Source organism: Mustelus asterias, chromosome 25, assembly GCF_964213995.1.
Source record: "Mustelus asterias chromosome 25, sMusAst1.hap1.1, whole genome shotgun sequence".
NCBI classification, from domain to species: Eukaryota; Metazoa; Chordata; class Chondrichthyes; order Carcharhiniformes; family Triakidae; genus Mustelus; species Mustelus asterias.
The window spans coordinates 24517475-24805832 of NC_135825.1; the positions used below are offsets into that span (position 1 = coordinate 24517475).

Consider the following 288358-nt stretch of genomic DNA (forward strand, 5'->3'; position numbering starts at 1 on the left):
ACACGAGGGACCCGGGTTCGATTCCTGGCTTGGATCACTGTCTGTGCAGAGTCTGCATGTTCTCCCCGTGTCTGCGTGGGTTTCCTCTGGGTGCTCCGGTTTCCTCTCACAGTCCAAAAGACGTGCTGATTAGGTGCATTGGCCATGCTAAATTCTCCCCCAGGGTGTACCGGAGCAGGCCCCTTGAGTGTGGCGACTAGGGGATTTTCACAGTAACTTCAATGGAACAAAGAACAAAGAACAGTACAGCACAGGAAACAGGCCCTTCGGCCCTCCAAGCCTGTGCCGCTCCTTGGTCCAACTAGACCAATCGTTTGTATCCCTCCATTCCCAGGCTGCTCATGTGACTATCCAGGTAAGTCTTAAACGATGTCAGCGTGCCTGCCTCCACCACTCTACTTGGCAGCGCATTCCAGGCCCCCACCACCCTCTGTGTAAAAAACGTCCCTCTGATGTCTGAGTTATACTTCGCCCCTCTCAGCTTGAGCCCGTGACCCCTCGTGATCGTCACCTCCGACCTGGGAAAAAGCTTCCCACTGTTCACCCTACCTATACCCTTCATAATCTTGTATACCTCTATTAGGTCTCCCCTCATTCTCCGTCTTTCCAAGGAGAACAACCCCAGTCTACCCAATCTCTCCTCATAGCTAAGACCCTCCATACCAGGCAACATCCTGGTAAACCTTCTCTGCACTCTCTCCAATGCCTCCACGTCCTTCTGGTAGTGCGGCGACCAGAACTGGATGCAGTACTCCAAATGTGGCCTAACCAGCGTTCTATACAGCTGCATCATCAGCCTCCAGCTTTTATACTCTATACCCCGTCCTATAAAGGCAAGCATACCATATGCCTTCTTCACCACCTTCTCCACCTATGTTGCCACCTTCAAGGATTTGTGGACTTGCACACCTAGGTCCCTCTGTGTTTCTATACTCCTGATGACTCTGCCATTTATTGTATAACTCCTCCCTACATTATTTCTTCCAAAATGCATCACTTCGCATTTATCCGGATTAAACTCCATCTGCCACCTCTCTGCCCAATTTTCCAGCCTATCTATATCCTGCTGTATTGCCCGACAATGCTCTTCGCTATCCGCAATTCCAGCCATCTTCGTGTCATCCGCAAACTTGCTGATTACACCAGTTACACCTTCTTCCAAATCATTTATATATATCACAAATAGCAGAGGTCCCAGTACAGAGCCCTGCGGAACACCACTGGTCACAGACCTCCAGCCGGAAAAAGACCCTTCGACCACTACCCTCTGTCTCCTATGGCCAAGCCAGTTCTCCACCCATCTAGCCACTTCTCCTTGTATCCCATGAGCCTTAACCTTCTTAACCAACCTGCCATGTGGGACTTTGCCAAATGCCTTACTGAAATCCATATAGACGACATTCTCGGCCCTTCCTTCATCAACCGTTTTTGTCACTTCCTCAAAAAACTCCACCAAATTTGTAAGGCACGACCTCCCTCTTACAAAACCATGCTGTCTGTCACTAATGAGATTGTTTCGTTCTAAATGCACATACATCCTGTCTCTAAGAAGTGTTAATGACTTGTGACACTAGTAAATAAACTTAATAACAAACTTCAATTAACTTATTCCTCTACTTATTTGAAGCTAATTATTCATATTCTAACCATATTTCTAATTTCGAGCACATAGCCTACAGAAATTAACAAAGCAATGTAACGCAAGACTTTTGAATGACAATGCAATTGCTGTAAAAATATTAAAAATAAATGTATTTGTAAAGATGTCTGATTAAGATGCTGGCTAAAACAAAAATCGAAACAAAATCCTGGCTCAGAGCACTGTGTTGTGTTCAGCTCAGTGTGATCACTTAGAAACAATGAACGTGTGCTACATAGGGGCAGTTTAAATCTGAACAACGTCAGAACATCCTGTTGTTTAGTTTTACATTTGTGCTTGTTTGGAACCCGAAATGGAATTTCCAAAGTGATCAGTTTAGATTCAGCGCTCGGAATTGAATTGTTTAAAGTACAGAACGTGGAATTCTGATTCCAGAGATTCGACTCCAAGCATTTACTTGTCATTTCTGTCTCTCCCTCTCTCTCTTCTGCACCTCTGGCACAATGTTGGGATGATGTAGCAGCCACAATGTGTCCCGCCGCCGGGCGTTGCAAGCTCATTTGGAAAATGAAACATAACTTTGCTGCATTTGTTGGATGGAGTGAATCGCCCACAAGGAAGGTGGACGGCGTGACCTGCTCTCTCTCTGCGTCTTTGTAAGGTGGCGCACCTGTCACTGTGTGTGTGTGTGTCTAGGGCTCGTCCCACCGACCTAGGTTTCGGGCATTTCCGTCAATTTCCGCAAACTGACGAACGCCGGCACCAGTTCATTTCCCCATCGGTGTCCACACACACACACACTTTGACAAGTCAAGAAGCACGGCGTGACAACCAGGAGGACGGGAGACGGCCTGACATCACCCAGTTTCCCCCCTGCATTTCGATTGCCCACTGCATCCATCTCTCAATCACGCCTGCCATGAATGGGGACACCTCGTTTCCTCGCTTCTTCTTTTGTGTTTTGCTTTTCTCAACAGGTTTTCTATTACAGCCTGGACCAAGCCTACAGCAGCAAACACACAATCTCCCAATTTGCAAAGAGGTAAGGTGCTTTCCTTATGGTATTCGATTCATCCCACACTCTTCGTAATGCTGCAGCTAGGGTTCAAAATATATAAGAAAATAATGTGTACAATTTGTTCCCGGTGTTTATTATTTTGAATTATCCTGTAAACAAGTGTGCAGAAGTATCAGATCAAGTTGTATGTGAATTGTGGTGATACACAGTTCTACTACAATATTAGTGATCTTAATTGTTTATGATTTATTTATTGTGGACAAATCATCCAAGTGAGGGATTTGACTTGTTTTATAATGTAAAGAAATCTGTCCATATGGAACATTTAGCAGTGGTCACATGACATATTAAGGAGCTTTAATGGTGACTGTGGAGTTAGTTTTAGGGGTTGTAAGCTGCAGGTTTTATTCTTCACAAATATTGACGGTTTGCGAGGGTCCTGTTGAAACAAAGGTGTTTTCCGTCCTTGCCTCTCAGTTGCAAGTGTTTCTCACAAACAAAAAGAACGCTTAAGTTCTTTCAACTCCTTCGGGTTACATCTCAAGTCCCATCAACGTGACCTGAAAAATATTCTCTTCCAAGCTTACTGTTTGTGAAAAAGAAAATTCTGCAGGTGGATTCCAGGCTTTTGGGGGTTCCATCAAGAGTCCTGTTGGCACCTGTTAAAAGTCCCTGTGTGCCAGTAAGAAAGTGCAGTACAGGAGTTTATGTCAACCGCTAGATGGTGTATGGAATACTGTGTGGCAAGTCACAGACGGAGGACTGGGTCTTATACTGTGAGATTGTAAACCTGCACAAAACTTGTTACGGAAGTTAAAACAGCAAATGCTGGAGAAACTCAGCAGGTCTGACAACATCTGTGAAGATAGAATAAAGCCAACGTTTCGAGTCAACGATGCTGTCAGACCTGCTGAAGTTACTTTTTTGTTTTTCTGTTTTTTTTCTGCTTTTGTTTTTCTGTTTTTAGTTTTTCTGTTTTTTTTCTGTTTTTGTTTCAGATTCCAGCATCTGCAGTATTTTGCTTTTATCTTGTTTCAGAAGTTATTTTTCCCAAAATGGAAAACACAATCCCTGGCCATTTTCAAAAGTAAGGAGTCTAACAACACCAGGTTAAAGCGCTGCTCCGAAAGCTAGTGGCGCTTGCTACCAAATAAACCTGTTGGACTTTAACCTGGTGTTGTTAGACTCCTTAATGTGTTTACCCCAATCCAACGCCGGCATCTCCACATCATTTTCAAAAGAGCAGTGAGCAGCAAAGCTAAGAAATGTGAGGTTCTGAACCATGGTATTTCAATGATGAATAGCCTTTCCTCTACGATGAACCTGTTAATTTGTGACCCCACATGTATTTGGGTGCAAATTATCCAGGACATATTTAAATGTTGTTTGTTTTTTTTTGATCAAATATTTCCTCTACTTTTTAAATGATGAATATTAGAATATCTGTAGTTGGAGCATCTATAGTGTGAATTAAAACAAAATCAGTTTAAAAAAAACTCTGGCAAAATATCACAAATTTTGCCACAGCCCTAAAAAAGATGTAACACTAAAAAGCCTTGAGGGTTTGACGTTCTTCTACTCTGCTTTTGATATTGAACAACAGGTGCACCAGCGTGCTTCATTGTTTGAGACAATGATGCAGGAGACATGAGCTGTTGCTGAATCTATTTGTCATCATTTTCAAACTTGATCTTAGCTTCTGGGAAAATGTCTGCACATTAAAATGGCAACAGGGGCAACAAAGGCAATTGAATGTTTAATTCTAGGTTACGATGACATCTACTTGACCAAAAAGGTCATTGGCATAACAGTTTTTGGCACATTCACCCGCTGCCTCTCCTTTCACGTCATGGGGCAGAGGGACAACCTTTGATGTGATAGATCAAAACAATGGTGAAAATATGTCCACCTGGCCTGTGTTCACACAAGAGAGTTCTTACAAAGGGCAGAATTAGAATCATAGAATCCTTACAAGGCAGAAGGAGGCCATTTGGCCCCTGGCCCTAACCCCGTAACCCCACGTATTTACCATTCTGACCCTGACATTAAGGGGCAATTGAGCATAGTCAATCCACCTAACCTCTACATCTTTGGACTGTGGGAAGAACCGGAGCACCTGGAGGAAACCCACGCAGATACAGGGAGAACGTGCAAACTCCAAAAAAACAGGCACCCGAGGCCGGAATCAAACCCAGGTCCCTGGCGCTGCAAGGCAGCAGTGCAAACCATTGTGTCACCATGCATTGGTGCCTAAGCAGCTGCAAGTACAATCACCAAAGTTGGCGAGATAGAAATCTGGGGTGTGCATGTGGCCAGAATTAAGGAATGCAGAGACCTCGGACTGTCATAGGGATGGAAGAGGTGACAGGAATAGGGAGCAACATGACCACAGAGATTGAACACAAAGGTGAGAGGAACTTGGGTTGAGGTTGGATATGGGCAAAGAGTTATGGATGAACTCAAGCTTACTCAAGAATGGTCTCTGTTGTAGCAGCTCCCTTATAAGTGCATCTTGCCTGACATCCTTGTTTGTTATTCATAGAATCGTAGAATCCTACAGTGCAGAAAGAGGCTATTCAGCCCATCGTGTCTGCACTGACCACAATCCCACCCAGGCCCTATCCCCATAAGCCCATGCATTTACCCTCGATAGTCCCCCTGACACTAAGGAGCAATTTAGCATGGCCAATCCACCTGCCCCGCACATCTTTGGACTGGCAAATCCTTCAGGCATGTCCTTCAACATGCTGCCTCTGAATAAATTATGTTTGGCAATTCGCAGGCCCTATTAGTTGCATGTTAACACATGGATATCACTCTTCAAAACAAGGAAAGGAAATTTGCCAGCTGTCCGTTTAAATAATTTCATTTTTAAAGACACAATGCTGGACACCAAATGTACATGAAAAAAAACATTGAGTGCACTTTTGGTATGAAGTTCAAAAATGCCTTGTAATGCTATAGCTTCCTGAACCAGGTATTCCTCCTTGTTAGAAATAAGTAACGTGCACATTATTGGCAGAGTGTGCACAGCTGATCTTCTTCCACCTATTTATATTTCTGATTGTGCCAATCTGGGGCATAAGCAAACTTGAAAAACAGCCTGTGCGAGTTTTGAATTCCAGAAGTCAATCAGAGACTGACATGAAGAGGAAATAAGATGCTAGATCAAATGAAAAGAGAGAAAAACTGGAAAATGGGTATGTGCTTGGTTACAGAAAGCATTGCGGTTGCCTGAGAACAGGCTCCCCCAGTCCTTCCACAACTGATAACTAGACATTTTTGGAAATGTTCCTGTTAGTAATACCTTTACATGAGAGTGCACCTGCATGGAGGGTTCATATTCTCCAAAAATGAAACATTATTAATATTGGATTTGCATTATTTTCTCATTCAATGGAGTCAGTGGGAAAGGCTCTGTTGTAATACATTTTCTGAGAAAATCTCATACGAGCAACATTGGCCAGAACTTTCCGACTGTTCATGCCAGTAGAATGTCTCATTCCGTTGCAGTGAATGGAGATTTGGCTTGAGGCCAAATTCTCCGTCTTAGCTGCAGCGGGAGCGTGGCGTAAACGGGCGGTAAGATCATGTCCATTGTTTCTAATTGAACCACAGAGGCTAATGCCGGAATTCTGCCACCCTGCCTGCCACGGAATCGGAGCGGATTATGGGCAGAAAACAGAAATGTCCATTGACCTTGGACGGGAATTTCCGGTCTCGCTTGAGTGAAGCTGTAAAATCCTGCCCATTGTTTCAGTTTGTGCTTCCCGTTTGTGTGTTGACATCAAAAAACAGAATAGACCCCCAGTTAAGATCACCATATGGGAAAGTGGTGGCATAGTAGCGATGTCATTAGATTAGTAATCCAGAGGCCCAGGCTAATGCTCTGCAGAGAGGGGTTTGAATCCCACCACCACAGCTAATGGAATTTAAATTCAGTTTATACATTTGAAACCAATAAGTAATAGTGACCATTAAATCATTGTTGATTGCCATAAAAACTCATCTGGTTCACCAATGTCCTTTTAGATAACGAAATCTGCCACCCCTTCCTGGTCTGGCCTACATGTGACTCCAGAACCACAGCAGTGTGGTTGATTCTTAAAGAGCCTAGCAAGCAACTCAGTCATATCAAACTGATAGCCTACAAAAAAAGGAATGAAACCAAATGGATCACCCGGCATCGACCTAGGCCCCGGAAACAACAATGACGAACCCAGCATCGTTGGCCCTACAAAGTTCTCCTCATGGACATCAGGAGGCTTGTGCCAAAATTGGGAGAGCTGTCCCACAGACTGGTCAAGCAACAGCTTGGCATAGTCATACTCACTGAATCATATCTTACAGATATTGTCCCAGACAACACCATCTCGATCAATGGGACAGGACATGCCCACCAGAGGTACACAGTCAGGAAGGAGTTGTGCTGGAGGGTCTCAACATTGACTCAGGATCCCATGAAATGTCATGGCACCAGGTTAAATTTGTGAAGGAAACCTCCAGCTAATTGTTACCTATTGTCCTCTCACTGTTGAATCCGTACACCTCCTTGTTGAACATTACTTGGAGGAAGCACTGAGGTGATGAGGGCATAGAATGTAATCTGGCTGGGGGACTTCAACATCCATCACTAAGAGTGGCTTGGTCGCACCACTGAGCCTTAAAGGACATAGCTGCTAGACTGGGTCTGGTGGTGGGAAAACCAACAAGAGAGAAAAAGCTACTTGACCTCATCCTCACCAATCTGCCAGCCACAGATGCACCTGCCCATGACAGTGTTAGTAGGAGTGACCACTGCACAGTCCTTGTGGAGACAAAGTCCTGTTTTCACATTGAGAATTTCCTCCATCATGTTGCGTGGCACTACCACCATGTTAAATGGGGTAGATTTTGAACAGATCCAGCAACTCAAAACTGGGCATCCATGAGGTAATATGGGCCGTCTTCAGCAGCAAAATTATATGCAACAATAATCTGTTATCTCATGGCCTAGAATATCCCCACTCCACCATATCATCAAGTCAAAGTTTCAACTGTGTTTCAATGAAGAATGCAGGAGGCCATGCCAGGTGCAGAACTAGACACACATAAAAATGAGATGCCAACCTGGCTAAGCTACAATACAGGACTAAATTGAGAGAGGTGGAAACTCAACGAGACCTTGGTGTCCTTGTGCATCAGTTCCTGAAAGTAAGTGCACAGGTACAGCAGGCAGTAAAGAAAGCAAATGGTATGTTGGCCTTCATAGTGAGAGGATTTGAGTATAGGGATAGGGATGTTTTGCTGCAATTGGTAGGTCACATCTGGAATATTTTGTGCAGTTTGGGGTGTCCTTATCTGAGGAAAGACTTCCTTTCTACAGAGGGAGTACAGCAAAGGTTTACCAGGCTGATTCCCAGGATGGCAGGTCTGTCATATGGAGAGAGACTAAATTGGTTAGGATTATATTCACTGGAGTTTGGAAGAGTGAGAGGGGATCTCATAGAAACGTATAAAATTCTAACAGGATTAGACAGGGTAGATTCAGAAAAAATGTTCCCAATGGTGGAGGAGTCCAGAACTAGGGGTCATAGTTTGAGGATAAGGGGTAAACCTTTTAGAACTGAGGTGAGGAGACATTTTTTCACCCAGAGGATGGCGAATGTGTGCAATTCACTACCACAGAATGTAGTTGAGGCCAAAATGTTGTCTGATTTCAAGAAGAAATTAGATAATTTTGGGCTAAAGGGATCAAGGAATATGGGGGGGGGGGAAAGGGGGGAAAGGGGGATCAGGATGTCGAATTTGATGATCAGCCATGATCAAAGTGAATGGCAGAGCAGGCTCGAAGAGCCGAATGACTTCTGCTTCTATTTTCTATGTTTCTACCACCTCATCAGTCTACCTTTGACCATCAGTAAAGTTATGGAAGGGGTCGTTGACAGTGCTACCTATTTGTACTTATTCAGCAATAATCTGCGATCTGATACTCAATTTGGGTTCCACCAGAGTCACTCAGCTCCTGATCTTGTTACAGCCTTAGTCCAAACATGGACAGAAGAGCTGAACTCCAGAAGTAAGCTGAGAGTGACTGTCCTTAACGTCAAGGTAGTATTTGACTGAGTGGGGCATCGAGGAGCCTGAGCAAACCTCACATCCATCATTATGTCAGAAGGTGGGTGTTCGCTAATGATTGCACAATGTTCAGAACCATTCACAACTCCTCCGATAAATGTCCAAATGCAGCAAGACCTGGATAACATTCAGGCTTGGGGCTGAAAGGTTGCAAGTACCATTCCCACCACACAAGTGCTAGGCAACAAGCATCTCCTACAAGAGAGAATACGACCATCTCCCCTTGACATTCCCATTACTGAATCCTCCATTACCTACAGTAACCAGAAACTGAACTGGACCAGCCATATAATTACTGAGGCTACAAGAGCAGGTCAAGGGCTAGGAATTCTGCGGCGAGTAACTCACCTCCTGACTCTTCAAACCCTATCAACCATCTACAAGGCACAAGTCAGGAGTATGATGGAATACTTTCCACTGAGTGCAGCTCCAACAACACTCAAGAAACTCAATTTGAACAGAAAATGAATAGAAAAAGTCTGCGATGAGCACATTTTAACAGATTCCTTTCATATTGCTCACTTTCATTTCATCTGGAGAAAGCTTGCCCAGAATTCTGCAAATGCTCTCAATTGGAAATATGCAGTAGTAAACTACCGATACTGCCTGTGTCTCTGTGTGTATCTCCCTGCTTGTGACTCAGTTCAAAAACATGGCTGACTGGGGATTAAACTTTTTCTTCTCAGTCTGTGCCCTCACGTCTTGTTGCAGAGGTGTACCAAATATGAGATCCAAGTCTTCTAATCTGGTGCTTGAAGGCCCAGCAATGAAGTCCCGCTAGTGCGTAAATTTCTATTTTGACTCCCTGGTAATTTGTAAAATTATTTCTTTTTTTCCATTTACGGGACATGGGCATCACTGGCTGGCCAGCATTTATTGCCCCTCCCTAGTTACCCTTGTTCAGGGGGCAGTTGAGGGTCAACCACATTGCTGTGGCTCTGGAGTCACCTGTAGACCAGACCAAGTAAGGACAGCAGATTTCCTTCCCGAAGGGAAATGGATCAACCAAATAGGTTTTCCAACAATTATCAGTAAATTCTTAATTCCAGATATTTCTTATCGAATTCAACTTCCACCATCTGCCATGGCCGGATTCGAACCCGGGTCCTCAGAACATTAATGAGCTGAGTTTCTGGATTAATACCACTACGCCTTCACCACCCCCCTTACTATTACATCTGTAGTCACTAAATGTTAAATGAAGATCCCGATATCTGTCAGCATTAGCAACTTGCGATATATATAAATGGGCAGGAACATGGATTTAAGTTTTACATGTGGTCTCCCATACGTACAATGGTACATATCTGAACAGCCCACAGAGACAAAAGTTTGGGCTTTAGTCCTTATTCCAAGCACAGGTTGTACTTTTCCAATCCAGCCTTTATTACTTAGCAAACAGAATAAGCCTCTTCCAAGACCAATGCTACTGTATAGCTTTGTCAACCAGTTTTTGTTATGCATTAGAATGAACTTAAAACTTGTGGCATGCCATGAAAATCTCCATTACAATTGAAATGGGCGAAAGGAGATTATTTTCTAGCTCATCAGTAATTCACTTCCATGATACTTGTGAGTCAGAAGTGTTTTGCTCGTGAAGTAAATTCCAGCTTCTGTGCTGAATAACCTTCGAATATGCAAGCAAGTAAAAGGGTGTGTTTTGTTTACATTAATATAATGCTTAACTAAGAGCAAATACTTCTTTTTAAGCTAAACTCAGATGATATTACAGAAAGGAAAGTTCATAAGCGCAATAGAAAAAAGTAAAAATAGTTATCAAACTGCATTGTAAAATAAATTGTTGAAAATCTGAAATATGTTGCAATCTGTACGTTATGAGCAATGCCTGATACAATAATCTGTTGTATTTTCTGAAACTCATGTAATCTCTGTATGTTTCATTGGGACTGTAATGAAGCCATGCACTGGAAACATACAGGGAAAAGTATCTAATCCACCCAGTCAGAACAGGGTATTTTTCACTGCCAACCATTTCCTATTACAAAATGTTATGCTCAATTAAAGTCAATGAAGGCTAAAAGTAGGCAGCATATATATATATATAAAATGGTAGCCAACTCACACCTGGCCCTTGTCAGCAGGTTGCTGAGATTAAAATTACCCCCATAGTATCACAGAGTGCAAGTTTGGATGTTCAGAATGTGCAGATTATTTTTCTGCAAATATCACACTTCTGACCAACTATGCCTCTATGCCCTCCATTACTGACGTTTTCATAGATTTTCTGCTCTGTTCACTATAACATATTGTTGGAAATGAGAACATGGGAGAGAATTTCTTGTACGCATTAAACAAAAGATTAAAGTCGGAACTAGTAACTTATCTGCGGCACTGCTCAGGTCATGGAGCCCTGAAAATTCTCCTGTTGCTTGGGGAGCTTTGGTACTGATCTCAGACTTTGTGTCAGTCAGGCTTGAAGGATGGCAAATTGCCAGCTGTTCCAGGTACTTGTCAGTGAAGGCCAAACAGTAAAACAAAAACATCATGGGCGCAGCATTACAACAAGCCAAGTAAGAACCACAAATTCACTGTCGGAAGTAAAGATACGTTTTGCAGTCATGAAAATAACTAAGAAAAGGAAGAAGGGGCGATTAGGAGGCAAGTTTGGGGGAGAATAAACAAGTAAAATATTTGGAACTGAATGACTTGAGTCTGCCCTGTCACAGGTTCGATAAAAATCAGGCCTTTATAAAGTTACAGCCAATTTAAGATGGCAGTTTCACAAGAATTAAACTATGACTTTGAAATCTGACTATACCAAGGGCTGAGCATAGCAAATGCACTTAATATTTACATACGACTAAAGTAATTGATACATCACTGAACAATTACAATATGTTTTAATATGTTAGAGGTTTGTCCTATCTCAATAACATCTACTGTGGTGTTTTTATTTCTTGCACAAGAGTGTTGATTACCTTGGGGTTGTGAAGCTGAAAGGTCAAAACCAAGTGAGCAGGTATAATTCTCCACAATTCATGGAAAGACCCAAATGGCGCACATTGTTTTTAGAGGGACCAATCCTAAGCTTTTGCCTGAGTCAATAGATCTCGTGCTTTCAGTGCATATATCCCCCTTCAGAAAAATTACATTCTCCATATTTTTGAGGTTGAGTATGCAACAAAATAATTTTGTTAACCAGCTTAGTCAAAATATTTTAACAATTTTCTTCTGGTTTCGGTTCCCAATACCATCCCAAGGAGGTCTTATGGCTCAGTGGCAGAACCCCTACCTCTTGACCAGAAGCTCCGGGTTCAAATCCAATGCTAGGACTTGTTGGCCACAGAAGGAACATTCATAATTTGGTTCAACGGGCTGATAACCAGCTCAGGAATCCTCCCACCACTCTCCTCCCCCCCCAAAACTATATCCCAAAGGGTAAAACAGCCTGGGCATGAAGATACATTATAAGACTACCACTGCCACAAAGAGGACTCGGCATCCTCCATTTCTGATGAACCCAAATACATCCATGAGCAATATTTAATTTTTCTACCTATATTTGTGCTGATTTTTCCAAACGTTTCAATTGTTAAGCTGCCACCAGGCGTGACTTGTCATTAAGTGTTCAGAATTTGAGGGATGCTCAAACCTATCTAATTCTGCATAAATTACCCTTAATTGCCTTTAACAAGTAGGATTCCACCCTATTTCCTAACATTTGTTCATCCATTTTTAGAATAGCAACAGTCATTCCAGAAGCACGAACTGCTGACAGATAAATCTTTCTCCTCAGCTGTTATGCTTTTAAGTCAACAAACAGTTATCTTTTCAATAAATTTACCAGTTTGAATTGGACCCCTACCTTCATACCATTTTGACAGAAGCAGTTTTTATCATTTTCAGAATTTATTTTCATGTATGCGAATTAAAGTTTTAAAGTTTATTTATTAGTGTCACAAGTAGGCTTACATCAACACTGCAATGAAGTTTCTGTGAAAATCCCCTAGTCGCCACACTCCGGCGCCTTTTCGGGTACACTGAGTGAGAATTTAGCATGGCCAATACACCTAACCAGCATGTCTTTCAGACTGTGGGAGGAAACTGGAGCACCTGGGGGAAACCCATGCAGACAAGGGGAGGGCTATTTTGGTTGGTGATTAGGACATTGCAAAAGTTATTGGTCAGAAATCTTTAGTACAAAAATAACTTGGGTTCGCATCTGAATTATTTTCTTCTAATTCTCCACCATCTTGGAAGGCATACAATATAGTTAATCATGTGTATTGTATCCAATTTTTTGGCCCAAAGTCGACTTGGAGGTTTTTCCGCATCCAATGACACAATAGGCAAAGCATTTGATTCCATTGCCGGAACTGTACTGGCATGCCTGCCCCGGAATCAGGGCAGGTGAGGCTCACAGAACGGCATTCTCCATTGGCCTCAGGCGGGATCTTAAGAGTCTTCGGGTGGGCGAGGCACGTAATTAGTTTTTCCTGGAACAGAGAGCTGGTCTGGCATCAGGAACTCTAGGTTGAAGGGCGCCATTCCACATCAGGCATGGTTGACCAGACGACTCACCGGATCTTACTGTCTGCCTTTGGCATATTGGAAGGAGTTACAGGTTGATAATCAACCGGTTTGGTTGTGTTGTAAATGCACCTGCCATGACCATCAAATCCTGAAATGGGACTCAAACCGAGAACCTCTGACTCAGAGGAATGCTACCCACTGCATCACGAGACCTCCCTCCTGAATTGGGATACTGTCAGATCTCAACATCTTAATGGAAAAGAATGGTGCCAAAATTTACTTTTTGGCGAGTGTTCTTTCTCTTTCATTAAAACCTCGGCTAATCAAAATGAGATCAGTTTGAATGTTTAAAAAGTATTTTACAATGTTCACAGTCAATTGATAGAATGAACCTCAAATATGGCTTGTTGAGAGCAATGGTCGAGGATCATTGGAACTGTGTATAAATGCTTTAGGACTAAGTAAACTGAACAATTTATTTGAGATTCTGAGCCACATAAACTTTGCCTTAGTGCTCCGTAACCAATGTACCCGCATTTAAGCTTCTATTCCCCCACAATTTTCACCTGTGTCCTTGGGTGTATCACTCTTGAGGAAGGGATATGCAGCTCTTTCACAAAAACGTTTCCAACTTTCCTTTCTATTGACAACCTTTCTCGAAATTTTATAAAATGTCAATGCAGATGATGCATGTGTATTCTGTCAAAATAAAATTGACAAAACTGCTCCCTTTTTAAAGGGACATAACCAGTAGACTCCAAATACTAAGTAAAACCTCATATTGTTGGTGTTGTCTATACATTCCAGTCCCTCCCTCCAGTGCCCACTGGCTGCTGAAGGCCTCAAACATAACAGTGGACATAGCATACTCCCTGTTCAGTGACCCGGGCACATATACAGCTGTCAAAGAAATTCAGGCAGTTGAGTTGAACAAATTCAAACAAGTCCAAAGACGTGCAGGTTAGGTGAATTGGCCATGCTAAATTGTCCCTCAGTGTACCCTAACAGGCGCCGGAATGCGACAAGTAAGGGAATTTCACAATAACTTCATTGCAGTGTGAATGTAAGCCTCCTTATGACTAATAAATAAATTTTGAAAAAATATCCTTTGGGCAGGCCCACCAGCAGCAGCCCCATGAGATAGTTCATGCTTGCTCCTCTCCTCCACACCAGGCAGCAAAGAATCAGGAGCGTGCTCCCTCCCTTGTGGACCCCCATTTTCACCAGATGGCAGGGCAGAATGGCAGGTGTCCAGTTCAGAAGACAATAGGTGATGGAATAGAATAAACAAAACCTCTCCACAAAGAGTAGAAAGGAATGGAGGGGCATTTTAAAGAGACTGCTCTAATTGTGAGTGTTATGATGGCTATGAGGGATGGTCAATAGATCTCCCTGTGGGCCTCCTTGAATACGAGCTCCACTATTAGGCAAGTGGAGGCTTACCAAATAGGGAAGGAGCAGTGGGGGCCAGTTGGGTGGGTGGGGGAATTAAACCAGCTGGCTCCACTCAGACTGGCAGTCAAAGTGTTTCGGGTGTGACTGGTATATTGCAGCTGCTGAGCGGCACTTTGAGCAGGTTGTAAATAAAGGATGACGGTGACGGAAGACTGGCCTCAGTAAGATTATTACAGTGTGCATGGACTCCATCTTTAAAGTTACAAAGCCATTGCTCAGAATGGATCGGGTGACCCCCCAAATCTGTTCCTTGCTTCCTCCAAAAACCAAAATTCAGAATCCAATTCAAGGTCAAGGCAGAGATTTTGTGTCTTCATGGAACGAAAAGTTCCACATGAATGGAGTCAACTCAGTGGGATCACTCCAAAAGGGTGAGCTTCCTCAACATTCTTGGTGGAATTAGGAGAGTGTAAATTTTAGAACCTGGACGACGTGGTGGCGAGCTGGATTTACACCAGATAATCTCAACCTGCAGCCTCAGTTATTTTCAGCTTTAGCTAAGGATAATTGATCTCCATTAAGCCAATTAGCTCAATAAGCTTGTAAGATCTGGAAGCAAAATGTTTTCCTCCTTCAGGGAAATGAAGTTAAATAGTGACTTCCATTAGAATTGGGAAGGAATGTTACTTCATTCACACATTGTTATCATATGGCAATGAGCAGCTTTGTTCCCTTAAGCACAGATAGTCACTTAATAATAGGTCATGTTGATGGGTGAAAGGATTTTCTTTTCTAAAACAGCTGAAGTTGACAGTCTCCCTGAGGAGAAGAGGAGAAATAGTCTTTAATGTTTCAACAGAATGCCCTGGGAGTGAGTTCATGTTTCTTGTGGAATTAAGTTGAGTCCCGAGTAGTTTTCTTTTATCATTTGTAATCCTCAAAATGAGTTTTTGCAAAGTTAAAAAGTTAATTCAATCTTTTTTTCCAATAATAGATTATTCACTGGTATAGAACTTGTTCTAAAACACGAGGAAAATTTGGGATTGAAATTCCTTTGGGATCTTCTGCTTTCATTCCTGTGGGTAATAGGTAGAATCTCTGTGCTGACTCCATTCGGGCAAAATTTCTAATTAGCACAAGACCACAAAATCTCTGCCATGATGATGGAGGGCCAGTTGTAAAAATTCCTGCACCCCTTACTTGCATTCCTGCACCCCTTACTTGGGCATCTACATAAGTAGGACTGGAATGAGGGTAAAGACACCTAATGTTTAAAATTCCCATTGTCTGGGTCCAAGAGGGACCCACGATTACAGTAGAGGGAAAAAAGCTGTTCAAGCTTACAAACCAAAACATGTGCCACTCATGGTTCAGTGGTCACACATTTGCCACTCGAGTTAGAAGGTTGTGGGTTCAATTTTCATTAAAGAGAACTTGAGGTCTCTGCGAGGAGAATGCTTTTTATTGAAACTTTCTCTCAACTAGACTTCATTGACATGCACCGTCAGCCTGTGCTGATACAGGTTTACAGCTGCATGAGTGATGATATTGCTCGCTCAGCCACTCTCTTCAATGCACCCTCTTCACTGCCAGACTGCTCCCTGCAATGATGAAGAGAGCTGAGTAGGCTACTGTTCTACAAAGTAGTTCACTATGAACTTGCTATTTATATTCCTCCATATATCCAACCAGCTCTTCAATGATGTGCACTGGCATATCTACACCTTCATACCAAATACCATAAGCAATTGGAATAAATTCCCTTCCCACCCCAGAAATAACTAACCAAACCACAGGCATTTAAAATATACATGGAAAGTGGGAAACAAAAGCAGGTATTGTAAGGCAAGTGTGCAACATGGAAGTTGCACAACCTCATGATGATGATGATAAAAACAGATAAACTGGGCAGGTCTGGCAACATCAGTGGAGGGAGAAACAAGAGTTAACATTTTGAGTCTATGTGACTTCTTCAGAATGAAAACGTGGGGTCAGTCAAAAGACAGTTGATGATGAAAGAAATGTGGCTGTGGAAGTGAGCTTTTCAAAAAACCAGGAGGGAAATGGAGTGCAGTGAAGGTGGGCATGGTAAACAAGAGAAATGGGAACCCCAATGGAGAGAACAGCAGTACTTCTTATAGGCAAGCATTCCCAGAAGAGAAATGGTAATTCACGCAGCCTGACCATCCAGGGAAGTATGGTGTGGTCTGGGGAGGGGTGGGATGGTCTTCTCATGTTGCACCTCCATTCTTCTGGTTGCTGCATCCTCACTACATGGTTCCTTTAAAGGGAGAGTCTTTCACTGAAGAGTGAGGATCGTCGTCATGCCAATCCAAAAGCAGGGCAATAATGATATGGCTGGGGTTAACAGTCATGGTCAATCTCACTCTGCTAAGAATGGGTCCCTGATCCACTGCTCTCCACCCCCTCGTAGCCCCCAAATATCATCATGTTCTGTGAGCAGTTTGGTTTCTTTAAAATTCTGCCCAAAGATTTAGATTGGAGCAACACTGCCTAGTGGTATTATCGCTAGATTATTAATCCAAAAACTCAGCTGATGTTCTGGAGACCCGATTTTGAATCCCACCATGGCAGATGGTAGAATTTGAATTCAAATAAAATATTCCAAAAAGAAATCTGGAATTAAGAGTTAACTGATGACCATAAAACCATTGTCGATTATTGGAAAAACCCCTCTGGTTCACTAATGTCCTTTAGGGAAGGAAAATCTGCCATCCTTACCTGGTCTGGCCTACATGTGACTCCAGAGCCACAGCAATGTGGTTGACTCTCAACTGCCCTCTGGCAACTAGGGATGGGCAATAAATGCTGGCCAGCCGGCGACAACCATGTCCCATGAATGGATTTTAAAAAGTATGCGCTGTGGGCATCTTGTGACTTCAATCATTAACGTACAAATCACGTGAAACTTGGTTGCCTATCATGTATTTGGTTAAGAAAAAGAATAGTTGGTTTCTAGTAGGTCCAATGTATCATCTTTGGATAATTTCATAATACTGCCTGAAAGAGATTGGAGAATTAACGAAGATTTCAACAGTGCAGTGACAGGTCACATCTCCATGTCATTGATGTTATTAAGAGGAGACACAGCAAACTGAATTAAGGTATGCTTTTGACTTATTTTTAGTTATAGCATGACGGAAAGCAGAACTTTCTGAATACGTACACGCGTTAAGTAAAGACAGTAATGATTCTTACCCATATAAGCTTGAATTGGGTAAAAGCTTGGCCATGCCTTTTTGTACCAAGGTAACATTCACTGGCTAATATAGAATCCTGAATTGAATCATTAAATAACATTTCTCAGAGAATGTCCAGGTATTTGAGTACTACAATTGTGCTTTTATGCACTTATCAGTAAATCCTGCAGTAGAGAATATTGAGTAAAGTTTTCGATTAAACCAGCAGTTCGTCTTTTGCTTTTTCCCATACTCAGAATTAAGTGTTCTCTGAAATGATAATGACAATTAGCAAGAGCACTGGAAAGAGTTCCTCTGTGCAGATAATTGACTATCTTTGTGAAAATAAACATGTGCCCCTCGATTTTAGATGGCCTTATACGTGGTAACATTAGCACCTGGCTGAGTTCACATGACTATGTAAAGATCAGAAACATTCTTATTGTGTAGAACTTTTATTATTTTTTCAATTTCACCATTTATAAGATTATGTACTCTGCCGGACACAAGCAAAAACCAGTAGCGTTGAATTGAATTTATGATCCCCTCAGACTAAAATGATTAGCTGAAGAGCTGCAAGTTTGATAAAATGGATTTTTCTCTTTCCTGCTAATGGACTTCAAATACTGTGACCAATTTGATGTAGAGAGGCTGGAATGAGACTGCAGCATAGCTGCAGAATCGATTTACAGCCAGTCATATCTGATTTATATTGCCTGGCTGGTAGGATGTACGTTCTCAAACCACTAAAATAACTGTGTTGAAGTTTATGAAGTGCTCAAGATGGACGGTTCAATGGACAAAATGTAAAATGTCTAACCCAGTCCGAGCTGCCCTCCCATAATATGTTTTTACACCAGCATCTTCTGGATTCTGAAAAGAACTTGGCTCTGACATCTCAATTTGGGTCAATTGTACAAAGGCACACCACATCTACAATTTTCTGTCAGTAATTTTAATGGAAAGAAAGTTATGGGAGTGGTGTGCCTAAATTCCTGACATGTTGCATGATAGGAGAAGCTCTGCAATGGGAGCAGAAATGTGCAAAATTACCATTTGTGCTCATTCTTCTGTCATGGTAAATTGGAATCTATTGTGTAATGACACAAATGTGGTAGCAGAGTGACGCCTTTAACCTTTTGTGCATCATATACTCAAGGGATCCAGGTTCAATTCTGGCTTTGGGTCACTGTCTGTGTGGAATTTGCACATTCTCCCCTTGTCTGCATGGGTTTCCTCCGGGTGCTCTGGTTTCCTCCCACACTCAAAAGATGTGTAGGTTAGGTTGATTGGCCATGCTAAATTGCTCCTTAGTGTCCCAAGATGTGCAGGTTAGGGGGATTCGTGGGGTAAATAACATGGGGTTACGGGGATAGGGCCTGGGCGGTATTGTTATCAGTGTAGACTCGATGGGTTGAATGGCGGCCTGCTGCACTGTAGGGATTCTATGATCCTATGATATATGTAGAAGTGCTGGATTCCAATGACTGGTGACCAAGGACTTATAACAAACAATAGTTTATGCAGTAGTCTGAACAACTCTTACAAGCTTCCACTTTTTCCGTTTCCAGGGAAAACACACGAGTTTCTGTCACATGACTCTTCAAGTGACCATGTTATCATGTGACCGCTTGGTCTACATCTTCCCTGTTTGACAACCAGTGGTACTGAGATGTAACAGTGCACATGAACAGTAACTTTGTGCAAACCATTTTTAACTTGTACTGAACAAGCTAACAATGCATAACTACCTACATAGAGTGAAACATGGATTAATCTGTTGCAGTTGGTGCACAGCCCATCACCTCTCCTCTGCCCCCCCGCCCACTCCTCTGTTTTGTTGTTTGAAGAAAGCAGGCAGCCAGGAATAGACTAGTTGGTGAGGTAACCCTGGAACCATGAGTTTGGTTTGGTCATACACCCTGAGCGTGTGATTATGCCAGTTGGCTGTGCTGTCGATTGGCTGGTATCCTCAGTGTGGACGACCTGCCTTCAGTGTGCCCAGTAGGTACAGGGTTTGCTGCATAGGCCGCTGGAGGATTCTCCATTTCCAATTCATGTAGAGGGCCTGTATTGTAGGCTCGATAACTGGGGTAACATGGCATTCTCTGGTGCTGGGTTTCAATACCTGTAGTAGGTGATGCCAGTTTTGTTCATAGTGGACACCGAACGAGGCTACCACTTAACTGTTCGGCTGTGGAACATGGCTGTGTACCACTACCAACTTGTCATGGCCGCTTGCGGTCTGAATCCAGATCATTTGACTGGTTGTTAGAGTGCCGAGTCTGTGAGCATTTTGCTTCACAATCAGCGTTCCATGAGGGTACCACTCACGTTGGTTTCAAGTTTGGGCTGCAAAAGAATCTTGCTGGTAGGAATTGTGGAGCTGGTGCACCTGGAGAATAGTCACTGTGTTGACCAGGGCAGACCCCGGTTTCACAGGCTGAGGAGTGCGACATGGTAATCTGTGTGATCCCGGGCACGTTTCTCTAGAAAATGCTGAGCTGAGCATCCCGCCCATTCTTCAGGCTGTTGGATTGTGGGTATAAGGGGCTGCTCATGATATGCTGAAAGTCCCATGTGTGTGCAAAGTTTCTAAGTTCAGTGAAGACAAATTGGCAAGTATTGTCTGTCTGGAATCTCTGAGGGATCCCATGTATGGCAAAATGTCTCTTGAGCTTGCGTTACTCGTCATGTTTGGAGGTAATTAAGTTCCTGGATCCTACGAGAGGACAGCACCTTTATTGTTGTAATGTCTAAGTCTCCCTCACAATCCACCTAGTCTGTCGTGTGTAGGAAAGTTCTGCAAAGGGCATCAGCTTCTTACCACGTTTGAGATGACACTGAAATTTTAAAGTTGTAGCTTTAGCATCATGTGAAGATGAGAGCTAGGAGTTCCTTTACGATCTGTGCATAGCGAGCTTCAATGTCAGTGAGGGCCCTTCAGGCAAAGGCTATTGGTCTGCCATTCTGTATACAGACTACGCCAAGTCTGTGCTGGAAGGTGTTTGCTGATATAAGCATGGGTGCTCAAACATCAAAGTATTGTAGCGCAGATGGGACTGAGAGTGTCTGTTTGAGTCTGTTGAAGACCGCTGTGTGGTGGTCCTGCCAGCTGCATTCAATGTCCTGATGGAGGAGCTGAACAAGAGGTTCAGTGACCTCACCGTAGCAAGGAATAAACTTAGATAATTTGTCATACCAATGAAGTGTGTTTGTCCAAGGGGATGGCCATCTGTCATTTAGCTGGTTTCTTGTCTGGATCTGGCTTCACGCCATCGGCTGTTAGTAAGTGACCCACATAAGGAACCTGGCTGACCCTGATTCTGCATTTTGCAGGATTGAGCTTTAACTGTATGGTCCTGTTCCTGTCGAAAATGAGACAAATACGTGCATCTGTTCTTGTATAGTACGATGCAAACCAGGATGGCATTGATGATGATTTCGCAGGGTTGGTCTGCAAAGAATTGCTTCAAGCACTGCTGTAAGACCTCGCTGCCAGTCAACATCCCATAGGGCATACAATAAAAATGATATCTGCCTACTGGAGACATGGATGTGGTAAGTTTCGTGGATTCGTCATTTAACATAATTTGCCAGAACCTGCATTTCGCATCCAGAATGCTGAAAACTTAGCATTGGGTGTGTCTGCTATCATTTGTCCCACTGTCTTCATAGGATGATGAGGTATGAGCAGCACCTTATCTAAGTGCACTGAGTCAATGCAAATTCTGACTGTGCCTTCTTGCTTTACTGCAATCACCATTGCTGAAACCCATTCTTTGGCCTTGTCTTTCGGGGTTACGGCGCCCAGGTACGTCATCCAATGCATCTCATTGACTACTTTCTGCTTCATGGCTATTGATGCTCTTCTTGAGCACAGATTGTTGGTGGTATCAAGTAATTCAATCCCGTGGAATATTACTGGAAGCTTACCAATGACGTTATAGTTGAAGAGGTCTTTGTAAGCTATCATTTGTGGGGTCTGATGTTGCAGAGCAGGTACCTCTGGACCAAGTTGAATGATTTCCAGTGTGATGCTGTCCTGAAGACCTAACAGTGGCCTTACGTTCTGCTCAATTGTGTGAAACTTGAAGTAGCCCAGTATGCACTGGAAAGTGGCCATGCCTTCAGTGCGGTCTGCCATAGGCCACAAGGCACAACTGGGTATTGGCGTCCACTGTTGCTCTAGGGTCCAGTTCTTGTATTATTCAGCTGGACACACATTACACATTGTTCCAGTGTTAATCTTTACCTTCAGTTTTGCATTGCTGCAAATCATGTTCAAGGTTGGTGAAGATCTGTTGGAGGAAGTGGTTGAGGCAGGGATATTGACAACATTTAAAAGGCATTTGGACAGATACATGGATACAAAAAGTTTAGAAGGATATGGGCCAAATGCAGACAAATGGGGTTAGCTTAGATGGGCCTTTTGGTTGGCATGGACCAGTTTGGGCCGAAGGACCTGTCTCCATGCCATAGATTCTATGAATTCAAACGTCTCGACGGCCATGGGGTATAAGCTTGTGCCTTTTTTGATTGGTCTGATAATCCAACATCATTTTCACTGTCGAGTGCTTTTGGAGGCTCAGTGGTTGCTTGACTTGAGCTTCATTCACTTTGTTGGCGCTCCTGACCTTGGAGGTCTGACCAGCTGCAATGTGATTAGTGGCAAAGGAAGGCTGGTTTTGATCTGCAGCATTTTGCAAAATGATTCCACTTGCCTCATTTATTGCAGCATTTATCATGTGACAATCTGTTCTGAGAGGGAGGGTCACCGCAATTGGAACAAGGCGTTCTCTGTGCTATGAAAACTTCCGATTCCCACCTAAATTCCTTGCTGCTTTTTTCAGACTGTTTATTCAGCATGCAAATGGTAATGGCTGTTTGTAGTGTTAAATCTTTCTCTCGCAGCAATTGCTTGCAAACTAGATCAGTGTGGATCCAACAGACTATGTGATTCCTGACTAACTCATCGGTAAACACACAATTGTTTACTGAGAATTTTCATACATTTTTATATGATTCTATTAGTTCATCACATCATTGGTTTGTAGTGTTAACTGCGTGCCAGATGTGTATTCTATTCTTCATGGACAGGCAAATGTTTTCAAACTTCTTTAAATATTATTTTGGGGTCCTCTTTCTTCTCCTCCATTTGAAAGACAAAAAAATTCATTGAGTATAGAAGTTGGGAAATTATATTGCAGTTTTATGGGACGTTGGTAAGGCCACACCTGGAGTATAATGTTCAGTTTTGGCCACCTTGCTACAGGAAAGGTGTTATTAAACTGGAGAGAGTGCAGAAGAGATTTACGAGGGGCTGAGTTATAGGGAGAGGTTGGACAGGCTAGGACTTTTTTCTTTGGAGCGTAGGAGATTGAGGGGTGATCTTAAAGAGGTGTATAAGATCATATGAGGCATTCAGTCTTTCTCCCAGGGTTGGGGAATCGAGAACTCGAGGGCATTGGTTTAAGTAAAGAGGGAAAAGAAGAAATGGGAATCCGAGGAGCAACTTTCTTTACACAGAGGGTGGTACATATGTGGAATGAGCTGTTCAAGGAAGTGGTTGAGGCAGGGACATTGACAACATTTAAAAGGCATTTGGACAGATACATGGATACGAAAGATTTAGAAGGATATGGGCCAAATGCAGACAAATGGGGTTAGCTTAGATGGGCTTTTTGGTTGGCATGGACCAGTTTGGGCCGAAGGGCCTGTCTCCAAGCCGTACATTCTATGAATTAAAATGTCTCGACGGCCATGTGGTATAAGCTTGTACCTTTTTTGATTGGTCTGATAATTCAACACCACAATAAATACGCCACTCCTTTTCAAACTTTGCCCAGTTGTCTGCAATGTTTTCATCGAACACGAGGATGTTGATACTGTGAAGTCCTTGTGCCATACTGACAACTGCTGACACCATGTAGAGGTTCTGGGTTCCAATGATTGGCGACCAAGGACTTAGAAAAACAATGTTTACTCAGCATTCTGAACAGCTCTTACATGCTTCCATGCTGTCTGTGCTCCCGAAAGAATGCCCTTGCTTCTGTCACATGACCCTTTAAGTAGCCACATCATCACATCATCCCGCGACCACTTGGTCTACAAAATGAGCCATTCTCCCATTATCAACTTCTGGATTTAGAAACCAGAATGATTATATACCAACAATGAGTAATTTCATTCCTATCACCAACAAACATGATCAGTAAGGTAAATTCTATCATTTGACTTTGAAATTTATACAAAGTGCAATGTTATAAACAGTGTTATACAGCTTTAATTTAATCACCTTCCAAGCATTCCAGTTTAATGAGACAAACAAGGACAGTAATTCAATTATTTCTTTATTTAACACTACTAGTATCAACTCAAACATAAACAGTTGTAACTCATTAACTCTTTACTGAACTTGAACTGAACATCAACTTTCAACTGAACTTTAACTCTTAAACTGCACTTTAACTCTAAATGAACATCAATCTTAAATATTTAACTGAAAATAGATACAACCGAGTTTAGGAAAACCTTGGCCAAGAAATATCCTCAATGTAGAATCTATCTTCTTCTCTCCGAAGCACCCTTCAGGGTACAAGCTTTGTTGTGATGGTTGGTCTCTTGGAGTTATCGCTGCCAAACACAGAACTCGCATGTCATTTTATCCATAATTCTCCATTCACTTCCAGAAGATTTTCCATCATCTCGCCAACTATGTCACCAGAAACCAATTACATGGCTCGAACATCCAATGAAATTACTTGTGAATGACGCCATTACACTTAGTTCATTTGACATGTCCCATACATAGCAGCCATAAAAATCAGAGCCACTGTTTCTCAGTTAATGTAAGCAACTTCCCTGATCTGACCAACACAGGAAGTTTCAGATCACAACTCCCAGACCAGAGCCTCTTTACGACCTGCATCTGGTTTTAATCTATAAGTTGACCAAAATTCCCAGCATGCTTAGCTCTCAGCCAGAATAGCCATTTTAAAGCCACTATTGCCATTATTGTTTAAATTATTGTTGTAGCCGTTCTTTTTACGTCCACAACAGTATTCTCAACTTGTTAGAATTTGCAAACTAATTGCATTTTGTGGTTCTAAAAGATTAGGTTAAAGAAAAAAATAAGACTTAACAACAATCTGTGTGGAAAATCAATACTCTCCTATTGCATATATGGGCCGGAATTTTAGCGTCCCTCCCACCATGGGAATCAGAGCAAGCAAGGGGCGGACCATGAAAGGTCCGTTGACCTCGGGCAGGATTTTACGGTTTCGGGATGAGCAAGGCTGTAAGATCTCACCCATTGGCTGCACTAGTATCCTAATCCTCCAAGCACAGAAAAATAAATTAAATGGTAGATTGCAACTCCAACTTAAACTCATGGGAGGAATGCTCCCATGCCCCTGCCAGTGGGTTCAATGGCAGACTGGGGAGAGAATTCGACTGAAAGATCAGTTTTACACCACCGTAAATTTCCCATGGGATTTTCCACTGACCTCGCCATGGCAATCTGGAAACCCACTGGAGGCCGGCATGAAAGGGATTTATATCTCACTAATGGGATGCAGATGAAGGCCCGACTGGAATCTTCTAGCCACGCCCTATTCCCGAGCGGGAAAATATTCTGGTCCAGAACACGTCGAGAGCAACGTGGCATGGAGAAGTCGGGACTGAACTGAACAATGCCCGGGGCTTCCTCCGGAGTTCATGATGGAGGTTGCCAGTGATCCTGGACCCCAGAGCACCACAGCAGTGGGTGGCAAGAGCACCTACACATGGATCTTTTAGATTCAGTGTCATTGAGGAGGTCCACCTTCCAGCCACAGTGTTCCTGGGGATCCATCTTCTTTAGAAGGTCCATATTCTTCCTTCAACGGTGGGCCAATGATGTTGGGCACCTTCTAAATATGGTGCCCAGCTATGATGGCGGGATATGGGCCACCATGCCCACCCTGACACGGAATACAGCACTAAACCCTGGGGTGTATAATTAATGAAGTCAGGACTGGAAGATACGGCATGGTTTCCTACCAGTCTTGGCAGCAGGAAACACTCCCTGTTCCCACCACTGGACTTAGCCCCAGATAGGGAATTCTGACCCATGCTTTGCATTACAAACCGAGCACGTATATATGAGTTTAATCTGTTTTAATCGATTAACTTTATTAACCTTTTTTATTCACTGACTCCACCTCTTGATGGATGTTTGACAAATAATTTATTTTGTAAGATCATCCATCCAGAGGACATAACTTAAATCGCTGTTCTTGGCTAACAAGCAACAATAATGTTGTACATTTGTTTGTGTGTACTGAGCATGAAACAAGATAAAAGACCGGTCCAGTTTACAGTGTTGACCTTTGCACACTGGTCATATATTTTGTGTATTGTGTTGCTGGTTCTTTCTCAGGAATTTTTTCGAGTAGGAGTAAAATAATTTACTAAGTTGGAGCATACAATAAAAACGGTCTTTAGAAGGTATTTATCATGTTTTAGCTTCGAGGGAAAACGGCAAACATGAAAGACTTTGGGGCAGGGTTACCGCAAGGGTGCAATTCACCTGAAATCGACCAAATTAGTGTCAAAGATTAAGGAATTGCAAACACAAGTTACTTTCACCACAAATCAATTTTCCGCCTGTTTTAAAAGCATTGTGCTGGAAGATGGTCCCGCCCTCAAAATTGCCCCCAGATTGCATTAATCACCACAGTGTGTTTTTCCTAATTGTCCCTTTTTGGAGAAATAACAGTTGTTGCAGAGCTGCAGAACTAGACGTGTTTTATCTGTACACTAGCAGGCCATACAATTGCAACTACAAAATTGATTGTTCCGAGCTCTTTTCAAACTCTACACAAATTTCCTTCCTATCAGCCAGATTTTGATGTTCGAATTCTGAACATTTCTTGGAGCAGTGTCCTTTGAACTTTAGGTCAGATTTAAAATGCCAGGTCTAAAAGGTTTAAAAGGTCAGGTTTACCTGGAACACCTAGATAACAAAGACACCTATATCAGACTCTTATTTATTGACTGCAGTTCAGCCTTCAATACCATTATTCCTACGAAACTCATCCCCAAATTCTGTGGCCTGGGCCTCGGCTCCTCCCTCTGTGACTGGATTCTGAAATTCTTAACCCACAGGCCACAATCAGTAAGGGGCAACAATACCTCCTCTATGATCATCCTCAACACTGGTGTCCCACAAGGCTGTGTTCTCAGCCCCCAACTATACTCCTTATACACCTATGACTGTGTGGTCAAATTCCCCTCCAACTCCATTTTCAAGTTTGCTGACGACACCACCATAGTCGGTCGGATCTCAAACAAAGATGAGACAGAGTACAGGAATGAGATAGAGAATCTGGTGAACTGGTGCAGTGACAATAATCTCTCCCTCAATGTCAACAAAACGTAGGAGATTGTCATCGACTTCAGGAAGCGTAGAGGAGAACATTCCCCTGTCTACATCAATGGGGATGAAGTAGAAAGGGTCGAGACCTTCAATGTTTTAGGTGTCCAGATCACCAACAACCTGTCCTGGTCCTCCCCATGCCGACACTATAGTTAAGAAAGCCCACCAAAGCCTCTACTTTCTCAGAAGACTAAGGAAACTTGGTATGTCAGCTACGACTCTCACCAACCTTTACAGATGCACCATAGAAAGCATGCTTTCTGGTTGTATCACAGCTTGGTATGGCTCCAGCTCTGCCCAAGACCCCAAGAAACTACAAAAGGTCATGAATGCAGCCCAATCCATCACGTAAACCAGACTCCCATCCATTGACTCTGTCTACACTTCCTGCTGCCTCAGCAAAGCAGCCAGCATAATTAAGGACCCCACGCACCCTGGACATTCTCTCTTCCACCTTCTTCCTTCGGAAAAAAGATACAAAAGTCTGAGGTCACATCCCAAATGACTCGAGAACAGCTTCTTCCCTGCTGCTGTCAGACCTTTGAATGGACCTACCTTGCATTAAGTTGATCTTTCTCTATAGCCTGACTGTAACACTACATTCTGCACCCTCTCCTTTCCTTCTCTATGAACGGTATGCTTTGTCTGTATAGCGCGCAAGAATCAATACTTTTCACTGTATGTTAATACATGTGACAATAATAAATCAAATCAAAAATGGGCTGGGCCCTGACTTCTCAGTTACATTCGATTGTGCAGGTTTGAGTAAATCACAAAATCACTCCTGTTGGAAGGACAATCACACACATAAGTCTTGAAGATAGCTTTGGCTGTCTACAGTTTTAGTGCAAATATTGTTGTCATATTTAGCTGTATTCAGTAACTGCCTGATGAGGAAACACTGACTGAAAGAGTTGTAAGGGCAGGTTTTTCCTCACTGCCTAGGTGGAAACCAGGCTGAGCAATTGTCCACTGTTTCCCAGAATCTGCCTGATTTTTATTTCATTGAAATCAGTGGGTTGATGGATTTAAAAAAAAATTCTTTCATGGAATGAGAGTGCTGCTGGCAAGGCCAACGTTGGTTGCCCATCCCTGTTTGAGAAGGTGGGAGTGAGTCATTGTTTTGAATCGCTGCAGTCCATCTGGTGCAGGTACACATACAGTGCTGTTGGTTAAGGGAGTTCCAGGATTGTGATCCAGTGAAGTGAAGGGAAAGCAATAGTTTTCCAAGTCAGGATGGTGTGCGGCTTAGATGGGAACTTGCAGATGAGTAGTATCTCCATATGTCTGTTGCCCTTGTCCTTATAAGTGCTGTAAAAAAACCACTGGTGAGTTGCTGCAATGCACCTTGTGTGCACATAGTACACAATACTGCCACCATGTGTCACTGGTGGAGGGACTGAATGTTTAAATTGGTGGAAGGAGTGCAGATCAAGTGGTCTACTTCGTCATGGATGGTGTCAAGCCTCTTGAGTATTTTTGGAACCGCACTCATGTAAGCAAGTGAAGAGTATTCCATTACACTCCTGACATGTGCATTGTAGATGATGGGCAAGCTTTAGGGAGTCAGGAGGTATGTTATTTGCCACAGGATTCCTAGCCTCTGACCTACTCTTGCGCCACAGTATTTATATGGCTAGTCGAGTTCAGTTTCTGGTCAATGGTCACCCCAGGATGTTGATGCTGGGAGATTCATTAATGATAATGCCATTGAATGTCAAGGGGAGGTGGTTAGGTTCTCTCCTGTTAAGTGGCCATTGCCCAGTTTTGTTTAATGCGAATGTTACTTGCCGCTGGTTGCAAATGCTTCAGCCTTGTCTTTTGCACTCATATGCTGGACTTCCCTATGACTGATTATCTGGTAGGATTTCTAAAGGATGGGAATCCACACTGTCAGATTACCACCCAGAAGATGATGATGAAAATCCACCCCACAGCCTTTTACAATTAATGACCCCATAAAATCTTTGATAAATCATGTTGAGTATATTTCTTGTTTATCGCAGCTGAAGATATATTTGAAACGCTGGCAGCAGCTGTTCTGCCATACGGATGAGAATCCGATCAGGGTGAAGATGGGTTCAAAGATAAATATTTGGAACAGCAGATGTTTGAAGATGCAACAGTTTGACCTTTGTCTGTATTTGACTGCTTTAAAACTGGCAGATTTATTCAGTGTGAAACATCATAGTAAACATATAAATTAGCTCACAACGAAATTAGATGGACAATTTGCAGAGCAGTGCCACATGTACACCTCTTGTAATTACAGTACAACATTCAGAAGTTAAAGGTGAAAGTGAAGTCACCATAGTCCCAGATGACCATAGGCTGCTCTCCCTTTTGAGGGGGAGATCTGACTGGTGGTGATTTAAATTGAGGATCACCACACCTCAGACGAGGGGCAAGGTTGAGAAATCGGGCCTTCAAGAATAATACAAAGTTCAATAGCAGGGTATTGAGGGGTGTCCCAATTCTTCAAAATGGGAATTGCACATGGAAGTAAGTAGATTTTTCTAATTGAATCAGGGCGACGATAATTCATACATGTACACAGTCACCTTTATTAATAAGGAAGAAATTGTATAGTTGCTTTATTATATTCTGAAGCACTTCACAATTGATGAGTTACGTTTGAAGTCAACTTAATGGAGGCAAATGCAACAGCTATTCCATGCACAGTAAGCTTTTTATCCTTCCTTATTTTGTGGGATGTGGGTGTTACTGACAAGACCAGATTTCTCGCTCATCCTTCATTGCCCTCAGCCAATGAAATACTTTGAAGAGTAGTCAATGTTGTAATGGAGGAAACACAGCAGCCAAGTTGCAAATGGCAACTTCCACAAACAACAATGCGATAATGAGCTGATAAGCTGTTTTTGTGATATTGATTGAGGGATAAATATTGGCCAGGACACCAAGAATTATTCCCTTCTCTTCAAAACACTGTCATTGGATCTTTATGCTCACCCAATCAGGGGCCTCAGTTTAACATCTTATCCAGCTTTGGCAATGTCGAACTCTTTCACTGGAGTGTCAGCCTTGGTTTTTGTGCTCAGATCCTGGAGTGGGACTTGAACCCATAATCTGTGCCCCAGAACAGTGGCTGACAACAATAATAGCAACATGGAATCCCAAATGACATATAAGATGAATAGCCAATTAATTTATGTAATGCAATGGTTGAGTACTTGCTGTTCCATTTACTGCAAGGACACTTTTATATCTGCAGGAGCAGAGATGCGAAGGGACAGTACTCATCACAATGCCATACTTCCTCTGGAACTGTTATTCCAGGTTTTATGCTCAAGTCCTGGACTGGAGTTTGAACCCACTGGATTTCGGGCACGCAAACATGGTAAAGATGTGCGGGTTAGGTTGATTGGCCAGGTTAAAAATTGCCCCTTAGAGTCCTGAGATGCGTAGGTTAGAGGGATTAGCAGGTAAATATGTGGGGGTAGGGCCTGGGTGGGATTGTGGTCGGTGCAGACTCGATGGGCCGAATGGCCTCCTTCTGCACTGTAGGGTTTCTATGATTCTATGAAGCCGGGTGTGAGGCCATTAACGCGATCCACGCCCGCATCCACGCAGATGGCCGAGACCCAGGAATGGCTGCGATCTGATTCGCACCCGAAACAAGCGCAACGGCGATTTGAATGCATTTCAATTGAATTAATGAACTGCCCGCCCAACTTTATCAGCATTTCCCCCTTTGCCATCGTGTTTGCCAATCCGGAATCGCGCCGAAATGGACATGCTGAATAAAAGTCTGTTTCGGGTGCTCCAGCTGCTGAAGAGATGAGTTCAGAGCTTACAACGGCTCTCTGACTCAAATCAGTGTCGGGGTTGGGGGGGTGGGGGGGAGCTGGTAGGGAGGCGGGTCAGATCATTCTGTGGTGAGGGGGTGGGGAGGGAGGAGGAGGTGGGTCAGATGTACCTCTTGGGGAGGGGAGTGAGGCCAGATTGTTCTCTTGGGGAGGAGGGGAGTGAGTCCAGATCATTCTCTGGGGGGAGGGGAGTGAGGCCAGATCATTCTCTGGGGGGGAGGGTAGTGAGGCCAGGTCATTCTCTGGGGGGAGGGGAGTGAGGCGAGATCATTTTCTTGGGGGGGGGGGGTAGGGGAGTGAGGCCAGATCGTTCTCTTGGCGGGGTGGGGGGGTGGAATGAGGCCAGATCATCCTCTGGGGGGGTTGTGAGGAGTGAGGCCAGATCGTTCTCTGGGCGGGGGGGGGGGGGAGTGAGGCAAGATCATTCTCTGTGGGGCGGGGGGGGTGGGGGGCAGTGAGGTGAGATCATTCTCTGGGGGATGCAGGGGGTGTGAGGCCAGATCATTCTCTGGGGCAGAGGGGAGTGAGGCAAGATCATTCTCTGTGGGGCGGGGGGGGTGGGGGGCAGTGAGGTGAGATCATTCTCTGGGGGATGCAGGGGGTGTGAGGCCAGATCATTCTCTGGGGCGGAGGGGAGTGAGGCGAGATCGTTCTCTGGGGGGGGAGGGGAGTGAGGCGAGATCGTTCTCTGGGGGAGGGGGGAGGTAGTGAAGCGAGATCGTTCTCTGGGGTGGGCGGGGGAGGCAGGGGCGTCCGCTGCCACTCTGCGGGCGATCGGTGGGCGGGAAGGGGGCAGGGCTTCGCGTTCGGTCTGGGTAGCGGAGGGGTGGGTGGACAAGGGGGACAGTTATGTTGTGGGGGGTGGGGCGATGTCTGTGGGGGGCCATCACTCCCGGGTCGCTTTATCCACCTTTTGCGGCCCGGGAGCAATCTGACACAGGCGCGCTTTTTCAATTTTCTTTCTAACTGCGCATGCGCAGTTCTGAGCTCCGATCGTTTTGGGCGTGCTAAGCCCTGCCCACAGCGCGATTCAGATCCATGATTTTTTTTCAGACTAAGTGCATATGTGGGTGCCTGAAAGCAGATTTCCAAGTCGGATCTGAATTGCACCAGATTCAGCACTTAGAATGAAAATGGTAAAATCAGGCCCAAAGTGTCTGTATTTTCTTTCAGAATTTATTGGCAAATTGGACAATTCTGCTCATTTTAATAGCTAAATGTACTTACAATTTCCAATTTTAGGACATAGCCTAATAATGGCTAATAATGGGAGAGCTGATGGCTTGGTGGTATTATCACTAGATTATTAATCCAGAAAGTCAGCTGATGTTCTGGGGACCCGGGTTCGAATCCCGCTACAGCAGATGGTCGAATTTAAATTCAATAAAGAAAATCTGGAATTAAGAATCAACTGATGACCATGAAACCTTTGTCGATTGTCGGAAAAACCCATCTGGTTCACTAATGTCCTTTAGTGAAGGAAATCTGTCATCCTCACCTGGTCTGATGTACATGTGCCTCCAGAGCCACAGCAACGTCATTGACTCTCAACTGCCCTTGGACAACTAGGGATGGGCAATAAATGCTGATTTCCACTCCATCTGACGAAGGAGCAGCGCTCCGAACGCTAATGGTATTTGCTACCAAATAAACCTGTTGGACTTTAACCTGGTGTTGTTAAAACTCTTAGTGTGTTTACCCCAGTCCAACGCCGGCATCTCCACATCATGAATAAATGCTGGCCAGCCAGCGATGCCCATGTACCACGAATGAATAAAAAAAAATCCAACAAGGAATTAGTTGATGAAATAATTAGTGGATGATATTACATTACATTGTGACAATGGTGATTGGACCGAAGTGAATGCCTTGTGCTTGTAACATTGACAATTGATTACTTTTCAATACCTCTTCTCAGCCACTGTCCTTAATAAGTTTTACATAATTTTGCACATGATCTGGTTATATTGTATCTAACGTTTAACCATTTTACATTTGAATGCCACTGAAGGAATGGAGCAAACATTCAAAGGCATTGATTAAATGTCTACCGGCTATTAATCCGAATGCATTTTGAGCATTCGTACTTGTGTTATTTTGTTTGTACTGTTGTGTTTAATGTGGAATGTTTCTTCTGTATTTCAGTCAAATTACTACTATGAATACACAGAGTGCGACAGTCTTGGCACCAGGTGGAGAGTAGCTGTGCCTCACACTCCGGGGACTTGCACAGGACTGCCAGACCCAGTCAAAGGCACAGCGTGCTGTAAGCTACTTGTCAAATTCAAATTTTAGCTTGAACATTTGTATATTTGAGATAAATACCCTCGGGCATGTGCAGCATTCGCCATAAAGGTTTTCTAATCCAGCATTTTGTGTTTTATGAAAACAAACTCAATACCAACAACATGCCAGAGCAATCTTACATTTTGTTCTTCAGTACATAGAATAAGTATATTAATAAGTCTAATACGCAAATAGATTATGATAAATTGCTGATTTATTAACTGATGAGAAATATAACTGATTGTAACATCAAGATGCTGCCTGAAAATAATGCTGTTAGCCCGTCCCCACACAGATATTGTTGAGTTCACAGAGCAACTGTCACCAATCCAAAGTTTGAAATATTGACCATTGCTGTAAATTTTACACTAGTAGTCAAATGGTGATTACTTGGATTTCAACCAATAGCAGCTTGCCTGACACCCAATTTGTGGACTTTATTTACTCATGATAAAGGCTGATCTCTGCAGGCTTTGGGCTAAAGCAAGATATCGCTTTGGAAAAGGAAACTTCCATCTTTTTACTGTCATCCAGTAGTGGCATAGTTGGATTTGAAAAGCAAAGTGACAATTCTCTCTGAACTGATGTTGCTCTATTTACACTTATGGCAGAAGCTGCTGTAATAGTAATATCACTGAACTAGTAATCCAGAGGCCCAGCCTGTACTTATCTGGCAGGGCTGAAACAATGATCAGGCAGGGAATGAGGCTAGCCCATTGCAAATGGGTGTGCTGACGGTTGCGACCGTGCTTTGCCTAAGCTAGGGTAGAGTCAAGGATCAGGGTAGCCAATGCAGTTAAACCGAGGCCTTGCCTGATGCAATTTTTCAAAGCCACCTCAGCCTTTTGGCTAAGATGAAGCATTACCCATATGCCTTGAGATCCCTGCCATATTGTTGCTTTCAAGCTTGTTATTCCAATTGCGTCCTTACTCAGTAAATTCAAAGATGGTGCTGTTAACATACATGTGAGGCTAACACCTTTCAGCCTCCCCCTCACCCCAACAAGTTCCTCCCATCCTCTTCCACAAACCGTCTCCTAATTCCCATTCTAGCTGTTACTATCCAGCCTCTCCCATTACCCCTGACCCTATCATTGTTCATGTCAATTTTCCTGTTCTCCCCTTGTTCCCTTCAATGTTGAACCCTTTATTCATCTAACCTCTCCTCTTCTCAATACCACATGCAGCCTTATCTTCAGAGGCTACCTGATCCCCACCACCACCCCGCCCCCACCCCGCCCCCCCATCCCCACTCCATGAAACCATACAAATGCTCCCCGTGACTTTAGAATTACTAAGTTAGAAAATCCAGAAGCCTCCCCTGGATATATCAGTGTCCTCTGCTTATCAATACCCTACCCAGGACCAAATACCTCAGTGACTGACCATATCCTGCATTCTGTACATGATCATCATAGCCCAAAGAGGCTTTCTCCCATCCAAGACCGGGACCAAGATGTGCATGCCATACAGAGCCCTCTAACATGGCCCGGATAGTACAGCCTCATTTCCAGGACAGTCTCTTAAACGTGCCCCCCAGCCTCTCACCCTTCCCCTCTGGTCTTGCCTTCCCTTTGCTGATCCAAAAGGAACTCTTCCACAGTGTAGACAATAAACATATAACAAAACTTACTCCAACTTATAAATCAAAGAAAAGGTGCAATAAAGAAACTTCATTACTCCAAACTTGCGGCCTAACCCTGGGCCATTCCAAGTTCCCCACAATTCCCAACACGTTCTAATTTATACTGAGTCAGCTGGTCAGCCGATCATCATATCATTCTGTCATTGGTTACATGGTTTACTTGGTCAGCTGACCCTTACAGCTTGTTACCATTGGTCACATTACAACAGATCCAACGTTATCACCGGTTATATTCCAACATCCTTGTCCTGCCTATGACCTGCTGGTCCTCACCATCCCCATCCCCAGTCATGACTCCTTGTCACCCTTGCCCTCTCATCATGCCTCCCATACCCAGCCTTGATGCAGACACCTGATATATTCCAGTAACAGTGTGAAAGGAAGGTGAAAGCAGTGTCCACTGACCTCTAAGCTGTGTGAGGTGAGGCTCAGCCGGTGTGTGCCACCAATGTATAGTCGTAAAATAGAACATTCTGAGTAGCCATTGATGGAAACTTAATTTGGAGGATTAATGTGATTCCAGTGAGTTGGTCATATAAAATGAGCACTCATGAGATGCTAATGAATGCAAATAGATTTCCCGACATTGCTCAGCGGGGAAACCTGGACCACCTTTAACCAGCTGTGAAATTCCAAAGTAGAAAATTCCGAACTAATTTTCCGCTGGCAAGAGACTGACTTTTTCCTTCACACCAAATTGAGTTCCCCAGCCCGCCACGATTCCCACTGCTAGTGGGAGCGCAGTATGTTTAATACTGTGGTAATAGTATTGTGAGATTACTTGGCAAGAAGGTGAATTGACTGTTGATTTTGCCAGGCAATTGATTTTAATGAGTAATTCACCTTAGATATAACCTCCTTTCAAGATTTGCAATGTCCATTGACCTTTACTGAACTAAAAATCTTGCACATTCATTTGCTCCTGATGATTTTTATTTGTTGCTTTCCTTGCACGGTGGCAGAGTGGTTAGCACTGCTGCCTCACAGCGCCAGGGACCCGGGTTTGATTCCCGCCTTGGGTGACTGTCTGTACGGAATCTGCACGTTCTCCCAGTGTCTGTGTGGGTTTCCTCTGGGTGCTCTGGTTTCCTCCCACAGTCTGAAAGATGTGCTGGTTAGGTGCATTGGACATGCTAAATTCTCCCTCAGTGTACCTGAACAGGCGGCAGAGTGTGGCGATTGGGGGATTTTCACAGTAGCTTCATTGCAGTGTTAATGTAAGCCTAGTTGTGACACTAATAAATAAACTTAACTAATAAATAAACTTAAACTTGTTGGCAATGGCTCCAAAATGTTTTAGGCTGGTGCAGTCCAGTTTAAACCTGTCCAGTATGAATTTCTTGTGAAATAGATTATTGGTGCCATACTGCATTTACACCATGGCTGTGCCGAAGCATTCTAGTGGCCTCTAATTTCATCGAGTGGCACAACCTGTCAAATTACACCAAAATCTGTGACCATTTTTGTGAAGGGGGATGGGGATGGTGAATTCCCTGCTGCTCATCACATCAGAATGTAACAAACAGACCCTCCTGCAATATGTGGGAAATTAGGGACATTTCTGATATCCCTGGTGATCATGCGTGCAGGAATTGTGTCTCGCTGCAGCTCCTCAATGACCACATTGCACGATTGGCGCTGTAGATGGACTCACTATGGAGCATCCATGACACTGAGGACATCATGGACGACACGTTTAGCAAGCTGGTCACACCGCAAGCTCTGGCCGCATAGGCGGAAAAGCGTTGGGTGACCACCAGGAAGAGTAGTAGGTGTAGGCGGATAGTGCAGGAATCCCTTGTGGCCATCCCCCTCTCAAACGTGTAGGATACGGTTGGTGGGGATGGCCTCTCAGGGGAAAGCAGCAACAGCCAAGTTTATGGCACTACGCTGCACAGCTGGGGAGGAAAAAGACTGGGAAAGCTCTAGCGATAGGGGACTTGAATGTAAGGGGACCTGACAGGTGTTTCTGTGGCCATGAACGAGACTCTCAAATGTTATGTTGCCTCCCTGGTGCCAGGGTTAGGGATGTCTCAGAGCAGCTGCAGGGCATTCTGAAGGGAGAGGGTGAACAGCCAGTGGTTGTTGTATATGTCGGTAGCAACGACATGGGGATGAGGTAACAAAGACCTGCTGTTTAGATGCTTTGACCCGAACAGGCACCGGACCGTGGCAACTAGGGGAATTTCACAGTAACTTCATTGCAGTGTTAATGTAAGCCTTACTTGTGACTAATAAATAAACTTTAACTTTAACAGGAATTTAGGGAGTTAGGTAGTAGATCAAAGAGCTAATGTTGTAATCTCTGGATTATTTCCAGTTCCACACACTACTGAGTATAGGAATAGGAAAATATGTCAGATGAATGTGTACCTAAAGGGATGGTGTAGGAGAGAGGGCTTTAGATTTTTGGATCACTGGGACAGTTTCTGGGGTAGATGGGACCTGTACAAGCTGAAGGGGTTGCACCTGAACCAGAAAGGATCCAATATCCTTGTTGGGAGTTTGCTTGTGCTGGTGGGGAGGTTTTAATCTAATTTGGCAGGAGGATGGGACACAGAATAGATGTACAGTTGGGAGCGAGGTTCAGTCAGACATAGAAGGAAAACTAGGTCAGTCCAGCAGGCAGAGAAGGCAGAGGCATGATAAGGCACTTGGGAGGATTAGAAAACTAAATTGCATGTATTTTAATGCAAGGAGCCTGCCTGTCTGGTGAGGCAGATGAACATTAGGTTGTTGATCAACATGTGGAAATATGATATTGATGCAATTACTGGGACATAGTTGAAAGAAGGCAACTCAACACTCCAGGGTATTAAAGTTTCAGGTGTGATAGTGGGCATGTAAGAGAGGAGGGGCACTGCATTATTGATAAAAGAGACCATCATTGCAATAATGAGGGAGGATATCTTAAAAGGTCTTCAAATGAGGCCATATTGGTGGAGTTTAGAAATAAAAAGGGGTAATCGCTTTGCTGGGATTATACTACAGGCCTCCCAACAGTCAGTGGGAAATAGTGGAGCAGATATGTAGGCAAATCACAGCAAGATGCAAGAGAAATAGGGTTATGGTTGTAGGAGATTACAACTTTGCCAATATTAACTGGAATCGCCTTCGTGTGAAATGATTAGATGGGATGGAATTTTCAAAGAGCAGTCAGGAGAGCTGGATAATTGTGACCATCTTCAAGAAAGGAGACAGGCTCGACTGTGGAATTACAGAGGGATTTCACTATTCTCCTCCACAGGAAAGGTCATCGTGAAAATCCTCTTCAATCACCTCCTGCCAGTGGCTGAAAAGCTCCTCCTTGAGTCTCAGTGCGGCTTCCGCCCATCAAGACATGATCTCCAGCACACAACAAATCCAGGAAAAGTGCAGGGAGCAGCAACAGCCTCTTTGATCTCGCAAAGGCTTTCAGCTCTGTCAGCCGTGAAGAATTGTGGAACTTCCTCCGCAAGTTAGGTTGTCCACAGAAATTCGTCACCATTCTCCACCTGCTCCACGATGACATGCAAGCCGTGATCCTCACCAACGGAACCACCACAGGCCCAACATTTGTGCAAACAGGGATTAGACAGGCTGCATCATTGCCCCAATGTTCTTCTCCATCTTCCTCACAGCAACACTCCATCCCATCACCTTGAAGTTCTCTGTACTATTGGAGCCTCCTCTTGGTGTGAGCAGATATCGATGATGAAATCCAACATTGATTCCAATGCGCTATAGCAATTTTCTGAAGCCTGAGGAACAGTGTTCGAAAACCGAGACCTCAAATCCAGCACGAGACTCATGGTCTACAGAGCAGCTGTGTTCCTTGCCCTCCTGTATGCATCAGAAACATGGACAATGTACAGCAGACACCTCAAATTTCTGGAGAGATATCACCAATGCTGCCTCTGCAAAATCCTGCAAAGCCACTGGCTGCATAGACATACCAATGTGAGCATCCTCTCCCTGGCCAATATCCCCAGTATCAAGACACTGGTCACACTCGACCAGCTGTAATGGGTGGGCCACATTGTCTGCATGCCCAACACAGGACTCCCAAAACAAGTGCTCTACTCTGAGCTCCGCAATGGCACGCAATCACTAGGAGGGCAGAGGAAATCTCTAAGGACATTCTGAAAGCCTCCCTAAATAAACGCAACATCCCCATCGACACATGGGATTCGCTTGCCTTAGAACGCAAAAGCTGGAGAAGGGCATCCGTGAAGGCGCCAATCACCTCGCATGTCACCGGATGGAGCATGCTGAGGCCAAGCATAAACAGCAAAAAGAAAGCACAGAATCCAGAGCATCCCTCCCATCCACCTCATCAAACACCACCCGTCAAACTAGTGGCAAAGTCTGCGACTCCAGGATTGAACCACCGCAGAACCTACCTCCCCAGAGTGGAAGTAAGTCATCCTCGACCCTGAGGGACTGCCAAAGAAGAAGATTCGGGCATGGAAACTTTCAGCATTGAGGAGAGACTGGATAGGCTGGGTTTGTTTTCGCTGGAGGAGATGAGGCTGATGGGATCTGATGGACGTATACAAAATTATGAGAGACATAGATAGGGTAGATCGTAAGAATCTTTTTTTGCATGGCAGAGGTGTCTAAGACCAGAGGGCATAGGTTTAAGATGAGCAAGTGGTTTAGAGGGGATCTGAGGAAAGGTATTTTCACCCAGAAGGTGGTGGAAATATGGAATGTGCTGCCTGAGAGGGTGTGGAGTCAGGTACTCTCTCAACATTTTAGAAGCATCTGGACAAGCACCTAAATCGCCACAACATAGTAAGATTGGTACTGATGGTCGGCATAGAAATGGTGGGTCAAAGGGTGTGTTTTGCTTCTCGGCCTTTTGGCTAAGATTAAGTGTAAGCGCTCCGGTAACCAATGAGGTTAAACTGAGGCTTCACCTGATGCAACTTTTTAAAGCCATCTCAGCCTTTTGGCCAAAATGAAGCTCAGATCGAGCCCAGGAAAGGGTGCAATGCCTCCTCCTGTCAGCTTGGATCTTGCTTGATTGAGCCCAAGATGATATGCAATATCCTTGTCTCGTCAGCTTGGATCTGGTTAGTCCCTCGTGTGGGGACTCTGATTGGACTTTAAGTACCAAAAGGTTGAAAGAAAGGGTGTGTTTCTGTGCTGTATGATCTAAGAACAAACCAACAAATATCCGCATAGACAACCAGTGCTTAAGGAAAGCACAGACTTACACCATGTTCTTTCTCTGAAGTCCCGCTTTATGTATGAACGTTTGAAAACATCAAACTGTCACTTACGTACATCTGGATCGGATGGATGGCCAATGTAAGTAAGCGTACTTTTCAATTTTTGACGTTGCATTTTCTGAGCCCATAAAGTGAATTGCAACGTACGGTGAAATGCTAGGCAGTTAGGAGAAATAAAGATCAAAGAACTGGCATACATGTGAGAAATTTGCATTCTCTGGCCTTTTGCATTGGCTTGCAGCAATGTTCATGTTTGATGGAGGGACTTGCTGGTGTCTTGCCGAATCAGCACAGGAAAATTTGGGTAGAGCATAAGTCACGGACAGGCAGATGTTCTCAATGTTTTGCATTCAAGAATTGTCATCCGCATATATTTTCACACCTTTGTTCAGGTGTACGTTTCCAAGTTATTCAGGATTTAAAAGATAAATTTGTCGAAGTTTTTATTTTAGTCAGTTTTTAATTATGATAATTGAAGAGTAACTCTTGACAGATACATACACGAGTCAGTTGAAAGCATGTCATACACTTCCTTGAGGTTTGATTCTGTTTGCAATATCTTGTCCAAATTTCTGATACCAGTTTTGTACATTTAAACAGCTTTTTCCTGTGGAGCTGGTCAGTTCTTAGACATGAGGAACCAATCATGCAAAGAATGTGTTGCTGGTACTTACTCTCTGGGCACTGGCATTGAATTCAGTGAGTGGGATGCGCTGCCCTCGGGATTTGTCAACACCGGGACCTCTCCAGACTCTTCAGACAACGATTCAACTGAGAATTGCACAATGTAGGTACATTTATGTGTAGACCAACAACAGCCTTTAACACACTGCAGGGAGAACTGATCGTTCTGTTTAATATTTATTAATTACAGTCTTTGGTTACAATATATTATGCATTGCATTGGTACAATTTAATGCAGTGGTTCCTAACCGTTTAATGTCATGGCACGCCTCTATACTATTTAAAACCATGCTGAGACACACCTCCTATTTTCTCTGCCTTCTTCCCTTACTGGGAACTTTGTTTTTAACTTCTCCTGTCCCTCTTGCCTGTGTTTTTTTACCTCTCCCTAACTCTCTTGTTTAAAACCATAGACCAATAGAAAAGCTACAGCTCAGAAAGAGGTCATTTGGCCCATCTTGTCCATGCCAGCCCAAGGACACCCAGGTACCCTTTCTAATCCCACCTCCCTGTACGCGGCCCATAGTCATAGAATCATAGAAACCCTGCAGTGCAGAAAGAGGCCATTTGGCCCATGAAGTCTGCACCGACCACAATCCCACTCAGGTCCTACCCCCATATCCCTACATATTTACCCACTAATCCCTCTAACCTATGCATCTCAAGACTCTAAGGGGCAATTTTTAGCATGGCCAATCAACCTAACCCGCACATCTTTGGACTGTGGGAGGAAACCGGAGCACCCGGAGGAAACCCACGCAGACATGAGGAGAATGCGCAAACTCCACACAGACAGTGACCCAAGCCGGGAATCGAACCCAAGTCCCCGGAGCTGTGAAGCAGCAGTGCTAACCACTGTGCTACCATGCCGCCCAGCTACCGTGGCTACCGTGGAGCCTACAGCACTGAAGGTGCGTTTCCAGGTACTTCTTAAAATAGTTTAGCGTTTCTGCATCCACCACCAACTTGGGCAGTGAATTCCAGGCACCCACAACTCTCTGCCTAAAAAACTTCTTCCTCATGTCCTCTCTATACCTTTTGCCACTTATCTTGAATCTATGTTCCTTGGTTCTAGAATTCTCCACCCAGAGAAACAATTTTTATCCTGTCCATTCTATCTCTTCCCCTCATAATTTTGTACACCTCAACAAGTCACCCCTCAGCCTTCTTGGTTCCAAGGAAAATAACCCCAACCTATCCAATTACTCCTCGTAGCTACACTTTTCTAGTTCTGGCAACATTTTTGTAAATCTCCTCTGCACTCTCTCCAGAGCAATTATGTCTTTCCTGTAATGTCCAGAACTCTGCACATTACTCCAGTTATGGCCTCACCCAGTGTTTTATACAATTTCAAAATTATATCCTAATTTTTAGATTCTATACTTCTGCCAATGAAGGAGAGCTTTCTATTTGCCTTCTTTACAACCTTCTCTACTTGATCAATTGCCTTCGGGACCTGTGTGCTTATATGTCAAGATCTCACACTTCGTCTACCCCTCTTAGTATATTCCCATTTATTGTGCGCTCCCTATAACTGTTTGACCTCCCTAAATGCATGACCAGTAATGTGGCTGCCCCTTTTTTTTATTTCTAAGCTCAACCTGTAAAGCCACATTTGTTGACCCGTTTAGTATATCACCCCTGCTCACAACTGGAATTGATCCTTTAACCATTAGTGCTACTCCTCCTCCTTTTAATCTTCCACACTTCCCCCAGGGTTTTTGTGTCCTTTTTGAATTGTCGCTTTTCGTGTAGGCATATGGGGCCTTTGTCTTCAGCTCCAAGTCCCGTTGGTCATGCGTATGGGCCTGACCGACATAAAAAATCTAAACCGCACACGTGCAGCTCTTTCCCAGCTGGTGCATAGGCGGGAGGCCCAAGATTCATCAGGTCTTGGAGATGCCAACTACACAGCTGAAGGCAAAGGTTAGTTTTAGTTTAATTACATGAATTTTGAATCATTTCTCGCAGTACTCTTTAGGTGTACACACTGGTTGGGAACCACTGGTTTAATGTACAGTACACAATGTGAATTGTACACATTATCATGTGATGATGGGAGTCTTGCAGTGTGTTAAATTTAAGAAAATCCTATCAGTTAGCTGAAGTTTCATTGAGCTAGATGTATTTACACTTAAAAGCAGCAGTTTTCTGTATGCAATCTCCCAGCATGGATCCTCAGTTACTGGGGAAACATATTGGAAAATGAGACACATGCCACGTGATTTCCCATTGCCATTCTTGGTGTGTTTTTACTCTTACGTAAACCAAGGGAAATACGGAAAATCCCATGGGGAAAAAAGTTTCACCATGATCTGGGAGCTCTATGGTTGATTGTCCTTTGGCAAATGCTATCAGTAATGGCCTATAAATTAAATTGCACATCAAAAACCTTTGACCACTGTTTGCATTTGGGGGAAAAAGTTGTTACCTAAATACAGAGGTGTGAAAAGTTCTGTCACTCATCTTCTCTAATATCAGTGCAGGAGCAGCAGAGAGCTGAAGACATGGCATTTATACCATTTCCTATGGTCTTCCACTGAAGCAACAGCACAAAATTTCAAAATCTCTGTAAACATTCACCTCCTGTAATATGCTGATTGATTGAAATGGAATGGCAGAGAAAGACAAAAAATATTGGAGTAGTTCAGACTGCTTTTAACTTTACCTGCATCATTGAATAAATTTCTGATGGACCACAAATGCAAGGCTTTTTGTGACCCATTGAATGTGTTGTTTAATGTTATGAACCTCGCTGATGTCCAACGCGAGGGTATCTCAAATCCCAGAGGGAAAACTTGGAAGACCAGTTCTTAACTATTTATTTCTGCGATTTGGAAAAGATGTGAGAAAAGAGATGAAACCCACTGAGGACAGGTAGAAGTCTTGTTGTAAATTATTCAACCAACAAAACGTTTTATCAAATGTTAAGACACACAAAAAAAAGCAACAGGAAAGAACAACATTTACAATTCACTACAATAATGGTTACCCAGACAGTATGCTTAAAATAGCTCCCCCCCCCCTCCCCCAAATCTAAATCTATCTACTTCTCCAAACTCCAGGAATATATCTTCCCCAAAACAACATCTCATAGGTTTTCATTGGGAGCCAAATCCAGCAAATAATTCAGGTAGCTTTCTTTTGAGGACTTTTCTTCTAGTTTAGAGTAGAATTTATGGGATCTCACACAGTCAGATTTCTTCTGCTTTCTTTTCTGCACAACAGCTTGAGTCTCCTGAGCGAGCTCCCTTTTGCAACTGGGTGTGATTATGATCTAGGTCCCTAAACTGCTTTGCTTAACAAAGTATCTGTTTCACTCTGCTATTAGGGCTAATCTGCATCTCTCAAGTCCTCAGTGTAGCTAAACCTTATCGGTTTCTTTTTTTATCCAATTCTTTGCCTTTTTCATCTTATTCCAACTTCCTAATATTAAGCCAAAGTACAGACTTTTCCTGAAAAAGAACTACTTTCCAAAGAAGTGTGAGTGGTTGTTGATTAAAATGGAATGGACTGTAACAATATTGATTATTTCATCCATAACTGCGTCTAAATTAAAAGAGAAAAGCAGAGTGAATATAAAAGTGTTTTAAATTACACGATTAAATAATTTCTGTAAATGTGTTAATCTAGCTCATGACCTTAACTGTCGCGTGCAAGAGCATTTAAATCTAGAACAGCTGGAATCATTGATTCCTTAAGAATTCCATACTTTGGTATCCTGACAAATAAATTCTGGCGAAGCAGACTAATCCTCCACCCCTTGCTCTGCTGAGTTCTCAGTCTCAGCCATGTATGGCATTATGAAGAAGCCAGGTATCTTTGTGATAGCTGGTTATCAGTGATGGAGCCAGAAAGATTTGAGGCCTGATTTCTAAGTCTGTAAAAGTGAATGGGTTAAGAGTGAGCTGAAATCTTGCCAGTGATATTTTGCCCCATAGCTAATCTCACTAAAGTGGTAGATAAGTCAAAACTGACAGAGCTGGGTTAGAAAGGTGAAAATCAGCCTGGGGAATTGTAAGGCCTGACCTTTGCTGGAATCTGAGGGTGGGATTTCCCAGCTGCGCACACCCCAAAACCAGAAAATCCTGCCTGAAGTCAACGGACTTTTGCATGGTCCACCCCCCCCCCCCCCCCCCACCCCCCCTCCCCGCCCGCCCGCTATGATTCCCGTGGCGGGTGGAATGGGAAAATTGCCCCATTCAGATTTTGGGTATCAACTAAGGAAACAATTCGATTTGAGGATTTGGTGCTATATGTAGCTGAATAGCAATCCACATTATCAAAGCTCATTCGTGAATAATGGCAATTTAATAAGATACTGAAGAGTGACTATACTGGTGGAATAATACCCCAACAAGAGCCAACAGCTTTAGTGGGAGAGCGGAATGAAGAAGCCTGGTGAAAAACTGGTGCAAGGCAGCACCATGGCACAATGGTTAGCACTGCTGCCTCACAGTGCCAGGGACCCGGGTTCAATTCCGGCCTTGGGTGACTGTCTGTCTGCAGTTTGCTTATTTTCCCCATGGGTTTCCTCTGGGTGCTCCGATTTCCTCCTACAGTCCAAAGGTCATAGCACAAAATCATAGAATCCCTGCAGTACAGAAGGAGGCCATTCGGCCCATCGAGCCTGCACTGACAACAAACCCACCCTATCCCTGGAACCCGACATATTTACCCTGCTAATCCCCCTGACACTAGGCTCAATTTAGCATGGCCAATCAACCTAACCCACACAACTTTGGAGTGTGGGAGGAAACCGGAGCACCCGGAGGAAACCCACGCAGACACGGGAAGAACGTGCAAACTTCACACAGACAGTGATCCAAGCTGGGAATTGAACCTGGGTCCCTGGCACTGTGAGGCAGCAATGCTAACCACTAAGATGTGCAGGCTAGGTGGATTGGCCATGCTAAATTGCCGCTTATTGTCCCGAGATGTGTAGGTTAGTTGATTAGCCAAGGTAAATGTGTGAGGTTATGAGGATATAGTGGGGGAAAGCGCCTGGGTAAGATACTAGGTGCAACCTCGATGGCCTGAAAGGCCTCATTCTGCACTGTAGGGATCCTATAATGAAAAAGAGAAAGAACAAGTGTTTTTTAAACTGAGTGCCTCTCCCTATCCTCAAAAGAATCAATTAACAAAGCCCCTGTGTTCTGAGCAGGGACATGAACAGGGATAAAAGTTACACCTGCCTTAGGAAAAAGTGTGCTATAGTTGCCATTTATGACAATCGCTTCTGTATTTACAGTCTGCACGTACATCAGTATAATTGTCAGTACGTGTTTGTTTGATTGCACAGATAATGCAGCTCATAGATTTGTCAGTCATTGCTTGCAGCTTGCAACAGGATAGATCGATGTTAAACTGGAACTGAACTTCTCTATGTATTTTTGATAGGTCAAAATGGAGAGCTAAAGGTGATTTCATAGCATCCAATAGCGATGAGTGCACAGCTACTCTGATGTATGCAGTGAACCTGAAACAATCAGGCAGCGTCTCGTTTGAATACCAATATCCAGACACCAACTTATACTTTGAATTTTTTGTAAGTAATAACAGCCGTCTGTTCAACAATGGCATTGACATTTCATTTGCGCAGTGCCGATTTCTATGAATGTACCTCTAGAACAGAAAATGACTACCGTTGGTCTCAGAACCTGTACAGCTGTTTTCATAGCCCTTCACAAGAGAATAAAAGGAGGTTTACAGCATGGAAACTTGTCCATGCCACGACTTCATTTGGAAAGGAAATTTGTGGCATTTGAAATGATATTAGAGTTGTCCTAATAAAGTAATATTAATTATATAAGAACAGCCAAAGGGTGTGCGTTACCTATTTGACCCATCAAAAGTTTGTCCAGTGTTATTTTTTTATTCATTTGTGGGACATGGGCATCGCTGGCTGGGCAGCATTTATTGCCCATCCCAAGTTGCCTTTGTTCAGGCTTTGGAGTCACACGTAGGCCAGACCAGGTAAGGATAGTAGATTTCCTTCCCTAAAGGACATTAGTGAACCAGATGGGTTTTTCCATCAATGGTTTATAGTCATCAGTGGATTCTTAATTCCAGATATTTTTTATTGAATTTAACTTCCACCATCTGCCGTGGTGGGATTCGAACCCAGGTCCCCAGAACATTAGCCGAGTTTCTAGATTAATAGTTTAGCGACAATACCACTAGGCATCGCCTCTCCTTATTATCTTAATTCTCCCGACAAAACAAAAGCTGAAGGAAAATCAGACATATTTTATTGAAGCTACAGCCTTCTTTCACCTCTTTCTGGACAGTGCATCTATGAGGCACCAAGGAATCCTAGTAAAACTGAAATCATTGGAGATCAGGGGTGGTGGTTGGGGGGGGGGGGTCGTGGGGGGGGGGGAATGGTGAGTGGTGAGTAATCCTCTGCACTGCCTGAAGTGATACTTCACACAAAGGCTAAATTCAATCATCTCAGCCCAAGACATCATGGTTGGAGTGCATATGGCATGTTCTTGGAACCATCAGTGAAAGTAATAATATTAGAATCACAGAATCGACAGTGCAGAAGGAGGCCATTTGGCCCGTCGAACCTGCACTGACAACAATCCCACCCAGGCCTTATTCCCGTAATCCCATATATTTACCCCCCTAATCCCCCAACACTAAGAGTCAATTTAGCATGGCCAATTAATCAGACCCGCACACCTTTGGACTGTGGGAGGATGCCAGAGCACCCAGAGGAAACCCACGCCGACATGGGGAGAATGTGCAAATTCCACACAGCAAATCAACCAAGGCCGGAATTGAACCCAGTTCCCTAGTGCTGTGAGGCAGCAGTGCTAACCACTGTGCCACTGTGCCGCATTCACATTTCACATTCTCAACTGCTCTCATGTAAAAATATGAAAATGCTGCAAATTTCAACTGAGTTCATTTCCATTTTCTAAACAGTAGCAATCATCCCTACCTGCCTCGGGGAAAAAAAGTAATTTTGTTTGCATAGTCCGCAAAGTACTATTTATCCCACTTAAACTCCATCAGTTATTACAATTTGAGCCAATTCCGAATATTCTTTGCTCTCTGGGAAAGCTAGATTCAGTAAAAAGTCTCACAACACTAGGTTAAAATCCACCAGCTTTATTTGGTAGCATGAGCTGTCGGAGCACTGCCCCTTCATCAGGTGAGTGGGAGTTGTGTTCACAAACAGGGCATAGAAAGACACAAACTCAATTTACAAGATAATGGTTGGAATGCGAGTCTTTGCAGGTAATCAAGTCTTAAAGGTGCAGACAATGTGAGTGGAGAGAGGGTTAAGCACAGGTTAAAGAGGTGTGTATTGTCTCCAGACAGGACAGTTAGTGAGATTTTGCAAGCCCAGGCAAGTCGTGGGGGTTACAGATAATGTGACATGAACCCAAGATCCCAGTTGAGGCCTTCCTCATGTGTGCGGAACTTGGCTATCAGTTTCTGCTCAGCGATTCTGCGTTGTTGTGTGTCGTGAAGGCCGCCTTGGAGAATGCTTACCCGAAGATCAGAGGCTGGATGCCCGTGACTGCTTAAGTGTTCCCCAACAGGAAGAGAACATTCCTGCCTGGTGATTGTTGAGCAGTGTTCATTCATCCATTGTCGTAGCGTCTGCATGGTTTCCCCAATGTACCATGCGTCGGGACATCCTTTCCTGCAGCGTATCAGGTAGACAATTTTGGTCGAGTCACGAGAGTATGTACTGTGTGCCTGGTGGATAGTATTCTCACATGAGATGATGGCATTCGTGTCGATGATCCGGCCCGTCTTGCAGAAGTTGCTGTGGCAGGGTTGTGTGGTGTCGTGGTCACTGTTCTCCTGAAGGCTGGGTAGTTTGCTGCGGACAATGGTCTGTTTGAGGTTGTGCAGTTGTTTGAAGGCAAGAAGTGGGGGTGTGGGGATGGCCTTGGCGAGATGTTTGTCTTCATCGATGACATGTTGAAGGCTCCGGAGAAGATGTCGTAGCTTTTCCGCTCGGGGGAAGTATTGGACGACGAAGAGTATTCTGTCCGCCGTGTCTCATGTTTGTCTTCTGAGGAGGTCGGTGCGGTTTTTCGCAAAGGCGCATCGGAACTGTCGATCGATGAGTCGAACGCCATATCCTGTTCTTGTGAGGGCATCTTTCAGCGTCTGTAGGTGTCTGTTGCGATCCTCCGCATCTGAGCAGATAAATAAATGCTGGCCAGCCAGTGATGCTACGACATCTTCTCCGGAGCCTTCAATATGTCATCGATGAAGATGAACATCTCGCCAAGGCCATCCCCACACCCCTACTTCTTGCCTTCAAACAACCCCCGCAAACCAAACAGACCATTGTCCACAGCAAACTACCCAACCTTCAGGAGAACAGTAACCAAGACGCCACATAACCCTGTCACAGCAGCCTCTGCAAGACATGCTGGATCATCGACACGGAAGCCATCATCTCATGTGAGAACACCATCCACCAGGTGCACGGTACATACTCTTGCGACTTGGCCAATGTTGTCTACCTGATACACTGCAGGAAAGGATGTCCCGAGGCATGGTACATTGGTGAGACCATGCAGACGCTACGACAACGGATGAATGAACACCGCTCGACAATCACCAGGCAGAAGTGTTCTCTTCCTGTTGGGGAATACTTCAGCGGTCACGGGCATTCAGCCTCTGATCTTCGGTAAGCGTTCTCCAAGGCGGCCTTCACGACACACGACAACGCAGAATCGCTGAGCAGAAACTGATAGCTAAGTTCCGCACACATGAGGATGGCCTCAACCGGGATCTTGAGTTTGGGCTTACAAAATCTCACTAACTGTCCTGTCTGGAGACAATGCACACCTCTTTAACCTGTGCTTAACCCTCTCTCCACTCACACTGTCTGTACCTTTAAGACTTGATTACCTGCAAAGACTCGCATTTCAACCATTATCTTGTAAATTGAGTTTGTGTCTATATATGCCCTGGTTTGAACACAACTCCCACTCACCTGATGAAGGGGCAGTGCTCCGAAAGCTTGTGCTACCAAATAAACCTGTTGGACTTTAACCTGGTGTTGTGAGACTTCTTATTGTGCTTACCCCATGATGAATAGATATAAAATATCAATAGAAACTTGAGGCTGCTTAGATATTCATGTGTAAACTAATGTGTAACAGTGAAAGAAAAATGAAAAGTGGAATAATGTCAAAAAGACCATTAGAAAATCCTCCAAGTCAGTGCAACTCACCAAAACCCAATGGAAATGATCACATTTGTCAACACCGATGGAGGGTTTTGCCAGGGGAATGCTATCACTGTTAGTTTGAGCATCTTTACCCTTTTAACAACTCCCGGTGTTTTGCAAAAGCAAAAATTGATGTTGATGAGGGAAACAATAGTTAGGATCGTTCAGTATAGTAAGACCCAAGCTAAATATACTAATGCTTTCTCCCCAGGTTCAGAACGATCAGTGCCAAGCAATGGGCAGTGAATCAAAATGGATAAGAAGAACAGAAAGAAATGAATGGGATCATCATACAGTAGGTGTTGTGATCTGAAAATTGTGCTCCAATATTTTCAGCCCCTGTTCTTGGCCCTCCACGTGGCATTATAGTTTTCACAAATATTCCCTGGGGATGGAAACTCCGCATAATGCTCTAACACAAACAAGCTGACCAGCAGCAGTAACTTTGGTTGAATTATAACCTGACATGTCTATACAGGCGGCGCATCACACTTAAAATCAACAGTAAGATGATGTATATTACTCACTTATGTCTACAGCTGTTGGTTGATGCTGAAAGATCTTTTTGCTACAATAAAAGGAAAATATCTGTTTAATATTATGAAACATTGTCCCTTGTATTAAAAACATGAGAACTAAATTCTTCCAATTTTGACCTCTTGTGCATTCATCAGCTCCTTCACCTCACCATTGGCAACCATGCCTTCAGTCTTAGCATTGAATTCTCTCCCCAAGCCTTTTTTGCCTTTCCACGTCTCTCAATTTTTAAGATTGTGCTAAAAACCTCTTCTTTGACCAACGTTTGACCAACTGTACTAATGTCGGCTTCTTTGGTTCAGTGCCAATTTCTGCCTGATGTTGCTGGTAAAACAACATGGGACATTTTAAAGGTATTGAAGGTGCTATATAATGCAAGTTATTGTTGCAATATACATGAGAAAGATGCAGGTGGAATTTTATTGTCCCGCTCACCACAGGAATTGGAGCGGCCGCAGGGCAGATCATGGAAAGGTCCGTTGACCTTGAGTGGGATTTTATGGTTTCCGTAAAATCTTGCCCGCAGTATTGAACACAGGATGTTCACTCTTTGCACAGAAGGAACCATTGTTAGCTCCAGAGCTGCGATCTTTTTCTGCTAAGGTAGTCATCCTCTCTCAGCATCTTGTTGAAGTGCCCCAGTTGCTGAATGCAAAGTGTGTCTGGAGATGAGAGTTGCTCATTCAGGAGAAATTGTGCCATCAGTTGCACTTGCATGTTTAATAAGGAATGTGCCTGATGGGCCAGAAAATTATGATCTGAAGCCCAAAGAAGTAAATAAAAAAAGGATTAGAAAGCGATCAAACAAAAGAATCAAATTCAAAAACCAACAGAGCACGTTTCACTGATCAGGGATGGAGAAGGAGCCGACATTAGGACAGTTGGTCAAACGTTGGTCAAAGAAGAGGTTTTTAGCACAATCTTAAAAATTGAGAGAAGTGGAAGGGCAAAAAAAGGCTTGGGGAGAGAATTCAATGCTAAGACTGAAGGCATGGTTGCCAATGGTAAACCAGCCGCGTGTTTCCCGCCAGTGGGAGCTGGCACATTGTTCGCTAATGGCAGGATTCTCTGGTCCCACTGCTCTCAATGGGAATCCCCATTGCCGTCACCCCACGCCGGCAGGAAACCTGTAGGGTGGGTGCGCTGCCGGTGGGACCGGAGAATCCTCCTGGCATGAACGGCCGGAGAATTCCATCCGTGGTGTTTGGAAATTTGGGGTCCAGTATGATGGTCACCATCCTTTATTTTCTTGGATCCAAGTGATTAAGTTTTGTTGAAATTTTCAGGTTTTTACATTTGTATTTTCACTTCAGAAAGAATCAGTATTTCCCCCTCTTTCTGCCTGCAAGTGTAACGTACGCAGGTTAACAGTTTGATGTTGGAAGCAGATTGTGCAACATTGGTACCAGATCAAGTTTCTCTGTCCACTGTTTCTGACACTTTGGGCCCGATTTTACCATTTTGTTTCTAAGTGCTGAATCTGGGCGCAATTCAGATCTGACTTGGAAATCTGCTCTCAGGCGCCCCCATGCGCACTCAGCCTATAAAAAAAATCGCCAGTCTGAATCGTGCTGCAGGCGGGGCTTATCTCACCTGAAACACTGCGGCTCTGATCAGAGTTTTGAACTACGCGTGCGCAGTGAGAAAGAATTTTTGAAAAAACGCGCCCCTGTCACATCACTCCTGGGCCGCAAAAAGCGATTAGGAGGCCCGGAAGCAAAAAGCGGGAGTGATGGCCCCCACAGACATCACCCCACCCCCACAACTTAGCTGTCCCCCTTATCCACCCTTCCCCCCGCTACCCAGACCAATCATGACCCCCTGCCCCCTCTCCCCCCCACCGATTGCTCGCAGAGTGGCAGCAGACTCCCCCTGCTCCCTTGTCCCCCCCACTAGAGTTCCATCTGGCCTCCCTCCGACCTCCACCAGAGAATGTTCGGGCCTCCCCCCATCCGCCCCCCCACCCCCCCCCCCCCCCCCACCCACACCAGAGAATGATCAGGCCTCCCTCCTCCCTCCCCCCCTCTCCCCCCAACCAGAGATACATCTGACCCGCCTCTCTCCTCCCTCCCCCCACCAGGGAACGATCGGGCCTCCCTCCTCCCTCCCCCCATCAGAGAACAATTGGGCCTCCCCCCCCGCCACCAGAGAATGATCTGGCCCGCCGCCCCCACCCTCACCACGACTGATCTGAGTCAGAGAGCCACTGGAAGCTCTGAACTTACCTCTTCAGAAGCTGGAGCCCCTGAAACAGACCTTTGCCAAGCATATCTGTTTCGTGCCTTGGTGAGGGCATTGGTGAGGCCGCAGCTGGAATACTGTCTGCAGTATTGGTCCACTTATTTGCGGAAGGATATATTGGCCTTGGAGGGAGTGCAGAGAAGGTTCACCAGGTTGATACCAGAGATGAGGGGTGTTGATTATGAGGAGAGACTGAGCAGATTGGGTTTGTATTCGTTGGAATTTAGAAGGCTGAGGGGGGATCTTATAGAGACCTATAAGATAATGAAGGGGCTGGATAGGGTAGAGATGGAGAGATTCTTTCCACTTAGAAAGGAAACTAGAACTAGAGGGCACAGCCTCAAAATAAAGGGGGGTCAGTTTAGGACAGAGTTGAGGAGGAACTTCTTCTCTCAGAGGGTGGTGAATCTCTGGAATTCTCTGCCCACTGAAGTGGTGGAGGCTACCTCGTTGAATATGTTTAAATCACGGATAGATGGATTCCTGATCGGTAAGTGAATTGGGGGTTATAGTGATCAGGCGGGTAAGTGGAACTGATCCACTTCAGATCAGCCATGATCTTATTGAATGGCGGGGCAGGTTCGAGGGGCTAGATGGCCTACTCCTGCTCCTATTTCTTATGTTCTTATGTGCCGAATCTGGACACGCAAACGCGATGGTAAATGGGGAAATGCTGGTAAAGTTGGGTGGGAAGCCCATTAAGTCAATTTAAATGCAAGCAAATGCATTTAAATCGCTGTTGTGCCCGTTTCGGGCGCGGTTCAGATCGTGGCCATTTTCGGGCCTTAGTAAAGTCGGCATCTGCGTGGACGCGGGCGCCCAAAAATGGGCACGACGCAATGGTAAAATCGGGCCCTTTATTTGAAATATCTCTTTTTGGTTGAAATATTGGAAATTAGATATAGTTGTGAACATTTGTTTATAGTGTGCACTTTCAACCTGATGCTTCATATGCCTTGTAGGTAAATATATAATAGACATTTTCTATTTTGGAATTACTATTTTTGCATTCATATAAACATAAAAGTAAGTTTAGAACAAAAATGAAGAAATTGTTAGGGCAGCACGATGACACTCTTTGCCAGGGTTCAATTCCAACTTGGGTCACTGTCTGTGTGGAGTTTGCATGTTCTCCCCATGTCTGCACGGGTTTCCTATGGGTGCTCTGGTTTCCTCCCGCAGTCCAAAGATGTGCAGATTAGGTGGATTGGCCATGCTAAATTGTCCGAGTGTCCCAAGATGTGTAGATTAGGGGGATTAGCGGGCCAAATATGTGGGGCTATGGGGAAAACTACTTGCACTTTGACCTTTCAAGAACTCTGCATTCCATTCCTATAACTGAAGCTAAATGATACATGTGCCACAACTCTGCTGTCCGCACTGTGACCCATGCTTATTGCTTGTACTCTGGTCATCTCAGAAGCCTCATCAAAAACTCTCCCTTTGACCATATCTTTGCTCATCTACAAATATTCCTCAGTGTACATTTTTGATTCTGTGAAGCAGTTTGGGACGCTGTTATTACAATTCGAAAGCTATATAAATTCAAGCTGCTATTGTTTCTTTTCTTTATATTTCTTTATATTTCACACACCTTTGGACTGTGGGAGGAAACCGGACCACCCGAAGGAAAGCCACGCAGACACAGGGAGAATGTGCAAACTCCGCACAGACAGTCACCCAAGCCGGGAATCACACCCGAGTCCCTGGCACTGTGAGGCAGCAGTGCTAATCACTGTGCCACCATGCCGCGCTGTCACGGAACTTGGCAGCTCCCCATTAGGGAATTGAACCCTGGTCTCCCGCGTCACAGGCAGGGATACTAACCTCTACACTGACAAGGAAGTTGCTGTAAAACAGACACTGCCAACATGCTGTTATGGAACTTGGCAACTCCCTGTCGGGGAATTGAACACAGTAAGAAGTCTCACAACATCAGGTTAAAGTCCAACAGGTTTATTTGGTAACAAAAGCCACTAGCTTTCAGAGCGCTGCTCCTTCGTCAGGTGAGTGGGAGTTCTGTTCACAAACAGGGCATATAAAGACACAAACTCAATTTACAAAATAATGGTGGAATGCGAGTCTCTACAGGTAATCAAGTCTCAAAGGTACAGACAATGTGAGTGGAGAGAGCGTTAAGCACAGGTTAAAGAGATGTGTATTGTCTCCAGACAGGACAGTTAGTGAGATTTTGCAAGCCCAGGCAAGTCATGGGGGTTACAGATAGTGTGACATGAACCCAAGATCCCGGTTGAGGCCGTCCTCATGTGTGCGGAACTTGGCTATCAGTCTCTGCTCAGCGATTCTGTGCTGTCGTGTGTCATGAAGGCCGCCTTGGAGAACGTTTACCCGAAGATCAGAGGCTGAATGCCCGTGACCGCTGAAGTGTTCCCCAACAGGAAGAGAACACTCTTGCCTGGTGAATGTCGAGCGGCGGTGAATGTCGACAATCACCAGGCAAGAGTGTTCTCTTCCTGTTGGGGAGCACTTCAGCGGTCATGGGCATTCGGCCTCTGATCTTCAGGTAAGTGTTCTCCAAGGTGGCCTTCACGACACACGACAGCGCAGAACCGCTGAGCAGAGACTGATAGCCAAGTTTCGCACACATGAGGACGGCCTCAACCGGGATCTTGGGTTCATGTCACACTATCTGTAACCCTATGACTTGCCTGGGCTTGCAAAATCTCACTAATTGTCCTGTCTGGAGACAATACACATCTCTTTAACCTGTGCTTAACGCTCTCTCCACTCACATTGTCTGTACATTTGATTACCTGTAAAGACTTGCATTCCAACCATTATTTTGTAAATTAAGTTTGTGTCTTTGTATGCCCTGTTTGTGAACAGAACTCCCACTCACCTGACAAAGGAGCAGCAAGCGCTTCGAAAGCTAGTGGCTTTTGCTACCAAATAAACCTGTTGGACTTTAACCTGGTGTTGTGAGACTTCTTACTGTGTTTACCCCAGTCCAACGCCGGCATCTTCACATCATGGGGAATTGAACCCCATTCTCCCATGTGACAGACAAGGATAATAACCTCGACACTAATGAGGAAGTTTTAACGAGTTTTGTAACTGTTGAGGATGTCAAGAGTGACAAAATGGCTGTAGTAAGCTCTCACATTAGTGAAAGTTAGCCTGGGGAGATTGAAATAACATAGAACATAGAACATAGAACATTGGAAGTTATAATAACTCCAGGAGTCAGCTGTAAAGGAACAGTGCTTTATTGCACAAAATAAAGAAAAACCACAGGCCCGTGGTGAACATAAACAGATCCCAACCGGGACAATGCTCTAATGGACCCACTCAGGGGCCTGCTTTATACAGGGTCCCTAGTGAGGTAATTACCAATCCCCAGGGAGCCCGTATTCAACGAGTCCTACAGGGAGGTCAGTCAGTGATTCCTCATGCAAATCCTGGGGGGATTATCACAGGAGTATTTCATTAGAGTGTTCCAGAATGAATGATTAAAATGAAAAAAGATTCTATGATCAAAGGTTCTTTGACCCATTAGTAAAAGGAGGAGGAGAGGAGATGTGAAGGAAGGTGGAATCGGAATAGCAGAGGTTGCATGTTGATGGGTAAGGTTGGAGGATTTCAGAGAGAAAGGATTGTGGAGGAACTTAATTTTGAATGGATACTGTGAATGATGTACAGAAAATGGAACAGATTGAAGAAACCGTACAAAGTTCAATGGCTCTCTGAAGCCATCATATGTTTCAGGTGGACTGCAATTTTTGACACACAAGATCACAAACCACATAGCAAAGTAATCCAAAGTGTTTGCAAGGTAAAACGATGTCAAGATAGACCTTCATTTCTCCTTCACTTAAGCAATACGCCAATGTATACATGCCACATTGTTCTATTTAAATTGTCTCTGAAGTAGCAGTTTACTTCCTGCCCTCGATGGACAGCTAAAAAAAACTTTTAAAAGAAAGACACTTTATGAATAAACTGGAAGGGTATAGTCAGTGGATATAGTGTCCATTGTGCACCAACTGCCAATGGCCCATGATGATGGGATTGGAATAAAGCATATATTCCACTGCAGGCCACCACAGAGCATGTGACTAGTCCAGACATTAGAAGGTGCATTATGCTCCCTCCGACTGTGATCGAGAATATGCTCTCCTGATTTCTAGATGCTGCTAGCCTGCATTCACTGAACTGTCACCAACTGCTTAAAAGCTCCAATCACTGTTATTTAATTTGCTGTCACGCAAATCTTGGGTATAGAGGTCAAAGATCCCACAGCGGAGACAATGCTGGAGTTAGGGTGGATAAGGGTGTTGGTTCTCTGGACAGATCAACACTGAATCTTTTTATTATATCCCCTGCACTATATAGGTGTTAGTAATTGCACAGAATCAGGCAGTCCCCTCAAGTGTAGGTTTAGTCTTATGATCAGAAAATCATAGACGCATGTGTCTGAATTCCTCACGTATGTGTTCTGCTGACAGGGTGGAATCATAAAATTGTTGCATTTTGTGCTCAACCATATAATTTCAGTAGGTAGTTCTATCATGGCAGATTTCCTAACTTTTTTAATTGCTCAATAACTTATTAATATGGGAGATTGCTGACTGACTGTGGGAGGTGGTGTTCAAGGGTGGCATGGCATGGTGGCACAGTATTTAGCACTGCTGCCTCACACCAAGAAGTCTCACAGCACCAGGTTAAAGTCCAACAGGTTTATTTAGTAGCACAAGCTTTCGGAGTGTCGCTCCTTCTTCAGGTGAGTGGGAGTTGTGTTCACAAACAGGGCATGTATAGACACAAACTCAATTTGCAAGGTAGTGCTTGGAAAGCGAGTCTTTACAGGTAATCAAGTCTTAAAGGTACAGACAATGTGAGTGGAGAGAGGGTTAAGCACAGGTTAAAGAGGTGTGTATTGTCTCCAGACAGGACAGTTAGTGAGATTTTGCAAGCCCCGACAAGTCGTGGGGGTTACAGATAGTGTGACATGAACCCAAGATCCCGGTTGAGGCCGTCCTCATGTGTGCGAAACTTGGCTATCAGTTTCTGCTCAGAGATTCTGCGTTGTCATGTGTCATGAAGGCCGCCTTGGAGAACGCTTACTCGAAGATCAGAGGCTGAATGCCCGTAACTGCTGAAGTGTTCTCCAACAGGAAGAGAACACTCCTGCCTGGTGATTGTCGAGCGGTGTTCATTCATCCGTTGTCGTAGCGTCTGCATGGTCTCCCCAATGTACCATGCCTTGGGACATCCTTTCCTGCAGCATATCAGGTAGACAAAATTGGCCGAGTCGCAAGAGTATGTACTGTGTACCTGGTGGATGGTGTTCTCACATGAGATGATGGCATCCGTGTCGATGATCCGACACGTCTTGTAGAGGTTGTTGTGGCAGGGTTGTGTGGTGTCGTGGCCACTGTTCTCCTGAAGGCTGGGTAGTTTGCTGCGGACAATGGTCTGTTTGAGGTTGTGCAGTTGTTTGAAGGCAAGAAGTGGGGGTGTGGGGATGGCCTTGGCGAGATGTTTGTCTTCATCGATGACATGTTGAAGGCTCCGGAGAAGATGCCGTAGCTTCTCCGCTCAGGGGAAGTACTGGACGACGAAGGGTACTCTGTCCGCCATGTTCCGTGTTTGTCTTCTGAGGAGGTCGGTGCAGTTTTTTGCTGTGGCGCGTCGGAACTGTCGATTGATGAGTCGAGTGCCATACTGTGTTCTTATGAGGGCGTCTTTCAGTGTCTGTAGGTGTCTGTTGCGATTCTCCTCATCTGAGCAGATCTTGTGTATACGGAGGGCTTGTCCGTAGGGGATGGCTTCTTTGACGTGTCTAGAGTGGAAGCTGGAGAAGTGGAGCATCGTGAGGTTATCCATGGGCATGCAGTACAGTGAGGTGCTGAGGTGACCGTCCTTGATGGAGATACCTGTGTCCAAGAATGCAACCGATTCCGGAGAGTAGTCCATGGTGAGTCTGATGGTAGGATGGAACTTGTTGATGTCATCATATAGTTGTTTCAGTGATTGTTCGCCATGAGTCCAAAGGAAGAAAATATCATCGATGTATCTAGTATATAGCATCGGTTGAAGGTCCTGTGCAGTGAAGAGGTCTTGTTCGAACCTGTGCATGAAGATGTTGGCATATTTAGGTGCGTATTTGGTCCCCATGGCTGTTCCATGTGTCTGGATGAAGAACTGGTTGTTGAAGGTGAAGACATTGTGATCCAGGATGAAGCGGATGAGTTGTAGAATTGCATCTGGAGATTGGCGGTTGTCGGCGTTGAGTACTGAGGTATTTGCAGCAATGCCGTCATCGTGGGGAATGCTGGTATAGAGTGCCGAGACATCATTGTGACGAGGAGTGCTCCTGGTTCAACTGCTCCATGTGTGCTGAGTTTCTGTAGGAAGTCTGTAGTGTCGTGACAGAAGCTGGGGGTTCTTTGTACAATGGGTTTCAGGATGCCCTCGACATAGCCAGAGAGGTTCTCACACAGGGTCCCATTGCCTCATACGACGCGACTGCCGGGTGCGTTGGCCTTGTGAATCTTCGAGAGGCAGTAGAGATCTCCAACGCGGGGACTACATGCGATGAGAGCACGGAGGATGCTCTGAAGGTCCGGATCAAAGATCTTGCTCAGTCTGTTGAGTTGACGGGTGTGTTCTTTGGTCAGATGTGCGGGTAACGCTGCCTCACAGCGCCAGGAACCCGGGTTCAATTCCAGCTTTGGGTGACTGTGGAATTTGGAGTTTGCAGGTTCTCCCCGTATCAGCGTGGCTTTCATCCCACAGTCCAAAGGTGAATAGGTCAGGTGGATTGGCCATGTTAAATTGTCCCTTAGTATCCAAAGATATGTAGATGAGTAGGGTTACAAGGATGGGGTGAGCCTGCATAAGATGCTTTGTCAGAGGGTTGTTGCAGACTCCATGGGCCAAATGGCCTCCTTCTGCACTGTAGGGATTCAATGATTCTATTATGATTCTGCCCCCTTCTCCCAGACATTTCTCACGATGCTCCTGTGAGCTTTGAAGAAGACAATCATTCTTCTCCATCTTCATCCGCAGCACCTCAAATGTTGCATCCTAAAGTAGGCAGTTCTGCTCCAATGCTTTCTGCTTTCTATTGCCAACCAAGAAATTTAGTATTTTGCAAGGATTGATTGCAGTTTCCCCTGGTCAATGTGAGGGGGAGGGTTGGGGGGGTAGTGGGGAGGGTGGGGTGGGGGGGGGGGGGGGGGGGGGGATGTGTTACCATTTCATTTTTTGGGGGAGGGTTGTCTGTCTCAGAGCGCGGAGATCAGGCCGCTCTTAGCGGGCCTGGCCTGGGGGTTGCTCGAAAGAGCTCATCCGCATCTTTCAGCTCGGTGAATCCCCCCTCCCCTGAAAGACACTGTCAACGCCAGCTGGAAACACTCCCGCTGGCGTGGGGCACTTAGCCTCAAAACGGGAGAATCACGCCCAGTGATTTTCTCTACGCCTGAGTCAATTTGCACAGAAGGGATGATGATCAGTTAACCCTGAGGAATTGCAGCAATCAACTCCGTAGGCAAGATTTGCAGCACTTGAGCAGATGACATATGGTGTTGCTCGCACTGAATCACCAGAACATGTATCCTGTTACCATGGTTCCCATTTAGCATTCTGTTTGTGCATGGTGTTCAAAGATTTCTGCACTTTTCATTTTCAAAGCCTGTTGTGGGATAATTTTGCGAAGCCGCAGAGAAGGTAATTGTCGTGCGGCGCTTTTTAAATTGTTGGGGGAATGTACAGAAATCTCTCCCATGTTGTTTCCATTTTCCTCCCATCTACTTCAAAAAATACGACGGTATTACTAAACACTGTACCTTTGTACCTTGTCTTCCTTATCTCATTGGAGATGGAAGCTTAAATAATTGGATAAGTATCCAAACCAGTCTGGATGAACAGGTTTAAAAAACAAGAGAAAAGTTTCAGATCCAGTAGCTATTCACATCGCCTCTGGTCTTCTTTTTGAGCTTAGTACTAAACAAGCAGGGTATTGCTACTGAACAGTCCTTTACCAAAAGGTTTTTAAGCCTAGTCTGTGTCCAGTGAGACTGCCAAATGCTCATTGGCAAAAGCTATTAATCTTAATGAGTGTTAAATGGTACCAGTTGAATTGCAGTCAATATTTACTGTCATAAAAGAAAATACTTTATTGTCTTTTGGAAAAGCTGCCAATACAGGAAATGTATAACCTGATGCACATGAGTTCATTCTCCATTTCGCTTTTGCAAAATCGTTTCCCCCTTTTTATAGTCATGAGCCATTTTATAATTTGGGATGGGCTAACTTATATTACAAGTCCTGTTTGTAAGTTCATCACAATTTAATATATGAGAATAGTTCAGCGTAAAAGCATTTTTGTTTTCAAGTCTTTATTTACCGACTGCAGTGATACAGCTCGGGTCAGAAGCAGGAATGGGGGATAGTTCACATCTTTGTATTTAAACTGTAAAATATTTACCTTTCACAGCATTAAGCTATTTCTCTTTTTTGGGATTTTAAATACACATTGAGTCAAATTAATAGCTGAATTATTGCACTCTTTAAAGAGGAGCAAACGTTTTACAATGTTCATTTACACATATTGAAAGCCAACACATTTCAGCACATCCATGGACAACAGTGGTGATGTTGTGTGGCACGGTGGCACAGTGGTTAGCACTGCTGCCTTACAGCGCCAGGGACCTGTGTTCGATTCCCGGCTTGGGTCACTGTCTGTGTGGTGTTTACATGTTCTCCCTGTGTCTGCGTGGGTTTCCTCCGGGTGCTCTGGTTTCCTCCCACAGTCCAAAGATGTACTGGTTATGTGCATTGGCTGTGTTAAATTCTCCCTCAGTGTACCCAAACAGGCGCCGGGGTGTGGCGACTAAGGGATTTTTACAGTAATTTCATTGCAGTGTTAACGTACTGCTTACTTGTGATACTAATAAGTAAACTTTAAACTTTGTAAGGCTGCTCTCCAACAGACATTACCCCAAAGATCGAAGAACACTTGTCATCATCAGAATACTTTTGCACACAGAATTTAATTATTGAATGCTGGAACTTTACTCTTTTTTCCTCATTTTTATTGTTATGAAACTACTGCCTGCAGTTAATCTCACTTCATTCTGCTCCCATGTCCGGTTGGGGTTGACATCTGTTGCAAGCTTGGTATAGGTATAAAGTCATAATGACTTCACTGCAAACCCACACCTGTAGTGTAACTGTAAGTAGTTCTGGCATTATGGATCAACTGAAATCATTGGACTGGAAATTGAGTGTTTTTTAGTAATCAAGGCTGATCTCCAATGCTCATTTTATACCCAGGTGGCACAATGAAAATCTGACCCTATATACTTCAATCACAGTATCCATGGCATTGTTATCTGATCTATATAAATCTTGTCCTTTATATTTTCAGAATCTTGTGCTGGGGTTCTTTCCAGATGTTGTAACATGCTCTTTTTCTTCAAAAGGTGCAGCTGAATCATGGCAATAATGTCTTGTACTGGCGGACAACAGGCTTTTTAATGGGAATGCAAGTGCTAAAGCCCGCTCTCATCAGAAACATTTTTATCACAGGTACATTGAAAGCTAGACTGAATCAATGAAACAGCCTATTTAAATGTAAATGTTTCATGATGCAAACAATTCCTTGAAACTGATTGTTATGTGATTCTGTGAGAAAATGTCCGGGAGGAAATGGGTGGAAGTAATACGGCAGAAAGCAATCTGACTTGCTTCAAGCTGCTTGTTCTAGTTACCCGAAAACCTCGATTATATTTAAATGTCTATCTCTCGGTCATCTTTTAATATGTATTTTATGGGTACAATCGTGTAGTGGTTATGAACAAGAAAGCCCACAGGGCGTGAATCCTAAATTGAATTGAATCAACTTATGAGTTGGCACCAAGAAAATAAAATGACCTTGAAAGCTGCCTGATTGTTCTGGTTAGATACCCCATAGGTTCACCAATGCCCTTCAGGTAAATGAACCTGCCTTTTCCTTCCAGACCTGATGGCCTGCATCCAAACTATGGGATTAAATTCAATTTTGATATGCAGTGCAGAATGGGGGGTACGTACCTTACCCCATTTTCCTTTGCTTTGAAGTCAATGGCAAGGAAAATGTCATGGATTGTATAACAGGCAGCTGATCTGTTCCTTTCATTGTGTGCCCTCATCCAAGCAGACATTTACCTCCTATCTGGGTAATGCCAGTGTAGAGAATTCCCCTGATCATCTGGGCACTGCAAACATTTGACAACTGGGCAGATTGGAGTATGCATGAAAGAAGGAATCCCTCTGGATATTGCAATAATTTGCGACAATCAAATGAACCAGGGTGCCTTGACGCAGTTCCCTTTTGTTGCCTTTCACAAGAGACGTGTAAGTCTCTTTGTTGTTAACATCAGTGGTATCTCAATTGTCACCACCAACTTCGCAGAGCAACAGGATATGGGTAATAATGATGACCTCACGTGTTTACCACCTCCGAAGAATAATTTTTAATTAAGTTTAAAATTTATTTTATTAGTGTCACAAGTAGGCTTATATTAATGAAGCTACTGTGAAAATCCCCTAGTCGCCACACTCCAGTGCCTGTTCAGGTACACTGAAGGAGAATTTAGCAAGGCCAATCCACCAAACCTGCACGTCTTTTGGACTGTGGGAGGAAACCGGAGGAAACCCATGCAGACACGGGGAGAACGTGCAGACTCCGCACAGGCAGTGACCCAAGCTGGGAATCGAACCTGGGTTCCAGGAGCTGTGAGGCAGCAGTGCTAACCACTGTGCCACCATGCTGCCCACAAAACAAATAGGACATTAGAAAAGTAAAGGTACTTTAGTGATCGGAGAGGTCATTGAATGTTATAGGCAATGAACATCCATCTCTAACTCTGTTAGTGAGTGTAATCAAGCTCCTACAAATAATCTGGCATGGCATTATGTGGTTGTATTGTGTGTGAGTTTACGAATAAAAACCAGACCTTTTAATCTAGTAATGACCTGCCCAAAGAGCTTTTTGTTAAGACAGTTATTGGGCACTGATCCCTCATACCATTTTTCAGTGGTTTAGGGTCTTAATCTCCAGTCACTGGAGCTTTATTGTGTTTTATGGTGTCCTTTCCCCATAAACAACACAGCCATCAGCTGCGGCATGAACCCAGGTTCCCAGTGAAAGCCCTGCATCACAGGTGTTTTTGACGTGAGATCCCGTGACTAGCAGAAAGGTACTATATATGGAATTTTTTGCAGTATTACTGGGTCACCCTGTTCCTTAAACAGAGTAAGAGATTACTGGAGCAAACAGATTCTGTTGATGTGTCTAAAATGATAGGAGGGTGGATTAAATGACTTTGGAAAATATTCCATGAGAACTAAAATCCTCCCTTGTTTGAAAGGTTTTGATAGTGTTTTTAATTAACCCTCATAACAGATTTTTCCGATATTTCATGTTATGAGGGTGGAATGTGGCATTCGCCTAAAGTGATTTTTAAACTTTCTGAATGACCAAGTAGAATTTTGTTGCAGTGACAACCTATTACTTTCTAATCATTATCTTTGTGTGTTTGGTGCTGCATGTGTACAGTCACTTTGTATTCTTTCACATGGGGAAATTATTGCTGTCACACTGAATAGGCTCAACCTAAGAACTTTTAAAAAAAATACAAATGCTGTTTATTTTATGCACTATTTGTCTTGGTGCAATTTTGTATTATTGGTAATAATATGAATCTTTCTGCAGTCCACCATTTTCAATCAAAATGGTCCAATACCTCATGAAGCAAAGCTAAATTAATTTGATAGATGAGAGTTTTGAGTGTTAAATATGTACAACCATAAACCACTCCCAGTCTAAAGTAAAGTTAAAGTTTATTTATTAGTCACAAGTAAGACTTACATTAAGACTGCAATGCAGTTACTGTACAAATCCCCCTAGTCGCCACAGTCCGGCGCCTGTTCGGGTCAATGCACCTAACCAGCACGTCTTTCAGAATGGGGGAGGAATCTGGAGCACCCAGAGGAAACCCATGCAGACAAGGGGAGAACGTGCAGACTCCCCACAGATAGTGACCCAAGCCGGGAATCGGACCCGGGTCCCTGGCACTGTGAAGCAGCAGTGCTGACCACTGTGCTACCATGCCACTTCCGATTTTGGAATATTCTTTTCCTACATAATAGTTACCATCTATTTTTAAATGTAGCATAGTACATGACAGTATTGAGACTAAAACTTTAAGATACGGGGAACATGGTTTTCCCTTCAATTCTTTGTAAGATTTTTTGGAATATAATCATGTACATTGATCTTTAAACGAATTGACCTTCTGAAACTTTGCACACCTGGAATCAATTATAGATATTGCAGTTCTATCAAAGCACAGTTCAGCCACACTATTATCATTTATTTGCATTTTAGATACAATGACATCTCCAAGGGATAAAGATTCACCCCTCAGTTGATTTTTTTTCTTTTTACGATCCTATTTTTCTTCAATCCAACCTGTAAGAACTTCCCCCATCCCTCCAGCCAGCCTTCCTTTCTGATATCAGTGGTTTATGCTGGACTATGATGACATGGATGGTTTTAGATTTCTGGGATTTAATCCAAATGGCCATTTTTCACATGTAAGGCAAGATGGTCTGTGTTAGCACAATATTAAACTATGGTGTCATCAACAACTGAAACTGATTCTATCCTCACCTGGCACACAATTCCAAACGCACAATAGTGATCTATAGGAGGAAACCTGGCTTTTATTTTGAAGGGATTAAAAAAGAACAATTGTAACTGCTGTACATCATCAATGTCTGAGGCTGATCAGCTGAGTAATGACTGAGGATCAGAGCAGAGAAGTTCCTGGCTTTTAAAAAAATTTATCATGGACAATATGGTGTATTTACTCTTTAAACTAAAGTAACTTAAACAAGTACTGGTCAAGTAAGACGGGGAGAATCCCGTGGTCGTGGACCATGTACATACCAATGACATAAGGAAAATGAGTATAGAGGTTCTGTTCAGGCAGTTTGAGGAGTTGGGCACTAAATTAGAAATCAGAACCCCCAAGGTTATAACCTCTGGATTATTAGCTGAGGCATGCACAAGTTGGCAAAGGGTACATAAAATTAGAGAGATGAATATGTGGCTCAAAGACTGGTGTGGGAAAAGTGGGTTTTGGTTCATGGGGCACTGGCAACAGTAATGGTGTAAGTGGGGGCTGTACTGTTGGGATGGCCTACATCTGAACCGTGCTGGGACCAGTATACTTGTGGACCGCATAACCAGGGAAGTAGAGAGGGCTTTAAATGAAATAGTGGGGGTGAGGGTTTACTTGCAGGGAAAATTAGGAGGTCAAAGTTAAAGGAGGTAGGAGTACAGGTTAGTGATGAGTCTGAGTGTCAACAGAAAGCAAAAGATAGTAATAGATCATATGAAAGTCATATTGCACCAAGGACTCATAACAAAGGAAGGACATTGGATAATAAAACAAACTTAAAGGCTTTGTATCTGAATGCATGAATGAAATTAATGAGTTAACAGCACAAATTGAGAAAAATGGGTATGATTTAGTTTCAGTTACTGAGATGTGGTTGCAGGGAACCAGGTTTGGGAATTGAATGTTCAAGGGTATTCACTATTTCGGCAGGATAGGCAGGAAGGAAAAGGAGGTGGTGTAGCTTTGTTAGTGAAAGAAGAAATCATATGGGCCAAATGCGGGCAATTAGGACTAGCTTAGGGGTTTAAAAAAAAAGTGCGGCATGGACAAATTAGGCCGAAGGGCTTGTTTCCATTCTGTAAATCTCTATGACTCTATCAGCGCTGTAGTGAGAAATTATATAGGCACTGGAGTCCAAGGCACAGAATCAGTCTGGGTAGAAATAAGAAATAGTGAGCGAAAGAAGACCCTGGTGAGAGTAATCTATATGTCCCCAAACAGTAGTTCCATAGTGGCACACATATAAACTAAGAAATACTGAGGACTTGTAAGAAAGGTACGGCAATAATCATGGGTGAATTCAACATGCATTTTGACTGGAATAATTAAATTGACAAGGGTAGCCTTGAGGGAGAGTTCATTGAATGTATTAGAGATTTTTGGAGCAGTATGTTATGGAACCAACCAGTGAGCAGTATTAGTATTATGTAATGAGGCAGGGAAAATAAATAATTTCATAGTTAAGGATCCTCTAGGAAAAAGAGTGATCATAGCGTGCTAGAATTTCAAATTCAGTTTGAGGGCAAGAAACTGGAATCCCACACTAGCATTCTGGATTTAAACAAAATAAATTATGTAGGCACAAGGTCAGTTTGGTCCTAATGGACTGGACAGGAAGACTACAAGGTAGGACAGTTGATGTACAGTGGCACATATATAAGGAGATATTCAAGTCTGCCTAAATAAAATATATTCCCGAAAGGAGGAAAGGTAGTAAGAGGGGGGAAAGACTTCCATGGCCAAGCAAGGTTAAGGACAACAAAAACTAAGACCAACCATATTCCAGTAGCAGACTGGAAGAATGGGAAGCTTTTAAAGATCAACAAAGGGTCATTAAAAAAGTAATAAAAAGAGCAAATTATGAAAGAAAACTAGTGCAAATGTAAAACAAACAGTAGAAGTTTCTGTAAGTATATAAAGAGGAAGAGAGTGGCTAAATTGAATGTTGGTCCCTTGGAACATGAGGCTGGGGAGTTAATAGTGGGGAATGCAGAAATGGCTGAGACTCTAAATCAATATTTTGCCTCAGTTTTCATGGCAGATGTCACAAGCATTATCTCAATAGTATTATCACAACTGAAAAAGCAGAGGTTATAGAAAGGGAGGAACTTAGAACTATCATCGTCACTAGGGAAAAAGTACTGAACAAAGTAATGAGATTGAAGGCAGGCATGCCCCAGGGCCTGATGGCCTACATCCCAGAGTCTCAAACAAAATGGCACTGGAGATAGTGAATCTATTGCTTACAATATTCCAAAATTCCCTGGATACGGGAATGGTTCCGGTGGATTGGAAAAATGCTAATATAATGGCCTTATTCAAAAGGTGAGAGAGGTAATCTGTAGGAAACTATAGGGCGATTAGTGTAACATCTGGGCTGGAATTTTCTAGCCATTCACGCCCGCCAGTGCTGCAAGCAAGGATGGAGAATCTGGCATCCAGCCAATTCTCCCTTTTACTGCAGCAGGACCAGAGAATCCCGACGATATGAACAGCTGGAAAATTCTGGCTTGTTGTTGGGAAATTGTCCAAATGCATTATAAAGGAAGTAATAAAAGGACATTTAGAAAGTCGAAATGCAATCCATCAGAGTCAACACGTTTGACGAATTTGCTTGAGTTCTTTGAAGATGTAACAAGCAAAGTGGATAATGGTGATCCTGTAGATGTAGTATATCTGGACTTCCAGAAGGTATTTGATAAGGTGCCACACAAAAAGTTAATGCACAATGTTAGTTCACATGGGCTGAGGGGTAATTTATTAACTTGGATAGAGGATTGGCTAATTAACAGAAAGCAGAGAGTTGGGATAAATAGGTATTTTTCGGGTTGGCAAGATGTAACTAGTGGGGTGTCAAAGGGTTTGGTCCTCGTGCTCCAGCTATTTATACTCTATGTTAATGAGCTGGATGCAGGGATAGTAGGTACCAAAGCAAAATTTGCAAATGATGTTAAAATATGTGGGATGGTAAGTTTAAATAATGAAATAAGCAATTTACAAATGGATATGGATAGGTTAAGTGAATGGGGCAACATTTGGCAGTTGGAGTTTAACGTGGATAACTGAGAGTTTTTCAATATTGGAAGGAAAAATAGAAAGGCAAATTATTATCGAAATTGGGAAAAACTTCGTAGTGCTTTAGTGCACAGGGGTTTGGATGTTCATGTGCATGAATCGCAGAAAACTAATGTGCAGGTACAGCAGGTAATAAGGAAGGCAAATGGAATTTTGGCATTCATTGCTAAAGGAATAGAATATAAAAGTAGTGAAGTGTTGCTGCTACTGTACAAAGTATTAGTGAGACTGCACGCAGAATACTGTGTACAGTTTTGGTCCCCTTACTTGAGGAGGGATGTAGTTGCATTGGAGGCAGTTCAGAGGAGGTTCACTAGATTGATTCCAGAGATGAGGGGTTTGACTTAGAAAGCGAGATTGGGTAGTTTAGGCTGATACTCCCTGGTGATTAGAATAAGAGCCAATCTAATTGATGTGTGCAAGATGATAAGGGAGATTGATATAGACATGTAGAGGTTACTTTCTCTTGTGGGGCAATCTAGAAAAACAGGTTATATTTTTATGATAAGGGTAGTAGATTAAAACAGAGAAAAGGATAAATTACTTCTCTGAAAGGGTAATGAGACAGTGGAATTCACTATCCAAGAATGTGGTTGACGCTGGGATTTTGAGTAAATTTAAGGCAGTGGTTGACAGATTTTTAATTAGTAAGTATTTGAAGAGCTATCGTGAATGGGCAGGCAAGTGGATTTGATTTGATTTATTATTGTCACATGTATTAGTATACAGTGAAACGTAGTGTTTCTGGCACGCTATAGAGACAAAGCATACCGTTCCTAGAGAAGGAAAGGAGAGAGTGCAGAATGTAGTATCACATTCATAGCCAGGGTGTTGATAAAGATCAACTTAATGTGAGGTAGATCCATTCAAAAGTCTGATGGCGGCGGGAAAGAAGCTGTTCTTGAGTCAGTTGGTACATGTCCTCAGACTTTTATATCTTTTTCCTGATGGAAGAAGGTGGAAGAGAGAATGTCGGGGGTGCGTAGAGTCCTCTAATTATGCTGGCTGCTTTTCCGAGGCAGCAGGAAGTGTAGACAGAGTCAATGGATGGGAGGCTGGTTTGAGTGATGGACTGGGCTTCGTTCACAACTCTTTGTAGTTTCTTACGGTCTTGGACCGAGCAGAAGCCATACCAAGGTGTGATACAACCAGAAAGAATGCTTTCTATGGTGCATTTTTAAAGTTTGGTGAGAGTCGTAGAGGACATGCCAAATTTCCTTAGTCTTCTGAGGAAGTAGAGGCGTTGGTGGGCTTTTTCAACTATGGCGTCAGCATGGAGAGACCAGGACAGGTTGTTGGTGATCTGGACACCTAAAGACTTGAAGCTCTCGACCACTTCTACTTCATCCCAATTGATGTAGACAGGGGCATGTCCTCCACTACGCTTCCTGAAGTCGATGACTATCTCCTTCGTTTTGTTGACATTGAGGGACAGATTATTGTCGTTGCACCAGTTCACCAGATTCTCTATCTCTTTCCTGTACTCCGTCTTGTCATTGTTTGAAATCCAACCTACTACGGTGGTGTCTTCAGCAAACTTGAAAATCGAGTTGGAGGGGAATTTGACCACATAGTCAGAGGTGTATAAGGCGTATAGTAGGGGGCTGAGGACACAGCCTTGTGGGGCACCGGTGTTGATCGTGGAGGAGGTGTTGCTGCCTATCCTTACCTATTGCGATCTATGGATTAGGAAGTCCAGGATCCAGTCGCAGAGGGAGGAGCCGAGCCCCAGGCCACGGAGTTTGGAGATGAGTTTCATAGGAGTAATGGTGTTGGGAGTTCAATGGCTTGTCTATGGAAATGTATTTGTTCAGGGCAATTTTAACCCATCTACACTGACTGATAACAGTCAGCAGAAAATTTAGCCACTGAGTAAACGAGCATGTTAGATTAGCTCAGTTGGTAATAATCTTGCTTCTGCATCAAACAGTTGTGTTTGGAGCCCAGATTGTGTGCACCATCCAGTTCAGGAAGAGCCATTTTCTGGATGTCACCAAAAATGCAGTGGGCGGGGTTTTCCGGCTGCGCTCGCCCCGAAACAGGAAAATCCCACCTGAGGTCAATGGATCTTTCCATGGTCTGTCCCTCACCTGCTGTGACTCCTATGATGGGCGGAACAGGAAAATTTGCCCCAATGTCTTAAAGCTCCAATCAAATGTCAATAAAATGAAAACTGGGCAGAGACACATTTCAACCAGGTTTGAAAGCTCTTAACGAAAGTGTTGTTAATTGAAATTTAAAAAAACAAAATAAACCACTTAATTATCATCAAAATGGGTTTGATTGATAAAGATCCGGAGCCTCACATGAGTTCCTAATGGACTGCATGCAGTTCTGGAGCTGTAGGTTGCAGGCCCCTGGTCCAGGCTGACAGTCCAGTGTGCGGTGATACAGGTGCTCAACTTGGGCTAAAAGTTTCAACTAAATTGAATTATGCTCATTAGTTGAGCTATGTTAGAGATCCTATTGCTTGGGTCAAAGAAGAGGAACAAGATGCCTTGATGTCCTGCACAATAGTACTCTCTCAGCCAATAGCATGTGACACAGATTGACTCGTTATTCATCAGATTGCTGTGTATTTGATGTTGTAACAGTCGAAGAATTGCCCTGCTTGACTACATTGTATTTCCAAAGAACTTGTGCAAAGCACTTTGAAACAAGCTGATGAGAAGAACACAATATAAATCCAAGAAAATTATTAAAGCAAACATTTTTGAGATTGTGACCATAAATTGGATGCAGATGGCACCATTCGGTAAGTAGTTGCAGGATAAAGTATGTTCAACCATGACTGTGGTTTGCATCCAGCCTCATTTCTGCACTGTAGTGAAAATTAACCAGTGAAATCTATGTGACAATGTTGTTAAAGACAAAAGAGATAGATATCTTGCTTAATTAATCAGCCAACTTTTGTCTTCACTTGTCATTGGTTCCCTTGTTTTTTTTTCGTTGTTAAGGAGTGGCCTACACATCGGAATGCTTTCCTTGTAAACCAGGTACATTCAATGCAAAACCTGGATCCTCCCATTGTGACTTATGTCCAAGAAATACCTATTCTCCAAGAGGAGCGACTTCATGCCAAAAGTGTGATAAAGATCGATATTCAGGTAACATAATACTGAAGTGGTTGCTGAACTCATTATCAATTGTGCCATTTCCTCGTTCCACTCACAGATTACTTTGGCAGTTAAGCTCCACAATCATACCACCATGAGCAAAAGAACATGATTTTTCTGCAAAGATAATAATGCATAGAGACATTATTTAGAATTGTTCTTCCAATGGAGGAGTTGCTCCATTTATTTTAAATAGGTTAATGCCTCTGTTAAAATGGCAAAGAGAGAAATTTCCTACAACTACATGATAAGTATCAATCTAATATCCCACAACTGAATGTCAGGGCATTGGCCCTTTGTCCACTTGATGTGAAACGAGGAAAATTAAGGATGTTAGCTCATCCGTACAAGATTATCCATCAAATGCCTTCATTTCCTTCTGCCGTACGCCATTGTGGGGTTTACAAAAGGGGCCAACCTAGATTTTTCCACCTTCCTCCTTTTTTATTTTGTGAATGTTCTCATATATCCACTTCTTCTCCTGGATGTGTGTAGTTTTTCTGGAGCTCAGTTCAGTGGGAGCGGAGTGCTTTAGAAAACTTTATCCGAGTGGAACTTCTTCAATTATAAGCCCTGATAGTGAAAGCTGGCAGGTTACTTAACAATAGGAGCTCATCACACAGCCACTCTGGCCCTATCCTTGTCTGACATTCACACAAACCTCATGCAATCTCCGTCAAAAGTACTTACTTCCTTAACTAGAAGGTCAATAATCCAGTGGCTTGACATCCTGAGCCTTTGAATTCACCGGTAGTTCTTTTGTGAAACCGTCCCCTTTATTACAGGAAGGCAGTCACATTAGCCAAGAAGGCAGAAAATAAATGGTTGCTTCTGCTGTGGCTCCTTGGGGTTTCTTTGTAACATTTTATTCCCATGTGGTGCGTGAGCTCATGCTCCTGCTGATACTGTTCTAAATTTAAACCCAAAAGGTATGAGAAATAAAATGGTTCAAAATTATCTGCTCATTCGCTTGCTCACTTTTTGAGTGTATTTGTACCAACGGTAATTGGAGTTCTATTGCTTGGTTTTATTTGTCACCATTGGACCCACATCATTGCATAAGCTTTGATTGCAAGGCATTTATCTGTTTCTGTCTTTTTTGATTCAGAACCCGGGTCAGGGTCATGCAAACCACAACCTCCATGCTCAGAGAAGGACTACTTCTCTACCCATACACCATGCGATTTTGAAGGAAAGGTAATTCTCTAACATACAATTTGTGGGGTTTAAACTGACCTTGTAATCTTTTATATAAAGTTGGACCACATCGAACAACTGTGCATAAATGCAGCAATTAACTTCGACATAGGCACTTTTAAAAATTATTCTCTCGGGTATACATGTTGAGTCAAGTTGATAATTTAGTTCACTGATATGCATCAAGCACAAACTCTGCATTATCAAGTGTAATGGCCTGAGTTTAGCTATAAGCTCTGCAAACCCCAATGTGACCAAAGAGTACATAACCTGAGTAAAAATTGGGGTTGGATGGTAGTTTAACAAATCGTCCCTCAGCCTTGCAGTGAAGTGTTGGCCTAGATTATGTGGTTGAGACTTGAACTCAAATGTTTCAGATTCTGTGCAAGAGTGGCTACTGCTGAGCCAAGATGGACACATTATGGGCCCTGTTATTTGTAGGGAGGTGGGGGGAGACTGTGATGACTATTCATGACCAGGGTACCCTGAAATGTTAGCGAGATGTCCTCATCAGGATCTCTTATGATTTCCATTGACTCGGTTACCCACACAGCAACTTGCCAGGTCAAAAGACTGACTGCATCCTGGGTAGGAAAGCCTGATCCACAAGACCCCAGCCAGCAGCTACAAAGAAGGGAGGGAGAGATCACAAGCAGAGGGAAATCAGAGTGTGAGGCCGTCAGCTGATCACGTGGATAAGGGATTTAATAGCAGGGGTGGGTCACTTAATAATGAAGTGAGATATTGGATTGCGGAGAGGGGTATACTGGCTGATTGTAGGAGGGAGGCAGATCATGGATGGTAAGATAAGGGGGTTGCGAGCAAGCATTTCTTCTCCTTTTGGCCCACAAGGAGTGCCAGAAAAAGCAGTTCCCACCCCGCTTCAGCTGCTGATTTTCCAAGTCCTGGAAAAGCTGGCTCAAGGCCATTCAGTCCACATGGCTGTAAATCTGAGCAAGTTGCTCACCACAACTCCCAGAAGGAGTTTCTATGTTTCTATTGCTAGTGTGGTTGGGGAGGGTTTCAACTAAAATAGCAGGGGAATGGGAACCTGTTCAAGGAGTCAGAGGAGAGGAAACCAAGGACAAACTCTGAAGACAGAAAAGGGGATAAGAAAAGTGTTAGGCAGAGAAACCAAGGGCCAGATTCAAACATGGCCTCAGTGAAAAGTAGTGGGAACAGGATCAGTAATGTTAAAAAGACAAGCCTAAAGGCTTTATGCCTTAATGTGCAGAGTATTCACAGTTAAGTGGATGAATTCATTGTGCAAATAGATGTAACTGGCTATGAAATAGAAAAACGGAGACATGGTTGCAGGGTGGCCAGGGACGAGAATTGAACATCTAGGTATTAGGAAGGACAGCTAAAGAGGTAAAGGTGATGCTGCATTGCTGGTTAAAGAGGAAATTAACACCATGCTGAGGAAGGATATTAGCTTAGACAATGTGGAATCTATATGGATAGAGCTGCAGTTCAGAAGAATGAGGGAGAATCTCATAGAAACCTATAAACATAGAAACGAGAAGCAGAAGTAGGCCATTTGGCCCTTCGAGCCTGCTCCACCATTCATTTTGATCATGGTTGATCATCGAATTCAATATCCTGATTCCCCCCTTCTTCCCATATCTCTTGATCCTTTTAGCCTCAATAGAAACATATAATTCTAACAGGACGAGACAGGGTAAATACAAGAAGGATATTCCTGATGGTTGGGCTGTCAAGAACCAGGGGTCACAATCTAAGGTACAGGGTAGGCTGCGTAGGACAGAGATGAGGAGAAATTTCTTCCCCCAGAGAGTGGTCAGCCTGTGGAATTCGGTACCACAGAAAGTAGTTGAGGCCAAAACATTGAATGTTTTCAAATAGCAGTTATATTTGGCAGTTCAGGTGAGGGGAATCAAAGGATATGGAGGGAAAGCGGGATCAGGCTACGGAGTTGGATGATCAGCCATGAACATAATGAATGGCGGAACAGGCTCGAAGGGCCGAATGGCCTCCTCCTGCTCCTATTTTCTGTTTCTATGTTTCTGATGGGCTGGGGTTGGGTTTCCGATTTTAACCCCTAGCCCCTCTCCTGACCACCCTGAGATGTTAAAACTCACCCCATTAGGCTTCCTTTCACTTCACTTTCTCCCCACCTCCTTTCAGTTGACGGCAAGGACTTTGACTTTCAATGCAATAACTTCCCTCTAAAATGTTGGCTTTAGTAAAATTCACTGTAGCTTCCCCAAACCCAGAATTTGACTAGCTCTGTACACAAAGCAAAAGCTGCAGTGTGAGATGATGAAGAAAAACAATAATTGATTTGCACTGAAATTTGACCAATCTAAAATGAACCAGGATCCATAAATCATGTGTGAATGTGTGTGTGTGAAAGGGAGAAAAGAAAATGTGAACTGTTCCCCTCTAGTTTGTATAAAGATATCTCTTTTTGATGTCATCCTAAGTTTACTCTTCAAGCTATCCAAGTGGTGGCTTTGATTTTGACTTGTATGATTATCACAATTTTAAGGCTCTCGGCTCATCAATATTAGGCTGGCAAACTGTTTGTTCTATTAAAGAATAGCACAGCAGCCAATCTTTACTCAGCCTTACATTTATTTACAGAGTGAAACATTACAAGCATACACTTCCCAACCCAACTGCAGCACACATTCACTAAGAGTCTCATAGATGTGCTCAAGCAAAACTCCAATTAGTGTACTTCACCAACACGTAATTAAATGCACGGCATGGTGGCGCAGTGGTTAGCACTGCTGCCTCACAGAGCCAGGGACCTAGGTTCGATTCCCAGCTTGGGTTACTGCCTGTGCAGAGTCTGCACGTTCTCCCTGTGTATGCATGGGTTTCCTCTGGGTGTACCGGTTTCCTCCCACAGTCCAAAAGAATTGTTGGTTAGGTGCATTGGCCACACTAAATTCTCCCTCAGTGTACCCGAACAGGTTCTGGAGTGTGGTGACGCGGGGATTTTCACAGTAACTTCATTGCAGTGTCAATGTAAGCCTACTTGTCACACAAATGAATAAATTTAAACAATTTATATGCAGCTAACACTGCGGGCCTTCCCATCCACCAGAAAGGACTGTTCTGGGGAGGAGGGGTGATGACAATGGAAGAGGTGGTCTTGCATTGGCAAGAATCCAGGTTAATTTCGCGCTGCCCAAAATAAACATCATCACTTCATCCTCCTCGATCATGGACCTGATCAGAATCTATATAGTGCAGGCTCTGACCAGTTCTAACCTAAAATAGCAACTGGAGCTCCATTTAAATCTTAGGGCTATGGTTTGCACATTATAAAGGCACCTACTGACTGAAACAAAGAGGAACTTTGAAGACCTAGAGGCTGTTCAGAAGAGATTCACCGGAATGGAGCATTTGAGCTATAAGGAGAGACTAGATAGGCTTGGATCATTTTCTTTAGAGCAGAGAAGGCTGGGGGGGGGGGGGGGGGGGGGGGAGGGGGGGGGGGGAGGGGAGGGGAGGGGGGGGGGCATGGTGGGGGGACATGATTAAGGTGTATAAGATTATGAGGCGCATGGACAAGGTGAATAGGACGCAGCTGTTCCCCTTTGTCTCAGGGTCAAAGTGTTAGGGTGAGGAGCAGTGGAGTCACAGGGGATTTGAGAAAAAACTTTTTCACTCAAAGGATGATGAGAATTTGGAATGCACTGCTTGGGAAGGTAGTGGAGCCTGGAAAACCTTGCAATCATTAAAAAGTATTGGGATGAGCACTTGAAATATCATAACATTCAAGGATATAGCCCATGTGCTGGAAAATGGGATGAGCATGAATTTAGTGGTAGCTGTTGTCAGTGCAGACTCGATGGGCTGAAGGGTCTTTTCTGCACTGTATAACTCTATGACCTGACAGTGGATCCCTTTCAAAATGGTAGCTCCTGTATCATCTTGATTAATAGAACCTTAATGGTACTGACCCTGTTTTGTGGCAATTAATTGTTAGTGAAAAAGTTGAAAATCAACGCGAGTATCTTTCAGGGACTTTCTAGAGTTTGTTTTCACCTTGCCGCTGCTTTACTAGTTCCATCCCCATGGCAACCCCAGTTATGGTCGGAACGAATGGGGTGAAAATCTCTTCCCTCTGCCTGCTATAAATACTTTAGGCAAATTAAATGCGATCATGTCTACCTCACTTGTGAAGGGCTGGCGAAACCACATATAAAAACAACTAACAAACAACAGCTACTCAGAAAGGCCTGAGGTTAGTTAGTAATTAGGGGAGATCATGATAATTAGATATTCACACCAAGGAGGAGTACAGGGAGTTTCATTGGGCTGCAGGTCCCTGACCTGGGAGTTTTAATGAATGCCAGTTTTGGAGGAGAGTTCCAAAAGCAGCATTGATGCATTTTATTAATGACAGCTATTTAGCAAACAAAACTCTCAAAATTGAAGTTTCTGAACATTCATAACCTGCTAACCACGAAAGAAACACTATTATATCTTCAATTTGCTTTACGTATTTTTGGTTAGGTTGACTAGGTTTCAAGCCTGTGACACTTTTTTCTTCCTCTGTTATTTAATCTGCAGACTCAGATCATGTACAAATGGATTGAGCCCAAACTCTGTAGTGAAGAGGCAAAGGGGGCAGTGAAACTTCCTGCTTCTGGAGCCAAGAAACCATGTCAGCCTTGTAACCCAGGTTTTGTCCAAGTCAATGGTACACACGACTGTCAGCCTTGTCAATTTGGCTTTTACTCCGATGGATCCAGAGGTAAAATGGGTGCATTCTTTTCTGAGTTTTTTTGTTCTCGAAGGATATCAAAATGTACCTTGTACTAAAAGACTTTGTGACACTACAGAGCTGAAATAACTCCTCAATGGCTGGTGTCCCTTCACCAATTTCCCTTTATTTACAAACTCAATTCCACTCCTAAGAGTGCTTCAGATACAAAGTCAGAATCCAAAATGTCAATAGCCCTGATGCTTCTGGTGACACTCTGATTGAGCAGGCAATCATTACCTCAATCAGGGAGCTCATACTCCAAGAGGCCCACCTCATGAGCCTCATAAAGATCATTACAAGAGCTTTCTAAAGCTGTCTCGGGAAAACAGCCAGCATAATCAAAGACCGCATGCACCCCAGACATTCTCTCTTTCACCTTCTTCCATCAGGAGAAAAATACAAAAGTCTGAGATCACATACCAACCTACTCAAAAACAGCTTCTTCCCTGCTGCCATCAGACTTTTGAATGGACCTACCTTGCACTAAGTTGATCTTTCTCTACACCATAGCTATGACTGTAACACTACATTCTTCACTCCTTTCCTTCCCTATGTATGGTATGCTTTGTCTGTATGGTGTGCAATACTTTTCACTATATAGTAATACATGTGACAATAATAAATCATCAAATTAAAGACAGTAATACAGTTAGTATCCTTTATCAGGTAGAATTAAAGCACCACCTGAGTTTAAAAAAACATTTAAACTGACTATATTATGATTAAGGAATTGCTGTTTAACAAAGTAAATTGGATCCTTAAACACAAATTACAGTGTTTGAGTAGACAATTAATGTCCATTTAAGGGCCCCAGCCTGCTACTGCTGGTATTAACCCAGTGGCAGACAAGGAACTTGTCATACATGAAGCATGACAAGCAAACCAGTGGTAGTGGTGGCGGGATCCCTTGATCAGAGACACTTGGTGCCTGATCAAGGGGCCTGGCATCAGTCAAGTGGGGAGCCCTTGAAAGCCGCCCTCCTGCCCTTGCTGTTGACCCCTTTTGCTTCACCTCCCCCACGGCCTCCACTTCGCGACCCCATCCCCCATCATTTACCTTTAGCCTGTGATCCAGCGACAAATTATCGCTCGACTATTAATCCAGAAACTCAGCTAATGTTCTGGGGGACCTGGATTCAAATCCTACCACAGCACATGGCAGAATTTGAATTCAATAAATAACATCTGGAATTAAGAATCTATTCATGACCATGAAACCATTGTTGATTGTCAGAAAAACGTATCTGATTCACTAATGTCCTTTAGGGAAGGTTCCTTACTTGGTCCATCCTTACTTCGTCTGGCCTACATGTGACTTGATGCCATTCAATAGAGCTGCCAGCCTCTGATTGGCCTTAATCCCTGAAAAATTGCCCAGTTAAAGATAAATAAGCTGCACTTAATATGGTGGATTTTCCAGAGAAGAGGTGACGTCGGAGGTCTCGTGGGCTCTCCAGTTTGTGGAGGAGACCCCTCCTGCCTTCTTTAACTGTCTTGCACTTCTTTCGGGTTACAAGATGTCCCTAACCCATTGTTGCTGTGGCTGTCTGCTTGGTCTTGGCTGCTTTCAGGGGGCATTTGAACTGGGTGACTGGATGTTGTGGATGTTTCATTACTTTAGCAGGTAGTAGCCTGTTTTGTGCCAGCCCCACCCAGCCTCAGTTTATCCTGAGTAGAAGGAGACTGAAGCCAGAAATGAGGATAGTGTAATGACCTTAACAAGGCCCATGAGGTTGTCCTCCGGAGTATGAGCTCCCTGTTTGAGGTAATGATTGCCTTCCTAATCAGGGAGTCTCATATGTATTGAGGAGTGTCAGGGCTACAGACACTCCAAATTCTGACTTTGTAGCTGAAGCACTCTTAGGAGTGGAGATAAGTTTGTAAATAAAAGGAATCTGGTGAAGGGACACTGCCCTCTGATGAATTATTTCAGCCTTTTGGTGATTAGAGCTTGAGGCCTCCTTAGCACAGATCCTTCCTTCATAGGAAGGCCCCAGATTGTGGGAGTGGCAGTTTCTGTCTTTTCTAAAAATAGCATCGGTTTTGTCATAGATTTATCTTTCTCCCTGCAGTCAAACCAGGTACAGAGATTGTCTAGTTATCTCTATTTAGTTACGGGAGCTAACCTCTGCAGTACACTTAAGCCACAATTGTTTAATTGAATTTAAAAAAGGCAGCACAAAGAAAATTGAGCCCAATGGCTGTTAGTCATTATCTGAAGCTTTCAATTTGAATTGATTTTTGTGGGTTTTCCCATTGGTTTATAAAAAGTAATTGCACAAGGGGAGTCAGCTAGAAACAGAGAGCTCAACAGACAGTCATTCTATCACCGAGGAAAAGCTTAGACTGCAGTTATGCTGATGCAGCGGGCAATCCCCTTGCATTGAGCCTAGTGTGTGTTTGGGAACCTGTACAGTGCTTTCTTCCCTGGACAGTTCATTTCTAGATCAATTGGATGCAGCAACAGCTGCCTTTGCAGAAACCTGAGGAATGCACGACTGAGGAATTAGATCACAGAATGCTGGAAGATTGAGTTGTGAGACCAATGTCTTCTACTGATTGGAGTTTACTCCAGCAAAACATAAGAAATAGGCAGTCACAACCTTGCAAGCCTGCTCTGCTATTCAATTAGATCACTGCCCATCTGTGCCAAACTTTATTCCATATGATAACCTTACCCAGCAAAAAAATACATCTCAGTCTTGAAAATTTCTTTTGGCCAAGCTCCCGCAGCCAACCATGACCTGATGATCCAGTGGACTTTGTGAAAATTTTATAAACTTATCTTTGATTTTGTTTATCATTGTCACATGTATTGGGATACGGTGAAAAGTATTGTTTCTTACGTGCTATATAGACAAAACAGACCATTCATGGAGTACATAGGGGAGAAGGAAAGGAAAGGAGAGGGTGCAGAATATGGTAAAAAGAGTTAGAGTTCAGTTTTAAGAGCATAGAACGAGAGTAAGAGATTGAATTAGAGGGTATGTTGGGGACAGCTCGCAGGAAGTCTCCTCGCTCCCTCGCCATCTTGAATATTTTGACTCACTTCCTTTGGTGAGGGAAGTGCCGCATCCAATTGATCATTTGCTAAAAAACTAACTACCCAGGGATGAAAGCATGACACATGTTCCCAAACACCCACTGGGAGGACTGCTTCAGTATAACTGCAGTCTAATTTTTTTCCTTGATATGAGGATAACACCATTTTCTGCCTGGCTCTCAGCTTTTAGTGGACTTTCCCTCGTATAATTGTTTTCTAAAAACCAGTGGGGAAAATCCACACACACATTCAAATTGAGAGCCTGAGTGAAAAGCCATTGGGTTCACATTTAATTTTGCTGTTAAAGTGAACTGAAAAACAATGCTTGTGCACAAGATCCATGCACACACCTCTTGGTCTCTACTTTTTCATTCTTTCTCATTATCTTTAGTAGTCTGAACAGGTGGTCTGTCAGCCCTGAATACCAACCCTGCACAGTTTGTAATGCAAACAATGCTGCTATGAGTCACTGTTATTTTTATAGTTTCCTTAAAGTATTAAGCCCAGTGAGTAAACAGGGACATTTATATTAGACGCAATAAAATTATACAGTGACTATAGTGCCAGAAGCACTTGTGCAATGTCAAAATGCAATAAAATGTTGGATTAGTTCATACTACCTTTTAAAAAGTTTAATTTATGGGATGTGGGCGTCGCTGGCTAGGCGAACATTTATTGCCTATCCATTTAATGTCCTTGAGAAGGTGATGGTGATGGTGTACCAAGTTTGATCATTGAAGCTATCTTCATGTGTCATCTGGGGCTGCATTTTAGCAAAAATATTATAAGTAGGAAATGGAATATGTTTACACTCACAGCTAGTTTTTTCTTGCCAGATTAGTGGCTAAGAAAAATACATCTCACTAAATTAGGAAGATAGAGGGTCATAATCTTTGACACATGAAGATAGATGGTAGTAGCTCCTTAACCTATTACTGTGACTGTCACTTTATAAGATTCAACTTGCCTTTAATTCCATGTAATTCTCTGGTTTGTAAGTGTGGTTTTGCATTTTTCTATTTGTAAATATTCAAAACTAGTAATACCAGTCTTGCAATCACTTGTCACAGATGTCTTATGAGACAGAACAATTGTGTATGCCTGTGTAGTAACAGATAGAAGTAACACAGATCTATGTAGATAGCAGTGGCAATACATTGCATTTTAAATATTAACATAAGATTGCTTTTCTTAATCCATACATTATCTATTCCAAATAAATATTGCAGAATTTTGTCAAGAGTAAAGACTTGGGAAAGACATGAATACAATTTTCAGATGATCAAACTACTATTCTTTCAATTCTATTAATGCTGAAACCCCTTGTCACAATTGTTCAGTTCCATGCAGGCAAATTATTGACTTCAAAGAAAAGTTTCATAGTTCTGTGCAGATGCTGGGGCAGCACGGTGGCACAGTGGTTAGCACTGCTGCCGCACAGCTCCAAGGTCCCAGGTTCAATTCCAGCCTTGGGTGACTGTCTGTGGAGTTTGCACATCCTCCCCTTGTTTGCGTGGGTTTCCTCCGGGTGCTCTGGTTTCCTCCCACATCCCAAAGATGTGCAGGTTAGGTGGATTGGCCATGCTAAATTGCTCCTTAGTGTCCAAAGATGTGTAGGTTACATGGATTAGCCATGGTAAATGTGTAGGGTGATAGGGAAAGGGCCTGGGTAAGATACTATGTCAGAGAGTTGGTGCAGTTTTGATGAGCCTCTTCTGCACTGTAGAGATTGCATCGTTCTATGAACCTCACTCAGTAACAGTACTTATTGTAAACTCAAGTGATCTGCTCAAGCTACTGCAATCATTAATAATCAAATAATGGTCAACATGCACTAGAGTTTTCATGTGGATCTGCTGCTGGGCGAGGTACCTTTACTGCAGACTCTTAAAATGATCCCTTTGGCATCGATAATATTGTGGGAAAAGAGTACATTCTTGGAGATTCCACTCCTGGAATGTAGAATTGGCGGAGTCAAGAGAGTGCCTGATTTCTCTAACAACAATGGTACAAGGTCTCGGAAAACTTGATTGTTGCCTAAGTGTGACCCTCAAAGAAGTGGAATGTGAACAGACATCATTTGTCAATAATTTTATGGAGCACAGCTGGTCACAGTGCTGAAAACAAAGTGTAACAGATAAATCTGGTTAATTAAACTAACTTCCTTGTGTTTGTTTTTGCTCAGAATGTACAAAGTGCCCTGTTGGAACTGAGCCAGTGTTGGGCTTTGAATACAAATGGTGGAATACTTTGCCAAAAAATATGTTCAGTTCATGTTTCAGTGACATTAATCAAAATTGTGGAAAAATGACAGGTAATCAAGATATAATTGGTAGAGAAGATAATATATTATCATTTGTCATTAGACAAATAGCTCATCCAAACCATTTATTTAATATATTGCCCGTGATAGGTTTTGCATTTCCTTTCAACAGTATGCTTTGAATTGTTATCACCTGTTGATCCATCACATATTCAAACTAAAAAAATCCAAGGTTCTTTTCCTGTGTTTCTCCTCTGATCACCTGTCTTACTCGAGATTTATGTCTAGCTCATCAGTGTTTCCTATTGTCCAGTCAATCCTTTTACTTCACTCCTCCGCTAAATTTATGATTCTTTACCTATGATTCCGATTTTTTATGAGATACGATACCTTGCCAGTGCGGAAATTTAAGTAAGTGGAAAGTACAGCATGGTGGCACAGTGGTTAGCACTGCTGCCTCGCAGCGCCAGGGACCCGGGTTTGATTCCTGGCTTGGGTCACTGTCTGTGCAGAATCTCCCCGTGTCTGTGTGGATTTCCTCCAGGTGCTCCGGTTTCCTCCCACAGTCCAAAAGATGTGCTGCTTAGGTGCATTGGTCATGCTCAATTCTCTCTTATAGAGTCATAGAGGTTTCCAGTATGGAAACAGGCCCTTCGGCCCAACTTGTCCAGGCCGCCCCTATTTTTTTAAAGCCCGAAGCTAGTCCCAATTGCCTGCATTTGATCCATATCCCTCTATACCCATCTTACCCATGTGACTGTCTAAATGCTTTTTAAAAGACAAAATTGTACCCGCCTCTACTATGCCTCTGGCAGCTCGTTCCAGACACTCACCACCCTCTCTGTGAAAAAATTGCCCCTCTGGACCCAGAGAAAAAAGTCCCAGCCTATCCAGCCTCTCCTAATAACTCAAACCATCAAGTCCCGGTAGCATCCTAGTAAATCTTTTCTGCATTCTTTCTAGTTTAATGATATCTTTTCTATAATGGGGTGTCCAGAACTGTACACAGTATTCCAAGTGTGGCCTTACCAATGTCTTGTACAACTCTCAGTGTACCCGATAAGGCGCCAGAGTGTGTCAACTAGGGGATTTTCACAGTAAACTTCATTGCAATCTAAGCCCACGTGTGACACTAATAAACACTAATAAACTTTTAAAAACTTGAAGCATTTTAGGTCCCCATATTCTTGTTACTTTACCCTTTTCGTATCTTATCATCTGATGGGACTGGAAAAAGCCCTACTATCAACTACTTTAGACATCTTTGGAAGGTGTTAGAGGCAGGTTGCCTCACATTCTTTAAAAAGTACCTGGATGAGCACTTGGCATGTCATAACATTCAAGGCTATGGGCCAATTGTTGGTGGATGGGATTAGGTGGTAGTTCAGGTGTTTCTCACATGTCAGTACAGACTCGATGGGCCAAATGGCCTCTTCTGCACTGTATGATTCAATGATTCTATGACCTCTTGTGGTTATGATGTGGAGATGCCAGCATTGAACTGGGGTGGAGTGGAGTGTCCACTTACCTGATGAAGGAGCAGCGCTCTGAAAGCTCATGATTCCAAATAAACCTGTTGGACTTTAACCTGGTGTTGTGAGACTCCTTACTCTTATAGTTGGGCATCTGTCCAGGTACCTGCAACAAAATGAGGCAGAAAGCCCCCACCTCCTGCATGGCTTTCTGTTCATTGTCACTGTGTCGAGCACAAGCACTTCCACTCCCCCTCCCTTACCTCACTCCTTCAGCCATGGGGGCAGAAACTTGGCATCATGTATCTCCTTTGTTCTCTGCTGCACGGAAACTGAGAAGAGGAATGTTGATGCCTAAAGTGTGAATGTACTTTTTTTAAAGAGTTTTGGTAAAAATGATATTGGAGGGAGAAACTGGTATTTGTAAGATGTCAGTTGTTTATTCTGTGAAGAATCAGTCACAGTTCTTTTCAAGAAATACCTTTGTTTCAGGGTGGGAGGTGGCTGGAGACCACATACATAGTTCAGTGGCAACTGCTGGCAATAACTATTTGATGCTGATGATGCACGTTCCTGGATTTAGGTAAGATTTCTTTAGCACACTACTTGTCTGGCATGAACAAAGACTTCATGAGTTTCAGAATATCTTTTGTGCTGATTTTTAATAATTACATCGATCAATAAATTATGAACATTTATGAACAGTCTCCCTTGTGTTTTCCTCATCAAGTGATATACAGAAATAGATGCTATCAATATTTGCTGTACATTAAAGTCCTGCCGTTCATGGGGTTATCATAAAATCATAGAATCCCCCCAGCACAGAAGGAGGCCATCCTGCCCAGCGAGTTTGCACTGACTCTATGACAGTGTATCTTACCGAGGCCCTCTTCCCCCACCCTATTCCCGTAACCCCACACCTTTACCATGGCCAATCCATCTGACCTACACACCTTAGGACACTAAGGGATAATTTAGTATGGCCAATCCAGGGGGAGCGGCACGGTGGAACAGTGATTAGCATTGCTGCTTCACAGTGCCAGGGACCCGGGTTTGATTCCCGGCTTGGGTCACTGTCTGGGCGGAGTCTGCACGTTCTCCCCGTGTCTGCATGGGTTTCCTCCAGGTACTCTGGTTTCCTCCCGCAGTCTGAAAGACGTGCTGGTTAGGTGCATTGACCATGCTAAATTTTCCCTCAGTGTACCCAAACACGTGCCAGATTGTGGCGACGAGGGGATTTTCACAGTAACTTCATTGCAGTGTTAATGTAAGCCTATTTGTGACACAAATAAATAAATCTAACCTACATTTCTTGGGAATGTTGAACATGCTTTACAATAGGAATCAATTGGACAAGTCCCAGCAAAGTGAAGGCAGCTTGGTTTGTGCAGTTACTATACAGTTGTGGTATGTGACAGACGAGGGAGCCTCTGAGCTCAATGTTTTAACAAAAGAATCCAACCACAGACTCACTGCTCTTTCAACGTCCAAGACATGAATTGAAATTTTTAAAGAAGAGACAATCTTAATTTAAGAAAAACCTGAATCACCACGAAAATAACAGACAAGCTATTTTCGTAAATGTACAAATAAATTGGTGAATGTTTCAAACTTGAACAGAACTGTTATTGCCACTCTGAACCAAGAGATTTGGACATTTCTGGATTAATCTCTCCATTCGGGCTGCACTTCAGCTACAACCATTCCAGGCACCACTCCTCACCCCTGTCAGAAAGATGTTTAAATAAAAAAGATTGCACACTGCTGCCTCACAGTGCCAGGAACCCAGTTTGGATTCCAGCCTTAGGTGATTGTCTGTGTGGAGTTTGCACATTCTGCCCGTGTCTGTGAGTTTCCTCCATGTGCTTCAGTTTCCTCCCACACTCCAAAGATGTGCAGGTTAGGTAGATTGGCCATGCTAAATTGCCTCTTAGGTGAGGGGGATTAGTGGGGTAAATACGTGGGGTTACGGGGATGGGGTAGGGGGGTGGGCCTGAGTAAGATGATCTGTCGGAGAGTCGGTGCAGACTCAATGGGCTGAATGGCCTCCTTCTGCACTGTAGGAATTCTATGAAATGTCCATGACCAGGGCTAATGGAAGGAATCTGCTTCCTTCTCCGCATTAAGCCTTGCCAAGGTCTCTGCATCATAGCTAATGGAACAAAATTCATTTCAAATAAAGTGTCTTCAAGGAAAGAAGGGAAAGATAATGCGGATAAGCAAACAATGATGCAATAGGTAATCTGATGTATAAAGACTTTAGCATAGGTAAGCAAATAGACTAAACAAGGAAGTCTCGAAAGGCAAGACTGCACGGTCAAATTGACAGATATTCACAGATATTTCCAAGCAGACTATCTTAGTGCTGCTCCTTGGTTCATGAACCGGAAGGTGAACAATGCTGGCGAATCCTCTGTTGATCGTGCTTACTCTGTGCGGTGAAGAGTTTGCTCAGGTCTGGGGAAAGAGCAGGGCATAAATCTTAAGGTGAGAGTGAGCTTCGAACTTGGTTTTCATAGCTGACTGTCTATGGATGTAACATTATAGGTGCGAGGGTATGAGCAAATCTCCTTAAATGAAACCTCAGAGTAATGGCAAACTTCTTGATAATAGGGCCCAAATGCTGGAAAAATACATATTTCATTTCCTTCAACTTCATTATATTTTAAAAGAAAAATGTTTGAAAGGAATATTAATTCATATGCTTACTTTTAAGCATGACTGCATAAAAGAGATAAATATTATTTTAAAAATCTTGTGCATTCCTTTATCTTCTTTTTCCTTGCTGAAGCAAAATATCAGTCATGATCATATTGAATGGAGGAGCAGGCCCGATGGGCCATGTGGTCATTTCCTGCTCTTTTTTCTTATGTGCTTATCATGTTTGATTTATTTCACAGCCCACCACAGTCAACAATAGAGAATTTAGACAACCCAGAAGTTGCTCGGATCACTTTTATCTTTGAGACAGTGTGCACTGCAGACTGCCAGCTATATTTCTTGGTGGTAAGCCAGACTTCATTTATTTTTGAACCAAGGTTAAACGGCTTTGATGGGTTTAACTTAATATAAGGTGAGGAGAAAGTTAAAGTTAACTCATCAAGGATTTGAGCTTGTTTTTGTGGAAGTTCTTGGAAGATACAAAATGGTTTAGCTGTGTTTCAGTGTTGTATTTAACATGGAAATGAGCTATTTAGATCATCCATGCCATGTCACTATACAAATACAAACACATAGAATGCCATTTGGCCCATCAAGTCTGCACTGACCCTCCCAAAGAGTACCTCACCTGGACTCATTCCCCTGTTCTATCCCCATAACCGCTCTCATGCAGAGAGAAAAAGAGACCACAGAGAAAATGACCTCTCTCTAAAGATCCCAAGCAGCAAAGTAAGTTTGATTTTGTCAGCCAAGCTCCACCCAGTCACGTGATTTTACTGTCAATCAACCTAATCAAGCTCTAATCTGCAAAACCCCAAGGGAAAACACTAAAATGACAGAACAGCATTAGTCCAGATTAAAACAAACATTCTAGCAATTAGGGCCAATTATGCTGCTGCAGTAATGACCAAGGCTGTTGGTTACAGATCCAATGGAACCATTGTTAGAACAGACTGTTAAAAAAAATCCTGCACAGAAACGTGACTCAAATAGATTTCTTAAAGAACAGAGAACAGTACAGCACAGGAAACAGGCCCTTCGGCCCTCCAAGCCTGTGCCGCTCATTGGTCCAACTAAACCATTTGTTTATATCCCTCCATTCCCAGACTGCTCATGTGACTATCCAGGTAAATCTTAAACGATGCCAGCGTGTCTGCCTCCACCACCCTACTTGGCAGCACATTCCAGGCCCCCACCACTCTCTGTGTAAAATATGTCCCTCTGATATCTGAGTTATACCTCACCCCTCTCACCTTGAGCCCGTGACCCCTCGTGATCGTCACCTCCGACCTGGGAAAAAGCTTCCCACTGTTCACCCTATCTATCCCCTTCATAATCTTGTACACTTCTATTAGGTCTCCCCTCATTCTCCGTCTTTCCAGGGAGAACAAGCCCAGTTTACCCAATCTCTCCTCATAGCTAAGACCCTCCATACCAGGCAACATCCTGGTAAACCTTCTCTGCTCTCTCTCTAAAGGCACAGTATTGTCTCACATGAGAAAAGCACACTGGTGTACTGAGACTGCAAGAATTTCATCTCATCATTCATGATTGGACTGATTTTTCTCATGCTTTTTTTTGTAGCTGTTATGCCAACCATGCCAGTGAAAACATTAATTCAGTTCATTGGCATTTCGGCTTAAGTACCGAGATGTGCCTACTTTGAACTTCCATCTTTTTCTTTGTTCCAAAGTTGGTGGGGTTCAGAAAAGGTCTCTTCATTTGACTTGATATTCCACACCGCATGTCAAACAAAGTTCTTGCATAGGAAAAGACATATTGGATGGAGTTAGGTGCTTTGGCTATGTTAAATTCTCCCTCAGTGTACCCAAACAGGCATCTGGGTATGGCAACTAGAGGATTTTCACAGTAACTTCATTGCAGTGTTGATGTAAGTTTACTTATGACACCAATTAATAAACTTAAACTTTAATTGTTATGGAGCAGAAGGAGGCCATTTGGCCCATTGTGTCTGCACTGGCTCTCCAAATGAGCATTATGCCATTCCCCTGCCTTTTCCTCATATCCCCATATGGTATTTCTATTCAAGTAATCATCAAATGTTTGCTTGAATGCCCCGATTGAACCTGCCTCCACCACATTCCAGACCAGAACCACTCATTGTGTAAAAAGGTTTTTTTTCACATCACATTTGTTCCTTGGCATATTGGAAAGATTTACAATCTATAACCAACCTGTTTGGCTGTCGAGTTCTGAAATGGGACTTGAACCCACAGCCACTCAAAAATAGTTTTAATGGTCAGGGCCTCATGCTATCGCAGGTGGAGACATTCTACCCACAATATCAGCTCCTGTGTTGCCTCCAACTGTAACATCTATTAAGCTGTTTATGCAGCCAGTGCAAATTTGTTCCTTCATATGGAGCCAGTCCAAGCTATTTTCCTTTAAAAGCAGACAGATGTAGTGACTTATCATTCAAAACTCTGAGCTTAATCATGTTTTCATTCCCTAAAACAAAACACTGCTGTTCTAAGGCATGAAGCAGGATGAGAAGGAAGAACTTACCTTGTCAATGAATATTTATTATACTTCGGATCATGGGACGGTTCAGCAAAATGCAACAACAGCTTGCTTGGACTAGTTCTTGTCACACATCCTAAAATAACGTGCAAATATTTCAGGGACCTACAAAAGAAAGTACAAGATCAGTGGAAGTATGGAATGGTTCCAAGGAAAAACAGTCCTACACGTATATTATTGGAAAAAACACATCACTTGCTTTTGTGTGGGCATTCCAACGCACAATCTCAGATGAACAGGTATACTTTTATATTGATACCAGTGTCATATTTTCAATATTACTGTATGCTTTTTCTTGGTATCTTAATCTGAAGTATTAACAATTGTATTTTCTGAATCATGCTGGGCTTAATGTGCGGAAATGATGGTATGATGGCTTTAAATTTCAATTTTAGTCATAGAGTTCCTACAGAGCAGAAGGAGGCCATTTGGCCCATCGAGTCTGCACCGACTCTCCAACAGAGCATCTTACCCAGGCCCTATCCCCATAACCCCACATATTTACCATGACTAATCCCCCTGGTTTACACATCTTGGGACACTAAGGGGCAATTCAATCAACTTAACCTGCACATCTTTGGAGCATAGGAGGAAACCGGAGCATCCGGAGGAAACCCACACAGAGAATGTGTAAACTCTACACAGATAGTCACCCAAGGCTGGAATTGAACATGGGTCCCTGGCATTGTGGGCAGCAGTGCTAACCACTGTGCCACCGTGCCGCCTGAAATTAAACGTCTTCTGCCAAGTAGCACTTTCCTGGGTACTTTCAAAGTGCAGCTGTTTGCCAAAATATGTTCTGAAAATCCTGAAAATTTCAGAACATTAGTAGAACAAAGAGGCACTTGAAGAAGAAAAATGGTAAACGTTCCACGCTTTCCTCAGGCTTTTGATTGTTTATCTCGTTTTCTGGTTATTTTGCACCAGATTTTATTTGCCGTATGCCATTGAGATTCTCAGTAAATCCCATCATAAATTGACGTTAGGAAAATAGTGCAGAAATCAGTGTACATTTTAGCTCAAGGCATGCCAAGGCAATTCCAGTCCATGGTTTCTATTTATTTTTGGACTCTCATCACCTTCTCAGTAACTTTCTTTCAAATATGAAAAGTAAGCCATACTGTCGGTTATCTAAATGAATCCATGGGCTGGCGCATCTTCTTCTCCTGTCCAGTCTGGTGGCCCCATGCCAATTTAACATCTATTGGCATGGTTTGAGGGGAGACTTCTGCCCCCAGCTAGGAAGGAAGTTCCCTCTTCCAAGCGCTGCCAGCCAATTGGATGGTTGGCAGCTCTCTGGTGCGAGTAGTGCCACTGGGAGCAGTGGCCTGTGTTGGGGCTGCAGCCAGTCCCCAACAACATTCATTACGGAGCCAGATACAATGTGAGTGGAATGGAAGGGAGTGTTGTTAAGACCAAACTGGCTGTCTGGGTTCAGGGTGACCATGGGGAGCGGGGCAGTGGTAGATAGGGGTGGGGGAATGTGGAGGGGGAATATGGTGTTGTCTGGAGATTTGGGGTGAATAGGAGGCACCTCCTCCCCAATCCCTTGCCACCCAAAGCCGAAGTAGTTTTACCTGCCAGGTTTCTGACTCAAATGCCACCATAGAAAAAGCAGTGGCCCAATTGGCACAAAGGCGAGTTGGCCACCCATCACCTCCCCTGCTGCTCGTAAAATAGTGGCGAGGGCAGGGCCAGGCTGGTAGACACCAAGAAAGATGCGCAGACCATTTTACTGCCCTCCTCCCAAAAGAACTTGGAAACTGCCCAGAGGGGAGGGCAAAATTCTGCCCCATAGTTATATAAATGTTTGGATTAGCGGTTCCAGAGATATTCTTCATTTATATTTTCCTTGACATGATTACTGCTGGCAAGACTGATGATGATGTCCAGCCCTTTGGGATGATTGGTTAAGTCTCGATGCCTAAGGCTGGGTTTCTGTGACTCACCCGCCTTTCTGACATTGTCAGTAGCTCTGCTCTTCCAGCTTAAAGTTTTAAATTAAAAAATTCACATCCAAAATTTAAAAAATCAGAATGTCTTATGGAAAAGAATCATAGAGAAGCTTGGAATTGAGTGCAGAATTCGACTCTACTTTGCTTAATCTGGATGTAAAAGTCTTTTGTGCACCTTCCGGGCCATAGCTTCTCTGTGCCTTCATGTGCTGTATCATTCATTATCTGTCTTTCCAGCGTCCAAAATTCATCTCCAAGTTAACTTTAACCAGAGCCAGAACGATGATAATAGTCAGGCCGATATGACATACTGGATTGTGTCAAAGTACATTCCAATGCAGTCGGCATGTAATATCGGCAACATCTCTTTTTAAAAACGGATATTATCCAACAGTAAAGTTTTATGTAAGATGATTGAGTTTTTCCCTTAGTTTTTAATCGAAGTTCTCTGCTTGGAATTACTGACGCTTACAAACTCCCACAGGTGGCGCAGACAGACATCACAGGGTTCCAATTGATTCACTTTACTGAGCTCAAGACTTTGCCACTTACTTGCTAGCCTTCGTGCCTTCTGAGTTCCATACAGTTGTTCGTTGGAGAAAAACATCCACACTTGATGAAGACACGCTTCCTCAGGGACATGGACAGAAATTACCTGCAGAGTCTATATCCAAACTATAATGAAAGACTCTGTTTTCAGTTGAAACCTACACTGGGGGTAGCTGCAGCAGAGAAGCCCCTCCAGCCCTCATGTTAACAGGCCACGCACAAGTTCCTGCCATGGGTTCTGTGGCAAGGACCTGCCTCGCTGGACTGCTAGAGAGACAGGGAGAGAGAGAGAGACACACACGCTGGGGGAGCTGAAAGAAGAGATACTTTGATTCGATTTATTATTGTCACATGTATTGTTTTACAGTGAAAAGTATTGTTTCTTGTGCGCTATTCGAAAACATTCCGTTCATAGAGAACATAGAGAAGAAAGAAAGGAGAGGGTGCAAAATATAGTGATACAGTCACAGCTCGGGTGCAGGGAAAGATGAGCTTATGGTGGCACAGTGGTTAGCACTGCTGCCTCACAGCTCCAAGGTTCGATTCCTGGTTTCGGTCACTGTCTGTGTGGAGTTTGCACATTCTTCCCATGTCTGCGTGGGTTTCCTCCGGGTGCTCCAGTTTCCTCCCACAGTCCAAAGATGTGCGGGTTTGGTTAGTTGGCCATGCAAAATTGTCACTTAGTGTCCTGGGATGTGTAGGTTAGAGGGATTAGTGGGGTAAATGTGTGGCTTAGTGGGGGTAAGGCCTAGGTGGGATTGCTGTTGATGCAATCTTGATGGGCCGGATGGTCTCCTTCTGCACTGTAGGGTTTTTATGATTTCTATGATGGTACGCCCATTCAAAGGTCTGATGGCAGCAGGGAAGAAGCTGTTCTTGAGTCGGTTGGTACGTGACCTCAGACTTTTGTATCTTTTTCCCGACGAAAGAAGTATGTTCGGGGTGTGTGGGGTCCTTGATTATACTGACTGCCTTTCCGAGGCAGCGGGAAGTTTAGTTGGAGTCAATGGATGGGAGGCTGGTTTGCGTGATGGACTGGGCTACATTCATAATCCTTTGTAGTTTCTTGCAGTCTTGGTCAGAGCAGGAGCTGTAATTCATCCAGATAGGATACTTAGAAGGTCAAAGAAGTATAGATTTTTAAAAAAAATTCTCTCTGTTCTCACATGTTTACCTAACCATTTCAAAATGAGTTGCCAGCCATGTACAGTCATGCATGGACAATTTTAACCTTTCCTGCCAGTGAAAATCACCCAAGAGATTTACTCACTGATGTCACACTCCTTTCACACTGTTCCATTTTAAACTACTCTTCTGAGCAGACATGAAGGACACCTGGTGGAAAGCGGAGAGGTCCTTCTGTAAATATATAAATCAGACTTCATAGAAACCCTACAGTACAGAAAGAGGCCATTCGGCCCATTGAGTCTGCACCGACCACAATCCCACCCAAGCCCCACCCCCATATATTCTACCTGCTAATCCCTCTAATCTACGCATCCCAGGACACTAAGGGGAAATTTTAACGTGGCCAATCAACCTAACCCACACATCTTTGGACTGTGGGAGGAAACCGGAGCACCCGGAGGAAACCCACGCAGACACGAGGAGAATGTGCAAACTCCACACAGACAGTGACCCAAGCCGGGAATCGAACCCAGGTCCCTGGAGCTGTGAAGCAGCAGTGCTAACCACTGTGCTACCGTGCCGCCCGGTTCAATCATATCAAAAAAAGAACAAGAGGGTGTCAGTCTGAGTGACTGCAGCTGCAACCCAATTAAAGATTTTGATAGAAACCAATGAACAGGTAACATTTCAGCTGGGAAATAGTCACTCAAGTTTGTGAGATATGAGGTGGGCTAAGAGCATTTATATAACTGGCAATAAGAATTGTTACAATAAGAAGCAGAAGGGAACTTGTACGTCAGAGGCTGGGAATTCTGCACTAACTCACCTCCTTACTCCCAGTTTAGGGCTGGGCCCGGGAATGGTCAGGGGGCCAGTGATTGGACCATGGGCAGGCGGAGAGCCAGCATTGCGAGTGTCGCGGGGCTGGCCAGCAATCAGGAGACTATCAGTGCAGGGCCACTGCGCGTGCGCCAATCTCGGCACTGACGGATCGGCGCGTGTGCAGTAGCCCGCTCAGCACGCTGACTTCAGCCTCTCCAGCGGGAATAGGGCCTGCCCCCTGAAACAATGATATTCACGCTGGTGGCCTCTGCAGTGCACAGAATGTGGGAGATTCTTCCCTGAACTCCCGCTGAAAAAAACAGCATGAATTACTCCAGTTTTCACGCGAATTCAACACTTAGAATTTTTGGGGGAGAATTCCAGCCATGGACTTGAAATGTTAACTCTGTTTCTCCACAGGTGCTGCCAGACTTGCTGAGCTTTTCCAATATTTTCTGTTTTTATTTCAGATTTGCAGTATCCGCAGTATTTTGCTTGTCTTCTAATATTTTGACGTTTCAGCACTTCAAGCACTTCAGCACCTTCCTTTCCATTTCGATAAAAGGATCACGAGTTGCTATTTAAATTATGGCGTCTATATTTCAGAATCACGTGTATTCGTCTGACGTTGCCAAAATTTACTCCATCAACGTGACCAATGTAATCGGAGGGGTCTCATCGTACTGTGGACCATGCGCGCTGGAATCAAACGCTTTAGGATCTTCTTGTGTGTCATGTGCACCAGGACAGTACATAGACAAGGAGTCCAATAAATGCCAGGCATGTCCACCATTTACACACCTCAAAGCCCATCATCACTACGGAAAAGAGTCTTGCATCCCATGTCGACCTGGCACCCAAAATAATTTGGTAATTATTGCTATTTATATTTGCGCATGAAAATAAATGTGGGACTTCATTGCTGATGAATATGATAATATCCAATTACAGCAACAAGTACTTTCAGGCCTGGTATTGAAGAGGATAGCTGTAGGAATATGCCATAACCCAATTCCCAGAAGAGCATCCCCACTGTTAAAATAACACTCAAATGTAGTTTTGTGCTGTAGAGTCATGTATGTTTGGAAATGTGTTGTCAGTTCTGAAACTCAAATGGCATCCATTTGGAAAGTACAGAAGGGGAATGTGCTTCATTCAGTGTGATATTGGTACCTTGAGGCCTGTGCTTTGACCGTGGGAGCACCATATTATCAGGTGTAGAGATTTGAAGTTTACCATCCACACTCAGTGCTTACCTTCGAGATCAGGTCGCTCATACATTTTGTACAAGATGCACGAAGGCACTAAAATGATATAACTGAAAGTACAGTAACTCTCTATAATTTGGCCACAGTATTTGAGCTGGAAAGATGGCCAACGTAAGAAAATTCAAATCTTAGTCCTAGTTGGCCTCTACTTCCGAAAGAAGCATTTGAATTTTGCTGCCTCTTTTTCAATGGCTACTTCTTAATGTGGGGGCTTCCAAATATTTCCCTTTTTGGTTGCCAAGCTACATGCATATCTAACAGTAGGGACCACGCGGTAAATATAGCCCTGATATAAAACATGCTAATGTACTGAGCTGCTCTAACATGGAATGGTAGAACATCCTCTACCAGGGAGCTCAACCTACTGTGAGTGTGGTGACTCATTCCTGGAGGTCGGGAGGGAGGAATTGATTGAGACGTTCATTATTGTTTGAAAGTGATCTCAACAGGTGCCAAAGAACAAGTTGGTCTTGGCTGGAGAAAGGGTAGGGAGACTATTGGAGACATGAGGAGATTACGGGAATAAGAGAAGGGATAATAAATATGTTGAGTTATGATAATTTAACATTTTTATCCACCATCTTATTTACATGGTAATTCGGAAGATCAAAAGTAATTCAACAGTTAATAACATGGGGAGCGAAGGTTTTTATTTTTCTGCCACAGTATGCTGCAAAGATGCAGCTATTCTGTTTATACATGCTGTTTCAGGTACTTCACAATTCAGTACAGAAACCACTTATTCAGAAAAAAAAAATAAACCAAATTGAAAGCCCATCGTTTGAAGTGAGAAAATGAGGTGGGTTAGGAGGTAATGATTACCTGCTGCGTGTTTTAACAGCCTGAAGATTTCAAGAGGTGGGAAAGACTGAGGGAAATGAGACTTGTTAACGTTTTAAAGTCTTGGAAAATGTTGAGGGGGGATTGGCAATGAGTCAGAATTTCAACATTGTGGAGATTTAAGCAGTAAGAAGAAGGTTTAAGATTGTGCATTTGGAGCTCAGGAGAAATACGAGAGAAAGGCTGAGAAGAAAAAAAAAATTTGCATTTATAGTGCATTTTAGCATCTTCGGGATATCTCAAAGTGCTTCTCAGCTAATGATTAATTTTTAAAGTGTAGTCAGTGTTAGCCCATATTATCAAGGGATGATTAAACAGCCTCGGGTGGGAGGTTGGAAGTGGCCAAATGTGGGGGATTGATGAGGTGGGTCTGCTGAATCCAGCTGGTCAGTGGAAAGACACTCTACCTCTCGGATCCAGCAGTCCTCGTCTCCCTTTAGGAATTGGGTTTTCTGATGCTCAGATACCCAGCTGGCCAGAGTTAAGTTTGAAATGCTGCATAAGTATGAGGCATGCAGCTTCATTATAATAATTAAATTGTCAGCCCTCCTCCTGTGCGCGAATGGTCACCTGTCATCCCTTAAGCCCTGGTCCCGTCTCTGTTAAAGTCGGAAATGGATATGTTAAATCGGGATTCAAAACTGCTGCTTTTGGGGCTAAAATTCAGGAAGAAACAATGGCCTGGATCTTACAGTCAGCGGTGAAGTGGATACACTTATGGTTGAAAAAGTATGAGTGCATACAATACTCAGTAGTAAAACTACAGTACGGAAGGAGGCTGTTCGGCCCATCGCATCTGTGCTGACTACAATCCCACCCAGGCCCTATTCCCGCAACCCCACACATTTGCCCTGCCAATCCCCCTGACACTAGGGTCAATTTAGCATGGCCAATCCATCTAATCCGCACATCTTTGGACCGTGGGAGGCAACCGGAGCACCTGGAGGAAACCCACGCAGACGTGGGGAGAAAGTGCAAACTCCACACAGACAGTGACCGAGGCCAAAATTGAACCTGGTCCCTGGCACTATGAGGCAACAGTGCTAACCACTGTGCCACACCATTAGTGGAAAGAGAGCAGGGGAATTCTCCTCAAATTCTGGCTAACGTTTATACCTCAACCAATAACACAAAATGAAATTACCCGGTGAATTCATCCGAGCGACGTATGTGGGACCTTGTTTGTTTTTAAGTTGACTGCTCTATTTGCCTGACTACATTCTGGAAGTCATGATGTGGAGATACTGGCGTTGGACTGGGGTAAACCAGTAAGGAGTCTAACAACACCAGGTTAAAGTCCAACAGGTTTATTTGGTAGCAAACACCACTCGCTTTCGGAGCGCTGCTCCTTTGTCAGGTGAGTGGAAGATCTGCTTATAAACAGCAAATAGGGCATATAAAGACACAAACTCAATTCACAGAATAATGAATAATGATTGGAATGAATAATGATTGGATCACCGCTCGACAATCACCAGGCAAGACTGTTCTCTTGCTGTTGGGGAGCACTTCAGCAGTCAGGACCATTCGGCCTCTGATATTCGGGTAAGCATTCTCCAAGGCGGCCTTCACAACACACGACAGCACAGAGTCGCTGAGCAGAGACTGATAGCCAGGTTCCGCACACATGAGGACGGCCTCAACCGGGATCTTGGGTTCATGTCACACTATCTGTAACTCCCACAACTTGCCTGGGCTTGCAAAGTCTCACTGGCTGTCCTGTCTGGAGACAATCCACATCTCTTTAACCTGTGCTAATGCTCCCTCCACTCACATTGATTAGCTGTAAAGACTCGCATTCCAATCATTATTCATTATTCTGTAAATTGAGTTTGTGTCTTTTTATGCCCTGTTTGCTGTTTATGAGCAGATCTTCCACTCACCTGACAAAGGAGCAGCGCTCCGAAAGCTAGTGGCGTTTGCTACCAAATAAACCTGTTGGACTTTAACCTGGCGTTGTTAGACTCCTTACTACATTCTGGAAGTCATTCATTGATTTATTGAAGAAATACAATAGGTTTGAAATAAAAATGGTTAGGTTGAAATCTCTCTACAGTGCTGTTTTTCATGTGCATTTCTTTCTCAGAACCACACTCTCTGTTACAACGACTGCACATATCTATATCACAAAGAACACAGGACTTGGCAGTATGACTTCAGCCTTCTCAACAACTCCACTTCAGTTACAAGTGGTCCTCGCTTCACTCCAAAAGGAGTGCGATACTTTCACCATTTCAATATTGGCCTCTGTGGAAACCAGGTAAGGATGAAAATGCCCTGATACCAATAATGATTCCTCGCTGACACAAAGCAAGTAACCTTATTCATTCAATTAAATATTTGCACTGTTTTTCACAAGGGAAGGAAATTGGCCTCTTGTGTGGATAATGTAACAGCTGAGAGTGTCATTGACCGCGATGAAGGTTTTGCCAGAACTGTCACATCCTATATCTGCCAGTCTACACTTGTTCCATCGGATGTAACAGGATTCAGGACCATCATGTCGTCCCATCCCATCAATTTAGCGGATCATTTAATAGGTGAGTGCTTTATATCGTGCATGTTTCTCACAGTGACCTGCTGGAATGGGTATGTTAATAGGATCATAAAGCTTTTGAAAATTATGCAGATCAGTCTACTGGGCTACTGTCTGTTGAATTGCAGATAACATGAAAAGGTAACAATGAGCTGTAGCTATGTCCCGATGCGAAATTGAATCAGCATGATTGCATTTGGCAGGTCAGACTTCCAATCTATTTTATTCTTATCTGATTATGTTTTTATACACATTGTTATCGATAAGAGATAGAAGTGCAAAATTAACATGTTGGAACTTAAATGCATACTAATGTACGGATGTGCAATTTATTTGTCCGTTATCTAAATTGACTCATTAGCTTAAATTCCAATGCCAAAGTGTGTTTTATCTTGAAATGCATACCCTCTTTAAATCTCAATTCAAATATCATAAACATTGAAATTTATGGTTAAATGTGCATCAGATCTTGTGACACCTTGTAATTCTTATTGTAAACCTGTCATGAGCCAAAGTTCTTACAGTCGATTACGACAGTTTAATTAGCCAAAACATTTAATGGAAAACATATGGGGCGAGATTCTCTGGCCTTCACTCAGTGTTTTTCTTGGTGGTGGAAGGCAGCATGCCATTTGCTGGTGATTAAATCTTCTTGTCCCGCCTGTCAATGGGAGTTCCTATTGAAACCATCCCACGCTGCCAGGAAGCCCACGGCAGGGGATACGCCGCCGGCAGGACCAAAGAATCCCGCTGGCATGAACAGCTGGGGAATTCCAGCCATTGTCTACCTCCCAGCACACCTCACACAACCACTGCAATATTACACAACTGCTAAAGGAGAAAGTTACCCTAACTTTCCTAATCTAATGATCAAGATATCCATAAAACAAATATGAAGTTTGATTTCGGAGTAGTATTTCTATGAAAAAGATTTTTAGTATTTTTTTCATTTTATCCAGGGAAATTCAGCGTTAAAATGGATGGCACAGTGGTTAGCACTGCTGACTCACAGTACCAGGGACCCAGGTTCAATACTAGGCCTGGGCGTCTGTCTATGTGGAGTTTGCACATTCTCCCGGTGTCTGAGTGGGTTTCCTCCGGGTGCTTCAGTTTCCTCCCACAGTCTAAAGTTGTGAGGGTTAGGTTTATTGGTCATGCTAAATTGCCCCTTAGTGTCAGGGGAACTAGCAGGGTAAATATGTGGGGTTATGGGGATAGGGCCTCAATGGGATTGGTGTTGGTGTAGTTTTGATGGGCCAAATAGCCTGCCTCTGCACTGTAGGGATTCTATTATTCTATGTGAGACAGTAAGGAGCCGCATGTAATTAATGAGTTATCTAGACCAAATTCTGAGACACAGAGTAAGATTTACCTTAAAGAATATAAACGTTTTTTCTCCTATTGATAACAAATTAATCCAGTCCAAACTTCAGTATCTGGCCTGAAGGATAACAGTTTGAAGGCGTTTTCTTTTCTAATTTCAGGAGTGACCACTGAAAAAACACTGGATAATATCACTGCTGACCCTGACCTGTTTCCTATTGAAAAAGACAGAACACTGCCTGATATAATCTTCTTTTATAGGTAAATGATTTATGCTTGCTTACTCAAAGAATTGTTAAATTTTCAGGTTTCACAGAAAATAATGGGGGTGAAATTGGACTTAATTGCACTTGTTTTCTCCAGGGAGATAATGAGTGCAAAATAGTCCCATTTCCCAGGGATTGTACATTCAGGCATTGCTGAGGCATCCCTGGCAGCCACCTCAAACAAGGATCAGGACCCTTGAATTTGTGAATAAGGGCCCTCACCCCTGTTTTAGGACCCGTATCAGAAATTATCTTTGCCTGAGTGCAGCAAGCATTGAGCCTGTGTATTCAGCATTATCTGACCTACATGAGGCCTAAGGTCTAAAAGAAGCCGTTGGAGCCTGTCACCATAAAAAGTAAATTTTTTAAAAATTACGTCACTGTGGAGCCAGGGGGAGTCAGGGTGCTGGTTCTCACTTGTGCAGGTGAGCAAGGGCTATCTTGTTGTGCTGGTCTACAGGGGAAGCTATAATGGTTTCGACTGTTTCCATTTGCTCATATCAAAAAAACCATGGATGCTTTGTCATCAGGTGACATCCTTTTAAACTGGTGATGTGACATGATCAGGCATTCATCTCAAAAGTCCAAGGAAAATCATCTTCTCTGCTGATTTTGAGAGGAACCAGAGAATCTAATCATCTTAAGAGCACAGAAAGAAGACAATCTGACCACCATGTCTTTTCCAGCTTTCTGGAAGAGCAATCCATTTTGTCGTTCCACCTCTCCCAAACTCCTTTTACAAAAAAATCTTTTTGAAATGCTTATTTGTTTCCCTTTTGAATGCTGTTTTTGTTTCTGGTGGGGAATTCCACATCACATGAAAAGCCAAGAGACTTCCCAGAGGCCTTCAAAATTATGAAAGGGTTTTGTAGAAGAGGGGTCTGGCGCAGGTGAATGCAGGACTGAATACAATACCACCTACACATTGATGTAGGAGAACACATGACCTGCATCAAAGGGTCATTCAAGTGTTGGACAGAGCCATGAGCACAAGCAAGAATGGAGGCAGCTTGAAGCCTTTGCTATACATAATTCTTGTTCAACATTACATACAGTTAACCCACTTAAAAGTACAAAAACTACATTAAGACATACTGATCCAACACCGTCCAACAGATTTGATAGGTTAAAGGTCGAAAGAATGTTTCCAGTTGTGGGGGAATCCAGAAGTGAGGTCATAAATATATGATAGAAAGCAATAAATTCAGTAGGGAATTTGGGATAAACTTCTGCATCCAGTGTGGTTAGAATGCGGAACTTTCTACCACACAAAGTAGTTAAAGCAAATAGCATTGATGAATTTCAAGGATAGCTGAGGTAACGAGATGCCCTTGATACCAAGGCTGCATTTGACCAAATGTGGCATTAAGTATCCTTAGCAAAACTGGAGTCAATGGGAATTGGGGAAAACTCTCCACTGGTTAGACTCATACCGAGCACAAAATAAGATGGCAGTGATTGTTGGAGGTCAGTCACCTCAGTTCCAGGACATCACTGCAAGAGTTCCTCAGGTTAGTGGCCTAGGCTCAACCATGTCCAGCTGCTTCATCAATGACCTTCCTTCCATCATAAGGTCAGAAGTGGGGATGTTCTCTGATGATTACATAATGTTCAGCACCATTCGAGACTCTTCAGATACTGAAGCAGTCCATGTCCAAGACCTGGACATTATCTACACTTGGGCTGACAAGTGGCATGTAACATTCACAGCACACAAGTGCCAGGCAAGAGAGAATCAGCCATCGCATCTTGACATGCAGTAGCATTGCCATTACTGAATCCCCCACTATCAACATCCTAGGGGCTACCATTGACCAGAAACTGAACTGGACTGGCCATAAAAATAGTATGCGGCAAGAGCAGGTCAGAGGTCAGGAATCCTGCAGCGAGTAACTTACCTCCTGACTCAAGCCTGTCCACAACCTATAAGGAACAAGTCAGGAGTGTAATGGAATACTCTCCACATGCCTGGATGAGTGCAGTTCTAATAACATTCACACCATCCAAGACAAAGTAGCCCACTTGATTGGCATCTCTCCCACAAACATTCACTCCCTCCAATACTGACGCACTGTAGTAGCAGTGTGCACCATCTACAAGATGCAATGCAGGAACTCACCAGGCCTCCATAGACAGCCACTTGCGAACACACGACCACTACCATTCAGAAGGACAAAGGCAGCAGACACATGGGAACACCACTATCTGGAGATTCCCCTCCAAGGCACTCACCATCCTGACTTGACAATATGTCGCTGCTCCTTCACTGTTCATAGAATCATAGAATCCCTACAGCGCAGAAAGAGGCCATCTGGCCCATCGAGTCTGCACCGACCACAATCCCACCCAGGCCCTACCCCCATATCCCTACACATTTACCTGCTAATCCCTCTAACCTATGCATCTCAGGACACTAAGGGGCAATTTTAGCATGGCCAATCAACCTAACCCGCACATCTTTGGACTGTGGGAGAAAACCGGAGCACCCGGAGGAAACCCACGCAGACACGAGGAGAATGTGCAAACCCCACACAGACAGTGACGCAAGCCGGGAATCGAACCCAGGTCCCTGGAGCTGTGAAGCAGCAGTGCTAACCACTGTTGCTGGGTCAAAATCCTGAAACTCACTCGCTGTCGGCACTCTGGGTTTACCTACAGCATATGGACTGCAGCAGTTCAAGGCAGCAGCTCACCACCACGTACAAGGTCAATTAGAGATGGGCAATGAATGCTGTCCTAGCCAGCAGTGCTCACATCCCTTGAATTATTTTTTTAAAAAGGGATATGAGGGAGAAAAGGTTATGCTGAGAAGGTCAGATGAATCGGGGATGGTGGGGGGGGAGGAGCGGAGAGAAGACTTTGATGGAAGATAAACACCAATATAGGCCCATTGGGCTGAATAGCCTCTTTCTGTGCTGTCCACTCTGTGTAGAATTGCTCTGTTTTTGTATGCATAATATCCATATGCACACATACAGTGTGTGTGTATATATATACACACACAAATAATATATATGCACATACACATGTATTTTACTCCTCACATTCGTCTGCTAATGATCTTAAATTTATGCACTGTAATTACCAGCGCACCAAGCAGTGCTATCTTGTTCTTCACAATATTAATAATTATACCGCAACTCTCTCTGCTTTTGTCTTAAGGTCTCAGAACGGTACACTTTATATCTTGGTCACCCTTGGTTCCCTACTCTTTTCCCTTCTGTATCTACGCTTTCCACTGTGGCTGTGCACACAGCTGAATGTGTTGGGAGTGCGGCACTTATTGCACGCTGTAAGCTCTCTGCCAACTCCCAATCGAACTGTTAGTTTAGTGCTGCCACTGCTTCACATTTTCAAATGACTGCTCAATTTAAGCTCATCATGAACATGTTGTAAAACAGACTTAATTTGCTGAGACTTTGTCTATATTATGCAGGTCTACTGAATCAACACAGACTTGTAAGAATGGGAGAGCATCCACAGTAAGATTAAGGTGCAGTCCTGCACATGTTGGCTCAGGAGTTATTTCAGTGCCAAGGTAATGCCTCCGATTCTTAAATAACATTTTTTAAGGTTGTTGCAAGTATCCTAACCAGACAGTTTATTGCGACGATATAGTGCACGTTTATAAAATGTACTCCCCGGATGGGCTGCACGATGACACAATAGTTAGCACTGCTGCCTCACAGGGCCAGGGACCTCGGTTTGATTCCCAGCTTGGGTCACTGTCTGTGCGGAGTCTGCACACTCTCCCCCTGTCTGCGTGGGTTTCCTCTGGGTACTCCCACAGTCCGAAAGACGTGCTGGTTAGGTGCATTGGCCGTGCTAAATTCTCCCTCAGTGTACCCGGAGTGTGGCGACTAGGTGATTATAGGCCGGTTAGCTTAACTTCTGTAGTGGGGAAAATGCTTGAATCTGTCATCAAGGAAAAAATAGCAAGACATCTGGATAGAAATTGTCCCATTGGGAAGACACAGCATGGGTTCAAGAAGGGCAGGTCATGTTTAGCTAATTTAGTGGAATTCTTTGAGGACATTACACGTGCGGTGGACAACAGGAAACCAGTGGATATGGTGTATCTGGATTTCCAGAAGGCATTCAACAAGGTGCCGCACAAAAGGCTGCTGCATAAGATAAGGTGCATGGAGTTATGGGTAATGTATTAGCATGGATAGAAGATTGGTTAACCACCAGAAAGCAAAGAGTAGGGGTAAATGGGTGTTTTTCTGGTTGGCGATCAGTGACTAGTGGTGTGCCTCAGGGATCAGTGTTGGGACCACAATTGTTTACAATTTACATCGATGATCTGGAGTTGGGGACCAAATGTAGTGTGTCAAAATTCGCAGCTGACACTAAGGTGAGCGGCAGAGCAAAGTGTGCAGAGGACACTAAACATCTGCAAAGGGATATGGATAGTTTAAGTGAGTGGGCAAGGGTCTGGCAGATGGAGTACAATGTTGATAAATGTGAGGTCATCCATTTTGCTAGGAATAACATCAAAATGGACTATTATTTAAATGGTTAAAAATCGCAGCATGCTGGTGTGCAGAGGGACTTGGGTGTCCTTGTGCATGAATCACAAAAAGTTGGTTTGCAAGTAATTAAGAAGGCAAATTGAATTTTGTCCTTTATCGCTGGAGGGATGGAGTTTTAAAACAGGGAGGTTATGTTGCAGCTGTATAAGGTTCTGGTGAGGCCACACTGGGTGTACTGTGTGCAGTTTTGGTCTCCTTACTTGAGAAAGGATATACTGGCACTGGAGGGGGTGCAGAGGAGATTCACTAAGTTGATTCAGCAGACTGGTACTATACTCATTGGAATTTAAAAGAATGAGAGGGGATCTTATAGAAACATATAAAATTATGAAGGGAATAGATAAGGTAGAAGCAGGGAGGTTGTTTCCACTGGCAGGTGAAACTAGAACTAGAGAGCATAGCCCCAAAATAAGGGGAGCAGATTTAGGACTGAGTTGAGGAGGAACTTCTTCACCCAAAGGGTTGTGAATCTGTGGAATTCCCTGCCCAGTAAAGCAGTTGAGGCTACCTCGTTGAATGTTTTTAAGGCAAAGATAGATAGATTTTTGAACAGTAAAGGAATTAAGGGTTACGGTGAGCGGGTGTCTAAGTGGAGCTGAGTCCACGCAAAGATCAGCCGTGATCTTATTGAATGGCGGAGCAGGGTCGATGGGCCAGATGGCCTACACCTGCTCCTCGTTCTTATGTTCTTATATTCTTATGTTTTCACAGTAACTTCATTGCAGTGTTAACATAAGCCTACTTGTGACACTAATAAATAGACTTTAAAAACAATCAAACTGGATACAAAACCCCAGCAATAAACCAGCAGCTCTCTGCTGTCCAGGGACTGATGTGTGAAAAAGGAATTTTATTCATGAGGAATCATTCATATGTAAAAACAGTATACCATTTACTGCTTTGTATCATAGCAACTAAACCGCCTGCTTCAAATCACAATGAAACAGGGTTTGTACTCAGGTGGCAGATGACGATCTATCAGCCAACAGTATTAACGATGACTCTGAATGCTCAGTTAGATTAGATGTTTTTCCTTGGGCGGATGAGGGGGGGATGCATTGTCACTTCAATGACTGGCAGAACATTGAACAGGGAATAAGAAATTTGAAACATCTATTTCATTCATTTTAAAGATTGTGTTCAGTGGTGTCACATTTGTATAATTAATGCACTGGTAGTGATAAGCTATAACCTGTGAACACAACATTAAAAAAAACACAACTCAGTAGTTTGAGACAATCAGAGGCTTCAGATAAAGTGACCTCTACTGGCAACTTCAGAATGGAACAAGACTTAAAAAGCAATTCCTGTCGAGACTGACCCAGGATTACTAAATGTCAGAGATCTAAGTTCTCAAATGTGACACCTTCAAGGAAATGTTAGGACAAAGAACAGTACAGCACAGGAAACAGGCCCTTCGGCCCTCCAAGCCTGTGCCGCTCCTTGGTCCAACTAGACCAATCGTTTGTATCCCTCCATTCCCAGGCTGCTCATGTGACTATCCAGGTAAGTCTTAAACGATGTCAGCGTGCCTGCCTCCACCACCCTACTTGGCAGCGCATTCCAGGCCCCCACCACCCTCTGTGTAAAAAACGTCCCTCTGATATCTGAGTTATACTTCGCCCCTCTCAGCTTGAGCCCGTGACCCCTCGTGATCGTCACCTCCGACCTGGGAAAAAGCTTCCCACCGTTCACCCTATCTATACCCTTCATAGTCTTGTACAGGAATAAGATTTATGAACAAAAAAGACATGGAAAAATACTGACCTGCTTAAATAAATGGAGCTTTATTGATTTATTTTATGAGTGTGGTATATATATATTATATTGTATGCATTTGGAAACCAATCTGAGAGACTGGTGGCGGCTTTCTAAGATAAAAGCAAAATACTATAGATGCTGGAATTTGAAACAAAAACAGAAAATGTTGGGAAGTCTCAGCAGGTCTGACAGCATCTGTGAAGAGAGAACAGAGCCAACCTTTCCCAGACTCGAAATGTTGACTCGATCCTCTCTCCATCGGTGCTGTCAGACTTACTGAGATTTTCCAGCATTTTCTGTTTTTGTTGTGGTTGGTTCCTGTATTGGGTGACAATCTGCAATTCCAGTCTATACCCATCCTGCAAGTTGAAAGATCTTCTCCAATCATTACAACTTAGGTAGTCAGATGGTGAAGGGTAGAACTCCATTCTTAAAGTTACAAAGCCAATGCTCAGAATGGACCGGGCAAACCCAAATCCATTCCTTGCTTGCTCCAAAAACCAAATTCAAAATCCAATTGAATCCAATTCAAGGTCCCCACTAAGGAGACAAACAAGATCCAAGCTGACAATATAAGGCATGGCACTCCATCTTGGGCTTGATCTGAGCCAAAAGGCCACGTCTAGTCATTCATGCAATTACAAACTCTTTTTTTTTCAACAGAAACACATTGATTGGAGTTTTACCGGCCCGCCGACAACATGAATCAGAGCGGGTGAGGGGCGCAACATGGGAATGTCCATTGACCTCGGGCGGGATTTTATGGTTTCGGGACAAGCGAAGCTGTAAAATCCTGCCCATTGTGTACCTTCAATCCAACAGACACACTTCCTACATCTATATATATATGAGAATAGGTGAATCCCCAGTTAAAGTCCACCTCAAGAATGCAATTAAACTCCCAATTAATATATAGTTAACGATATGCTGTCAGCCCAACCATCTTCAGCTGCTTCATCCATGATCTTCTTTCCATCATCAGGTCAGAAGTGGGGATGTTTGCCGATGATTGCACAATGTTCAGCACCATTCCTGATACCTCAGATACTGAAGCAGTCCATTTTCGAATGCAACACGACCTGGACAATATCCAGACTTGGGCTGACAAGTGGCAAGTAGCATTTGTGCCACACAAGTGCCAAACAATGACCATCTCCAACAAGACAGAACCTAACCATTGTCCCTTAACATTCCATGGCATTACCATCACTGAATCCCCCGCTATCAACATCCTGTGGATTACCACAGGAGGACAGCACAGAAGTTAAAGACAGCACATTAAGTAGAAAAGGTAGTGTCAGTAATCCTAGTACCAGACAGATCAGGCAAAAGCAAGACAGAGAGCAAGGGAAGTCCAGATTAAACTGCATTTATTTCAATGCAAGAGGCCTGACGGGCAAGGCAGATGAACTCGGGGCATGGATGGATATGTGGGACTGGGATATTATAGCAATTAATGAAACATGGCTAAGGGAGAGATAGGTCTGGCAGCTCAATGTTCCAGGGTACAGATGCTATAGGAAAGATAGAACAGGAGGTATGAGAGGAGGGGGAGTTGCACTTTTGATTAGGTCATACTGAGAGGGGATATAGAACATAGAACAGTACAGCACAGAACAGGCCCTTCGGCCCACGATGTTGTGCCGAGCTTTGTCTGAAACCAGATCAAGCTATTTCCTCCCCATCATCCTGAAGTACTCCATGTGCCTATCCAATAGCTTCTTAAATGTTCCTAAAGTTTCTGACTCCACTATCCCTGCAGGCAGTCCATTCCACACCCCAACCACTCTCTGAGTAAAAAACCTACCTCGGACATCCTTCCTATATCTCCCACCATGAACCCTATAGTTATGCCCCCTAGTTACCGCTCCATTCACCCGAGGAAATAGTCTTTGAACGTTCACTCTATCTATCCCCCTCATCATCTTATAAACCTCTATCAAGTCTCCTCTCAACCTCCTCCGCTCCAAAGAGAAAAGCCCAAGTTCCCTCAACCTTTCCTCATAAGACCTACCCTCCAAACCAAGCAGCATCCTGGTAAATCTCCTTTGCACTCTTTCCAGTGTCTCCACATCCTTCTTGTAGTGAGGTGACCAGAACTGCATACAATATTCCAAATGTGGTCTCACCAAGGTCCTGTACAGTTGCAGCATAACCCCACGGCTCTTAAACTCAAACCCCCTGTTAATGAACGCCAACACACTATAGGCCTTCTTCACAGCTCTATCCACTTGAGTGGCAACCTTCAGAGATCTATGGATATGAACCCCAAGATCTCTCCGTTCCTCCACGTTCTTCAGAACCCTACCTTTGACCCTGTAATCCACATTTAAATTTGTCCTACCAAAATGAATCACCTCGCATTTGTCAGGGTTAAACTCCATTTGCCATTTTCCAGCCCAGCTCTGCATCCTATCTATATCTCTTTGCAGCCTACAACAGCCCTCCACTTCATCCACTACTCCACCAATCTTGGTGTCATCAGCAAATTTACTGATCCACCCTTCAGCCCCCTCCTCCAAGTCATTTATAAAAATCACAAATAGCAGAGGACCAAGCACTGATCCCTGTGGCACTCCGCTGGTAACCGGTTTCCAGTCCGAACATTTTCCATCCACCACCACCCTCTGTCTTCTGTTAGATAGCCAGTTACCTATCCAATCGGCCAAACTTCTCTCTATCCCACACATCCTTACTTTCCTCATAAGCCGACCGTGGGGGACTTTATCAAACGCCTTACTAAAATCCATGTATATGACATCAACTGCACTACTGCATATATCTGAGGGTTCAGCCACTGAGTCTATATGGGTAGAACTGAGAAATAAGAAGGGGGGAATTACTTTGATAGGATTGTACTATAGGCCCCCAAATAGTCGGCGGGAAATTGAGGAGCAAATATGTAAGGAGACTACAGATAGCTCCAAGAAAAATAGGGTGGTAATAGTCGGAGATTTTAACTTCCCCAACATTGACTGGGACAGCCATAGTATTAGAGGGTTGGATGGAGAGAAATTTGTTGAATGTATTCAGGAGGAATTTCTCATTCAGTATTTGGATGGCCCGACTTGAGAGGGGGCAAAACTTTACCTCCTTCTGGGAAATAAGGAAGGGCAAGTGACAGAAGTGTTAGTGAGGGATCACTTTGCTACCAGTGACCATAATCCCATTAGTTTTAAGACAGCTATGAAGAATGATAGGTCTGGCCCAAAAGTTAAAATTCTAAATTGGGGCAAGGCCAATTTTGATGGTATCAGGCAGGAACTTTCAAAAGTTAATTGGGGGAGTCTGTGGGAAGGCAAAGGGACGTCTGGTAAGTGGCAGGCTTTCAAAAGTGTGTTAACCAGGGTTCAGGGTAAGCACATTCCTCTTAGAGTGAAGGAAAAGGCTGGCAGAAATAGGGAACCCTGGATGACTCGGGATATTGAGGCCCTGGTCAGGAAGAAGAAAGAGGCACATGACATGCATAGGCAGCTGGGATCAAGTGAATCCCTTGAAGAGTATAGGGGGTGTAGGAGTAGAGTTAAGAGAAAAATCAGGAGGGCAAAAAGGGGACACAAGATTGTTTTGGCAGATAAGGCAAAGGAGAATCTAAAGAGCTTCTACAAATACATAAAGGGCAAAAGAGTAACAAGGGGGAGAATAGGGCTTCTTAAGGATCAACAAGGTTATCTATGTGCAGATCCACAAAGGATGGGTGAGATCCGAAATGAATATTTCTCATCAGTATTTACTGTTGAGAAAAGCATGGATCTTGGGGAACTTGGAAAAATCAATAGTGATGTCTTGAGGAGTGTACATATTACAGAGAAAGAGGTGCTGGAAGTCTTAAAGTGCATCAAGGTAGATAAATCCCCAGGACTTGATGAAGTATATCCCAGGACATTTTGGGAGGCTAGGGAGGAAATTGAGGGTCCCCGAGCCGAGATATTTGAATCGTCGATAGTCACGGGTGAGGTGCCTGAAGATTGGAGAGTGGCAAATGTTGTTTAAAAAGGGCTGCAGGGAAAAACCTGGGAACTACAGGCCAGTAGCCTCACATCTGTGGTGGGTAAGTTGTTGGAAGGTATTTTGAGAGACAGGATCTACAGGCATTTAGAGATGCAAGGACTGATTAGGGACAGTCAGCATGGCTTTGTGAGTGGAAAATCATGTCTCACAAATTTGATGGAGCTTTTTGAAGGGGTAACCAAGAAGGTAGATGAGGGCAGTGCAGTTGATGTTGTCTACATGGACTTTAGCAAGGCCTTTGACAAGGTACCGCATGGTAGGTTGTTGCATAAGGTTAAATCTCATGGGATCCGGGGTGAGGTATCTAAATGGATACAAAATTGGCTTCTTGACAGAAGCCAGAGGGTGGTTGTAGAGAGTTGTTTTTCAAACTGGAGGCCTGTGACCAGTGGTGTGCCTCAGGGATCAGTGCTGGGCCCACTGTTATTTGTCATTTATATTAATGATTTGGATGAGAATATAGGAGGCATGATTAGTAAGTTTGCAGATGACACTAAGATTGGTGACATAGTGGACAGTGAAGAAAGTTATCTCCGATTGCAACGGGATCTTGATCAATTGGGCCACTGGACTGACGAATGGCAGATGGAGTTTAATTTAGATAAATGCGAGGTGATGCATTTTGGTAGATTGAACCAGGGCAGGACTTACTCAGTTAATGGTAGGGCATTGGGGAGAGTTACAGAACAAAGAGATCTAGGGGTACATGTTCATAGCTCCTTGAAAGTGGAGTCACAGGTGGACAGAGTGGTGAAGAAGGCATTCAGCATGCTTGGTTTCATTGGTCAGAACATTGAATACAGGACTTAGGACGTCTTGTTGAAGTTGTACAAGACATTGGTAGGGCCACATTTGGAATACTGTGTACAGTTCTGGTCACCCTGTTATAGAAAGGATATTATTAAATTAGAAAGAGTGCAGAAAAGATTTACTAGGATGCTACCGGGACTTGATGGTTTGAGTTATAAGGAGAGGCTGGATAGACTGGGACGTTTTTCTCTAGAGCGTAGGAGGCTGAGGGGTGATCGTATAGAGGTCTATAAAATAATGAGGGGCACATATCAGCTAGATAGTCAATATCTTTTCCCAAAGGTAGGGGAGTCTAAAATTAGAGGGCATAGGTTTAAGGTGAGAGGGGAGAGATACAAAAGTGTCCAGACGGGCAGTTTTTTCACTCAGAGGTTGGTGAGTGTCTGGAACAAGCTGCCAGAGGTAGTAGTAGAGGAGGGTACAATTTTTTCTTTTAAAAAGCATTTAGACAGTTACATGAGTAAGATGGGTATAGAGGGATATGGGCCAAATGCGGGCAATTGGGATTAGCTTAGGGGTTTAAAAAAAAGGCGGCATAGAACATATAGAACATTACAGCGCAGAACAGGCCCTTCGGCCCACGATGTTGCACCGACCAGTTAAAAAAAAAAACTGTGACCCTCCAACCTAAACCAATTTCTTTTCGTCCATGAACCTATCTACGGATCTCTTAAACGCCCCCAAACTAGGCGCATTTACTACTGATGCTGGCAGGGCATTCCAATCCCTCACCACCCTCTGGGTAAAGAACCTACCCCTGACATCGGTTCTATAACTACCCCCCCTCAATTTAAAGCCATGCCCCCTCGTGCTGGATTTCTCCATCAGAGGAAAAAGGCTATCACTATCCACCCTATCTAAACCTCTAATCATCTTATATGTTTCAATAAGATCCCCTCTTAGCCGCCGCCTTTCCAGCGAAAACAATCCCAAATCCCTCAGCCTCTCCTCATAGGATCTCCCCTCCATACCAGGCAACATCCTGGTAAACCTCCTCTGCACCCTCTCCAAAGCCTCCACATCCTTCCTGTAATGTGGGGACCAGAACTGCACACAGTACTCCAAGTGCGGCCGCACCAGAGTTGTGTACAGTTGCAACATAACGCTACGACTCCTAAATTCAATCCCCCTACCAATAAACGCCAAGACACCATATGCCTTCTTAACAACCTTATCTACTTGATTCCCAACTTTCAGGGATCTATGCACACATACACCTAGATCCCTCTGCTCCTCCACACTATTCAAAGTCCTCCCGTTAGCCCTATACTCAACACATCTGTTATTCCTACCAAAGTGAATTACCTCACACTTCTCCGCATTAAACTCCATCCGCCACCTCTCGGCCCAACTTTGCAACCTGTCTAAGTCTTCCTGCAAACTACGACACTCTTCCTCACTGTCTACCACACCACCGACTTTGGTGTCATCAGCAAATTTGCTAATCCACCCAACTATACCCTCATCCAGATCATTAATAAATATTACAAACAGCAGTGGCCCCAAAACAGATCCCTGAGGTACACCACTTGTAACCGCACTCCATGATGAATATTTACTATCAACCACCACCCTCTGTTTCCTATCCGCTAGCCAATTCCTGATCCAATTTCCTAGATCACCCCCAATCCCATACATCTGCATTTTCTGCAGAAGCCTACCATGGTGAACCTTATCAAACGCCTTACTAAAATCCATATATACCACGTCCACTGCCTTGCCCCCATCCACCTCCTTGGTCACTTTCTCAAAAAACTCAATAAGGTTAGTAAGGCACGACCTACCTGCCACAAAACCATGCTGACTATCACCTATCAATTCATTACTCTCCAAATAACTATAAATCCTATCCCTTATAATTTTTTCCAACATCTTGCCGACAACAGAAGTGAGACTCACCGGTCTATAATTCCCGGGGAAGTCTCTGTTCCCCTTCTTAAACAATGGGACAACATTCGCTAACCTCCAATCTTCTGGTACTATACCAGAGGCCAACGACGACCTGAAGATCAGAGCCAGAGGCTCTGCAATCACTTCTCTTGCCTCCCAGAGAATCCTTGGATAAATCCCATCCGGACCAGGGGATTTATCTATTTTCAGACCCTCCAGAATATCCTGCACATCCTCCTTATCAACTGTAATACTGTCTATTCTACTCCCTTGCAACCCAGTGTCCTCCTCAGCTATATTCATGTCCCCTTGCGTGAACACCGAAGAGAAATATTGGTTCAATGCTTCACCAATCTCCTCCGGTTCCACACATAACTTCCCTCTGCCATCTATAACTGGCCCTAAACTTGCCCTAACCAACCTTCTGTTCTTGACATACCTATAGAACGCCTTAGGATTCTCTTTAACCCTATCCGCCAAAGTCTTCTCATGTCCCCTTTTAGCCCTTCTAAGCTCGCTCTTCAACTCCCTCTTAGCCAATCTAAAGCTTTCTAGTGCACTACCCGAGTGCTCACGTCTCATCCGAACATAAGCCTCCTTTTTCTTTTTAACCAACAAAGAAACTTTTTTGGTGCACCACGGTTCCCTAGCCCTACCAATTCCTCCTTGCCTGACAGGGACATACCTATCACAGACTCGCAGTAGCTGCTCCTTGAAAAAACTCCACATGTCGGACGTTCCCAGTCCCTGTAATCTCCTAGTCCAACCTATGTTTCCTAATTCTCTCCTAATAGCCTCATAATTACCCTTCCCCCAGCTAAAACCACTGGCCCGAGGTTCATGCCTATCCCTTTCCATCACTAAGGTGAACGTAACCGAATTGTGGTCACTATCACCAAAATGCACACCAACTTCCAAGTCTAGCACCTGGTCTGGCTCATTTCCCAGCACCAGATCCAATATAGCCTCACCTCTAGTTGGCCTGTCTACATACTGAGTCAAAAAACCTTCCTGCACGCTTTGAACAAAAACTGACCCCTCTAACGAGCTAGAGCTATAACAATTCCAGTCAATATTAGTCAAGTTAAAATCCCCCATAACAATTGCCCTATTACTTTCACTCCTAAGCAGGATTGACTCCGCAATCCTTTCCTCAACCTCTCTAGAACTTTTAGGAGGTCTATAAAAGACTCCCAACAGGGTGACCTCTCCTCTCCTATTTCTAATCTCCGCCCATACTACCTCAACAGATAAGTCCTCATCAAACCTCCTCTCTGACACTGTGATACAATCTCTGACCAATAATGCTACCCCTCCCCCTCTTCTACCTCCTTCCCTACTTCGACTAAAACATTTGAACCCCGGGACCTGCAGCATCCATTCCTGCCCCTGCTCTATCCATGTCTCTGAAATAGCCACAACATCGAAGTCCCAGGTACTGATCCACGCTGCAAGTTCACCCACTTTATTGCGAATACTCCTGGCATTGAAGTATACACATTTCAAACCCTGCTCCACCCCACCTCTGCAATGCCGTGCATTGCAGTCCCCATCCATGCATCCCTCACTTTCAGCCCCACTACTCAGGATCCCTCCCCCCCCCCGAATCAGTTTAAACCTCCCTGCATGGCCTTAGCAAATTTACCCCCCAGGATATTGGTCCCCTTCTGATTAAGGTGTAGACCATCCTTCTCATAGAGGTCACACCTTCCCCAGTACGAGCCCCAATTGCTTAAGTACCTGAACCCCTCCCTCCTGCACCATCCCCTCAGCCATGAATTCAAACCTTCCCTCTCCCTATTCCTCTCTAAACTATCCCGTGGTACAGGCAAGAGTCCAGAGATAACCACTCTGTCAGTCTTGGCCTTTAGTTTCCACCCCAACTCCATAAATCCCTGCCTAATATCCCCTTCCCCTATCCTCCCTATGTCGTGTGTCCCCACATGTACAATAACTTGTGGTTTATCTCCCTCCCCCCTAAGAGTCCTGAATACCCTGTCAGACACATCCCGGACCCCAGCCCCTGGTAGGCAACACACCAACCCTGAGTCCCTACCTTTAGTTCCGACCCTCCTATCTGTCCCCTTAATTGTGGAGTCCCCAATCACAAGGCCCAGTCTTTTACAGCCCCTAACCACCTGAGCTTTCTCACTCGGCTCACCCCCAGAGATCTGCTCTCTATGCTCAGTTGATTCCTCCTCAACTGTAGCCTCCAGCACCGAAAACCTATTATGGAGGGGAACCGCCCCAGGGGATTGTCTTCCCGATTGCTTCTTACCCCTCCTCCTGGCATTGACCCAAGCCTCATTTCTAGGAGTTACTATTTCTCTATAACTCCTATCAACTTCCACCTCCGCCTCCCGAATTATGCGGAGTTCCTCTACCTCCCCCTCCAGCTCCTTTACACGCTCCTCCAGAAGCTGCAATCTAATGCACTTCTTACAACTAAAATCTCCTGAAACACTACTGGATTTCCTCACCACATACATCCCACAGGAGATGCAGCATACTGCCTGAACTGCCATCCCTGAAGCCATTACCAGCAAGAAAAAAAAAACTTCCCCACACTTCCCCAACTGTCACTCTCCACTGCAGCCCGAGCAGCACTCCCTCACTGAGACACCAACTGTCACTCTCTGCTGCAGCCCGAGCAGCACTCCCTCACTGAGACACCAACTGTCACTCTCCACTGCAGCCCGAGCAGCACTCCCACAGTGAGACACCAACTGTCACTCTCCACTGCAGCCCGAGCAGCACTCCCACACTGAGACACCAACTGTCACTCTCTACTGCAGCCCGAGCAGCACTCCCACAGTGAGACACCAACTGTCACTCTCTACTGCAGCCCGAGCAGCACTCCCACACTGAGACACCAACTGTCACACTCTACTGCAGCCCGAGCAACACTCCCTCACTGAGACACCAACTGTCACTCTCTACTGCAGCCCGAGCAGCACTCCCTCACTGAGACACCAACTGTCACTCTCTACTGCAGCCCGAGCAGCACTCCCTCACTGAGACACCAACTGTCACTCTCCACTGCAGCCCGAGCAGCACTCCCACAGTGAGACACCAACTGTCACTCTCTACTGCAGCCCGAGCAGCACTCCCACACTGAGACACCAACTGTCACACTCTACTGCAGCCCGAGCAGCACTCCCACACTGAGACACCAACTGTCACTCTCTACTGCAGCCCGAGCAGCACTCCCACACTGAGACACCAACTGTCACTCTCTACTGCAGCCCGAGCAGCACTCCCACACTGAGACACCAACTGTCACTCTCCACTGCAGCCCGAGCAGCACTCCCACACTGAGACACCAACTGTCACTCTCCACTGCAGCCCGAGCAGCACTCCCTCACTGAGACACCAACTGTCACTCTCCACTGCAGCCCGAGCAGCACTCCCACACTGAGACACCAACTGTCACTCTCTACTGCAGCCCGAGCAGCACTCCCTCACTGAGACACCAACTGTCACAGTTGGGCCGAAGGGCCTGTTTCCATGCTGTAAATCTCTATGACTCTATGACTATTGACCAGAAACTGAACTGGACCAGCTATGTAAATACTGTGGCTACAAGAACAAGTCAGAGGCGAGGAATTCTGTGGACTGTAACTCACCTCCTGACTCCCCAAAGCCTATCCGCCATCTACAAGGCGCTAGTCAGGAGTGTAATGGAATCTTCTGCACTTGCCTGGATGGGTGCAGCTCCAACAACACTCAAGAGGCTTGACGCCATCCAGGATAAAGCAGCCCAGTTGATTGGCGCCCCTTACACAAACAAACAGGCCAACAGAGCACATTTAACGTATAGCGTCTGATATTATGTATAGCATGCAAGAAACAATACTTTTCACTGTATGCTATTACATGTGACAAAAATAAATCAAATCAAATCAATCAAAACAAATCAAGAACAGTTACGGCCGTGTATACCACCTACAAGATGCATTGCAGGAACTCACTAAAGCTCCTCAGGCAGCACCTTCCAAACCCACAACCAGCACCATCTAGCAGGATAAGGGCAGCAGACACATGGAAATAGCACCACAATCTGGAAGATCTCCTCCAAGTCACTCACCATCCTGACTTGAAAATATATCGCCGTTCCTTCACTGTCACTTTGTCAAAATCCTGGAATTTGCTCCCTAACAGCACTTTGGGTGTCCCGACAGCACAGAGACTGCAGCGGTTCAAAGAGGCAGCACACAATCATCTTCTCAATGGCAAATAGGGATGGGCAATAAATGTGGCCTAGCCAGCAACACCCATATCTCGTAAATTAATTGAAAATAGAAGCTCTGGTGGTGTTGCCAAATAAACTAGCTTTCTTGTGGGTGAAAATTGTCACATTTCACCTTGTATCAAATATTTTTCTTAATGTTTACTCTGACAATTTTATCATGTTACAGAAAATGTCAGGAAGGAACATGTGACGGATGTATCTTTCACTTCCTGTGGGAAACAGCGGAGGCCTGTCCTCTTTGTTCAAACAGTGATTACCACATGATAGTGGGAGCATGTATTAATGGAATTCAGGTATCAAAGTAGAATTGATCTGTCATTGTCAATGAGTTAAAATACCAATCGCTAACCTGTAAACACTGAATTCTCTCAGAAACACATACAAGGGAAGATTTTCTGATTGGTGATGTCCAATCAATAAGCACCAGGAAAAATGGGTAAGGATCTAAGGATCTTTGGTGAAGCTCTCAGATTTTTAGCACCTTCCAAACCAGGACCACTTCTATCTAGAAGGACAAGGACAGCAGATACATGGGAACATCACCACCTGCAAGTTCCCCTCCAAGATTCTAAGATTCTAAGGGGATTTGACAAGAGAAATGTTAAGAAGGTGGGCAGGCAATGATCTATTGTTGTTATCGCTAGACTATTAATCCAGAAACTCAGCTAATGTTCTGGGGACCCGGGTTCGAATCCCACCACAGCAGATGGTGGAATTTGAATTCAATAAAAGAAAATCTGGAATTAAGAATCTACTGATGACCATGAAACCATTGTCGATTGTCAGAAAAACCCATCTGGTTCACTATGTCCTTTAGGAAAGGAAATCTGCCATCCTTACCTGGTCTGGCCTACATGTGGCTCCAGAGCCACAGCAATGTGGTTGACTCTCAACTGCCTTCTGAACAAGGGCAAGTAGGGATGAGCAAAAAATGTTGGCCAGTCAGCGATGCCCATGTCCCACAAATGAAAAAAAAAGGTGTTTCCCTTCTTGAGGGAAATATACAACCAAAGGCAGAGTTTAAAAATAAATTATCTTTCATTTAACATTGAAATGAGGAGAATTTATTTTCTCTCATAGGGTCACTAGTCTTTGAAATCTTCTCCAGAGAGCATTGGAGGCTGGACCATTGAATATATACAAGGCTGTGTTAGACATATTTTTGATTTATAAGTAGGTCAAGGATTATGGGGGTTGGGGGAGCAAGTAGAAAGTGGAGTTAAGCCCAAACTCACATCAGCCATGATCCAATTTAATGGTGGGGCAGGTTGAAGGGTCAAATGGCCTACTCCTGCTCCTATTTCCTTTCATCTTATGTGGAAAGGCCTGAAGCATAAAGAGACAAAAGAGCAGTTTGACCGTCACTGACAAGGCTCCCCTCTTTCTGGAACTGGCTTCTCAATCTCATTGCAGGAGAGGGGTGCGTTCTGTCAGGTCTTCCTGTGAAAATTGCGCCCGACATATCCAATATCATTTGGAATTGGACAGAATAATTTTGTTGTGGCAAAATGCTGAGGCACTCTTGGGTCCTGATGAAGTGGCGGTTGTGGTTTATTTAGCCAGGGTATTCATCTTTTATTTTATGTATTTTGTTTGTTTCTATGAGTGGAAGTGTAAATTCTCCTCATTCAGCACCTGCTAATTCCGAGGGATATCAGGGCCAGTTGAAACAGCTCTTATGAACAATGACAGGTCCTTGGCCAGACGCTAATAGGCAGCAGTTCACGTTGACTTGTATGATAGCACAGCTTAAAGGAAAGAGAGCAGCCATTCACTACAATGATCTGAATGTGAAGGAACCAGCCTGCTGACTAGGCCTCCCATGAACCGCCTATTTAATATGGTGACTGAATGTCACGTGTGCTGTCCAAACACTTAGACTGCACTATCCTATTATCAGAACATAATATTTTGAAGAGACAATATTTGCCCTATGCCCAACATAATATTTTAAAGAGGCGCTACTATCATTGAATCCCCCGCTATCAACATCCTGTGGATTACCATTGACCAGAAACTGAACTGGACCAGCCAAATCAGCCATGATCTTATTGAATGGCGGAGCAGGCTTGAGGGGCCAAATGGCCTACTCCTGCTCCTAGTTTTTATGTTCTTATATAAATACTGTGGCTGCAAGAGCAGGTCAGATGCTAGGAATTCTGTGGAGAGTAACTCACCTCCCGACTCCCCAAAGCCTGTCCACCATCTACAAGGCCCAAGTCAGGATTGGAATGGAATATTCTCCACTTGCCTCGATGAGTTCAGGGTTGGACACAGATTTTTTTCACCTCTGATTCCAGAGTTAAAATCATATATCAACTTGTCAGACAAAAAAAAAGATCTTCAGGTTGAAAGAAGCACATGTGAAATTAGTTTGTGTACATCAATCCAGTTCCTAGTTGTCATAGACACAAATTTCTGTCAAATTTGGGCACAGTTGCCAATAGCACTCAGAAAGACCCTTGTCGACTTAGAAAAGACAATAGAAAATGTCAAGCGGATACATCGAGAATGCTGCCCTGAAGTGAGAAACACGATAGGAGCCTAAATGTAATACAAACAGAAATTGATAAGTTATTGAGATTGCAATGATAACATAAACAATACTAATACCTGCTGCTTGCCATCTTTGCCTGCAGAGAACAACTCATGTGTGGTCAGAGCCAAAATTTTGTAAAGAAGGTGTCACACTGCCAGACCAAAAGGTGACAACATGCAAGACTATAGACTTCTTCTTGAAGATTGGAATAATCACAGGGACAATTACAGCCTGCTTATTAATTGTCACAACATGCTACTTTTATAAGAAAAATCAGAAGTGAGTAACTGAGCATTACTGTATAGGAAGTTTCAGTCAAATGTCTTCAGAGATAGAGGGTGGAATTTCCCAGAAACATCAAATGTCACAACAGCATGAAAATGGGAGACCTCAGCACCGGTCTTTTCGGTGAGCCTACGTTGGTGAAGTCAGCTGCAGAGCACGCGGTGGCATTTCACCAAGCCCTCTGATCTGCTGGTGAACCAAGAGACCTGATGGGCACTGCCCCCGCATGCTCCCGACCGCGCGGGGGCTTCAATGCCCTCCGATCCCCTTGGCATAGCCAAGGCACTTGGTCTCCACTACTGCAGAGCAATAGCGATTCTCGTCAGTGTGATGTCACATTGCAGAAGCATCTGGAAAGTGGGGGGGCGGGGGGAGGGGTGGAGGCAGCCCTGCTGGACTCAATATTTGTATGGAGAACCAGGCACTCTTATGGTAATGAGCTTCACGCCCTTTCTGGGCATGAAGTCAGTCGCGAATTGGATTTTTGCTCTGTCGCTCTATTTTCCTGGCTTGCCATGCTGATCAATGGGTGCGGTGAGCTGGTAAAATTCCATCGCATTGGAGTTAAGGAAAGTGAAGATAAAAGAACAATTTTCTTGCAGGCTTCCAAACAATGGCAATTAGAAGGGATAGATTTGTTCAGACTACGAGGCAAGGACAGGAAAGTAATATTGGGTGGTTTAACTGTCTCAAGGTGTACTTGAATAAAGGTAATATATATGCTGAAAATGGAAAATACTTTTTGGAACACATGAATGGCTTATTCCTATATCAATCTATTTTTAGTCCAACAAGTGCATATTTTGTTATGGGAAATGATGTGGGATAAGCAATTGAGAAATTGTGGTCAAAGCATAGCTGGGTTAATAGAAGAGTATACGATAAAATGCTGGACTAGAAAAAGGGCAAAGTTGAATGAGACAAGAAAAGAGGTGGTCCCCAATGATCTCATTGGGGTATCTTCAAATTTGAAATTGATGAGGCACAAAATATTAGCCATATTTAAGGAATTGGAAGGATAAAGCTTGTAGGAAAAACAAAGAATATGCAGAGCTGGTGGTGTAAAATACATACTTATTTGAAAATGTGAATGCAGGCAGATTAAGACAAAAGTGTGTCTTTTAAAGAGGGGCACAGAGTACAAGAGGAATAATATAATGATAAATTACACGGTTGCGGAGGGGGGGATGCGTTGGGATGGCATAGTGGTTAGCACTGCTGCCTCTCAGTGCTAGGGACTCGGATTCAATGCCCAGCCTGGGTCACTGTCTGGGTGGAGTCTGCACGTTCTCCCTGTGACGGTGTGGGTTTCCTACGGGTGCTCTGGTTTCCTCCCACAGTCCGAAAGACGTGCTGGTTGGGTGCATTAGCCGTACTAAATTCTCCCCCAATGTACCCAAACACCAAGTAGTGTGGCGAATAGGGAATTTTCACAATAGCTTCATTACAGTGTTAATGTAAACCTATTTGTGACACTAACAAATAAACAAAGTATACTAGTCGAGCGTTAGGCGCTATTATCGTACGGTGTGCTGTTTTGGGTGCCCCATTAAAACCATGTGATGCATACAGTGTAAAGTCCCCAGGATAATACCAGAAATGGGAGACTACAGTGAAAAGAAGTCTTGAGATACTGGGACTGATTCTAATGGAGCAAAAATGGTTATTAAATTGAAGCTTTAAAAAATTTTAAACATTTTTGACAGACTGAACAGGAAAAAGAAAATTCCTTTGACCTGTGGGCCAGTAATGAATGGTCATAAATTTAAAATTGCTGTTGAGTTGTGCCAGAGGTTATGAGAAATCCCTTTACACAGTAAGTTGATCGAGCATAGAATACTCTGTCATAGCGAGTGACTTCAGCAGAGACTATTGCATTTTTTAAAGAAAAGCTGGGGTAATAGTTGAAGCAGAGGGAATGATAAGGCTGGGGAAAGTGCAGGGCAAAAGAATTAGTTTTGGAGGGCTCTAATAAAGAGCCAGTACAAATCCAGTGGGTCAAGTAGTTTCCTTCTGTGTTGTAAGCCTTTGGGCTTCGATTTGGGAATTGATCCATGAATGATTTCTTCATGTACAGACATCTAAAGTATGTCATAAACCCAAATCTCACAAACATCTTAACATTAAATTTGCACATAATCTGAAAATTGCCTGATTGGACTAACCCAACATGATAAGAAACTGCTGTAGAAAATCTGCTCCTGTAGTGGCAAAAACAATGTTGAATACAGCCAATTGTGTAAATATTATCTGGTGTAGCTTAGCTTAAGTGGGCATTTTGGTCGGCATGGACCAGTTTGGGCCAAAGGGCCTGTCTCCATGCCGTAGATTCTATGATTCTATAGTATAGACTATTGAACAAAATATCTACCATGATTATTAAATATCAAATATTAGAAGGTTTGAACAGCTGGTAACATCAGTAATCAAAATGCTTTAACATAGCGCAGAGTTCAATAAATAAATATTATTCAATCCAAAAATTCTACATAGGATATCAGAAAGATTGCATGGTGTTCCCAATTGTGATAACCCCCATGAATTCCATGGGGATCTCCCTGTGAGCCTCGTTGAATATGAGTTCCCTTGGTAACAGGCAATGGCCTGCTAGGTGGAACTCATCACCTGAGCACTTCATAAGGCAGACACCAGGAAGGGTCTGCAGAATTATTGTCCTGTTCGGGACTTGTGGCTTAACTGGAGTGTGGCGACTAGGGGATTTTCACAGTAACTTCATTGCAGTGTTCATGTAAGCCTACGCGTGACGAATAAATAAATTTAACAATAAATGCTGTTCCTTTCTGGTCGGGCTTCCTGAGTTATTACATAAAATATTTGCTTTCAGGGTTCTTCGAAGACACTGCAGTGGGAAATGTCTAAATTCCGATCTGACTCACGGTTAAGCATTCTTGGTGGTATAAGTGTTAAAAGCTATCTGAAATATGATTTTTTACATGCATTTCACACTTGCATTTGAAACATGTTTAGGCTGGAGTACAAGTACTCCAAACTGGTGATAAATGCCAATGCAAAGGATGGTGAACTGCCAGCAGTGGACAGCTGTGCTATAATGGAAGGTGAAGACCTGGAAGATGATTTGATTTTTATGAGCAAAAAATCATTGTTTGGCAAGATAAAGTCAATTACCACTAAGGTATGTTGGTATTCAATGACTTAACTCTACTGGCAACTGTTTGTTTAGCAACGCTACAATGCATTTTTCATTTTATACTTAAATTGTGATTTAATTATTGAACAGCAGTTACCACAAGGCAATCAAACAGCAATTACTTAATACTTATATTTTTATTTCTTTCATTGAAATTTCCTACCATTGGGACAGAATAGGACTAAGCCAAGTTTTGGGAAGTGCTCCTGTTTATAACTGTGATGTAGAAAATGATGGGATTTCTACAGTTGAAAACAAAAATAATCGGATGTTACTTAATTTACCAGTTTCGATGTTATCATAAATTTGAACCCAGAAACTATATTACTGCTTTAAATGCAGCTACATATATCTGTTACAATGGTTGAATGTACACATTTAATTAAGTGTTTAATTTTCATTGTTTCACTATTTTTGTTCCTACACTCTTTTCCCCTTTCATATTGAAGACCCCTATCTCTCATTGGGATACAGTTGTACAGACTTTAACTGCTTCTCCAGTGTCCTTTTCACCAGACCATGGCCATGATTTTCCAGCCCCGCCGTGCCTGGCACAGATCATGCCAATCTGTGAAAATTGCGTGCAGGCCTAAAAATGGATTTTGTGCCTGGTGCCAACTTGTTTGTAATTGTCCCAGTTCCTTGCTGCTGGCACAAACCGGATCTCGCCCAGAAAGGGCACAAAGGTGCAGCCTTTAAATATGCTTCGCCCGTTTGACACATGATTCTCCCAGCTTCCGGGATCGTCCAACCCTCCAGCGTGGCGAGAATCACTACTGGTTTCCACTAGCTGAAACCAGGTGTGATGGTTATGCTGGGGCGAGGAGGCCATTAAATTCCCCAGGTGGTGAGGGATATAGCTGAGCAGTGCCTATTTGGCAATGCCAACCTGGTGCATTGGCTGTGCCATTTGGGCACTGCCAGTGCACCAAGGGCGGTGCCATGGGTGGGGCTGGAGCCTGAGTGGTGGGGGGGGGGGGGTGAAGCCTGAGTGGGAATCAAGAAAGGATGGGCCATGATGGGTGGGGGGGCTATGGCAGGGCACCCATTAGGAGAGCCCCAATGCCAGCAATCTGTATCGGGGAGGGTATAGGGTAACATGACGCCACCGATGGGGTGGATGGGGGTCTTCCAGTGCGCTGTGAGATTGGGTGTCCTTTCAAAATGGTGCCCGATCACTTTACGGCCAGGCTCACTGGTGTGTTTATGCCCTGCCCCTCCCAGAACTGGCGCAAAACTCACTACTCTCCCAAAAATGATTGAGTGTGAGGCGATTGGGTTCCGGTGTGCACCGGACAGTCTGGCACTGATTGCCCCGGTTTTCTTGCCCTTATGACACTTAGTCATTTTTTGGGAAAACTCTGGCCCCTATTTGATGTTTAGCCTAGAAACCAGTGCCAGCACATTGTCTGACTGTGCACTGCATGATAAGTGAGCCCTTAACCTGATGCACTCTCATGCATTTGTGAAAATGGCATTATTGGAGCAGGAATCTGGCTTGATGGTATCCCCTACCCTGACTCATGGGCACCCCGAGCAATACTAATGGGCAGGATTCTCAGGCTGCACATGCCTCAAGACTGGAAATTCCCACCAAATTTCCTGTCTTGCCCTTACATTTCCCACAGCTGGCAGGACAGAAGAATTTCAGCCAATATCCCTATTGACATGCTGCTTGAAGTCACAACTAATTCAATGTAGGTCAAAATTTGAATATAGGATCTTTCTGGTTGTCTGGCTCATGAATACTCTCGGCAGGAAATATTCCAATTATAGATTTCGTCCTGTCATAATTTCCGGACAACAGGTAAACTTTAAGAAGGGGGACCTGAGGGTGTATTAAATCATGTGATGATGCTTGCGTTATTCCCATTTTTATCACCATTATTAATGACATAGATCATTGTAAATATATTTTAGAGTAGTACAACTTAGTCATGCACTTGGATAGCTGATAGTTATCTTTCTCTCAAACAATTGGCTTTGGACTATGTAATTAAGTGACATTGCTAACCCTTGATATGTCTCCTGATATACTTTTGTTGCTCTATCTATCATTGTCAATGTGCATTTTTACATTTGGACTGTCTGCATTCTTTTTTTAGCCTTCATATGTGCATGATCCTGGTATAGAAGAATGTTTTTCCCTAGGAAACACAATCTTAGACTGAAGCTCAGTGTCCTCCACTTAGATAGCAATGGTGAGCAATAGATGAGGAAATAAATAAATATGACAGTAAAATCAAATGAATGATTTATGGCCATTTATTTTAAGCAGTAACAATGGGGAGGGATGAAACAACAGCTTATCTTAATCAGCGATTGTAACATTATAATGCTTAGAACAACAGTAAATTCTGACAGAATTATTTTTCAATCCCATGAACAAGTATAAAAATTCACTTCTCACAGTCACACGCATAACTAAAGGTAGAAAACTTGGTTTAACGTGTTTCAAACATAGAAACCCTACAGTACAGAAAGAGGCCATTCGGCCCATCAAGTCTGCACCGACCACAATCACACCCAGGCCCTACCCCCATATCCCTACATATTTTACCCGTTAATCCCTCTAATCTACACAATTTTTAGCACGGCCAATCAATCTAACCCGCACATCTTTGGACTGTGGGAGGAAACCGGAGCACCCAGAGGAAACCCACGCAGACACGAGGAGAATGTGCAAACTCAAGCAAATGAGTTGACCCAAGCCGGGAATCGAACCCAGGTCCCTGGAGCTGTGAAGCAGCAGTGCTAACCACTATGCTACCGCATAGTGGTTTCCACTAGCAGAAAACCCTTATGCGAGTGCTGGGTGAAGTGACCAACATTTTAGTTGAAGAGCTACATTTTGGGAAGGCTCTTAAAAGTCACAAGGGAGGCAGTGAGTCTGAGGCTTTAGAGAAGGAGTTCCAAAGACAAGGAGTTCCAAGACATTGGATTTCCAAGACAATGGAGTTCCAAGAAATATTGGGAAGGCTTTTAAAAGTGACAAGGGAGGCAGTGAGTCAGAGGTTTTGAGGAAGGAGTGCCAAAGAGTTGGTTGACTGAAGGCCTTGCCATTAAAAATAAAGGGGGCAGGGTGGTAGAGAGCTGTTCAGGAGACTGAAGTCAAAGGATAACAAGATAAAAGAAGTAACATGAGCTGAGACCATGGAAAGATTTGTGAATAAGAACTAAGAGTTTAAGTTGAGTTCAAGGGAAGATGTACAGCCAATAACAGACCACACACATACATTGTAATTACCTCATATAAACAACTGAAGACAAAGATTTAACATTGCCTCTATGAATAGTTTATTTGACAAGTACAATTATGTAAATAAGACACGGACACCTGTACTCAGCAGTGCCGTGAACATTCGTTGTAAACTCTTCATATATCTTCCTTGGTTCAAACATTACCTTTCATGGTTCACATTATTTATAGCCTGTACTTATAATTGAAAAGTTACAGTTTAATTGCTTCATAAATTAAAACGTGAAAGCATGTTCTCTGTGACAGTGAAATAAATGGTTTATTGACAGTATGTAATTGATATAGTTCTTGTCAGTCCCTTGGAGCTTACAAACTCATGTGATGGGACAAACAAGCCAATCTATTACCAACTTTAATATTAGTGCTGTTTTAAAATCAGAAAAGCTGGACAGCCTTTTCCAATGTTAGTTTCCCTCATACTGTTAATCCCTTTGCAATCAATGCAGGTCAGATTTAAAATTCAGCCAAGTGAGGGACTGATCTTGAGTTGGCAATTCTCTCACAATGAAAATTGTCCTTGCTATTGGCAATCATCAAATCCATGCAGTGACTTTGGGGAAAAACAAATCCTGACTTTAATATTGCAACAACAAACTCTAGTTTTTACTACCATGCCTTAGATCTTTGTTGTGATTTTTTGACCCCCACCTCTTGTTTCTAATCACCTCTTTCCTTTTCATGGAAATGAATTTCACCATCCATGGGCAGGTGGAAAGCAGGCGGGTGGACCTATAAATTGGGATGCCATCAGCCCTGCCCGCTCCTGCCCTGCCATACCCTCACAAGTGTCAGGGGAGATTTCAGGTGGATCACCTGTCCATGGCCCAATTGAGGCCCTTCAGTGGACAATCAATGCCCAATTAAAGGCCTCACCCTTTTGCTGCTCTAATTTAATGGGTGGAGGGAGAGATCGGCATTCATTGTGCAATTCACAGGTTTAACCTGTGGGCTGCTGGCCAGCCAAAGAGGGAATGCAGTGCCACTTGTTGGTCAGGCGGCACTGATTGGAAGTTCCTTCTCACAGTTTTGCCTCACCGCATCCACTTTCCTCCTTACCATGATTAACATGTCCCTTAGCCACCCCCAACCCCGCCAGGTCCTGTCAGGCAAGAATCCAGATGTACCTGAATGTCCAGATCCATTGCTGAGTGCCACTTCCCTGGCCTACTTGCAACACTATCAGTGCCCACTGCTCCTGCTGCGCTGCGTGTGTACAGAGCTGCCGGCCTCCAATTGACCAGCAGACTAGCAGGTGGATACTTCCTTGGGAACAGACAGAAGTCCTGCCTCAAATTAATTAAAGAAGGTGAGCTGGCTAAGTGGAGGTAGGTTTGCACCCAAAATTAATACTGTGGTGCAGGGATCAGGCCATCAACATTTAATCCAGTCAATTATGGCACAGAAAGGAGGCAATTTGGCCCATCAAATCAATGCTGGTTCTCTGTAGAACCATCCAATCAGTTAAAATCTCCTGCCCTAGTCACATAGCCCTGTCCCTCAAGTGCTCATCCAAATTCCTTTTAAAATTATTGATGGCCTCTGCTTCCTCCATCCTTATGGATAGCAGATTCCAGGTATCACCACTTTGCTGAGCAAAAATAGTCCTGCACCCCATGCCCAAACCTTTTTGTGTCCATTGATTCTTGTACCATTACCTCAAGGGAACAGTTTCTCCTTGTCCACTTTATCTAAACCCGTTCTAATCCTGTACACCTTTATCAAATCTCGCCTCAATCTCAGAACATACTGGAAAATCTCAGCAGGTCTGACAGAATCTGTGGGGAGAGAATAGAGCCAACATTTTGAGACTAGATGACCCTTTGTCTGACATTATTTCAGAGGAGTACCCAATGTACCCAAACAGGCACCGGAGTGTGGCGATTAGGGGATTTTCACAGTAACTTCATTGCAGTGTTAATGTCAGCCCACTTGTGACAATAATAAATAAACTTAAAACTTAAAAAACTGAAAGAAAGGCTGTCTATAACGGAGAATGAGGACGTCATATTCCGGTATTACTGAAAATTTTGGCATAACTCAAGGGAATGTTTTTAAACAACTGTTAGAGTCGGATAGTTCCAAATTAACCTGAGGCTTTTCTGAATCAAAGCATATACATTAATTCTATTTTTTAATTCTTTTTTGGGATGTGGACATTGCTGGCAATACCAGCAGTTTTTGCCCATTCCTGATTACCTTTTGATGATAGCTAAGAGTCAACCACATTTCTGCAGATTTGGAGTCACATTTTGACCAGGCCAATAAGGATGGCAGATTTCTTTTCCTGATGGACTTTAGTGGTCCAAATGGAGTTTTTGCAACAATTGATGATGGATTCAAGGTCATCATTACTGAGACTAGCCTTCAATCCAAGACTTTATGAATTTAAATTCCACCAGCTGGTGTGGTGAGATTTGAATTCATGTCCCCTAGAACATAAACCTGGGCCTCTGGATTACTAATCTAGTGACATTACTGCTACATCACCTTCTCCTGAATAAACCCTGATAAGCATTTTTTAAATCCTACAATATTCGATAAAATAGTGTGAATAGTATTCAAAATTATAATCCTTTTGGATGCTTTCTGTTTGCTTAAATCTGTAAATCATGTCAGACCGCTTTTACAAATCTCCTCTGAGATTTTGACGGAATTCTCCGGTCTTGCTCGCCCCACTGTCGCTGCCAGCGAGAATGGAGAATTTGGCGTTCAGCCAAATCTCCATTCATAGCAGCAGGACTGGAGAATCTTGGCCATGGGTGAGGTCAGAGAATTCCGCCCATTGATTTCTCTTTTCCAATTAATGTGATAGTGTTTCTCTTTTTCGGACGGCACGGTGGCACAGTGGTTAGCACTGCTGCCTCACTGCGCCAGAGACCTGGGTTCCCTTCCTGGCTTGGGTCACTGTCTGTGTGGAGTTTGCATGTTCTCCCCATCTCTGCATGGGTTTCCTCTGGACACTGCAATTTCCCCCCACAGTCCGAAAGACGTGCATGTTAGGTGCATTGGCTATGCCAAATTCTCCCTCAGTGTACCCGAACAGGTGCCAGAGTGTGGCGACTAGGGGATTTTCACAGTAATAGCATCATAGAAACCCTGCAATGCAGAAGAAGGCCATTCGGCCCATCAGGTCTGCACCGACAACAATCCCACCCAGGTCCTAACATATTTACCCCAGTAATCCCTCTAACCTACGCATCCCGGGACACCAAGAGGCAATTCAGCATGGCCAATCAACCTAACCGGTATGTCTTTGGAGTGTGGGAGGAAACCGGAGCACCCGGATCAAACCCACACAGACACGGGGAGAACGTGCAAACTCCACACAGACAGTGACCCAAGCCGGGAATCGAACACAGGTCCCTGGAGCTGTGAGGCAGCAGTGCTAACCACTAGGCCGCCCAACTTCTTTGCAGTGTTAATGTAAGCCTACTTGTGATTAATGAATAAAACTTTTTTTGTATGGTTCTGCAAATGAAGCTATAATATAGTGGAATCAAAATGCTTCACTATTGCAGAAATATACCACAATATCACTAAAATCTTTGCAGCTAATGTTTACAGACAGAGATTTTATGCATTGTTCACTCAAATTGAGTGCGGCTGATTAAACTTTGCCTGCAGCGTGAGCGGCTTCACTGAGGATTAGTTTAAGATTAACATCAGCCTTGGCTCATTACTAGCACTCTCTCACTGCTGAGTTGGAAGGTTGTAGGTTTAAGTCCCACTTTAAAGCCTTGAGTATGCAAACAGAAATTACTGGAAATACTCAGCTGGTCTGGCAGCTTCTGTGGAGAGACAGAGTTAACGGGCTGGAATTTCCTAAAAAAAAACTAGGTAGTCCTGCTGCTTGGATCAAAAGTGTGTCCCAAGCCCATGCAAATAGACCGTGGAACTTCAGGCAGGGTTTTACTAGCAATGGCCAATTAAGAGACAGCCGCTGGGAGCTCCATCTGATTGAGCATGGTGGCCATCTTGTCAGGGCTGTCAGCCCAATCATGGGGCTGGCAGCATGGCAACCTCGACAATGACACTACCAGAGGTGGCCGCTGTTGAGGCTGCAAGGAGCAGGAGGTTGAGGCTGCAAGGAGCAGGAAAGGGCATCTTTGTGCTGAGGCCCCCTTGAAGGTCAGACAAGTTGTTGTTTTACTGCTCTGGGGCCATTAGGCCCTGCTGATCTGAGTGGTGAACTCACTAACAATGGGGTTAGATCCAAGGGGGTGGTCATTGCTACCAGGGAAACAGGCCATATGCCATTAATGAAATCCCCCACCCAATTCCCATTGGTCCTATCCGATTCTCCAGAACTCCCTCTTTTCCTCTGTAAACATAAAGAACTGAGTTGTCTGGCTAAACGTAACAGATTGGATGTCTGCAGTCTCCAGGTCAGCTGAGCGGCATGGTGGCACAGTGGTGATCACTGCTACCTCACACTGTCAGGGACCCAGGTCCAATTCCGGCTTCAGGCCATTGTCTGTGTGGAGTTTGCACATTCTCCCCTTGCCTGCGTCAGTTTCCTTTGGGTGCCCCGGTTTCCCTCCCACAGTCCAAAGATGTACAGGTTAGGTAGTTTGGTCATGCTAAATTGTCATTAACATCAGGGGGATTACAGGGTAAATACATGGAGTTATAAGACCATAAGATACAAGAGCAGAATTGGGCCATTCGCCTATCAAGCCTGTTCTGCCATTCAGTCATGGCTGATGAGTTTTTCAACCCCATTTTCCCACCTTTTCCCTATAACTTTTGATCCCCTTACTAATCAAGAACCTATGGGTATAGAGACTGGGTGGGATTGTTGTCGGTATAGGCCTGATGGGCTGAATGGCCTCCTTCTGCACTGCAATAATTCTATGATTTACACTTACTTTTTCCGAATAATAGATACATAAACAAATCCCACCTCTTTTCCTTTTTGAGCATAGCTCCACCCTCAGTAATTTTCTCCATAGCAAGCTCAGTGCTTTCTTGCTTCAAAAAGCCCCTCAGCTGGGTCAGATGTTAAAGCACGGCTAGTAAACACACATACACAGACATACCAAACCAAACCAAAAGTTAACAACCCCATGTCACCTTAAACTGAAACCAAAACTCTACATTCTTAACCCACAATATAATCCACAATAGAATCAGTTAGGACACACAAGTGATATGGTTTGGAGTATTCTAATGCATGTTCTCAAAAGATTTTTTTTTAGCTTAAACTACCAGGTGAGTGACCTGGTTTTGTTTCCTCCTGGAACACACAGGGCAGAATTTTCCCATCCCGCCCACCATGGGAACCATAGTGGGGCGGGACATGGACCATGCAAATATCCGTTGACATCAGGCGGAATTTTCCAGTCCTGGGACGAGCGTGGCTGGTAAAACCTGCCCACAATGTTTTCAGATGTTAGAGTTCTGTAATAGTTGCTTAAACAAATGCATTTGCATTATTCAGATATGAGAATAGATTTTTCAAGCCTTCACCCTAACCAAGGTGCCTTGCCACTGGAAGCATCTATTGGAAAATCATAGGCCAAATAACCTTGACTTTTCATCCAGTGAATTTCTTGAGTGGGTGAGGATTTGAAAAATCTAGTGCGTGATGTATTCTGAATGTGTTGAAAACTGTTTAAATATGATCTTTTACGTGCACTACTTTGTTAACTAGCTCACTGAAGTGGCCTTTTTGAGACATATTTGAACCAAGAACAGTTTATTAAAAAGTTAGCATTCGAATGTAAAATATAAATGAGGATCCTTTTGTATTCTGAACTTGTTTTATGCAGGGGTGTATTTTCTACCTTGTAGGGCTACAGGCCATGAAGTTTTGCTTTAATCTTCAATAATGCTGTAAGTGTTGATAGAATAGTGGCAGAAAGATGGACTTTAGTGCTTTGTGAATGGGGGTCAATAGTGATCAGTTTTACAAATTTTGTGTCATGTTCTAAGTTGCAGGGCCTTTGTCTCAATATCATACTTTGCAATTTTTTTTTCTAATTTCAGAGAACGCCAGATGGTTTTGATTGTGTCCCACTGAAATCTTCCTCGGGATCAGCAGACATGGACATGTAACATGATCTTTTACGTGCACTACTTTGTTAACTAGCTCACTGAAGTGGCCTTTTTGAGACATATTTGAACCAAGAACAGTTTATTAAAAAGTTAGCATTCGAATGTAAAATATAAATGAGGATCCTTTTGTATGAATGGTACAAATGTTGCCTCACGATGGCCTTACTGCTGTATCATTTGTGTACGAAGCTTTCAAAAGTATAATTTATGTTCACATCATTAAGAGGACTGGGGATTGATGACAATCATAACTACACCTTATAGGACCACTTGTAACCCCTTCTTGCTTGCCCCAGCATCAGGAATTAAGCAAGAATTGATTTTAATACAGATCTGAGTTCTTCATAAAAATTCATCAGCTCCGTGACGTCACAAGTACATGCTGAAAACACTGCGGTATTTTTAAATTGGTTAAAGAAATCCTGAAGCCAATGAGTTTAGTCCCAATTGGGTTTTAAATTGATCACAATCTGAATAGGGTTGAGTGACAAGAGTTGTTAACTCTCTTCCCTAGCCTTCAGCAAGCCTTCTAATGCGAACCACCTTACCCTCATCACGCCGGTGGACCCCTGCTGACTTTTACGTGCTCTGTATCAATCATTGCACAACGGTGCACACATTCCCAGTAAAACAAAACCCAAATGCTCAGCAGTAGCACTGCAGCTGCTTCAAGATCGAAAATATCCAGTGGTTGTAGACCCCTCCCCGCCCCCCACCACCCCACCAATTCCATTTCCCAAAAGGTTTGGCTCCTTCATGATCTGGCATGTCTGGAGTTAAATAATTTTGAACATCAGTAACCATGCATCGGTGAAGCTGTCGGCTATTTTGCTGATGTTCAGAGTTCCAGAAGGCTATTGTTTGGCGCTGAATAATTCTTTTATTTATCATGATATTAAAAAGAGCCTTCTCTGTTCTCAAATGTTTCTCCTCAGTACCATCCCTTATGAATTATCCCATTCAGGCCAATAATATTGGATTTTATCATTTATTTTCTTTTCACATTCCAGAGGCAGGAGACTCTTTGTATTTCATGTTGTCTTTGGGCGCAAAAAAGGGAAAAGAGTGCATTATAAAAAGTTGTAGTCATAAAGATCCTATTCCGGTGGTGATCCGATTAAAGATGTCTTGATCTTAAGTAGCATTTGCTATTTTACTGTATAGAAATGTTTGCACTTGGAAATTGATTTTTAAAGTGAGTTTTTTTTTATTAAAGTGGACCTTAGATTGTCCAGTAAACACAGCAATTGCTGCAGTGGAATTTTAAAGTTAGTAGGTTGCTTTCAACCTGAGGGAATGTCTCAGACTTCCAGCTGCAACATGCGTTAGCAATGGCATACCATTCCTGAAGGAATAGTATATTAATCAGGGAGAGGTAGGAGTGATTATGACCAGCACATTCATTTCTAAAATTACTGGTGTTGTGTTGAACGCAATTCAAATCCGTCCTTAGCGTTATTCGAAACGGCCGAACAGTCTTTAAAATACTTCACCCACGAAAGTTCGGAACTTTGTCCCAGTGGATCCGAACTCCAGCTATGTTGGCTTTTTGCAATCGAGGATAAGATCTGACTGTGGGGAGGACATCCAGCCTTTCTTACCCGCAGGCAGTTTGCAACTGCAACACATCATTAGAGCTGTTAACGTTATTAACAGTTCATTTAAACACTTAAATCCAAGCCTCGGACTATACAATTCCTACTTTGATTTCGTAGAAAGGCCGAACATCTGACTATGGGCGCTACTGATTTTGAACTGGGAAACTTTGCCTGCTGAATACAGGAGCCGTATGCTCCTATTCACTTTTCCTACTCTTAGAACCAGTTCAAAATTTGTGAATTAATCAGGCTTCATTAGTTTAATTATCAACTGTTATCTGCAGCCGAGCAATGTAATTTACAATTTATTGGTGCAATAGGTACAACAACTCATGGATCGGATTTGCTCAATCGACATTTCAGCCAACAACTGGAAGGGGCATCAACCCCCTGCGGGAGGGCAAAAGAATCACTGACTGTGAATTATCATTCATGGATGTGATTCCAGAGTCTTTCTATAAACAGCACATTTACAAAATGTAATCCACAAGTAGAAGCTTCTCTTGACTCTTCCACTCTGTTAAAAAGATCAACAAGGCCAAAGTCCATTACTATCATGGGTACCAATATTTTTTATGGAGTCAGGAGCGTGTGTTCGCCCAAGAGAATCGGCGACAGCAAAATAATTTAGGTTCTATATGATTGCAATTGCTTCATCTCTTAGGTTGTACCCTATCCCCTCTGACTTGGACAGTGTGTCCTTAACTTACCAATTGTTTTCGTCTGACATCTTTCTATAGTTATGAGGACAGGTAAATGACTTTTATGACAGACTCCATGTGCCAGTGTTTGGATGGACCTGATTTGGTTAACTTGCCCTCAGATTTTCATCCCGTGCCATGGGACAAATCCACAGGCCAGCATTCTGCACATTTTATTTTTAGCGCTAAAATGATTCCATTTCAAGATTTCAAGTTTATTAAGTCAGTAATTCTAAATGTTGTACTTGTATTAAAACTGTAATCATTTGTATCAGATCAATCTGGAGCTGCAGTGCCATTGTAACTTAGCACTGCATTTAGCAGTGTTAACTATGGTCTCCTTTGAGCAGACAGAGAAATTACCTGAACACTGGAGATGGCCCCAACTAAAGGGGAAATTCAATAGAAAGATAATGGAGTTTCTGCACAGCTTCAAAATGTCTCTGGAACTTAACTTTGCCAACAAAACTGCTTTCAACCATGCACAATGTTATGACTGGATCTCAAGTTGTACTATGTGAAAATATCAAAGCTAAAACTTATCTTTAAAAGACTAATGTAACCTTTCAGGGATTTTTAATGATGTAACTCTATTGTAGGATCAGTGCATCTACATACATTTGCCACTTTGTTTTGTAGATTTGTGTGGTAGATTTTAAACACATTTTCAATCTGTTTAATGTTAGCATACGTGGTCCACTGCCAACCGGAAATACAGATTAACTTAGAAATGATTGTTAGCAATCTTAGAAAAGGAACATGCAATTTATAAGACATTTCTCTTCGCATTATTTTGATGGAGATGTGAATTTGCTTGTAATAAATGTATCGAAGACTCGATTAAGACAAGGGAATGCCATAGGAGCACTTGAGCATTCATCTGCGAATATAGCAAAGAGCAATATACAGCATCGCATTGTTAAAAATGGTTTACATTGTAATCCACGTTATGATGTTGTCAGACTGAGGTATTTCTGAAGGACTTCATATCATGCTTCATTTAAATAAAGCTCTTCTTTCGTCATTTGAATTTTTGACTTACAAGTACAGAAAGTGATGGCTACGCCTTCAGTCAGTTTCTGTATTAAATCAGCCTGCTGTGTATTTCTTAACTAGTGCGCAGGCAGTTCAGGGTACTGTGCACAAAATTATCAGAACGCTTTGAACCCAAACATGGATTTGTTTCCAGAAAGGAAATCCACTGTGATTTAGTATCTCTTTTGATGTACGAGTGGGAAGGACGAACTGGAATTATTACATTCTTCTGATATATTCATCCAGAGTACTGTTGGCTTGAAGCAATTCAGCGTTTAAAAAAAAACTGCACTGTATCAAGTGGAAATATCTCTTTAAAAATATATTAATTTTGACTAATATATGTGCACATGTTCGCTTCATTTGGTGGAATACATGTTGTATTTTCTGTTATTTAATCCTGTGCAAATATTAAACTTTGGTATCTTCAGTGCTGTATACTTATTGGTCGGTTCTATTATCATTATGATTAAATGATCATATAAAGAAAAAGATTGACAAAAATAAATGTGAGCCCCTTACAGTCAGAAACAGGAAAATTCATAACGGGGAATAAAGAAATGGCTGAGGAATTAAATTTGTACTTCAGTCTTCACAAAGGAAGACATGAATAATCTACCAGAGGTGCTGAGTGAAAGATGTTTTAGTGAGGAGCTGAAGGAAATCAGCATTAGTAGAGAAATGGTTTGGGGGGAAATTGATGGGACTGAAGATTGATAAATCTCCAGGTCCTGATAATCTTTATTCCAGTGTACTTAAGGAAGTGGCTCTGGAAATAGTACATCCATTGGTGGTTATTTTCCAAAATTCTTTGGCCTCTGGAATAGTTCCTACAGATTGGGGGGTAGCTAATGTAAGCCTGCTATTCAGAAAGGGAGGTAGATGGAAAACAGGGAACTATAGACCAGTGAGCCTAACGTCAGTGCTGGGGAAGTTGCTTGAGTTTATTATCAAGGATTTCATAACTCGGCATTTGGAAGGCAGTGGTATAATCAGACAAAGTCAGTATGGATTTGCAAAAAGGGAAATCATGCTTGACAAATCTATTGGAATTTTTTTGTAGAATCCTTACAGTGCAGAAGGAGGCCATTTGGCCTGTTGAGGCTGCACCGACAACGATCCCACCCAGGCCCTATCCCTGTAACCCCATATATTGACCCTACTAATCCCCCTGACAGTAATGGACAATTTAGCATGGTCAATCCAACTAACTCGCACATCTTTGGACTGTGGGAGAAAACCGGAGCACCCGGAGGAAACCCACGCAGACACGGGAAGAATGTGCAAACTCCACACACACTGACCCAAGTCGGGAATCGAACCCGGGTCCCTGGCGCTGTGAGGTAGTAGTGCTAACCACTGTGCCACCCTGCTGCCCTCTTGAGGATGTAACTAGTAGAGTTGACCAAGGAGAACCAGTGGATGTGGTTTATTTAGACTTAGGCTTTCGATAAGGCCTCACATAACAGACCACTATGTAAAGTTAAAGTACATGGGATTGCAGGTAATGTCTTGAGACGGATAGAAAGCTGGTTACAGATGGCATAAATGGGTATTTTTTTGATTGGCAGTCAGTGACTAGTGGGGTTCTGCAGGGATCTGTGCTAGGACCCGAACTGTTCACATTATATATTAATGGTTTGGAAGAGGGAACTGAATGTATTATCTCCAAATTTGCAGGTGATACAAAATTGAGTGGGAAGGTGAGCTGTGAGGAGGATGCAGAGGTGATTCAGGGTGATTTGGACAGGTTGAGTGTGTGGGCATCTGCATGACAGATCAAGAACAAAGAACAGTACAGCACAGGAACAGGCCCATCAAGTCTGTGCTAACACAGATGTCTCTCTAATCTAATATTTTCTTGCCTTCATGTGGTTCATATCCCTCTATTCCCTGCCTATTCATGATGCAGTATAATGTGGATAAATGTGAGGTTATCCACTTTGGTAGCAACAATAGGAAGACAGATTATTGCTTGAATGGATGTAAATTGAGAGAGGTGGATACTCAGCGAGACCTTGGAGTCCTCGTGCATCAGTCGTTGAAAGTAAGCGTGCAGGTACAGCAGGCAGTAAAGAAGGCAAATGCTATGTTGGCCTTCATAGTGAGAGGATTTGAATATAGGAATAGGGATATTTTGCTGCAATTGTATAGGGTGTTGGTGAGGCCACATCTGGAATATAGTGTGTAGTTTTAGTGTCCTTATCTGATGAAGGATGTCCCTGCTATAGAGAGAGCACAGCAAAAGTTTACCAGGCTGATTCCTGGGATGGCAGGTCTGTCATCTGAAGAGAGATTAAGTTGGTTAGAATTATATTCACTCGAGTTTAGAAGAGGGAGAGGGAATCTCAAAGAAACTTAGTAAATTCTAACAGGGATAGAGAGGGTAGATTCAGGAAGAATGTTCCCAATGGTGGGGAAGCCCAGAACTAAGGGTCATAGTTTGAGGATAAGGAGTAAATCTTTTAGAACTGAGGTGAAAAGAAATTTCTTCACCCAGAGGGTGGTGAATGTGTGGAATTCACGACCACAGAATGTAGTTGAGGCCAAAGCATTGTCTGATTTCAAGAAGAAATTAGATTTGGCTTTTGGGGCTAAAGGGATCAAGGGATATGGGGGGGAAGGGGGATCAGGATATTTAATTCGCTGATCAGCCATGATCAAAATGAATGGCGGAGCAGGCTTCTTTGTTTCTATTAAGAGCTGAGAAATATATTGCAAGTGGCAGGGGCTAATATGGCCTTTGATATACTTTGCAATTTCATTTTTTCTTTCAGATTGGACTTTAGATTTTAATTAAATTATTAAATCATACTATTCTCAATACTGCACTTCAGAAGCTAACCAAGGCATTTAGGATTCAGGATGTGGTCTTACCACAATAATCCATATAAAACAAATAGGTACTTGGCAGTATTAACAACTCTGCTTTGTAGGGACTATTTTATGTGATGTGAACTACCACTCCCTCTTTCTGCATATAATCACAAAATTCATCTCCGTGAACCTGAGTAAATTAGCACATTTGAAGTTAAGAAGCACATTAAAAAAAACATGTCAGTGTACTTAGAACAGTCGGCATTTCCTGAGCCAAAATTAAGAATGAGTGTGAGAGAGAGGCTAGATAATGAACTCTGTATTCATCCTTCAAACGCCTGTCTTCAGTTCAGTTGGTATAGTATAAGCTGCTGTCTACATTCCTTATCTTGTTTGCAGTGTAGTGATTACTGTTTCCTAAAATACAAACAAGATTGTCAAACGTCACTCATTTCACTTTATAAATGTATCTTACTGCGACAAATAAACAGGGCTATGGATATATGTTCTTGCAAACTGTCACAACCTTTTTGATTGCCAGGTACTTTTCCTGCTTTCAGATTGCATCTTTCTCATTTTTTCACCTTACCCTTACCAGTGTCAGTAAGTTCTATCTGGTCACTTTTGCTAATCTAAATTTCATTTGGATGGAGTTACAGTTGTAGGATGGGAAACAACAGCATTTATCAATAGATGATCCTATGAGGGGAGGCGTACTGGTATTGTCACTACAGTAGTAATCCAGAAACCCAGAGTAATGCTTTGGGGACCCAAATACAAATATCAACATGATAGATGATAATTGAATTTGGATTGAATAAAAATCTGGAATTAAAAGAATTTTATTTTCCTTTAGGGAAGGAAATTTGCCATCCTTACCTAGTCTGGCCCAGTAACTTAAGACCTGTCAACTGCCCCCTGGAAAAGCAAGCACCAGAAATGACAATGGCAAACCCAGCCCTGAAGCCCAACACCATCAAGGACAAAGTAGTCCACTTTATTAGCACCCCTTCCACAAGTATTCGCTCCCTCCACCAACGAACAGTTACACCAGTGTGTACCATCTACAAGATGCACTGCAGAAACTCGTTAAGGCTCCTTTGGCTGCACCTTCCAAACCCATGACCACTGCCATCTAGAAGGACAGGAGCAGCAGATACCTGGGAATATCACCACCTGGAAATTCCCCTTCAAGCCACTCACCATCCTGACTTGGAAATATATCGCTGCTCCTTCACTGAGACTGGGGCAAGATCCTGGAACTCCCTCCCTAACAGCACTGAGGGTGTACCTACACCACATGGACTGCAGCAGTTCAAGAAGGCAGCTCATCAACACCTCCTCAAGGGCAATTAGGGATGAGCAAATAATGCTGGCCTGGCCAACAATGCCCGCATCCTGTAATTGAATGGAAAAATGCACTGCATTAGTGGTATTAACAAAGATAGTCAAAGGATGCTGTTCATCATCTTATGACCCTTGAGATACTGTTGGCTTGGGACAGCCAAACCTATGCTGCGATTAGCGGACACTTCTTTTAAGAAATGCACTATAAAGGTTTATCACTTGGGTGAAAAATTAATGGAAAGTTTATGGGAGAGGTGAAGGACAGAACAAGAACTGCTACTGCAGAAGGCTTCTGTGGCATTAGTTTTGAGGATGAGAAATAAGGTCATCATAATTGCGATTAGCTGATCCCTCCTACCTCTTACTGAAGAGTATTAAGGCTGTGCCCTCCTTCTGCAGCTTCCTGGTCTTCTGCTGTTATGCCTGGACTGCTGCCAGGGCAATCTGGGTCAGCTTACTTACAGGCATTGTCGTGAATATGAATTGAGGGCATCACAAATGTGTACATGAGCTGGCACCCTGAGAGAGGGTAATGTGTACAGCTCCTATTGTGGCATAGCCACTCGTGCTGATGTGCTATGGGCAAGCAGACTGCATAACATACGTGACTCCTTGAAATCTCCTACCCAGTTTTGTCCACGAGTTTGTTGGAGTTGCAACCACACCCCCCACCCCTTCCACCCCCACAGTGTCCAGAGACTGAATTGTAGCCATTTGAGCCTCCAAAGCTACAAAAGCTGAATTGAGTGATTCAGGACAGATGGCAGGACTCAGCAGCAGCACTGGTGTTACTTGTTAAAAGTAATAGATACACCCACAGCTGTTATACTTTAAACGTTACCCCCAATGTCACAAAAGGATTATGAAATTTTGATCAAAAATAGGCATGACAGAAAGGAGAACTCAAGAATTTTCAGAGTTAAGTGTGCTTTACAATCATTTATCTGGAAAACAATTTGTAATTGGTCAGTTTGAGCTACATAATATGTACCTTTTGTGTTGGGAAATAGCAAAGATTTCAACATTGAATCATAGAATAGCTGCAGTACAGAAGCAATCCATTCAGTCCATCCTGTTCATACCAGCTCCCTGCATGAGCAAATCAGCTGGTCCCACTACTTCCCCATAAACTGCAAATTCTCTCTCTTTATCTGCTTATCCAATTCCCTTTTCAAAGCCATGGTTAAACTTACCGCTACCAAACTCACAGAATAGTTGAAAAGGTATAAAACTAGATGGGCAACCTGGCATTGACCTGGGCACTATGAATGACAATGGCACATCTCATAGAATCCCTACAGTGCAGAAGGAGGCCATTCGGTCCATCGAGTCTGCACCAACCACAATCCCACCCAGCCCTTATCCCCGTCGCCTTTACATATTTACCCTGCTAGTCCCCCTGACATGAAGTGGCAATTTAGCATGGCCATTCAACCTGATCCGCACATCTTTGGACTGTGGGAGGAAACCAGAGCACCTGGAGGAAACCCACGCAGACACAGGGAGAATGTGCAAACTCTACACAGACAGTGACCCAAGCCGGGAATTGAACCCGGGTCCCTGGCGCTGTGAGGCAGCAGTGCTAACCACTGTGCCACCATGCCACTCTTGTGCCACTGTGCCACCCTCCATCTAGCCCTGTTGAACATTAAAAACCCTACACATCGATATCTGGCGGGTTCCAAAATTGTAGAGCTGTCCCGAAGTCTGGTCAAGCAACAGCCTGACATCATTATAGTCACCAAATCATACCTGACAGCTAATGTTCCAGGCACTACTATCACCGTCCCTGGGTATGTCCTGTCCCACTGGCTGAACAGACCCACCAGAAATGGCAGCACAGTGGAATGCAGTTGGGTGGAAGTTACCCAGGGAGTCCTCAACATTGTTTCCAGACTCCATGAAGTCTCATGACATTGGGCTGAATTTTCCCATTCCACCCGCCATGGGAATCAGAGCGAGTGAGGGGCAGATCATGGAAAGGTCCGTTGACCTTGGGCAGGATTTTCCGGTTTCAGGGCGAGTGTGGCCGGAGAGTCCTGCCCATTAAATCAGCTGGTTACCACCTACCTTCTCCCTCAGCTGAGGCATCAGCACCCCTTCATTTTGAACACCATTTGAAAGAAGAACCGAGGGGGGGGAGCGGGGGGGAGCATAGCATGGAATAAGCTCTGGATGTCCATCACCAATAATGGTTCAAAAGGACCACTACTGACTAAGCTGACCATGTCTTCAAGGAAACATTTGTCACACTGGGCTTGTGGTGATCAACCAAAAATAGGGAAAAACTTACTAAACCTTATCCTCATCAATCTACCTGATGCACTGTCCATGGCAGTATTGGAAGAAATGACCACCACACAGTCCTTGTGAAGAACAAATCCTGTCTTGAGAAATCTCGCCATCATGTTATGTCATTTACCATTGTGCCAAATGGGATAGACTCAGAATAGAGCTAGCAAAACTGGACACTCATAAGGTGCCATGAACCATCAGCAGCAGCAGAATTGTATTCAATCACAATCTGTAACCCAATGGCCAGGCATATCCCCCAGTCTACTATTACTATCAAGCTGGGCGATCAACCCTGTTCCAGTGATGAGTGCAGGAGGCATGCATGCTGGGAGCAGCAGCAGGCATACTTAAAAATGAGATGTCAACCTGGTGAAACTGCAGCACTACTAGCATACCAAATACTGGAAAATGCATGTGATAGACAGAGTTAAGCGACCCTACAGTCAATAGATCAGATCTAATCTTTACAGTCCTGTCAAGCACATGAAGGCAAAGGTCAAGGCTAAGGCATTTGCAACCACCTTCAGTCAGATGTGCTGAGTGGATGATTCATCTTGGCTTCAAAGAACAAAGAACAAAGAACAATACAGCACAGGAACAGGCCCTTCGGCCCTCCAAGCCCGTGCTGCTCCCTGGTCCAAACTAGACCATTCTTTTGTATCCCTCCATTCCCACTCCGTTCATATGGCTGTCTAGATAAGTCTTAAACGTTCCCAGTGTGTCCGCCTCCACCACCTTGCCTGGCAGCGCATTCCAGGCCCCCACCACCCTCTGTCTAAAATATGTCCTTCTGATATCTGTGTTAAACCTCCCCCCCTTCACCTTGAACCTATGACCCCTCGTGAACGTCACCACCGACCTGGGGAAAAGCTTCCCACCGTTCACCCTATCTATGCCTTTCATAATTTTATACACCTCTATTAAGTCTCCCCTCATCCTCCGTCTTTCCAGGGAGAACAACCCCAGTTTACCCAATCTCTCCTCATAACTAAGCCCCTCCATACCAGGCAACATCCTGGTAAACCTCCTCTGTACTCTCTCCAAAGCCTCCACGTCCTTCTGGTAGTGTGGCGACCAGAACTGGACGCAGTATTCCAAATGCGGCCGAACCAACGTCTATACATCTGCAACATCAGACCCCAACTTTTATACTTTATGCCCCGTCCTATAAAGGCAAGTATGCCATATGCCTTCTTCACCACCTTCTCCACCTGTGACATCACCTTCAAGGATCTGTGGACTTTCACACCCAGGTCCCTCTGCGTATCTACACCCTTTATGGTTCTGCCATTTATCGTATCGCTCCTCCCAACATTATTTCTACCAAAATACATCACTTCGCATTTATCAGGATTGAACTCCATCTGCCATTTCTTTGCTCAAATTTCCAGCCTATCTATATCCTTCTGTAGCCTCTGACAATGCTCCTCACTATCTGCAAGTCCTGCCAATTTTGTGTCGTCCGCAAACTTACTGATCACCCCAGTTACACCTTCTTCCAGATCATTTATATAAATCACAAACAGCAGAGGTCCCAATACAGAGCCCTGCGGAACACCACTAGTCACAGGCCTCCAGCCGGAAAAAGACCCTTCCACTACCACCCTCTGTCTTCTGTGACCAAGCCAGTTCTCCACCCATCTAGCCACCTCCCCCTTTATCCCATGAGATCCAATCTTTTTCACCAGCCTACCATGAGGGACTTTGTCAAACGCTTTACTAAAGTCCATATAGACGACATCCACGGCCCCTCCCTCGTCAACCATTTTAGTCACTTCTTCAAAAAACTCCACCAGGTTAGTGAGGCATGACCTCCCTCTCACAAAACCATGCTGACTATCGTTAATGAGTTTATTCCTTTCTAAATGCGCATACATCCGATCTCTAAGAATCTTCTCCAACGACTTCCCCACCACGGACGTCAAGCTCACCGGCCTATAATTACCCGGGTTATCCTTCCTACCCTTCTTAAATAACAGGACCACATTCGCTATCCTCCAATCCTCTGTGACCTCACCTGTGTCCAGTGACGAGACAAAGATTTGCGTCAGAGGCCCAGCGATTTCATCTCTCGTCTCTCTGAGCAGCCTTGGATAGATTCCATCAGGCCCTGGGGATTTGTCAGTCTTTATATTCTCTAACAAACCTAACACTTCCTCCCTTGTAATGGAGATTTTCTCCAACGGTTCAACACTCCCCTCCGAGACACTCCCAGTCAACACATCCCTCTCCTTTGTGAATACCGACGAAAAGTATTCATTTAGGATCTCCCCTACTTCTTTGGGCTTCAAGCATAATTCCCCACTTTTGTCCCTGAGAGGTCCGATTTTTTCCCTGACAACCCTTTTGTTCCTAACGTATGAATAAAATGCCTTGGGATTCTCCTTAATCCTGTCTGCAAAGGACATTTCGTGACCCCTTTTTGCCCTTCTAATTCCCTGTTTGAGTTCTTTCCTACTTTTTTTGTACTCCTCCAGAGCTCCCTCCGTTTTTAGCTGCCTGGACCTAACATACGCCTTTCTTTTCTTTTTGACCAGTCCCTCAATTTCCCTGGTTATCCACGGTTCTCGAATCCTACCCTTCATATCCTTCTTTTTGACAGGCACATGCCTGTCCTGTAGCCCTAACAACTGTTCCTTAAAAGACTCCCACATGCCAGATGTGGATTTACCCTCAAACAGCCTCTCCCAATCAAGAGCTGCCAATTTCTGCCTAGTCCCACTAAAGTTAGCCTTCCCCCAATCCAACACCTTACCCTTGGGACACCACTCATCCTTTTCCATCACTATCCTAACAGAATTGTGGTCACTATTTGCCACATGTTCCCCTACCGAAACTTTGAAGACCTGACCGGGCTCATTCCCCAGTACTAGGTTCAGTATAGCCCCCTCTCTCGTCGGGCTATCTACATATTGTTCCAAAGAACCCTCCTGTACGCATTTTACAAATTCCTCCCCATTCAGAGTCCCAGCGCTCAGCGATTTCCAGTCTATACCAGGGAAATTGAAGTCTCCCACTACAACAACCCTATTTTTCCTGCACCTATCCAGTATCTCCTGACATATCCGTTCTTCCACTTCCCTTGGGCTGTTGGGGGTCCTGTAGTATACCCCCAACATAGTGACTGCGCCCTTCCTGTTTCTAAGCTCCACCCAGAGTGACTCGCTACACGACCCCTCTGAATTGTCCTCCATCTGCACCGCTGTAATATGCTCTCCAACTAATACTGCTACTCCCCCACCTCTTTTGGCCCCTCCTCTGTCTCGCCTAAAACACTTGTACCCCGGAATATTCAGCTGCCAATCCTGTCCCTCTTTCAACCAAGTCTCTGTCACCGCAACCACATCCAAATTCCTCGTGAGCATTAAGGCCCTAAGTTCGTCTGTCTTACCTGCTACGCTCCTTGCATTGAAGTATAAGCACTCCAGACCTCCAGGCCCAGTGAGGTCATCCTCTCCCAGAGTGCTCTTCTTCTTTGCCAGCCTTGTCCCAGCCCCAAGCTCGTCCCCAGCCTCTACACTTGTAGACCTAATATTTTGATCCCCACCCCCCTGCCATACTAGTTTAAACCCCCCCGAACTGCACTAGCAAAACTCCCAGCCAGGATATTCGTGCCCTTCCACTGCTTCCTCGTGCTTCCTCCTGATTTCCCCAGCATTGAAGATGCCAGTCTTCTGCCAATTCAATTCACCCCATGAGATCAACAAATGGCTGAAGACTCTGAACACGCAAAGGTCATGGATCCTGACAACATTCCAGAATATTAGTACTCCAGAACTGGCTGTGCCCCCATCCAAGCTGATCCAATACAACCACAACACTGGCATCTACCCCACAATGTAGAAAATTGCCCAGGTATGTCCTGTCCACAAAAAACAGGACAGTCCAATCAGGCCAATTTCCTGCCCATCAGCACCACAATGGAAGGTGTCATCAACATTTTATCAAGCAGCATTGACATAGCAATTGTCTGTGCTCAGTGACACACAGTTTGTGTTCCATCAGGGCCACCAGGCTCCAAGCATGACAAACAAGCCAAACTCAAGAGGTGAGATGAGAGTGACTGCTCTTGACATCAAGGCAGTATTTATTCGAGTGTGGCATCAAGGAGCTCTGGCAAAATTGAAGTCAGTGGGAATCAAGGAGAAAACTCTTTACCATTTGGTATCATACCTGGCACAAAGGAAGCTGGTTGATGTTGTTGGAGGACATCTCAGTCCCAGGACATTGCTGCAGGAGTTTCTGAGGGTTGTGTCCTTGACAAAACCAATTGCAGTTGCTTTGTCGGTGACTTAGGCTGCATCATAATGTCAGAAGTGGGGATCCTTTGCTGGTGATTGCGCAATGTTCCATGACATTCACACCTGCTCAGATACTGAATGTCCATGTCCAAATGCAGAAAGACCTGGACATCAAGGCTTGAGTTGATAATTGATAAGTGTTACGATAGGTCAGGAGACCTTTTATGTCTCATTGCTTTCTCCTTTCCCCGTTTGACCACAATAGTTTTTTTTTTTAATCAGAAATTTAAAAATCTTGCCAAATCCATGAATGTTTAACTATTTATATGCTATGACTATACAAGACATGATCAGACAGCTTTTCTTGAGTTTTTAAAAAGAAATAGTAGATAGTTTTTCATTGTACTTAGCCCAGTCCAAGAGAAGTAATTTTTTAAAATGCTCTGACTTATACACACATTATTGGTTGGGAGGATAGATTAAGCAATTTAAAGTCCAGTAAAATTAAAACTAAATTCTTGAAGATTCTTAAGCATGGTGGCACAGTGGTTAGCACTGCTGCCTCACAGCGCCGTGGACCCAGGTTCAATTCCAGCCTCAGGCGACTGTCTGCGTGGAGGTTGCACGTTCCCCTCATGTCTGCGTGGGTTTCCTCGAGGTGCTCCAGTTTCCTCCCACAGTCCAAAGATGTGTGATTAGGTTGACTGGCCATGATAAATTGCCCCTTAGTGTCAGAGGAATTAACAGAGTAAATACATGGGGTTACGGGAATAGGACCTGGGTGGGATTGTTGTCTGTGCAGGCTCAATGCGCCAATTGATGAGTTGGCTGGCTTCAAGTTGAATTCCTGCTGCTTTTGGCATTAAAATGTTTTAAAGATATAGACAGATAATTTATATGTTCTTCTGGAGATGGCAATGCTGGATTGAATTCTTCATAAAACCTCTATCTGTGTTATCTAGATAGTCAAAATCAGCAGACATGGTTGAAACTTGCAAGTTAAATGGAGAAAGAGGGAAGGAGCATACTTAGGGCCTTGCTCCTTCAGGGTTCAGTTGCTGTCCTGATTTAAAGGGAAAGTAGCTGCTTAAACACACCAAAGGTTGCCTTGTAATTTTCAGAGGCTGGGAGGTAGGGTTGATTGTCTGCAGGAGAGACAAATGAGCTGTGACCTTCATGCATTGCTATACGTGCCATGAGGTGATACCTGATGCCTCGTCTCTCTGGGACACCTACACAGAGGCCCAGCTATTAAATAAAAAAACCTCCAGACATGGAAATGTCAGATGCATCCCATGGGCAAACCTTGGACTTGAACACACACATGAAGACACATAACATAATACAAGGGCCCTGCAGATCTGCTTCATGTTTTACACAGGATTGCATTAAAAGCAATCCTGTTGTTCGGGCTGTCAACATTCTGTGATCTCATTTGGAAGACAACAGTTCAATGTGTTGAAGTCATACATCAAGTCTTACTGGACAAACACTTTATGCGACAGAAGATATGGGATGAATTTTGTGGCTAGCGGGCCAAACCTGTGGTGGGGATGATTTCCAGGCTGGGAACCCGGAAAAGCAGATGGCAGGGCATCAGTCATAATCTTTTCAGGGGCATCCAATTAAGAAGCAGCTTTTGGGAGTGCTTTCTAATTCGGAATGGCAGGCAAGCACTGGATGGGGGGGGGGGGGGGGGGGGGTAGGTCAAACTGAGCAGCCGAAGGGCAGGGCAGCCAGTAATCTCATTCAGAATGTGCGCTGCTCAAATGAATGGAAAGAGAGAGAGAGAGAGGGCATCACGAGATAGAAGTTTGGAATGGATGTTGGAACTGGCGGATATATCCTAATATCCAAAACTATCAGGTAGATCTTTCTGCAGGAGAAATGTTTTCACTTTAAAGCATTTGCTTACAAATGCACCAAAATGAAAACCTATACGTTCATATGAAGTATTACTGCATACTTTCATTTCATCGCACTCCAATCTCCCACCGTGCTCTCACCTCCTGTGAGGAAGTGAGCTGCAGACAAAGTGGGGATCCCGTGTGCCTACAGGAAACTGCAATTTCTGTACAAAACTGTCACTTGATTGAGACTATAATGGGCATAATTGGCTTGCCACTGCTGCTAGGAGGGTTGCCGTCCGAGGACACGGCCTACCCATGGGAAAAGTGACCAGAGATGGAACAACTTTGAGAAACAGGCCCAATGCATGCCATAAAATTTGCACATAACATGACAGCAGAGGCTGGCAAGACTTTAAAAAATCATTTTTAATACATTGCAACACTTTTTTCAATGGAAAGACACAACATATGGTGGTCAAAGTAAGGGTTAACTTACCTTTTCAGGGCAGATCCCACTGATGAATCTCAGTATTAAAAACACATTTACATCACAAACAGCATCTAACAGTGACATTGGAAGATGTCAAAGCATTTTGCATTCATGTTTCAGAATGTTCCCAACTCTTCACCAGGCCTCCTAATTTGATTTGATTTATTACTGTCACATGTATTAGTATAGAGTGAAAAGATTTGTTTCTTGCGCACTATACAGACAAAACATACCGTTCATAGAGAAGGAAATGAGAGAGTGCATAATGTACTGTTACAGTCATAGCTAGGGTGAAGAGAAAGATCAACTTAATGCAAGGTAGGTCCATTCAAAAGTCTGATGGCAGCAGGGAAGAAGCTGTTCTTGAGTCGGTTGATACGTGACCTCAGACTTTTGTATCCTTTTCTCGACAGAAAAAGGTGGAAGAGAGAATGTCTGGGGTGCGTGGAGTCCTTAATTATGCTGGCTGCTTTGTCGAGGCAGCGGGAAGTTTAGACAGAGTCAATGGATGGGAGGCTGGTTTGCATGATAGATTGGGCTACATTCACGACCTTTTGTAGTTCCTTGCGGTCTTGGGCAGAGTAGGAGCCATACCAAGCTGTGATATAATGAGAAAGAATGCTTTCTATGGTGCATCTGTAAAAGTTGGTGAGAGTCATAGGGGACATGCCAAATTTCCTTAATCTTCCAGAAAGTAGAGGCGTTGGTGGGCTTTCTTAACTACAGTGTTAGCATGGGGGGCATCAGGACAGGATGTTGGTCTCTCTAAGCAGATGCATTTTTCAGGCATTCAAAGCCCACAGCAGCACAATGAAATTGTGTGTGGGAGGACGCACAATTTTCCAGTGGTCCTCACAATAGGGACCCCGACCATAAAAGTGGTATGAATGCGACTTGCACCCAAGGTTTTTAAAGTTTATTTATTAGTCACAAGTATGCTTACATTAACATTGCAATAAAGTTACTGTGAAAATCCCCTAGTTGCCACACTCTGGCGCCTATTCGGGTACACTAAGGGAGAACTTAGCATGGCCAATACATCTAACCAGCACGTCTTTCAAACTGTGGAAGGAAACCAGAGCACTTGGTGGAAACCCATGCAGACACGAGAGAATGTGCAGACTCTGCGCAGACAGTGACCCAAGCTGGGAATCGAACCCGGATCCTTGGCACTGTGAGGCAGCAGTGCTAACCACTGTGCCACCCTAAGGTTTTCCCAACCCACAAAAGGGCCACAGGAAAGCAGGGTGAGGTCAAGGAAGCACAGGAAAATTGTTTTGAAAAAAACCCCAAATCCAGCTCATTCACACCAACAGTTGGAGATGGAAATCTGGTACAGGGTGCCATTTTTAAGTTTGATAAGAGCTGTTTCGGTTTATATGGCAGGGATAAAAACCTGATCTGAGGGATTGAAGCTGCAAGAAAGATGGCAAGGCTTGAGAGCTAACAGTACATTCAAGGAATTTGGAGAGGAAAGGCAGCAGATGGAGTAGTAGATTACAAGCACAGTAGGACCAAAGGTGGACTTTTTGCAGGAGATGGGTGCAATGTCTTTTTGTAGAGTATCCACACATTCTTATTACTTTGAGGAATAATGGAAGGATTGCCCATTGGTTTAACAGCCCTTCAGAAAGCATCACTGACACTCCTTCTGTGGTTAGCAAGTCCTGGCGTGGGACTTGAACCCAGAGCTTCAGACCCAGAGGTATGGACACTACAACCGCACCACAAGACCTCCTGGGGAGAGGGAGATTTGAATGTTGTTTTATTCATTCATGGGAGATGGGCATCTCTGGCTGGCCAGCATTTATTGCCAGAGCCTGGTTGCCCTTGGATCAGCCATTTCAGAAGGCAGCTGAGAGTCGACCGCATTGCTGTGGGTCTGGAGTCACATGTGGGCCAAACCAGGATAAGGATGGCAAATTTAATTCCCCAAAGGACATTACTGAACCAGATGGGTTCACTAATGTCCTTACAATCAATAATGGTTTCATGGTCATCAGTAGATTCTTAATCCCAGATATTTTTTATTGAATTCAAATTCCAACATCTGCCATGGTGGGATTCAAACCCGGGTCTCCAGAACATTAGCTGAGTTTCTGGATTAATAGTCCAGCAATAATATCACTAGGGCCATCGCTTCTCCAGTGGCAAAGTACCACAGCAGAAGAAATCAATATCAGTATCAGCTAACCTGAAGGTCGGGAAGTAAAGTTGTGTGGTCTGCTAATAGTGGAGAGCAAGAAATAGGAAACACAAGTTATTCTAAATACTGTTATACCACTCACTGTGCTCTGTATAACCTCCAGTGCCACCACCTCACTGCCAGGAAATTGGACCCATACAGCTTATCAAGTTGCCACTGCTTTAATTGGGACTGATGGATGCTGCTCTCTCACACTAGTAGAGAATGAAACTTCTTATCTTTTCCTTACTCGTAGTGAAACCTCAACTGAAATCTTAATACTTTTTCACATAGAACATATGAATGAGAAAAATAATTCTGTATTAAAAATAATCTGACTTCAGGAAAGGCTTGCTTTGGGAATGTGGTGGAACACCTCTTGGATCACAAGGAAACAAAAATATAATTTAAAAGCATGCCTTGCTGGGCCTCGTCTTGCCTTGGGTTATGTTCTCAGGAGATTAAATCTGACAGGAATGATAGGCTCTTTCCTCCATTCAGGTCACAGGTCAAAATAGCCAATGATTTAATTGGAATCCAATAAATAGATTGGACCCAATGACATACTTGGGGCCCAATTGGAGTGTGCAGTGACATTTTGTTTGTACCAATGACAATTACAGGGAGTCAAGGAAAAGCAATTGTCTTTGTTTAAATTGTTCAAATTTTGACTTTGATATGTACTCAGAGGGCGAGGGGGAACTAGGGCCTCGATTGTGGTCAGTCCAGATCCCACTGAATTTAAAAATAGGGCTTATTTAGCAATTTTTGTCCTAATTTACCCATTCGCAGTCAGTCTGATTGAGAGCCTGACTAGCAGACAGGCCTGCATCACCAGGCCACAACCTGGGACTAGAGAGAAGGGAAGAAGAGACCTTAGGTTGTGAGCCATGAATTCATATGAGTGTGGAGGTAGAGGTGAAGGGGAAGGTGAAAGGAGAGGGGGAGTGGGGAGTGGGAAGTGGGGAGTGGGAAGTGGGAAACACGATGAGATGGGGTCAGGAACATTGAGGTGCTGAAGACAAATGGCTGGAGGTGACAGAATGGTTGGGGGAGTGATGCGCGATTGATTCACACGGGAGGCTAGGACATACCCGGGAATAAAGGCTTTTATTCACAACAAGTTTGGAGCACACTACTTAACAATACTATCCCAGACTAAGGGCTACTAGGAAGTAGCAGTGACCTTTATACTCCTGTAAGAAGGCGGAGCCGAACGGAGTGTACCACATAAACAATAATAACAGGTGGAACACCCAAACCCTAACCCCAACAGTAACAAGAGTAACATATGTACAAGTACCCATAGTGGTAACCATCTATGGTTCACCACAGGGAGTAAGGGGTTGGGGGAGTAAGGGGTTTAGGGAGATGAGAAGGGTTATGTCGATGGAAGAACATACCTCGGAGTAGGTGTTTAATTGGAGGGGATAAAGCAGGTAAACTGGGTTGAGCTGCAAAGTGAAAAGGCACTTACTTATCTGTTGAATCCAGCAATCCTCAATTTTCATTCGCTGCCAGGTTTCCTAAAGCCAAGGAACTCTAATGATTTGGGTGAAATTTAAAATGGAGAGGCACACAGCTTGATTATAATATTTAATTAGCCTCATCTAATTTAATTAGCCTCACCGAATTAGCCTCACTGCCCTATTGGCAGCACTCCTTCTGCAAGCAGGCTAGAGAGGGTTTGAGTACTTAACAGTTTTATATTCCATTCAATCCTAATCCAACCAATATTGGGGGTTAAAATTCCTGGGGCGAGATCTAATGGCCCCATTCGCCATGGGTGCAAATCCCATTATGGCTGCGAAATCTCACAAGAGGATATGCATCAGCACGATCTCAGTTTGAGATCTTCCCTGCCACCCTGCCGTGTGATGTGAACAGGTTGACACCATTAAATTGAATCCATTTAAAGGTCATTAAATGGCTTTACTCTGTAGTGCCTGCCCACAATGGATCCCTCCCAACCTGGCGGTGTGACATCACACCAGCACGAATCACTACTGGTTTTCAAAAACAAAAACCAATTGAGATGACCACACCGGGGATGCGGAGGTGCCTGGAATCTCGGGGTTGAGAGCCAAGGCTGAGCATTGCCCCCTGGTAGCTTGGCAATACCAGATACTAGCGCTGTGGGCACTCTCGGTGGGTAACCCTCATCCAATGGGGGGAGGGGGTTCCTCTTATGTATTATGGGGGGGGGAGTAGAGGGGAGAGCCCTGATGAGAGTGTGGGGAGGGATGCGGCTTAGAGGTGGGCCCCCCAATACTTCTGTGAGGGGGAGGGGAAAGTGCTCCCCGATACTTTGTGGTAGAGGGGGATCACCCCAAATCTTGCTGGGGTGGCCTTCTGTTTTCGTTGGGGTTTGAGGGAACTTTCTTTAAATGCAGATCCAGGCACCCTTTAACAATAACACCCCAATCTCTGTGGAGCCGGCCTTGTCAACCATATCAGTCTTTGCCCCACCAGAGTGACGGCGTAAACTACAGAAGCAGATTCTCTGTGCACTAAGTGCCAGAAAATCTGGTCCAGAAACTCGGCTGCATCTCTGGAGGGAAACACACCAGTTTTCAGTCAGAACCTGACACTCTGGCTGGAATTCTCTTGCTGTTCACACCCCGCCGTTGCCGCCAGTGAGGATGGAGAATTTGTTGCTCAGCCAAATTTCCGTTCACTACAGCGGGACCAGAGAATCCCGCTAGTGTGAATGACCGGAGAATCCCGCCCTCTGACACATTTTGCCAAAATTCTACTCCTGCGCTCCACAGTTCCCCTTGAGAAGGTGATGGTGAGCTACCTAGGAGGTAGGACGGAGGCGAGGAGCAATTTCTTTGCCCAGAGAGTAGTGAGTGTGTGGAATTCACTTCCACAGAAAGTAGTTGAGGCCAAAACATTGTGTGGCTTCAAGAAGAAATTAGATATAGCTCTTGGGGATCGAGGGATATGGGGAAAAGGCGAGTTCAGGATATTGAATTCGATGATCAGCCATGATCATAATGAATGGTGAGCAGGAGTAGAACATTTAGTCCAGAGGGACTAAATGGCCTACTCCTACTTCTATTTGCTATGAAAATGTGGACATTTCAACTAATGTGCTCCTAACATTATAACAGAGTCAATGTAGGAGTGGGTTTTGCACATACGTATGGGTTATGTTTCTCTATGGGGAAAAGGGTATGCACAACCCACACCCTTCAATGCTCAGTTGATATTACTGCACCCTTAAAAATGATGGTTTTTGTTTAATAGTTGGAAGTCTTCTAGCAAAGGTTATGCTCTCGCAGTAGAGGAATGTTTCCAATCTACCCACCTAAACTCGAGAGTTTATAAATTGATTTCTATTTATTAAGAAACAAGAATAACAGGGACCATATGGTGGAAACACTTAAACCTGCATATTTAATCAGCTTTAACTTAGCAAAACATCAACTGAAATGAGTAATGTGGAGTTTAAGAATAATAACAAGCAAATACACCAGCAGCAAATGTGCTAACCTGAAACAAGCAGTGCACCATAGGCATTAACAAACTTTGCAGCATAGCTAAGATGAAGAGTACAGCATTTGCTTGTACACACAACAAATCAGTGTATGTGCAGAGATGAGCTGATATGAAAAGATGCTTGTGGTTCCATTTGTCAGCAGAATTCCCAAGCCTATATGTGAAGAAGACACTGAGACAAGGGTGCTTTTGTGGAAACTGTTTATTGCTCATTAATAGAGCTTACTTTCCCACTCTAACATCTGAGTATAATTAACTAATCAATACTCAGCAACTTTACACCTTATTATCTTAAACTACTAGGCATTTAACATCCATCAGCAGATCCTATTAGATGCGAACACCATTCATAGGCACAAAACACATTAGATTACATAGGTTATGGCCAAAGCCAGATAAATATAGCTGGTACATATTTTAAATATTGTTATAGAATCAGAAAATGCTCTGCAGGTTAACATACAAAAACAGAAAATGCTGGAAAATTAAAGTAAATTTATTAGTCACAAGTAAGGCTTACATTAACACGACAATAAAGTTACTGTGAAATTCCCCTAGTTACCACACTACGGCACCCGTTTGGGTCAATGCACCTAACTAGCACATCTTTCAGACTGTGGGAGGAAACCGGAGCATCCCAGAGGAAACCCACGCAGACACGGGGAGAACATGCAAACTCCGCACAGACAGTGACCCAAGCCGGGAATCGAACCCAGGTCCCTGGCGCTATGAGGCAGCAGTGCTAACCATTGTGCCTCTGTACCGCCCAATCTCAGCAGTTCTGACAGCATCTGTGGAGAGGGAATAGAGCCAACGTTTTGAGTCTGGATTACCCTTCGTCAGAGCAGGTCAGGCTGTTTGGAAAGAGCTAACATTTCAGATTGATGAGCTTTCAGCAGAACTGGTGCTGCCAATTCACCGGAGTGTAATCCAGCAGAATTTGACACTGAGTCACATAAGAATAATTTAGCACAGGGAACCAAAAGCTTGGTCAATGCGGTAGGTTTTAAGAACTATCTCAAGGGATAGAGAGAGGTAAAGGGGTGGGTAGTGGAGAGAGTTTCAGCTAGGACCCAAGGCCAATGGTGTAGTCATAAATTTTCTTAGCTATCCAGATTCATGTTTCTTAATGTTTGTATATAACTTTATTCTTATTCATATCTTTAACATCAAATCTGGTACCTATATGTTTAAAACATTCCTATTTAAGCAGGTTTTGCCCTTACAACAACATGCAGATGATATCCAAGATCATCTAACTCACAGTATTTGCTACTAACTACATTTTAATCAAATTGCTTAACTCATCTTTTTTAATTTGAATATCTCTCATGTGCCAGCATTCCTGAAAAATGGAATGTTAGTTATAACGAGAGGTATTTAAATGGACATTTTGAAGTGATTACTGAAAATTACAAAAGAATAGGGCAAAAATAAAGTGATCTTGTATTTGGCGAGCCAAGCACTTTATAACTAATGAAGTACCTTCAGAGGAATAAGCAAAATACTGCAGATGCTGTAATCTGAAGCAAAAGCAGGGAATGCAGAGGTCAGGCAGCATCTGTAGGGAGAGAAAATAGAGTTAACATTACAAGTCCATTTGACTTTCATAGAAATGAAGAGAGGGATGATGTGCTGGATATTATTCTGTAGCTGGGAGAGATTACCACATGATGTCAGAACAAGACCAGATGGCCTGGAGTGGGAGCTGGGAAAGGGGGGGGGGGGGGGGGGCGGGGTAGGGGCGGGGAGGGGCGGGGGGGGGCGGGGGGGGGGTAACTAGGACAATAAATTTATGGGTTAAAAAAAAAGAATTTATGTTGGAGGAGCAAAGTCATAGTCTAAGTTGTTGAAAGTGCCTTCGTAACTTAGTCACTATTGTATGGAGAAAGCATGGCCAATCTGATGTCTCAAAAAGTAATGATTCAATGGCCAGTTAATCTTTTTAACTGAGGTTGGATGAGGATAAATATTGGCTGGGGATAACTGTCCTGCTCTTGCCTGAGAACTTCCATGGGATCCCATGGGGCACACTTTTGCTCCTGATGCAGGAAAATAGAGTCAGCAAAATTCCAAACTCTACAAACCCATATAGGGAACAAGTGCCATGAATCTTTGGATCCTTGTTCAGGAGTTGGGGTCGGGGTGTGTGGGTTTTAATGGGGGTTGGATCTGATGGCCCTGGAAAGGGCTTAGGTGCTGCCACAGAGGTATTGCCAGGTTCTGGGATGTGTTGCTAAAAAGGTTTGACTCAGTGCTCTGGGATTTCACCTCTGTGGAAAAAAGCCCCAAAAGCAGCCCTCCTGTTCACCCTCCATACACTCCCCATGCCCCATCCATGCCAAATCATTCCACTTCATGCTCCCCACCCACATCTCATAGCCCTTCATGCCTTCCATGCCAACCTATACTCCTGCACCCACCTCAATGTCAATTTATGCCCTCCACACACTCCCAAGGCCCTTATGCCAACTCATGTCAACCCACCCGCCCACCTTCTCATTCAAATACTTCATTCCTTATGAAAACAATATTTCATTCAAGTACTTAATCTCTAATGAAACACACATTTGATATCCCCATCAAAGACTTGGAGCTGTCAATCAAACTGTGAACTTTCAAGTTCCAACCCCCCCCTCCCCCCCAAGTGTGATAATGATAGGTTGTGGAATCAGTCATGCAGCACTAATCCTATCACAATAACCCTCAGGCTTATGTCAACAGACAGCTAGTGAAATTGCAAGCACTGTTTTTTTTTCAGCTGCAGAGTTTTTTTGTTGAAAGATTTAAGAGACTTGGGAATTAAATGCCTTGGCAGCTTGACAATTAGACTGAGCCCATTTTTCCATACACCAATGTATAATTTTAACAGTCCCAAAGGACAATTGACCTGTCTCAAGAAGCAATTTAAATCTCCCAAAGGGCACATTACCTCTCCCAAAGGAGGTTTTAGACATATTTCTCAAATGTCGAAAGCTTAGGTGCTCTGTTTGGCATACTCCACTAACGAAAATTGCATCTTTCTTAAGGCAGCTTCACTTTTACATGTGCAGCTACCTCCATAAACCACAGATGTGCCAACTACAACCTGCTCCCATTCCCTCTGCCCCAGTGAAAATGGTGGGTGCTGGAATCAGAGTTTGGACTTGAACCCTGAACCATCTGACTCAGAGGCAAGAATGCTATTGCTGAGCCAAGGCAGACAAGACCAAAAATAGTTACTCTCTCCTGAAGGCACTAAGTTATGGTTCCAAGAGTCTTTGAGCCCCCCAGTACCTTGAACAACCTTTCAATCATCATGCCTGAACTTTGACGAAGCATGCTATTCAACCATAACATGAATCACAGTCAACCCAAATCTTGTTTTCATTCAATGTCTATATTGTCCAGCAGGTGTCACTAGATAATGATCTTCCTGCATTAACTAAACACACAGGCTGGGAATTAAACTAAGTTCTTTACATTTTTATTAATTCAGTGATATTTAGTGCAGTGCCTTTACGTATAAGCTATTTGGGGGATATACAAGTGACGGGAAATCATACATAGTCCTCAATCAGTGCATTAACAAACCTTTTTGATTTATAAAATGACCAGTCATATTATAAACTAACTTATTGAATTGAGCCAGCGAATTAAATTACAAAGTGAAAATCCAACTCAAATTCAATCATTCAGGTTCGTTGAACATATGGAGATTAGACTTGTAGTATTGTCGGTTGAAGTTATTCTTATGATAGGCTTCTTTGTCTGAATTGATTTCAGCTACCAAAGAGGAAATGTATGGGAGGGCAATATTCCCCCCCAAAAAATCAAAGAGTCCGGCCGGCGTTTTCCGCCCATTTATTTGGCAAATTGAGTCACGGATATTTCTGGTACTCTGTGTAATACAGAGGCTGACAGGCATTTCACGCAAGTAGGTGGGGGGTTGCAGCAGAGTCCTCAGGGTGCCATCACGCATGCACTGCTGACGTCCAGCCCCCAGTGGATGTCACCGGCCCCCCGATCACTTCCTCACCCCACCCCGGCGATTGCCGGCCTCCTGATTACCAACCTCCTGATTGCCAACCCCAACCTCCGATCTTCAACCCTATCACTAGCCCCCACCCCCTGAAGCAGAATTCCTCAGCCTCTGTGAGTTCCCACGCCATCAGCCCCCACCTCTTGGATCTGCCAGGGTGCCAGGCTGGCGCTGCTCGAGTGCCTGGTGGGTAGTCCGAAGGGGTACTGCTCCCTTGACCCCGCGGGGGACCTCAATGGCCTCCAGTTGCACCGGCGAGGCCATCATGTCTGGTCCCCGTTGCTGGGACCAGCTGTGATCCTCACTAGTGTGGTCCTCCAGACAATACCGCCCAGAGCTCGCTAAATGGATTTAAATGAGGTTCTGAATATTGAAATCAGCCTCGCGTCGTTCCCTGGCGTGAGGCTGATTATATCAAAAAAATGGCCCGGGAGAATCACGTCCTGCCTGATGTCGATTACAATTCAGATTTTTTGGGTCCCACTCAAGTTTCCCGACCCAATACACTGGTCGAGTAGCATAGTGGGGCAGTAAAATCATGCCCATAATCTTTAAAGTAAAATTCTGTTGAAGGTGTTCTCATTTGTCCATGGTTTCTAGGTGACATCACTGTTAAATGTGTTCTTACTTGCTGTTCTGTGCATCAGCAGGATGTGTCATGTTGCTTTCTTCATTGAGTGCACGGTGAGATGAAGTTGTGTAAGAAGGTAGACATTTCCTGTTCAACACCACACTGAGTTTGGTGATTATACAGATTATACAGAGCCCAACAAAAGCCTCCTGATGGTGCAAGATGTCAGTACAAGACAAAACTGATTATGTCAAATTGTCTTCAAATGTTCCTTTGTTCATTTACTGATGTTCACTTGTATTCTATCTAGTTCACATGTTTCACAGAACGTTGTGAGTATGTGAAATCTTATTTAAATCAAAAGACTGAAGTTTAATGTAAAACCACAAAAATTCAGTTAATACTTTCTGAAGGGATAGAGGATTTGCTAACGGAGAGTTAGACCATAAGACCATAAGACATAGGAGCGGAAGTAAGGCCATTCGGCCCATCGAGTCCACTCCACCATTCAATCATGGTTGATTTCAACTCCATTTACCCGCTCTCTCCCCATAGCCCTTAATTCCTCGAGAAATCAAGAATTTATCAATTTCTGTCTTGAAGACGCTCAACGTCTCGGCCTCCACAGCCCTCTGTGGCAATGAATTCCACAGACCCACCACTCTCTGGCTGAAGAAATTTCTCCTCATCTCTGTTCTAAAGTGACTCCCTTTTATTCTAAGGCTGTGCCCCCGCGTCCTAGTCTCCCCTGTTAATGGAAACAACTTCCCTACGTCCATCCTATCTAAGCCGTTCATTATCTTGTAAGTTTCTATCAGATCTCCCCTCAACCTCCTAAACTCCAATGAATATAATCCCACGATCCTCAGACGTTCATCGTATGTCAGGCCTACCATTCCTGGGATAAGATAGGCATTTTCAAGATTGTAGCGAGTCAAGTACCACAGGGGTCAGTGCTGGGGCCACAATTATTTACAGTATATCTCAATGACTTGGATGAGGGAAGTAAATATACCACTGCCAAGTTTGTGGATGACCCAAAAATAGGTGGGAAGTTGAGGGTAACACAAGGGGCGGGATTTTCTGGCAGCACTCTCCCCAAAACTGGAACATCCCGGCCAAGGTCAACGGACCTTTGCATGCTCCTCCCAGTACCATTCCCGTGGCGGATGTGAAAATTCCACCAAAGGAGTCTACAGAGGGATATAATGGGCAAAAACTTGACATTTGGAATATAATACAGTAAAATGTGAAGTTTTGGTAGGAAGATTAAAGGAGTTGAATATTATCCAAATGGAGAAAGACTGCAGAAAGCAACAGCACAGAGGGTTTTGGGGTTCATCATGCATACATCACAAAAAGTTAGCATGAAGTTCAGCAGGTAATAGGAGAGGCAAATGGAATGTTGGCCTTTATATCAAAGGGAATAGAGTATAAAAATAGGGAAGTCTTGCTAAAACTATACAAGACACTATTAGACCACATACTGGAATACTGTAATCAGTTTTGGTCCCCTTATCTATGGGAGGATATACTGGCATTGGAAGCTCACTATGTTGATCCTGGATATTGAGGGATTTTCTAATGATGTGAGGTTAAGTAGGTTGGGCCTGTATTTACTGCAGTTTAGCAGAATGAGAGGCAACCTTATTAAGACATATAGGATTCTCAGGGGACTTGACAGAGTAAGGGGTCTCCGATTTAGAATCAAACTGTGCAGAAGGAGACTATTCGGCCCTTTGAGTCTGCACCAACTCATTGACAGAGATTGTACCCAGGGCCTATCCCTGTAACCTCATGTATTTACCCCACTGATCTCCCTAACCCACATATCCTGGGATACTAAGCGGCAATTTAGCATGGTCAATCAACCATGTGCGGCACGGTAGCACAGTGGTTAGCACTGCTGCTTCACAGCTCCAGGGACCTGGGTTCGATTCCCGGCTTGGGTCACTGTCTGTGTGAAGTTTGCACATTCTCCCTGTATCTGCGTGGGTTTCCTCCGGGTGCTCCGGTTTCCTCCCACAGTCGAAAGATGTGCAGGTTAGGTTGATTGGCCATGCTAAAATTGCCCCTTAGTGTCCTGAGATGCGTAGGTCAGAGGGATTAGCGGGTAAATGTGTAGGGATATGGAGTAGGGCCTGGGTGGGATTGTGGTTGGTGCAGACTCGATGGGCCAAATGGCCTCTTTCTGCACTGTAGGGTTTCTATGATTCTATGATCTTTGGACTGTGGGAGGAAACTGAAACATCCGGGGGAAACTCACGCAGACACAAGAAGAACATGCAAACTCCACACAGTCACCCAAGACTGGAATTGAACCTGGGTCCCTGGTGCTGTGAGGCAGCAGTGCTAACCACTGTGGCACTGTGCCGGACAGAGATAAGGAAAAATTTCTTCTCTCAGAGAGTAGTGAATCTGTGGAATTCTTTACTGCAGAGGGCTGTTGACGCTGGATCATTAAGTATGTTCAAGGCTGTGATAGACAGATTTTTAATCAGTATGGGAATCAAAAGTTATGGGGATAAGGTGGGAAAGTGAACTCAAGGATTATCACATCAATTAGTCATGATCTCGTTGAATTGTGGAGCAGACATGGTGGGCTGAATAGCCTACTGCTGCTCCTATGCCTTATGATCTTATAGTCTTATGGGAGGTTTGAGCAAACCTAAGTAAAAGGTCTAAGTTGATGAATCCTTGAGAGGATTTCCAACTGCTAAATAATATTTTTGTAATGTAGCAGATAGTACTTTTGTTGCAGAAATATTATCAATTCGGAATCTTAAAGTAAAAAAAATGTCAATTGGAAAAAGAAGTAGAATATTTTGCAAAAACACGGCCGTAAAATCATAACAGCTGGAGAAAAAATAAGTTAAGATGTAACCCTTCATCAGAATATTAGTATATATGTTGTTATACAGGAGAATCCCGAGTGTCTCGTTTTAATCAACAGAGCTACATCACAAGATTTCACTTTTTAAAAAACAAAATGCAAACTTTATTGTATGTAGAACAATAAAGCAAATACTAAGTTAACACTAGCTTATACCCATCAATGCTGAGCCCTCAGGTTTACTTCTTACTTCCTCCAAGAATTCTCTTCCACATTACAATATCTTAAAGTTTATGTTCTTCTATAGGGAACAACAATAACTTCCCCTCCATTCCTGCTACATTCTTAAAGGTAAAACCTTCATTGACCCTCTTTTGACTGTGTGTGCTCCAATCATTTGTTCTGGTTCCTTTCCTTCCAGGCTAATCTACTAGTTGGATTTTTTGGTCATGAGACTCAATGAAGACCACTGTAGATTCTTCTACCAGTTTCACTGGAGATTCTTTCACTAGTTTCAGACAAGGCAAACTTCCAGCTTCTGTTCCATTACAAAATTCAAAGTGATATTAAGCCTCACTGGCATTCCACATGGCAAAAGATGCAATTAGTTTTTTTTTCACCCTGCTTACAGTGCAGGCCTATCCAACCATCATTTAATTTGGCTATTTTCTGTCAATAAAGCTGCCCACACCAGTTCCAAGCTGCTATTACTACTTGGATGGCTCTGTCTCCTTTTATAGCCTCAACCTGTTAAGTGAGCTATTTTTTAAGCTTTTCCTCCTGTTATTTGATAGCTATCTCTCTTCTATCCTGATCTTTTAAGTATAATAACCTCTCAACTTGTTTATTCATCCCATTTTCTAGTTAAACATTTAATTCTTGAAACCACAAGTTATATTCTGAAACATGTGAGACATGAACTAGATATTAACAACAATGTATACTAGTCTAATTATGTTACCTTCTTAATGATTGCTGGCAGCCGTGTCAGGGCAACAACAGCAACTTGCATTTATATGCTGCCTGTAAAGTCGTGAAACATCCCAAAATGCTTCAGAGTGTTGACAAACAGGACTTAACACCTGGCCACATAAGGAGATACTAGAACAGGTGAGGTAGGTTTGAAAGAGGTGTTAAAGGAGAGAGTGAGGTATAGGGGAGGGAATTCCAGAGTTTGGGGCTGAGGCAGCTGAAGGTGGAGGGATTAAAATCCATGATATATATTAGGCCAGAATGGAGGAGTTTAAAGATTGCGACGGGTTTGATGTGCGATTAATTCACACGGGAGACTAGAACGTACCCGGGAATAAAGGCTTTTATTCACGACAAATAGGAGCACACTACTTAACAATATTATCCCAGACTAAAGACTACTAGGAAGTAGCAGTGACCTTTATACTCCTGTAAGAAGGCGGAGCCGAACAGAGTGTACCACATAAACAATAATAACAGGTGGAACACCCAAACCCTAACCCCAACAGTAACAAGAGTAACATATGTACAAGTACCCATAGTGGTAACCATCTATGGTTCACCACAGGGTTCTAGGTCTAAAGAAGGTTACAGAGATAGGGAGCAATGACACCATGGAAAGATATGAAAATGAGGATGAGAATTTCATAAATGAGACATTGCCAGACCAGGAACTTTCTAGGTCAGTGAGCACAGGGGTATTGGGTAAATAGGACTTTGTGCAAGTTAAGATAAAAGCAGCAGAGTGAAAGGAGGAGTGGAATGGTCAAATGCAGAGGTTATGAAGGCATCGATGAAGGTAGATAAACCGAGGTAGCGGAGGAGCTGCACTGTGTTACTGAGGATGAAGTAGCCAGTCTTGGTGATGGAACAGATTGGTGTGTTATTTATGGGTTAAATAGGATGTCAAAGTTGCAAACAGTTTGGTTTTGTCTCAGTGATCTTAATCAGGAATAGAAACAATAGCTAGGGAACAGAGTTTGTAGCAGGAATTCTAAATCAATGGATCAAAGCAAATTACTGCGGATGCTGGAATCTGAAACTAAAAGAGAAAATGCTGGAAAATCTCAGCATGTCTGACAGCATCTGTATGGAGAGAAAAGAGAGAAAAGAGCTGACATTTCGACAAAGCTTAGACAAAGGGTCATCTGGACTCGAAACGTCAACTCTTTTCTCTCCTTACAGATGCCGCCAGACCTGCTGGGACTTTCCAGCATTTTCTCTTTTGGGATCTAAATCAATGGCTTTGGCCTTTCCCGATATTTAGTTGGAGGATAGTCCCTGGGATTTTACCTCATTTGGAAGTTTTTGATTTCCCCTTTTTCTGGAAGTTTCTAAGATATTACAAGTGTTATGTCTGCACACACTTCCTATCTCCAAAACCTTACTTTTTGTTTTCAGTTCTTTATCAAGCTTTTGTGAAACAATATCCTGATATAAATTCCCTTGTTCACGCTCATTATAGAAGCTAGAATGTTTCTGAATGAAAGAAAATATTTAAGAGAATCTTTCTGACTTCCTATTCAAAGCAAAATGATAAACGCATTCATTCTCCTCCCATTTTATGGTTTTGCTACAAACAACAGAGGAATGTTTTTCCTATGTTACCTCGAGTCTAACAGATGATTACAAGCATGTCCAAAGCTGTAATATGCTTGAGGGTTTGGATAACACATCTGAACCCTGAGTGCACTTTGCTATTGAAGACATTCCAGGCACGTTTTATTCTCTTTAATACTTAGTTTACTGGGGTTTTTTCCTATTAGTGTGGTAAAAGTCTGCTTTTATTGTCTGGCAATTCTCACCAGCTTCTCCTCTCTGGTTTTTAAATCTGCTTCAGCAAATTTAGCAACTGTGAGCTTTTTTTTTGTATTGTTATCTTCCATTTCTGATGCAAATTCTTCCCCTGCCACCGAGTGTTAGACTTTTGCTTAGTCTCCTGTGAAGACTGGTTCTACAAGATTATATGCCTGGGGTGGGTAGTGGGAGAGGTGAAGTTAAGTAACGTGCAGACTGTATTTTTATTAAAATAATATCCTGCTTTATTTGACAATAATATTCATAGATACTATGAGGAACTTGTAAAAACGGACTGGTTATTTTATGGATGACATGCAGGGAGCAATGCATTAGAAATTTGATTATATGAGAACTAACCCCAGTTACACCAGATTATTTATTCCAGATTTGTTAAAGACTAAATGTAAAGAAAGATATAAGCCGGAGTTCTCCTGCCATTCATGTCCCGCCACTGCAACAGTGAAAACGGAGAATTTAGCGCTCAGCCAAATCTCCATTCACTGCAGCGGGACAGGAGATTCTCAGCTGCGGGCGAGGTTGGAGAATCCAGCCCATAATATTTTTAAAATTTATTTAACATTGACATTGCTTCAAGGAAATGAGTGTCAGAATTTCTTCTGTTATTGTTACTGTCCAAAGATGTGCTGGTTTATGTGGATTGGCCATGCTGAATTGCTTCTTAGTGTCCCAAAAGGACATGTAAAGCTGTCTTAAAAGAAAAAAGATGGGATCTTATGTATTATAAGTTATTTACACTTATTCAAATCACTGGTTAGGCTGCAAGTGGAACATAAATCAAGGCCAGAATTCTCTGATGTCGTGAGTCCCGTCACCTCTGCCAGCGAGAACAGAGGATTTGGCGCTTAGCCAGATCTTCATTCACACCAGCGGGACTGGAAAATCCCAGCCAGGGCGAGGTCAGAGAATTCCGGCCCAAGAATATAGCAAGGCCATGGAGAGTGTATGCAAGTCATTTTGAAGGCAGGGGCTTGCAGTTCAAGGACCTCCCAAAATATTTCAGTCAATGAAGTACTTTTTGGAGTCAGACTAAATTCACAAATTTAGCAAGTAATTTGCACACAGCAAGATCCCACAGCAATTAGATAAATGCTCAGATCATTTGTTTGAATGATTTATTTTGAGGTATAATAGTTGTACAGACCAGCTCCCTCTTCAAATGCATTAATAGGAACTTTTGCATTCATTTCAAGGGAGCAAATGTTGCCTCAGTTTAGTATTTAACCTGCACTTCCAACCATATCGCATTCCTTCAATACTGCACTGAAGGGGAGGCCAGCATCTCATCATTGGCACTAACGTCAGCAGGAGTGGTGGCAGGTGGCAGCAATGCACCCACCAGAGACTCAAGATCATTGTGGGAATTCAGCTGAAAAGTGGAGGAAGATGGGTGTTGTGGAGTGGGGGTCATGAAAGGGGGATTGGAGGCAAGGGCAGAGAGTGGCCTTCAATGCCATCTCCTTCCTGAGGCCGGGTCCTTTGACTAGGTGCAGAGACTGTGCTTGATAAATCCACCAATCCTTCCACCTCCCAAATAGGCAGCTGATAAGCCTGATAAGTATCAAGTATGCCCCTATGGACTAAGGGTGCATAAAGTATCACTAGGAAGGCTTAATAACTTGAACACTGGGAATTCTTTATTTAAGGTGTGCACTGATTCATAGTCAGGTCTAAGACTACCCAAAGGGGTCCCACACTGGGAGGAGCTAATTGCCCCGGGGGCGGGGGGGATCACCTGACCCGCACTCTTAAAGGGGCAGTCCGCATCTCAAACCGCAATGTATGATATATACACATATATCACAGGTTTTATTGGTCAACTTTCCAAAGTCAGCGAGGAGACTCATGGGCCTCAATTGAACCCCCAAGCCGCAACTAAGTTGCAGTGTACTCCAGGATAATGGGAGTCAATTGACTCATTAACGAGTCTAATTGACATCCTGCCGCCAGCAGCAGAGAAGCTCATGTCAGTTCTTTCCACCCTCCAACCTCCAACTTAATCGGGGGATGTTTTTCCATCACCAGGGGACTAGCATGAGGTGGGGCCTGGTCACCATGTTTCCCACCACGGTGCACTCCATAAAATCCAACCCAAGGTGTTTTCAGCTGTTACTTTAACTTGAAAGAACATGGAAACTGAGAAGATAATTCCTTAATTTATCCCAATTCCAATCAAAATGTCTTCTTTTAAACTTCATTCTTGAGCTTTTAAAAACACAGATAGTTGTCAAGCAATTTAAATGGAAGATACAGAGAGATTTATAAAGGCAGTTGGGTTCCTAAGTATAGACAGCTAAACAAAATGTGTCCCCTTAACTCTTGTTTCCTGTTTTCGAAAGCAATGGTACAGCCAGATTGTTACGTATCCATGCACTTGAAATCTGTAAACATAGAAATGACCTCAATGTGTGCAGTTCTTCTCTTATATATACACATGCTCCAGAGTGCAGCTGGGGTCTGGGCGATGACCCTGAAGAAGAATCTTACTTTAATCAAATTAGTGTTCAGCCATAAACAATATTGCACACTCCTGGTTCATTTCATTCATAAATTAGACATGCATGCAGTGTCAGGTTGTCCAAAAGCACAGCCCAATGCTGTTTCAGTATGCTCCTGCATTGGTTATCAATGTAATTCCCTGATATCAGTGGAGCTGTTGGCAATTCCTTTAGATGGGGGGGGGCCAGGGGCATTCCTACTGGTGCCTGCCACAGTAGTTTGGCAATGATTCCTCTTAGGAGTGTGATAGAGACTGGTATTGGGAGGTACCACAAAAGTACTTGAAGAGTTCATCAACAAAATACACAAGAGAATTGGTTTCGAGTTGATAGCTCCCATTAAAGATATAGGATGGCCTCACTTCTGAACTGTAAATTTTTCAATCTTGCAAGTCGCTGGGTTGGATCATTTTCCCACTTTCTTTTGGGTTGTGGATTGATTTAGGGGGCATTCTAAAGAAAAATGAGTTGAAATAATAAGAGAAAACTTGAAATAAAAGTGGAAATGGCCAAAAGGGTTAACTTAACTCTTGGTTTATATTGAAATCCCAGCTGACAGCTGTTTGCCTTCATAATTTAACACTTGTTTGGGCTGTGAAGTCGGGTGACCTCTGTAATGACTAACAGACGTCTCCAAATTGATACCTATCCCATTAAACAGGCCTGAAGTCCACAAGTTCTGGAAATCCATTCCCTGGTTAATAAAATGATTAACTAGATATCGCCAAAGGTATTTTCAGCTGCCAAGTTAAACACAATGGAAGAAACATAGCATTCAGGATTTGAAGCAGTTTTGTGACAGATAAAGGCAATTTCAACAATAATGTGAATGCTCATGGCAAGTAAATTAAAATGTTGCAATAGACTCTTAAAATGCACATGATAGATGAATGGGACCAGTGGAATATTATAGACAGAGATACATTTGTGGTTTATCTGGCTGAGTTCAGGGCAGGTACAGTGGCAGTTCAGATATGAAATACATGTTCTTAAGGTTTAAGGGGGAAATACTATTGCGGAGATTTTCAGTTTGACTCTCAGGTATAAGACTGACATTGTTGATCAGTCATCCAATTCAAATAGGTGGCAATTTGTAAATCTATCCTTTCTCTCACCCTTCATACATTTACAGTGGAAAGTACATGGCCACCTTGTTAGTGTTTGTATGCTAATGGATGATTTCTAATTCATCTGGTGACATTAGGGTTATGGTGGATAATTCAACAAAACCATCAGCACAAAACTTGGTCGCATTTTTAAAAAGGCAAATGATGCAGACACTCATTAACAGAGGGATAGACTGCAAATCAAAAGGAGAACTATTTTCACTGGATATTTCAGACCAATCCCATCTGTAATACTCAAAGCGATTCTGGTCACTTAACTTTCCAACTTTGAGTAAAGTCACAGAGTGGTGCACTATCAACCGAGCCGAGACTAGTTGAGAGCAAGACAAACTGTCTTTTATTGGCAAGAACTTGGAGCCATCCCTGTCGGGTCTGAACTGAGAGCAAAGGGGGTGGAGCCACCGCCTTTATGCCCAGACCACGGGGAGGAGACTTGGGCGGAACCGACAGGGATGTGCCACATATATAGGTAATGAGAAATACTAACTACAGTGGTTAACCACCACAGATAACAGATAACAGTGGTTTACCACACAGAGCCAAACAACAAAATGTTGTAACATGCCTTTAAGGAATAGCAGCATGCCATCACAAGTGAGAAATGTGTCATGTATTCCCGTCTCAGTTTCACTGTGGCCTATGAGCAGAACATAGCACACAGCTGTGCTGCTGATGTCTTTGAGCTTTCTATCCATGTGTTCTCATGTGCTGAGCTTAAATAAATGAACCCACAATGTATTTACACAATCCCTTATGAGCGATTCGGGTTTTTAGAGACATAGAGGTTTACAGCATGGAAACAGGCCCTTCAGTCCAATTTGTCCATGCCACCCAGTTTTTACCATTTAGTCTCAATTGCCCACATTTGGCCCATATCCCTCTGTACCAATATTACTTCTGTAACTGCCTAAATACTTTAAAAAGACCAGCCTCTACTACTGCCTCTGGCAGCTCGTTCCAGACACTCACCACCCTCTGTGTGGAAAAAATTGCCCCTCTGGACCCTTTTGTATCTCTCCCCTCTCACCTTAAACCCATGCCCTCTAGATTAAGACTCCCCTATCTTTGGGAAAAGATGTTGACTATCTACTTTATCTATGCCCCTCATTATTTTATAGACCCCTAAGCCCCCTATGCTCCAGGGAAAAAAGTCCAGTCTATCCAGCCTCTCCTTAAAACTCAAACCATCAAATCCCAGTAGCATCCTAGTAAATCTTTTCTGCACTCTTTCTAGTTTAATAATATCCTTTCTATAATAGGGTGACCAGAACTGAATATAGTATTCCAAGTGTGGCCTTACCAATGTCTTGTACAACTTCAACAAGTTGCCCCAACTCCTGTATTCAATGTCCTGACCAATGAAACCAAGCATGCCAAATACCTTCTTCACCACCCTGTCCACCTGTGACTCCACTTTCAAAGAGCTACAGATTCAACTGTGCCTGAACCAGACAAACAAGTCATAAAAATTCACACAAAAATTGGGAATGAAGGTCGACACAAGCTGAAAGCATTAGGCTTAACAGCAGAAATGCTAAATGATCCCAATGGAAGATTGGTCCAGAATCATGTTAAAATCTGTATTCATCAACTGGAGTCCAAATTATTTCGACAACAGTGTGCGGAATCCATAGGCCACTTCATCAGTAGATGCAGAGAAAAGGGTACATACTGTAATTTTCAAACACAGAACCAGCAGACAGAATTATTGGCTGGAATGTTACCACCATTCATGCTGGCAGGATTTTCCCATCCAGCTGCAGTGAATGGAGATTTGGCCGGGAGCCAAATTCTCCGACCTCGCTGCAGCGGGAGCAATGCATTAACGGCCGGTAGGATCGTGTCCACTGAGCTGTTGATTGCGTTCACTTCCATGGAAGCAACTCAGAAATATCTGCTAGACAAGCCCAAAACAGACAGCATTGAGGGGCTCACTCAAGGATGGACATAGGTACAAAGAGATCCTTGAAGGTTAAGGAAGCTGACAGGTCCTAGGCACAACCCCAATTGTTGATACACTTAAGGGAACACCCAAACCTACCAAGACATGTGGAACGTGTGGTCTTCTGCTTGCACCAGGGAAATGCTCAGCTTTCCACCAATTCTGTAAGGCAGATGCAGAAAGGGCCATTGGCAGTACCAGTGCACTAGAACAAAGGCTGATGCAGCTATCAAGAGCTGTGCACTGCTCCAAACAGACCGTATGCAACAGGAACCTTAAAGCAAAAAGATGTGGTGTCCTGTCAGAAACATATACATGAGGTGATTGGCAAACCAGAAAATGACAATGATGTAGATGATGAAACAAAGAGTGGTGACCACATGTCTGACATGCGAAAGTATAAATACCATCACATCATCCAAAGTGTTTGCCAAGGTGAAATTTATCTGTCCTTAAAAAAGGCCAGCAAGTATTCATTATCGGCCAAGATTAGCACTTGCCCCTAATTCAATGTACTACCTCTGAGGATTTTATAAGACAGGTATCGACAGAAATGGAAGGCCATGGCAAAAACTTCAGGACATGTGTGAGAAGTGGAATATCAATCACACTACTTATTTTCATTATCCTAGATCTAATGGTCCAGATGAATAAATGATTTTTTAAAAATACTTTTCCAGTTCAATCAAATCAAGTCCAATTCAGCGTCTCAACAAGTTGAGACATTTCCGATCCAAGCTGACAAGACAGGGTATGCAATCCCTACCCTGTCTTGGGCCTGATCTACATGAGCCAAGCTGATTGGAGGAGGGGGAGGTTTCCTCCTCCAAGGCTTGATCTCATTTGCATCTTAGCCAAAAGGCCGAGATGCCGCTTTTAAAAATTGCTTCATGTGAAAATGAAGCTTAAATGCAACCCAATGACCTCAACCAAGTGCAGCATCAGCAGACCACACTCGATCTTAGCAAAAAGGCCATGCCCAGATGAATAAATGATTAGCATATTGCAATCCCAAATTCTCAAATGTAGACAGCCGAAGCAGGATCTACACATTGCAGTATTATATCTGAGAGTGGCATCTTTAAGTGCAACTATTCAATTTATTTATTTAAACTTTATTTAGCAGGTGAGTCAATTGAGAACTAATTCCCATTTGTAATAAGGCCCTGGCTGGCCAATAGGCAGCAAAAGCCAATAAACCTGTTGGACTTTAACCTGGTGTTGTTAAACTTCTTACTGTGTTTACCCCAGTCCAACACCGGCATCTCCACATCATGGCCAATAGGCTAACAATGCAGCAACAGAAATTACACAACAATACAATTCATATAAACACTAAAATACAAATTAGCAGTGAAAGAGAATTGACAGTTCAACAAGTACAAGTTTTTAGCAGACCCTTAACCCTTCAGCGAAAGGCGTCCACGGTAATAAAATTAGTTAGCTTCAGCTTTTGTTGTACCTCGTTCCAGTTAGTGGCAGCCACAAATTGAAAGGAATTATGACCAAAGGCTGTGCTCACTCTTGGAGTGGCCAATTTGATCAAGTCACATGAGCAACAGGGTTCATGTGCGGCAAAACAGCGCATACCATTTCACCTACTCTTACCCATCCTGTTCTCGCTGAAACTCGACAGCAACATTTAAAACTGCAAGAGGAGATAACAACCTGGAGAATAAAACAATAAAGGCAAAATACTGCAGAAGCTGGAATCTGAAACAAAAACAGGAAACATTGGAAAAACTCAGCAGGTCTGACAGCATCTGAGGAGAGCGAATAGAGCCAATATTTCGAGTCGGGATGACCCTTCGTCAGGATATCATGAAGGGTCACCTTGACTCGAAATGTTGGCTCTATTCTCTCTCCACAGATGCTGTCAGACCTGCTGAGTTTTTCCAGCATTTTCTGTTTTTGTGGACAATAAAATGTGGGTACAGAATTGTCATATTTACATTTGGGGCAACATGTTTGCATTCAGGATCCCAGAGAAGGTATGTGGCAACGAGCCATGATGACAAGGATTTGTTTAGGACCAAGTACTTGCGAAGTCATGAGACACAAAGGCACAATGGTGAGACATAAGCAAGGACACATCAGATCCAAACCATCTCCTCAATTGCCACACAGCCCTATTACACTGAAGTCAAGATCCCAAATACAACCAGGGTCAACATCCAAGAATGACAGCCTCACAGGTCACTGTGAACAATTAAAGAAACCTCCTACAAGGTTACCATTCCAAGATCTGAGTGCACCAGCAGATTGCATCTCTGCTTTAGAGAGTCATAGATTCACCAGTCCTATATGCTTTCGTAATGGCAGCTAAACACGCATTATAAATACTTATACTCCTTTGGAAGGAGGAAAGCATCTTAAACAGAAAGGGAGATGTTGTAATGTGCTTAAAAGGAATGGCAGCATGCCACCACTGGAAGGGAAGTGTGTCATACGACCTAGTCTCAGACTTGCTTTGGCCTATGAACAGAATATAGCACACACATTTCTGCTGCTGATGTCCTCAAGCTTTCCATCCAAGGATATGTGTTTTCACGTGTTTAGTTTACATAAATGAACTGTGTTTACTCAATCCTTTATGAATGATTGGTGCTTTTATATCATTATAAAAATGCAACAGATGGGATTTTCCATGCCTCCCCACCACCCCCCCCCCCCCCCCACCTTACCCATGGAGTATTTTGAGGCAGTGGAGGCAGCCTGGCATTGGCTGGTCGCAGGATCTTCTAGTCTCGCTGCTGTTAATGGGGTTTCCCATTATTTGCACCCTTCACTGCTGGGGAACCTAGAGCAGCGAGGTCGCTGTCAGTGCGGCCAGAAGATGTTGGGGCAGACTCGATGGGCCAAATGGCCTTCTTCTACACTGTCGGGATTCAATGACTTCTATGACTCTATCCTGCCTGTGGAAATGGCTGGGAAATTCCAGTCAATACAAAAGTAATGCCATTGAAGTGGGTGTTTTTGGAGAGAAAAGATAGACGGAAATGGTGAGAGCAATGTTGATAGATGGAAAAGTCAAATAGCTTGGAGTCTAATAGCTTTTACCTACTCCAAAAATCCTTATGTGATTAATAGTGTTTCAAGTAAAATCTATCATGGTTTTCAGAATAGTTCTCAGAAATTTTATTATTTTTTACGCCTGTTGTTTTTTAAAATCTATTTTCTTCATTATGTCTAACTGCCCTTGGGCAAAGGTGAAAAGAAAGCAGCATAAATTACATCATCCTCACACCATATAACTTTCACCAAATCTTTTTGAAATAAGTTATTGATTAAAGGATTTGCTTCATTTGAAAAGCCTCAAGTCTAGCTTTTAAAGGATCCACAATAACTAAGGTGCTTTCTCAATGATGTGCAGCTTAAAAGTTTTCTTGTGTTCAGCTGTTGTTCTGCAGATGTTAGTACTGCTGACTCTAATTATACAGTGCTTGGCTAACCTCTGCCAAAACTACTCCTTTCACTGCCCGTTCCTTGCAGCATTTATGCAAATTGATGGAGACTGATTGGCAGCAGAATTCACCACTCCTACTGTTAGTTTTAGAACTACTTTAGCAGTGAACTTTGAAGAATTGAAGTGGTATGGACCGTGCTAGTATACAGAGAGATTGGGCTGCGCTGGTGTGTGACTGTAGACTTATAGCATGGAGTGTAAATTTTTAATCAAAGATAAGGACTGCAGAAGTAATTTTGCTTCTGCACAGTTTACTGCTGTTTGCTGCTGTGTTATTCTCTCCTTCCTTTTACCAGCGAACGATGCCTGGAAGCAAAGTAAACCACGACTGAAGTTCTCGTACAAAGGTAAAAATATAAGTGTATCACATATTTCAGGATCTTTGTTCACCTCGCTAAGTTATTTCAAGAACAGTGCCAACCTTGTAATCCTCACTGTAAAAAAAAATGTATTAACTCCTGCAAGTCAGCAGAATTGTGTGCATCTGAGACCCAACGTTGGAAAGTGATTATTGTGTTTGACAGAATAAAAGATGCTGCTGATTTTAATTTCACCTAAAATCTTTTTGATTTGTCACTCAAGATTTGATCCGACTTTCTAAGTTGTTTCTCTGAGGTTCCAGTAGTTTATTAGCGTCAAGTGGTGGTTTCCTGACCAAGTTGTTTTCAGTCTAGAAGTTTCAATAATCCAGCAAAAGTCACCTAATTAGATTGCTGTTGGAACAGAAACATAACAGCGATTGGATATTGGATCGTTGTTTGGGCAAGTGACTTGACGTGTTCTGACATCCTGGAATGAATAGTGCAATTTCGACATTCATCTTGCATCGCCCAAGATGTGTATGTCTTTTTGTGTAAAAGCGGTGAAAATGCTGGTTCTCTGGTCAATGGCTCCATATCGTAATGACGGATTTGAGTGTGGCCAGACGGTATGTGGGGAGGAGGAGGAGGACAAGAAGTGAATGAGTGGAGATAAAGAGTGAGCCTACCAACAGCATTAGGGCAGGGAAAGAAAGAAGGAGCACAAGGCAAGGGCGAGCTGTGTAAAGGAGGCAGGGAGACACTGACACAACTTGAGAAGCAACCCAAACCCATTAAATAATGCAATCACTTGTCCTAAATAGGCAAAATGCCTGGGATATTCACTGAGAACACTCGAGCTAAATTGCCACTGCTCCTTCCACATGCTGCTGCTGTTGAACTTAACTTCATTTTAAATCAAGTTTACTTTCATTTGCAAAATGGACATAGAAAGTACTGAAGCAACCTATCCCTTTGTGGCAGCGAAGGTATACATACATTATGACCTTTTTTTTAAACCTTGGAAGCAGTATTCCAGTTCTTAGCTTCACCATCAGAATAAATCCCCTGTTCACATGCGTGTCTTAGCACGTGTCACCTCATTACACAAACTGCAGCTCATACTTTAGTCTTTAGTTGGAAACTAAAGAACCAGTTGTAACTTCAGTTAGCTTTCAACCCAGATGCAAAGAGTACCGACAATCAGTCAATCAGAATTTTAGTTTGTTTCTAAGAAATGATGACCACTTGATGAATAATTTTTGAAACATATCACACAACCTGTTGGGCTCAATTCTATGCATTATCTTCAGACACTGCTGCAACACAAGCTGCTCTCAATCTCGAATGTAAATGCCATTTTTAGGAAGCTTATAGGGCACTGCAACATTGAGCAACAGTTACTGAGACCAATGTGAACGTAAGTACTTCTTCCTCTTTTAACTTGAGGGAGAAAGAATGGATGTAAAGGTTGCAATCCTATAAGGATTAAGATAGGAGCCACTTCTCGACATTAAAAAAAATCTCCTTTTGAAAATGAACCTCTTTCTTGCTCTCCCTCCTTTCTCTCTCAGTCACAAGCTCAGATCCTATTAGCATTCCTTTTGTTCTTTATGCCACAAATCATGATTGGAAAATAGCATTGTTGGACGTTCTAAGCACTTAGCACGACAGTTTGGTTCAGCGACCCCCACCTTAGCAACAGATGTCACCGCAATGATTATGCAGAGGAAGCATTTGCTGTTGCTAATGCTGTCACAGTCCTCTGACTGCACCTGAGTGTGGCAGAAGTGTACTTTATCCTTTCACAAACGCTGTGCATTGGCTTGTAATGTTACTTTTGCAAATCCTAAACGCAGAAAAAAAATCTTTGATACTCAATTTCATGAGGGTCGTTTTACTTGGAAGACCGGAGCTGCTGTTACAAATCACAGTTTATTGCAAGGCACAATACAATTTTCTCCCTCTATCCACTATACAGAGTTACGCAATCTCTGTATCTGTCAGATACTAGACATTTGGCATCTGTTATAGGTCTGGAGAGAGGAACAACTCTGAGGTATGTACGTGAATTTTAAATGTACTGTTGTTACTGACAGGTCAGGGGGGCATTGTGACCTTTCGAGGAAAGACAGAATCAGCCACAACTGAAGAATCTCATGGTTTCCTCCACTATTGGCTAATACATACATAGCCTAATTCAAAAATAAGATGAATGAAGTTATTCATTTCATGATTTATTAAGCTGCAGAATGGAGTAATGATTTGTTGGGTTTAAGTGATCTATTTGATAGCAAAGTGCTGCCTGCACCATTGCTGTTGCTTCCAAACTATAGGCTATTCCAATACAGAATCACATCTGTAAAACATACCGCTTCCTATCATTGCTGGATATGATGGAATGTACAATGAAAGTCGCAAACCACAGAATATTTTCCCATTTCATTCCTGCAATTAATTGGGGGCAATAAAAACGCCTCTGATCTTGCCATTTTATTTATAAACATATTGAGAATTAGTGTCGTTGAAGAGCTGCCAACTATTCATTCATATTTCTTACATGACATGGTATTTCTTTCTTTATATCGGGTATGAAGGATTGTGTTAATTGAGGGAAAAACCACTTGTGATCTTCGATTGACATTACTGCTTTCTGTTCACAGCTGGCGGAGTCGGTCATACTTTGCCTTTGTCTTATTTTCTCATCCAACAACACGGCTATTTTTAAATTCATCCAGGAAATAACCAATTACCCAAACTATCTTATAAACTTTCCATGAATTCAGAAACTGGTCCATAGTTAGAATCACAGAATCCCGACAGTACAAAAGGACACTATTCAGCCCATTGAGTCTGTACCGACCACAATCCCATCCAGGCCCTATTCCCGTAACCCTCTTTTACCCTGCTAATCCCCTTGACAAGGTCAATTTAGCATGGCCAATCAACCTAACCCGCACATCTTCAGGCTGTGGGAAGAAGCCGGAGCACCAGGAAGAAATCCACGCAGACACGGGGAGAAAGTGCAAACTCCACATAGACAGTGACCCAAGGCTGGAATTGAACCTGGGTCCCTGGCACCGTGAGGCAACAGTTCTTAATTAATCATGTAATTCATTACAAAGAACCTTTCATTGCTTTACGTAACAGTTTGTTGTCCCATAATTACCCATTCTGGTGAAGAGTAAAGGTGCAAGGGATATTCCTGTGGTCTAATTTGATTAATTTTGTCCAAGATTTTTTAATCAACAATTCATAGAATCACTACAGTGCAGAAGGAAGCCATTTGGCCCAACGAACCAGCACCAACAACAATCCCGCTCAGGCCCTATACATACCCAAAACCCCATTTGTTTAATTTGCTAGTCTCCTTGACACTAAGGGGCAATTTATCATGGCCAGTCAACCTAACCCGCACATCTTTGGACTGTGGGAGGAAACCCACGCAGACACGGGGAGAACGTGCAAACTCCACACAGACAGTGACCCAAGGCCGAGATTGAACCCAAGCCCCTGGCATTGTGAGGCAGCAGTGCTAACCAGTGTGCCACTGTGCCATCCTGTAGACTTTAGGGCAGTAATTCATGAAGAATGCCTTTCCTCTCAATCTTTTCTGATTGCTATAATATATCTCTTGTCACGTATTTTATTGTGGTTCTGGAAATGTTATTGCACAGTGTGTGAGATTTGCTGAAGATGCTCCAGCTGTTCTTAACTCCCATGAAAAAGCAATCCTTAGGGGCCCGCACATCTGGTCCTCATATGTTGTTTCAGTAAATGCCCGAGCAGAGACATATGGAAGTGAGCAAGGCTATTGATACCATCAAAACGGGATTTTCATCTGACATGTTGTGTTGTCAAAAACATAAAGTAAAAACAAAAATGCAGAAAGATACTCAGAAGTCCAGGCAGCAATCCGTGGAGAGCGAGAAACAAAGATGACAGCGGGATTCTCCCAGCCCACTGCGCTGTTTGAGTAGTGCAGCAGGCTGGGAGACGTGGGGTGGCTGTAGCAGGGCTCACGACTGGCGTCTGACCGGCCACGAGTCTCCCAGGCTATGTTTTTCCATATAATCAGTCCAGCACCAGAAATCGGCACACGGTTGATTACCATATGGAAATCGTCATTTCCACATGATTAGCAAGCCCGAGACGGTAGTCACCAGGTCCACTAGTGTCTCGCCATTGGCAGGAGAGGCTTCCACCAGTGGGGTTTAAAATGGTCTCCATCAATGGGGACCAGTCCCTGCTGATTGGGACAGAGGCCACTGAGGCCCCCCCCCCCCCCGGGGAGGTCGGGGGCGGGGGGTTGCCCCACAGGGCACCCTGACGCTGCCCACGAATCACACTGGCACTGTCAGGCACCAGGCAGTGCCAAAGGAGCAGGGCCAGATGGCATTGCGGCCTACTGGGGGTGGGGCCTATTGGGGGGGCTGATGGGTGGTGAGGAAGATTTGCTGAACACTCTTCATTAGGGATCGGTGGAATTCGGAGGCAGGAGGGCGATTGGGGCTGGACATGGGAGGGGGGAGTGGAATCGGGGCTACACATTGTGGAGGGGTCGGAGGGGCAAGGGGCACATGAGAGACTGGCAATTGGGGCTGGCCTGGGGATGGGAGTTGGATATGCTGGCGATCGGGGGATGGGGGGTCGGAAAGGCTGGCGATCAGCAGGGGAAGCCAGCAATTGGGAGGCTGGTGAAGGGGGGTGGGATGCCAGTATGCATGTGCCATTCTCCCCACGGACAGATCGGCACATGTGCAGTCACCCGCTCAGTGCGCTGATCCTGGCCTTTCCAGTGGGATGAGGCCCCGCCCCTCACTTTCCAGTGAGAATCCCCTGAGGCACTCTGTGCATCACAGATTGCCCAAGATTCATGAATCTAAGTACACCCAAAAAGCGGGTGGGACGATTGTGCAAATCAAAAGCTGTGGTAATGGGACAAGTAAAGCATGGGAGGGTGTGAGTAGAAGAGATACACATGGTCATAGCAGAATAATTAATAAAGGGGAAGGGAAGGTTGGAAAATCTGGCAAAGAAGAAATAAGGGACGATGGCTGCATCAAATCCATCCGGAATGGCAGAGACTTCAGTGTACCCAAACAGGCGCTGGAGTGTGATGGCTAGGGGATTTTCACAGTAACTTCATTGCAGTGTTAATGTAAGCCTACTTGTGACACTAATAATTAAACAAACTTTAAGGTGTGGGCTGATGCTTGGGGTGAGGATTCCTTACCGATACAAAGCCAAAGGGGTAGCATGTATCCTTGGTTCACGTCATTATTCCTTCTATCAGTCACTTTTGACTCGCTTCCACCATATCATACACCCTTCTCTTTTATTTTGTTTCCATCGTTCCGCCTCCTTTTCCCTGGCACTGTAGTTGCTTAAAAGTTTAAATTTTAAAGTTTATTTATTAATGTCACAAGTAGACTTACATTAACACTGCAATGAATTTACTGAGAAAATCCCCTAGTCGCCACACTCCGACGCCTGTTTGAGTACACTGAAGGAGAATTTAGCACGGCCAATGCAACTAACCAGCACGTCTTCCGGACTGTGGGAGGAAACCAGAGCACCCGGAGGAAACCCACGTAGACGCAGGGAGAACGTGCAGATTTCACACAGACAGTGACCCAAGCTGGGAACCGAACCCGGGTCCCTGGCGCTGTGAGGCAGCAGTGCTAACCACTGTGCCACCGTGCTGCCCAAAAGCTATTCATCCCTAACATCTTCCGATTCTGACAAGAGATTATCAATCCTTGCCTCTGGCTCTACTTTCCACAGACGCTCCCTGACCTGATGAGTGTTTTCCAGAACTTTCTGGTTTCATTTCAGATTTGTAGCAATATTTTGCTTCTGATGAAAGTTTGTACTTGATCATTGGTTTTGTCAGAAGTAGTTTCACATCGATCTATGTGAACTTCAATGATGAAACTAGCCTTGGGACTCCGATTACGTTTTTCAAACATTGTCGATTAAGGTAACACTTTTCCTCTGCCTCTCACCTGAACCAATCTTCTGTACTGCAAATCAGAAATTGAACAAATGGTTTCACTATCAGAAGGACTTTTTTTCTACACATTGGGAACCAGTGGTTTACAGATCAAAAACCACAATGCCCACAACATTTACCACTGAGTTTTTACCTTGGCCACAAAATGAGTGTTACTTTGAGTAAGCCACCAATTTTTGCCTCAATGTATTGTCTGTTCATACAATGGCTTTTGCATTCTTAAGAAGAAATGTACTCTGTGCTAAGGCAGGATAACAGCAGGGTACTATAATTAACTTCAAGCTTTGTAGGTGGGAAGGGAAAGTCACTTGGGCCCCTACTCCTGGTGACAAATATTGTTGAAGACCGTGGGTAGAATCTGGCGCTGCTCCTGGGAAACAAGGAGTGGGAGGCCAAAAATCAGCTTCCTGCCAGTGGGATGAACTTTTGCAATTAAGTTCAGGGAAGTTTAGATCCGTGTCGAGCTTCCCATCTGCAAGTGTAGCAAAGCGCTTTTGCATGCACATGCATGTCACGAATGCTTATCAGAACGAAATTCCCCTCCCCACTTAAATTATCGGTGAGCAAGCAATAGTGCCTCCAGATTTACGACTGCATGTAGTGGCGTGCAGCGGGCAAAGTAGTCAACTTGCTGGAGGTGGAGTGAGCAGCCAACGTTTCTTTCCTTTGGGAAGCGTTGTTTAATTGGGGGGATGATCAGGTGGCGACAGTCTGAGAGAAATGCGGCAGGGAGGCTGGCTGAGGGAGGGAGTCTGGGCAGAGAGATGTGACCAGTGTAGATGGTGATGGGAAAGAAGGGGCCAGCAAAGCATTTTGGATGTGGGGCTCCTGTGAATAAATGAGGGTGGATTTCCAGGCAGTGATGGTGGGAGAGAGATGGTGCTCAAGGACATGGTCAGTGCTGTCTATGGTAGATTCCTGGGGTTTGAACTGAGGGTACCGGGCAGCCGAGGGAACAATCATAATGAGCAGTGGGATGGCAGGCCCAGGGTCACAGTCAGATAGCAGATGATCTCATGGGGAGGGTCATGATAATGGTCAAATCAGATTGCGCAGATAACGGGGAGGTTAGGGTGGGCATGGGAATTATAAGGGTCAGAAGGGAGAGAAGGCATTTGGAGAATGATGGTTACAAGCTCTAGGGCAATGGCAGATTCAAGAGTAACATAGCAGAGAGGAATGGTTACTGTGGGTGTATCCAGGGTAATGATTGGAGGTTGGTGAGTGACAGGAGGAGAAGGTGTTGGGGGGGTGTCTGGAAAGTTACCTGCTCCATTTTCTCAAGGTCCTTCTTCTTCATAGCATCGCTCGGTACATATGAATCCTCGAAATGAGAGGAGGATTCTTTCGGGTGGGTAGGGTGGTTAAAGGTGAGTACAATTGGCCGACTGAAGGGACATCTAAATAATCAACAGCATGGAAACCATGCCCAGATGAGTTGACTTCTTTATGGTGAAGATCAAATGGTAGTTGGTTTTCTCCCTGAACATGGGCTTCATAACATTGGGATCCCAGTAAGGTGTGGAACTGCAATAAAGTCTGTGCTGAAGAGCAACACTAGATAAAGGTGGGGTTGGTGGGTGTGGATAAGAAGGGAGGGAGCAAAAGAGTGAGGAAGTGTTTAGCTCCCTGGGGCTCAATAGTGTGTGTGGGATGGGGGTGGTAAACCACAACAATGTGCCAGTTTAGAACCTCTAGGGTCCTGGGTAGATGGCTGATAATGGGGTGGATGGGACATCTATGATGGCAAGGCAGTGGTCTCTCGAATGTGTCTTGAGGATGATGGAGGGAAGCCCAATAATATTTGAGGAAGGGTGCATGGACATGGCTTTCATTACTAAGGTCAATGATGTAGTCCCCATGTACATAAATTAATGAATGAGAGTAGAACTCAACTGTGGCCCTCCAGGATGGGGCTCCAGCACAATGGGGTGTGGGGGCGCGTGCAGCGGTAGTCCAATGTTAGCTACAAAATTTCCCATTGGCTGAAATGCTTAGGGACGGAGAGACAGTTTCAAAGAATATGCTGACAGATCACTTCAGGCATACATGATGCTGGGTCTGTGTAACCCTGCACTTCTACTCATGGTCCAACTGAGGAGAAAGTGGCAGGAGCAACAACTTTCTGCCCACCCCCGTCACAAGATTCACCATTCTCCTCATGCATGTATATCCAATGAGCTGACCAGGGCAATGGACAGCCATCCCATCCTCAATTGGAAATTACTTTCACCCCTCCCACCTCCCAACTTATATTCCACACCAAACGTTTCCATGTGTGTGTGTGAGTGTGAATTAGATCAGATTGGGTTGTAAATATGAGAGAGAAGCCAACACTTAGCATAGCCTACCAAGGAATCACTATTGAAAAGGGGACAGAAGGAGAGAGAGAGGGAAGGGAGAAGCTAAAGGAATGTTCTTGGGCATTTGTTTAACATTTCTCATTTGGGTGGAGCTTTTGGATCTAGTGAGAGATTGCAGAATGCCACTGACAGAAATAGTCCCATCAACAAATACAGAGATTTTAAAATATTATTGAAAAAAAAATCTTCTCGGTTTCTACCAATGTCATTTGATAGTTAACCATTGAGAGATATTTGAGAGAGCAGAGCATTCTAAACCCAATCATGTGCAATGAGGCAGAATTAAATAATGACTTCATTATGTAGGAGCCACTAGGTAGCAGTGATCATAACATAACTGAATTTCGCATTCAGTTTCAGGGAGAGAAGAGTGGGTCTAAAACTAATGTTTAAAACTTAAATGAAGGAATGTATGATTGTTTGAAGGAAGAGCTAGCTCAGGTGAACTGGGAAAATAGATTTAGGTTAGTAGTAGAAATGCAGTAGCAGGCATTTAAGGATTTAAGGAGATATTTCATCATGTTCGGTAAACATACATTATAGTGAGACTCCAGGAGACAAATGCACCATCTATGGGTAACAAATGAAGCTAAAGATAATCTAAAATTGAAAGAGAAGACGGATAATTCCTCAAAAGTTATAAAATTGGACATCATTTATAAACCAGCAAAGAATGACTTAAAATTAATAAGGAGGGGGGAAATTAGAGTATGGGAGAAGGATGGTTAGGAATATAAAAACAGATAGCAAGGCCAAAATTTTACATTATTCAGTGCCCGACCCAGAAGCATGTTAAATCACGTTCCCGACATCATTGCATGCCTGCACGATCTTTCAGTCAGCGGCGCACGCAAGAGTTAGAAGCGGCCTGCCAACAATTAAGCACACAAATTAACACTTTAAGGGGCCAATTGAATACAATTTTACGCGGCCTGTCTGCTTTCATGGCTGGTGGGTGAGCTGATTGGCCAGGTGGCATTTACGTTTAAACCGCAACCCCGATCAAGGGTGGGAAAAAATGTCAGGGTCGGAATAACATTTAAAACAGGCTCCTGGGGACTAGGTTTTGTGTTTGAATGTGCTACCTAGACACTCTTAGCAGCCTTTTTCCTTTTGTAATTTATTTTTTACAGGTCAGCTGTTCCCTGAGACAGCTCCACATCAGCTGTCACCCTGAGGGAGCACGTTAGAAGTACCATCTCTTTTCTCTGCGCCTGCCCTCTTCCTGCCTTCCCCAGCAGCGCTGAGCCTTTCCCAGTACACATTTCATGCCGACTGCCCATTAGTTGGTTTTCTGGGGCCGATCGTGGCCAAAAGCGTGTTTAGTATCTGCTTCCAGGCCAACGAGTGCGCATGCCCAATGGGCGAAAAACTCAAACCCAAGATTTTCTACAAATATTTAAAAAGGAAAAGAGCGAAGTGGAGTGTCTATTGGAGAGTGAGTGAATCTGAGGAATTCATAATGGAAAATAAAGAACTGGTGGAAGCATTGTGCAGATATTTGTGTCTGTATTCAGTGTAGAAAACATCCCAGAAATACTTGTAAAATCAAAAAGCTAAAAGTGAGGGAGGAACTTAAAATAATTACAATCACCAGGAAAAGTGTATTTAGAAAAATATTAGAACGAAAGGCTGACAAGTCCCCAGGTCCTGATGAACTCCACCTGAGGGTGCTAAAAGAAGTGGCTGTGGGGATTGTGGATGCATTGGTTTTAATTTTCCAAAATTTTCTAGTTTTTGGAAAGGTCCCAGCACAATGGAAATTAGCAAATGTAATTCCTCTATTTAAGAAAGAAGGGAGACAGAAAGCAGGTGACTACAGGTCATTAACCTAAAGTCTATCATAAGGAAATTGCTAGAATCTATTATTAATGAAGTTATAGCAGGGGTCTTCAAAAATCTCAGCATAATTGGAGTCAATGTGGTTTTGTGAAAGGGAAATCACATTTGGCTAATTTATTATTACAGGAAGTAAAACGTAATAATGATAAGAAGAATCTTTAGATGTGGAGTACCTGGATATCCAAAGTGTGTTTGATAAGGTGCCACATCAAAGATTACGATGCAAAATAAGAGCTCATGGTGTAGTCGGTAATATATTCATGGATAGAGGATTGGTTGGCTAACACTACCGAGTAGGGATAAATGGGTCATTTTTAGTTTGGCAGGTTGTAACAAGTGATGTGCCACAAGAATCAGTGCAGGGGTGTCAACTATTTAAAAGTTATATAAATGACTTGGATGAAGGGATGCCTTCCTCAGACTTCCTCTAATCTGCACACTCCAGATTCCACACTCCTGTTCTTCCAAAGTCCCACCTCAGTGCTGGCAGCTGGTGATTTAAGTGGCCAGCTGCCTCTGTGAGCCCACGCAAGTGCAAACCCCAGCCTGACCCCTGTCCCGCTTGCTGAGTTTGAGTACGACACTAAGATAAGTAAGAAAGTAAATGGTGAGGAGGACATAACGGTCAGGATTTTCATATCCCGGAAATGTCAGAATTTTCTAAGTCCCATCCCTGAACTTAGCATTTCCCATCTTCACAGGGGCACAGTGAAAAAGCTGTGTGGTTGAAAATTGTAAACCATACTGCGAACAAAGTGCTGATGTGTGGGCTTCACTTCTTATGATACTGTGGAAAAACATGGAAGGCGTTGTGCTCGTTATTTTTGGACCAGAAACAGGATGTTAATGTCACGACATGAATACCCATTGGGTGGTGACTTACAACTTATCGGGCAATGAACTTGCTTCTGAGATCCACTTTGTGTAGTCCAGTGCAAACATTGAAAACAAAAAAATGATTACATTACAGTCCTGTTCACCAATTTAAGCACTTTGGTTTGAACACACTTGTTGAATAAAATAGGTGACTCAGTGTCATTACTGTTCCAAAAATTGTTAAGATATTGATTCAGGCGATTTTAGATGAGCATTACACACCAGAGCAAGTCCTGATCCTGACCAGGCAAAATGAGCAAAGGCGTAGACATTTCTTCATGAAGTAGAGATGTAAATCACTCTAAATGATTTTATAAAATTCATTTTATGAGACGTGAGTGTCGCTGGCTGGGCCAGCATTTATTGCCCATCTCGAACTGCCCTCCATTTCAGAGGATAGTTGAGAGTCAACCATATTGCTCTGCAGTCACACATAAGTCAGAACAGGTAAGGATGGCAGATTTCCATCCCGAAAGGCCATTAGTGAACCAGGTGGGTTTTTACAACAGTCGACAATGGATTCACGGTGATCATGAAACTTTTAATTCCAGATGTTTATTGAATTCAAATTTCAATCTCTGCCATGGTGGTATTTGAACTCAGGTCCCTAGATCTTGCTCTGGGTCCCTGGATTATCAGTCCAATGACAATACCACTGCACAACTGACTCCCCTAAACAACAGAGGAGGAATTAGGACTGGTATAATGCAACTGCAAAATTTTGCTGCACAGCTCTGATTTGTCCTCTGAATCTCAGATGCCAAAATAGGCTTGGGGCCTTCCAGGATCTGTGAGCACTGCAAGGGCTTGGAGTGTTTTCTAGACACCAAGAATAATTTACAATTTAGCCTTCTAAGTTTCACTTTGTTTTGTGTCCTGGCCAATATCTGTCCGACAACGAACATGACAAAACCAGATTATCTGGTTGTTATCACATTGCTGTTTTTGGAGCCCTGCTGGGTGCAAATTGGCTGCCATGTTTCTTGCAGTGCATGAGAGGATTCAGGGAATGGATAATTATCATGAATCTGTATTGCATGCTTATTTTGGGGGTGCTGGCACAAAAGGCAGCAGTTGATGGAATCGAGAAGCCATTGGAGTAGCATCACTTTGCTTGTTCTGATTTGTTGCTAAATTTTTAAGAGCAAGAAAAATGACATAGTGAGAAACCCAAGAAAGAGGTGGGATAGACACTCTGCAAGTGTGTAGCAGAAAGCAATGTGCATCTACTGACTGAATAAAAAATTGAGTTAATTGTGATAACCCCCTGGACTTGCATGGGAAATCACTGTTTGGCCTCCCTGTAGGACTCATTGAATATTTATTTATTAATTATTGTCACAAGAAGGTTTACATTAACACTGCAATGAAGTTACTGTGAAAATTCCCTCGTCACCACACTCCGGCGCCTGTTCGGGAGGGAGAATTTAGCACAACCATTGTACCTAACCAGAGCTAACCTGGGGATTGGTAATTAACTAACCAGGTGGAGCTTGTATACTCAGCCTTTTATAAAGCAGGCCCCTGAATAGGTCCATTATTGTATTGTCCCAATTGGGACTTGTGTGTTCACCACAGGCTTGTGGTTTTGTTTTACTTTTATGTTGTGCAATAAAACACTGTTCCTTCACAGCTGACTCCTGGAGTTATTAACATAAAATTACGTTCATATCATTCAGGTCAACAAAGTCTTTAAAATTTTATTTATTAGTGTCACGAGTACATTAACACTGCAATGTGAAAATCTCCTAGTCGCTACACTCCTGTTCGGGTACACTGAGGAGAATTTAGCATGGCCAATGTATCTAACCAGCACCTCTTTTGGACTGCCAAATATATATATTTACCGAAATATATTTGAAAGTTCTACCTCGCGCTATTTGGTCCCCAAGAGGAAAAATAAATTAATAGATAAAGCTGGGAAACACATCAGGAAGGATGTACATTTTTACTTTAAATTAGTTACATTTGTGAGGGATATGAGTTGAGAATAGCCTATCGAAAGCCACCAACATGGGCAATAATATGTTGGTTGCTACACTCCATTCTGAGAATTAATCAGATAAAAAAATCTCTAAACTGACCCGAGGGGATTGAAAAAAAAGAAGGCCTTTGTTTTAAAACATCACTTTGTCAGAACATATTGCTTCATGAATTGAACATTTTTTAAAAGGAAAAAGAAAAATCAAGCAGTAAAGTGTACCCAATCTGAAAATAATCAGCTGCAGATTGTACAGTTAAAGTAAGATCTTAATGCACACTGCCATGCCAAGTAACTGTGCTCTTGTATTAAGATGTTTAGTAAGTGTAGATCAAAATTATACAACTTGCTGGCAAAGCTTTATAACACTACTTATTTATAATTTATAATGTTTAAAAAATCTATTTAACAGTTCTGTCTAGGCAAAGAAAAACTCTTAATCAAAGCATATATTCAATACAGATGCTCCATCTCAGGATTCAAGCTTATTGCGCAAGCTTATATTTTGCATTTATATGGACGGGAAATAATTTAAAACCAGGCAGTGGAATTCAAATGTGAAAGAAGTCACACTTGGAAGAGTTTGTCAATCTTTTCCAGGAGGCAGTTTAATTGCAGCCCAGTGTAATGTCAAGTTTAAAGAACCAGACTGAATCAAAAACTCGTAAAACTTCATTTTTAATCGCTTAAATATTGTGCCGATTACCCTCCTGGCACATCCCTGGTAATTAAAATTTAATTGGCATTAGGAAGCTGGTGAGTGGAGCTTTGCGCATACAGGTTTGGATCCATGCCCAACACTCTTTCTTTTCTCTGGCCAGAGGCAGCTGTTTACTTTGTGACTGCCTGCCCTGCGTTGCCCATTTGAGGTCTAGTTCCTGGAGGATAATAATAAATTTGAGTGAAATTAATTACCTGAGGCAGTGAATTGATCTTAGAAAACTCGGATCATTTTCCGCTTTGACCAGTGCTTTCTTTCAACCATGGTTTTGTGGTAGTACTCTCACTTCTTTGTTAGGTTATGGGCTCCAGCGACATGAGCACATAATTTAGGCAGGCACGGCCGTGAAGTTGTGAGGGAGTGCTGCATTATTGGCAGCGCTTTCTTTTGGATAAGACATTAAAATGAGGCCATGAGTGCCTTCTCAGGTAGATGTAAAGAAATGCGGCACTTTTTGAAGAAGAGTTGGGGAGTTTTGTTCTCCTGACCAATATTTATCCTTCCACTGATACCATGAAGCATAGATCACCTGGTCATTTATTTAATTGCTGTTTGTAAGAGCTTGCTGCGCCCAAATTGGCTCCCAGTTGCCTACAACAGAACATTAATTGCACTTCAACAGCAGCTAGTAGCTGTGAAGTGCTTTTGGGACATACTGACATCTTGAAAGGCACTGTTTCTTTGTTTTTAAGTACACTGCCTGAATTAGGAGTTTATAAAATTGAAGTAAACAGAAAATGGCTCACTGTGTTTGAAATACTATGACAGATCAGATATGTGTTTGCATATCCTATTGATGCAAGTTTTACAAGATAGAACATGTGATTTCCCCTCTCATGTTGTTACAACCACACGAGGGGGGCTGAAATCACTCTCCTGCTCTATCACTCCAGGTATCACCGCAATGGCGGTTTCTTATAGTATCATAGAATCCCCACAGTGCAGAAGGCGGCAATTCGGCCCATCAAGTCTGCACCAATTATTACCCAGGCTTATCCCGTATCCCCACCAATCTAAGGGGCAATCAACCTCACCTGCACTTCTTTGGAGTGTGGGAGGAAACCGGAGCACCTGGAGGAAGCACATACTGATGTGGGGGGACAGTGCAAATTCCACACCGTCACCTGAGGCCGGATTTGAACCCGGGTCCCTGGTGGTTGTGAGGCAGCAGTTCTAACCACTGTGCCACCTGAATTTGTAAGAATGAAGGTTTTTATTCAGTATCTGTGCTTTACCATCTACATACTAATTGCAAATAAACCAATCTGACAAATTTCTTAAGTTTAAAACACAAAGAAGTTTGGAAGAAAGGAGTTGGTTTTCATTGAGCTAAAACCCATTCAGGTAAAGATAGAGAGAATGGCTAACAAAGCAAACCCACTCCCTAATCTTCACAACACATTAGCAGCACGGTAGCACAGTGGTTAGCGCTGCTGCTTCACAGCACTAAAGACCCGGGTTCGATTCCTGGCTTGGGACACTGTGTGGAGTCTGCACGTCCTCCTCGTGTTTGTGTGGGTCCCCTCTGGATGCTTAGGTTTCCTTCCACAGTCTGAAAGACGTGCTGGTTAGGTGCATTGACCTAAACAAGTGCCGGACTGTGGCGACTAGGGGAGTTTCACAGTAACTTCATTGCAGTATTAATGTAAGCTAATGTGATTAATAAATTAACTTTAACATGTCAAATCACAAGTTATAGGGCAGGACGTTATTTTCTGGCCAAAGTAAAATTCACTGAAGAAAGGAGTTCATTGTTTATGAGTTCTTTGCTGGTATGCATGATTGCAGCAGACCCTTTCCAAGGTGGTCTTGAGATTTCAATGGAGTTGCAGCCCATGTAAACTATTATTTTTGGAGACGGCCACCTTTTTAAACAGTATCTATCTTTTTCAGAAGTTGATGATATTTGCACCTGTTACTTTTCATTTGAAAAATCTGTGTGTGCTGGACTTTAAACTGTAATACTGACAGAGTCTTGAACTTTGGCGAAGAGAGAGAGATTGTTACTGGTCTATTGGCAGCTTCCGTCCAGACTTCTGCTAAGCAATGTAGGTGTTGTAATAAAAATCTTTAAAAATGGTTATTCTAGTCACATGGTCTCTCTCCCCACAATGATTTTGGAAGGTAATTGATTAGGTCATGTCTGAATAGATTGTTACTTTTATTTCATGGCTTAGGTTATTAGATTCTGTAATATCCCAACTATTAACTCCTGAATGATCCATCATCCATCTGGATGAGATAGGAACCCCTTCTATGTAGCTATTGTCCTGGCAGGTTTTCCATCTCTGCTTAAGCGATAGTTTTGTGTAAATGCAAATATGAGCTCCAGTACAGTTTTAGTAAATCTTTTGAAGTAGTTCTTGACATCAGCAAGTGTGAAATTCTATAGGAGGTTGACTTGATTGCCTCGAATTTACGACCTTGCTTGGGTGAGTCTTGTAAAATTCCGTCCGAGGGCAACGGAGAATTCTGTTCTGCGAGCCTCGCCTGCCCTGATCCTGAGGCGGGCAAGGCGGTAAAATTCCAGCTGATGTGTCTTAATTGTAATTCACACTGGAATCTTCCTGACCTGGTCAGCTTGTAATACCATGCTTCAGGTGACTTATGGCAACCAACTTAAGTCAATGCCTTTGCTTCATTTTTAAAAGTCCATTTTAAAGCAATTCAATATACGTTTGATCAGCCAGTAAAATTAAAGATTAATATCACACATGCACACATCACATTGTTGTGATGATGTAAATATAAATAACTGTAACCAACACCTGAGACTTGATACTAGATACATAAATCTTTCCAAATTGCACGTGCAAAAATCCAGCATTGAAGAGGAGACAGTTTTACTGCAAATCTCTAAATCTGCACAAGAAATGTCCTTAACATTGCATATAGTTAGAGCAAGTTCCCAGTTGGAGCATGTCTAAGAATTTGATTAAATTCTTTACTGATTCTAAACCGATACGTGAGTATGCATTGCTGTGAGAGATCACATTGCTCACAACACAATCCGCACCATTGACAATTTCAAGTTCTCCCTATCAAAGAACTGTTTTCTCCGCAAAGGGAACGTTCTTCATGGAACTGTTTCTACGTGTTTATTATTTTAAGTCAGTTTGAATTGACCCATATGAAGAAATAATTCATTGTTTTCTCTAAAGAACTGCTCCCATCAATTTTTGCCTGGGATGAGGCGTGTGACAGGTTGCAAAGGCTTGGCAAGTGGCAGCAACCATTTAAGTCTAGACGTCTTTGAATTTTGGAGATTAGTATTATATATGTGCATGTTCAGCCTGCAGAACAAATGTAAAGTCAACCCTGACTGATTCGATTCTTTCAACCCTGAACTTAATATCGATTTCACTTAGTTTCCTCACTGCCATCTTTCAATTTTTGCCCAGGTATTGCATTTTAAAATTAATCTGGCAGCAGCGTCTGCTTCTAACAGCAGATTCCATTATGGTCGGGATAAGGCCGTGTCAGCCATTGATTCTTTGGGTCAGTAAACCTCCTCAGCACCTGGTGTGCAATTTATTAAAACATTTTGAGAGTTGCAACTGAAGTTGGTTAATAGATTAGGAGTAATAATGCGATACACACATGGTCATTGTTAGTTTGTGTTTGAGGCTTCTGAATATTGAATTAATTCCATGAAACAGACTAAAACTTCCTACTGATTGATCTTTCTGTACCCTTTTGGACTGATGTAGAGGTTTGTATATTTAAAAATAAAGTTAATTTCTTACCTTGAAGAATTCTTGATTTATAATTCACTAATTCCTTTCTGTGCTGAAATTTCAGAATCCATTTGAGAAATAAACTCTAACCTCCCCCCTTTCTCTTATGTCTACACAACCACAGATGTTTCAGCTCACAGACATCTTGTCATAATCCCCAGAATCAAGTGGTGTTACCATCATACCACTATGATGTAATCTTTTAAAATGTACAGGGACCACCTTAATTGTAAATTAAAACGAAGACTTAGCACTTTCTTTTCTCACTTTTCACTCTTAAAATTGGAAGGTTAAATGTTGGCCATGCTGTTTCTGGCTGGTTATTACAAACTCTTTCTTCAGATATATGCACAGCAGCAAATAGGTGGTTGAGAATATCTTTATATACAGAGTGTGCGCCTAAAGGGAGAGTTGTACCAGGTTTCCTGACTTGCGTCATGTTTAAATATTTGTCCTAACATGTCATTATTAAGTCGGCATTTGATGGGAGATTGGTTATACAGTCGAGGGCATATGTTTATTGAATGTTGAGAAAATTAAAACGAGCATCGTCGTGGGTCAGGGTTTAGGTTTTGCTCCTGGAGTGAAACATCCTTTGCATCAATTGCAGATGTTTAATTGGTAATAGATATTTTTTTAGAATTGCATAATTTATAATGAAATAATTTATTCCCACCCACTCCCGATTTTTTTCTTTCCCCCTCCTTCACTGCTCATGATGGTGAAGCATCCTAATGTTCTCTGGACATCGGTGATCCTTGAATAACTCACTCATGTGGCTGAGATTCAAAGCTTTTCAAACATGGTGAGAGTGTCACAGCCACTCCCAATCATGTTCTTGCCTGACATCCATATTCTTAAGTGCTTTCCCACAGGGGGCAAAGGGCGAAGATCAGAAACCAGAAACCTATCTCGTTTTCTCTCCCTGCTAGCCTAGGGACGCTCCAATTGTCACCCTGGCTGAGATTACATAACTCAACACAAACCAGAAACCACTCTTGGGACCTTCTGGATTTTGATGATTCAGTACCTCATCACACAGTTAATTTTCTCACTCAACTCTTGACAATGCCCTTAAATGTTTGTTTTTAGAAAGCAATTATTGCAAAATCTCAATGTTGCTGTGCTTACCACCTCCAAGTTCCCTACATTTTCTAAAATTGGCTATTTTTTTGCATTTGTGCTTTCATCTTTCAGTATTTCCATCTCGGCATTTACCACCTGGCTTTCTCCTCTTCTGGCTAGATGGAACATCCCAGACCACCGACTTGGTGGATGCTAGTCATGCCACTCTGAAAATAGATGTATTTCTGCAGAGTGGCTCCCTCTCTAATCTCCAGTGAACTAATTGCTGCACAATTCTCCAGCTGATGGTGCATATAGATAAGGGTAATATTTACCCCAAATTGCTGGCATGACCACATTCCATAGAATTGAAAGCCTTTGGTCCAGATTTTTCCCAAGTCCAGCTGACTCCGTTCCTGTTTCCGGCTATTTTTGCTGCTGCTGCGGGATAAGGATGCAGGTAGTCTTCCTGCTTCATAGAATCCCTACAGTGCAGAAGGAGACCACTCGGCCCATCAAGCCTGCACCGACAACAATCCCACCTAGGCCCTATCCCCGCAACCCCACATATTCACCCCGCTAATCCCTCTAACCTACACATCCTGGGACACTAAGGGGCAATTTAGCATGGCCAATCAACCTAACCCACACACCTTTGGACTGTGGGAGGAAACCGGAGCAGCCAGAGGAAACCCACGCAGACACGGGGAGAACGTGCAGACACACACAGACTGACCCAAACCAGGAATCGATCCTGGGTCCTTGGAGCTGTGAGGTAGCAGTGCTAACCACTGTGCCACCATGCCACCCATAAGACTCCCTCTCCAGACACAGTCAGGAAATTTTGCAGCTCCCCTTTGCAGAATTGAACCCTGTGACAGGCGGGGATGCTAACCACTATACTAACGAGGAAGTGCTTCTACCACTCTCATTCTTCCCCGCTCCATTGCAGGGAGGGTAGTCCAAACCTTTGTAATTTTTGCAGAGTCGGGTCCCTTTGGTAGTTAAACCTGGTTCACAGAGTGTCAGAGCTGATAGGAAAACCCAATCCCATATGTGGAATGAGAAAATACACCTGGTCCTGAAATTCCTTCACTGTCAGATTTTGAAATAAAGAAACAAAAATGTTCTTTCAGTTTCATCAGTTTGATTGTGCATTTAAGGTAGATGTTTTCACAGTGATTCACTATCGGGCTCTCTCCTGCAAATATAAGTTAACCATTACATTTGCTAGCATTATGTAAATGTTGACATGTATTTTCCCATTGGGAAAAATGTTCTCATGCATTCAAAACTGAACAAAACACTGCTTGGGAACTTCAGTGTGATGGATCCGTAGTGATTTAAAAATCAGCAGAACCCTTTAAAATTAAAAAAGCTTCAGAGAAAATGACCCATTGCTGAGCACATTGATTGACAGGCCATCTGGTGCAACTTTTAAAAAATTGGTGGCATCTGACATTTTGAAATTTCAGCAGGCTCTATTATCTGTAAGTTCGAATGGTTTGTTTTGATAGCTGTGGCCAGTATGAATGCTTAGCTGATTCTCAAAATGTCCACCGTCATGTCGCTAAAAGGCTGTACAAACATTTTCATTGACGGTTTTAATCAATTATTAAAAGATCACTTGCCTTGTCAGTGGAATTTTAATATTTTTAATGGTTTTAATTGAGTGGGAGCTTTTTTTCATTTTGATGTTTTAAAATGAGATCAGATTGTTAAAAGTTTATTTTCAATCCTTTTCGAAGGTCCCTTGATGTATTTCCATAGTGAATACTGGGTGAGTGGCTATGGAGGATATATGGGGATGGCATGGGGATCTGAGGGGGTATGGAGATGGCATTGGGGTATGAGGTGACATGGGGTGTGATTTGGAAGTGAAGGGATGAGGATTTCAGGGCCTAACATTAATCATCAAACTTAGACCAATGTCCAAATATATCAGGCCCATCCCCATCTCACCCCACCTCCCAGGAGTGAAAATACAGCAAGTGGGGGCCTTCTAGATGGAGACAAGTCAACTAAGTTAGGAAATTTCCACCTCATCAATGAAAATTTGGCTCTTATTGTTTAAATTATATTGTTTTTTAAGTTACAGTAGGTGAAAAAGAAAACACAAAATGAAGGAGGCTACTGAAAGTAAGATCTGGTGATACATTACAATTGATGCTACATAGACACTAAACCTGCTAACTAAATTTCTTACCTTAATTTTTATCAAGGAGGTGACTGAACTTATTTTAACTGGAAAGAGAACTAGAGGGTGTTGCAGCAATAAGCTGCCACGCTAATCATATTTCTACTAGCACAATGACTGTGCAAACTTTGAGATGAATAAATCTCAAGGGCCAGAAAAAATTCATCCGAGGATAGAGGAAGTTGGTACGCAGGAGCAACTAAATGCTGACTTTTCCTTTTCCATTTGACAGAACACATTCTATATTCAAAGTTTTCCAATCCATTAACAGCTAAGATCAAGAACTCAATGGCATGGATGACCATTAACCTAAGTCATAGAAGGGACACAAGCTGATACCCAGTTTTACCTACCCGTGGTAACGTAACCAGAAGATATATTCTAACCCTGGTTACAAAAGGTATGGGTAGGGGACTTAAGATGTTTGGGGAAGACTATATTTCTTCCCCCACCTCATAACAGGCACAGCAGTCCTGTCAGAAGATGCCAGGTTAAGTATTTAAATTATTTCCAAGAATTCATTGTGTTCCAGGAACAGCTGGAGTGTATCTTCTGGACATCGAGGGTCCATGTGCTACCCCAGTTCTAGTCTAGGGTGGATTTGGCCCCCTTCAGACACCCTCACACCCAACACTAACTTCAAGCTGAGTTTTGCTCCTTTAGGTCTCTGGCATTTCTGTGCCTCCTATGCTAATTTTTGGCCCAACCCTCATCAGCTCCCTCCCACCACCCTTCCGCCTCCATCTCCCCCTGCTCTAGTTTGGACCAGGAGACAATGCTGCAGAATTCAAAAGAGACCCTGGATTAAAATAAGCCTCATGCTTATTGTCCTTTGAAGGAGCAACACTCTGAAAGCTTGTGCTACCAAATAAACCTGTTGGACTTTAACCTGGTGTTGTGAAACTTCTTACTGTGCTCCCAAATTTACCCAGAGTTAAAACCGAGTTGTTGGCTTTTCCCACGACATATGGATGTGTTCCTCAGTTTCAATATAATTCATCCAGTTACTAAAACATAATTAATACAATAACGTTTGGGAATGATACCGTGTCCAGCAAACCTTTGTTCTGTGATACACTCTTGCCTCAGAGTGAGAAAGTTTTGTTTGATTCCAGAGACTTCAAGTAATTGTTCCTACTCATCCTCCAGCTTCAGGCATATGCTGTTCATCCTTAATTGGTTGGTAAACTCATCTTCTGGTCACCAATTGGCCAATCCAGACAAAATCATTGTCAAGTCATTGGTCCCAACACAGTGCGAGGTTGGGACTTGTTTTAGACCCCCACGTTGGGGTCCCAATCCAAAAAGGCAAAACCCTGCCCAACATGTTTGATCTGTCAAATTAATAAACTGTACTCAATTTAATTTTGAAATGTTATCATTTTTCTAGTTACAAAATCTAATGATGTTTGGACCATGCCTGCTGTGGATAATATTGTGTGAGGAGGAAGGGAAACATTTTGAATCAATAATCTGAATATCTGAGAAGCCACAAAGTATAATGACCCGTTAGCAGAACGATTTGATTAGCATAATCAGCAGTTAGGGTGACACTGTCTAATTGCATAACTTCACTGCTATGATTCACTATCACTGAAACATTGGAGCTTGTTTGACCATTTAGTTGGTGGAGTCATTCTGTCTCCATGATCAAAGACTCTTGGAATTATTTGAAAGTAACCAACTTTTCCCCCATATTACCCATGTTTAATACAAATGAGCTATTGATTTGTGTAATGGGCTGTTGGAAAATATTTTTTTTTCTCTCAGATGGTCTTTAGAAGAATGAGAGTGGACCTCATAGAAACATAAAATCCTGATGGGACTGGACAGGCTAGAATGTTCCCAATGTTGGGGAAGTCCAGAATGAGGGCTCACAGTCTAAGAATAAGGGGTAAGCCATTCAGGATTGAGATCAGGAAGAAATTCTTCACTCTGAGAGTTGCGAACCTGTGGAATTCTCGGCCACAGAAAGCTGTTGGGGCCACTTTGTTAGAAATGTTCAAGAGGGAGCAGAACGTGGCCCTTGTGGCTAAAGGGATCAAGAGAGAAAGCAGGAGTGAGATACTGAAATGCATGATCAGCCATGATCATATTGAATGGTGGTGCAAGCTCGAAGAGTCGAATGGCCTACTCCTGCACCTATTTTCTATGTTTCTATTAGTTTGTGGAATTCTCATCCCCAGAGAGCAGTGGAGGCTGGGTCGTTGCATATATTCAAGGCTGAGTTAGACAGATTTTTGATGGTCAAGGGAGTCCAGGGTTATGGGGGACAGACAGGAAAGTGGAGTTGAGACGACAAACAGATCAGCCTTGATCTTATTGATGGAGCAGTTTCGAAGGGCCGAATGGCCTACTCCTGCTCCTAAGCCCTTAATTCCTGTATATCAGAAACATGTGCTTTGTATGTGAAATGTTACATTCTCTAGTGGAATGTACCTGTCCAATGATAGCTGAATGGAATTTGTGGCCATACTTTATATGTAAGCTATAGAAAATGTCAATTAATTGAATGTGGAATTGAAGTCCGATACTTTGGCAAGTAGAATAATTTGACTATTGTTACCAAAGCATGAATTTCCCATGGGGCCAAATGGCAACATATAAATGAGACATTTGTTCCGCAAATCAGATAGGATCCTCAGAATGGACACCAATCATTATTGTGATGCTTTAATATTATACACTGTCCAATTTGGGGTATCGCTGTTCTTGTATCTAGTTTGTCTTGAACTTTGGTGAGCTATGTAATTTTGCTTAGGAACGTTTTGGATATTTCTACAGCTGCAGCCAAATGTGCCAGGCTGCTATAAACAAGTCACATGTTTAATTGGAGAACCCACCACCACACCGCCACCCTCACCACCGCAGATTAGAATGGCAAGCCATGATTTTCTGTAGCAGGGCATCCAACAGCTTTTGCCATTAGCTAGACTTACCCTTGCCTACTTAGGTTTTTAATGTTTTGTGTGGCAAGTTGCTGAAAGTATGAGCTCCTACTAGCACATTGAGGGAAAGAGGGAAGCTGGGACTTGAATGAACAAGGCAGGCAACTGTGTATCTGCTTAAACACTCAGATTACAAGATTGTAAAATTACTAACTCAACAACGGAATGGAATGGAAATGGTTGAATCTGTTGTCAAATCCTCTACAGAAAGAGGAATAAAGAGCAGAAAGGAAGGTTGAATTAAGGAAGAGGTAAAAAGTTAAAGAAAAAGTTCTAAATGTTACATTCTTAAAATCTCCAACAATAATCAAAACCCGAAAGAATGAGATTGCTCACAGTTCCGAAGAGTGCCACAACTTTTACAGATGCACCATAGAAAGCATTCTTTCTGGTTGTATCACAGCTTAGTACGGCTCCTGCTCTGACCAAGACCACAAGAAACTACAAAAGGTTGTGAATGTAGCCCAATCCATCATGCAAACCAGCCTCCCATCCATTGACTGTCTACACTTCCCGCTGCCTCGGCAAAGCAGCCAGCATAATTAAGGACCCCATGCACCCTGGACATTCTCTCTTCCACCTTCTTCCGTCAGGAAAAAGGTACTAAAGTCTGAGCACTCAAGAGCAGCTTCTTCTCTGCTGCCGTCAGACTTTTGAATGGACTTACCTTGCATTAAGTTGATCTTTCTCTACACCCTAGCTATGACTGTGACACTACATTCCGCAGTCTCTCATTTCCTTCTCTATGAACGGCATGTTTTGTCTGTATAGTGCGCATACATGCACCATACTTTTCACTGTATGCTAATACATGTGACAATAATAAATCAAACATAGGTCATTTAGCCATAATTAAAGGATATTGAGACTGAAGTAGATCTGACTTAATTGCTCGTAGCAATCTAGTTCATATCTAAGATGTTAGTACAACAATTTAACACCAGGCTATACATTTCAATGTACAAAGTAAGGAATACTGATATGGGAATTAAATAATGTCAACAGATATAATTATTCACTGGATCAAAATCCTGGAATTCCCTTCCTAACCCGAATGACACAGTGGTTAGCACTGCTGCTTCACAGCGCCATGGAGTCAGGTTTGATTCCCAGCTTGGGACACTATCTTTGCGGACTTGCACATTCTCCCTGTGTCTGCATGAGTTTCCTCCGGATGCTCCGGTTTCCTCCCACAATCCAAAAGACGTGCGGGCTAGGTGCATTGGCCATGCTAAAATCTCCCTCAATGTATCCGAACAGACGCCGGAGTGTGGCGACTAGGGAATTTTTACAGTAACTTCATTGCAATGTTAATGTAAGCTTACTTGTGACACTAACAAATAAATAAACATGCCTGTTGGGGCATGAGTCTCAATGGCAGACGACAGCCATGATGGTGCCTGCCGTTGCCTTGTACAAGAGAAGAGGCAGGAATCTGGGAGGTCAGAAACCTCAGCTAAACGGCCAGCAGTGCTATGTCAAACCTCATAATGAACACCCTGATTGCAATTTTTTTCTGCTTTAAAGAATACATTTGCAGCTCCCTGCATTGAACCTGCCAGCTGTAACATGCGCCAAATTGTTCAGTTTGGCAATTTCAATTTGAAAATTGCCTCCTGGCCCCTCTGCTTCATTAATAAGCTTGATCTTTTCCTGCAATTGAAAATTCAGCCCTGGAGAACAATGTCACTCCGCGTATTCTGTATATTCTCACTAAATCTACCATTTAGGTCACTGCTGGTGGGTTTAATGTTACTCTGGCTTGCCTGCTATACTTTAAAAAGATTATTATTGCAATTATATAAATTTGTGTTCCCTTGTTAAGAAATGTGTCCCTTGAAAGAATGCTTACCATGTCTATTGTGACTGCAAGAAACACATTATTACTTCACAATTGTTTTTGTCCTGAGATATTGTACAACATAAATACCGCTGACAACAGTTCTGCCACTGCAAATAAGTATGAAAAAGCTCTCCTGATGACATAGTGGCATATAGACCAACTGAAATTATGTTAAGTCACACAGTTTAGGAAGTCATTTGCAGTGCTCTGAGTTAGCTAGTTAGCTTGTTTGAAATTATCATTGGTGTCCTATGTCTGTAGCTCTCCTTTTAGATCATTCACTATGACTGAGCTGCAAGCACATTGTGCGGAATCAAGTTGCAATTTTCTTTTTGCATGTATAATTTCACACAAGAAGAATTTGTTACTCCTCACAATTCTAGTCAGTTTGAATCTGTGGCGGAATTCTTTTTCAATGCAGCCCTCTTAAAAATGTACAACCAACTTAGTGAACGCTGCTCGCACAGAACTTTGGCAGCAGACTTAACCTTAGAGTTATTGTTCAAATGTGTCAGTCTCTACAAAAAATGTTTCCTTCACATTCTTGGTGATTCATATTTTCAATTTACATTGTCTTGCTCTGGCAGATACATTGATGAACAACAGTTGCAATCCGTTCCAGGGATCGGCAGAAAGCTCCAGTTTCCAGACATTACTAATAGATGAAGAAAGAGGCAAACTTCTAGTTGGAGCTAAAGATCTGATTTATATTTTGAATCTAGAAGATTTGAACAAGGAACCTAAGAAGGTAAATAGCAACATAGAAGCCTCATGTAGATATGATGCATCAAAATATGAAAATTGCATATATATGTAAAGTTGCCATAGTCAAAGTTGCCATAGTCTCAGAAGGCAAGAGGCTGCTCCCCCCTCTGAAGAGGAGAGCTGACTGGTGGTGATTTAACCTGAGGACCACCACACCTCAGGCAAGGGGGAAGGTTGAGAAGGCAGGGCCTTCATGAATAAATTCAGCTGGTACAGGAATTAAACTCATGTTGTTGGTGACACACAAACCAGTCGTCCAACCAACTGAGCTTTTTTTTATTCATTCATGGGACATGGGCATCACTGGCTGGCCAGCATTTATTGCCCATCCCTAGTTGCCCCTGAGAAGGTGGTGATGAGCTGCCTTCTTGAATCGCTGCAGTCCATGTTTTGTGGGTTGACCCACAATGCCGTTAGGGAGGGAATTCCAGGATTTTGACCCAGCGACTGTGAAGGAATGGCGATATATTTCCAAGTCAGAATGGTGAGTGGCTTGGAGGGGAATTTGCAGGTGGTGGCGTTCCCATGTATCTGCTGCCCGACTCCCCAAATTGCAGATAAATCCGATTTGAAAAGAGAAAGCTGCAGGAGTCTAATTTGAAGAAACCTGGAGGAGCTGATTTTCATTTGTTTTACCTGGCTTGAACATGAGAGCAACAACCTCAGAATAGGGACAGTAGCTTTACCATCCCACTACCACTGAGGAAAACGTTAAATTAACAAATGAATTTCATTACAAACAGCGCAATGTCCTTCCTGTAGGTCATTAGTCCATGACACAATCAGTTATCTTATTGTGAAAAGCCGCACTGACATTCAGGATGAATGTTCCCACTGACCTTTCCTCAAATATAATTGGGCTGACAGGATACATTCTGTGTGATATCTCGTGGCGTATAGTGTGCTGCAACATAATTTCTGACTGCACCGCAGTAACGACACTGCAAAGGAAGTCAGTATGCTACTGTGAACATCACAGCACTGAAATACCAAAATCCTAGCAAGAAAGACTAAACCAAATGTGCAACCACCAGAAAATGTGTAATAAAAAATAACAGCTAGAAAGGAGAGGTTGGAGCAGAATCTTCAGGTTCAGATTAAATTTACAAATACTCCAGCTTCTCTACTTCTGTGCGATATGTCACCAAAAACTCACTGCCATGTCCACCACTAAGCTGCAGGGCTATTGATCATACATTGTTCACCATTCATAGAATCAAAAATCCCTACTGTGCAGTAGGAGGCCATTTGGCCTATTGAGTTATCACTGATTCTCTGAAAGAGCATCTTACCCAGGACCACCCCATGCCCTATTCCCGTAACCCCACACATTTATCCCACTAATCCCCCTAACCTACACATCTTTGGACACTAAAGAGCAATTTAGCATGGCTAATCTACCTAACCTGCACATCTTTGGATTGTGGGAGAAAACCAGAGCACCCGGAGGAAACCCATGCAGACATGGGAAGAACATGCAAACTCCACACAGGCACTCGAGGCTGGAATTGAACCCTGGCACCCTGAGGCAAATCACTGCGCCACCATACCACCCAATCCTGTTCAATTGTGCACCTCATTGGTAATCTGGCAGTATGCCTAGCTCTGTTATTACTTGCATTCTGCCTCTCACAACAATCAGTTCAATCAATGGCATCAAAGGTTGCCAGCTCTTCCCTGAGGTCAGAACTCGAAGGCCAGCAGGAGAAAAGTGGGAGAGGAGATAGAATTGTGGATTCAATTCCAAAACTGCTTTGCTGTTAAAAACTGACGGCCAGTTTTAATAGCCTTGGAGCGAGGGAGACTTTTCTTTTAAACGGTATACTGTTAAAATAGTAAAAGAAATACTCAGCTGGTCAGGCAGCATCTGTGGTGAGAAACGGAGTTCATTTTTTGAGTCTAATATGACTCTTTTGCAGGTTCAGAAGAAGAATTGTATTGGATTCAAAATATTAACTCTGTCTCTCCACGGATGCTGCCATACCTGCTGAGTATTTCCAGCACTTCCTGTTTTTATTTCCAATCTCCTGCATTCACAGTATTTTATGTTAACTTTTCTGGGGTGATTTTCCCTTAGAGTTGCTGCTTAAAACTGTCATATTCCAACAAGGGACTCAAAGCCTCTTTTAAGGCCCATCTGGGGCATTGGACAGCACTGGGCTGGGTCAAGTGTTGGGCCTTCTAACAAGCAGGCAGGCAAAAAGGGTGAACTGTTTTAAGTTTGTGGAGACAGGAGGAGGAGCAGTGCCTTTCCTGGCTCCATTCTGATGATTGCTACTGACCCACGCTGACCTCCCTCCCTTTATCATCTTCCCCCATCCCAATCCCTTCACTTTTTTAAATTCATTTTTGGGACATGGACATTTCTGGCTGCCCTTGGAGGACAGTTAAGAGTCAACCACATTGCTGCGGGTCTGGAGCCACATGTGGCCAGACCAGGTAAGGACGGCAGATTTCCTTCCTTAAAGGACAGTAGTGAATCAGATGGGTTTTTCCAACAATTGTCAATGGTTTCATCATTATCAGTAGAGTCTTAATTCCAGGTATGTTATATCAAATTAAAATTCTACCACCTGCCATTGCGGGATTTGAACCCAGATCCCCAGAACATTAGCTGAGTTTCTGGATTAATAGTTTAGCGATAATATCACTAGGCCATCGCCTCCCCCTAAGATAGGCGCCAGTGAGTCAGGCAGCACAACAGTGGAGCTAAAAGGCAAGTTGCATTGGAGATGTGACAGGCACCGGCAGTTTGCCTGGCATACTAAGATGAGGCCCGAGGAGAAATTTTGGGCAGTCCTTGGGTCACCTTTCCCTCCCTTCTCCCCGCAATGCTGCCCAGAACCCGCAATCACCATGGTGAAAAAAAACATTGAATCCTTTCTATCCAGTATACTGCTTTGCATAGTTTGACAACCAGCCAAAGGCTCGACAAGGAAAATTTGAAAACACTTCATCTAATTGTGTTTTTCTTTCCTATAGTTTTAATTTTTTTTTTGTCTTGTCAGATTTATTGGCCTGCAGCTAAGGAGAGAGTGGAACGGTGTAAACAGACTGGAAAAAAAGAAGTAAGAAATGCCTGACATTATTTTGTAATTTCCAAGTCTTTTGCTTTAAAAAAGTAATTTTCATATTTGCAGTCATATTTAATCTGCATTGAACAAACTGGTGACATTTTACTGTCTAAAAGCTTGCATTGCACAAAATGTAGAAACTGCTGTGAAGAAAATGTTATTTTTCAAATATTTCTGGGATAGATGGTATTCTGTAATGGAGGGGGTTAGATGTGTGTCTGTGTGTGTGTGTGTGTGCGTGTGTGTGACTAGTTTAATTAAACTAGGGACTGAGTGTCTATGGAATTGAGACCATCAAAGGGGCTATGTGTGAAAAGTAGGCACTTGAAGTAAAGAGGGCCAAGTTGGATATTCTACAAGTAAATACAGCATGAGTCGAAGTTTGCAGTCAGAGATAAGTGAGGATTTGGAATTTTAGTTGTTGCATTTCAAAGGAAGGTAAGAAGGAGTTTAAAACTTAACAAAGATCATAATAAATGAGGCAAAGTTATTCCGTTTTATTTTACCAAAAGTAACGGCCATTTGAAGAACATAAAAGTTTTTTGATATTATGGGATAAGTACATTTCAAAGAGGGATAAGAACAATGTTTGTAAAGATGAAAGAGAAGAACATATTTAAGGAAACGCTGGGAGCTGTTCTGAGGGAACCCTGAAGTATGCTCTGTGCTCAAACAAATCTGTGACAAATGGCAGTGAGCATTTTGCAGCCTATCAGTTGTTTTCCGAAAGCAGGGTTTTGCTCTAAAGCTTTTTGGAATTCTCCACAACTGTTGCTTTAAAGGAATGTTTATTTGTGAGTTTAACCAAGGAAGAATCTTTAGGGGAAATGTTCTTTAAGACTAACTTTTATCTGTGTAAGTGTGATCTTGTATGTTTAAGTTTTCTTTCCTTTTGTTGATAAATGTTTTAATTCACTGTCTAAAATCTTCAAAAGATGTTATGGAAATTGTGATTCTTGCCTTCAGTGCACATATCTTCTCATACTAAAATACAAACTGAAAATTGTTGTGATAGCTTGCCAAGTTTCCCTTTGGGACTTAGCCCAGCAAATACCCCCTTCCATATCATAACACTGCAATTTTAAAAAACATTTTAATGTTGAAGAATACCAGTGTGTTTTGCTACACTGTATGTTAAAATGTTCTGATCACATGCTATAAATCATGTATTATTAGTTATAGCTGCTGTTTTACTCCTAATCCAGATGAACTTAGCTGAGGCTAGTGATACTCAAGCATCAAAAGAAATTTAAATTTCTTAAGGCACTGTTGAAAGGCAGGCGAGAAGCCTGCAAATGTACAGAATTCAGCAAATGTACAGATTTTTACAACACCCCACAAGCCATCTATCAATTACAATGCTTCAAAGGTCTATCATTATATAAATAAAATGTAAATTAAAGAGTGATAATGAAACAATATGAGCATTTGATTCAAAATTTAAACATTTGTTTTCTGTAAAAAGAATGAAATCAGTATACTTCAGTTAAAAGCTAATCCTGCAATGTTCCCCAATTGTCAGGACCACTTAAAAATGTTGTCATGTTGCCTTGCCGCAATGTTGAAGATTTGGAGTCTTCTTGGTGCCACTATTGTGAGCACCCATCGCTTCTCGGCCTTTTGGCTAAGATCAAGTGTAGTATGGATAGGATGCTGCACTTGGTTGAGGCCATTAGGTTACATTTAAGCTTCATAGTCATATGAAGCAATTTTTAAAAGCGGCATCTCGGCCTTTTGGCTAAGATGCAAATGAGATCAAGCCTTGGAGGAGGAGGACCTGCACCTACTCCAATCAGCTTGGCTCATGAGATCAGGCCCAAGACAGGAGTGGAGGCCCTGTCTTGTCAGCTTGGATCGGAAATATCTCAACTTGTTGAGACTCTGAATTGGACTTGATTTGATTGAATTGGAAAAGAAAAAAACAAATAGCACTAACCAGCCGAGTTCCAATCCTCACCACCAACTGTAAGGAAAGTACAGTCCAAGATGCAACTGAAAGGGGAGAAATAGGAGAAATGAGAATTCATTTTCTACCTTTAAAAATAATCGTTTCCCATTTGCTCTTTTGAATGAAAATTACTTGCAATGAGACAACTTAACAGTCTCTTTATTGTCACGTCTAATATTTGTGATGATAATGTTACATTGCTTATTTTTTTAAGTGAGCATGTTATAGAAATCCACGCAGCTTTTACTGTGAGACTAAACAATACTGTTATTACTTTCAGACAGAATGTGCAAATTTTATCCGTCTACTTCACAACTTCAACAAGACGCATGTCTATGCATGTGGTACGGGAGCTTTCCAGCCTATATGTGGATATATCGACCTGGGACCCCCTACAGAGGTAATGTACCCTGACTTTACTGAAAATAATGGTCTACAGATGTGGCTGCAGCTAAAGTATGTTCAAACTTTATTATTACCATGTCCTGGTTACCTCCTCGGTGAAGAAATCTTCTCACTTGGGTGCAAATTTTTTTAATGAATGTAATGAAGATTCTGTTAAGGCTGGTTTTAAGCATGGAGCAGAATAAGAATTTTCAATAATGAAGCTTCGCAATAAACTATAATTTCATCACCAACTGCAGGTTTCTCTATGTCTGCATGTCTCTGTATATTTTACAACTCAGAATGTCCACATAATAGCTTAGAACTAGGGAAGAATATTACTATTACCTAAAGGTGGTTCTGTGCACTATACGGACTTGAAGTAATTATTTATTCAACCAACCTATTGCACAATTATCCACCAGGATTTTCCCAGCATAAAATGTCAAAGCGGGAACCCCTAACACTCTGTCCAGTTTATTTGGATTGCAGCCTTTCCATTGTACTCCCATCGGAGTTACAACAATAATACACTGGAAGGGCTGAAGAGTTTGTTCACATAAGGTTTATTTTGTTACGTGTATTATACTTGTCTTTATTGCAATGCCTGGCACACAGCTGTATCAATTGGGGGAAGTCCTTTGAGAGCACAAGCCAACAGTGAAATCTTGAAGGCGGGGGATGGTGCATTGGAAAAATGTGGAAGCAGTGCCAATGATTTTCTGTCCATCTGAAATCAATGGATGGAAATCATTGGCAGTGCACCATTGGTTTCCTGATAAGCTGCTGTGCCACTAGCGTGGATTTTTGGAAGACATTGCTTCACTTTTGGCAACACTCAGTTATCCACCAAGTTCCATTCTTCACCAGCATGACTCATCCATGAGGACATATTTTGGAGGCTCTACCATCGTGCTATCAACATCCTGAGGTTCACCATTGAATATAAGCTGAACTAGACTAGCATTATAAATACTGTGGCTACAAGAGCAAGTTAGAGGTTAGGAATCCTGCGGCAAGTAACTCACCTCCTGATGCGCATCAATTGGACACGAGGCACAAAGCTTCGGTAAAAGAAGGCTTTTATTAACTAACAATGGAACTATCAGAACTTTAACACACTATCCCAGACTGAAGGGGTCCCGCCCGAGCAGGGGGTCTTATACCTCTCCCAGGAGGCGGAGCCCGACTGGGATGTGCCACAACAGTAACAACCACAGGTGTATCAATCCCACCCTAGCCCAACAACAACATTAGAACAACCCAACAACATTATTAGAACAATCCCACAGTGGGAACCAACGATGGTTCACCACACCTCCCAACTCCCCAAAGCCTGTTCACCATCTACAAGACACAAGTCAGGAGTATGATCGGATGCTCGCCACTTGCCTGGATGAGTGCCGATCTAACAACACTCAAGAAGCTCGACACCATCCAGGATAAAACATCCTGCTTGAGTGGCACCCCTTCCACAAACGTTCACTCCCTCCACCACCGGCAAATAGTGGTAGCAGTGCATATCACCTGCAAGATGCACTGCTAGAACTCACCAAGGCTCCTTAGGCAGCATCTTCCAAACCCATGGCCACTACCATCTAGAAGGACAAGGGCAGAAGACACATGGGAACACCACCATCTGGAAGTTCCCCTCCAAGCCACTCACCATCCTGACTTGGAAATATATCGCCGTTCCTTAGTAGTCACTGGGTCAAAATCCTGGAACTCCCACTCTAACAGCATTGTGGGCTGCAGTGGTTCAAGAAAGCAGTGGTTTCAGATAAAGCTCGGCACAACATCGTGGGCCGAAGGGCCTGTTCTGTGCTGTACTGTTCTATGTTCTATGTTCTAAAGCAGCTCACCACTTCGCAAGGGCAATCATGGATGGGCAATAAATGCTGACCTTGTCAGAGACACCCCCATCTGGTAAATGAATTAAAAAACCTATTGCATCAATTTACTTCTTGTGTCATGGCCTCTGCATTACTCATCGTTTCAATTAACTGCTTCAGACATAATTAATTACAAAAATTGTATTGTGAAGGAGTAAATGCAATGGTTATGACCCAGTAGTAAGAAAAACACTCAGCCTTTCAACGAGAAGGTCGGTATGGAAGGAAATACTTGCAATATTTAATACACCCCTCCTATGGGTCCACTGCTATGAGTTCCAACATTCTTTAGTCATGTTGGTTGCATTTCCTTTTTGAACTGGTTACGAATGGTTGCTGGGGATTCATTCTATGCATGGAATAAAAAAAAATCTCACAAAGCATGTCCAGGAGGAGCAGATTCACTGTAAGATGTTACATGAGGCTTTCTCCACGCTGATCAGGAAACAATTCAAACCATTACCATGAGTGTTCGGATGTTCACAACTTCTAACAGCAAGGTTAGGCCAGTAATGCTTTGAAGTACTAAAGATAACTTCACATTGACATAACCAAATGTGAACTTGATGTTCCTGTGTGGAGCGCATACACACTTTTCTCATCTTGGCTTCCTACTCACTCTTCTTCAAATATAATATTTTTGGCAGCTTTGGAGCAGTTCAGAGAGGAAAATATGACTTTAAATCTGTAATAAATAATAAAGCCCTAAACTCAGGACAGTGAAGGGGAGATAATTCATTTTATAAATAGTTCCTCCAACATTACTTTTCCCCTTCATCAGCTGAAAAACATTTCACATTTCAATGACACACTTTGCATGTTCTCTCTCTCAGCGTGAAGTAAATATTTTACATTTTCACTTCTTGCACTGTCACTGTGATAGTGGCACTGACCCTGATAGTGGCACCTATAAAGATCACGTTAACTGTATGACTCTTTATGACTGCTCTTTCTGGATTCCTGAAAGGAATGCTACTGTTTTGTAATATATTCATCTCAAATATATAAAACTGTAAAAGGTATGTACACGATTGAAAGATTTTAAGCTTTCATCTGTGCTTGCTGCTGGTATTCATAATGCACCAAATCCACCCCACCCTTTTCATAAATAAAAGCGCAAATTAATTTAAAAATTAATAGGGCGATCTTACTGGCTCATCATGCCGGTCAATGGGCGGGGCGAGCTGGTAAGATGGCAAGAGAGGTGAAAAATCGGGTTCGCACCCGATCTCTCGCGTCTCGCAATCTTACCAGCCCTGGATTTCCAGTTTGACCAGCCTCATGCCCAGGAAGGGCACGAGCTTGATTATAATATTTAAATCAATTTAAATGCTAATTTAAATCTTATTAGTGAGCCCAGGACGCGATTGTCCATGCTCACTTGCCTTAACGGCCACGATGGTGAAGACCGTCACCAGCGAGGATCAGTCATGGTCCCCACAAACAGCGACTTGACACGGTGGCCTCACAGGTAGGATTGGAGGCCATTGAGGCTCCCCCCGGATGGTCAGGGGTAGGGGGAACAGTGCCCCTTGGATAGAGCCAGCCTGGCACCCTTGCGTTATCCACCGGGCACTGGGTAGTGCCAAAGGAGTAGAGTCTGAGGGACGGGGCCTGAGGGGAGGCAGGCAGCAGGGAGCTGCGCATGCTGCAACTGGGGCTCGACTGAGGCGAAAGGAGCTGCGCACTCTGCAACCAGAAATTGGCTGGGCTGGGGGGAAGGGCAATAGACTAGGCTGAGGGGCGTGGGGGCGGGGGGACAGTGGCGATCAGGCAAGGGTGGGTGGGGGGTGATATCCAGGGAGATGGGGGGTGATCAGCTGGGGAGACCAGCAACTGGGGAGGGGGCAGGCAATATATGGGGGGAGGTGACTGACATATCTCACTGTTCTGAATAGAGAGATCTGTGCATGCACAATTGTACCCTCTGGTGTGAGCAGCTGGCTTTCGGTAAGCTTAGGCCCCATCCCCTCGCCCTGCTGATGGGAATCAGATATTGCAAATGCATTAACTGCCATAAGATTTCATTTGTGGCCGTGCCAAAAGTACAGATCTGAAACTCTCCTGTTTTCACAGTCAACGTATCAAAGCAAAAAATAACCTCCTTCCTCCCTCTCCCACCTCACCATGCATGGAAGTTTCAGGGGCTTTCCCTCCCCACTACACCCCCACTCCCTGCATTCAGAGCTGGCGTGGTGCCAACCTGGTAGTGCCAACCTGTGCCAGGGAGCAATGTCAGGGGTAATTTCCAGGCCACTGCCTGGCTATGTCTTTCTCCCGGGGTGGCTATGCTCACCGTTACAAACCTGGGCGGATCCCTACGACAGTTCATGTCTGGGTGAACCTGTTGTAAAACGCGCTGATATCACGCGCTGATATCATGTCAGCAAAGTTTGAAAATACACCTTGGGGGAAAGATATGGCCTTGGGAGGTCTTTAATTGTATTTAAATGTATTAATATCAGGACATGTACCTGATTACATCAACGGCGAGAAGCACTGAAAATCAGAGATTGCGATTTCGCTGGTGAGATTCATGACTTCTGGATCTTGCCGGTTCTTGAGCCCCTGCTGTCATTGCCATGGACAGAGATGTAGGTTCAGGATCACCCCCCCTACATTCCCCTGTCCACGGATGCTGCCAAACCTGCTGAGTTTATCCAGCAATTTCTGTTTTAATGCGATTGTTATTATCGACTGATTTCGGTTCATTGGCAACAAAGTAAGAATGATATACATGAGTGCGAAATCTCATGGGGACTAAAGTACTGGGGGATTGAGAGAGAAGAAATAGTTTGTGAGATGATACGTTATATACAGCTGTCAAACTCTCTCTATAATTTGCAGAAGTACTGGACAAGTGGGATAATTAATCTGATATGCCATTCCTGTCACAGTGACAAAAGGGCTTAGGATCAACTGAGGTACAAGTAAATCTGACACAAAGATGGAAATGTGAAATCCTGAGGAGGATGTGACGGAACTGATTATTTAAGAGATTAATGAGAAAAACAGATTCATTCTGACAGGAAGATAATGTCACTAATGGAGGAAAAGAGGAAGATGGTCCAAAAATAAATTGCAGTGTTAAAAAATTGTACATCTCCTTGTGCAAATTTTACGTTGATATTTAAGTATTTTTTTATTACTGTCACAAGTAAGCTTACATTAACACTGCAATGAAATTACTGTGAAAATCCCCTAGTCGCCACACTCTGTGCCTGTTCGGGTACACTGAGGGAGAATGTAGCATAGCCAATGCATCTAACCAGCACGTCTTTCGGACTGTGGGAGGAAACTGGAGCACCCAGAGGAAACCAACGCAGATGCTAGGGGAATGTGCAGACTCCGCTCAGACAATGACCCAAGTCGGTAATCGAATGTGGGTCCCTGGCGCTGTGAGGCAGCAATGCTAATCACTGTGCCTCTGCACTGCATGTGGAAGTGATTGGAGCCGAAATGCAGATCTGAAATCTCCAAATTTTAGCCTTCCTTCTTGTTTGTTATAATTGTGCTGTCAGTCCCTTTTCAGCAGTTCAGCTTGCATGTTACATGAACTCAAAGTAATAGAGAAAATAATGGGACTTAAGATGCACAAATCTCCTAGGCCTGTTAGTTTCCGTCCAAAGATATTAGGTGAGATCTATTAGAGATAATTTTGCAATAGATTCCAGGTTCAGGAATTGTGCCTTTGATTTGGAAAATTGCAATTGCCACTCCATTTTTCTGAACAGGGAAGGCGAGAGAAAGCAGGCCTTCAGAATTATATCTTCAGAAACAAAGGGGTAAATTTTCCAATCCAGCCGGTCGCAGAAATCATTGTGGGTGGGATAGACAATTTAATAAACCGTGAAAAGCTTTGTTGTCCTCGGCCAGAATTTCCAGGCTTGGGGTGGGTGAGCCTGGAAAATCCTGCCCAAAGTGACTGAGACTGTAGATGAATATCAGCTTATCACAGAGTCATCATGGATTAGTGAAGAGTAAATTAATCTATTTGCTGGACTGGCTGTGCATGAATGTTAGGCAGATTAATGGGTTTGCAGGCATGGGAACCTGTTAAATTGCCTCGGCGGTCTTCCCATATCCTTCCCACCTGTCCCCAATTCGACGGGGATGGGCAAGTCCAGGGGGGGCCAACCCATTCTTGGTCCTATTGAGGGTCTTAAGTGGCTATTTTTGAGGCTTGTGGGAGAAGCTCAGGGATGGGAGGGAAGCCTGACAGAGTATCCTGCTCAATCCACCTTTCTTGACCATGACTTTGACTCCAGTGCTGGGACTGAGTGAATGGTGGAAGTCTCATCTCAGTCAATTTACACTCTAAAGAGCATTAAATGGATAAGAGGTCCCTGCCAACTGTTGGGTGACAGGGCAGGAAACCTTGCCATGTTATATATTGCCTGTTTTCTCTGTGGACTTCAATGAGGCATTTGTTTAGGTTCGGCACAAGAGGTTATTGTCAAGAATGAAATCACATGTATTTGGAGGTAACGTTGAAACATGGGTTTATTTTGGCAATTAAGAAACAGAGAGTAGGAAAAAAGGTTTCATTCTGTAACTGGTGGCAATTGGTCAATCTGAGGACAATTCGGGGAGGCAGTGGTGTAGTGGTATTGTCACTGGAGTAGTAATCCAGAGACCCAGAGACCCAGGGAAAGAGCTGGGTTCAAATCCCACCATGGCAGATGGTGACATTTGCATTCAATATAAAAAAATCTGCAGTTGAATGATGACCATGAAACCTTTATCAATTGTCGTAAAAACCCATCTGGTTCACTAATGTCCCGTGGGGAAGGAAATCTGCTGTCCTTACTTGGTCTGGCCGACATGTGGCACCACAGCAATGTGATTGACTCTCAAATGCCCTCTGAAATGGAGGGCAGTTTGGAATGGGCAATAAATAGTGTTGTTCCAGCCAGTGACACCCACATCCTGTATATGAATTTAAAAAAACTCTTGTTCCCCAATATTGAAGTCTCAGTTTTGCCCATGTATTTAATGGCTTGGCTGAAGGAATAGTAAGCTGTATATCAAATTTGACAGATGACATTAAGTTAGGAAGCACTAAATTGTGTGAGTCGGAAGTCTACATGACAAAGGAACCTGGACAGACTAAGTGAGTGGGCAAAACTATGGTAAATGGAGTTCCACCTGAGGATATGTGAGGTCATTGATTGTGGATTAAGGAAAGACAAATCCGAATATTTTCTAATTGATAACAAAGTAAGGGCTGCAGAGAAGCAAAAGAATTTGGATTGTAATTGTATACGATACACTAAACCCTAATTGCATAGGTGGCAAAAGTAATTCAAAAGCACGATGGAATGTTGCTCTTTATCTTGAAGAGGTTGGGATTCAAAGGAGAAAGTTGTGTTTCAGTTGCATTGGGCCTTGTTCAGATTCCATCTGAAGTATTGTGGTCAGTTTTCGTAACAAAGCTCAGTAAAGATATGGTGGTATAGCACACATTTACCAAAATGACAGCAGGGCTTAAAGAGTTAAATAATGAACAACGGTTGTACATAGTTAACTTCTATTCTCTAGAATTTAGAGAGGGGATGATCTAATCAAGGCTTTTAGGGTGATTAAGTGATTCATTAGGGTGGACACAATAGTGGAACCTTATGATGTTCCTGGGAGTGGGAAGCAAGGTGGATGGGGAAAATTAATTTGGCATCAGGCCAAATTTCCACTTCCTGACTCCAGGATCAGCTTTTACAATTAAATTCTCGAACTTTTAAAGCGGTTCGAGCTTCCCGACGACAAGCATCGGGATGCCATTTCGCATGCATTAAAAGGCCAACTCACCAGAATTAAATACCCCTTCCACGAGTGAGAAATACATGCCCTCGGAGTTGTGATTGCAGATACGTGGGGCGGGATTCTCCGGCCCTGCTTGCCTCAAAACCGGAGAATCCCCCCAAGGTCAATGGTTCTTTGTATGGTCCATCCCCTGCCCACTACACTTCCCATGGCGGGCAGGATGGGAGAATTCTGGCTGTGGTGTGCAGCAGGTGAGGTAGTCAACTTGCTGGACTTGGAGTGAGTAGCTATTGCTTTTCTTCCTCTTTGGGGAGCATTTTTCAATGAGGCGATGATTGGGCATTGGCTGTCTCAGGGGCACTGGGCAGGGTGGCTGTCCAAGGGAGGCAGTGAGTCCGGGGCATGGCAGCTGGCTGAGGGAGGAGGAAAACTATCCGGGCAGGAATGGAGCCAGAGATGGTGGCAGCCCTGACATTCACAGCTGAGGTCGAGGCAGCCTGCTGACTGCTATGCACTGTTGACTATGATGGCATTAGTGGGCATCTTCAGGTCGCCCGAGGCCTAGACGGGCCAAGCAGGTGCACCCTCTTTGGACTGACCTGCTGAAGGTGATAGGGTCACAGGCGAACGTTAGGTTGAACGACAGGGCACCCTATGTGTCCTGGGATGAAGCCCCCGGCTGCCTTTTGGCATTTCTCCTCGATTTGGGTGTCCAATGGCACCTCCCTCAATCCTGAGGAAAATGGACACCTGGAGGGAGGTCAAGGTTCCTCATCCCCCTCTTGCCTGGCCACTGTTGCACTGCACCCATGGCTAGAACAATGGAATGTAGGTCCGAGTACATATCTGGCAGCCACTGTATGATCCACTCGACCCGGCTCTCCAGACGGGTGCCACCTTTTCCACTGAGGTAACCAAAAACTCACTCCCAGAGTCGTGGCAGCAGACAGTACGTGAATGGATTCCTCCAGCCTTCAGTCTGCACTGCCAATGACCTCTGGCACCATTTGATGTTCCTCTGCCTGTCTCTGCACTTCCAAACTCTTTTATGGATGAGAACAGAGGCACGTCAACTGCATGGGGCCCAGCAGAGGCCTGGTCTCCAGCAGTCCGAGAGTCTCCAAGTGCCCGGGACCTCGGCTATCACTTCCTCCCACAAGCTGTGGACTCATGTCTGTGACGTGCCCACCAGATCGTGACTCTGAGCATAATACGGCACACATACTCCTGAGGTTAACAGATCTGCACTGGTGGACGGTACAGGTAAACACCGTGATGGTGTATCCTGTGAGGATTCTGAGAACTCGTGCTCAAAGGTGATGTCTGGGTGGAGATGGTAGTCGAGTTGGAGTAGGTTCTCTCTGCCTCTTTCTTTTGGTTTTTGTTCCGGAATCTGCAGTCGAGGACATAAAGAATTAGTTCATAGTTAAACACAGTCCATTTGCCCACCTACGTTTCCTGCCTTAATCATGTATGAGCATTAGCTAACACAAGGCTGGACGTATCCTCACTGGATGGCTGTGACATTCCAGTCTCTCTAACCACACAAACTCGGTCTCAGTAAGTTTCCCACAAGGGGTGAAAAGGTGCCCAGACCAACAGCCAGACTGATGCTCCTGGCGTGTAGGGAACGAATGCCTGTCCAGGTGCCCTTCAGATATGACATCTAGACCTGCTACCCACTGAGGTAACGGTAAGACTTCATGTCCACCTCACCGCATAATTCACTGCACTATGGACAAATGCATAGTTAATTGGCTGGCCTCTGCATAATCCCCGCATGGTTCCCAGTTCCTGAGGAGGACTGTCACTCAACTACGCTCCCACTGCCGAACTTATACCCTGGACTGGAAGATTCTATCCAAAGAAACGATTTCCTCTGGTGGGGGAGTCCAGAACAGGAGGGCCTAATCTTAAAATTGGAGCTAGGCCATCTGTAAGTGAAGTCAGGAATTTTGATTTCACATAAAAGCTCGTAGGAATCTGGAAGACTCTGAAAAGGCTTTTGCGGATAAGTCAATCGAAATTTTCAAGATTGCGTGAGGTGAAATTTTTGGTAGGTAAGAGTACGAAGGCATATGGAATGAGGAAGGGTTTATGAAGTTGAGGTACAGTTCAGCCATGGTCTAATTGAATGTTGGAATAGGACCATGGGCCTTAATGGCCTTGTCCTGTTCCTGTATTCCTAGACAACAGCTTTTTTTTGAAAAATCAAGTGAAGTTTATTTGTTAGTCACAAGTAGGCTGACATTAACACTGCAATGAAGTTACTGTGAAAAATCCCCTAGTCGCCACATTCCAGCATTTGCTCGGGTATACTGAGGGAGAATTTAGCATGGGCAATGCATCGAATCAGCAAGTCTTTCAGACAGTGGGAGGAAACCGGAGCACCCGGAGGAAACCCACGCAGACACGGGAAGAATGTGCAAACTCCACACAGACTGTGACCCAAGCCGCTGTGCGGCAGCAGTGCTAGCCACCGTGCCGCTAATCAGATGACACCAAGGCCATAGAGGTTTCTTGCTTGCTCCTGTATTGTAGACAGCAGCGGGAGCAACATATGCTATGTCTGGCAGCACATCAACAATATCAAAGTGTCTTCTGCATAGCTGAGTGATAAATGGTAACGTTTATCTTTTGCACACAAAATGGAGTGGGAAGCTAAGCATACAACCTGTTGCACAGGAATATTAAAATGATTCAGTCATGCAATCTATGATTTATGCTGTGATTTTGAAACATTTGACTATCTTGAAATTTGTCTGTTGTGCCAGTGGGAAAAATGGGAATCGTTCAACAGGCCAGATCTTAGACGTGCTGCATTAATAGTATTCAGCATTGCCGTTCCTCCCACTCATTTGGTTATCTAGGGGTTTACTGGGGATGGGATGCAGAAAGTAGAAACCTGAGAAGTAATGAAGATGTATTAAATGATAGGCTGTTAAACCCTAGTAATGCTATTGGCTCTGACGTTGGTTAATAACATGTAGTTAATAGCCTGTCTCCCATAGTTATATTCCTATCTATCCACAAAATGTCATGAAAATGTTTTAATGTGGTTTATTCTGAGGCAGTGAAAATCCTTGAAAATCTCCATGTGCTCTTTTAAATTCTGCAACTAATTTAGTAGACTGCAAGACTTTGAGATATGAATGATTTACTTTTGGTTGCATCTGATCTCTTAATTTCTTGTAACTTTACTAACAGGAGCTTTCGTTGAAGCTTGACCTTGAAACTCTGGAATCTGGAATATTGAAATGCCCTTATGATCCCATCCAGCCTTTCACGTCAGCTCTTATAGGTAAGACAGTTGTACATGGATGAGGACTTGAAATAATAACGTTGAATGAAGGAATTCCTGCTTTTAACATGGGCCAAATGTGCAACGATCGGGCTGTAAAGATTACAGCTATCAGGTTTACATTGTCAAAATCATGCAGGTTAAATATTGCTTATGAAATAAATTTTACACAAAAACTAACTTCTGGAAAAAATACGTATTTGTGTAGAACTCAAAAGGCGCAGGATGAAAATGATCTGTCACGCAATGACAGTGGACAACTCAAGTTATTTTCATCCAAGTGCCTTCAGACCATCTGTTTGTACTTTTAGCCAAATTCTTAATCTGTGGGTCAGCACAGCCATTTGCTGTGAAGTATATCATGGACTAAACGCTACATTTCACAAAGAAGTTCCATTGTGGAGTATCAGGTCTAAAGAATTCAACATGGAGCTGCCACAAGGGTAAAGCTACATGTGGCTCCAGTTAATCGTATATGATTACCAACTGACTGACCACGATGTTTTTATCTCTTTGCCTAGCATGTGAGCTGTGTCTCCCTGCAAAACTCAGTCAATAGTCAATTCTCTGAAGATATGTCATTATATCAGAATACCCAGAAAGAATTTTAAGGTAATTGTCAATGGGGGAAAATAACAGTTTTAAAACTAAATCACTGCCGATTTCCTAAATGGATGTTTTTATAAGATCCCAGTTTTCCTGCATTCACACAACATGCCTTTGATACTTGCAGTTATGTTGAAACTGGAGCTACTGTTACATTGGCCTGGAGTTTTCATGGTTTGTGCTATTTTGGCACAATCCCCCTTATAGCAAAGTAACCAATTCCATTTGCAACTCTTCGGATAATTAAACGGCCAATATTTGTGACACACAAGTGCCAGGCAATGACCATAATCAAATAAGAGAGAATCTAACTACTTCCCCTTAACATTCACCTGCATCACATCACCACTGCTGAATTCCCTGCCCAACATCAACTTCTGGGGCAGCCGCTATTAACCGCAATCTCAGTTAAATCAGTGTGGTGACTGCCCCTTTAAGGGCAACAAAGGTCAAGTGACCCTTACTTTGGAAGTAAGGATCACATAGCCACATAAAGGGAAAGGACCACAATGAGCCACATAAATACTGTGTCTGCAAGAGCAGGTCCGATGCTAGAACTTTTGCAGTGAGTTACTTACCTTCTGACTCCCCAAAGATGTTTGACCATCTACATAGTGCAAATCAGGAGTGAGATGGTAAACCCGTCCTGACTCCTGCTAGAAGCAGGCCCTACCAACAAAACTGGCCACCAGAATTAATCACCATTGGCAGTTTCTGATAATTGGGCTTGTTTCCAGGCTTTTGGTCACAAGTGAAGCCTTTGCCTCTGAACCAGGAACTTGATGGCCACAGGGAGTGTGTCCATATTGTGACTGAACTGTTCGATTATCAGTCTGCAAATCCTGCCATCACAACCTATGACAGGTGGTAAGAATGGGTAAGAGTCCGAGGGCGGAATTTTCCCACCTCACCCGCCACATAGCAGGCAGGGAGCAGAACATGCAAAGGTCTGTTGACCTCGGGTGGGATTTTCCGGTTTTGGGACGAGCGTGGCCGGAAAATTCCGCTCCTAGTCAGCCATCCTCGATGCAGAGTGGCACCCCTCAAACTTCAGGCTCGCGACCTGCCTCAAGAAAAACAAACTATGGAAAACAAACATAAGCATGTGCTTTGGCATTTTAAAAATTCATTCGTGGGACATGGGCGTCGCTGGCTGGCCAGCATTTATTGCCCATCCCGAGTTACCCTTGAGAAGGTGGTGGTGAGCTGCCTTCTTGAAACACTGCAGTCCACGTGCTGTGGGTTGACCCATAATGCCATTAATTCCAGACATTTGACCCAGCGACTGCCTCATGTGTCTTCAGATGTTGGACTGTCTCTAAGTCTAACTCTTTGCTCTTGTTGTCTCCATTTTCCGATTGGCTGTCCCACCTCAGCCACCCAGTCGGGCTGCCAATTTCTGAACACTAAGGGCCTTGCATTGGTTCTCCAGCCTTGGGAACCTATATGCCATCCCTGATTGGATCGTGAGCTTGCTTCTTGTCTTTAATTGGCTGGATCTTTTAAAACAGCAATGGGGGTGTTTATTACATGCCAGATTGGGTTGAAATCCTCTGTTGGATTCCCGACCCCTGAGTAAAAGTTCATCCCCTTGATTGCACCCAAAGTAGAAACTCTAACCTGTTATATTGCTGTATAGGGAAAGTTACCAAATTAGAAAAGTTTGCAAATTACAATAGCTCATTTCCCCCAAATCTTTAAAAATGACAGTGTGCATGCTCAACACATTGTTGTAGCATTTACTTTTTTAATGGAAGAATTCACCAGCTTAATATTTATATTAAATGGTAAAGCAAGGTTATGCAACCACATTTAACACATGATTGCTATTTTCACAAATCATGATATCTCCTTGTGTGCAAAGAACCTGTCATTTCCATCTTAGTAAGAAGTCTCACAACACCAGGTTAAAGTCCAACAGGTTTATTTGGTAGCAAACGCCACTAGCTTTCGGAGCGCTGCTCCTTCGTCAGGTGAGTGGGAGATCCCACTCACCTGACAAAGGAGCATCGCTCCGAAAGCTAGTGGCGTTTGCTACCAAATAAACCTGCTGGACTTTAACCTGGTGTTGTGAGACTTCTTACTGTGTTTACCCCAGTCCAACGCCGGCATCTCCACATCATTTCCATCTTAACCAGAGCTTCGTAGATTTGCAAACTGAATTGAAGAAATCTCTTTGTCTCCAAATAGGCTTAAGAGAAACATGTGGCGATAATGGGAAGGAAATTCCTGACAGGAGTAAATGAATAATTGAAACATTCTGCCTGTGGAGAGGAGCATTATAAATTCACGAGTGAAAGGACAAAGGAAGAACTTTGTGGGGTTTATGCTTTGAAAGTTTAGCTATGCACTCTGGAGTAAATGGCCAGCAGCTTTATGTCCACTGAACTCCATGTTTTACTTTTTAAGTAACAAAGAATTTCTTTTGTTGTCTTTTGGCCTTTCCTCTGGGTGCTGATGTTGCTGTGTTACTGACCTGAGCATTGTTGATCAGCCACAGCTACTTGAAGTTCATCATTGCTGCCAGAAACAAAAATAGATTGATTCCATTGTCGATTTTCGTAAAAACCCATCTGGTTCACTCATGTCCTTTAGGGGAGGAAATCTGCTGTCCTTACCTGGTCTGGCCTACCTGTGACTCCAGACCCATTGCATTGTGGGTTAACTCTCAACTGCTGGGCAGCCAGCAACTCCCATGTCCCAGGAATGAATTTTTAAAAATTCAGTGAATGAATTTACTTCAGTTCTATGGATACCATTCAAACCAAGTGGCCCATTCTCACCTGCAAGCTGGGTTAGTTGTTCATGGGAGTTGGAGGAAACACCTCAGCCAAGCCTCATCTTATCATAGAATCATACAGCTGCTTGCTGCTTGTTATGGAAGTCGGTGAGCTCAGTTGGTTGGACAGCTGGTTTGTGACACCTACAGCACAGGTTCAATTCCCATTCTGACTGAGGTTATTTATGAAGTCCCTGTCTGCTCCACCTTACCAGCATCCCCCCCCCCCCCCCCACCCCCCTCCATCCCCCCCACCACCACCAACTATGGTGTGTTTTCCAGTGGCGGAGGTGACCTACCATTGGCCACTGACAGGATTTTCCAGTCCAGCCTAAGTCCACGGGATTCTGCATGGCTCACCTGTCCCACCACCAGGGCATTTGTGGGGGGATAACCGGAAGTTCCTGATGGTGTGGAAGGCCGAGGTCTGAAGGAGTGGTAGCAGAGAATCAACAGTGACTTTCAAAAGAGAGTTGGACGTAATCTTGAAGAGTAAAATCTTGCTGCAAAGCTTTGGGGACAGGTTTCATAACTAGACCATTTACGACTGGCATTCCACTTGTCCCTGAGCTAACCTCCTAACATCATATCCTCAGCATCACCAAGATCGAGACTTCATGCATGATTTGTTTAAGTTCATGGCCCTTTTAAATATTTTTGCCTGGCTGTGTATGTGCAGTAATTTTAAAAAGATAACTTCTGCATGGCATGCGTGGGAGGTTTTGGTTTGCCATGCAGCCAAATGGTCGCATTGCTTCTAACTCTTTAACATCTTGGGTCTCCAGCCCTCTGCCATTCAATGTGGTGCTGAAAATCTTATCATGACTTTGTTACCTCCAGACCCAAATATTCCAAAGCACTTTTTGCTGACTTCCCACCTTGCACCTTCCAGAAACTTAAATGTATCCCGAACTTCATCCCTCTCCATTTTCTTCCTTCTTTCAGTCCCATAACCCGCCAAAGTTTATACACTCCTCCAATTCTGGTTTCTTGCATATTCCCTTATGGGCGGCATGGTGGCACAGTGGTTAGTACTGATGCCTTACAACACCAGGGACCCGGGTTCGATTCCCAGGTTGGGTCACTGTCTGTGTGGAGTTTGCATGTTCTCCAAGTGTCTGCTTAGGTTTCCTCCGGGTGCTCCAGTTTCCTCCCACAGTCCAAAGGTGTGTGGTGGATTGGCCATGCTAAATTGCCCCTTAGTGGCAAGGGGACTAACTAGGGTAAATGCATGGGGTTATGGGGATAGGGGCTGGGTGGGATTGCGGTCGGTACAGACTCGATGGGCCGAATGGCCTCCTTCTGCACTGTGGGATTCTATGATTCTTCACTCCACTGTATATTTAGCTGTATGCTCTGTATTTTCCTTCTTGAACATCTCCATCCCTCCACATCTCTCTCCTCATTTAACATGTTCATTGAAAAGCTACCTCTTTGACTATTGCATTGGTTGCCTGTCCTAGTACCTTCTTAGGTGGTCAAGTGTCAAATTTTGTTCAATAATTATTCCTGTAGTGTATTTGTTGGAGTGGGGCAATTTGGATAAATCTTATGAAGTCCCAGCAAGGGATGATGTGGTGGATGGTCTGCTTTCATACTGTATTTTTCTTGTGCTTCTCCAGTTTTACAGATAATCCAACCCACCCACCCCACTCCCATTCCCTTCTCCCTCCTGGTTCCTTCATCAGTAATTTTAAATCTGTACTCTCCAACTACCAAATCCCCTGTTAACAGAAACAATCTGTTTGCCCTCACTTGAATCTCACCCAGCCTAACTTCCCACTGGTAGCTAGACATTGATTAGAAGTGAAAACCTTGGCTATTTTTTTTCTGAGCTCAGGAATACTGTTGCTAATCGCGCACTGTTAGAGTTGAGCTCAATTAACTGAACACTGTTGGGAGAATTGAACCAATGAATTTTCTATCTGTGTGGCTCAGTTCCAAACAGGGTTCCGCACTTACCGACTGAACTGCAGTTGAAGTTTTGGGACACATTTTTTCAAAGCCGTAACGAATAACTACTGTGCGTGTAATCAAGTTGTATATTTTTTTTGGATGCGCAATCATTTCGAGAGAATTAACCTTGCACCCAGCTCACACGAAAGGGATTTTCCAGTTACCCAAACTCCAATGAAAAATTTGTGCCTGTGACCCATATAATGAGAATAACTGTACTTGCGCCTGGGAACATTTAACACTCAATATGCTGATTGCAAAATGTGACCTTAATTGGTACCCTTTTCATTGCCTTGCATAAATCTGATAATCTCAGTTCCATAAAATTGTAAAATTTGAGAGTGTGATGTTTACAATTATTAGATTAAATAATAATTCATCTTATAATTGTGACCTGACATAAAATCAGAGTCAAACAGAATATGATCATTCCTTCCAATTGTTGGAACGTTGTTCACTGGTTTAATGGGATTTTCCAACTTTGTTGCTGCCACAAGAAAATGTCAATTTGGCAACAAAACGAAGACTTGACAAATGGCAGCTGATGATGATGGGAAGAAATAAAAGTTAGTGCGGCTGTAAAACTAAATTTTCCCACAATAAACCAAGCTAACCTTTCATCGTTTACACCATGAGCAGCAGAAAGAAGGTCAAGGCGCAAGTTTTCCGCAATGATGATGTTCTTCTGTGAATCTGAGAACATTGGTTTAATATCCCCATAAAACCTCTACAGTGTAAAGAATTCTGTTCACATTATGTTTGTTCAGTAATCTCACAGTTTTCCTGCAATCCCACTGTCCGCTTTTAAAAATTAATTCTGAGGGATATAGGTGTCTTTCACAAGGCTAATGTTTATTGCCCATTGCTCACTGCCCTTGAGAAGATAGTAGTGAGCCATATGCTTAAACTGCTGGCGAAGGAGTGCTATTAGGGCATTCCGGTGTTTTGACCCCATGATGAAGTTCATTAGATTGATTCCAGAGATGAGGGATTTGTCTTATGAAGAGAGATTGTGCATGTTATGCCTATACACTCTAGAGTTTAGAAGAGTGAGGGGAGATCTAATTGAGGTGTATAAGATGCTAAAGGGGATTGACAGGGTAGACATGGAGAGGATGTTTCCTCTCGTGGACCAGCCTAGAACAAGAGGTCATGGTTTTCGGATAAGGGATGGCAGAATTAAATCCGAGATGTGGAAAAAATCACTTCTCTCAAATGGTCATGAGTCTGTGGAATTCACTGTCTCAGAGTGTGGTGGATGTCGGGACATTGAGCAAATTTAAGGAGCAGATAGATAGATTTTCAATCAGTATTGGGTTGAAGGGTTATGGAGAATGGGCAGGAAAGTGGAGTTGAGGCCATGATTGGACTGAATCATTCAAACCTAATGCCGGTGTTAACAAAAATCTATCAAACTCAGATTGAAAGTTAACAATTTATATCCTCAATTGCCACTTGCAGAAGAAAGTTTCAAACTTCCACCACCCTTTGTGTGTAGAAGCGATTCCTAATTTTACACCTGAAAGATTTGGCTCTATTTATTTACTCTTTTGCCCCAGACCATCCCTTTGAATCAACTGAGACAAAAACACTGAAAGGATATTTTTACATTCATAATACCCCTTGGATGTCCTTAGAACGTCCAAAGCATCTCACACCAATGAATTGTATTTTGAAGTTCAGGAATTCATATTAATCACGCAGATGGTAACTGACAGGATTGGATTGAAGACAATAGAATTAAAAGTCAGGCATGTTCTAAGACGGGCGACCAAGCCTATCCTAATTCCTACCTTTTCCATAGCAATATTTGAAGAGTAGTAGCCGGTCAGCATTTATCCCTCAACAACTAAAGCATATTATCTGGTCATTGCCGTTTGTACAAATTTGTTGTCATATTTGCCTACACTATCACCGTGATTACACTTTGAAAGTACTTCATTGGATTTGAAGTGATGTAGGAAATCTCGAGGACATGGATAGCACTACACAAATGTGTGTTCATTCTTTTCAAAAGCACTGCTCTGAAAAGCACTCAGTATATAACAAATGCTAGAGAAATATAACTCTTTGTTGTATTTAGACTTAAAATCATAGGATCCCTATTGCGCAGAAGAGGCCCAGCAAGTCTGCACCAAAGCTCTGACAGAGAATGTTACCCGGCTATCACCCACGCCTTATCCCTGTAACCCCACATATTTACCATGGCTAATCCATCTAACCTACACATCTTGGGACACTAAGAAGCAACTTACCATGGCCAATCCACCTAACCCGCACATCTTTGGACTGTGGGAGGAAACCGGAGCACCCAAAAGAAACCCATGCAGACACTGGGAGAATATGCAAACTTGACACAGACAGTGACGCAAGATGGGAATTGAACATGGGTTCCTGGAGCTGTGAGGCAGCAGTGCTAACCATTGTGTCACCATGCCACCCATTTAATGCGTTGGCAAACTGCTCACATTGATATAACTCAGGTTTAGAAGTGAGCAAACCAGTGGGAGTGAATTGCATGCAAATCTATTTATCAGCCACAGTTAACCTATCCATAGGAATAAGCTGTCAAAGAAGACTTCATGCAACAGCATCATAGAATACCTACAGTGAGAAGGCAGGCCACTCGGCCCAGTGAGCCTGTACTGACAATAATCCCAGCCTGACCCTGTCCCTGTAACCTCATATATTTACCCTGCTAATCCTCCTGACACAAAGGGTCAATTTAGCATGGCCAATCAATCTAACCTGCACATCTTTGGAGTGTGGGAGGAAACTGGAGTACCTAGAGGAAACCCACACAGAGGGGAGAATGTGCAAACTCCACACAGACTATGACCTGAGGCTTGAATTGAACCTGGGTCCCTGGCGCTTTGAGGCAGCAGTGCTAACCACTGTACCACTGTGCCGCCTGATCAATTTCTCTGATTTTTTTGACCATTAATCAATCTCTCCTGGCCCCACACTTCACGGTAACATCAGAAAAGCCTTGAGTATATTTTTTGACCCTGTGCTTTATTAACCTGTCAATTTATTATTGATCAGATATTTTGGTTGACGATCTTAATATAACATTGTTCAGTGTTAAGTCCTATGTCATGATGTGGTGATGCTGGCGTTGGACTCGGGGGGGGGGGGCACAGTAAGAAGTCTCACAAGGTTAAAGTCCAACAGGTTTATTTGGAATCACAGCTTTCGGAGCACTGCTCCTTCATCAGGTGAGTGGGAAGATGGGTTCACAAACACGGCATATAAGGAAGGAGAGGATCAAATATGAAGGTAGGCTAGCCAGTAACATTAGGAATGATAGTAAAAGTTTCTTTAAATACATTAAAAACAAACGGGAGGCAAAAGTAGACATTGGGCCGCTCCAAAATGACGCTGGTAATCTAGTGATGGGAGACAAGGAAATGGCTGAGGAACTTAATAAGTACTTTGCGTCAGTCTTCACAGTAGAAGACATGAGTAATATCCCAACAATTCAGGAAAGTCAGGGGGCAGAGTTGAATATGGTTGCCATCACAAAGGAGAAAGTGCTAGAGAAACTAAAAGGTCTGAAAATTGATAAATCTCCGGGCCCAGATGGGCTACATCCTAGAGTTCTAAAGGAGATGGCTGAAGAAATAGTGGAGGCGTTAGTTATGATCTTTCAAAAGTCACTGGAGTCAGGGAAAGTCCCAGAGGATTGGAAAATCACTGTTGTAACCCCACTGTTCAAGAAGGGAACAAGAAAAAAGATGGAAAATTATAGGCCAATTAGCCTAACCTCAGTTGTTGGCAAAATTCTAGAATCCATCGTTAAGGATGAGATTTCTAAATTCTTGGAAGTGCAGGGTCGGATTAAGACAAGTCAGCATGGATTTAGTAAGGGGAGGTCGTGCCTGACAAACCTGTTAGAGTTCTTTGAAGAGATAACAAATAGGTTAGACCAAGGAGAGCCAATGGATGTTATCTATCTTGACTTCCAAAAGGCCTTTGACAAGGTGCCTCACGGGAGACTGCTGAGTAAAATAAGGGCCCATGGTATTCGAGGCAAGGTACTAACATGGATTGACGATTGGCTGTCAGACAGAAGGCAGAGAGTTGGGATAAAAGGTTCTTTCTCAGAATGGCAACCGGTGACAAGTGGTGTCCCGCAGGGTTCAGTGTTGGGGCCACAGCTGTTCTCTTTATATATTAACGATCTAGATGACGGGACTGGGAGCATTCTGGCCAAGTTTGCCGATGATACAAAGATAGGTGGAGGGGCAGGTAGTATTGAGGAGGTGGGGAGGCTGCAGAAAGATTTAGACAGTTTAGGAGAGTGGTCCAAGAAGTGGCTGATGAAATTCAACGTGGGCAAGTGCGAGGTCGTACACTTTGGAAAAAAGAATAGAGGCATGGACTATTTTCTAAACGGTGACAAAATTCATAATGCTAAAGTGCAAAGGGACTTGGGAGTCCTAGTCCAGGATTCTCTAAAGGTAAACTTGCAGGTTGAGTCCGTAATTAAGAAAGCAAATGTAATGTTGTCATTTATCTCAAGAGGCTTGGAATACAAAAGCAGGGATGTACTTCTGAGGCTTTATAAAGCACTGGTTAGGCCCCATTTGGAGTACTGTGAGCAATTTTGGGCCCCACACCTCAGGAAGGACATACTGGCACTGGAGCGGGTCCAGCGGAGATTCACACGGATGATCCCAGGAATGGTAGGCCTGACATACGATGAACGTCTGAGGATCGTGGGATTATATTCATTGGAGTTTAGGAGGTTGAGGGGAGATCTGATAGAAACTTACAAGATAATGAACGGCTTAGATAGGATGGACGTAGGGAAGTTGTTTCCATTAACAGGGGAGACTAGGACGCGGGGGCACAGCCTTAGAATAAAAGGGAGTCACTTTAGAACAGAGATGAGGAGAAATTTCTTCAGCCAGAGAGTGGTGGGTCTGTGGAATTCATTGCCACAGAGGGCTGTGGAGGCCGAGACGTTGGGCGTCTTCAAGACAGAAATTGATAAATTCTTGATTTCTCGAGGAATTAGGGGCTATGGGGAGAGAGCGGGTAAATGGAGTTGAAATCAACCATGATTGAATGGTGGAGTGGACTCGATGGGCCGAATGGCCTTACTTCCGCTCCTATGTCTTATGGTCTTATGGTCTTATATATAGACAGAGACACAGAGACACAGATAAATTACCTTTACAGGTAATCAAGTCTTTACACGTACAGATATTGCAAATGGAGAGAGGGATAATCACAGGTTAAAGAGGTGTGAATTGTCTCAAGCCAGAGTAGAAACTGATAGCCAACTTCCACATGCATGAGGACAGCTTCAACCTGGATCTTGGATTCATGTCACACTACATGTAACCCCAACCATTTGGCCTGGGCTTGCAAAATCCTACCAACTGTCCTGGCTTGAGACAATTCATACCTCTTTAACCTGTGATTATCCCTCTCTCCACTCACATTGTCTGTACCTGTAAGGACTTGATTGCCTGTAAAGATTCGCATTCCAGCCATTATCTTGCAATTGTGTCTCTGTCTATATATGCTGTGTTTGTGAAACCACCTCTCCACTCACCTGATGAAGGAGCAGCGCTCCGAAAGCTCATGATTCCAAATAAGTCCTATGTCAGTAGATTCGTATTTTGGCCAAAGCACTTTGCAAAACTCATCAACAATTGATCATGTTTCATTAATTCTTCAGATTCATACTTTTACTCAATGGTTCGCATTGATGATGCAAAATGTTGAATCCCCTGTTTGCATTAAAAAACTAGATAACTGTATTGCCTATAAAACAATAGAAATGGAAGTATTTCCTCAGTACAATATATTGGAAGAATTGGCGTTTGTACATGTAGCGACATTGTAAAGGTGTCCATGAACATTTCCTCTCCACTATCTAGTCATGTTTCGCAGTAACAACTAAGGGAAACCTTCAGCAATTATGGTGTTACTGCCATGCATTTGGTATTGATTTGGGTTTCCAGAGTTGGTGAGAATGAACAAACACTGTATATTATTTCACAAGTTTCATGATTTGCTGAAATTGCAATTTGCGAAGATATCAGATCTACCTGGCCTTATGTCTGATAGAATTCCCCAAAATCAGTTTTACAGAACACAATGTCCATTGCACTTGCTCAAACAATAAATCACAGAAAGAAAGCATTTGGGTTTTCTTTGTACTTTCCTTTTGTTCAATGGAATACTAAACCTTAGTGAATTCTATTTTGTTAATGGTGGACAGTCCACTAGCGCTGGCGACATGATGAACTGATGAACTACCGGCCTCTAACTGGCCAGCAGCTCTCAGCAAACTTCCTCTGCTAGGGACCATGATCACGGGGAAGTTCTGATGATGGTCACTTAAGTGCTTTCAGGTCATTTGATTTGATTCTGTCAGGCCTCCCCCAAGGAACTGAGAGTGGTTCCTCACCAGTAGTCAGTGGGTGAGACCCCATTGGTCCAACAGAGTTCCAGCCCAACTTGTCACAAGATGTATCATAGATCTGAACTACCATTTACTGCATATTAGCTCAGTGGGCTCTCTTGGATTTTTTAACAGTGTACTTCTGTTTTGAGACAATTAAAGACTGGTATAAATAGATCATACCAAAAATTGCATTCATAGAAAAGAGTGCTTGCTTTTGAATACTGATATGCAGAAGATAATATTGTAAAATGATTGCAAATAAAGTTACATAAGTCCAGACTATGTGATTTTTGGATTTAATGCTCTGTTTCCATAAAAGTGTAGAATGGGTATCTTTTCCTGAGATTTTTATAAGCTGTATGAAAAGCATATGGATTGGCTGTAAAAGAATGGTTTATGGATGTCAGTGTAAAAGTTAACAAAATAGCAAAGTGTCTAAAGATGACCCAATCTCCTCGGTTCAAGATCATGAAGAAATCTCCATGAAAATTAGATTTACTGTATAGATATTATTATTTGGCTATTAATTCAAACTCTGTCTCAAGCATTCCATTTTAATGTGACAAACCAAAGACAGGAGTCGACTCAAATTCATTTAACAATTCTTTTAACGATCTTCCCTTTATTTAACACTTTTGGTACCAAACTCAAACATACACGAGTTGCAACACTTTAACTCTTTTACTGAACTTTAACTCTTAACTGAACATTAACTCTAATGCTTTAATTGAAAACAGACACAACTCAGTTTAGAACAAAATTGGCAGGTCCATTTCCAATGTAGAATCTGTCCTCATAGAGGGGAAAAAATATAGCCCGAAGCTTGTTGCAATCGATATGAAAGACTTGAGGTTTAAGCCTTGAGGTTTAAGCTTGAAACTTCAGTCAGAGGCTGGGATTTCCCAGCCCCTCTATGCCCGCGGGATCTTCCAGTCCCGCCAATGTGAACAATGGCTTGCTAGCCCTGCTGCGGGGAGTTGGAAAATTGCAGCCATAGATTAATTTACAGCACAGGTAAAGGCCATTCGATCCATCAAGTTTCTAGCCCCCTCCCAACTAGAGCATTGCATCTGGTTCAGATTACAACACGTTAGGAAGGATGTGAGAGAAACTCTGCCCTAAATGCTGAAACACTAAACTCAACTGTTTAATTTTTAATTTTTCAGATGAATATCTTTACGCTGGGACATCCTCTGACTTTCTTGGGAGAGACACAGCTCTCTTTCGCTCCCCGATCCATCATCTGGAGAATCAGTATATCCGTACGGAACACAACAATCCACTTTGGTTAAGCGGTATGTGAGACTGAGACTTGCTGCAAGTTATGGTTGGAAAACGGCAATAATTTTTCTTCAGCAGTGAAAATGTCCCTGAAACTTTTAAAATTGTAAATTAGGTTCTGAAGCTTTAGTTTTGTTTCACGGTGGACAATGAGCTGAAGCAAACTTGTATGGAAGAGGCCTTTCTGTCCTGTGCCTTGGAACAGTAACCCTGATAGTCAGTTCTCAATATCTCAAGAAAAACTGCCTTCATGTGCCTCCAGTCGGTAATCCATAATTAATCATGAATGGAAACCAAGAAGCCAGTTGCTCCTGGGGTGGGCAACAGTGTGTGGTCAGGAAAATCTGAAGCTTGGCAAAGTATTGGGAGACCTGGGAACGCTAGGCTTTGTCCATATGTTAGTTCATCCAGTCGCTCAATTCTGATAAATTATCCACAGATACACAACACATTTCAGAATGTGCTTAAATTATCATTACATTGCCTTTTCTTATTACATGCAATTCTGATCATTAACTCTAATAAATTACTATTTTATATTTATTGTTAAAGGGAATCACCTCTTTGGAAAGTAGAGACAACAAAGTACTCCTTGTGCACGGTTTATAAATTTTATTTCTTAGCTTTGTTGATTCTCCTGAAAAAATCCAGGGTCGGGATTCTCCGATCACATTCGCCCCGCACCACTGCCAATGAGGACGAAGAATTTGGCGCTCAGCCAAAACTCCATTCACTGCGGCGGGACTGGAGAATCCCAGCCAGGGGCGAGGTCAGAGAATTCCGGACCAGATCTAGAATTAAGTTTCTTCTCTTTCTCCTCTCTTATCTCTTTCTTTCTTACTTACCTAATTTCTCTTCTCTCTGTTTCTTCATATTTCCCTTTGTATGTCTTGTATCGCCTCCTTTTTTCTCTCATCTCCCAAAATGTTTTGAGCCAGGCTCGAGCAATATAAATTAACTTGGCTCTCCATGGCTATACAAGAGGGAGTAGAGGGCCAGCTCTTGACACTTATGATAAGGATTAAGTGGGAGATGGCAGGGCTGAGCACACAACGTTGAGAACAAGCACAGACCCAGGGCTTGGGCTATGAGAGAGACACTGGGGATCAAGGGTAGAGCTGCAACATAATGTGAGATTGGGGCATGGCATTGAAGTTTGGCAGGGAAGATTTAAGACTGGACTCAGTGGGAGTGGGAAAGCCAGAATTTATAACTGCATGCATGGAAGAACTGGGCCTGTGGCCAAAGCTGGGTGAGAGCCAAGTCTGGAGAGATCAGTAAGCAGAGCTTACTGAGTAGTCTGAATGGAGCTTCAGCCGAGGGAAATATATATCATGGGGAGCCATGGGGAGGCTGAGTGCTGTTGCCTGGGCCCAGGAATGTTTGGGCTGGGCCTAAATTATGCAGGGTGTGATTTTACGACCTCGTCCCACCTGTCGTCAGTGAGGAGAGGTGGTAAGATTGTATGAGGGGCGAAAAATCAGGTTTGCGCCCGTTTTCTCTCTTCATACTGGCCTTGTTTCGCCGGTGAAATCTGCTTTGCACCCTGAAGTGAGTCCCGAGCGCTGTCATTTGGGCTCACTTGAACTAATCTCCTCGCCGGTCAAGCTTCACATCGGTGAAAATCACTGCTCGTCTCCACCAGCAGAAACCAGGTGTGATGGTCTCACCTGGGGAGGGATCAGAGGTCATTGAAGCCCCTTGGGCATGGCCGGACAGTGCTCATGAGGCTATGTCAGCCTGGTACTGTCCACCAGGCACCCTGGCGATGCCCACTAAGCAACCTGGCACTGCCTACTGGACACCATAAATGTGCCAGGGGCAGTGCCAACGGGGTGGAGCCTGAGTACTGTGGTGTTATGGGTGTTATGACAGGGGAGAGGCAAGGGGGGAGCTCTGCAGGGTTGGTGATCAATGGGGAGGGTACTCTGTAGGGTTGGGCGGAGGCAAAGGGACTGGCATAGGCAGTGATCGGCTGGAGGGGGTGCGATGTCTGTGGTGAGTGGAGGGGGGGGGGGGGGGGGCTGGTTTGGCAAGAATTCTTCCAGTGCACTGGGAGATAGGGGCGCCTGTGCAATGGTGCCCCAAGCACTCTGCAGCCAGCTTCACAGGCAAGCTTAGGTTCTGTCCCCACCCTACTGGCAAGAATCATATCCGGGCTCTTTTTTTGCACTGAGTACCGTAAGATTGTGACTTGCATCTCACTGAAAAAACCAATGCCATTCTCTCCTATTCTCTCGCTCATTCAGCACTTTGTAAGATCGCGCCAAAAGAACGTCAGTGGAATTGAAGATGTGAATTGGTTTGTTTTGCCCATGTATTCAATCATGCATTAATGTTTGTGGGATTACCAAACAGAATACTGAAAACCAATGGAAAATCAACTTTTTTTAACAATCCAATTCTGTTTTACAAAGCCCGACAATATTTTTCATCTTTATTTTGGTATGCGACTAAATTAAGAATAATGCCATCATTATACTTGTCATTTATATATTTTTCAGACCCCAAGTTTATTGGGATGTACCCCATCTCTGACACCTCGAATGAAGATGATGATAAAATCTATATATTTTTAAGAGAGACAGCGCTGGATACCATGAGCTCTGAGAAAGCCATTTTCTCTAGAGTAGCCAGAGTTTGTAAGGTTGGTTTTAAAAACCATGTTCATCAGTGATTTTATTTTCTTGCGTGCGGGGAAATGGAACAGTTTGCTCTACTTTTATCACACATGTTTCTTTCAGGTACTGCTTTATGACAACCCAATCCAGAGCAAAACTTATTTATTTATCCAGTAATAAGTCCAAGCCTCTATCTCGGGAGAACACTGCCAGTAAAAACTAACCTGAATTCTTCCACTTCACAGTCCAGCTATCCATGAAGAATTCATGTTAATTTGCAGCAGATCTGTGGGAAATGTGTTATGGGGTGCATATTCCAACCAGAAACTGGGTAAAGGCAACCCAAGTTCATATAAAAGCTTATAGTTAGTACGGTGAGAAGACTATCTTCCACCAGTCTGTGGTGGAGATGAAAGGATTGAATAACAGCATCTAACCACCTTCCCCATACAGGGATGTGACAAAAAACGTGGGTAGAATTCACCATTGCTAAACAAAAGCCATCTTATATTTGGTGTGCTGTAGTGTCAGAATAGGCCTTAATTTTGGTTTTGTAGATATATTAAAATTCTCTCCCCTTGTGCAAATGCAAAATGATGTGTGTAGTTTTAGCAAAAATCTGGATGTACTGTCAATGATAGCATTGGATTTCAATATCCATTTCTGTGGAACCATCTGCTCATCTGAATGATTTTCACTTTAAATTTACAGCGTCATCCAAGCCCAAAAATAGGTTAACTTTACCAGACACATATCTGTTCTCCATTATAGACCTGGGCTGCATCACATCAATAGCCACTGAGAGACTAATAACTGCATTTTTTTTTACTTCAGTCTCTCATTGCCTCACTTCCATAGACTCGACCCTGACAGGAAATAAGAGGAAGGCTTCAGTTGATAGTTAAGAGCAGAAGGCGAAAGCAAGATTGAAATAAATAGGACTGAAAACATAACAGCAGAGGGAAAGAAACAAGGAAGACAGTTTAAAACAATTTATTACGTTCGTTGAAAGCATCATAAAGTACTTCAAATGCAATGGTCTGGAACGTGTGGGGTTCTTGATGGGGAATTGTCAGCATTCACAATCTTTATCTTTTGGAACCTGACCACAACTTCAGCCCAACATGCAAATCCTGAAGTTGCAGTCCGTCATCCACTTCTCCGTCATATCAATTTTCCTGAGTGAAGACAATGAGAAGTATTCATTAAAAACCCTTCCAATGTCCTGTGGCTTCACACACACATTGCCCCTTAATCTCTAATGGGCCCTATTCTTCCCCTAGTTAACCTCTTCCCCTTAATGTATTTATAGAATGTCTTAATATTCTCCATAATCTTGTTGCAAGTCCTTTCTCATTCCCCCTTTTTGCTCTTCCAATTGCTTCTAATTGAGGGTGGAATCTCTGTGCATTCCTTATTAATGTTAAGCAGATCTCAGGCCAAATGGTCCAAAGCTATGCAGCTTAGGTTGATTGGCCATGCAAAATTGTCCCTTAGTGTCTCAAGATGAATAGGTTAGGGGGATTAGCGGGTAAATAAGTGGGGTTATGCGGGTAGGGTCTGCGTAAGATGCTCTGTTGGAGAGTCGGTGCGGACTCGATGGGCCGAATGGCCTCCTTCTGCACTGTAGGGATTCTATAATTCTATCAAATATGAAACTAGGCACATATCCTTTTAATAGATGGTTTATTACAGAATGCTGCATTACATATTTTTGCCTCTTATCGACTATCACTCAGTGTTCCACAATTCTTCATTTTATATTCTTTAGAAAATAAAATTCAAATATTTATAACATATTTATATATAACTCCCCTTTAAAGGGGAGCTTTCATCTTATTGTAAAGAAAAACAAAAGCCTCAACTGAAATCTAGCAAATTAAAATGATATTGCTGGGGGTGATGATACACTCTGAACCCTGTGACACCCACCCGTCATGGAAGGCTTCAAGCGTATCAATGGTTAGTCTTGTACTCTTTTGAATACCAATAAAATTAAACAAATAGACAAATCAATCATTTAATTAATTGACAACCCCTTAAAGGGACATTATAACAAAAAGACAAAGGCTGGAATGTTACGGCCATTCACACTGGTGGGATCCTCCCATCCTGCTGCAAAGAACAGAGATTTGGCTGGGCACCAAATTCTCCGACTTCACTGCAGCAGGAGTGAGATGTGAATGCTGGTAAGATCACACCCAAAACTTTTAAAGGAGCCTGAGAAAATCAAAATGTTGTTTTGGGGGCTGATGATTTACTCCAGCCGCTGAGGTGCCTACCAGTTATGGAAGGCATGAAATAGATCAGTGGACAGTCTTCCTTTTATAAGTGCTCAACGCATTTCATCGATTAATGCCCTTCAGCTGTGTATCCTTAACCTCGATGATCCAATTAACAATTGATGCCTAGCGAGTGGAATTGGTTGTAAGTCCTACTATGTAAGGCCATCTCCAACTCAAAAGACAGATGGGGCGGCACGGTAGCACAGTGGTTAGCACTGCTGTCTCACAGCGTCAGAGACCCAGGTTTGATTCCCAGCTTGGGTCACTGGCTGTGTGGAGTCTGCACGTTCTCCCCGTGTCTGCGTGGATTTCCTCCGGATGCTCCGGTTTCTTCCCACAGTCCAAAGATGTACAGGTTAGGTGAATTGGCCATGCTAAGTTCTCTCTCAGTGTACCCAAACAGGCGCTGGAACATGGCAACTAGGGGATTTCACAGTAACTTTATTGTAGTGTTAATGTGAGCCTACTTGTGACTAAGAAATAAACTTTAACTTTAAACTTGGAATATGGTCGGGACACACCAAGATAGTTGAAGCATTTGGCCTTCAAATGGACACAAGAGCACCCCACCAGATGGAGGAGTGAGAGCCAGGCAGGAGTACTTACTTCAGCAACTGGACAAGGAGAATTAAAAATAAATAAGTTACACAAGAAAGCTAAATTTCAGATTGCTGGGGTTATGGAAGAGGCCTGGGCATCTCCCCTGCAGCCCAAGTGGAAGTCATGATGTGGCTTTTGCTACCAAATAAACCTGTTGGAATTTAACCTGGTGTTGTTAAACTTCTTACTGTGCCCAAGTGGAAGACAGAGCCAGATTTTCCATTAAGAACATGACAACGGACACCAGAGATACACTCTTAGTTGCATAGGTGCCAGCAAATTTATCCAAATGCTGTGCCGACCCTGCATTACTCTGGCATGATCCCAAAAGAATTGCTGGGATTGTAGCCAGCAGATTTGATCGGATGGGATTCTCCTCAAAGCTACTCCCACTCGGCTGGCACAACTTAGCCAGAGGTTTGACAGAAACCTTGCCAACACGTGCAAATGAGGTGTCCACTTTACTAAGTCACAGAGCAGGAGCAACACCAAGGAATTTCGAGGTGTTTTACAATAGTATGGGTGCTAAATTGTAGGTGGTAAAATGGTTTGGGAAGAATAGATTCAAACAGGAATATAACTTTCAGGATTAGTGGGGAGAAACACTCTTGCTTGCGTTGTAAGCATTTTGGTCCGACACTTGAAATGTTCTGTCAAAACAAAGCAAAATTCTCCTCTTGACCTTCTGTCAAATTTTACTCATTAAGTTGAATTTGAGTTGACATTTGATTTTTGTTAATTAATTTCAGTCAGGGCAGAGTCTATCTTTGCTGACAATCCAGTAAGCCCTACATTCTTTCAGTCGAGAGAATGATAATTGTTTTCTGAAGGAATTATGCTCAGGTTTCAGCTTCTTCCAATAATAACATCTTCAGATTAATAAAAATATCTTCACGATTTAAGAACAACATCAAGATCTGAGCCATTCTAAATTTTAAACACACCTCTTCTGCTCCCTGTTCAGTCTCTCCATTTAGATGTCAGCTGCCCTTTTTACAAACCGCCTGCTGTCACTAACATGCTTCCGTGACTGATCTGTTGTTTCAGCAGTATGTCACAGACAAATAGATAGGAAGACGGATAGATTTATACACTAAACTTGGAAACGCACCAAAGGCTAGTAAGGGGTCAGTGGCATACTATGTAAGTTGTTTGTGATGTTTTTAAAGTGTTTCCACATGTCAAAGGAATCTTGCAGGATCCCAGTGAAGGGGCAGAACCCTACCTTTGTTCAAATTCTGGAGTGCTTATTAAAATGATAAGCTTCTGGAAAACCTTAAGGAAAGAAATTGAAGCTGTAAAATACTGGTAATAAAATTAAATTTCATGTTGTTACTGCCCAGTTGGTTTCAACTGAGGATTGTGAGCAAGTCCATCCCTAAATCATAGAAAGTTTACAATGCACAAAGAGACCCTTTGGCCCATCGCGTCTGTGCCTGCCTAACAACGAGCTATCCAACCTAATCCCACTTTTCAACTTGCGTGCCGTGATTTTGCACCCCTGTTCGCCGTGAGCCCAAACGGCAGTGTGGGCACAAAATCTCCGCTCACTGTCCACTGGCGACTTAACGGATTCCTGCCCAGGCAGTTTGTGAACTTCATTTCAATAAATTTAAATATAATTAGTGGGGTTCCCCGCCATATCGTTCCCCCTGCATTTGGAATTGCCTCCTCTCTGACGTTGCGAAGTTTATAACAGCTTTTCAAAAATGGAAACCTGCCAAGGCAACCCGCCAAAAGTGTGTACAGGCAAATGTATTCCCCAGAGGGAGAGGGATAGACCAGGGCATTACCCATGGCACTTCCAGGGTGCACTATCGTGGGGCCCTCTGGTGAGCTTCATGGGAAGTTCCCCTTATCGGTTGGGGAGCGTCCCCCATGTCCATGGCGTGGGGACTGTGTCTGTGGGGGTCCCCCGTGACCGTGGTGGGTCCCCCATGTCCGTTGGGGGGGAGTGGTGCCTGTGTCTCCAGGAGATTGTGTTTTATATTGGAGATCAGGACACCCATTTAAAAGGGCGCCTCTTTCTCAGGATTTCCAGCTTCCAGCTTCTCCCAATTACTTAAAATTTATGCCACCAGTTATTGACTTCCTATCCATTCTATCCAGATCCCTCATAATGTCATTCACCTCAATTAAATCTCCCCTTAGCGTCCTGTGTTCCAAAGAAAACGATTCCGGCCTATCTAAATTATGTGGATTAGGGGTCAAATGAGGAGACAAAGAAAGTATGGACAAGAGGGAGTTATTTTCAGCATATCAAATCCTGTGTACACGTATCGTACTGAATCATTCAGTATGGGCTCAGGCAATGAACCAACAAATACAATATCACCATAATTTATTGTTTTAAAATCTTAACTTTTTCATTATCAACCTGGCCCCCAGCACAACATGGAGCTTGGCTGCAATTTTAATTCAATGAGATCAGTTGTGAAATTTTGATTTGAGGAAAGAAAAACATAGAAATTGGCTCCACGGGCACTACCAGAAGAATTGAGTTTTATTTGCAGTAAATCTGTGTTACTCAAACAGTAAATGATTGCAATAATAGATCAGAAAGACAAGGTTTTCCCCCCAGTTTCTGCAGAAACAAATATGTAGTCAGTCAGAGCTAATTCCATTCATCGCTCCAATTTTCCCCATAATTTTCAGAAAACATCTGAAAATAAAAGGAAGAAGTTCCTTGAGCTCTGCAGCCATAAAACAGTTTCCTTTTGAAAGCAGTGGTTGAATCTTCCTCCACCATACGCTCAGCCAGAGCATTTCAGATGCTCGCAACTCACAGCTCATGAAAGTTTCCCCTCATGTTGGGCAGAACCTTGTGCCCTCCCCTGTGGAGAGTTTTTTTGGGGGGAGGTGTTTAATTGGGTTGGAGGGTGATGGGTGTAGGCCGCACCACCTCCAGGAGTCTGTGGCATTCACTACCCCAGAACGCGGTGGGTGCCAGAACTTTGAGTGAATTTAAGGAAGAGGTGGACAGATTTTTAATTTTGCAAAGGTTTGAAGAGTTATGTCGAACAGGCAGGTAAGTAGAGTTGAGGGCCAATATGAGGTCAGCCATGATCATATTAAATATGGAGCAGGTTCCAGCAGTTAAATTGCCTACTCCTGCTCCTACTTCTGATGGTTCTTTCTGACTCCACCTTAGTTAAATCCGTGGCAGGAAGGATCATGGCTTGCCACCAATTAATGCCCATTTAAGAACCTCATCCCGCCACCTTGCATCATCCTGGAGGTTGGGGGGGAGGGGAGGAGGATCATCATGCAGCAAGCACAACAAACAAACCCTTGTGGGTTTTTCTACGGGCTCCCAGGTAGGGGTCCCTTGCTCAAAGGTAGTGTGTTTAAATCACGGACTGGCATCGGGAAAGGGGTTGCCCCGCCAAGAGCCAACTCCTGGATCTTCCTGTCGATTCTTCACTCCCCTCTCAATCCTCATCCCTTAATCCCCTTCCTGACATGACACTCGAGGTAGCTCCTCGATCTGAGACCTCAGATCAGTGTCAACTTCCTTTCTCATACTGCTGAGTACAAAAGAATTTCTGGCCGATTGATTGGCTGGCATAAAGGGCAAAAGAGTAACAAGGGAGAGAGAAGGGCCTCTTAAGGATCAGCAAGGTAATCTATGTGCAGATCCACAAGAGATGGGTGAGATCCTAAATGAATATTTCTCATCAGTATTTACTGTTGAGAAAAGCATGGATGTTAGGGAATTTGGGGAAATAAATAGTGATGTCTTGAGGAGTGTACATATTACAGAGGAGATGGTGCTGGAAGTCTTAAAGCGCATCAAGGTAGATAAATCTGCGGGACCTGATGAGGTATATCCCAGGACGTTGTGAGAGGCTAGGAAGGAAATTGCGGGTCCCCTCGCCAAGATATTTGAATCATCGATAGTCACGGGTGAGGTGCCTGAAGATTGGAGAGTGGCAAATGTTGTGCCTTTGTTTAAAGAGGGCTGCAGGGAAAACCCTGGGTACTTCAGGCCAGTGAGCCTCACTTCTGTGGTGGGTAAATTGTTGGAAGGTATTTTGAGAGACAGGATCTACAGGCATTTCGAGATGCAAGGACTGATTAGAGACAGTCAGCATGGCTTTGTGAGTGGAAAATCATGTCTCACAAATTTAATTGAGTTTTTTGAAGGGGTAACCAAGAAGGTAGATGAGGGCAGTGCAGTTGATGTTGTCTACATGGACTTTAGCAAGGCCTTTGACAAGATACCACATGGTAGGTTGTTGCATAAAATTAAATCTCACGGGGTCCAGGGTGAGGTATTTAAATGGATACAAAATTGGCTTCTTGACAGAATAAGAAGTCTCACAACACCAAGTTAAAGTCTAACAGATTTATTTGGTAGCAAATAATGCTACCAAAAATTTGGTAGCAAATATTTGCTACCAAATAAATCTGTTGGACTTTAACCTGGTGTTGTGAGACTTCTTACTGTGTTTACCCCAGTCCAATGCCGGCATCTCCACTTCTTGACCGAAGCCAGAGGATGGTTGTAGAGAGTTGTTTCTCAAACTGGAGGCCTGTGACCAGCAGTGTGCCTCAGGGATCAGTGCTGGGCCCACTGTTATTTGTCATTTATATCAATGATTTGGCTGAGAATATAGGAGGCATGGTTAGTAAGTTTGCAGATGACACCAAGATTGGTGGCATAGTGGACAGTGAAGAAAGTTATCTCCAATTGCAACGGGATCTTGATCAATTGGGCCAGTGGGCTGATGAATGGCAGATAGAGTTTAATTTAGACAAATGCGAGGTGATACATTTTGGTAGATTGAACCAGGGCAGGACTAACTCAGTTAATGGTAGGGCGTTGGGGAGAGTTACAGAACAAAGAGATCAAGGGGTACATGTTCATAGCTCCTTGAAAGTGGAGTCACAGGTGAACAGAGTGGTGAAGAAGGCATTCAGCATGCTTAGTTTCATCGGTCAGAACATTGAATACAGGAGTTGGAGTGTCTTGTTGAAGTTGTACAAGACATTGGTAAGGCCACACTTGGAATACTGTGTGCAATTCTGGTCACCCGATTATAGAAAGGATATTATTAAACGAGAAAGAGTACAGAAAAGACTTACTAGGATGCTACCGGGACTTGATGGATTGAGTTATAAGGAGAGGCTCAAAAGACTGGGACTTTTTTCTCTGGAGCATAGGAGACTGAGGGATGACCTTATAGAGGCCTATAAAATAGTGAGGGGCATAGACAAGTTAGATAGTCAATATCTTTTTCCAAAGGTAGAGGAATCTAAAACTAGAGGGCATAGGTTTAAGGTGAGAGGGGAGAGATACAAAAGTGTCGAGAGGGGCAATCTTTTCACACAGAGGGTGGTGAGTGTCTGGAACAAGCTGCCAGAGGTAGTAGTAGAGGCGGGTACAATTTTATCTTATAAAAAGCATTTAGATAGTTACATGGGTACGACGGGTATAGAGGGATATGGGCCAACTGTGGACAATTGAGATTAGCTTAGGGGTTTCGAAAAAAAAGGGCGGCATGGACAAGTTGGGCTGAAAGGCCTGTTTCCATGCTGTAAACCTCTATGACTCTGTGACTCTATGGCAGCTCTCAGTGGCAAGGCTTCCACCCCCAGTGTCCTGAATCTCCGTGGAAGGCCTATTGTTGGACTATTAAGTGTCTAAATGGCACGAAATGCATTAAGCCTTCTCAGAAGGAAGGGGCGGCCTCACCAGCTTTCCAGCCTGTGACCGAGACCCCTGTCGCCTCCAACAAGATTCCACCCCTTGTCTTTGGTTCTTTTGCCAATACTCTTAAATTCGTGTCCACTGGTTTGCGACCCTTCTGCGAACGCGAACTGTTTCTCCCAACCTACTCTAGCCAGACCCCCTGATGATTTTGAATACACGTCTCTGAGGAAATTGTAATTAGTCATTGATGCCATTTATATAATGCATGCAGAGTGTGGGTGACCAATTAGTTTGCTATGGTTACATCAGAATTGTTAGTCATGAACGTTGCTGTCTGTATCATGCATTAGTGACACAGAAAGTCTGCCAGCAGTAAACCGCTATAATTATGGCTATTGTCAGCAAAGAAAAAGCTAGTTATGAAGTTCACACTTTAGACTATAAAAATCATCGATAATTGAGTTATTTCAGAAGATGCACATCGGTTATAAACAGTTCAAGCTTCACTCTCACAGTTATGACTTCGCTTGTGAATTGGCATCGTTTAACACCCGATGACAGATTCCATTAATTTCTATGCTTGCTGAACCAGCACAAATTGCTATTTTTTTCCAAAAAGTACTACATGTATTGAGAATGCTTGTTGGTACGGGGGCAGATTTTGTGCATCAACAGATCACTTGCCCTGTTCTTGATATTATTTGAAGTCTTTTATAACTGCCTGAATATAAAATATGTGTTGATTTTTTAAATTTAAGTGATGCCACTTTGGTGTCTCATTTCCAGTTGAAGAACGTCACGATAGATAGAATGAACATACTGAGCCAAAGATTCTGTGGAGTATTTGGCACTGTGTGTAACTCCGCTCTGAAACCAGCAGAGTACCCCCAGGGTAACAGCGCCCACAATCATTTCCAGCTCTTTCTCTGGATGGAGTCGCTGGAATTACGTTGGGAGGCTCATAGAAAACCTATAGAATTTCAGGCACAATTATCTATGGGGTCATAAAGTTCTTGTAAACCAGGTTGCCAAACTATTTGACGCTTGGATTGGAATCTTTAGTTGGAACCAGTTGACTGACTGTCAGATGAATAATGTGCTTAGGGGAAGCTGAAAGAAGGCTGAAGCTTGATGTAACAAAGCTAATGCCAGATGCTTTCAGGATTACGATTTACAAAGTTAAAAACAGATTGGGACATTCCAGAATGGTAGAAGACAGATGAGGGAGGTCAAGGTAGATATTGCTTTGGCATGATGCATCATCCAACACTCGCCCTGACAATCGCACAGATTTGATTTGATCTACACGCACTGCCTTCTGTCCTTTTGAAGTGAATCTTTGGAATTCTCTACCCCAGAGGGCTGTGGAAGTCCAGTCATTGAGCATGTTCAAGACAGCAATCGATAGATTTCTACTACTAATGACATCAAGAGATATGGGATCGTGGAAACAATAGCATAAGATGTAAATGATCAGCCATGATCTGTTTGAGTGGCAGAGCAGGTTTGAGGAGCCGTATGGCACAATACTGCTTCTATTTCCTGTGGTTTTATGAAGTGCGAGAGGTGGGAATTTAACCTGCCTCCACAATATCTCCTTTGTTTAGGTTGTCCATCTTCTTAACTGAGTCTTCTGCTTTAAAATTTTAAATCTGTATGATGTTAAAGTTCACAGCATTACAGTGCGAACAATTGATTCATTAAAATGAAATGATTTATACATTAGTCCAACCAAAAGACAAGTGCCCTACATATCCTCAAGGTTCTTAGCATGTTGAGGCAAGAGGGTTCTAGAGGAAGTAGGAATTGGAATAGCCACTATTTATACCTTGTCTCTGTGCCATTTTGACTGTTTGTCCTGGATAGTAGGACACACATTTCCGTCCCCATTGCTGGTGACTTCAGAGAAAGAGAGACAGCAACAGGAGATGTCCATTCAGCCCCTCAAGTCTGCCCAACCATTCAATTATATCACAGCAGATCTAAAGCTCCATGTGTATTAATGCCCTTGCATAGTAATCATCTCTCGATCTCAGTCTTCAAAATGTTAATTAACCCAGCATCCATAGCCCTGTGCTGGAAAGAATTGCAGATATCCATGGGAGAAAGAACTTGTAGTTATATATTAGCTTTCACAACTCTAGTACATCCCAAAGTGCTTTACAGCCAGTGAAATACCTTTGAAGTTTAGTTATGACCTTTTGTGTGAGAATAAACTTCCTGATTTATCTTCGAAAAGACCTAGCTTTAAGTTTAAGGTCTGGATTCCCCCATCAGAGGAAACAGCTACCAGTTCCTTTTAACTTTTTAAACACTTCAACTTGATCACCCATTAACTTCAAATGTTAAGTGCACAAAAGCCAATTTTTGCAACATATCCTGATAATTTAATCATTCTAGTCCATTCTACTATATTTATGTGGTACCCCTTCCAAGACAAATACAGCTTTACTGAAAGGTGGTGCCCAGCTGAATGCAGTACCTAGATGAGGTTTCACCAAGTCTCCATACACAAATTGGGCGCAATCTTACCAGCCGTTCACGCCATGCTCCTGCTGCAGTGAGGTCAGAGAATTTGGCACCCAGCTAAATCTCTGTTCACTGCAGCGGGATGGGGAAAATCCCACCGTGTCAACGGTGGTAGCATTGCAGATATAGATTCTCCACTTAGGCATTCTAACCATTCCTGAGATGAAGGCTCATATTCCACAAGCTTGTTTAATTACATTTTAGACCTTTGCACTAGCTCAGTGGTTCACAAACTTTTTTCACTGGGGCCGCACTTTCAGAATAAAAATTTGCTCGCGCCACACCGAATTTTTTATTGATAAGAAATACATTCAAAAACAAAAAAAAAAACAACTCCTAGCAGTGCTTGATTCATAACATAGAACACAACTGCTATATAATATGATCATGGGACATCCAGAAGGTATAAATCAATGCTTGTTTAAACCATGTTTAAATGTTTATTTGTTTGTCCTTGAATCTTCCCGCCACACTTGCCATTCTCTCTTGCCGCACCAGTGTGGCGCGCCGCACCCTTTGGGAACCACTGCACGAGCTACTAATGAATGTTGTCCATGTACACCTAAATCCTTTGCTCTTTGAAAGCTCAAGGACTATCAGCATTAAGAAAATATTTTGATCGGTCTTAAATAAAAGCAAAACACTGCTGGAAATCTGAAATAAAAAAGACATTCAACTGGTCTGGCAGCATCTGTGAAGAGAAAAACCAAGTTAATGTTTTCTACATCCAGTAATCTGAACACCATTTGCCATTGTTTTGCCCGCTCGCTTATTCTGTCTTCTATCACTTTTGTAAGCTTCTGCTCTTAACCACATAATTTACAATCTCTCCACCTTAGTATCATCTTGTCAGTCAAAAATCTGTCTGACCCAGTGACAGTGATTCGGCCTCCACTGCTTGATGGGGAAGATAATTCCGAACAATGACTCTCAGAAGAAATTCCTCATTATCTCTGTCATAAATGGGAGACACCTTACTGTTAAACTGTGTCCCCTAGATTCCCTCATGAGGGACATCATCTGAGCATTCATACTATCATGGCCTCCTCAGAGTTGTATATGTTTCACTTAGATCACCTCATTCTGTGCTGTAGCAAACTTTGCTGAGAGTAAGAAGATAGATAGGAAAGCAAGTTGTGAAGCAGATACAAGGGATATGGATGAGTTGAGTAGATGGACATAAATTTGGCAGAGAGGGTACAATGAAAAAATATGAAGTTGTCTGCTTAAGCAGGAAGAATTAAAAAAAACAGAATATTATTTAAATGGAGAGAGACTGCAGAATATTGCTAGAGAGAGAGATTTTGGTCTCTTGTAAATGAATCAAAGTCAGAATACAGGCTCAGCAAGTTATCAAGAAGGGAAGCTGAGTTTTTAAAAATTCTTCCATGAGTCGTGGCATTGCTGGCCAGGCCAGATTTATCGCCAATTCCTAATTGTCCCTGAGAAAGTGGTGGAGAGGAACAGTCTTAAATTGCTGCAGACCATGTGGTGTAGGTACACATGATGTGGAAATGCCGGCGTTGGACTGGGGTAAACACAGTAAGGAGTCTAACAACAAGACTCCTTACTGTGTAGGTGCACACACAGTGCTTTATGGAGGGAGTTCAAGGATTTGACCCAGCGACAGTGATATAGCTACAAGTCAGGATGGTGTGTAACTTGGAAGGGAAATTGCAGGTCATGGTGTTCCCATGCATCTGCTGCACTTGTTCTTCTTGGTGGTAAAGGTCGTGGGTTTGGAAGGTTTGTCCAAGTAGCCTTGTTGATTTGCTGCAGTGCATTTTGCAGATTGTGCACTCTGCTGCCACTGTATCAGTAAAGGAGGGAGTGAATGTTGGAAACTGGTGAATGAGGTGCCAACCAAGCTGACTGTTGTTGTGCCGGATGGTGTCAAGCTTCTTGAATGTTATTGGAGCTGCACTCACCTCGGCATTGATAAGATAGATGTTGAGAGAATATTTCCCCTCCTGGGGGGGTTTAGAACTATGGGACACAATTTTAAAGTAAAGAGTCTCCCATTTAAGACAGAGATGAGGAAGAATGTCTTCTCCCAGAAGGTCTTAGTGTTTGGAATTTTGTTACCCAAAGAGCAGTGGAGGATGGGTCATTGAATAGATTCAAGGTTGGGTTTGGCAGATTTTTGATTGTCAAGGGAGTCAAGGGTTATTGGGGCAAGGGAAGAAAGTGGAGTTAAGGCTGATCAGCCATGATCTTATTTAATGGAGGAGCAGGGTCAAGGGGCTAATTGGCCTACTCCTGCTTCTATTTCTTATACTCATATATTCTTATCCTGAAATTTTGACATACAACTTTTTTTCCTTCATCCAAAAATGTGTGGGTTAGGTTGATTTGGCCATGGTAAATTGTCCCTTAGTGTCAGGAGGATTAGCAGGGTAAATATGTGGGGTTAGGGCTTGGGTAGGATAGTTGTCGCTGCAGGCTCGATGGGCTGAATGGCATCCTTCTGCACTGTAAGGATTCTATGAAATCATTAATATATATTGTGAAAAACTGATCCCCAGCATGGCTGACTGGGGAGCAATGTAGGCCATCTAACCAATTGGAGAATGTCCCCAGATCGGGTTCATCAAATCAGGAAATTTCCTGGTTTGGTGAACCCAACCTTTAAAAATCCCCGCCTCCAGATTGGATTTTCAGTCCAGGGGTGCAGATGACCCTGGAATGAATGCATAGGCTGCCAGGTGTGTAAGAAAGCTGGGTGCAGAGTTCTGTGCTCCTGCACTGTGCTTAAAGAAAACCTAATAGTAAAACAAAATGCAGCCCTCACACCTAACACCCCTCACCCACACCATAAGCCAACCTGTGCGAGCCCATGCCTCTCTGCCCACTTTCATTGCCCATATCCCCTCTGCCAACTTAGCACCCCTCTACCGACCCCCATTGCAATCATACCCCGAAATTAATGCAAACCATGCCCTTCACCCACCACAATGTTCCCTTATCGCATCTATGCCAACTCACCTAGCATCTTTGGACACTTCCTCTTCAGCTTTCACACCTCCTGGAGAGCTTTGATATTTTCGGGACAGCTTTGAAAACAGAACAGCTCTTTTGCACTTCCTTCACAGCTGGACAGTTCCTTGGCAGCTTGACAGTTCCAATGAATCTTTGCTTAAAAATTGCACAATCATGTTCACTTTTAACAATCCCAAAGGCTGCATGATGTATTCCAAAGGGTGCGTTACCTCTTCCAAAGGAGTCCTGGCTCCCTATCCAAAGGAGTATTGAAATAACTCCACCAAGGCCAGCATCCCTTCCCAAAATTTATTTACAATAGTTAGTAATATTCAGACAGGTACTTCCCAGTACAGAGTATACATCCTAAGTGCCAGTAACCCGGACACTCCACATTATATACCTCTGCAAGATTCCCAGATTAACTGCCTCAATCAGGGAGCTCATGTTCTATCAGTCCTCCCCATGGACCCCATCAAACTCATTACCAAGTTCACATCTCCGACCTGATCTAATGTGCATGCTCCGGATTCCGCACTCCCGGCCTTCCAAAATCCCACTTCAGTAGCGGCACCTGGTAATTTAAGTTGTCAGCTGCCTCCACAAATAGCGCACGCGCGAACCCTGGCACAACTGCTGTCCCGCCCCCGCGAAGATATAACATGCTGAGCTCAGGGACGGGGCTTGGAAAATGTGGCTATTTCCAGGATTTTCACCATAATGGAGAGGCTGTTCATTGTGGTGAAAATCCAGACCTTTGTCTTCCACCTCCCAACTAATTACCACCTACTGTCACCAAGTTACCTTCAGTTCAGTCGTGTTGACCTCTGCAAAATCTTGGCAAATGCCTTTGAGAAGCTTGTATCCAGAAACAATATCCAGAAACACTCTAGGCTAGTGACCTGCTCAAAAAAATGCAATTAAATGCAATAAGACCTTCACATTATCTTTGATCAGGTCATACATGCACAAGTTCTTTCCACTGTGTCTCATCTTTTTATCTGATGAGAGATTCCAGCAACTTTGCGATAGTTATGTATAACAAATGGTTGTGCAGTTAGTTGGTTTCTCCCTTAAATAATGGGTGATATTTTGACTTTACAACCCAAAAGCACAATTTCTTCATCTAGAAACCTTTGTAACTAAGAGCTTTGCAATTTGTTGACCTTCTATTTAATACAATAGGGTGGAATCCGCCAGGCAAATTAGTCTTGTTATTATTTTTCCATTACCTGGAGGGAAGCATTCAATGGAATTCCTGACAGTTTCTCCTCTGGTGACTTTAGCATATACCTTGATATCTGTCAGGTGGCAGAAGTAGGACCCAAATTCCCAAATTTGGAAATGTTGGTTTCCTTAAGCAACCAGTTACTAAGAAACCAACTGCCATAAGCTTGTGGCATTTTTGGGAAAAGATTCAGTTCTCACAAGAATCTTTTTTAGCCGTCCCTGTTCATATTCAGCCATGCTACTTCCTTGGCTCCCATCTTATGGGGAACTCCAGCTGCATCTGTACTGATGCGGGCACCAAGTCACTCTGTGCAAATGTACCAACAGTAAGAGTTTTAACAACACCAGGTTAAAGTCCAACAGGTTTATTTGGTAGCAAATACCATTAGCTTTCGGAGCGCTGCTCCTTCGTCAGATGGAGTGGAAATGTGCTCTCAAACAGGGCACAGAGACACAAAAATCAAGTTACAGAATACTGATTGGAATGCGAATCCCTACAGCCAGCCAGATCTTAAAGATACAGAGAGCACATTTCCACTCCATCTGACGAAGGAGCAGCACTCCGAAAGCTAATGGTATTTGCTACCAAATAAACCTGTTGGACTTTAACATGGTGTTGTTAAAACTCTTACTGTGTTCACCCCAGTCCAACGCCGGCATCTCCACATCAAATGTACCAACCCCAGGAGTTCTGGCAGCATCTGAGTGCTTGGAGTCAGCTGGTGGAAGCACTACCCTGACAATGTTCAAACAGTCCTTCAGGTTCTGAGGACATTCAGGCTCTCAATGCTTTGTGTAATCAGTTGTATTTAATGTGACAAGACTTTAAAACCTGGAGAATAGTTTACACTTCAACAAACCGTTTTTATTTCATTTATTATATGAATTATGGAACTCTGCAGAATAGGTTGCTGCATTACAACAGAAACTAATACATCCAAAAATGGTTGCATTTAAATATTCTGCTTTATCTGCTTGCCCTTGTCTGTGGCATTGCTCGCTAGCCATCCTGTCTTTGTAACTTTTAACATTTAGTTTTGGCTCTGTACAGTTCACGGTGACGCAGTTGGCACCCTGCTGATTAACTAATGCCAAATGAACTTGAGCAAGCTTGATTTTAATAGCTGTTCCCGCTTCTGAGAAAGCCCAGAAAATAGCTCTGTCAGATTAATTATGCAGCCAAAAGGGCATCTTTTCAGCCGAAAGCACCCCTCAGGAGTATGGAACATCCATCATTCGGAATAAGTCTGACAGTGACCTTTTAATATAGGGTGATCTCCACTTGAGAGAAAGGTCTTGAAATTCATTTCGCTTTGTGTCACAGTAAGGAACACTTGAGTTTATTGACACATCTAAGATGGTCATAGAAGCATTATAAGAACCTTAAAACGGAGAGTTCACCAGACACAAAACATACGGTGCAGTTTAAAAATTATAATTTATAGTAAAGAGCATAGAAAGAAATAGTGTTAGGCACTTATTCCTCCAATCTAGGTTCCATTTTCCTAACTCAGGAATAATTAATGAACAGTATCACCTAATCATTTGTTGAACATTCTCTGTTGTAATTTCCAAAATGCCATCTTCTTCTGGGTTTGAGCCCTCCTCTTCTGAACCCTAGAGATGGGGCTTGGTTCTTAGACAGACTGTAGCCATACTCTGGTATCTGCTTAACACGTCTTTATTGGTACTGCTTCGAAACAGGTTATGGAGTGGGCGCGTTGCTCTTAGGTACAATTCCAACCTATCTTTGGAGAGTCTAATGCATGACTGACTCGTGTCAGTGGTACATCATCATCTACCTCGTACATTAGCATATCCAATCTGTTAACCCCTTTCTCTCGCCCGAACCCTCAGTCCTTGCTTACTATCTCAACTGGTGGCCAAGCAACAGCCCTTTGTGCTTTCAGGGGCTGATGTCAGCAACTTGTCAATGTTAAATAAATGAGGTGAACAGACCAATTTTCCATTCTCCTGCTATCAGTCTCTTTAAGGCTGCATAGAATGTGTTGCAGCAGAATCTTGCTCCGATTTGGCCACAATTTAATTTCAATTGGGATCCTGAAGTAACTAAAATATTGAATGAACTCAAGTAATCTTGTGTAAAAGTGTTGGGATGTTTTCAAAATGAGACTTTTGAATGGACTTACCATATATTAAGCTGATTTTTCTCTACATCCTATCTGTGACTGCAGAACTTATATTCTGCACCCTCTCCTTTCCTTCTCCCTTATATACTCTGTGATGGGTATGTTTTGTTTGTATAGTGGACAAGAAACAATACTTTTCACTATATCCCAATACATGTGACAATAATAAATCAAAGCAAAATGATATTGACTGGGAGAATACAGTCAGGTGTGAACAAATTTTTTCACTGCAACTGCTCAGTAAGGAAGTGAAAGTGGCAGCGGCAAGATGCGAAAACTGTGTGAGATCAAAATAATCGAGCAGCAATAATGTAGAGAGTTGAGCTAAACAGTGTCAGAAGCAGACAACGACATACAGATGTCATGTTGGCTGGCTTCCTTGTGGAAGATGTATTAATGCTCCCTCTAGTGGCGTTCTGGAGTGTTTTCCTTTGAGACAAATTAAAACTCATTCTGGCAAGAACACGACAGAGTGAAAGCTGTGGTTCTTTGAATGCATTGAGAAAAATTCAAATGAAGCTTAGGAAGAAGCATTGGATAAATCCAGGGCAACGAATATAAAGAGGCCAGAGGGGGGGACACAAAAATACTGAGAAAAGCTAAGAAAGATTGAAAGGGAATGACTAAAATTTAATAAACACATCAAAATTAAAGTAATTAAGGGAAGGATTAGGATAATTAAAGACAAATCTCAGACAATACAAACTGAGTATTTTGCTTTGGTTGTGATAGAATTCGAAGTGTAAGAGGGAGGCATGGAAACGTTGTTACAAAATGTGATCGAATGCAAAGGGGAAAGGCAGGCTTTTTGAAACAATGACAGATCAGAGATATAAAAGGCTCTGATCACAAAGTTCCCTGGTTGCGGAGGTTGTGCCTGAAGGCTGAAGGATTAGTTATGTAGGGGGGACTCACTAGTCCCGTTCGCCACTAGTAGGAATCCCGACAGCCGGCTGAATCGGGAGTCGGGGCTAAATCGGGATTCCCACCGTGCAGCAAACCCATCGCGATTCACCCGGCCCGCCACGCTGGCCCCAATCAGATTCCCGCCCAAACCCCTCTTTTAAATGTCATTGGCGGGCTGGAAGCCTGTTTCAAAGCCCTCCTGTGATGCACCCGTCCCCCCCGTCCCCCCCTCCCCACAGCAGCAACTGCATCAGGCAGGCTTTGGTGCAGGTGCTGACAATCCTGAACCTGGCACGTTGGACCCTGAAGGGGGTCAAGGGGGTATGTGCTCTGCCCAGGTGACCCTGTCAGGTGGCACAGAGTTCCCGAGGGACTTGGGCTTTCGGAGATGGTGGGGGGGGGGGGGGGGGGGGGGGGGGAGCTTGGGCATGTGACAAGGGGTTGAGCTTGGGACTCTCCTCCAGGATAGTGATCTTGTGGCTGGAATGCCACTTCTCGCCCTGGGAAACCTGAAGGTTGTTCTTGGCATGGTGATTTCAAGCAGTTCTCTGATCAAAATCTTCATTCTTTTGTGGGTACTGTGAAGACTTTGAAGTGGCCTGTTCAATTTAATCTCAGTGCCCCTGGACACCTGAAAGGCTTCCAAATCACAGCAGCACCCCATTCTGCAGAAGGGAATCCCCTTTCTCTTTCTAAGAAACTGCAGGTGTGAGAAGACCCCTTTGAAGTCTTCTGACTGACAGGAGAGGTCTGTTTCACTAGGGAGGGGATTCCATTCTCCACAGCTGCTCATTCAGCCCCATTCTTTGAACACAGTATTTATTTCAAGTTACTGAGCCTTCCTAGGAATCTTTAAACCTTTGAAAATCTTTGAAGTCCTTTGAAATCCTTTGGGAACCTTTGGTTTGTTTTCATTCAATTTTGCAGTCTGGTACCTTTTAACTAGCCTTTGATTGCCAGCTTAATGGTTTTTACACAGCACGCTTGAGTTTTGTTTATTCATCTTTCCCTTCATGGTTAACTGCATCTGAAGTACCAATCATTGTTCCTAACCGCAACATATATAAACATCCTTGTTCTGGTTGACAGCTGCAGGCAAATTCAAAGCAGCTAAGTGTTTTTAGTTCCTCTGTTCTGAGGGGGCAGGGATTGAGGGGACCCTATATCGGAGTCTTTGTGGGCGGGGGTCGGGTCACCCTCATACCTGCATGGTGTGGGGGAGGGGTGACTCATTCGCTCACTGGTGGAGGTGGAGGGGGTCCCCTCTGTGTTGGGGGGCTGGGGCAACTCTCCTGGTCGTATATGCCCACATCCAGTTTATCAAATATCTCAACTGGCTTGATTCCAATGGTGAAAGTGTGCTTGTCTCATTTAAACAGATGGTCAATTAATCCTAGTTTAAATATTTTTTCTTTCTCCTGTTTGCCAGGCCCATAGTTTTAATGGAGAACTTTCGTTTCTGCAATGCATTTTGGGATAGTTCTGCCTCCATAACAATCTGTTGTTTCCTCTTCCCTTGGTGGTGGTGTGGAATTCCAGGAATTATTTGAGGAGACTGTGTGTAGGTAATCACAGCATGTGAAAGGAGGTGAGAATGGCTCAATCCGAGCATTGGATTTGGACCAGGATTGCTTTTTCCAGGCTTCCAACAAGTCTACCTCCACCCGAATGATTAATCCCCTCCCTTGCCAATGCAACTTCTGCCCCTCCCCTCCTCCCCCCGCCACAATTCCCCCCCACTCCACCACCCACTACAACCCTCCCAGGATGTCACACTTAGCTGATACCCCTTCCTCAATTGCTTTCCCACCCAAAAGGCAGCCAGCCTGTCAATCTGGAGTCCAAGAAGACATCCTGCAGTTAAGTCTGCCTCACGTGCAGGAAACTCTTACTTCCTGGTTTCTAGGCTGAAAACCCTTCCCCTTTCCCCATCCTCTTTCCTGCTCCAAGAAATACGAGGGCCTGTGTCTCTGATTGACTGACTAGCTCATTGCCAGCGTATAGCTATATGTTTTTGTATGGAGCTTGACATAAATGGTAATGCAAACTGAGCATTGGATTTGCTACATTGAATATAAATTCTCCCAGATATTGTTCCTCTTTATAAATGAGATCTAAATCTTTGCAGAAAGATATTGGTGGTCAGCGGAGTTTGATTAACAAGTGGACAACGTTTCTGAAAGCTCGTCTCATTTGCTCAGTCCCAGGACCTGAGGGTTATCAGACGTATTTTGATGAGCTGCGTAAGTAACAGTCCATTTTATATTTTAGCTCTGAAAATAGAAGGCTATTTAAACAAGATTAATATTGATGCAAATTAGTTGTCTCCTAAAATCCCCATTGTATCAGTCAATATTTCTGATTTCATACAACACAGTTTTAAAATATGGCGTAGAGTCAGTTTGATTTTAGCACGGTAGCACAGTGGTTAGCACTGCTGCTTCACTGTGCCAGGGACCCAGGTTCAATGCCAGCGTTGGGTGACTCTCTGTGTGGAGTTTGCACGTCCTCCCTGTGTCTGCGTGGGTTCCCTCCGGGTGCTCCGGTTTCCTCACACAGTCCAAAGATGTGCAGGTTAGGTGGATTGGTCATGCTAAATTGCCCCTTAGTGTCCAAAGATGTGTAGGGTAGGGGGATTAGCGGGATAAATGTGTATAGGGCAGGGGTGGGCCTGGGTAAGATGCTCTGTCAGAGAGTCAGTGCAGATGGGCTGTAGGGATTCCATGATGATTGATTGATTGACTTCTTGAAGTCGAATTGAATTGCTTTCCTATTTTCCCTCTGCAAAGTCGTACTTGTGAATCTACGACTATCTTATACAAACAGTCATGCATTAGACACAATTCGGGAAGGCTACTAGTATTAAGAATCGAGGAGACATTAATATCTTAATATTCATGTGTACATGAAAGTTATGGTAGGTCTTCTAAAAATAGATATAATTCAACCACACCAGATGCAGCTTGGTGGTTGCTGGAGGTGTGGTTCCAACTATCATGGCACAAAGTAGAAGGTAGATTCTAAGGGTGGTGTAGCAGTAATGTCAGTGGGCTAATAATCCAGTGGCCCACAGGACATGGGTTCAAATCCCACCATGGCAACTGGTGGAATTTAAATCCAATCTGGAATTGAAAATGAGTCTCCGTGATGACAACCACCATCACTTGTTGTAAGAATCCATCTGGATCACTAATCGGAATCAGGGAAGGAAATCAGAACCACTAAAACCCACAGCAATGTGATTGATGCTGAACTGCTTTCTGAAATGGTCTTGCACTTTGAGCAACACATGTTGGTCATACCCGCAATGCCCACATCCTATGAAAGAATGAAGACAAGGAAAATCATTGCCACATTGAGTTACGGAGCTCAGGCATACTATCATTAGCAGCTAGTGAACAGAGGCTAAACAGATATCTGGGAGGAGGAGACCTCATCGGAGGACTAAACACTCTAACTCAAACTGTTGTGAAGATTATGGAACAGTGCTAGTCAAAAACTGATGGCAAATTTGTATCATTTGACAGCTTGATTGGATGTTGTACAGCATGGATAGACCTAGAAGCAAAAAGCAAGAAACTAATTTACTTCATCTGTATTTGGTTCTTTCTAAAATACACAACATTGCTCATTTTGGCTTGACAAGGACTACATTTCTAGACAAAATCTCTTATTTTGTGTTCAATTTTTATTTTATAAAGAGGATGTTTTTCTGTTCAACACAAATGATGACAAATTGCCAGTGCTTTATGGAGTCTTCACATCTTCCAGGTAAATAAGAATGTTCTTATGCTAAAGATTGAATCGCTATTTTAACTGCTGTTGTAGGAATATAGGGATTAGGTGTTGCTAGGTCTGCCTTTGTAATTTTAGTAAATATAACATAACTATTGATTTTTTTTAACAACAATATTTTACATTATCCAGTGTACATTCATTGAGCATTTATGCAACACCTTGACACCATCCAGGACAAAGCAGCCCACTTGATTGGCACCACATCCACTCCCTCCACCACCGAAGCTCAGTAGCAGCAGTGTGTACTATCTACAAGATGCACTGCAACAATTCACCAAAAGTCCTTAGACAGCACCTTCCAAACCCATGACCATTTCCATCTAGACGGACAAGGACAGCAGATACATGGGAACCCGTCCACCTGCAAGTTCCATTCCAAGCCACTCACCATCCTGAATTGGAAATATATGGCCATTCCTTCGCAGTCCTGGAATTCCTTCCGTAATGGCATTGTGGATCAACCCATAGCACGTAGACTGCAGCGTTTCAAGAAGGCAGCTTTTTTACCAGCTTCTCAAGGGCAATTCGAGATGGTCAATAAATGCTGGCCAGCCAGCGACGCCCATGTACCGCAAATGAATTTAAAAATCTTCCAAACCTGTGACCTCTACCATTACCTCTCCAAACCTTTTAAGTACTTTTAGCATCAAAATGCAGAACAAGCCCCACTCTTAAAAATTCAACTTTACTAAACCTATAAGACCATAAGACCATAAGACATAGGAGCGGAAGTAAGGCCATTCGGCCCATCGAGTCCACTCCACCATTCAATCATGGTTGATTTCAACTCCATTTACCCGCTCTCTCCCCAAAAGGTACTAATGTATAACACTCACCTATTCTTTGTGTGACACCTGTGCTTGCACACTGAGTACTGTGAAGTCTGGATCATAATTTGAGATGGCCAGTCTCATACAGTCCATCAAATTGCATCTGTAAGAGAAGTGCGATAGTTGGATTTGATTATTATCTGGGGAAAAGCCACCTCACAGAGGTATGTGGAACCAAAGTAGGCCTTCACCTTGAGTGCACACAATGTCAGAATTGGGTACTTCTCTCTGTTTACAAGTCCCCAAAAGTCTTTGCCCCTCGACCTAGCTTTCAGCTCTATGTCATTGTGCATGGTGATTATTTTCATGTTAAGTCCATTGCTTTGTTCGAACACCGACTGAAAATTTACTGTCAGTTCTCCAGTATCCACTTGAAGAAAAGGATTTAAGACAAACATAATGGGGGCAATCATACTGGCTCATCACGCCTGTCGATCAGCGTGGTGAGCCAGGACAATCGCACGAGAGGCAAAAAACCGACTTCGCGCCCGGTTTCTGGCGATCTTACCGGCCCAGTTGGAGGTCCCTGGCTCCTCACTCATCAAGTTGCCTTCATCCAGCTTGGTGCATGTTTTGGTGTCTGCGTTCAGCAGTCAATGAGCTTGTCATCATGAGAAGCCTGAGTTTGCGCATTTTCGGCAGTCAATGAATCCCAAGAAGCCCGGGTCCCGCAATTGACTATTTAGAGACCACTGAGCTAGATGCACAAGGGCAACAGATGCACAGGAACAACACCACCTGCAAATTTACCACTACTCACACACCATCCTGACTTGGAAATTTATTGTGAAAGTTTTAACAACACCAGGTTAAAGTCCAACAGGTTTATTTGGTAGCAAATGCCATTAGCTTTTGGAGCGCTGCTCCTTCGTCAGATGGAGCCTCCATCTGACAAAGGAGCAGCGCTCAGGAAGCTAATGGCATTTGCTACCAAATAAACCTGTTGGACTTTAACCTGGTGTTGTTAAAACTCTCACTGTGTTTACCCCAGTCCAACGCCGGCATCTCCACATCTTGGAAATTTATCACCATTCCTTCACTGTCGCTGGGTCAAAATCCAGGAACACACTCTCTCTAACAGCTCTATGGATGTACCTATGGGCTGCAATGGCTCAAGAAGGAAGCTCACCATTACCTTCTGTAGAACCATAAATGCTGGCCTTGCCAGCGTTGTGCACTTCCCTTAATGAATTTTTAAAAATAGTTTCATCTGAAACAGTCAGACTATTTACATTTACAGAAATAATTTGCTAGTATTTCTGCCAAACCATCTCCTTGCTTGTTTATTTTTTATTTCTTCCACTGAACTTCCTCTGTAGCAGTGAAGCTTTAATGATGAACAGCACTAGAATTCAAAATAATGAAATTCTCTTTGTTCCAGTGATAGCTAAGAATGTCTCAACTATTTCTTTGTCTCTCAGTTCTGTTTTCAGTGGCTCAGCGGTTTGTGCGTACAGCCTGGCTGATATCCGTGCAGCATTTAATGGACCTTTCACACATAAAGATAGCCCTGACCGCCATTGGGTAGAATATCTGGGGAAGATTCCCTACCCAAGACCTGGAACGGTATGTTTAATCATTTATTAACCATTCGAAAGTATACTTCTTGATATAAGATGCAAGCTTTTGCTATTATAACCAGCAGGAACAAGCATAATACTCACTAATCAATTAAATATGTAGCCTGGAGCTTAAAGAAAAAGCAACGTTTCGTTACACACAGCATTTGAGTCTTTAAGTGCAGCAAAAAATAGGACAGTAACATGGATAATTTCCAACTTACACCTTTGCACTCTCAATTCCTCTCCTCAACTAAGCTATTTCTCCATTGGATGGCCCTTCCATCCAAAGGCCAATTGTGTTGCTAAAGTGGTCACTTAAGGGCCTCTTCCTGCTGTCATTGCTATTTTACTTCTGCTACATAGGTTACCTACCTGCAGGCTCTGGGAAGTGGCGGAGATCTTGTATATCGGGCTCTCTGATCCACAAAAGGTCCCGTCTTCTGGCGATGGCCACTCTTGCAGCAATACCCCCACCTGCCCTTACCAAAATCCCCATTCCCTTGCCGGGGCCTGGGTAAGATGCTCTTTCGGAGATTCAGTGCAGACTCAATGGCTCGATGGACTGAATGCGCTGTAGGGATTCTATGATTCGATGAAAATACATATATAAATTCCTGCCCGTTTCTTTTAGTGTCCCAGTAAAGAATTCGACTCCACAATCGAGACAACCAAGGATTTCTCAGACGACGTCATCAGTTTCATCAAGAATCACCCAGTGATGTACAAGGCCGTGTACCCAATAAACAGGAGACCTGTTTTCATTCAAGTGAATGTTGGCTACAGAATAACCCAGATTGTAGTTGACCGTGTTACTGCAAAGGATGGACAGTATGCAGTTCTGTTTTTGGGTACAGGTACAAGAAATATCCATTTAAAATAAAACTTCCAAATATATTCATTGATTGATACATTTATATATATATCTATATATGTTTCTAGATATTGGAACAGTAATAAAAACACTGAGTGTTACCAAGGACAATTTGAATGCTGAAGAAGTTGTACTGGAGGAATTGCAAGTATTTGAGGTACAGACAATCAACTTGTATAACTTGATTGCAAGCTGAAAAGTTCTCTTAGTGGTTGTGATTGAAGTAGTATGTGCAACTTGCCCTCCCCAGTCAATGTCAGAAGTTACAATACTTTTAATTCAAAGTTCCCACCGGTCAGGGTAGCAGCACTAATGCAGAGTTAGAGTGATCTACCAGGATTATGTTATCCTGCTGAAGGCAATAAGAATCTGAACACTACAGCCAACCACCACATTCAGCAATGCCAACATTCCCAGTCTTTTATCTACTTTTGCAATACATTTTTAAAATTAATTCATCTGTGTTTTTTTTGCTTCTGAAGACCGATGTTGCTAGTGTTTCCCAGTCATTCCTGGGATTTCTGCAACAGTTCTTCCAACCTCCCCTGCAACCTCCCTCTGATAGAAGATCAGTGGAAATCCCAGAGAAACAATAGTTTATTCTGGCTTGCTACCAATTGTTTGCCAATGATGTGACAAGAGACTGGGAGATTTGAACAGAAAGTCTACCCATCAGTGACTGCATGCTACTTTGGACACATACACCTGAGGTTTCCAAAGGGTTTCTCTCGATCGCCCAGCCATGTGGGGTGGCACAGTGGCACAATGGTTAGCACAACTGCCTCACAGTGCCAGGGACGTGGGTTCAATTCCGGCCGCGGGTCACTGTTTGTGTGGAGTTTGCACATTCTCCCCGTGTCTGCGTGGGTTTCCTCCGGGTGCTCCGGTTTCCTCCCACAGTCCAAAGATGTGCGGGTTAGGTTGATTGGCCATGCTAAATTGACCTTAGTGTCAGGGGGATTAGTAGGGTAAATAAGTGGGTTTATGGAATAGGGCCTGGGTGGATTGTAGTCGGTGCAGACTCAATGGGCCGAATGGCCTCCTGCTCTGCAGGGATTCTATGTTTTTGGGTGAACGTCAGTAGAAGCCTTGGACAGACAATGTAAGATGGACAAAAACAGCTATTTCAATCTCTGTTGAAGTCACAGCAGGGAATTGGAGCAATGCTCCTATTTCATGTCAGCATTGAATACGCACGAGTCAGGTAAAAGTTGACTCTTTGTAATGACCTGCTGCACAAGTATAAATCTTATTCATTCCCTAAATTAGCTGTCCGATGGCCTGCTTGGGTGGAATAACCTGGGATAGAACAGTGCAGCCAGAATTTTCACAAACACTGATGCAGTTAACGAATGAATGCCCACATAATGGATGCATATACATTCACATAAACAAGGCAATTTAGATAGTACAGTTTTAATAAACACAACATTTATTCTATATAGCTGATATATAAATTTACTATATTTTTTTATAAACCATTAACTTGACATATGATACTTTCTTCTTCTAAGACTAGTTAAATTCAGAATAAATAATGTTGAATTTGAAAGATATTCCATTTCCAATATTTAACAAGTACATTTCAAAACTATTTGGCTGCTTTAAGAAATAGCCAAATTTTTAATACCAGCAAGACTGCCAGTCATTTTTACTGATGTGGAGATGCCGGCGTTGGACTGGGGTGAACACAGTAAGAGTTTTAACAACACCAGGTTAAAGTCCAACAGGTTTATTTGGTAGCAAATACCATTAGCTTTCGGAGCGCACTCCTTCGTCAGACGAAGGAGCAGCGCTTCGAAAGCTAATGGTATTTGCTACCAAATAAACCTGTTGGACTTTAACCTGGTGTTGTTAAAACTCTTACTGTAGTCATTTTTACTACCATAATTCCATAATTATTGTGGGCACATTGCCCCTGGATTCCTGTCAATTAAGATTGGCATATTACCCCTTTCAACTCAAAGTTGATTAACAAAACTTGCAAAGGTATCTTTTGATTTCTAAATCAGTCACTGGATTTAAAATTTTATATACATAAGACATTGAAGTGTGATAGAGTGCTGTCAGCTTAAAGATTGTCAGGAAAGTCAAAGCTTCAGTTCAAAACTAATTCAGATGTTTTGGCAACATCAAAGAAAATACTAAATGCTAATCATACTTTGAATGGTTAAATGGTCGAATCCATTCTTGCAGCTCTAACTTTAGAACCAGTTCAAAGTACCAGACTCCTAAACTGATAAATTAAGCTACCGACCAAGTGTCATACACAAATAAATCAGTCAACAAGTGCAAGTTCACAGTAGCTCTATTTGCATGAAGTAGGTCAATTGTTAATCCAAGTCATTGAGCTGGAGCTGGTGCCTTGTCGACAGGTTAGCGAACATTATCCAATCCTGGAATTTCATGACAGCTGTTTACATGAAATTGGGCAGGTGAACAATTCCTGCCTGTCCCAAAGCAAATCTGAAGATTGATTCAGTGACATTCCCACCCATGACAAACATAGAAATTTATGGTCCGTGAACAAAGTGAAAGGGCTAGACTGTCAACTCACTTTGATGATAATCATGATAAGCCATCAATTTTTTAAATATTGTTGACAAGGTGCCAGATGTGGCACAGTTTGTTACACTGTTTTCATAGAGTCATAGAGGTTTACAGCATGGAAAAAGGCCCTTCGGCCCAACTTGTCCATGCTGCCCTTTTTTAACCACTAAGCTAGTATCAATTGCCCATGTTTGGCCCATATCCCTCTATACCCATCTTACCCATGTAACTGTCTTAATGCTTTTTAAAAGACAAAATTGTACCTGCCTCTACTACTACCTTTTGAGTTGGAAGGCTGTGGATTTCAGTCCCCCTCCAAGACTGAAATGCACAAATCAAGATTGGCACTTGAGGGAGTGCTGCACTGTTGGAGATGCTATTTTCAAATGAAATGTCCGGCAGCGTTTACTGAGGCAGGTAGTGGGAGTCTAGAAAACTCTTGGCTCAGAAAAGTTTTGATTCTGGGGTGGCGAGGGGGGGGGGGGGGGGGGGGCGGGTGGAGCAACAGCTGGGCCAGCTGACGGTGGGAAAAGTTTGAGTATGGAGATGATCTGTTTAGAAGGGCAACTTTGTTGCTGTGGAACGTCATCCCAGTTATAATAAAACCAGAATAGCCCTCCAGTCCACATTCCTCAGAGTTACTTATCCCCTACCCCACAGACTCCCCATGCCACCACTCCCCATGTATGGCACGATGATATTTCAAAAGTCTAATGGATTTCTGGGCTGCCTGCCAAGCTTCATTATGCATTCTTGGCTGAGAGTCCAGATATTCATTAGAGTACTGAAACACCTGAGCCCCAGGAAAAAGTACATTGCCTCCCTAATCTCTTCTAACAAATTTTGTCTTTTTATATTTGCTTAATACAAATGTATCAAACTCACACAGGTCTGGCAAACTAAACATAGGCTTAGTTTTTTTGAAGAGATAGTACAGGATTGCTCAGTAACAGATTTACTAAAAGGATTCAACAGCTATTGTTAATAAGAAGACATAACTGCAACTCCTTTGCACCATATGTCACTAGCTAAGTTCAAGAGTCCTCTGAATAATGCCTGCTACTTACATGGTTACATCCTGGCTACTTACTCTTTAGCATATTCTCTAAAAGGCAATATGACAATAGTAATGTTTATTTACACAAGATAAAGAGATTTCAAGTGCTTGCAGTTTCTACTATCAATACTTTAAAGAGTCTGGAATATTGGCACTTTCTTTTAGCTGTAGTGAAAATTAGTATTTCTTGAGAAAGTGAAATGTTATCGATGATTTTTAAAAATAAATCTTATTGTCCCTATCGGATTCCTTGCTTCTATACAGTGGATAGTGGATGACCATGGAAGTACCATAATTTGATTTTTGATTTGATTTATTATTGTTACATGTATTAGTATACAGTGAAAAGTATTGTTTCTTGCACGCTATACAGACAAAGCATACCGTTAATAGACAAGGAAAGGAGAGAGTGCAGAATGTAGTGTTACATAGTTTGGCATGAGGGACATGAAGGACCATAGGAGCTTTGTGGAGGGTATATCTTGACATGGGGGCATATAAGGGCCATAACTATGTGTGCGGGCTTACCTTGGCAACTTGCCATTCAAAAGGTTCCCTCCTGCAGAGTATGGTTCATGATGCTTCTGGGGTGCTGTGAGTCACAATTCTTTGAAAAGCTGGCCCAATTCATTGAAGATTGCTGAGGATCAGGACAGGCCTACAATGGGTCCAGCCAAGAGTGCAGGGTGTGCGTTTGCAATCTAAACCAGGCCACACCCTTAAAAGGCCCTGCTGAAAACTGGAAACTCTGGGAAAGGGGTCAGGAATCCCAAGTCTGTGAAAATCCAGTCCATTAAACCAATGTCTCATCTGCCCGCTCAAGTGGATGCAAAAGATCCTATTACACTATTTTGAAGAGGAGCAAGGGAGTTATCCTGGGTGTCAATATTTATTCCTCAATCAATATCGCAGGAACAAATGATCTGACCATTATCACATTGCTGTTTGTGGAAGCTTGCTTTGTGTAAATTGGCTCGCAAATTTCCTGCATTACAATAGTGACTGTACTTCAAATGTACTTCAGTGGCTGTAAAGATCTTTGGGATGTCTTGAGGTGGTGATAAATGCCAACTTTTTTAAAAAAGCTTTAACTGTAATGACAGCCCAGTAAAGTTCATTCAACAGGAAACCAGCTTAAATTGACACCAAGTTTGTTGTTACATTTCATGTAGATGCCATGGTGTTTTTTTTTCAATTGTTATCAATCTGAGTTATTGAATTGTAATAATTACCAATGTTTACATTTTAATAGGAACCAACTCCAATAGTAACAATGGAAATATCTTCAAAGCAGGTAAGCAATCGAAATACAACACAATATAACTTAGTTAATCAATGGGACCAGGTTGTATTTGGATGTATTATTTTGTTCAGTAGTCACTCTGGCTTACAGGAAATTATTCCTTCTCATTGTGCTTTATGAGTTATATGTTAGAACTACAGGTCCATAGGCACCAAAATCATAGACATTCTGCTGCATCCAGGAGAGTAATTTGGAGCGATGGTCATCAAGGATCAATATTATTATTCTTGAAGTAGCTGACTCACGATTGCCATTTGCAGAGACCTGGGAACAGATTGAAAATCAGCTTTCTCAATCAAAGAATTATAGACAGGATTAATGGGGGAAGAAGAATAAAGAGAAAGAGTTTAAAAGTGAGCTTATATTGGTCTCAACAAATAGCTAGAGTGGTAAACATGCTTTCCCTTTGAGCCACGTAGACCAAGGATGTTGCAAATTCAATTCAGGGTCTGTGCTGTTGGTTGGTTTCTACCTTTAGCATCTTTGGGTTATGAAGTGTAAGAAAGACAACCAGGGTTTCCACACCAGGTTGCTCACCAGTGACCTCTGCTGGAAGTGTGCTGTGTTGACAAAAATTATGATGAATTTACAATTGTGATGAAAAAATAAGCAACCCTTTAAAAATGATTCCTGCCTGATTTGTGGAACTTATAATATAGATTTGGTCAGTAAGAGAGAGCTGAAGAAAATTTTCAAAAACTGCAGAAAGAGATGCTGAATAAGAGTGGTCGCAGGCAGAGGAGGTTGTCTTTTTCCGACAAATTCAATGAGCACAAATACTGACATGACGATTAGTAAAATCTCCTGTTAAGAGGGTCTAGACGTTGGCAGATAAGTACCAGTGTATAAACATGACACACGGTGCATCAATCTTATGACACCACTGTGGTGCCGAAAAGATGTGATGCTATGGAATGACTTGAGCTTTACCAGACAATAAAAATTGTAATGCAAACAGCCCATACAGTGCTTGGGATGTTATCAAGTCTTTAAGGCTAAGGAACTACTTCTCTCAATATATCTAAAGACTTTTTCAACGGTATTTCTTTAAATACAGGATTTCTAGTTATTCCTTCACTAAAGACAATGGACACAGTCTCACAAGCCGTTCACGCCACATTCCCGCTGCAGCGAGGTCGGAGAATTTGGCGACAAGCCAAATCTCCGTTCACTGCAACGGGATGGGAAAATCCCACCGGTGTGAATGACTGTAGCATTCCGGTCATTCACTCTGAAAGAAAACTTTATAAAACTTTGTTGAGATGGTGGCACAGTGACAACGTTATTGAACAATAATCAGGAGGCCCAGGCTAAGGCACTGGGGACATCCACCATGATAACTGATTGAATTTAATTTCAGTTTTTAAAAAAATAATCTGGAATTGAAAGCTAGTCACGTTAATAGTAACCATGAAAGCATCAGTGATTATCATTTAAAATGACAGTGATTGTCATTTTGTTCACAAATGTCCTTTAGGAAAGAAATCTGTCACCCTTACCTGGTTTGGCCTACATGTGACTCCAGACCCACATTAGTGGTTGCCTCTCAATTGGCCTAGTAAGGCATTCAGTTCAACTAGGGATGGGCAACAACTGCTGACCTTCCCGGTGACACCCACATCCCATCAAAGAATGTTTTAAAAGCTGTCTATGCATAAAAACCTAGGAATATAAGTACAAATGTTTCAAGAGTCTGACCTTGTGGCTTGTTTGTAGTCAAAGAATATGACAGTGCTAAACGTGAATTGTTTTATACTGAGTCGAAAAGGCAGCTTGATATTTGATGGGCCCAAGATTATTCAAGGAATAAAGATTCTATTTCTTTGAAATTTGCCTGATACCATTTCAAACTCTACCATCAAAGAAAACAAACTCTTAATACCAATCTTGTTCCATAATAAAGTCCTTATTTAGGATGCAACTTTCATAGCAACGTTATAACAACTCCTTACTTGAGTCTCAGTGGTGTCATGCCCATTGGAGTTGGACTGTGTAGAAACTCTGGAATATGTAGACTGTTACCACCATGTTCATCTATAGAACTAACACTTTTATATATATATTCTTTTAATTCACCTGACATCTTTTGTAAAGTTTTTTTCATGAAATGGACATTTTTAACACAAAGAATGTGCTCTCCAGTAACAAATTGTATCAAATAATTTCCCCTGCATTTTTGCCACACTTAACCAATTCCATCATCTCATTCATCCCTCCCACACCTTTCCATTCCTTGTATCCCTCCCATGCCATCCCAATCCTGCACTTGCCATCCTAAGCCCTTCTATCAATCCCGTTCCTCAATTCTCAGAAATAATTTCTCCAGCCGGGGTAGCTTTGTCGTTAGGCTCTCTTTACCTTTCTCTGTTTTTGTTCTCTAATCTCCACCCTGGTAGCGTTTGTCCTCCGAGGGGCTCATATGCCTACTGTGCACCAGGCACTGCCCATCAACAAAACCCATCAACAGAAGTGCCCTTTAAACTGACCAGTCAGAGCAGTCTGGACAGAAGAAAACTGAATATTATCATAATAGATTGTGTGCCGTGCACTGAGAGACTTGAGCCCTTAACAGAACCAGTACTTACCCTGCTTTGATATCACTTACAGAAGCAGATTTATATTGGATCAAAGGATAACGTGGTGCAGCTTGCTCTGCAGAGGTGTGGTGCATATGGTACAGCTTGCTCTGAATGCTGCCTTGCGAGAGATCCCTATTGCGCATGGGATGGGAATTCATGTTGCACATATGTGCCAGCACCAAAAAGGTACGTGATAAATCAAAGTTAGTGTAGGTTACACTGAACAGTTGATTTTTTGTGGGTTTTTAGGTGCAATTTTTGTGTTTTATAATAAATAGTTAAGAAAGTACTTTTTGTGCAATTTGTTAAGTGCCTGTTTGCGATAATGTAGAAATAAGATCAGGACATGTGCAAAAGCAGGGAATAATTATTACACTTTATGGAAAAACATCATAAATGCATTAATGTAGTTTCCATTTGCTGAATATTTCTAGCCAAACTTTTGAAGTTTTACAGTTTTGATAGAAACACAGACCAGAAGGAATATACATTAACTATATAGTTCAACCAGTTTCCAAAACTGTCCTCCTCAATTCCCCACTCGCATTGGTGAACCAGACAAAGGGAGGACTACAAATGCCAGAAATCCAAACTGAAATGAATGGGAATGCACAGGAGGTTAGTCAGTATTCCAAAGAGAAACCTAAGTGTTAACCTCCCTCGATCCCAAATACTTTTGGTGTATCTGGCAATTTTTGTCATTGTAGTGAGTAAGGCATCTTCAGCTGAAATTTCTCTAACTCAAGGAGGGAACCTCAAATGACAGGAATTCGGAATTTCATGCCTGTATTTCCTAACTGCAAAGGCAGTCTGGCAATTTAAAAATTCCGATGAAAATATCCACCACTTTCAGAAGCATAGCCTCTGTGATTTCCCTCCCACTGGAAATCCATCCCATTCCCCCCCCCATGCAAATGGACGTGGCCAGTTGCCCACCTATCCCATCGCATTTCCCATTACCACTTCATATTTACCATTCCTGGAGTTCCAGGATTTTGACTCAGCAACAGGGAGGGAACGAAAAGATATTTCCAAGTCAGGATGGTGAGTGGCTTGATGGGAATTTCCAGTGGTGGTGTTCCCATGCACTGCTCCCCTTGTCTTTCTAAATGGTCAAGATTGTGGGTTTGGAAGGTGCTTTCTCAGGAGTCTTGGTGAGTTCCTGCAGGGCATCTTGTAGATGCCACACACTGCTGCCACTGTGTGTTAGTAGTGGAGGGAGTGAATGTTTGTAAATGGGGTGCCAATCAAGCGGGCTGCTTAACCCTAGATGGTGTCAAGCTTCTTGAGTGTTGCTGGAGCTGCATTCATCCAGGCAAGTAGAAAATATTCCATTCCACTCCTGACTTGTGCCTTGCAGACGGTGGGCATGTTTTTGGGAGTCAGGAGGTGAGTTACTCGCTGCAGGATTCCAAGCCTTTGACCTGAATGAAAATGACATTAATGGCTAAATTGGAAAATGAGTTGGTGGATGCTGGGCTATACTGTTGAATATCATTTTCTTTGGAGAAACATTCGACCTAATATATGCAATTATATTCAACCTTGCGACCCTTATTTACAAGTAATACATGATCTTCAGTCAATTTGTTACAAGATATTTGTCCATAATAGTTCAATAGCAATATCTGTGACTTACCCAATACAAAGACAAATTCTGGGTGGGATTGTGGTCGGTGCAGACTCGATGGGCCGAATGGCCTCTTTCTGTACTGTAGGGATTCTATGATTCTATGAAAGACAAATTTATTTTTTCTGATTTAAATCTGATGATTAAATGTGTTTTCTTTTCTATTAGACAGACCAGACGTCAAGATGTAAAGTATGGAGACCCAGTAATTCAGTGTTGGGATCAGGAGGACTGTGAGTGTATAAGCACAAAAATAGCAATGTATTGCAATACTCCAGGCTATTTCTTAGTGCTGGCAGTATTCAGCTCCATACATACATATGGTTTAGGAGCAGGATGAGGCCACTCAGCCCTTTGAGCCTGCTCCACCATTCAATAAGATCAAGGTTAATCGGATTGTAACCTCAACCCCACATTACTGTCAACTCCAATAACCTCTCATTCCTTTGTTAATCAAGAATCTATATAGCTCTGCCTTAAAAACATTCAAAAACTCTGTTTCCATTGCCCTTTCAGAAAGAGTTACCAAGGCTCATGCCCCTATGAGAGAAAAACGTTTCCTCATCTCTTTCTTAAATGAGCGATCTCTTATTTTTAAACAGTGGCCCCTAGTTCTAGATTCTCCTAACATTTCATTAGCTTTCCTAATTACTTGCTGTACCTGTACACTCACCTTCTGTGACGTGCATTAGGACATCCAGGTCCCTCTGAAACTCAGAGCTCTGCAATCTCTCACCATTTAGATAAGTACTTCACTTTCACTTAACCGCTTACTCTAATTCAGGATCGCAGGGGGTCAGAGCCTAACCCAATAGGACCTGAGTGTTCGGCAGGGTACACTCAGGACGAGACACCTGTCCATTGCAAGGCACATACTCACACTCACACAAAGGAAATGAGGAGCAATTTAGCATGGCCAATCACCTAACCCTTTGGACTGTGGAGGGAAACCAGAGCACCCGGAGGAAACCCACGCTTGACCCACACAGTGACGCCACCGTGCCGCCCTTTAGATAATTTTTAGTTTTATTCTTCCTGTCAAAATGGACCATTTCACATTCTCCCATATTTTCCTACATTTTCCAGATTTCTGCCCTCTCACTTAAACTATTCACTCCCTTTGTAACCTCCTTGTGCCCTTTTCACAATTTACTTCCCGACCTATCTTTGTGTCATCAGCAAATTTCAAAACCATACCTTTGGTCCCTTCATCCAAGTCATTTATATAAACTGTAAAAAATTGATCCTTGTGGCACACCACATGTTACAAGCTGCCATTCAGAAAAAGACCCATTTATGTCAATTTTGTTTCATGTTCGCAAGCCAATCGTCCTTCCTTGCCAATATGTTACATCCCACACCATGAGCTTTTATTTTTCACAATAGTCTTTGATGTGGCATCTTATCAAATGCCTTCTGGAAATCAAAGTGCAGTACATCCACTGGCTCCCCTTTATCCATTGGACAAACGATTCCTTCAAAGAAATCCAATAAATGAGTTAAACATGATCTCCCTCAACAAAACCACCTTGACTCAGCCTGATTGCCTTGAAATTTGCTAAGTGCCCTGCTCGGTGGCATGTAGCCTCATTATAATATTTAAATGATCATCCCACTTCCCACAAGCAGATTTGTCGCCCATATCTTCTCTCATCTGCATTAAAATATAAAGTTGAATGGGTTCAAGGTGGGTTCCATTCCTGTTCCAGATTTTAAGCAGTTTAACCTTTGACATGACACCTACCCACCTGGGAGTTAAGATTCAGCTCAGTGCGACTTCATTGGTTATTTGGCACACATCCTGCACGGGCATGGAACCATTTAAAACATTCCTTGCAACAACTGATGGTTTGGATCATTGGAACACCAGTAGTTATCACAGCAGCTGTTTCCGTTTTGGGCCATGGAATGTTTTAATCATTAGTTGTTAAAATTTATCCTACCTACTTTGGTGTTTACTAGCATGGAATGGTCATTATAATTCTTTCCCATGAATGCCTGTAATAAACAAATCCTATTACACAGATGCAAAGAATGTGCCAACTGAGAAGAAGTTGATTTTTGGAGTGCAGTCCAATTCCACGTTCCTGGAGTGCAGCCCAAGGTCACAGCAGACATCAGTCATCTGGTCTGTTCAGCGATCATTGGATGGCCAACAGGAGGAGGTAAGTCATTCCAACACTGAACATCATTGGATTGGAGATGTCAGCTGGAACTTTCTGGTCCTACCTGTGCCGGGAATCGTCGGGGGCGGGAAGGAAAATTTGACGGACCAGCCATAGGTCTGTTGGCATCAGGTGGGAATTTCCAGTCCTGTGGTGGGTGGATCCAGAAATTCCAGGCCTAGTGATGCACTATCAATTACGACGCGAAGACTTCTGAGAGTGAGGGAAAACTAATAGGCTTTTATTCACTGAGAACAGGAGCACACCCTTGTAGCTGAACTGGTCTGAACTGAGGCAAGGAGGAGGGACCATCACCTTTATACCCCACTCTGGGTGGAAAGGGAGGGGTCTCAGGTGGAAAGGTAGGAGTCTCGGGCCAGGTGCAGCATGGGTGTGTCCAGGCACATACATGTAGTAACAGTGGTTCACCACACCTAGTAAATCCTTCAGGTGCATTGCAAATGATTTGTTTTCAATTATTAATCAGACAATAAATATGATAGCATACATTTTCACATCATTCCTATAAGTAAATCACCCTAACATTCTCATGGTCAGTAACCAGTGAAATATTACAGATTGTGGTCTGTTAAAGTGTGAAAATAATAAATTGAGCCTTGACCATCATCACAGTAAGACAGCATAATTTCTGGAGCAAAATAACATATTCAGGATCCACAGATGCACATCACTGCTCTACTGCTAGCCTATGGTGCTTGGTAAAAATGTGACTCTCAATCACAAGTGGGCTCATTGGAATAGTTTAACTACACATTAAAGGCATCATAAAATCATAGAATCCCGACAGTGCAGAAGGAGACCATTCAGCCTATCACGCCTACATCGACAACAATCCCACCCAGGCCCTATCCCTGTAACCCCAAGTATTTACCCTTGCTAATCCCTCTGACACTAAGGGGCAATTTAGCATGGCTACTCCACCTAATTTGCATATCTTTGGACTGTGGGAGGAAACCGGAGCACCCAGAGGAAACCCACGCAGACATGGGGAGAATGTGCAAACTCCACATAGATAGCCACCCGAGGCCAGAATCAAACTTGGGTCCCTGGTACTATGAGGCAGCTAACTGCTGTACCACCATGCAAGTTGACTTTAAATCCATTCCATTTGTAGAGAGACATTCTGGACTATCAGCCAACTCACAAGAGCTTACTTGAACGCTTCTTTTCTACTTAAACGGGCGGCACGGTGGCACAGTGGTTAGCACTGCTGCCTCACAGCACCAGGGATCTGGGTTTGATTCCCGGCTTGGGTCACTGTTTGTGTGGAGTTTGCACGTTCTTCCCGTGTTTGCGTGTGTTTCCTCTGGGTGCTCCGGTTTCCTCCCACAGTCCGAAAGATATGGTGGTTAGGCACAATGCCCATGCTAAGTTTTCCGGAGTGTGGCGACTAGGGTTTTTTCACAATAACTTCATTGCAGTGTTAATATAAGCCTACTTATGACTAATAAATAAACTTTAAACATTTGTGATATTTTTCCTGTTGTCTCCTTTCATTTCACGCTTTTGTTTTAATCTTGGAAAAGTCTTAATCATGATTTTTCTCCATGACTTATCAAACTCATACATTCATTTTGAATGAATCTGACTCATTCTGTTTTGAAAGTGAACTTGACTCCACTCACCTGATGAAGGAGCAGCGCTCCGAAAGCTCGTGATTCCAAATAAACAAGTTGGACTTTAATCTGGTGTTGTGAGACGCCTTACTGTGACCACTCATGGGGTAGAATTTAGTCCATATTCCTGCTCCAACTGGCTCCACGGGAACAGAAAATAAATATTTAGCTTACATTTTGTTGGTGGCCATGGGAATTGCTGACAAATCTTAAGCTACCTAATTTCTGGCTGAGGTCCTTTAAAAGGCATTACCCTGCTATTTATATACTTAAGGGACTGATTAATAAATCCACGAGATGTATTAAAAAAAAGCCCCACAAATTTGGCAGTGCAACCAAACCTTGCGCAGATTGGACACAGATTGTCCTACTGTTAATGTTTTATGGCTTAAAAATGCACCCAATCCATATCAATTTATACCCCCACTTAAATGCAACCGGACTCTTGTGGGTTATAAATCACCTTTCTAACATTTAGCACTGTTGACAGATCTGTTTCTTATTTGTGATCCAACAAATAATTATGCCTCTTTGGGACCAAAATTAACTGCTAGAACCTATAGCTCTTCAGATGCCAACATTATTGAGAATACAAGGGGTCTTTGGAGGCATAGCGATGGGACAGCTTAAACTGATAAATGTCATTCTGAAAAAAACTTGCAGGTTTCTGACGCTTGGATTTCATTTGTATCTTAGAATTTCATTTGTAATATGTATTTAAAATTATAATCAAACAGTTTTGCAAAATCAATAATGCAATCAGTGCATTACCACTCTAATTGATTCAGCCGTGGTATTTAATCGTTAATTTGCCATGAACGAGCATATAAGGTAGAGGAAAGTGGTGGGAAATTGATGTGAGGAATTTAAAACATAGGCCAGAATCTTATCACCGTTCACACCGACGGGATTTTCCCCTCCGCTGCAGCGGGAGTGTGGCGGGTAAGAACACGCTCATAATCTTAAGTAATATAAAGTAGAAAGGGATTTTGCTAAATATGATTTTTGTACAAAGAAATTAACCTTTTTTGGGAATTAGGGTTACATCGGGAAATGTATTTGTTATTCGCCTTGTTTGCATTAGTATTGGCAAACTAGTCCCTATTTTGGATCAGGCAAAGCCAAATATTAAAGCCAATCAGTTTTTCAAATCATTGCGAGACAATCTTCTGAAGCTCTATGTTGAATTTTGCTGCTAACATTTATTTGAAAATTCTATGGTGTAGTTAGAGATATTCGCCTGAATCTCCGTGGAGTGGCAATAGTAATCGATTGCCACACCCTACTTTCTTACCTGAAATATTTTTCGATCCTATCTCACCCGACCATCCGACACAGGCCGAGCATGACCCAGGCACTGCCACGGTGCAGTGCATCCCCGGGCCCAGCATCGAGGGCAGCTCAGTCAGATTTAAGGAGGCCACGCCTCCTTTCTTATAGCACTAGCTGCTGTAAACCAATTAAGTTAAAGGCCCAGCCAAGTTGAAAGGTTCTTGACAGGTCAGGGAGAAGGTAATTATAGAAAGTAAATGGGTGGGGGATTGGGGAGGTGGGGGCAGGATTGGGTTGTGCCTTGAGGGATGGTCGGATTGGGCCTCAGGATGGGAGAACGGGTCAGGCCTCAGGGGTCAGGTTGAGCCTCGATGGCAGGGGATGATTGAATTGGGCCCGGGTCGCTGGGAGGGGAGGGTGTCAGTTCAGGCCTTGGAGGTGGGGTGGGGACAGACAAACAATCAGGAGTTGGGCCTTGGAGGTGAGTACACATGAGAGGGAGAGAAGAGTCACAGGAATTTCTTTGGTGGGGGGGGGGAAGAATCCTATTATGGGAGGGAATTCCGTCGAGTTCGGTGGGGGAAGTTCTATGGGAGGGAATCCTGTGGATGGGGAACCCTGGGGGAGGAGGAAAGGGGGATTGGTCATCCCATGGGGGTGTGGTGAACCATTGTTGGTTCCCACCAGGTAGTGCTGAGCCATGGTCTGGCCAGTACTATGAGTCTGTAGATATGTTACTGTTGGCGTTAGGGTTGGGCTGTTCTACCTGTTAATATAGTCCTTATGGTACACCCCAGTTGGCTCCGCCTCCTGGGAGAGGTATAAAGGTCACTGCTCTGCCTGGTGACCCTTTAGTCTGGGATCGTATACTGTATATAATAGCTCTGTTATTGTTGGCAATAAAAGCCTTTATTTCCAGAGTACATCCAGCCTCTCGTGTGTTATATCGCGCATCAATTTTATTGCCAACAAGTAAATTCTTTTTTTTTGAAAAAAAAACGACAAAAGAAAACATGGAGCAAATGCTTAAACCCGAACGGCTTACGTTGGACCCACGTGCGGCGGGAGCATCGAACACTTTCGACCGCTGGTTGAAGTGTTTCCAAGATTACCTCGACGCCTCCACAGCGGTCACCGATGACGCCGACAGACTCTGGGTCCTCCACGCGAGGGTAAGTGACGCTGTATACTTAGCGATCCGTGGGGCCACCGACTACAAAGGGGCCCTCGAGCTTTTCAAGAAGCGATACAACAAACCGCCGAATGAGATCCATGCTCGATACCTTCTAGCCACTCGACGGCGGCAGCCCGGCGAAACGACAGTATGCGTGCGAGCTTTAGCAGCTAGCCAGAGCCTGCAACTGCAAGTCAGTGTCGGCAGACCAGTACATGAACGACCTAGCTCGAGATGCGTTCGTGGCGGGAATCGGCTCATCGTACATCCGCCTTCGGCTGTTGGAGCAAGGTAACCTCGATCTCACTAAAACCATAGAGTTAGCTGACGCTCTAGAAACGGCCTCCAAAAGTCTGGCGATGTACCCCGACGACCACGTGGAGACAGTGTGGCAGGGGCAGTCGCAGACTCCACTTCATTCAGCGGGACCGAAAAACTGCGCGATTGCGTTCCCAGCCTCGGACCTGACGACGGCAGAAGCTCCAGGTGGCCCGCGGTGTTACTTCTGTGGGGGGGGTGAAACACCCTCGGCAGTGATGTCCAGCTAAAGCGGTGCTGTGCTCCGCCTGTGGCAAGAAGGGGCATTATTCCAAAGTATGCCGGTCCAAACCTCCATCCAAGAACAGCAGTGCGGCGTGTGACTCACCGGAGCCGGCCTCCTTGTCTTCTGCGTCTTCAAGGTCTTCTACCATGTGTGATTCCAGGACGTCGCCATTCCGAACGACGGAGTCGCAAGACACGTGCGACCTGCAGGGGCAGCCATTTTGGTCGGCACCGACCGCGAATGACCAGCAGGGGTCGTCATCAACCATCTCAGCTGCCTGCAGTTGCACCCACGAACCAACGGTGGCTTCGATCATCCTGGACCAGGCCAAGCCTCACAGACTCGACAAGTCCATGATGGACATACAGGTAAACAAACGCCCGATTTATTGTTTGTTTGACAGCGGGAGCACGGAGAGCTTCATTCACCCGGACACCGTGAAGCGGTGTGGTCTCCAGATTCAGACTGTCAAGCAGACAATTTCGATGGCGTCAAGGTCCCGGTCTGTCACCGTGCTAGGGAGCTGCGTGGTCAATCTGACGGTGCAGGGCACGGTTTACGAGAACTTCAGGCTCCTTGTGTTACCGCACCTTTGCGCGCCAATACTCCTAGGGCTAGATTTTATGGTCCACTTGAAGAGTGTAACCCTGCAGTACGATGGGCCACTCCCTCCACTTTCAGTGGGAGACCTGCAGCCTCTAAATTGCCCAACGCGCTCCACGTGTAGTCTCTCAACGCTTAGGATTACCACACCCTCCCTATTCCAGAATCTCGTGCCACGCTGCAAGCCCATCACAACAAAGAGCAGGCGTTACAGCGCTGAGGATCGGATCTTCATTCGATCTGAAGTCCAGCGGCTCCTCAAGGAAGGGATCATCCAACCTAGCGCTAGTCCTTGGAGAGCGCAAGTCGTGGTGGTTAAGAATGGGAACAAACCCCGGATGGTCATAGACTATAGTCAGACCAATTACAGAGACACGCAGCTGGATGCGTATCCCCTCCCGCGCATATCTGACATGGTCAACCAGATTGCGCAGTACCGGGTGTTCTCCACCATCGACTTAAAATCTGCTTATCACCAGCTCCCCATTCACCCAGAGGACCGACAATACACGGCCTTTGAGGCGGATGGTCGCCTGTACCATTTTTTAAGGGTTCCTTTTGGTGTCACGAATGGGGTCTCGGTCTTCCAGCGTGCTATGGACCGAATGGTGGACCAGAACGGGCTGCGGGCTACCTTCCCGTACCTGGATAACGTCACCATCTGCGGCCATGACCAGCAGGACCACGATGCCAACCTTCTTAGATTCTTACGCACTGCATCTCGCCTGAATCTGACCTACAACAGGGAGAAGTGTGTATTTCGCACGCGCTGCCTAGCTTTCCTCGGATACGTGGTGGAAAACGGGGTCCTTGGCCCTGATCCAGACCGTATGCGTCCTCTCCTCAAACTTCCCTTGCCCACTAGCATCAAAGCACTGAGAAGATGTTTCGGCGTTTTCTCATACTATGCACAGTGGGTTCCCAATTACGCGGACAAAGCCCGTCCGCTCATCAAGTCTACCTCTTTTCCCCTAGCAACAGAGGCTCGCTTAGCCTTTGCAAGAATAAAAGCCGACATCGCGAAAGCCACGATGCACGCTGTTGATGAGTCCATCCCCTTCCAGGTGGAGAGTGATGCATCTGATTTCGCCCTGGCCGCCACACTTAACCAGGCGGGCAGGCCCGTCGCCTTTTTCTCTCGCACCCTCCAAGGCCCTGAAATTCGACATTCGGCGGTGGAAAAGGAGGCCCAGGCCTTTGTGGAGGCCGTTCGGCATTGGCGCCATTACTTGGCTGGAATACGGTTCACTCTACTCACGGACCAGCGGTCCGTGGCGTTCATGTTCAACAACACGTTACGGGGTAAGATCAAGAATGATAAAATCTTGAGGTGGAGAATCGAACTCTCCACCTACAATTATGATATCATGTACCGTCCAGGGAAGCTCAACGAGCCCTCGGATGCCCTGTCGCGCTAGTATGCAGGAGAATCGATTGCAGGCTCTCCACAATGACCTCTGCCATCCGGGGGTCACTCGGCTCTTCCACTTCATAAAAGCCCGGAATCTACCCTACTCGGTGGAGGATGTCAGGTTCATAACCAGAAGCTGCCGGGTATGCGCAGAATGCAAACCGCACTTCTACCGACCTGACAGGGCACACCTCGTTAAGGCCACTCGTCCCTTCGAAAGACTGAGTGTGGACTTTAAGGGCCCCCTTCCCTCGACAGATCGGAACGTGTCCTTCCTCAATGTGGTTGATGAGTACTCACGATTCCCTTTTGTCATTCCCTGTTCTGATATGACCGCTGCCACGGTTATCAAGGCATTTCGTGATCTTTTCACCATGTTCGGTTACCCCTGTTATATCCACAGCGATAGGGGCTCGTCGTTCATGAGCGATGACTTGAGGCAATACCTGCTCTCATATGGGATTGCCTCTAGTCGAACCACGAGCTACAACCCAAGGGGTAACGGACAGGTCGAACGAGAGAATGCTACAGTCTGGAAGGCTGTCTTACTGGCGTTGAGGTCTAAAGGTCTTCCAGTCTCCCGTTGGCAAGAGGTACTCCCTGATGCACTCCACTCCATACGCTCACTCCTGTGTACGGCAACCAACGCTACTCCTCATGAGAGAATGTTTTCATTCCCTAGGAAGTCTTCCTCTGGGACCTCATTACCGTCTTGGTTGACGTACTCAGGACCTGTCCTCCTGCGGCGGCATGTTAGGACCCGCAAGTCCGACCCTTTGGTTGAACAGGTCCATCTCCTCCACGCCAACCCTCAGTATGCTTACGTGGCATATCCTGATGGGCGAGAGGACACGTTCTCGATTCGAGATCTGGCGCCAGCAGGGGGCTTGGAAACCCCTGTCGCTCCCACACCTCCTGTTAGGGACCCCCCAACCATTATTTCCCCTCCTGACACAGCGCGGGCAGTATCGGGACCACCACTTAACCCTCTTACTCCCGTGTACAGCTTGCCTGAGTCCAGGAGGTGGTCGCCATTTCAAGGCGTGCCCGAGTTCAGCGGATTGTCACCACCTCGTGGTCTACCGGCCCGTGAGGCACTGGAGGAGTCGCTGGACACCGCCTTGGAGAGAACGTCACCGCAATTGCCTGAACCGGTGTCATCGCCGGTGTTGAGGAGGTCACAGCGACGGTGCGGTCCCCCAGACCGTTTGAATTTATAGACAGATGAACAATTGTTCTGTGTTTTGTACCCCGCCGGCCTTTGTTTTCAAAGGAGGGGTGAATGTGGTGAACCATTGTTGGTTCCCACCAGGTAGTGCTGAGCCATGGTCTGGCCAGTACTATGAGTCTGTAGATATGTTACTGTTGGGGTTAGGGTTGGGCTGTTCTACCTGTTAATATAGTCCTATGGTACACCCCAGTTGGCTCCGCCTCCTGGGAGAGGTATAAAGGTCACTGCTCTGCCTGGTGACCCTTTAGTCTGGGATCGTATACTGTATAAAGTAGCTCTGTTATTGTTGGCAATAAAAGCCTTTATTTCCCGAGTACATTCAGCCTCTCGTGTGTTATATCGCGCATCAGGGGGTGAGATCCACATGGCAAGGTGTAGTCAGAATGGTAGGAGGTTTCCCATGAGGGTTCAGTGTGGGTCTGTACAATAGTTACCCAAAAGTTAGTAATGGTTTTAAAACCATTACTAACTTCTGGGTAACTATTGTACAGACCCACACTGAACCCTCATGGGAAACCCATAGAAAACTTCTAGCTTTTTCTGGGTAACTATGAATGTAACACAGTCAGAATTACCCCAAGTTTGCAATTTAAATCATTTTTTCCAATAGCTGCTGGTGCAAAACAATTTCCCAAGGGAAGACTACATTTCCATTGCCCACTGCTTGTCAAATACACAGCTTTCAAGTTTGAACAGCCAAAAATAAGTTTCTGCTGATACAAGTCAACAAACACAAGTCAGCCCATCTCTGTTATTAGGAAATGGAAATGCCACGTGGTGTATTAGAGATTGTATTGCTGAGCTTAGAATTAAGGCACATTGGTGGAACAGGAGGAAACTTCACCAGGCTACAAACTGCATTTATCCTCATACTGTACATGGGGATGCAAGAAGAAAAACATGGTGAAGCATTACCTGCCAATATGAGACAAATGTTCACAAAAATATTGGATAGGTATTGATCATAATAGATACATCTAATTTAAAACAATAATGATAGGTACCCAGCACCTTCTGAAGGACAATTAGGAATCGCCAATAAATGGTAGCCTAGCGAGTGACACCCTTATCCTGTAAACAAAGAGTAAAATACATATAAATTCATTAACTTGTCTTCATGTTATAAAAAGATTTTTATCAACCTGCAGATATATTTCACTTCATGATATTTTTCCAAAATGTTCTTTTTATACAGATAAAATATGGTTCCAGGATCATCAAAACAAGACTTGGTCTACTCATACGGCACTTACAGGAAGATGATGCTGGGATTTATTATTGCAGAGCTGTGGAAAACACATTCACACAACTCATTACAAAATTTCACCTTAAGATTATTTTGAGTGACTTTAAGGCGGCTCCCATGAAAGCAGCGTACAACGATGGTAAAGGGAGAGACATTCCAAGCCGGACGAGGCTACGTTACAAGGACTTCTTGCAGCTTCTGAACAAACCAGGCATCACTGTGAACGAGTACTGCCAGCAAATCTGGCGCAATGGCAAGAGAGGACAAAATAGTAAGACTGCCGCAAATTGGAAAAACACAAGAGAGTTTAAGCGGTATTAGACTTTGAACAATATAAAATGCATTATGGTGCTCCTTTGAGGAGATACAGTAATAAATGTTATTCACTGGACTGTTGTATCAGAGCCTTGGCTGAATAATCAGACTATTGTCTCTGGTGTACTATGAAGAGCAAATGGATGAAATAGAATGTGGGCGTAAGAGCTAAAAAATGTGGCAAGAAGTATGAATATGTCTGGGTGTATTCTAATCGTGAGCAATACATGTTTCCTTAAAGGAAGTTTGCTTTAAAAGCAAATATTACCACATAGGCAGTTTTTTAAAAAAAAATAGTTTGGGGAAGAAAATGTCGATGAGTTTTCAAAGCTTTCAAGAAGTCAGTAAATTTATCTTATAGTATCAGTGTGGAATGAATTGCTACCCCAAGCTCCCAATCACAGAGCCACCAATGATTTGTGAAGTTTGTGATGACCAACTGTGTGAGGATCATGGTTTCACTGACAGCTGCCTATAAGGCTTTTCAAAGACTTTGGAGTGGAGACATGTTCAAATTCAGTCTCTGGTCCACTAGGGCATCATAGAAACCATAGAAACCCTACAGTACAGAAAGAGGCCATTCGGCCCATCGAGTCTGCACCAACCACAAACCCATCCAGGCCCTACCCCCATATCCCTACATATTTACCCACTAATCCCTCTAACCTACGCATCTCACGACACTAAGGCCAATTTTTAGCATGGCCAATCAACCTAACCCGCACATCTTCGGACTGTGGGAGGAAACCGGAGTACCCGGAGGAAACCCACGCAGACACGTGGAGAATGTGCAAACTCCACACAGACAGCGACCCAAGCCGAGAATCGAACCCAGGTCCCTGGAGCTGTGAAGCAGCAGTGCTAACCACTGTGCTACCATGCCACCGTGCATCAGTAACATCTATGAGCCAGCAAGAAATACCAAAGCTCTTCAACAATTAGATTGAAGAATTCTCAATGAGCCATGTAAGGTGGAATATTCTCAACTTAGTCCCTATTGGAATGACAGGAGGGACACTGAGGAACTCTACAATGGGATTTGCCATGGATCTTTAACTGAGCTACAGCATTAGAAACCTACCTCTGTGTTCCCTAGCCAGGAATCAAAGCAGTGGCAAGAAGATATCTGTCAAAGGAAGGATTTCCAATTAATGAGACCATGGCATTGGTTATAATGGGTAAACTGGACATGGAGGCTGCAGTAAGCACAGGAATGGATTGGCTTTGATGGCCACAGGCAGTGCATGCCTACCTAACCCACTGGGAAGGAGGTCTAGTTCCAGAAAGCTGTGGATGTCAGGGGTGACCTGCCATAAAAACCTGAACCTCCTGACGCACTGGTGCTCACACACATTGAAAGGGCTGATTCTCTTCCTTGGACCCTGTGTTGGGTGTCTCACCTTCTTGGAACTGTATCTCTGTGTCTATTCTTTATACCCTGTAGAGTGGCATGTAGGTGATTTCACAGTAACTTCATTGCCATGTTAATGTAAGCCTACTTGTGACAATAATAAATAAACTTAAACTTAAGGTGAGGAGAAGGCAACTGGTATTGATATAGCTCCTGTTACCAAGGACTATGAAACAAGTAGTATAAATTTGATTTAAATCATGTTGGAAAATAGAACAAAAATTGGGACAGGTAGATGGGATTAAGATAGAAATAGAAAATGTGCCAACAAAAGCTTTTTAAAAAGTTTTGTTTTACATCTTTAACAGTAATTAATGACTGAAGGAATGAGACTTTATACATATACAAGTTTTCAGGGTCAGAGATGTTCGCCGGAATTCTACCGCCTCACCCGCTACGGAATCGGAGCGTGCGAGTGTCGGACAACGGAAATGTGCATTGACCCTGGAGTGAGATTTTCCGGTCTCACACAACAAAGCTGTAAAATCCCACCATTTGGGCAGGATTCTTTGACCTCTCCCTAGCATGCTTCTTGTGGATCTTCTGGTCCCACCGCTGTCAATGGGATTTCCCACTGACTCCATCCCACGCCGCCGGGAATCCCACAGCAGTGACGCGCCATCGGCAGAACCAGAAGATCCCGCCAATGTGAACAGCCAGAAAATTACAGCCATTGGTTAGCAGGAATGATCAATTATCATGCCATTAAATGTCAACTGACTCCTAAATGCACCAGCCATAATATTTTCTGACATTTTTAGTGGTGAACTAGTAGACAAGTAATCCAAATTTACATCATTAAATTGATTTTAGTGCCAAGCCTATCGGTAAGGTGTTACAACTCACTCTATACATGAGCAAGATGTTTCCAACAGCGACTTTGCATTTAAATGCACATGTGCAAAGATTCATAGAATCCCTACAGTACAGAAGGAGGCCATTTGGCCCATCGAGTCTGCACCGACCACAATCCCACCCAGACCCTATTTCCGTAACTCCACACATTTAGCCTGCTACTCCCCCAACACTTGGGTCAATTTAACTTGGCCAATCCACCTAACCTGCACATGTTTGGACTGTGGGAGGAAACCGGAGCACCCGGAAGAAACCCATGCAGACACAGGAAGAAAGTGCAAACTCCACACAGACAGTGACCCGAGGCAAGAATTGAACCTGGGACCTTGGCGCTGTGAGGAAGCAGTGCTAACCACTGTGCCACCGTGCCACCCTAACTTGAAAAGTTGCGATCATATTTAGTCCATTATATCGCTCGGTACTGTTAGCCTCATTGGGCGGAATTTTCCAGGCCTTCCTTTCAGTGGAATCCCGCTGAAGTCGACCCCCACCACAGGTTCCTGGGTGGCGGGACAGGCAAGCCATACAAATTGCCATTGACTTCAGCAGGATCGGAAGATCTTGCTGGTGGCCAATGACACTAAATTGAGGACTATACAGATATGCTCTTGCTGATCTGGAGGAAAATTGGAGCCACTTTTTAAAGATTACCAAAAGTATTATTTAACATGTATGTTAAATTATACCCTTTGATAGCTAAGCATACTTTATATTACCTTTTCAAAATCATAAATCGGGCATTTCTCATACTTAGATTATGAAATATACCTTCATTGAATTATATATATCATCCCAAGCTACTACTTAAATATATTGTAATATTTTACTTTTATATATACAACAAGTATGTGTATATCTAACAGGTACATTAAATGGAGAGTTCACCTTGTACATACAAATTATTGAGCTATTTCTTACAGATCTTATTCAGAATTAGTTTTACACATCATGAACCCCTTGTTTGACAATAAATGAGGCTTAGGTAATATAACCTGGTTCATAACAGAGTCACCTAATGAGCCGGAGTTCATTTTCCTTCCTGGCAGAAGTGGGAAGCTCCAAGTGACTCTGTAATAAAAGGGAGATAGTTCTGTTCCCTTTCCCTCTGCCAATTTTTTTTGCAAGGTGGTTTTTTTCTCACTTTCTTGATTAGCCTGCAGATAAATGTTGCTGAATATACTGATACTTCTCATCAGCATTCTTACTGGAAAGCCTAAAACATTTTATTTCATTTTGTGTGACCAAGCATTAGCTGTCTGTATCTCCTCTACTAACTAATGTTGCACTAAAAATCCACAACTGTACTGAAAGGACTTCAGTGTTAAAAATGGCTGTGAAACAAGCCTACTTATTCCTTAACATACTGATGTCACAAAAATGTGCTGGTCATCTTCTCACAGAAACTTACAAAATTCTAACAGGGTTAGACAGGGTAGGTCCAGAAAAAATGTTCCCGATGGTGGGGGAGTCCAGAACTAGGGCTCATAGTTTGAAGATAAGGGATAAACCTTTTAGGACTGAGGTGAGGAGTAATTTCTTCACCCAGAGAGTGGTGAATCTGTGAAATTCACTACCACAGAAAGTAGTTGAGGTCAAAACATTGTGTGGTTTCAAGAAGAAATTAGATATAGCTCTTTGGGCTAAATGGATCAAGGAATATTGGCAGAAGGCAGGATCAGGATACTGAATTTGATGATCAACCATGATCAAAATGAATGGCGGAGCAGGCTTGAAGGGTTGAATGGCCTACTCCTCCTTCTATATTCTATGTTTCTCTGCTTTCTAAATAAGGCACAAAGACTTTGGTCTTGCATTCAGTGCATTGGATAACAATATTAGCAATTTAAGAGACTTTTTGTTTATTTTTGTTGAGCCAGGAGTGAATGAGTGCAAAAACCAAGATGGCTCATGCCCAGGAGTCTCAGGCAAATCGTGTGCCCTTGGTAAAATTCACAACAGCCTGACAGAATGGTATGTTAAAAACTACATAATAATGCAGTGCATACATTTTTTGGGAGGCTCCTTTTTTCTTGTGTGTTGCTTCACATTTGTGTTTTGATGGATCAGGGTAGGGATGTGTGAGGGGTAGCTGTGTATGGAATGCAGAGGGATCCAGGGCACAAGTCCATTCTCTGGCTCTGACAGTACCATTCTTGTAGCATTATAATGAGGCTTGGCTTTGAAATGAAATCAGCTTTTTGCAAGAACATCCTCAAGTTAACTGATTAATACTGTTGCTACTTTATACTTTAGTCATTCTAGATGACAGTATGAAACACACTGTAATTTCTCAAATCTATGCTCAATAATCAAGAATGTGTCTACAGATGTATGGACTTAGTGAGTCTCATTTGCCGACAAGAAAACAATTCTCTAATCCAGTGTCTTTCACTTCTTTCCCGGTGGCCCACTTATATCAAATGGCCATCCCTTGTGACCCACGTTCACTTATGACTTGTCTCAGACCCTCTCTTTCGTATAACAAAATGATCCGTGTCTACAATCGTATTATTAGAAAGGGAAAGAAAATTGGTGTCAAGTGCATGTACAGGGTGCGCTGGCCTGTTTATTCTTGCCTCATGTGGTCAAACACAGTACTGCAGCAAGAATTTAACCAGGGGGAGAAAAGGCCAGGTAATCTTTAGGGATCATTTTTGACGGTCCATTTTTCAACATCCTGCGATCCACCCATGAGTCACGAACCCCACTTTGATAAATACTGCTCTTATCAATCACCTTCATCATATGTGAAAAAGGACAGCACGGTGGCACAGTGGTTAGCACTGCTGCCTCACAGCGCCAGGGACACAGGTTCGATTCCCATCTTGGGTCACTATCTGCGCAGAGTCTATGTGTTCTCCCCATGTCTGTATGGGTTTCCTCCAGGTGCTCCATTTTCCTCCCGCAGTCCGAAAGACATGTTGGTTAGGCGCATTGGCCATGCTAAATTCTCCCTCAGTGTATCCGAACAGGCGCCGGAGTGTGGCGATTGGGGGATTTTCACAATAACTTCATTGCAGTGTTAACGTGAGCCTACTTGTGACACTAATAAATAAACTTAAACTTATGATCTTAATGTTCTAATCTTGTAACAATTAACTACAAGAGGAAACGTTTCTGTCGAGTGAATTTTGACTTCCATTATTTACATGCTTCAGGTGATGTTCAAAAGCAGCCAGAAACAAAAGCCCTGTTAGACTTGCTCCCCTTCAGCACAGCCACTGCATGACTAGCCATAATATTGTTCCTTGGGCACAGTCTAATTAGCTTCCACAAACTAGAGTAAGTGTATCAAGTCTATATTGTAAGGCTTAAAATTCCCTCAGTACTCAAAGTTATACAGAATTGCCCATTATCAAAGAAAAAGCATTTATACTTTTGAAGTGCATTTACTGTTTTTATGTAGGCAAATACTGCAGCCAATTTTCATGCAGCAAGATCCCAAAAACAGCAAAGAAACAAATGACATTTTTTGATGGTGTTGGGTGAGGGATAAATACACCAGAACATAATGAACTTTCTTCAAAGGATTGTGTCATGAGATGCTTTATGTCAACCACAGCTGACAGATGGAGCCATATTTGAAAGATAGAATCATGAAATGGCTATAGTTCAGAAAGAGGTAATTTGGCCCATTGCGTCTGTACCAGCTCTCTTCAAATCTACTTAGCTACTCCCACTTCCTGCCCCTGCAACTCCGCAATGTTCTCTCATCTTATCCAATTCTTTTTGAAAGCCACAATTGAATCTTCCTCCCACACCTTCTCAGGCAGTGCATTCTAGACCCTAACCACTCACTGCCCAAAAAAGGTTTCCCTCATGTAACAGCACTCCGCTTGATGCTGGTAAAATTCCAGCAGGGGCAAAAAGTCGCACTTATTTGGACGCAGCTTCCTGACACTGGGGTTCCCACTAGTGGTAATATCTCACGGGTGGTGGGAAGATAGTCTGTCACTTTCTGAGACCTCCCAGTCCATTTCCAGAGGGCTGGTAAAATCCAACCATGTGTCTCTATTTATAAAGCCCAGGATCGTGTATACAATTTTAACCACTATCCTAACCTGCAGTCAGCTTCAAACCAGACAATGCAACACTAGATTATATGCTCAATTTCTGGACTGGAGCTTTGACTCAAGATAAGAGGACGACTATTCACTTTTTGTGTAGCTTCCAAAGTACCTTGCAGAGGACTGTCCTTACCAATAGTCTGAGGATATATTATTTTGCCTTTAAAATTCCTGCCCTTTTCGGTTCCACGTTCTAAAATTTTAACTTTCTTTTTTAGGTGCATTTGGATTTTTTTTAAATAAAAAATGGCAGGGAGAAATATGAAATACCCCATTTAAGAAATCAAAAATGTGCCTTGTAAAAATGTGTGGAATGCAACTCATTATATTGTACTTGATTGTAAAAGTGAAAGAATTGCTGATTGACATAAAATGTTGGTCATTGATACAGATTTCCACATGAATAAACAACTGCGACATGTAATGCAAACACTACCTTTGGAAAGGTATTGAATATTAGGTACGCATTCAGTATTAACACAATCCTATGTAGACTGCATTGGCATGTATACAATTGTGATACATACTATACCTGTTAATAAACAGCATACTACATTGACAATTTAATATCTTGCTGTATTAGAATTACAGAAATAAAGGTTTTTTTAATTTCTAAAAATATGTTTATTAAATCTTGTAGCAAGCAATTCATATTTATGTAAGGTGATTGTATTTAAAAATGTCATCATCATCCAGTGCAAAGAGTGGGTGTGCTTTAACCTCCCGTGCAACACAGCCCATGAAGACTGCTTGATCCCCTGTGCCCAGTTATATGATGCTTGTAAGTAAAACATACACTTATGGGGTGAAAAATTGAGGCTGACTACTAATGTGAGTATAGAAGGTTGTGGTGGAAAAGGGTCATAGGCCTATATGCTGAGTACATGCAAATTGGGTCAGAAAAATTGGGTCACTTATATACTGGGTCGACTCGTACACTGAAACTTATGGTACCTAACAGCACTGTGGATGCCGCTACATCAGACGGACTGCTGTTTGTTACAATCCCCATAGAGATCGATAATGTTTTAAGAGATAAAAGCAAACTAAACTCAAAATCACCTTAACATTATTCTGTAGACAATTAGTGCACAAAACTATAAAACAGGTATTCCCTCGTAACTTCTTAACAATACTGAAAATATCAGACCACATTTATCCACCATGCTGCACTCTTCACACATTTGTGGTCCTTTATGATTAAAGTCCAAAGCTCCTTTTGGTTTTACACGATCTCTTTCCCTGTTTCAGCAGGGTGAATCTTCCAATGTCCCCTTCACTCAACAGTATCATGAACATTATCAAGTGGAATTCCCATTGCAAAGTCCCTCTTGTAATCCCATGGTTTGTCTTCTGGTTACCAAAATTCAAAATAATGATTCTTTTTAAACTCAAAATGCTGGAGCTTCATCATGTGTAATTCTTGCAGCTTTCCATGAAGCTGGGAAACTGATACTTGGCACCTGACTGTAGTGTGGCCGTTAAAGTTTATTTATTAGTCACAAGTAGGCTTATGTTAATGCTGCAATGAAGTTACTGTGAAAATCCCCTAGTCGCCACACTCCTGCACCTGTTCAGGTACACTGAGGGGGAATTTAGTATGGCCGATGCACCTAACCAGCGTGTCTTTTGGACTGTGGTAGGAAACTGGAGCACCCGGAGGAAACCCACGCAGACACGGGAGGAACATGCAGACTCCGCACAGAGCAATGATTTTCCAGCATTTTGTCTTTTGGTACCATTTTCTAAATTTGTAAAAAGATGTTCAAGAAGGTAGCTCACCAGCGTTTCTTAAAGGGAATTAGGGATGGACAACAAATGTTGGCCTTGTTAGTTTAGAAAAAAACACTTTCGTGTTCTACCCTCACTATCCCTTGATTCCCTTGGTGTCTTCTACATTTATTAAAATCTTATTGCTCCTCTATTTTTTAATCTGGTGCTTTGTCAGTTGCTGTAGCTGACAATCTATTCCGAGATTATAAATCAGCAAAGTGTCCACTTTGTGTAAAAATTGCCAGTGCTGAAAATCAAATAAAACAAGAAAATAACTTTAGACTCATCTGAATGGAGGGCAACAGTCAATAGATCAGACTGGTTTCCACTGGCAATATAATAATTCCACCAAGGCCAGTCTTCCATCACCAATAACCCTTTAATGATAACACAAGAAAGAGCCGCACCTGCGGCTTACAGCATGTGTGTCAGTACCCAGCGACTGACAAAATACAGGTCCAGTTGAAGCAATGGGTTTTAACCTCCATCGCACATTTCCCACTCACTCAATTTGGGAGTCGTAATCCACAAAGCTCACGGGGAGATCTATTGGTAATCCCCCATGCCCTTTGTGGCCATCATAATACACAACCTACCTCTTTTATGTGTGTGAAATTCCAACATTACATTTAATAGTCTTGACAGGATTATTTTTAAATCTGCAAAGACTTAATTGTACATCAACTAATTTTCATTTAAGCTCTTCAGGACAATGTTCCCAGTTAAGCAAGTACCTGCTGTAGTGGCGCTTTCAGCACAAGAGCATATTACCTATACAGGAAATCTTAAATTTGAAAAAGATTTTAATTTGATTTATTATTGTCACAAGTATTGGTATACAGTGAAAAGTATTGTTTCGTGTGCACTATACACACAAAGCATACGGTTCATAGAGTATATGAGGGAGAAGGAAAGGAGAAGGTGCAGAATGTGATGTTACAGTCATAGCTAGCTACATAGCATGCGCATCAGGCCTCAGTGCTAACAGCCATTCAAGGCAGCACCACCTACAAGCACCTGCTCAACACGGCACTGGAATGTGATCAGGAGATGTTGCAATGCACTGGACACATTTTGGAGCGTTCACTCCAAAGTGGAAGGCACGACATGCAATTTCATAAAGATTACAAATGTATTCGTGCCGACGAGGCGATGTACTCATTCTTACCTACTCAGCATTTTGGCTAGCATC

The 288358-nt window shown here is 43.3% G+C and overlaps 2 protein-coding genes and 1 pseudogene across 2 annotated transcripts; all 3 read left to right on the forward strand.

The window, feature by feature from the left end:
- Positions 1-2432: 2432 nt before the first annotated feature.
- Positions 2433-133631, forward strand: elapor1 (endosome-lysosome associated apoptosis and autophagy regulator 1). The gene is made up of 22 exons (XM_078242270.1): positions 2433-2642; positions 33218-33338; positions 40820-41006; positions 46304-46451; positions 50326-50409; positions 62342-62447; positions 71620-71769; positions 72887-72975; positions 77527-77710; positions 82951-83079; positions 84993-85083; positions 87401-87506; positions 89804-89941; positions 94763-95026; positions 98351-98524; positions 98624-98804; positions 100285-100384; positions 103826-103927; positions 117815-117941; positions 120288-120466; positions 123461-123626; positions 132889-133631. Exons 1-22 carry the CDS (start codon positions 2520-2522, stop codon positions 132955-132957), a joined length of 3018 nt encoding a protein of 1005 aa, XP_078098396.1. The 5' UTR covers positions 2433-2519; the 3' UTR covers positions 132958-133631.
- Positions 133632-174388: 40757 nt separating this feature from the next.
- Positions 174389-279422, forward strand: LOC144479266 (semaphorin-3D-like). Its single transcript, XM_078197935.1, has 17 exons — positions 174389-174615; positions 200744-200904; positions 203930-203989; positions 206224-206343; positions 217187-217280; positions 230212-230340; positions 232831-232973; positions 253411-253525; positions 254984-255053; positions 257332-257476; positions 258104-258326; positions 258412-258500; positions 263203-263244; positions 265861-266018; positions 267631-267695; positions 269488-269627; positions 278695-279422. Exons 1-17 carry the CDS (start codon positions 174459-174461, stop codon positions 279064-279066), a joined length of 2283 nt encoding a protein of 760 aa, XP_078054061.1. The 5' UTR covers positions 174389-174458; the 3' UTR covers positions 279067-279422.
- Positions 205600-205808, forward strand: LOC144479344 (U2 spliceosomal RNA; annotated as a pseudogene).
- Positions 279423-288358: the final 8936 nt, after the last annotated feature.

What these genes read in the sequence shown, in the direction of transcription:
- elapor1 (XM_078242270.1), top strand. Translation starts at nt 2,520, where the DNA reads ATGAATGGGGACACCTCGTTTCCTCGCTTCTTCTTTTGTGTTTTGCTT. An exon ending in TCAACTGAGAATTGCACAAT is followed by an intron (nt 41,007 to 46,303) that starts GTAGGTACATTT and finishes TATTTTTGATAG; the next exon opens with GTCAAAATGGAGAGCTAAAG. An exon ending in AAATTGTGGAAAAATGACAG is followed by an intron (nt 83,080 to 84,992) that starts GTAATCAAGATA and finishes CCTTTGTTTCAG; the next exon opens with GGTGGGAGGTGGCTGGAGAC.
- LOC144479266 (XM_078197935.1), top strand. Translation starts at nt 174,459, where the DNA reads ATGGAGTGTAAATTTTTAATCAAAGATAAGGACTGCAGAAGTAATTTT. An exon ending in TGAACAAGGAACCTAAGAAG is followed by an intron (nt 200,905 to 203,929) that starts GTAAATAGCAAC and finishes TTGTCTTGTCAG; the next exon opens with ATTTATTGGCCTGCAGCTAA. An exon ending in AACAGACTGGAAAAAAAGAA is followed by an intron (nt 203,990 to 206,223) that starts GTAAGAAATGCC and finishes TATTACTTTCAG; the next exon opens with ACAGAATGTGCAAATTTTAT.